General features: G+C 40.1%; 1 protein-coding gene across 1 annotated transcript; it reads left to right on the forward strand.

The window, feature by feature from the left end:
- Positions 1-63282: 63282 nt before the first annotated feature.
- LOC126089203 (nucleolar complex protein 4 homolog A) lies at positions 63283-209376 on the forward strand. The gene is made up of 10 exons (XM_049906893.1): positions 63283-63424; positions 63513-63621; positions 112391-112602; positions 118293-118536; positions 134311-134511; positions 170247-170307; positions 170385-170495; positions 170643-170806; positions 178395-178588; positions 205548-209376. Exons 1-10 carry the CDS (start codon positions 63332-63334, stop codon positions 205662-205664), a joined length of 1506 nt encoding a protein of 501 aa, XP_049762850.1. The 5' UTR covers positions 63283-63331; the 3' UTR covers positions 205665-209376.
- The last annotated feature ends 78982 nt before the right edge of the window (positions 209377-288358 follow it).

Here is a 288358-nt window from a genome sequence, read left to right on the forward strand (position 1 = left end):
GACCAGTGGGAGTGTGCCACAGAGATGCTGAGACACTGAAATGGCGGAATCTTGAATATACAAGTAAACTATCCCACAGCATAGTTACAAAGTTTCAGAAACTGGGTTTAAATGATGACTCTTTGAATATAATGCAGCCATATATCACTGCCATAGGGATAATGAGAACAAGATTGCAGTAATTACAACGTGCACAAAGGTATTTTAACATTAATTCTCCCCACACTCCATATATCAATGGAAAGTAAAAATACCCTAATAACTAGCACAATGTGACATACCCTCTGCCATGCACTTCACAGTAGTTTGCAGTGTACATCTGTAGATGTAGATGTGGCTGTAGATAGAAAAAGACGGAATGTAGTATCGAAATTGAAAAACTAACAATGATAAAGTTTAGTAATGGTCAAAGAAAACTTGATGACACATGTTCTTGATCAGTTTTGTGTGGCAAAGGCCAGAGGAGTGAAACTACATATCAAAACATAGCCATTTCTTTTCTAGCAAAATATATACATACAAACACAACAAATAAATTTTATAAGGGAATACACAGAGCCTGTTTAGTGTACCTATTATGTTTTTTTCCTTACTTAACTGGTATAACTATGGCGACCTCACACAGTTATGTAGAGTTGTATCCCATGTGCCATGTATGTGTGTGTGTGTTTACAAACACTGTGCCGCCAAAAAATTTTGCAGCAGACACCAGAGGCGCTGTGTTATACAGGTGTTTTCATTTTCGTATTTTTTGGTTATGCTTTTTGTATTTTGTGTCTTCCAGGCATAAAGAGAGTTTGTGGACAGTTACAACATAACTCTGATGTTTGTTCCCTGCATGTTAAGTGGTTTAGTATTGAAAGCCGAGAACGATCAAACAAGCTGTGTATTTTTCACCATCTTCTATGGCTGTGATAGATAAAGCTTACATTAATTGTCTGAGGGAGTTTTTGTGTAGTTTGGTTCCATTGTATTAAGTACGCACAGGTTGTAATAGTCGAACAACAGCCCACAAAGCTTGTGGCAACAAAGTGGTGACCCCTATGTGATTTACTCGCATAGTATCATTGGATTGACGAGCGCTTACGAAAGAGATTTGCAAAATGACTCATGCAAATCCCACTATGTCACGATTGGCTGTAAGACTACCATCTTTTTGGCTATATAATGCAGCTTTGTGGTTTGTTCAGGTGTAGGTCAGTTTTTTTTCTATTCAGGAATTTCGGCAAACATTATCAAATTTGCGGTGTTAGTAAGCGGATTAGACCACCGGTATGCCACGGAATGCAAAATATAAGTACCTCGCCACTAGTGGCTAACTCCTGCTACTGGCTTAAAGCAGAATTGATGTGGTGAGTTTCAGCATCACAGGAGGTGGGAATCCGTTGGGTTCTTATTCAGGAAGATACTGGAGACAGAAAGCCTTAACAGTACAGCATCTAAGAAGCAAGGCAGATACGGGAAATGTTCTGGGCAACTTGCTGCATATGATATGGAGAAGTCATTTGCCACTGCCCATCAAAGCAACCATAGTGTGACTGTCTGACACAGCCTTGGGCGTTGTAGCGGAGTTGACAGTTATTATCCAGGATGCAATGAGGCTGGCTCCTGTTAACACAATCACAGTGTAGTCTCTTAGCACGACGCCAACTGTTTCGCGAGCAGATTACGGCACCTTGGCGACGAAGGTAGAGCTACTGATACAGCTGATCGGCGAAATGTTATCTCAACACAATCCAAGCAACGAGAGACGCCGTAATCGACACCGCCGACGTTAGTGCAGCAGACCATCGGTGACCTCTTCGAAACCTGAGCCTGAGTAACAAGCTATCTGCTGGTATCATCAGAAATTCGGGTGGGGGGGGGGGGGGATGCACGCAGATGCACAACTCCCTGCACTTACCCAATGGCACCTGTGTTCGGAAGTAAGCGCCTCCTCCAATTAAATAGCTAACAGATCCTATTTGTCTATTTACCCACATACTATGTTGCATAGGAAGCGAATATAATATTATACTGTCTGACGATTGCAAACAACTCAGTTACAACAATGTATGATACTATTTACTTGGACCTGCTTTTATGAAAAGCCTTCACATGGGATTATACCATTGCAGACATTGCCAGACCTATCATGGGAGCAGACTACCTCACCCATTACAATCTACTGCTAGACATGAAGAATTTGTGTCTAGTTGACAACACCATGGGCTAACAGAGTCCGGATTTCAGTGGACGGCAGCCATTCATAAAACCAAAGTAATTCGTTTGGCAGACGGAGAGTACACTGAGCTGCTGTATGAATTTCTGGCTCTGGCATAATTCTTGGGGTCGGGCTAGGAAGGTAAGGCAAGACACTGTCCATTATAAATGCGAAAGCAGAGATCGACAGTATGTTTCGCGAAGATGTAATGCTGCCTTCCAGCATTCCCTGGGCTCATCGATACATTTGGTCCCAAAAAAGTCTGGTGATTGGGGACATTGTGGAGACTACAGAACTCTGAACGCCAGAACAATATCTGACATGTATCCAGTGTCACTGTTACATGATTATAACTGTGCTGTAATGTGGTAGGGTGCTGGTGTTGAGTGGAAGGACACTGGACCACATATTTATCAACATATTTATTAAAAATGTAAACCAGTTTACTAAAACACAGAAGATGATGCAAAACAATCTGAGTGGCGACCCCGGACTTAATTAAATTAATTTCCAACAACACAACTGTAGGTAGATATTAGATAACTTTCAAAAATGACTGAATGTAATTTAAAAAAAATATTTTTTTAAAACAACATTAAGTTAAAAAAATTGATTGATGCATAGAAAAGAGGTCTAATCAGATCAAAAACCTAGAAAATTAACCTGTATTTACAACATTACATTTTTCAAAACATATTGAAAATAGCTAACAGGTCGTTAATATCAGCCATTCACTATCACATAACCGTTTGCAGATAATTATAAGGAAAACGACTGGTTCCAAGCAAGGGGAATAACCTGACAACATTAAAGTTAAAGTACGATGCAAATGGGAGCTGCAGAGCCAAACAATTTCGCTTTCTTCATTAAGTGTAGATGGCGATAGCCACTGGAAAGATACACTTCCAGTAAAGTCATTTATCGTACCCAGGCCTCCTTAGCTGGACCTACAATATAAACAACAGGTACATCAAGCTATCCTGTAACGCTCGAACCACTAATTAACAACTTTTATTTACAACACAAATAGACACTGTTAATGCACTTGAAAAGGGTGAAAGTTGCACATGAAGCACCGGATTCCAAAATAAACAACAAATTTAAATATAGGTGCTCCCAAACTTAGCCAAACAGCTTGAGCACCACTAGTTTAGTCACACACATTTACACAAACGTAGCTTGAGTGGGATCATTTAAAGTATTTGTTAACAAAAACGTTTGCATGTCATGATGGATAACCAGGATAACGAGTTACAATAGCTACTGCACGACACAACATAGTTATGCACATGGTAATCCGACACCCACCATCATTTCTTTTAGATCTTAGCTTCAGTTGAGGACTGCTCTACCAAGGGCTGCCATCAACTAGGTGCTATGACGAGTTTGCTAAGAATCAGGAACCAACGGATGCTAGTGACAGGTGCCACTGCACCCAGGTCTTGCAAATTCAAATGCCAAGAAAAGGTTAGGTTCTGTACATCATGAAAAGATAGCTTCTTCAATGAGAAGATTTCACAGTCCCAACCAACACTCAATCCCATCCACAGTGACCAATCGCAACTTTAGTAGCGGGCCACGGATACAGTTCGCAAGTACGTGACGGTGTTTACTGCAGCCACTGTCAGACACACCGCTCAAACGCCTATAACTTCGAGAACGACTCCAGGGTGCCATAGTTCTTAAATGCTGGTCCACAGGCCTGCCCTTTGCAGGTGACAAACCGTTCAAGAAGCTATTGTGTCCAGAAAATGGGAACTATCGATATCAAAACGTGACTGCATGGTACATATGTGTTGAGCGGTGCAGTTACTTTTAGCGTCCTGGACTGTGAAAACCGTAAACACAGATCCCTCAACGAGACATTCCCAAGACAACGACATCACTCTTTTTGGACTCTCTCAGAGAAAACTTACAGCTTTTGGATACAGAGACGCTGCTCAAACATGGCAACTCCTCATTGACTGTGCTACAGAGCCTAACTTTTTCTTTAGTTTACCTGGACGATATTTTAGATTTTTCGTCGTTAGGAGAGCAACGTCTGTAGCATTTAACGGAAGTATGCAAGCGCCTGGAAAACCACAGCGCCGTCCTAAACACCGCTAACTGCATCTTTGGTCAGCCTCAAGTGATTTCGTAGGCCATACGATAATAGCATGAGGTTAGCTATCTCTATCAGATAAGATGGAAGACGTGTTACGGATTTCACGCCCAAATATGGCAAAGGAACTGCGTCGATTCCACGGCAGTTAAATGTTTATCGCCGTCACTTGCCACATTCTGCCGAATTACAGGAGCCGTTAATTGCAGTGCTCACCGATCCAAAGAAGAAGGATAACTCGCCTATAGCCATAACTGATGCAAGAACGCTGTAGTGACACATGGCAACCACTCGTGTTATTCTTGCTCAAAATATTGCCCTCACAGAAGCTGTGGAGCACCTACGACACAGAACTTCTAGCCGTTTATGAGTCTGTCAAGAACTCCAGGCCTCACCTAGAAGCTAAGCACCTTATTACCTAAGTCGATTACAAAGCAATAACTTACACCTTTCTCCAGAACAATATGAACTGTTCACCTAGGCAACACAGTCAGCTAATGTTCATCTCACAATTCAGCACAGATATCCATCACATCTCTATCATCGACAATGTGGTGGCCAATTGTTTACCCCAGGCCAGAAGCATTAGTAGCATGATCGAGTACGCCACACTCGCCGCCACTCAACAGTCAGATCAAGAATAGTCAAGTCAAGAACTACAAGAACTTTTATCAGCAGGAACATCGGAGTTGGATCTCCAACTTATCTAAATTCCAGGGAGTGATGTCGAGCTGTATTGTGATATGACCACGTCTAAACTGCGGTCGTTCCTATTTATTGCCCTCAGAAGGGACAGCTTCAATACGTCACACGACTTGGGTCACCTGGTTCTTGACCGACGACTTACCTAGTGACGAATCGTTACGTGTGACCAGGAATACGGAAAGAATGCCCTGAATGGGTAATTGGTGTCTTAAATGCCAATGGACCAAGACACACAGCCAAATGAAAGCAGAGACAGGCAACTTTTCGATCATGATGGCCCGATTCAATCACGTCCACATCAACGTCGTTCGTTTATTGACATTGTCGGACAGCCAACGTTACTCATTTACAATGACAGATCGTTACACCCGCTAGCTAGGAGCTGCATTGGTGGAAGTGTTACATAAGAAACTCCAGATTTTGCTTTTGTGTCATATTCGGAGTCGCAATTTGGCTTTCCATTCACGTCAGGACGGACAGAAGACAATAATTTGAATCCAGCTCGGTCAGCCAACTCGCGACTTTTGGGACACAACTCACCACAAACGACGAGCTATCACCCAGCCAGTAACGGAATAAGATGGCACAGCTCACTTAAGACAACACTAATGTGCCACGACACTGAATGCACCAAGGTCCTTCCCATGATACACTCAGTCTCAGAAAGACTTTCAAACCATATCTAGTCGCTTCTTCAGAGCGACTGGTGTATGGCGAGCCCCGGGGTATGGCGAGATACTGAGGCTCCCATGAGAATTCGTAGAAGCAAACGCTCTGTCGCAACCAAGGGATGATCCACGAAAATTGTTACAATGACTGCAAGAGCACATGACCCGAATTGGCCCACGTCAACCTCACAGACATGTTACATTTAAAATTTTCGTGCATAGTAGCTAGATAAGCGGCTCACACTTCTTGTAATGCATGGAAGGTAATATAACGTCGTTGCAGAGGTATAAATGGACCCTACCATGTGGTCGCAGTGGGAGACAAGACAATTGATATTTCAACTAGCTAGGGTTAAACTGGCTTACATTTTCCATGAAGAAACAATGTCATAGCTTCCAAAACTATGTTATTACTGCCTCATCACTTATTCCATAGCTACCAGCGCAGATTACAACATCAGCGGACCTGCCACCACATACGTCAAGATCCGAGCAGCACGTCCAATTTCCAGCCCACTGTTTGGAAAACGTTCCCCTCTAGCCATGTGGGTTGATATGGTGGCATTGTGAAGTTACGTAGTTTTGTATCGCATATGTTGTGTGCGCGAATGTGTGGGTGGGAGGGTGTGTTTTTACAAATGCTACATCATCAAACATTTGGTGCCAGATGTCAGAGAAACTGTGTTTAATATGTACGTTTTTGGTTTTGTTATTCTTTGATTATACTTTGTATATTCCATGCATGTAGTGGAGTTTGTTCACAGTTACAAGAGAACTCTGGTGTCCATTCCCTGCATGTTAAGTTATTTGCAGTTGCAAGTTCGGAATGAGCAAACAAGCAGTGTATTTTTCGCTGCGTCTTTTGGTTGCAATCAGTGAAGCTAATGTTAATAGTTTGAGGGAGTTTTTGTGCAGTCAGGTTCCGTCATATTGTGTACACGCTGATTAAAATAGTCGAATGATAGCATGTACCGACATAACTAATAATGTCCTAAAACAACTTAATTTTCACCTTTATTAGAGCAAATTTTATACTTAAAAATGTCATTTAACGAAAATTCCCTCATTAACTTATGTTCCTATTTACACACTGCTTAAGTGTCAAATCTGTTCTGTTATTGTAAAGTCTAAATAATTTCTCACTTTCATATATCTGACCTCGCTTATGGACGAACATTCGAAGGAAAAGATATGCAAGTCCTCATGGAACATTTGCAGTGTGCTACGAAAACAAAGCAAAGTAATAAATTAAAAATTAAGAAGATACAAAAGAACAAAATCCACCAGTATAAAAATAATGCGAGTTGGCGAAAATAGGTTAACTTATGATGATAGCAGATGATAATATCGTCAAAACTTTCTTCCTAAGAAACCATGACGGTAACGTTGCCTGATGTGACGTTACGTTGACGATCTTTGTGAATGTCGCCATTTGAGACTCATTGTGGAATATTTTTACATGAATTCGGTAAATGCGACTTGGTCTTCAATGGACAGAATACCCAAGTCGCTCTGGAGCATTTACGATTTACCATAAAAACAAACCAAAATAATAAAATAAATATTAAGAAGGAACCAAAGCACAAAAATCTATTAGCATAACAAGAGTTAGTACGCCGAAAGTAGGTTAACTTCCAATGTCAGCACAAGACGACACTATCAAAACTCACTTCCTGAGAAACATTAACGGTGATGTGACATGATGTGACACAATGGGGTGGGAGTGCTCTGTTGATGGTCTGTGTGGATGCCGCTCTTTGAAATTCATTGTAGAATGTTTTGACATCATATGATGTGACGTGATGTGACTGCAAGAGTATACTGAGCTTAAAGCCTGTCGACACGCAACGATCTGTCTCTGTAGATAATTGCAAAAATATCTGTGCATGCATTAGATCGCTGTAAATGAGGTGTGTTCACATGACACAAGTTACAATCTACTGCTCGCCTGCCGTCTGTCGGTGTGGAAAAGAAATTTCAGTGGCAAGCGACTACATTCTCTTAAAATAACCTCAACGTTTATTGGAGGAAATTCTATTACTCTCTGTGTTCACAACCTGTGTTGCAAAATAAAAAAAATCAAAGAAAATGACAGAAACAGAAACAGAGATTACAATGGTCTATATGATGGCTGCCTAAGCAAAGGCAGTTTGGGCACATACAGTGACTTCACGACTGCTGACGCTCATATCGGGATTTAATACGGAAAAAACTTGTACGAGGAGAGCAATTACTCCACATGAGTGACGGACAGTGATGTTAAGATTCCTGGTATAAGGAGCTACAATGAGCTAGAAGGTGATATTGTAATTTCGAAACAAGCATAGAGTGAAATCAACATACATAAGTTGTTTACGTTGTCCTGAAGGATGATTTCATGAAGGCAAGTAAAGTACTGTACCTCAGTTCTGACAAATTACAGATCATATTTTTACAGTTTGATACATAGTATATTCTTAAAAGTTATATTTGAAGTCAATGACCTATATTTCAGTTTGTTTCTAAGCCGACATTTCCAGTTCCCTACCAGCAACTTTTGCACGTGAACTCTAGGCAGGGATCCATAAAATACCTGGAAATTTTTACTTCTAGTGCTGTGGTAGTGAATTCTACAGATCACGTCTAAATCATTCTTGTAATGAATCACAAATCATTTTTCTTCATGTACAGGTCCACAGCCTCAATTTATCGTCTTGCCTCTGTCAGCGCCATTACTCTAAATGATAATGGCCCAGAGTCGCAATAAATACCTTAGTATTCGCTAATTTTGACAAGCAAAATTAAGTGTAAATGTAGGAGATTTCTCTTTATTAGAGGTTTTTCCTTGGAAACAGTAAAAGTCATATTTGAGTAAACTGAGTTCAGTAAATTTTTTCGATCCCTGCTTAACGAAATCGCGAGAATCTCCTTAGCCTTGCATTTTCACAAAAGAAAAAAATAATTAACAAAAAAATTAATTTTAACAACAAATACAGTTCTATATCTGAAATTTTGTTTGTTGTTTGTGTCATTCAATGTAAAAAGACTGTGTCGGGAAAATTAACTGCGAGGAGCACCACAAGTGAGTCACTGACATAAATAATTTTCCAGTTGTGAAGCAGGAACAATAACATTAACTTCAACTTTTCATAATATATAAAAACCAATACATAAAGAATCACCACAATGGCGCCCAAACGTGGAGCACAAACCACCGATTTACATAAATATTCCAGTTATGGAGATACATTTGAGTCCAAAGCAGGCAGCTCCAACCACTTACATAAATATATCAGAACAGATGTGCAAAAAGATATATAGCTGTATTTAGTTTTTGGTTAAACCTAGAATCTCAAACTAAAACTTAGATGTACATGTATATTTTGTGTATGTAGAAATCCCAGGTGGTACATATTTCAATGTTGTAAAAATAAACTGTCGCATGTACCACTCCCATCAAAATCCTGCAAGCAACCTCTCCATGTGTGAGAAGTGGCTGCAGTAACTGATCCTTGGACTTTGAGAAAAATTCAAATAACCAGAATAATAAACCAAAAACTACAGAAGTGCTGTTGGCTGGTGAACGACAAGACATAAATGATCAGGGGGTCAGGCACTCTGCACAGTGAAAAATTTTAAATTGTCTACATATTTTAGTAAATTTACATTTGCATATTTTTGCAGTAAATTCAGATGATTCATTTACTAAAAACAGTGAATGATAGTGTTCAATTTGAGTGTCCAACATAGATAGCTTAGTGCAGTGGCATATTTCATACGAATCTGCTTGCCAGATTTAGTGTAAAGTAATTTAAGGTAAAGTCTGCACGAAGTTAAGTTCAGGGCGTAGATCACAAGATAATTTTGCAGTGTTTTTGGTAATTAACAATTCAGTATAGGTAAAACTTACACTGCAGTTGCAGAAAGTTCTGTATAGGTGTACTAGCTCAATGCATGTACAGAGTCATGTTTTGAGTAAATCTGAAAGAATTTTAGTTAATTATAGGCTTACATAACTAAAAGAAAGTGAATTGAAGTACAAATTCCTATTTTCTATGTGTTTTTTTAGTATATTGTGACACAATTTCACTTAAGGCATATGTTATATTTATTATGTTTTTATGTGTGTCTTGTGTATATTGTCATTGAATAAGCATGGGTAGGCCACATAGAGAGAAACGTACTGTGGGTGAGGCTCTATCTGAGATGGAAATGGATGATAATGTCCACAAGCTCCAAATAACTGATCCATCAGAGAATATCCATTTGCAAATTCCTCAAAAGGAACCAGAGCTGGGAACAACATTTAACGATTTTACTGAAAATACTGAACATGCTCAAGTGAGCTCATATGTTCAAGAGATTAGGCCAGAAATGAAGACTGATGTCACAGTATCAGCTGATGATGCATCAGTTGCAGCAGGTCCTAGTTCTGATTTTCTTGTGATGTTGCTAGTACAATTCGAGATCTGGGACAGACAACGCGATGAAAAAGACAGACAAGAATGCATACAATGCGAACAAGTACTTTTATGTCAGGTAAGAGATGTGTTACAATCAGAACATAACGAATGTGAGGAAAGCGAAAAGGTACAAGCAAAAGATCTTGAAGGAAAAGAGAACGCTGAAGCCCTGGCTAGGGAGAAAAGAGAGAAAGAGCGTGATGCCCTTCTTGTTCAGAAATTAAACGATGTTTCAGAAGAGAGAGATAAGGCTACCATTTCATATCTATCACAAGAGATGAATGAACAAAACTAAGATGTTCCAGAAAAAATCAATGAACTTGACGATAGAGAAAAACTCATGGATGTTCCAGACATGGACTTAGAACAGAAGATGCACGTCAAAACGAATATGGCAATGAGGGGAGCAATCAAAACAACAATAAATCATGTCAGTTGAATAGTACAAGCCCCAGAAAGAACCGGTTTGCGAAGAATAATGACTGTTCAAAGGGTGAAGTGTACAATAAGAGGCAGGCAGGGCATAACCAGCAACCAAGTAACAGTAATTGGCATCCTAATCATGGAGAAGGTTCAAATGGCTCTAAGCACTATGGGACTTAACATCTGAGGTCATCAGTCCCCTAGATTTAGCAAGCCCAAGGCAGGATTCGCATCTGCGACCGTAGCAGCTGCATGGTTCCAGATTGAAGCGCCTAGAACCGCTCGACCACAAGGCCGGCCATGCAGAAGGAAACCAATATTCACGATCTACTTACTCACCGAGTAAAAACGGCAATGAGCAATACAATGGTAGAAGGAGAGGTGAAGGCAGAACTCAAGAACATCCTGCATGTGAAGTCAAGAACATCCTGCAGAAGCCTGTTTAGGGAACTAGGGATACTAACTACTGCTTCCCAATATATTTATTCCTTAATGAAATTTGTCATTAAAAATATATCACTTTTTCAAACCAACAGCTCAATTCATGGAATCAATACTAGAAATAAGAATAATCTTCACAAGGATTTAAAGTCACTTAGTCTTGTACAAAAAGGTGTGCATTATTCAGGAACACACATTTTCAATAACTTGTCAGCAGCCATAAAAAGCTTAACAACCAATGAAATTCAGTTTAAGAGAAGCCTAAATGATTTATTGGTGGCCAACTCCTTCTACTCCATTGATGCATTTCTTAGTAAAACCAACTGATTTGTATATAAGTACAACATAACTTCTGCACAATTTCAGTGCAGTAATGTGTTCATTGAAAATTTGTGTGTGTGTGTGTGTGTGTGTGTGTGTGTGTGTGTGTGTGTGTGTGTGTGTAAGTATAATCTAACTTCTGCACCATTTCAGTGCAGTAATGTGTTCATTGTAAATAAGTATTACAGTAGTTGTATTACATGTTTATTACCTCATAAATAAATAAAAAACTTTTTTATTTTAAATTCACTGCATTAGTATTTGTAAAATGACTCTCAGTGTTCATTAAAAAATGACGATCATTCCACTTGGGACCTGTGGAATGGTACATTAGCTTATTTGTTTTAGTTGTAAATATTTGTCATGTATTGTTGTTTTTCTGACATGTTTCACATCCTGGAGGACCTCCTCACTACGGATCAATTGGAATGAAAGTAAATCTAATCTAATCTAAAAAGGAGGGGTTACCACAACTTCTCACAAGAAAACATGTGCACGGCCAATGACCACCGGTTTTTTATTTAGTTATTTATTTATTGTTCCATGGGACCAAATTAAGGAGAAGTCATGGAACGAGACAATACATGAAATTATTACTCGATATTAGAAACAGATAAAATGAAATATAAAAAAACATATTCAGGTGACAAGTCGTAAATTTAAATAAAGAAAATCAACAATGTAACACTGGAATCTGCTTAATTTTTTAGCTCTTCCAGGAGCTCCTCGACAGAATAGAAGGAGTGAGCCATGAGGAAACTCTTCAGTTTAGACTTAAAAGAGTTTGGGCTACTGCTAAGATTTTTGAGTTCTTGTGGTAGCTTATTGAAAATGGATGCAGCAGAATACTGAACTCCTTTCTGCACAAGAGTCAAGGAAGTGCATTCCACATACAGATTGGATTTCTGCCTAGTATTAACTGAGTGAAAGCTGCTAACTCTTGGGAATAGGCTAATATTGCTAACAACAAACGACATTAAAGAAAATATATACTGTGAGGGAAATGTCAGAATTCCCAGACTATTGAATAGGGGTCAACAAGACGTTCGCGAACTTACACAACATATAGCTCGAACAGCTCGTTTTTGAGCCAAAAATACCCTTTTTGAATCAGAAGATTTACCCCAAAAAATAATAACATACGACATAAGCGTATGAAAATATGCGAAGTAGACTACTTTTCGTGTTGAAATGTCACTTATTTCAGATACTGTTCTAATGGTAAATAAAGCAGCATTTAGTTTCTGAACAAGATCCTGGACATGGGCTTTCCACAACAGCTTACTATCTATCCGAACGCCTAGGAACTTGAACTGTTCTGTCTCGTTTATAATATGCCCATTCTGTCTGATCAAAATATCGGGTCTTGTTGAATTGTGTGTTAGAAACTGCAAAAACTGAGTCTTACTGTGATTTAGCATTTTCCACAAGCCACGAACTTATTTCATGAACTACATTACTTGTTACTGTTTCAATATTACACACAAGATCCTTCACTATCAAGCTGGTGTCATCAGCAAACAGAAATATTTTTGAATCACCTGTAATACTAGAAGGCATATCATTTATATAAATAAGAAACAGCAGTGGCCCCAGCACCGACCCTTGGGGAATGCCCCACTTAACAGTGTCCCATTGGGACTGAACATCACTACCACTCTCAATATTGCGGAGAATTACCTTCTGCTCTCTGTTCTTAAAGTAAGAGGCGAACCAATTGTAAGCTACTCCCCTTACTCCATAATGGTCCAACTTCTGCAGTAATATTTTGTGGCCAACACAGTCAAAAGCCTTCGTTAAATCAAAGAAAACACCTAGCGTTCGCAACCTTTTATTTAATCCATCCAAAACCTCACAGAGAAAAGAGAATATAGCATTTTCAGTTGGTAAACCATTTCTAAAACCAAACTGAACATTTGACAGCAAATTATGTGAATTTAAATGCTCCAGTAACCTTGTATCTACAACCTTCTAGATAACTTTAGCAAACACCGATAGCATAGAAATAGGTCTATAACATTATCTCTGTCTCCCTTTTTATAAAGTGGCTTCACTACCGAGTACTTTAATCGGTCAGGAAACCGACCACTCCTAAAGGAAAAGTTACAGATATGGCTAAGTACTGGGCTAACATACATAGAACAATACTTCAGTACTCTGCTAGATACCCCGTCATATACATGAGAGTTCTTGGTCTTTAGTGATTTAATTATTAACTCAATCTCCCTCTTGTCAGTATCATGGAGGAGCATTTCAGGTAACAGTCTCGGAACACTTTTTTCTAAGAGCGCTATATGATTCCCTGTTGGGACTAGGTTTCTATTTAGTTCACCTGCTATATTCAGAAAGTGATTATTAAATACTGTACATATATGCGACTTATCAGTAACACGGACATTCCTACTACGCACTGATTCTATATCCTCGACCTGTCTCTGCAGACCAGCAACTTCCTTTACGACTGATGATATGGTTTTAATTTTATCCTGAGACTTAGCTATTCTATCTGCATACCACATACTTTTTGCCTTCCTAATAACATTTTTAAGCACCTTACAATACTGTTTGTAATGGGCTGCTGCATTTAGATTCTGACTGTTTCTAACGTTTTGATATAATTGCCACTTTGTTCTACAAGATATTCTTATCCCTCTAGTCAGCCACACAGGCTGCCTGTTTGTGCTAGTACCCTGTTTTGAACGTTCTAACGGAAAGCAAATTTCAAAGAGCACGAGAAAAGTCTTGAGAAAAGCATTATATTTATCGTCTACTGTATCAGCGCTATAAACATCTTGCCACTCTTATTCCTTGATAAGGTTTACAAAGGTCTCTACAGCAACTGGATCAGCTTTCCTCAACAGCTGATGACTATATTTAACACGTGTTGCAGCACAAAAATCTTTTAGAGTTAAAATTTGTCCATCATGATCTGAAAGGCCATTCACCCAGGTCCAGCAAACCGGCAGCATAAATTCAAATGTAAAATAATAATGTACCGATCCATCACATAAACGCTATACCTATGCCACCGCCACCATCACATCTACCTAGCCCTAATGCCCAAGTGTATGTACCACAGAGTCAGTCTTGAGCTCAAAACAAGAGCGTGAGAATTGTAGATGTCACATATGAGACCCTGCAGCGGGAGACAGGCCGTCAAACATCGGCCAACCAGTGTAGGCCCCTTCCAGTCGGTCGCAGTGGGAGAATGGGGTTCATGTGGAATGTAAACGTGTGTATTCTGAGGTAAAATAATTTCCAGCATTTAAAGGACGAACTAATAGCTGAAGAGCGACAGCGAAGTACAGATGATATGGAATTAATTCAGGCTGTCTTTCAGGGTAAAATTAACGATATTTTATTGATAATGATTCTGGACACCAGTGCCAGCATATCCGTGTTAGATGAATAATTGTTCTGTTGTGTGGACAGGATCAGGAAGCTGCCGATTTTACCAGTGGAAAACTGCAGAGTGGTAGGAGCCCTATGAGGGAAGGGTGCAGTTAACAAAAAAACAGGTTGCAGGTAGAGCTAACACTGAAAAAAGAAGCATTTACAAGCTCATGCCTAGTGGTTAGAAATCTCGCCATACCCTGTATCCCAGGTTTAGATGCTCTCCATTAAATGAAGGCGAAAATTGACCTGGTACGGAGCATCTGCACCTTAATAAAACATGATTAGTTGATCGAATAGGTATTAATCAGGACGCCTGATGCATGCATGAACTATTGTTGGCACGTGAGCATAGTGCTCCCTGACAGTCCCACATTAATGGAGGTGTAAAATCTCTCAGTAGATAGTGAAAATGATACAGAAGATGGCTTGGTGCAGGATTCACATAACATTAAGCAAAATATTCTCGAAAACGTAGACAAATCCACATATTTTAAAGGCCAGCAACAAAGTGAACTGTCACATTTGCTGAACCAATTTGTCAATGTATTTACCGAAAGATCCAGTATAATCACAGTGTATGAGTACAATATGCAAGTCCCAGTACATGATACAGTCTACCTATTCTATCCTCTGATCGAAAAAAACAGGTGGTACGAAGGGAAAAACAACCAAACACATTCCTGAAAACTAAGAACAAATCATTCAGTGAAAATTGTAAATAGATTCATATGTGATATGCAAGTATACTTTGAACAAATTTAGGTTAGTATGAATATGTATTTTTGTGATTTATATGTGATTTGTTCATTTCTGTGGGTAAATTTTCTTGTCTGGTTTAATGTGTAAGTATTTGTATTCTTGCACGAGTTGAATTGAAAGTGTGCATCATGTGTGTACATGAACTAACATATTAGCAAATGAATCGGACGTACACGTCCATAAAAGACCCACTAACCCAGAGCACAGTGTGTGCGCCTGAAAATTTGTCCCATTAAAATTTTGAGTCAAACATTGATAACCTGAATCAAAATGCACCACTAATAAAATAAACGTAAATGCCTGTGACATATGCCTAACTGTAATAAGTAAAGTGCTATATGATTCTTATAGTTTCACTGAACTGTGCATAGCAGAAAACAGTGGTGTTTATTGCAAATCAGAGAACCTACATATTGTAGTTAAAAACTGAGTGGTTCGGAAACACCTAACCGCGAGCTAAAATCACAAGTGAACGTTTTCAGTGGCACAGGTGTTAACAGAACAGTGTGAAAGCGTCATGACAATAAACCTTGTACAGACACCCAGCAGAGTGACGTACAGGGAAATTATAGTGAACACATGTGTTACGAATCACTACTGTAGAGGACAAGGGGTATTTTTAAGAAATATGGTGCGAAATTGTGATTTAGTGTGTTTCAGTGCGCAATGCGCCAGCCTCACGGCAGACAGCGGATGAAGGCTGGCCGGCGCGTTATGCAGGTGACGGTTTTGCAACGAGCGTCGGTATGTGTGTACGTGCGCGGCAGCCATCAACAGCCAGAACGATGCATTAGCAGAATTACGCTGGCGCGGGCCGCGTGTGGCGCGGTTGCATTAGCCAACTCATCGAGAACATTCTAATAAACACGGCGCCGCGTAATCGGCGGATTCAGCAGCGACCTTCACTATTTAAGGGCATCAGAGGTGGGCGTCAGCATCAGTTCGACCGATTGGGTGTTCTGTCGCTGTTACGTCGTCGTCATCAGTGGCGCTGTCCCTGAGGACCGGCCGGCGGAGGGCGTTACCCGCTGCTGCACCGGCGATTCCCGGCTTTGTCACGAGCCGCAACGTCTGCAGGAGGCCTCATGTTGCTAACCTCCTACCGCCTGCGCAGCCGCTGACCGAGCACAGCGTCGCGTTCCCCGGACAGCGCGCATCAGCACGTCTCCACCACGACACGTGTGGTGGGGCTGAGCTACCAGAAAATGTATTGGATGAACCAACAATAAAGAGGAATATTGCTAAAAACAGCCACCTTCTTCTACCCAGCCATACCCTACAACCCCGACCATATCTCCCTCTACGGTCATCCTATTACAAGTGGTGTCAGTCGGGCAATCCTTCGCATCACACACTCCTGTTACAATTGGTGACAGTAGTGGTCTTCTCCTGGATTTGGAAGAAATTGTGGCTGGTAATTGACGAGGATATGTGGCACCTGATAAGGGCAACGATGGATCAGCAACTCCTGCAACATGAGAAGTAAGTGCCAATTTTTCGTTTAGTGGTTTCCCTGAACCTGTAGCATAGTCCGTCTTTCCTTCCTGTTCTTCTTTCTGGGCTTACTGTAGTGTTGATTCGATAGCTGGTAGTGATGGAACAGTCTGTGTCAGCCAAGGTGGTTATTCAGCAGCTACTTGAGTGAGTGTCGGAATTAGAGATAGAGTTTGCTTGCTCTAAAGAAGCGAGCAAGGAACGGTTTCCTGTTAATGCAGTAATTCTTGACACTAACGCTGCGACTTTGGTGGTCACCCCTTTCTCGGGAAAATCTGGGGTGGATGTTATGATTTTTTTTTAGAACCTTAGCACGGCCGCTAAATTGGGATATTGGGGTGCCGAAACACTTTTGCATGTGGTTAAGTTGAAAGTAACTGGGGATGCCAGAGCATATGTTACGTGCCATGAAGTATTAAGAGATGCTCGGACATTTGAAGTATTCAAAAAAGGGGTGCTGGAAAGGTATTGGAGGAAAAATATGTCTAGATATTATCGGAAACAATTGAATAGAATGTATCATAGGAATGGGGAATCAATAGAACTTTTGCAGATCGAATTCGAAAAATTAATACCTATGAGCTAATGGATTCCGATAAGGTTAATGAAGTTATTCTGCAGGAAGCTGAGCAGAGGGCACTAGACGCATTTTTGCAGGGAATACAACCCGAAACCTCTCGCAAGATTAGGATGGAATTCCCTAAGACTCTCAATGAGGCAGTCGGAATCGCTGTGGCGTTAGAGGAAGTTGAAGCAGTAACAAAGATGCGGGACAGGAAAGCAGTGTTTAATGCAGAAATAAAATGTTTCAGATGTGGTCGGATGGGACACATTAGACGCGATTGCAAGGAAGTGTAGTGCAGGAAATGCAGATGTTGGGGTCATCGGGAGCATAGTTGCAAAGGGTCCTGGCACAAACATGATAGGAAACCGCAAGGTGGGTCTCACCCCCCTCAGTTAAACAGGGCAGAGGGTGGTGTGTCCACTGTGCAACATTACCGGTAAGGTTTAATGCTAGTGCAGAATCAGTGGCAGACTTTTTTCTGACCCCCTTGGTGAGGGGCAGACCGTGCAAATTTTTATTGGATCCCAGATCTCAAGTATCCATGGCGAGTAAAAATGTACTTGGTAAAGTAGAATTAAAATCACCACTCTGGGCGTTAAGTGGCGTGGGTGGGGGACAGGTGAAGTCACTCAGATCAGAGGTGTTAAGCTTCCGAATGGAAATGAGGAACTTCCAGGTGAAGGTAGAAGTTCTTCCAGTTGTTGGCAGCAGCTATGATGCCATACTCGGATTGGATTTCCTGGTTGCGCATTACGCAAAAGTTAACCTGGAACGGCATACAGTAGAAGTGGACAGAATACAATTTCGCCTAGGTTCTGCGGCCGAAAAACCATTACTGTTGCAAGGAACCGCCCAGACGTCGGGTGGGGCACCTAAACTGCGTACAAGGTCCCTTAGCGTTAACTCTTGGGATACTATACCGAAGGGTACAGGGAAAATAATCTGGGCAGATGTTGGAGCTAGTGTGCCGGTAAATTCATTGTGTGTCGTTGAACCTTTGTCTGAGAATGAGCCGCTGGATAAAATGAAGTGTTTTACGCGCCGTAGCGTGTCCTACGAGCGGGAGATAGAAGGAAAAAAGGTTGTGCCTGTCAGTATTGATTATTTTGGCCTTGAAGAGGTGCAGTTAGCACGAGGTACCATAATAGCGAATATGGAGATAATTGGGGAAGATGAACTCGATAAGGATTTTGCAGCAGATTACACAATGCCGGGAGAGTCTGTCAGCTGGGGGGTAAAGTAGCACATTTAGAAGGGCAAGACAGAGAAGTCATTGAGAACCTTTTGACGGAATATAAAGAGTTATTTAATTCTCATGGTCCACTGCCCACCACACCGTTACTTCAGCATTACATCCCCACTGGGAATGAAGTACCGGTGTATAAACGTCCATATCGCGTTCCAAAAAGTTTACAGCCTATCATGGAAGAATTTATTAATCAACAGCTTAGGGATGGGATAACAGAAACCAGTAGTAGTCGCTGGTCCACTCATGTCGTAATAGTGGGTAAAAAATCACCTGATGGGGCAAGGCATATCGTTTGTGTTGTGATTATCGTTTCCTAAATCAAAAAACTGTATCGGATGCATACCCAATGCCTAATATCACTGAAACTCTGGATAACTTTGGTCAGTGTCGGTACTTCACGGCCTTGGATCTTCGAAGCGAGTACCACCAGTTGGAGAGGTCGCCCAGGAAGACCGACTGTAGACAGCTTTTTCAACACCTACAGATCATTTTCAGTATCGGCTAATGCCTTTCAGTCCAAAAATGCTCCGGCAACCTTCCAACGATTACTAGATAGCGTGTTACGAGGGCTGAAACCTAATCAGTGTATGGTATAGTTGGACGACATGATTGTTTTCTCAAAGGACGTGCAAGAACATGTGCGCCATTTGCGCAAAGTTTTCGATCGTCTTTAAGCAGCGCGATTAACTCTTCATATGGAAAAATGTCATTTTTTTGTTGTTAGAAGTCCATCATTCAGATCATATTATTTGACAGGACGATGTCCGCACGGATCCAAAACTTGTAGAGGCGGTAATGAATTTTCCGACACCTACAAAAGTAAAAGAGTTCCAGTCTTATTTAGGCCTTGCTAATTTTTACAGGAGGTATATTCCAAAATCTGTGGAAATTGCAAGGCCCCTCACGCAGTTGTTGAAGAAGGGAGCAAAATTTTACAGGTCGGCAGAACGTGAAGAGGCTTTTCAAAAGTTAAAAAATGTGTTAACATCTAGTCTGGTTTTGGCTTTTCCAGATTTTAGTAAACAATTTATATTATCTTGTGACTCTAGCAAATTTGCTTTGGGTATTGTATTATCTCAGGAAATAGATGAGCAGGAACACCCAATAACATATGCTTCCAGACAGCTAAACCATGCAGAAAAAAATTACTCAACAACCAAGAAGGAGTTATTGGCATTAATTTTCGGAATAACCTGTTTCTGGTGTTATTTGTATGGTCGACATTTCAAGGTGATTACTGACTATGCAGCACTTATGTGGTTGTTGGGGCTTAAAGACCCAACGAATAGATTAACTAAGTGGGCTTTGCGTCTTAGTGAGTATGATTTTGAAGTGATTCATCGACTGGGTAAATCGCACGGAAACGCGGATGGTCTGAGTTGTAAAGTATGCGCCATGGAATGCACAGGAATAAATGAGGACGGGTGGGAGGAGGCACAAACCGCCGACACAGATTGTCAACGATTTACCTCGCAGCGACAGTTCGTCGTGGAAGATGGGATATTGTACATAAAATTAGGAATGGTCAATGCATAGTCATGCCAGAAAAACTGCGAAGTGAAATTTTAAGGCAAGCACATGATTCAATGTTTTCTGGTCCTTCGGGTTGAAGAGCAACAGAAAGGAGGGTAGCACAGAGTTATTGCTGGTCAATGCATAGGAAAGATGTCAATCAGTATGTAAAGAAAATGCATTCCGTGTCCTCAACAGGTGGATTGAGTCATCAGAAAATTGTGTTGCAACAACTACTGGAAGCGGATAGACCTTTTGAATTACTTGTCTTAGACCGTTTGTGCAAACACCAGCGGGTAATTGCTATATTTTAACAATAATAGATCATTTTTCGCGCTATGTGGCTATGACAGCTACTCCAGACCAGCAAGCCAAAACAGTGGATCACACCATGGTACATAAATGGAAATTGAAATTCGGAAAACCTGAAACTATAATTACAGATTAAGGGACAAACTTTAGGTTCGATCTGATGAAACAATTATGCAAGTTGTTGCATGTAAGGAAATTGAGAATGAGCGTGTTACACCCACAGGCTAATGGTCGGACCGAGAGAGTTTATTGTACAAAAGCTAAGATGTTAAGTTATTATGTAAATTCGCAACACAACAATTGGGATACCCTAATGGCATTTGAAACTGCAGCGTATAACTCAAAAGTACTGAAAGTACAGGATTGTCTCCTTATGAAGTACTGTTCGGTTGGTAGATGCCATCTCTGTTTGAATGGCTCAAGACCCCACCAGGAACCGATATTTTGGCTGTTAAGGATTTATCCACAAAGTTGAAAACAACCTGGCGGAAGGTGAAAAAAATGAACACTAAAGCGTTAGAGAGACAGGACAAAGTTCACAATAAAAAGGCGGCTTTACCCAAATATCATGTAGGACAATGGGTGATGTTGACTAGACCGTATGAGCCAAAAGGCAAAACGAAAAAAATTTTATCCCGTTATCAAGGTCCTTTCCAGGTGATCGAGATGACATCGCCGGTGAATGTAAAATTACAGCTTCCAACTCGCCCTACTATTGTGCATGTGAGCCGAATTAGGCCTTTCAAGGGGAATTTTGAGGAACTTCCTTCATTGTCTGCAGTAACTTCTAGAGGAGAGAAAGGTGAATCTAAGAAAAAGAATAAGAAAGGAGAAGACAAACAAGACAACCAAGTTAATTGTGGAAGCGATCAGACATGTTATTATGCTCTTAGGCCACACATGAAAAGGAAGAGCTAATGTGAGTTGTTTTTCTCATGTTTCTCATAAGGCGTGACGTTCTGGTAAGACCAGCAGTTCCAGCGTCATGGGTTGCACTGAAGAGGGAAGGTGAGCACTATCTCTCAGCATAGTTATTCTGTTTTGCTGTTGCAACTTAGCTGAAGCCTTGAAGGTACATCCTATATCAAGTGGGTTTTGTTCTCGTGACAAGTGATCTCTGGACATCAATGGACCTTAAGGGTGGACTGTAATATTTGGGCAGTGAAGACGAAGTCTGTAAATTAGAGGATACATTTAATGAACTTCATTCCATGGTGGCTAATCAGTCAAGGTTTAATGACACACTGGGGGAATATCAGCTACTACAATCGGCTTTTGCACGCTTACAAGCTCAGTTGCTGCAAACTGCAGGGTTAATCCCGCACGTCCGTAGGAAAAGAGGATGGTTAGATGCAGGTGGCCATATCCTAAAAATTGTTTTTGGGACCGCTGACGCGGAAGATATTAAAAGTATTAATGAAACGCTACAGCAGGTATAGGATAATGTGAATGGCAACCAGGGGATACCTGATCTTCACGCAACCCAATTAGAGAGATTGGAGAAAGATCTAGTTAATAATAGGCACCAATTGCCAGCTTTGGACGCGACCTTGATGTCCCACATTAAGGCCACAGCCGACACAACCAATCACGACTTGGGTATAATTAAGTACTGGTTGGAAAACATCGATTCACAGCTGATAATCGCTAAGATGCTCCGTTTTCTTGCTGATAGTATTACGGAAGCATGCATAGAAGCCACAGAACTACAGGAGGCTTTGTTGCACGTAATGTGTGGACACCTAACACCGGTACTGTTACCTTCGGAACAACTTCGGGAAGGATTACGGAAAGTTCAATTGCAATTACCTGCATCCCTGGAGCTACGGACGACATTAACAGACGAACGCTTATCTCTATACTACAAAATTGCCACTGTTACCCGTACACGGACGGGTACCCTGCTGAGAATTCATATCACAATACCATTAACAATTCGTACAATTAACCATACGGGAAATACTGTTAGTGGCACATAACGGACAAGCTCATACCTTCCTCACTGCACAAGACTTGCTGCATTGTCGAACAGGTCCAGTTACCATCTGCCCCGCGAAATTGTTACACACTGTTTCCAAATCTTGCGAGAATTCTCTATTCTGCTCTCAAGAACCAGTCGTGGAGAGCCCTAAGGAAATTATAGCAGGCACAGTGCAGTTCTTTAAGCAAGTGGGTCCACATTGGGTATTTTCAGTAAGGGAAAACACAATCGTTATTTGCGGTTGTTACAAGCAGGATAAGCCAGGGAGCACGCAAGGAATAGAATTGCAGGGGCGGGGACTGTTAATTAACTGCACACAGTGTTACATTTCAGGGCCAACTTTCCGTTTACCAGCCATGATTACTGGAGCTACAATCATGAACATAACACGCACATTGATCTATGTACCCGACCAACCAGTGCAATTCTTCACGAAAGAAAATCTCACTCTTTTGAATAGCACATTAGACCTGACTTTGCTCGCCTCTTTGGATCGGGTGCTAGCAGCTCAGGATGGACGTATAACTATGGAACATCTTTTTCAACGAGTGTGTGAGTACCGTAATGAGCATAAGCAATGCTTACTAGTTATTGGATCATCAACCACCGTCACCTGTATTTTTATCTTTGTCGCAGGCTTAGTGTACTATCGGCTCAAGAGGAAGGTAGCCCAAATCCCGCCCCTTCCAACCCTTAACCTAAGGGCCCAGACAAAATCACTGAACAGTTGTGAGGCACTGCAGCAGAACATTGAGTAATGTTTATGAACAAAGATTAGACTGAGGATAGAAGTTAATGAACACAGTGTAAATAGTGAATCAATCGCATTTTGTGGTGTTTGTGAAGTGAACTGTAGTTGTTTTGACTTTTTGGTTGAATTTGGGGACGAATTCTTTTCGTACGAGGGAGGAGTTGTAGAGGACTAGGGGTTATTTTTAGGAAATATGGTGCGAAATTGTGATTTAGTGTGATTCAGTGCGAGATGCGCCAGCCTCACGGCGTACGGCAAATGAAGGCTGGCCGGCGCTTTATGCAGGTGACACAGTTTTACAACGAGCGTCGGTATGTGTGTACGTGCGCAGCAGCCATCAACAGCGAGAACGATGCATTAGCAGAATTATTGTCCGCCGCTCGTGGTCTCGCGGTAGCGTTCTCGCTTCCCGAGCACGGGGTCCCGGGTTCGATTCCCGGCGGGGTCAGGGATTTTCACCTGCCTCGAGATGACTGGGTGTTTGTGTTGTCCTCATCATTTCATCATCGTCCAGGAAAGTGGCGAAATTGGACTGAGCAAAGATTGGGTAATTGTACGGGCGCTGATAACCACGCAGTTGAGCGCCCCACAAACCAAACATCATCATCATTAGCAGAATTACGCAGGCGCGAGCCGCGTATGGCGCGGTTGCATTAGCCAACTCATCGAGAACATTCTAATAAACACGGCGCCGCGTAATCGGCTGATTCAGCAGCGGTCTGCACTATTTAAGAGCATCAGAGGTGGGCATCGGCATCAGTTCGACCGATTGGGCGTTCTGTCGCTGTTACGTCGTCATCATCAGTGACGCTGTCCCTGAGGACCGGCCGGCGGAGGGCGTTGCACGCTGCTGCTTCGTCACGAGCCGCAGCGTGTGCAGGAGGCGAGCTAGGCCGGACCTCATGTGGCTAACCTCATACTGCCTGCACACCCGCTAACAGAGCACAGCTTCGCGTTCCCTGGACTGCGCGCATCAGCACATCTCTACCACGACACGAGTGGTGGGACTGAGCTACCGGAAAATGTATTGGATGAACCAACAATAGAGAAGAAGACTGCTAAAAACAGCCACCTTCTTCTACCAAGCCACGCCCTACAACCCCAACCACGTCTCCCGCTCTGGTCAGCCTATTACACTACTTACGTTAAAGTAAAAGAGTGATCTGAAAAAGTCAAAATCTCAAGTGAAGTTCTGTTACTGTCTGTTATCGACCAACATACCACAGACACTTACAAATACACCTATGACTGTGGAGCGTATGACCTATAAACGTTTCCCTTACAGCCAGTGTATTTTGTAGTACTATTGGTGAGAAGTCTGATGCACAGTGGGTTACGTGAGTGACGAGCGGGCGTGTAGCAGTTCTGGACCACTCAGCTGATCGGCGCCAGGCTACGCTCATTTTTCCGCTGCCCCTACTGACGTGATGCACCGGTTATCGAACCTGCTTTCCGTGCACCTTGTTCCCGCTTTTGCCACTGACCTGCTCTGAATACTCGCCGACCCCGTCGTAAACTGCCATCGCGACGATCGACGAATTTTCTTCAACTGACGTTAGGTGTATAATATTTTTTAAAAAAGAAAAAGCTTTGCATCAGTAATGTGAACGTTATAACAAGTATTTTCTCAATACCAAACTACAAGAACATCTTATGAAAGTAATTGAGAAAGCATGGAACATTTTGTTCATGATTGTAAAGTCAAACGAACTTGATTTGCTAAAATATCATAAATACAAAACTTTTCTCCAATATTTCTAAACTGACAAAGACTTTTGACTTATATGTGAAACTAGTATAATTTGTTACAGACTTGAACCTTAAGTGACAAAAAAAGTCATGGACATTCTTAACAAGCGAATATGAAAGACTTTCTGAAATAATTTGCACAATAAGCATCGGCTATTTTTCTTTTGTGTTGATGTAAATACTGTTTTGTCATAATTGTTGTATATAGGTATGTTTACATGTCTATCATTCGAAAAATCATTAAATATCACATGAAAGTAAACAGTTCAAAGACTACAGGTGGGGCTATTTTTGACCCGTTTTTTCCCAATCGTCTATAGGCCCCAGTGGGGGACTATAAGCCTTTTGCTATCAGGTCATAGGTTATTCCGAACTGTTCACTTTCATGTGCAGACACAGGACAAACAGTAAGTTAAACATAAGCCCTGGCAGTAATAACTGTAAACCTGAAAAAACGTAGTAAACAAACACTATAGGTGTAAGTTAAAGGTCTACTTGCTTAATAATGTGAGTAGTCTGTAACTACACTTGTTTGAGTAGCAGTGACAAAAGTGACTGAAGACTAAAAATCATGTGAAGTGATCAGGTCTAGTAGTGAGTGAGTCAAAACATTAGAAATATTTCGATAAACCCTCACTAGGGTGCCTAAGTGGTGGTACGCTACATAAAGTGACAAAAATGATATTAGATAACTTCGCAAATATACCAAAACTTTTGTCATAATGAAATATAAATATTATCTCAGAAAAATAGCAGAGACTCTGCAATCAGTTAATACTATCTGCGAATGTAATTGCAATCTCTGTTTTTTTGCATAAAGATCTAGCTCTTCCTTTTTCTTTCTTTGTAGTGTAAGAAGCCATTTTGTGATGAGGCACGAAAATGTGTAAGTTTCATGTAATATTAGGTCAAATATAATCAAATGATACTCAAAAGTGTTGTTAATGTTTATCTGTACCAACTCCTATATTCATAAAGTGGTAAAATTAATTTCGTTAGGCAAATTTTATAGGGGAACAATACTGCAAAGGTCAGTGCCATTGTTCTAAATCATAATGGCCCAGAATTGTAATAAATATCTTAGTATTCGAAACTTCCTGGCAGATTAAAACTGTGTGCCGGACCGAGACTCGAACTCGGGACCTTTGCCTTTTGTGGGCAAATGCTCTACCAACTAAGCTACCCAAGCACAACTCACGCCCCGTCCTCACAGCTTTACTTCTGCTAGTACCTCGTCTCCTACCTACTTAGTATTCGCTAATTTTGACAAGTAAATGTAAATGTAGGAGATTCTCTCGATTAGCTGTTCTTTCTTTGAAACAATAAAAGTAATCAGTATTTTCAATATTAAATCATATTTGAATAAACTGATTTCACTAAATTTTTTCGATCCTCACTTATCGAAATCGCGAGAATGTCATTAGTCTTGCATTTTCACAAAAGTAAAAAAAGTAATTAACAAAAAATCTATTTTAACAACTAATACAGTCATATATCTGGAATTTTGTTTGTTGGTGGTGTCTTCTAATATAAGAACACCGTGTCAGGCAAATTAACTGCAAGAAGTACTACAACTGAGTCACTGACATAAATAATTTTCCAGTTGTGGAACAGGCACAATGATATTAACTTAAACTTTTAATAATATATAAAAACCAATACATAAAGAACCAACATACCATGACAAAGATGTAGCAAAAACCACCTTTAGAATTGAACAAAGGTTCATACAGATCTACTGTGACAAGTACATATCATTCTTTTGACAGAATATTCTGTATAAAACCTCCGTAGATTTGATTTGTCATCTTCACTCTTTGGCATCTGTCAGAGTTTGCTAACAGCTTCTTAATATTCTTAGTGATATTGAAAAACAAAGCATTTTCCCAGGTATTTTTGTATGCATTTCTGTATTCCACAATACCCAAAGCAGTCATGTACATATTTAATTAAGATATCAATGTATTGTTTAGGCCAACATAATCTCCAAAAGCCACAGTCAATACTGTTTTACCCAAACGTGTGTACCTTGTATACTTTATAATATTCCTCTATATTTTCATGTCCCTTTTTCCTAAACAACTCTTAACAATCTTCCAGTTTTGATCCCTACAGATATCATTACAAATGTACATAATTTCTTGTTCATCACTTACCCATTTTATATAAATGTAATTTTGAACTTTTTCTCGCTCTCGCCACTACTGTCTTCAAAATCGCTCACCCCACACCCACAATGGAAGTCTTGATAGTGTATCAGCGATTAAGTTGTCTTGTATTTGATATGCTTAATGGTGTAACTAAAATGTTGGAGGAAAAGTGCCTACTAAGTTATACTACTATGATGTAACTTACACCCCTGTATATAGATCAGTACTTCATGGCCTGTGGTCAGAAAAAATGTATAGAATGTATAAAACTAGAAGTTGAAGAAATTGGGAGAAAATATTCTGAAATTGAAGAAATGAAAACACTTGATCTAGATTAATACAAAATGTATCTTAAATCTACAGTCTGTACACTATGTAAATGTCCTTATAAAAAAAAGAATAAAAAGTGTGTCATCATGATCATTTAACTGGAAAATATATTGCTCTTTTATGTAATATGTGTAATTTAAACACACAACAACCTGATTTTGTACTTATCTATTTATATAATTTATCTGGTTATGATTCATATCTTTTTGTAGAAGAATTTGGTTATGATAATAAAGAAATAGAATTAATACCAAACAATGAAAATAAATATATAACTTTTAGTACACATACAAAAATTTTAAAAATGAGATTTGTTGATACATTTAGATTTATTGCTTCTTCACTTGATTAACTTTCATCAAATTTAAAGAAAAATCAATTGAAAATATTAAAAAGTATGTTTCTCCAGAATTATTTAACTTAGTAATTAAAATAAGGTGTTTATCCATATGTTTACATGGATTCTTGGAAAAAATTTGAAGAAATACAATTAGCAACAAGAGTTAAATTTTATAGTGAATTATATGATTGTGACATAAGTGAATCTTGGTAAATATCATGATTTAGGTCTTAAAACTGGTGTATTGTTATTAAGTGATGTTTTTGAAAATTTTAGAAAAACATGTATACAAACATATAATCTAAATCCTTCTTGGTATTTCACAGTACCAGGTTCATCTTGGGATCTAATGTCAAAAATTACTAATCAAAAACTTGAATTATTATATAATTATGATATGTTTCCAATGGTTGAAAAAGGAATAAGAGGGGGATTTCAGAATGTTGTAAAAGATATGTAAAAGCAAATAATAAATATTTAAAAGATTTTAATAATAAAGAAATATCAAATTATATAATGTATCTAGATGCAAATAATTTATATGGTTATGCTATGAACCAATATTTACCATATGGCGGCTTTAAATGGGAAGAACCAAATAATTTTAATTGTACAAAAATAAGTAAAATGTCAAACAATAGTCAAGATGGATATATATTTGAAGTAGATCTAGAATATCCAAAAGAATTACATGATTTACATAAAGATTTACCACTAGCTCCTGAATCAAATGAAAGGAAATTAATAACTTCTTTAGATAAAATAAATAATTATGTAGTACATTATAGAAATCTTAAACAATATTTATATTTAGGAATGAAACTTAGAAAAATAGATAAAGTTTTAAAATTTAAACAATCTGATTGGTTAAAGAAGTATTTAGACCTAAACACACAGTTAAGAACTAAAGCTACAAACGATTTTGAAAAAGATTTCTATAAATTAATGAATAATTTTGTGTTTGGTAAAGCAATGGAAAATATAAGAAATAGACAAGATATAAAATTAGTTTCAAATGGTAAAATATGTGATAAACTTGTAGCTTAATCAAACTTTAAACATAGAACTATATTTAATGAAAATCTAGCTGCTATTAATATGGATAAAACTAAAATAATATTTAATAAACCTATTTATGTTGGATTAAGTATACTTGATTTATCTAAAGAATTAATGTATGGTTGTTCACTATTGAGTTATGAAACCTAAATATGGAGAAAATACTGAATTATGTTATCAAGATACAGATACTTACATTTATAATATTAAAACTGAAAATTTCTGTGAAGATGTGAAATCGATGATTGATTATTTTGATACAAGTGATTATCCAACGTATTATATATATGAGGGCCGTTCAGAAAGTAACCTCCGGTTGATTTAAAAAAATACACCAAGCTAAATAAAAATATTTTAATATATACATCTTACAACTACATCTTTGCACTATTTCTCTACATAGTCTCCATAGCGATTGAGGCACTTATCGTATCTCTTCACAAGCTTTGAAATTCCTTCTGCATAAAAATCACCCGCTTGTGCCTGGAGCCAGCCTGTGACCGCATCTTTGAGCTCTTCGTCGTCATCAAACCGCTGTGACCCGAGCCATTTCTTCAAATGCATGAAGAGGTGATAATCACTTGGCGCCAGGTCTGGGCTGTAAGGTGGATGGTTGATAACGTCCCACTTGAAGGACTCAAGAAGGGCCGTTGTTCTGCGAGCAGAGTGAGGACGGGCGTTATCGTGCAAAAAAACGATACCGGAAGTCAGCATACCACAGCGTTTGTTCTGTACAGCCTGTCGTAACTTTTTTATTGTTTCACAGTACACATCTTGATTAATGGTCGTACCACGTTCCATGAATTCAACCAACAACACCCCTTTGGCAACCCAAAACACCGTTGCCATCAGTTTTCTGGCAGAAAAACTTGCGAGGCTTTTCTTGGTTTGGTAGGCGAATTTGAATGTGCCCACATCTTTGATTGTTCTTTTGTCTCAGGGTTCACGTACTTAATCCAGGTTTCGTCACCGGTCACGTTTCTGTTTAACAATGGTTCTCCTTCGTCCTCATAACGTGACAGAAAGTCTAATGCAGAGGCCATTCTTTGAGTTTTGTGGTGGTCGGTAAGAATTTTGGTCACCCATCGTGCACAGAACTTACGGTAACCCAATCTTGCTGTCACTATCTCATACAAGAGAGTCTTAGAAATCTGTGGAAAACCAGTAGACAACTCCGACATTGAGAAACGTCGATTTTCACGAACTTTTGCATCAACTGTCTGAACGAGTTCGTCAGTCACCAATGATGGTCTACCACTCCTCTCTTCATCATGAACGTTTTCTCGTCCACTTTTAAATAAATGTACCCATTCACGGACAACTCCTTCACTCATAACTCTTGGTCCGTACACGGCACAAAGCTCACGATGAATAGCTGCTGCAGAATATCCTTTGGCTGTAAAAAACCTTATGACAGCATGCACTTCACATTTGGCGGGGTTTTCTATTGCAGCACACATTTCAAACTGCCACAAAAACTAAACTAGCGCAGGTACGACGTTCACTCGACCACGGCTTGATGCCGACTGACCTGTTGAGTGCGTGAACGCACAGATGGCGTCGCTACTCCCCCCACAACCCGCACTGTGACCGATCGGAGGTTACTTTCTGAACCGCCCTCGTATAATATTCCACAAGTAAAAAAAAACATTATTGGTAAAATGAAAGATTATTGTAATGGAAAAATAATGGAAGCATTTTACGGTTTAAGAGCAAAGATGTATGCTTATAAAGTTGGTGACAAAATAGAAAAGAAATCTAAAGGAATTAAAAAATGTTTTGTTAAAAGCAAAATAAGTTTTGAAGATAATAAAGATTGATTGTTTAACAATATAGAAAATTTAATTTAATTAAAAGTGAAAAACATGAAATATATACAATTCAAGGAAACAAAAAAGCACGAAGTGCTCAGGATAATAAAGCATATGTAATGGAAAATAAAATAGATACATCACCATATGGTCATTACTCATTATTGAAAGTCTAATAAATAATTATTACATATAAATCTAATAACATTTTTTCTATAAAAATGGAGACTATAGTCAAGTAGCTTAATGGTGTTAGTGTCATGAAATAGATTAGAAAAATAATCGAACTAGAGATTAATGTTTTATATAATGTTACTGACTGTGAATGTTTATATACTAGATACGGAGAAAAAAGTTGTATGGAACTTAATAATGATTTTAAAGTTATTTTACCAAATAGATATTACAAATTAATTGATCCTTGGTAACTTGAAGTAATTTAAAAAAAGACAAATGAAAATGAAATATAAAGGAATGAAGAAACTTAAAAATAGAAATAATGAATTTCATGATATAGAATTCACGGTGTGAAATTTTTAAAATGTAATTGTTCTAATTAATTTTATTTTATTTAAATGGACAACACTAAGCGACAGCTAAAGTAGTATTTAGGCTGTGCCAGGCCGCAATTAAGACAGTGTAGTGACTGTATGATTAAAAAAAGTATTGACGAATTTTATAAAGATAAATATCGAACAGGTGGACATTCTTATGTATGTAAAGAGTGCTGGAAAGAATGTAGTAAAATTAAAGTTACTTGTGAATGCGGTAGAACTGTAAATAAGTGTTGTCTCAAAAAACATTTACAAACAACTCATAATAATCTTTTGGCTGCTAAAGCAGAAAGTAAATAATTTTATATACTTATTCTTTAATATAATTTTAAAAAACACATTTTTCAAAGAAGTCAAAAAAGGACATTTTTTGGGGCTAAGAAAACACATCTTTCGGAAAAGTTAAAAATATAATAATTTTTGGGGCTAAGAAAATTATGTAAAAATGTCTCTTATAAAAATAATAGTTAATTCTTTAATTTATTTAATTACATTACATTCACCTATGCGAAATGTATATAAAATAAATGATTTTTTATTATAGCTATTATTATATTATATTATTATTAGGTAAAAGGGATAGTAGATTGTTGTTATATGTTCTGGATCATTAGATCAATCTTTTGGAAAATAAAAAGTTGTGAGTGTTAGCAAGAATTTTTTATTTTTTATAAGATTGGTCTAGTGGTCCAGAAGATACAAAAACTATCTACTGTCATGGTTTAAGAAACTTCCTGGCAGATTGAAACTGTGGGCCAGACCAAGACTCAAACCCAGGATCTTTGCCAAAGGTCCCGAGTTCGAGTTTTGGTCCGACACACAGTTTTAATCTGACAGGAAGTTTCATATCAACGCACACACTGCTGTAGAGTGAAAATTTCATACAGGTCAAGGATTGTGTGGAGGTTAACGACTGTCCTCAACTTGATCGGTGCTCAATGCATACACCACTCCAAGAACTGCTTTCTTATTTAGTATTCCTTAACTGGATAAGGTATGATAAAACAATAGCTCCGTATGTCCCCTCTCAACAACATGCCACAGGGGTGCACACGATCACGTGATGCCTCAGTACACACGAACTTCCGAACAGAAGTGTAGCAGAAAGTGTCTGAGAAATACTGTGGTTCCTATGTCCTCGCAGCTGCTCATTCACAGAACGCCTATTTTCTGGCGCTTGAAAGTAGTTCTCTGGCAGTAGCTCAAACGAGCCTTGTACTAGGGAGAACGAAACTGGCGATTCAGAGGGGTGAATCAGTTCTCCCACCCCTTTTCTTGCCTCAGATTCTAAGTGCCAATGAGAAGCCTTTGGATTAGTCTGGTTTGGTGCACGACTGTAAGCTGACACTGTTGCCACAGCGTCATTTTCGCCAAGGCTTCGTAAGAAGCAACGACTATCAGATAGACACCCTATCGTTAACAGCGTTAATGTGGCAATATTACTGTTACGACTTGGGCCAGGCTCGTGTTGTTATTAGGACGTAGAGTGCAGAGAGAGGGTGAGTGGTCTTGTGGAGCGCTCGTGCGCTAATGAAACATCATTTAATGAAGAATAATTTACTGACGAGAGTTCTACAATCACTCCGTCTTCTTCCCAGCGCTGGCTTGCAGCGACTGCACATCCGTGTCCAGCGAGGAATATTCTGTGATTAATGCCGTGGCCTTTAGGAGTGTGCTGTAGCTGTGCGTCTCTGCAGCCCAACGTGGCTGTGGACGTCTGTCTGAGCCTCAGCGTTCCGAATGAGTGAAGCTGCACTTAAACTCGTTCCTGGAATACTGTATACTCTTCTAGTCGTTTGTCGAGATGGCGTGAAGGCGGAAGATCAGACAGCAACACGAAGGACAACCTGAACGGTGGTCTCAGCACACAACCATAAGGCTTTATTTGTACTGCCTCATTAGTGGCTACACAGGCCCCCAGCGCCCAAGTTAAACGGCTTACAGATGGATAGATTGATTCTTCATCTATGGAAGATCATCCCAGCACCCATTTTCAGTCAGTCACCATTCTGACCAGCAAGACTGCTGACTGCAGACCAGAAGTCCCCTCCATGGTTGAACGGCTCTGGCTTGTAGCAGTAGACTCCAAGTTTGCGACTGCTTGTACACAATGTTAAATTCAGCAAGCATCCCAGAACCTAATAGAGCTGGTCTTCCATCAGCAGCCATGATGCAGATGTAATAGCCTGACTATGAGAATGAGCTTGAGGAGGGCAGAGGTTTTGTAGCAGGTGATGACGTGATCCCCTCCCACACTGGTAACCGGAGGTCTGCCACTACTCTCAGCTGCTATAGTGTTTAACTTCAAGGTATCAGTGAGTTCCTTTATGGGGAGTCTACATCCCGAAAGGCGTTCTTATGACATTTCTTTATCTACATCTACATATATACTCCAGGAGCCACCAAACGGCGTGTGGCGGAGGGCACAATTCGCGCCAAAGTCATATTCCCACCGCCGTCCCCCCCCCCCCCCCTTTGTTTCACCTCGCGGATCGCGCGAGGGAAAAGCGACTGTCTGAACGCCTCAGTACAAGCTCTAATTTGCCTTATCTTTGAATGGCGATCATTTGCACGATTTGAAAGTTGATGGTAATAATATATGCTCTGCATCCTCGGCGAAGATCGGATTTCGGAATTTAGTAAGCAGCCCCTTCCGTTTAGCGCGTCGTCTATCTGCAAATGTGTCCCACTTCAAACTTTCTATGAGATTTGTAACGCTCTCGCGATGACTAAAAGTACCAGTCACGAATCTTGCCGCTCTTCTTTGGACCTTCTCAATCTCTTGAATCAGACCCAACTGGCAAGGGTCCCATACAAACGAACAATACTCTAAAACTGGACCAACTAACGTATTGTAAGCAATTTTCTTTGTTGAAGGACTGCGTCTCTTCAGGATTCCACCAATAAACCACAATATAGAGTTCACCTTGCCAATTACTTGTGTAATCTGATCATTCCATTTGAGATCATTTTAAATCGTCACACCCAGATACTTGACGGATGTTACCGCTTCCAAAGACTGGGCATTTATTTCGTACTCGTACATTAATGGGGATTTTCGCCTTGCTATACGCAGTAGATTACACTTATTAATATTGGGAGATAACTGCCGGTCATTACACCACGTGGGCATGTATTTTCTGCAAATACTCATTCACTTGTTCAAAACTTTCGTGCGATACTAGTTTCCTGTGGACTACAACATCATCGGCAAACAGTCTAATGCCACTGTCAATACCATCATCCAGATCGTTTATGTAAATCGTAAAAAGCAGCGGCCCTATTCACTGCCCTGGGGCACAGATGAAGTTACGCTTGTTTCTATTGAAGTCATCCCATTCAGGACGACATGCTGCTCTCTGTCTGTTAGAAAACTTTCTATCCAGCAGCATATGTCATCGGATAGACCGTAAACGCGCACTTTTTGGAGAAAGCGACAGTGCGGAACTGAGTCGAACGCCTTTCGAAAGTAGAGAATTATGGCATCAGCCTGGGAGCCGGTATCTAGACCCTGTTGTAAATCATGCACAAAGAGGGCCAGCTGTGTGTCGCATGGCCGCTGTTTCCTAAAACCGTGCTGGTTTCTGCAGATGAGCTTCTCAGAGTCTAGAAAGGCCATTATGTCTGAACATAAAATATGTTCCCTGGTTCTACAATGAATCGATGTCAGTGAAATTGGCCGGTAATTACCTGCATCCGATTTTCTACCCTTTTTACAGATTGCTATGATCTGGGCCTTCTTCCAGTCCTGTGGAACTTGCCGCTGTTCCAATGATCTCTGACAGATGATGGATAAGAATGGTGCTATATTTGTAGCATAGTCAACATTTAATCTTACGGCGATACTGTCTGGGCCAGATGCCTTCCTGGCGTCTAAGGATCTTAACTGATTTACAATCCTAGATACACTAAACACTATGTCAGCCATCCTTGCGTTTGTTCGATAATAGAAAGGGGGAATGGTGCTGCAGTCCTCTATCGTAAACGAGTTTTTGAAAACTTGGTTCAGAATTTCGGCCTTCTGTTTATCATCAACCATAACATTACCCGTACTGTCAGCAAGAGAAGGTACTGAATTGTTTGTAACGTTTATAGATTTTATGTAGGACCAAAATTTTTTGGGGTTATTTTTAGAATCTGCAGATAAAATATTGCTTTCAAATTCTTTAAAAGAATCTCTCATTGACCTTTTGACAGCTGCTTTCATTTGGTATAATTTCTGTTTGTCAGCGGGGCAGTGACTACGTTTGAAACTACTGTGCAAAATTCTCTGCTTTCTCAGCAACTTCCTAATATGTTCGTTGTACCAAGGTGTATCCTTTCCCTCCCCTATATTTTTGCTAGGTACATACTTCTCTAGCACATGGTGAACAATACCTTTAAATTTCGACCAAAGATTCTTAATATCTATGTGTCCCACGGTGAATGATTGCAGCTGACTATGAAGATATTCATTAATGACACTTTTATTTTCTTTCCCAAACAAGAACACACTACGCTTTTTTATTTATTTATTTATTTTTTTTTTTTTTTTGCTACCTCCACTAACACAGAAGCCACAACGACATTATCGTTGCTAATACCTTCTTCTAGATTAACTTCCTCAAAAATATCCGGTCTGTTTGTCGCCAAGATATCTAATATGTTCCCATCTCGAGTTGGTTTTCTAACCAATTGCTCAAGGTTGTATGTTGAGAGCGCTCCTAGAATAACTTCACATGAGTCTTTGCTTCTGCCCCCTGTGATAAACGTGTAATTTTCCCAGTCAATAGATGCCAGATTAAAGTCCTATATTTAACCTTGTTACAGTAGAGCGTTCTGTCTGCTCCACGCTGCTGTCAAAGCACTAAATCGGTTGTTCTTGACTTCCCTCTCACATAGTCTGATGAAACGAGCGAATGCCACGAAGTGGTTCCTTCATCTTCGGAATCAAATCAAAGTCACCAGGACTTAAGTCCGGGGAGTATGGTGGATGGGACAGTACTTCCCAGTCCCATCGACCGAACAGAGCATCCACAGCTTGCGCTGTATACACCCGCGCATTGTCGTGCAAAGTGATGTGTGGGTTGCGCAGAAAGTGTTGCCACTTCTTTCACAAAGCTGGTCGCAGATGATGCTCCAAAATCGAACAGGAATATTGTGCATTGGCGGTGGCATTCGCTTCAGAACTGTTTCAGAGATTCGACAGGCAAGGGAGCGCTCCATTCGCATCATCAACGGAACAGCGTCTGCTAACGGTATACTACGCCTTCCACGTCGCTGGCAACGGGTTCTACACAACGGTGGTGACTACTTTGAGGGAAAGTAACAGGTGCAAACATGTAACTCTTTTGTATCGGTTGTGAACAAATAGTTACCTCTATTTAAGTTCCAACCCTCGTACTTTTTTGTTTATTTATTACAACATGCTCCATTATATCAATTGTAATACTAAATGTAAGTATTGTGTGTGTGGAGTGTAGCGTAATGTAATGTTTGTGTTGTATGATGTTGATGATGATGTGATGACGATGATGATGAGAGAAGGGAGAAAGTGAAACCCGGTGACAGCACATAGACTACTCCTCGCCTATAGCACCAAGGAGGCCGCCAAGTTTAACGTCCCCATCCGACAGACGAATCACCATCAACAGTCTCATATAACCTCACTTCAACTCACTACCTCGTCAATGACGGATGGAGGGCTAGAGAGCCTTCTAACTATTGGAATAGTGCTGCTGGGACTTGACCGGATTTCGAGAGGATTAGCAGGGGTCTGCGACTTGGCAGGGGACATCTCTTACTCGTCGATATCATTTGGATTCAGATGCTATGTATCGAAGACTGGAAGATTCGTGAGAATATGGCGTATACGTGATATTCTGACGAAAGGGGAGTTGAGAAGTGAGCTCTATACCGCTTCTTATAGGTGTTGTAGACTAACATATTAAAACCTCCCACATACGTCTCGCGAAGTGACTACAGTGACAAAATTATGGGTTAATATGAAGATTTCTACCGAAAGACAATCAGTGGCAGAAGTTCCGTCTTTTGTCTTCTCGATAAATAAGAGACAACAATCTTCTGTGAATTTTGTGTATCTATAAATGGGTAGACTAAATTTACATCTACATCTGTATGCGTGCTTCGTAAAACATCGTATGGTGCTTGGCGGAGGGTACCCTGTACCACTACTAGTCATTTCCTTTCTTGTTTGGCCGGCCGAAGTGGCCGTGCGGTTAAAGGCGCTGCAGTCTGGAACCGCAAGACCGCTACGGTCGCAGGTTCGAATCCTGCCTCGGGCATGGATGTTTGTGATGTCCTTAGGTTAGTTAGGTTTAACTAGTTCTAAGTTCTAGGGGACTAATGACCTCAGCAGTTGAGTCCCATAGTGCTCAGGGCCATTTGAACCATTTTTGAACCTTTCTTGTTTCACTCGTAAGTAGAGCGAGGGAAAAAAAGCTATCTATATGTCTCCGTCTGAGCCTTAATTTCTCGTCTCTCCTCTTCGTGGTCCTTACGTGAAATGTATGTTCGCGGTAGTAGAGTCCTTCTGCAGTCAGCTTCAAATGTGGGTTCTGAGTAGCGTTGCTCGACAAGAGCATCGCTTCCCCTCCAGGGATTCTCATTTGAGTTTTGAAACATCCAACCATTAATTTCGCGGGAGCCAACAGCAACGCTTTTACTGGGCTGTATTCTGAGGGAAGCCCAGGCCTGCAGGCTCATGTACATTTCAGATCGGGCAGGTATTTTACTATTGTTCACTGGGTCAGCCTTTCTGGCATATTTCGGAAACACATTTCAGAACATTTCGGCTTGCAGGTGGGTAGAAAGGAAGCATAATGTTCAACGTCTTGGTATTTACCCCAGCGACATTTAAGCGCCCAGTCCTTCTGAGAAGGATAGGACAATTTTCGCGAGTCTGAAATCATTAACAGCTGTCTGTCACGGGAAGCGGTGTCTTGTTGGCTGGGTGCGGTACAGCCCCGACATGCAGGCAGAGGTTTGTGACCCAGTGGGTGCGGTCGCAGCTGTTCGCATGCGACACGGTGGCGGCTCTAGGGACGGGGTGGAGGCATTGCAGGAGTGGAGAAGAGAGTTAAACATCCAACTGCCTCCATAGACTGACAAGTCTCAGCAGGATTAGTTCGGGAGCAGTATTTCGGAATTCTAAGTGACTTATTTCCGCCAGGACGATAAGGCCAACATACAGAACATAATTAGCGTTGGATATCTTCAGCTATTTGACGACGGTTACCACAAAGTTTGGTATTGGAGGAAGGGACTACTTAGCCTGTGAGAAGCCCCTAAAGAAGCCACAGACGGGTCTGTTACTGTTAATAGAGAGTGTAACCCGACTACAGGAAAATAATTAAATACCATGTAAAGGGACTCTCATGATCAATTTAATTAATTAGTCAATTGTCGCCGGGCGGGTGGGAATGAGGGCGAGAGTACCACGGATATCATTTGCGATTTGGTGAGGTAAACAGGCGTTTTATCGTTGCAGTGAGATCTTTTAACGAAATTTCAATCTCCCACCTACTCAGGGAGAGATGGCTGCCGTAATGAAATCAGCTATATTACCGAATTTATAAACAGATATGAAGTAATAACCTGACATTTACAACTCCTCTGTGCAGCTAATTATCTACCTGAAGAGACTTTGTAGATGACGAGTCACTGGTTATCTTAAGAGAGTTAGAAAGTGAGGAGGCATCCTGTGGCAGAGGTAGAGCATCGTCTCAGCAGTCCGTCGTGAGCCAAAAATGATTTTCGTATTCTAGTCCTGTGAGGCAAGACGTGACAGCTGACAAAAAGAAATGTTTTTCACGTGATGACGGAACACTAAGGGGATATATAGCCTTTGCCATACTGTTGTACAAGACTTTCACAAGTAACGATACTTTAGCGATTTGGAAACGCATGTATGCTTCAATGTCTTCTGTCTTCGAAAATAACTTCGTATAAAAGAAACGAATCCACATTTCGTGAGAAATTCGAGATATGTGGTCAACAACATACCTGACTCGTGTTTCCTAAATTGGATTTTTTACACTGGGGAGAGTCTATGTCAGAGGGGAGGGGGAATTGTATTTAGAATTACATGTCCAAGCCAGGCCTGCTTGTCTCAAAGAGTGCCGCAGGCAGTAGCAGGGACAGTCATATGGGCTTGGCCGACGGAAGCAGAGTCTTAGTCTATGCCGACTGGTTATGTACAAAGAAAGGCTCCAGTTAGAACTTGCCCACAGCTGTGGGGACAAGTCCCGGCAGCAGTGCTCGTGTCGCCATCTGGCTCGCTGCATTGTGAACTAACCGGTGTGCTGGTTGAGCAGCAACAGAAGCAGATGCTTGTGCCGTGTTTATTCTCTAATTTTTATGTGGGAATTTGGGAAGATTCAATATGGTGAGTATTTGCGCTGGACGATTATTTCCCCCATGTAAATTGATTGTCCTACAACTGGGTGGTCACGGTGACAGTATCTCCGGCCTCTGACCATCTTGTATGGCCAGCATGTGGATACCAGGAGATGGGCACACAACTACCGGAGTGGCTGTTATGTGTGCTGGTCTCCGTTCTTTCCCGATCGGGGGTCTGGACACTCCTGCAGTCGATATTTCACGATCATGAGTGTGTGCATTTGGAAGGTTTTTCTCCAGATATGTTCATTGTAAGCTGGAAACGTTGTGGTGGTCGTGGTGAATAGTGCAGTACGTGAAGGAGGTTGCTTCTATTCTCAAATGTCGGTGGATAGAAGAGCTCGGAAAGGTACAGTACTACAATTTATTTTTTGCGGAAATTTAATTACTTCATTTTTCAAAACGCATGTGCGTGATTCGCAGACGTTGAAAACATCTTCTATTGTGAAGAAGAATCATCACAAGGTGGTGGTGAGTATTTTAAGCGATCTATTTGACTTACACTTTCGAGGGCCCTTTTCCTTACCTTGTGTCCTGTAAATTGTTAAGCAGTTGAGTGAAGTAGCCACTTGAGAGAGAGAGAGAGAGAGAGAGAGAGACAGGCAGCAAGCGAGCTGGAATTTTCCAACCAAAGGAATGCTGCCGCCAGTTGTTCAGGGCCACAAGAACAAAGGGAGGTCTCCCAGGCAGGTATGCATGTATTAGCACACAAGACTCCTATCGACAGACTGTGCAGCTCCTGACAGTGGTTTCTCTGCATGCAGTGTGGTCTCACAATTGGTGTGGCAGTGGACTGTGCAGCCCTTGACGCTGGTTTCCTTGTGTGTGGTGTGACCTCATAGACGCCACAGTGCGTCCTCATTCCATCCTACTGCATTACCATTATTTGCTGAAAAGTATTCCCCCCTACTCTCGTCCATTATCATCTCGTTCCACTCCTCGTGTAACAGGCTATAGATGCAGTCATCTGTTGTACTCTTGTGAGTAATACACATATTAAATCCTCTCTGTCCAACAAAAAATAAGACCTTCCTTTTCGACCTTTTTCCTGTCAATTCACAAGTGGGGGAGGACCCCTGTCTCCTACAAATTGTTTAAATAAAGAATATGCTAATTGAATTTTGTGTCATAAGATTCTTCCTCTCCAGCAGCTCGGCACAGACAGAGAAGAGTATTTGCTCTTGCGTCAACATCCCACCAATTCCCAAGTGGATGAGGGGAAGGGAAGTGGGGGATGGGAAGGAGGGTGGGGGTGGGGAGGGGAGGCCTGGGTATTTTTCAGGAGGAGAAAAAGTAGCTCAGAACTGAGAGGAGACAAAAAGGAGTTTGCCAGAGTGTTGGGGGAGGTGGATAGGGAGGGGAAGGGTGGGGGTTTCTCATAAATCTGGATTACTTCCAGGATGTCATAAATCAATCTCCAGAGACTCATTAACCAATGAGCATAACAATAGTTTAAGCGCAGAGGGAGGGGGATAATTGGCCCTTGCATGTATGCGTGCCCCTGAATTTATGCAACCTGCACAAACAAAATGCATCATAATGGCTTTGCGTAGCTACCCTTCTTCACCTGTGCTGCTCAAAGCAATTGCAAATCAGGGCAGAATGCTCCCCTGAAATGGTGGACATGGGGAAGTAGTCCAGTCAAATAGTAGATATACCTTGCAAAAGGTGGGGTAGAAGAGTTTATTTTTTCAACTCGTTCATATGGTTGGTAAGATTAGAAAACCGAGTTTTTATAACAAAATTTCGCTTGGCAAAACTTTCTGCAGTCAAAAAACTTCGAAAAATTCGGACTTTTTTCAGTTTTTTCAAAATATCTCAGTTTCATTTGCTCCTACCGCTTTGACGTCTATTTTCTTTTTTAAAGAGCACAAAATTCTCTACAAATTTGATTTTTGCCATTTTTTTCTACTCCCAATATCTAAGGCGCTACAGCGCCTCAAAAAATACCAATTTTTCAAATTTTGAGCATAGTGGCAAGACACCTAATTTTTTAACACTATTTTTTCAGTTTCTGTTTGTGTAGTATAAATACATTATACATCATGTTATAAGTTCGGATTTACCACCTCACTTTCAGGTATTCAATTTCTCTGTATGCAACATGAGGATTGCTGGGCACCCAACTATTGTGATTCTTACATCACTACCTGAAGATCACTATGGGCCACCTCAGACCTGGTATTTGTAAAACTATAAATACAAAAATACATCATTAAGAGACGTAAACACACACACACACACACACATACACACACACACACACACACACACACACACACACACACACACACGCACACACACACACGCACACAAAATAAATTGTTTCAGGAAACTGAACTATTATTAGCTGCAATAGGCAACCTAATTAGGTAGGTAATTATTCTTGTGTATAAAAGCCACACAGTTGACATTAAACATAAGTAGCTTTATTACAACTAAAATGCATTGTCAGTTACTAAAAAATGTTGACAGTTATGGGTGTGTAATACTTGTAATATTGCACTTAAGCGCAATTGAGACAGATATGAGCATCACTTCCAACGTTTTGATGGGCCAGGTTCCTCAGTGTCACCAGAAATACCTTGAATTACGGATTCAGGGTCTGTACATAGAGTTGATCCCAGATTGACCTCTTCTTTAAACAGCGAGTCAGCCTCAGCAAGTTCGTTGGTTTCGTCAGCGGTTTCCTCAACATCCTCCATAACATCTTCTTCACTGTCTTCATATAAAAATTTTGGCACGTTTTCACATTTGACCCCAATACATTTCTTGCAAATTGAAGAACATTTCAAACCCACTTTTCTGCAGGAGCACGCTCCGCCACAGTTCAGCTTGCATGAGCATGAAACAATGTGAAGAAGTGCTTCAGGTGCTGGATCTTGGCTCATTATAACGGGTATTGGACTGTGGTCACTGTGATTCCAGCCCCATTTCTCAGGAGGTTCCCAGTTTCCCATCCAACTTCGGACTTGTTGGTAAGTCCGCAACGAATGATGTTGTGCAGCATCTTGTGTAGGTGGCAACCGTGCACGATTCAGTTTGCTTTTTGTGGCAGACTTGGCGAATAGCTGGTACCGCAAATGGTCTAGTGTGTGGGAGCGGCTGACAGCTCCACTATACAATGCGATAGTAACCTGTTCTCCTGCAGTTATTATTTCTTCATGGGTAGCATGTGGTTTATTGAACATGCAAAGCGCTGAGGTTAGGTGTTCGCTTTTCGCAACAATATTGCAGCACTTAATTTTTCCTAGACCAAAAAAAGCAGATGTTGTATCACTCCCGCTAAAGGCGTGAGTGAACAGAATATATTCAATGTCAAACTTGTAAGATGCAGTGGAAAACCACTCGTCTTCTGCATTTCCTCTTCTTGGCATAAGAAAAATAAGTTTTCAATGCCTTGCCCCAAACCGTTCATGAGCACAAGCAGGTCAACATCTTGTCCTACAACGACAACACTTCCAAAATCTTTGGTTCTTGAAATGGCAGATGTTACAATTATAACGTCAGCATCTTCTTGTGCCTGGTGCACTTCAATGCTACACTCCAGAAATTGCATTTCAAGAAGTGTGATCAAACACATCTTGTTTCGTTCATTGTACAAGAACTTGTCCTGAGGGACCTGGTTCACCATCTCTGATTCAGCCACAATGTCAACCGAAGAATATTGTTTGGACCTACGAATCCTCTCAGCACTCTTTGTGCTACATTTGTCTCCCTCACATGGATACCCATCAAATACAATAGCAAATTCAGATCCAAAATGACGTTGCAGGTAAGAAACATAGCTTTGGGCTATTGACTTGAAGCAAACATTTCGAGTCCAAGTCACTTTGTGGATAAGGTACCCTCCATCAATGACAAAAAATTTACTCGGTCCACCTGACTTCACATCTTCCACTGGAACGAAGGCATTGTAGAATGTAGATTTTGTTCCTTTTCGCATGCCTTTTTCTGAGAATAGGGACATTGGGTAAGGAGCAAGTTCATATTTCAGAAAGGCTTTTAACTCTTCTTCACTTTGTTTCATTAAACAAATTCTTTGGAAAAGAGTTAAAGGATCAACAGGAGTAATTTTAGTGCTTTTACAGAATTGAACGCAGAAAGTAGAGTCACAACTTTATCTTTTCTACGGAACTTTACATCGTGGAAATTGTGACCAACTATTCTTTATTCGAAATTTGAAAAATTGGTATTTTTTGACGCGCTGTAGCGCCTTAGATACTGGGAGTAGAAAAAATGGTAAGAATCAAATTTGTAGAGAATTTTGTGCTCTTTAAAAAAGGAAATAGACGTCAAAGCGATAGGAGCTAATGAAACTGAAATATTTTGAAAAAACTGAAAAAAGTCCGAATTTTTCGAAGTTTTTTGACTGCATAAAGTTTTCCCAAGAGAAATTTTGTTGGCATAACTTGGTTTTCTAACCTTTCCAACAATATGAACCAGTTAAAAAAATAAAATCTTCTACCCCACCTTTTGCAAGGTACAGGCTTTTTTTCTGACAGTTTCACTGGACTAAAGAGTACATTGTCACAATAATGTTGATTGGTAAGTGTACCGAGCTCAAAGATTTGGAGATCAGGATCCCCATGCAACATTATACCTCCCCAAACCAGAACACCTCGAACACTGAAACGATCACATTCGATGATGTTCCTGGGTGCATTACTTTGTGTCCCGCCTGGAAGGCGGCACGTGGGTCTGCTCCTGGGATCTGCAAAATAGGTCGAATGAAGGAAGCGAGTAGGAGCAGGTGAGGTCAAGCACTTTGGTACTTCAAGTAAAGTTAAAGCACCTTTCCCGATGTATAAACATATGCAAACACATTACTTAACTTTTGGTACAGATGAGCATGTAGGTGCGAAGCTGTTCATGTATCAAAGCTAACAGTTACTAGAAATTACAAAGGCAAAGTCTGTAATGGCAATCCCTCCTACAAGCAGAAGCTAAGTTGCTAGGTCGTCTGCTCTTGGTCAACTGGGCTGAAAGTAGAGCGGCGCTCGTTGAGCTCCACAGTGTTGGCTAGATGGCGTTGTGGTCGGCGTAGTTCGTGGCCTCCCGCATGCCCACTATACGCCCTCGCTCAAAGTCCGTCAACTGCACATACGGTTCACGTCCACGCTGTCGCGGCATGCTACCAGTGTTAAAGACTGCGATGGAGCTCCGTATGCCACGGCAAACTGGCTGACACTGACGGCGGCGGTGCACAAATGCTGCGCAGCTAGCGCCATTCGACGGCCAACACCGCGGTTCCTGGTGTGTCCGCTGTGCCGTGCGTGTGATCATTGCTTGTACAGCCCTCTCGCAGTGTCCGGAGCAAGTATGGTGGGTCTGACACACCGGTGTCAATGTGTTCTTTTTTCCATTTCCAGGAGTGTGTATATATATATATATCACATGAAAGTGTTATTATTTGTCAGAACCTGTATCTGAAGAAGAAACAGGAGGCATAATAAAAGTCATGCCAAATCACAGGAGCCTAGGAGTAGACGGTACCTCCTATGAATTTTATAGAACTTTCTGCCCAATCATAAAGAGCGAGTTCTCAGAAGTAGCGAGGGAGAAACAACGCTGTAAATACTTACATTCTGGAAATGAACTCGGAATTACCGTGCTCGTCCCCGAGAAAAAGAAGCTACAAAGAATAATGGACTTCAGACCGAGCAGACTCTAAATTCATATAATGTGTCATACAGTCAAGATTAAAAAACACCCTTACAGAATTTGAGAGAATGGTTTAGTAAGAGAGAGTTCTCAAACACTTTAAGGTATCACCGAAGAAGTATGGCAGGCCTTGGTGGCGGAGCAGTTCTAGGCGCTACAGTCTGGAACCGCGCGACCGCTGCGGTCGCAGGTTCGAATCTTGCCTCGGGCATGGGTGTGAGTGATGTCCTTACGTTAGTTAGGTTTAAGTAGTTCTAAGTTCTAGGGGACTGATGACCTCAGAAGTTAAGTCCCATAGTTCAAATGGTTCAAATGGCTCTGAGCACTATGGGACTCAACATCTGAGGTCATTAGTCCCCTAGAACTTAGAACAACTTAAACCTAACTAACCTAAGGGCATCACACACATCCATGCCCGAGGCAGGATTCGAACCTGCCACCGTAGCGGTCGTGCGGTTCCAGACTGTAGCGCCTAGAACCGCTCGGCCACTTCGGCCGGCTAAGCCCCATAGTGCTCAGAGCCATTTTGAAAAAAGTATGCCGTATGAATCGGCAGAAGAGGCCAAGCCCGCTGCTTTCCTGCCATACTGAACGTGCAACGAGCGACTGGTTAGGACCCAGCTAGTTAGGACGTGTGCTGCAGAGACTTGGGCTGAGATCAGCGTTCCAGCTCCCTCCAAAGTACGAGATATGCTGCGTCATGTTAAAGACGACATAGCACGTCGTGTGCCCAGTGTGTATGGTGGCCCTTGTGAAAGCGCCAGCATCTATACAGGTAAAACAATTCGCACAGTTGCAAAGCGTAGAACTGAGCACAAGCGACATATTAAACAAAGGGAGCATGCCATGGCCGAGTAGTACCGGGAAAACGGGCACAAAATACAGTTTGAAAAGAGAAGTGTATTTGCTCTTGCGTCAATATTAGGGTCTCTATATAAAGCAGACGGTTGAGATTAGAACAAACACTTATAAATTTAAGAGACACTGGGGGTACACTCGTAATAGGGCGTAGGGGCAGGCTTTAAATATGGAAAAAGAGGAAAGACGGATGCTTGGCGCTTACAGGGAGGCGCGAGCGGCAATTTCAAAGTGGCGCCGACCCCTCGCGCCTCTTGCCGTCACTTGGCGCTGCGGCGGGCCGGGGCTGTTGCGAGCGGCCCAACTCACCTTTTGCGCACGCATCGTTTCGGCGCTCTCTAATTGGTGCCAGATACTGCGTCGTGTCTAAATAAGCGGAAAACCGTGCCAGTAGCAGCAGTCAGTGGTTTTTACTTCAGATGACGATGGCGGAAATAGCCGTGAAAAGCTCGAGTGTTTTCGAATTGACACACCTTGAAAACAAAGAAGATTTTATTTAAACCCTTCCAGGCATCCTCGGGCTAGAAACAGATATGAAGCGTACACAGCCGGTCGGGGTGGCCGAACGGTTCCATGCGCTACAGTCTGGAACCGCGCGACTGCTATGGTCTCAGGTTCGAATCCTGCCTCGGGCATGGATGTGTCTGGTGTCCTTCGGATAGTTAGGTTTAAGTAGTTCTAAGTTTTAGGCGACTGATGACCTCAGAAGTTAAGTCCATAGTGCTCAGAGCCATATGGACCAACTGTACACAATAAAAGCATCGTAAATGAAATTTGTTCCTTAAGAGACATAGCCTTCTACTCATGGCAGAATTTGGCATACAAACATTAGGGCTACTGAACACAGATTTAGAGAAAGACTTCGATAAAGTGAGCCATCAGTACCTAAGGGGTTTGTTATAGCATTTCACATTTCCATGAGCAACAACAGATTTACAGCTACCACATCTATATGAAATGGTTTCCAAAGTGTAAATAAATGGATATCTTGTGGAAGCATTCTCAGTCCAGTGTCCTGTCGGACATATCAGGACTACACAATGGTACACGATGGTGCACCACCAATGTCTTTGCTGATGATATTTTCATAATACTTGCAGAACCCCAAGTCATCCTCCAAAATCTTGGACATCATGGATGTTTACGAGATAGTACTTGGAGGAACTATGAACAATGATATAACACAACTCAATGAAAGTGTGATGAAACATAACTCAATGAAAATCCACGTCCCTTGCCAAATCATTTTAACGAATGTGTTGAAATGGAAGTGGTGGTGGCGAAACTAGTTGCAAGACACAAACGACCTAATTGACGTCAATTACAAGGAAATAGTACAAAAAATAAGAGGAGCTCTAAGAGCGATTAGGGAAATTAAACATCTTTCAAAGGACTCAATGCACTAACACATGGGTCCTGTCCAAATTGTTACATGTTGCACATGTCATACCCCCTGATAGAAAATATATAGCACAAATAACTAAAATACATAGTCTGGTTCATTTGGAAGGGTGTATTTTTCCATGTAGCCAAGGGATCAGCTGACGAAATTACCTACAGAAGGTGGCCTATGTTTAATAGACTGTGAGACAAAGTCTTCAGCCCTTGACGTGAAAAATCTATTAAATACACTGAAACTGCCTGCAAGACGATCAGATTTACTAAGGAGTGCCTGAGAAATCGTGACAGAGAAACATAGGTTACTGATGGATGCCAGCAGTTGTATGTCGGGCATTACAAACTGCAACATATGTATTAGAGAAGATTCCTAATGAAATGTTAACGACTGGGAGAACGGTGTGCTGACCACACGCCCCTCCTATCCACAGGATGACATGGCGGTCGGATGGTCCCGATGGGCCACTTGTGGCCTGAAGACGGAGTGCTTGCTAATGAAATGTATTATAGGTCAAAGACAATAATGGAATTATTTAGAAAAAAACTCCATGTGCAAGATGACATGGGCAAATCTTACCAACAAACCCATCAGCTCACATACATGCTCACTGGCATACATGTTTGTAAATGATCCAATCCCAACAGCATTGTGTCGCCACAAAATGAAACCGAGTAGTCATCCACTCCTTCGGGGCAGTTCGAGATAATTTTTCCACACAAGCAACTTACCGTTTGGCACTCAACTCCTGGCCCTTTTCCCCTCTAACACTTTCACCCGTGTCAGGTTTTCGTTACAAATTGCGATCTACAATGTATACAAATCTTGGATCTTGGTGCCCCTCTCAGCTTTGCACCCTAAGCTGCCACCATTAATTGCGATACGTGCTGTATGGCAGTCTTACAGATGCGCCTCTGACGCCCCTCTCAGCTTGGTGCCCAAAGTGGTGGCTCGTGCCACTTGGACCTAAAACTGGTCCTGCATACCGCCAGAACTGGGGTATATTTGACACACTCATACACTGAATAGCAGGTTCCCACAAAATTACAAGTCTGTGGAAAAGGCTAAATTTTAATCGAGCAAGATTGTTATCAACGAGTGTTGAAGAAATAAACATGAATAAAATAATTTATGCTGTAAGGCAGAAAAGAACGACGCGCCACGAAGGAATTATCCAAGTGGGATGGAAATCGGTAGATGTGGTGTACACTTACATACAAACAAATGATTACAGTTTCAGAAACATTGGATGATTTATTCATAAGAAAGAGCTTCACAAATTGACCAAGTCAGTAAAACAGTGGTCCACCTCTGTCCCTCGTGCAACTAATTATTCGGCTTATCATTGATTGACAGAGTTGTTGGATGTCCTCCTGAAGGATAACATGCCAAATTCTATTCAACTGGCGCGTTAGATCGTCAAAATCCCGTACCAGTTGCAGGGCCCTGCCCATAAAGTTCCAGACTTTCTAAACTGAGGAGAGATCCGGTGACCTTGTTGGTTTAGGTTGGGTTTTTCAAGTACAAAGACAAGCAGTACAAACTCTCGCCATGTACGGGCGGATATTATCTTGCTGAAATGTAAGCCTAGGATGGCTTTCCATGAAGGGAAATATAACAGGGCGTAGAATACCGTTAACGTATCGCTGTGCTGCAAGGATTCCGTAGATAACAAGCAAAGGGGTCCTGCTATGAAAAGAAATCGCACTATATACCGATAGTCCTGGTTGTCGGGCTATATGGTGGGCAACACTGCTGTCCAGAGCGTCTCCAGACATGTCTTCGCTGATCGTCAGGGCTCGTTTCGAAGTGGGACTCATCACTGAAGGCTATTCTACCCCAGTCAGTGAGATTCCAGGCCGTCATTTGCTGTCTGTACTTTGTGCAGTATGTTGTGCCACCTGCACTAGCAATGATCGGTTGGCAGAAGAAGACTATCAGTAAGTATTTTCTCTATCAACCTCTAGTTATTATTGTCATTGTGTGTGCGTGTGTGTGTGTGTGTGTGTGTGTGTGTGTGTGTGTGTGTGTGTGTGTGTGTGTGTGTGTTTGTATGTGTTTGACTATACTTAGGTTTTATTATTGATATGGGCTATGACCCGATGCTGGACGAACCCACTCAGGTGTCCCAGGATGTGCTGTTACTTGAACCACAAAAGCAGCAGCAACAGCAGTCACTGTCTACAGACCGTCTTCCCAATCTTTTGCGCAAGTTATCATCTGACTGTGTCTTAGAACAGCCATTGCAGCTACTAGAAGTTGAGTCTCAGCTAAGTGGTAGCAGAATACTGCTATTCACCAATATATGCGTAAATGTAGGCTTCTTCGGTCGCCTTTGTGTGACTTTTGTATCTCTACTGTATGCATACATTATAGGTCTGAGCCTCACGAACTCCACAATCTGCGAGACATTCACCTCGTCTTTGGCAAGCCAATAACCTTCGTCTTCTGAGGTGTTATACCATAAGCATTATTGGCTACTTATGCAGATGTGTGGAATTTCTTGAGAATGTACAGAATTACTACTTATAGGTACAAATGAGGGTTATTATACAGTAATACCCCAACTTACTCGATAGGTGGGACCAAGCAACAACCTTGTAAGTCGAATTCACGTAAGTTGGGGTCCAGTTTTGCGTGTAAGTACATACAAATTATGTTCAGTTGGGACTAGAGACTAAAAATGTAATTTAGAAGAAAAATGTTTAATAAAATATTCAATAATACAACAATTTGTATTACAGTACCATACTATGCATAGAAACAATATAAACTGACGTTATTGTGAACAGAAGACTTCACAAAACCTAACAATCTCAACTGCCAAATCCTTTTTTTCTTCTCACACAAAATTTTCTCATGGCACATTAATAAATTTTTTATTCCTCATTTTGTAGGAGATATGCACATTTCTTAGAAGTCCATTTTTCTAAAATGTGTAATCCTTTTTCAATTGACCTGAGGCCTTCTGTCAACTTTGCAACTGTCATTTTGTCCTCTGACTGAATTGGATCTAAAGAATCTGGTTTTCTATTGTTTTGCTCTTTCTCATGCATTTCTATGAACTCATCAACTGTCAGCTCCTGACTGTGTGACTCCAGCAGTTCTTGAACATCATCACAATCCACTTCTAAATTTAAATCGACCACTTCTTCAGTCACATAATCAGTTTGATCAGGATGTGGTGCTGATTTCCCCTGGGTTCTAGTGGTGAAAAAAATGGACACAGTTTGTTTCCAGATGCTATTTAAAGTTTTTGGGAAGTTTCATTCCAAGATTGTTGAATAATTCATATAGCTTCTAAAACATTAAATTGCTCAGTGTTTTGTCTCATAGCTTCATACAGATGTGCCAAAAATCATCTCCTACAGTAAACATTAAATGTTTTAATGGCTGTCTGCTCTATCAGTTGGAGCAAGCTGGTTGTGTCTGGTGGTAAAAATAAAACTTTCACATGACCTGGTGCATTTTTGAGTAATATCATCACTTCAAATGGTATTTATTTTACCTGACAGTAACATTCGACTTCAGGTATGAAGTAATGACCAAACCAATCCTCAATAAGCGAAGCTGTTACCCAAGCTTTAGCATTACACTTTCAAATCACGAGCAACCCACCTTTAGATGTGTTTTTAAATCTTTTGGATTTCTGAGTAAAAAACTAAGAAAAGTTTTAATTTACAATGATCAGTAGCATTCGTATCATGCTTCATTATCAATCGATCTTTGATGGCATTATAAGCTGCAAAGGTTTCCTCTTCATGCACAATAAAAGTTCTTTTAGGTCTCTTCTTCCAAAACAGACCTGTTTCATCTATGTTAAATATGGTGTGGTTGGTATATTTTTCCGTCTTCTATCATTGCCTTGAGTTTCTATGGATGGAGTGTCACAGTGTTTTTACCAGTGCTTGCCACCTCTCCACTTTCTGTGAATCTATGTCAATTACAGCGACTTGTGAAATGGGTAAATCAGCCATTGCTAGCCTTAAACTTTTCATCTTTAGCAACCACCGCAACTTCTTCTTCAGTCTCTCAAAAATCAACTTAGCTAGAGAGCACAATGTATTCTGATCAACAGGACAATTTTCACTCTTACTTGAGTATTACACCAATTTTTTAACATTGTTTCCATCTGAGCAATAATACCAATATACTTGAATTCAAAGATTGAGCATTTTTTTACAGCTTTGAGCCTGTTTTCTTTACATTATTTAATTGTTCTCATTGTTGATTCTAGTAGATTAAACTTCTTTGCAAATTAATGAACTTTAAATTTTGCATGAAGTTTCAAAACATTATGTCTACATTCCAAAGACACTGTTTTCCTTTTCTTGTCTGATACAAATCAATCAGTTGTGCTTTGTTTGTATTGCATAATTAGAATCTATCAATCTCCATGGATAAAATAGCTCTGCACAGAACACATCGAAACCTATCATAAGCCAAACATTGTGAGGGCAGAGTGGAGGATAGACGTGCATGGCACTCAATCAGACGAATTGAGCAACTCTGGATTTGAGTAAAAAGGGGTAGTGTAGTCAGGGTATTACTGTACTTTCAACTATAGCTCTCATTCAGGAGGGCAAAGGTTTAAATTCCCATCAGACAATCCAGATTTCGATTTTCCATGATTTCCCTAAATCGTTTAATTCCTTCCCCACCATTCCCTAATCCATCTTTAATGACCTCATTGTCGATGGGACATTAAACTCTAATCTTCCTTCTTCAAACCCTTTTCGTGCACCAGATTTGCTATGTTTTCCTATCCAAAAGCTACGTTTTATCGGCATGAATGATATTTGCACCCACAGATTTGAGCAATTTTTCTCAAACCTTCAAATTCCAGGTTTGTGCATGTCTCAAATTACACAAATCTTCTGTCAACATGGGCAGATGTGATGTGTGCAGACAGAACACTGCATGTGGACTGGTCTTTATGGAAAACTTTGAACTACTTATTTGTGCATGTCAAAGAGGTGGTGGGGACATGCACATGTATAAATTTTACTTAGAAACTGTCTGTTGGTTTCCTGTAACACACAGAATTTTTATCTTCGAGTGTTATTTCTTTTATAAAAGTGTTTGTGGTCCCTAATTTATCCCTGCGCGAAATTTATTTTCAGATCCAACAATTAGCTTTCATCTTCCCAGTATTTAGCTCTTGTCACAGCTTTAATGCCATAATCTGATCTATAAAACATTGATAACCATCAATGTGATTTCAGTTAACACCATACTGAAAGCTGTGCAAGCACATAGAATTCGTGGCATGCCATGAGCTGATAGGGATCACAGAACATCAAAATATGAGAAGTGCAAGGCCCGTGTTCAGGTCTTGGTAAACGAGCAAATTTGTTTGTCGACTTCGTCTTTGTCTAACGACGGATTTGTCAAACAAACCAGTACACATGTTCCGAAGCTGACATTGTTCGTTTTCGTGAGTATTTTGATAGCAGTGAGAATGGCTACAAATGCAGACAAAGCATTTCTGGCCTTGTCTTGGGCACTGTGTTTAAAGAAGAAGAGGAAGAAGAAGAAGAATGAGGAGAGAAGAAAACAAGATGCTAATCCAAGGAATGACTTAAAACGAGAGAGAGAGATTTAACCATTAAAATCTGCTAAAGAAAATATGACTTTCAGAACCCAATGATTACATCAGCTTTCTTCGACTTGGCAATGAAGTTTTTAATATCTTGTTAAGGCCCTTGTAGAAGAAGAAACTCATTTCTCGAATTCGCTCTTATCTAGCCACAGCTGTGTCAAAGAAGCTTGTACACATACCAATAGAGCTTGTCAATGTAACCTTAATTCTGAAGCAGATTATTTTTATGTATGCCGCATTTTGACTATAGTGGGAATAGACTACAAATGCAGGTAAAGCATTTCTAAAACATTGACTCTGACTCTGTGTTTAAAGAAGAAGAACAAAACAAAACTCTGGTCCGGGGAGTGATTTAAAATGAGAGATAAATGTACACATGAAAACCTCTTAAAAGAAATGATGCTCAGACCTTGATGATTACATCAACTTTCCATGGATGGACAGTGAAACTTTTAATAGCTTGTTTGGTATTACTTTGTCCTTAAACTGGAAAAGAAGACACAAGTATTCGAAAATTTATTCTCTTCTACTTGATGTTCTAATTACAGTTCGTTAAAATATCACTACATGGGAACATATAGCTCACATCACCAGAGGAAGAACTGGAGAAGAAAATGTTGAGTTTCTCCTTAACCTCTTTCTGTGTAATATAAGGCTGGGAAAGACGTGACACCACTACTATTTTGTAACTGCAAGTGCTATTATGTTTTTATCTTTTTGAAACTCACAATACAGTCAGATAAATTGTGATAAAACTATTTTTCACTAAACATACTCAGCGAAACGTCGACTCAAACAACAATCGCCATCTCATCAAACTTTCTGACAATCACAATTTCTCACAAACACAGCAAACATGATTTAAGCTTGACCAACACGTCAGACAGCACTGTATGCTGTTAAATATTTGGCAAACATAGTAAATTTTGACAAATTGTTTGATCATGTGTGAGGGCCTTTATGACATGGAAAAAGTGAACGACAGCAACACTCCAATTGACGTGGCAGTGAACTTTGACAGGTAGAAATATGGCATGGAGATTGGTATTATTGCCTTTCAAAAAAGAGTATTACATGATAATATTTTTCATTTATACTTCATGGAAGGTCTGGTAGTTTGGTGGTGAAGTACATTTATATTACAATTTCGACCATGTAGCTGTTATCAAACGGAAATTATGTTCCTGATTATGACCTTCTTGGGCATGCTACACTCTTTGAATTGCAATGTAACTGTGTTGCTCGAATTCTGCTTAATTTTTGCTCTCATCTATAAGATTGGGTGGGGTAAATGATACCATATTTGTTTTTGTTTCATTTGAAATAGAACAGGGTTGGCCACAGCAGGGCAAACTTCATGCGTGTCGCATGTGTGGGCTTCTGGTGTGCCACAGCCCGGCCTGTCTTTGCTACAGTCTGGAACCGCGCGACCGCTACGGTCGCAGGTTCGAATCCTGTCTCAGGCATGGATGTGTGTGATGTCCTTATTTAGTTAGGTTTACGTAGTTCTAGGTTCTAGGGGACTGATGACCTCGGAAGTTAAGTCCCATAGTGCTCAGAGCCATTTGAACCGACCTGTCCCTCAGCTTTGTTTAGTCCTTCTCAGAGGTACTTGGAGCAGTGTGACATTTCGTTTAGCATTATGATGTGGCATTTCTCGGTAGGTACAACTCTGAGTTTAGCAAAATCGTGCTGTCAGCGCTGTTTAACCTTCACTGTTTGTTCATGCTATGAAGGACATGCACAGGTCCAAGGGCTATTTGTGTAAAAAGAGGAAGTCTAGAAATCTCGCGTTGCTGTCCCTTAAAATGAATGGGAATGACAGAAGAGAGGGATGAGAATTTTCAATTCGCATAACGACAGATACTGCATATTTGCTATGAAATGACATTACAATACTATGAAGAAAGAATTTAAAGGTTTAGCTGATAAAGCAAGAGCAAAAAATTTCAGTGATTGACAGACAGGATTCATTGCTCTGTATATAAAATGCACTTTGTGCTAGACATGCAGACCTGGATCACTTGAAGAAATTGGTCGTTCAAACTGTAAAATTCCTGAAGTCGCATTGTCAGTTGTAACTGATTTCAGTGGAAGAGTATGGAGACTTCATATATTACTGCAAAGTGTGTTGATTAAGTTTTGGTCAACTACATCTTATCTCCATCCGCTGAAGAGATGCAGTGTAGTAGTGAAGCAATAACTTTTTATTTTTTCTCAAGCTCGAACACCAATCAACTCAAAACACAAGTAAATACAAATAATACTAATAAAAATCAAAGAGTAAAGCAGATCGTCTGTGCACTCTTCGGCACAGAATAATTCTGCGTTTCTTATGCATTCACAGGTGTTCTTCTGGCGACTCCCACACAGCCTCCCCCTCCCCCTACTGTAGAGCAGAGCTCCAGGAATGTAGGGGTATTTATATTTCACCCGAAGTCCAGCTCTCGTGTGTACTGAAGGCACTGCTTGAACTTCTTCAGCCCCCAGTGCTGACAGTGACAGTCCTGTTTCCTCTTGTGGCGCTGAGACAGTGTCATTCGTGTCCAGTACTGTGGAAGGTGACACGTCATGTTCACGTGTACATCTTCTTTGGTCAGTAACATATGTGCAGGTTTTAAACGTTCCAATGGAACCACTTGGGTCTTCCCATTTTGATCTATACGTACAGTATGGTCATCCTGGGAGAGAATCCTGTAGGGCTCAGACTATGGGGGCTGCAGCGGTGACTTGATGGCGTCTATCCACAGCATCACATGCGTACATGACCGTAGGTCTTAGTGCACAAACATTGTTATCGCCCCATGTCTTGAGACAGCAGATGGGCGAAGTGTGGCCATATGCTCGCGCACCATTTGTAGTACATAAGGCAATTCAGTCTGTCGTGCCCCAGTTTGATTGGTGAAGAATTCTGCAGGCACTCTTAAGGGGGTCACCATAGAACAATTCTGCAGTGGATACTCCTAAATCTGCTTTTGATGCTGTACAAAGGCCCAACAAAACCAGTGGCAATGCTGATGATCAAGACTGTGCATGGCACATTAAAGCGGCTTTTAACATTCTGTGCCAACGTTCCACCATTCCGTTGCTTGCTAGGTGGTAAGCCATGGTACAATGATAGTGAAAACCGCAGAGGTTGGCCAATTCTGAGAACAGCGTCGATTCAAATTGACGCCCCTGGTCTGTGGTGACATGTAAAGGGCAGCCTAAATGTGCAATCCATGACGAAAGAAAAACCGTGCCACCATTTCCATGGAAATGTCCGATAATGGAACCGTCTCCGCCCATCTGGTGAAGCAGTCCACTACAGTAAGGAGGTAACGGTATCCTTCTGATGGCAATAGAGGTCCCACGATATCCAGGTGCACATGTGTGAAACGTTGTAAGTGGGAAGTCTCCCACTGCTTTTGCACGTGTCGCCCAGTCTTGGCCCTCTGACAATCTAAGCATGTATTTGCCCGACTATGGCAGACCTTCTATATGTTGGGCCACACAAATCTTTCCATCATCAGCTTCACGCTGGCGTTTATTCCCGGATGACCCAGCCCATGGATGCTGTCAAATAATTGCCATCGCAATTTCTTAGGTACAAAAGGTCTCGGTTTTCCCTGTGATGCATCGCACCAAACTCGCAAATATTCACCAGCAGGTTGTATCTGCCTCAGACGTAACCTGGATGTACTGTAGAAACGGAATTCGGGGAGTTATTGGTCTGTCTCTTGCACAGCAACCAGCTCCTTGTGGTCAATAGCCTGAGAGATCGATTCCAACCGAGGCAGGAAATCCGCCATGACGTTCTCAGCTCCTTTTATATGCTTCAGGTCTCTCGTGAATTGGGCGATGAATTCAAGTTCTCTAAATTGTCATGTGAACATCCATCCTTGTTCCTGCTGAAGGCGAAAGTAATTGGCTTGTGGTCTGGTAAGATCATGAATGGCCTGGCTTCCACTTGTGGCCAGATATGCCAGACAGCTTCATAAATTGCCAGCAATTCCCTATCGTAAGTGTTCAGTTTCACTTGTGATGATGTAAGCTTATGGGAGAAGAAGCCCAGGGGCTGCCAGTGGCCTTCGACATGCTGGTGTAGAGATGCGTCAATAGCTTGCTGACTGGCATCCACAACAATTGCCAGTATCGCCTTAGGAACTGGCTGTGTCAGCATGATTGCCTGACGTAGACATGCCTTGGTCTTATCAAATGCCATCAACACCTCTGGTATCCATTGCAAAGGTCGTTTGCCCACTGCTTCCTTGCTGACTAGTGCTGATGTCAAAGGTGCCTGGATGGCCACTGCATTAGGCAGATGTTGTCTGTAGAAATTAAATGCTCCAAGGAACCGACATAGTCGATGATAATCAATGGGGTGAGCCATCTCTTCGATAATGGCAAGTTTATCATGCAGTGGGCTGATGCCAGCTGCTGTCACTGAGTATCCCAAGAACGGCACCAGATGTCGCCGAAGTAAACACTTCGATTCATTGACCGAAATGCCATATGCATTAATGCATTGGTAAACAGTCTTTAAATGCAGCTCGTGCAATTTCTCAGATGCCGAAAAGACCAGGACATCATTGAGGTATGCGAAGCACTACATTAAACCTCTTAGTAATTAATTGATAAACCGTTGCCAAGTTTGTGTCATATTTTTCAAACCAAACAGCATACGGAGGTATTCGAATAAGCTGAATAGTGTCGTGACGACTGTCTTCGGTATATCAGCAGGCGCTACTGGTATCTGGTGATATGCTTTCTGGCAATCAATGACACTAAAAATGGTCGCGCCTGCCAGCACATGCATAAAATCCTTAATATGTGGTATCACATAGCGGTCGGGAATAGTACGGGGGCTGAACGCTCGGTAGTCTCCACATGGTCTCCAGGTGGTTAAGCGCCTGCCAGCACATGTGTAAAATCCTTAATATATGGTACTGCATACCAGATTAGAATAGTACGGTTATTGAGTGCTTGGTAGTCTCCACATGATCTCGAGGTCCCGTCTTTCTTCTTTACTAGATGAAATGGTGATGACCACGGGCTGTCGGATCTACGGTCGACTCCCGAGCGCAAGAGTTCTTCGATTTCTGCCTTCGCTGCACCGGTACAATTAGGAGCTAACTGCCGCAGGTGCTGAGATACTGGTTGACTGGGTGTAGTCCTGATGTGATGGACCGTGTTGTGCTTAACTGCCCGCGCACATGGCACGGATTCGCAGTTTGCTACATGTGGCGTCACTTCCTGTCTGTCATCATACGTAGGCAGAGAACCTCGTCCTAGGATGCCTCTAATACTCTGTTTACCATGGCAGATGCTCGACGAGCCAGCATCTTCTTCAATTGCGTAATGAAACAAGAAGTCCGCACCCAATATTGCGTCTGACACATCGGCAATCAAAGAAGGTCCATGGTAAATGATCTTGGAAACTGGCCTACATCTGTCTGGCATTTTCCATAAGTCATTATTGAAGTCTCGTTTGCTGCTGTGAGCTTTGATTGAGATGGAGGAACCTTCACTTCGCAACTTCCAACAGGCAATGCACTGATGTCCGAGCCTGAGTTGATTACATAAGCGCGGACGGATTTAGCGTCTGTGACAAGAAGTCGGTGGGGCAGTGAAAGCAAAGAAGAAAGGTTACTCACCAGTAGTTTCCTGTCAACGCTCTTATCTCGCAGTGGTAAGCGCTGGTGCTCGAACTCGCAATTGGTGGCGCCTATCGCCGGCCTCTGTCGCCATTTGGGTGAGTGCAGGGTGATGTCCATCGCGTCGCCTTATTTCCGAAGCGACGTTTGTACCAGCAGGTACGTTCCTTTGACACATTGCCACCTTCCTTTCTCTTCTTGCATGCAGCTGCTGTGCCTTCCGGCAATGTCGATATCTGTCGCCGCAAGTGGTCAATGTGATTTCGTAGTTCATCCAATTGTTGAGTAACGTCCGTTTGCTGGCGTTGTTGTATCGCTGCAGCTTCCCGAACGTATGTACTGTTGCGTTCGAACGTCACAGACGACGTATGCCCTGCATCTAACGAGACATAGACCTTGTCGGCTAGTGAGAGCAACGATGAAATATCGCGTGCTGTTCTAACTGCCTGTGGCAACTGTCCGCGCCGTACATGTTGCAGTGTTGTATCTGGCAACTCGGTGTCGTCAACTAAGCTTCGCAGGTGCCGCCAAAATTCCGAAGGCGACATGTCTCCTCTCTTTTCACCATGTAGTGCTTGTTGGATACGTTGTTCCACTTGCCGATGTAGTCGCTCAAGGAGTAACTGTTTAAAATGCGTATACTTATGCGTGGAGGACGGGTGGAGTATTATATTCGTGCTGATCGTTGCTGTTTTACCGTCGAGCGCTCTAACAGCGATCACAAATTTAGTATCTTTGTTTACAATGCCGTATCTTGATCTTGCTGGTGTCATCCGCCGACGGCTGTTCCTTACGCAATAGAAAAGTTCAAAGCAGCATTTTCCTGGTTTTCAATGTCGCGTCGTAAATGTTCGATGTCTTTCAACAAAATATGGCGCCGATACGTAGTACTCTGTGAGTCGAGCGGACGTGCCGACTCTGAGGCTGATGACACCGATCGGTACTGCATTTGCTCGTCAAAAACGGAATTCAGTATACGGGGTCACCACTTTGGTCAACTACAGATTATCTAGATCTGCTGAAGAGATGCAGTGTAGTAGTCAAGTAATAACTTTTTATTTTTTCTCAAGCTCGAACACTAATCAACTCAAAACACAAGCAAATACGAGGGTCACTCCAAAAGAAATGCACACTATTTTTGTAAAAATACAGTTTTCATTCTGCATGTGTGAAAGTTTTACAGTATGTAGATACATCCTTCCCGCTTGTTTTCAAACTTAGTTCAACCTGTTCCCGTGAGTGGCGACGTCACAGCATGTCTTCAAGATGGCTGCTACACTTGACGTTCGTCAGAAGCAACGTGCTGTCATAGAACTCCTGTGCTGTGAAAACGAGACAGTGAGAACATCCACAAGAGGTTGAAAAAGGTGTATGGAGATGCTGCTGTCGATCGCAGTACAGTTAATAGGCGGGCAAGCAGGTTGCATGATGAAAGTGGGCATGGCAATATTGAGGATAGTCCTCGCAGCGGCAGGCCTCGTAGTGCACACACACTGCCGCACTGGATTAGCCGAGCGGTCTCAGGCGCTGCAGTCATGGACTGAGCGTTTGGTCCCGGCGGAGGTTCGAGTCCTCCCTCGGGCACGGGTGTGTGTGTTTGTCTTTAGGATAATTTAGGTTAAATAGTGTGTAAGCTTAGGGACTGATGACATTAGCAGTTAAATCTCGTAAGATTTCACACACACACTGCACACACTCGAGACAATGTGCAGAGAGTTAACGAATTGGTGACTGCTGACAGACGCTTCACAGTGAACGAATTGTCACGCTACGTTGGGATAGGGGAAGGAAGTGTTTATAGAAATCTGAAAATTTTGGCGTTAAAAAAGGTTTGTGCCAGGTGGGTTCCCAGGATGTTGACAGTGGCTCACAAAGAAACGAGAAAAACGGTATGCAGCGAACTTTTGGAACAGTACGAGAATGGTGGAGATGAATTTCTTGGAAGAATTGTGACAGATGATGCAACACGGCTCCACCATTTTTCACCAGAGACGAAGAGGCAATCAATGGAGTGGCATCATGCACATTCACCCAAGAAAACAAAATTTCAAAACCACACCTTCTGCTGAAAAAGTTATGGCTACGGCGTTTTTCGATTCCGAAGGACTCTTGCTTGTGGACATCATGCCAAGTGGAACCACCATAAATTATGATGCATATGTGACGACACTGAAGAAACTTCAAGCTCAAATGAGACATGTTTGACCACATCGGCTGGATGTTTTGCTGTTGCACGACAATGCATTGCCACATGTCAGTCAAACAACCATGGAAGCGATCACAAAACTCGGATGGACAACACTGAAACACCCACCGTACAGTCCTGACCTGTCTCCATGTGACTATCATCTCTTAGGGAATCTGAAAGACTCTCTTCGTGGAACAAGGTTTGAAGATGACTCCCTTGTGCACGCTGCCAAACAGTGGCTCCAGCAGGTTGATCCAGAATTTTACCGTGCGGCTATACAGGCGCTGGTTCCAAGATGGCGTAAGGCAGTTGAGAGGGATGGAAATTATGTGGAGAAATGAAAATATTGTTCCTAAAGGATGTATCTAGACACTATAAAACTTTCAAAAATGTAGAATAAAAGATGGATTAAAAAATAGTGTGCATTTCTTTTGGAGTTACCATAGTACAAAGAATATTAATAAAAATCGAAGAGTAAAGCAGATCGTCTGTGCGCTCGTAGCTGCAGAATAATGCTGCGTTCTTGTACATTCACAGGTGTTCTTCTGGCGACTCCCACAAAGTCAAGGGACATGCCTGGAACGATTTTTCAATTTAAAACTCGATATTGTTGAATTTGTGATGGAAAAGGAGTATAGGAACGAAAATTAAAACATCTGGAACGGAATTTTAAGTGGACTAGGCAGCACACTGCCCACAGTAAGATATTGTAAAGTAACTTCTTTCTGATTTGAGGGAATGCATTTAAAAAGGAAATAGCGTTGTAGAAGGGTCATATTCTGACAAAGACACTCCACTACCCTAAGCTCACTACCATTAAATAAAACGCGAGGTCTGAAGAATTCATTGTGGCCTTGCAACAATTACAAGAATAGTTTTATAAAAATTTTGAGTACGGTGTCAATCTTACATCGGTTTCTGTGTTATTTTTGTGATCATTTGCTGTTTCTGTTGCAAGCAGCCCTGTGCATATGCCGATGTAACTGATTGACCTACAAGGTAATTCCAGTTGTAATATACGCGCAAACAAAGTTGACTCTTGGCACGGTGGCTGATGGGAGCGACTGTAAATGGGAAATGCCTTTACAGTCGCTACCATCAGCCACCGCACCGAGTGTCTACTTCGTTTGCACGTATAGTAATGACAAACATTTCCACGTCAAAACTGTCCAGGACGTCTACATTGCTTTCCTCAGGTAGTGTTTCCAAGTCTCCATAACGAGATTGCAAAAGTAGTACAATATTTCGATGGACGTATTTGTTGAAAGACTTTTTCGATTATGAAACTTAAAACTTCACGACTACGTGGCAACTTGGGGACGAAGCTCTTTAAAACAGTCTGTGTCTATAAATACTCATGCCTACAGTTCAGATGATAATTATATTATGTCTTCAGTACACCAAAAATAATGAAATAATACTGAAAATTTGTTTCGTTTGTGACATATGTTGTTGAGAAATGAGAAATATAAGATCAAATAGTATGCAGTGGGACTGCAATGCTATTTAACGCCAGCCGGAGTGGCCATGCGGTTCTAGGCGCTACAGTCTGGAACCGAGCGACCGCTACGGTCGCAGGTTCGAATCCTGCCTCGGGCAGTCACATGGAGCCAGGTCAGGACTGTAAGACGGGTGTTTCAGTGTTGTCCATCCGAGTTTTGTGATGTCCTTAGGTTAGTTAGGTTTAATTAGTTCTAAGTTCTAGGCGACTGATGACCTCAGAGGTTAAGTCGCATAGCGCTCAGAGCCATTTTTTTGCTATTTAACTGCGAGCGTTCGCATTTTTCTGCTATTCCTCCTTCTCGCGCTCTGACAGCGTGACAGAGCGGTGGGGGAAATGAGAAGTGAGGCCGAGCACTTTGGGACTCACGCTATTCAACTGGCACCGATATTTCATTGGTTGGCGGTAAGAGCCAATGGCTCCCCCCTGCCCCTCTGAAATCATAAATAAAGTAGATGTTCAAAGATCTACCTACAACAAATACACACTTCACGATGGCTCCCCCCTTTCCCTCAGAAATCATAAATAAAGTAGATGTTCAAAGATCTACCTACAAGTAGCTACGTCTCATTGGCTCTTACCGCCAACCAATGAGATATCGGTGCCAGTTGCAATAGCTACGTATAATGCCTCGTTTCAAATTAATGCCTATGGAAATCCGGCTTCATATTCTAAAATCTTTGGGCAGGGGATGTGTGATCTCTGTGCAATTGTACTATGATTGAGAGTCTCTGAATTGCCTGTCAGTGTTTGTTTTGAAAACGTAGACCATGTGTTCGAAAGAGCTTCGTAATAAAGTTTTGTTCTTTTTAGAGAACAGAAAATATGCAAATAATCTCGTCGACATCCTTTCCTTAATAGATGTTAGTTCAAGATTATGTCTGATTCGAGCGTTGTTTGTGTGTAGGTGGTGATAATTTTATTTTTTAATTTATGTTTCTCGTATGACAGGGCAGTGAGAAGAAATCACAGGCAGCAATACTTGCATTGGAGCTTGCATTTTCAGAAGTACTAAAACGAGGAGACTTGCATAATGTACCCCAGAGTATTACACTAAATGGTAAGTTCAGCTAGTCTTCAGAATTAGTCTGAACGGACGGGTGGTAGTGCCCTTACTTATCATTGTTTATTTAAACACTAGTTGAGAAAAGGCATAAACTAAAAGCTAGAACCTGCCACGTCATCAGAGAATCTCTCTGTCAAGTATCCTGTGTGTTCATTGGTAAGAAGCATGAGAGTAAATTTGCTCAGGGTTTAATATTTTCACTGGGCGATAAATTGTTCTGTGCTCACTTGTTTATTTAAAGCATTAAACATTTAGATACAATGTAATTAGAAAGCTTTAGATAAGTGAGGAGGCGTGCCATATAAAAACTAAACATCCTGCTGACTGAAAATGTGGAGAATTGAAATTGGATCAACATTGTGCATGTGCAACAGCATAATTAAACCTTCGGTTTAGATTGAAAGTTTAGAAAAGTTACGTGGTGGTGTCGCATTGTTTGTAGTTTATGTGCAATTAATTGTGTACATAATGTGTTCAAAATAGTTGCCAGAGATTGGTCTATTATACAGTGTGTTTATAAATGAATATAGGAGTTTTTAACGCTTTATAATATTTATTATATTAAACTTGCAATTACAAATGATATGTCAAATTAAAGAGCTACTCAAACAGTTTTACCAAGAACCTTATAAATGTTCAATGTGAGCACCATTTGTCACATGGCACACACAAAGACTATAACAGAGTTCTTCCCAAATGCTGGATAGGCTGAAACGGGCACTATGACAGGGCTTGCTTTGCATGGCCTCCACGTTCACCCAACCTATTGCCATGCGATTTTTTCCTTTGGGGCTTCATCAAGGACTGTGTGTACGTGCCTCCGCTACCAGCAGACCTCCTTGAATTAAGAAACCGGATTGAAGCAGCTGTTGCTACAATCACTGAAGACACACTTACTAACGTTTAGGAAAAACTTGGCTATAGACTTGATGTGTGCTGTGTGACAAATTGTGCTCACATTGAACATTTGTAAGATTTTTGGTAAAACTGTTTTAGTTGCTCTTTCATTTGACATATCATTTATAACTGTAAGTTTGACATAATAAATATTATAAAGTGTTAAAACCCCAGTATTCATTATAAAAGCCCCACATAATACAGCATTTCTCAATTTAGTCTCTCTGTACTGCTGCTTATTTATAATGTGAAGACGGTTAAATGTGGAGTGAATATTTACTAATATAGATTCACACTGAAATAACCACACAAAAAAAGGAATTACTTGTCATAGTAATCATGCGTAGCATTAAATAGCCTACTTGGTAAATGTTGTCAGTGATGAGTGTAGACCTCAGACTGTATTACAAACCAGTCTTTTACCACAGCCTTCATATTCACATTCACAGGCTTCACCCAGTGTCAATGAAATTGTCAGCCTCTTGTCTCTCCTGTAACGTTAAGCTGTCACCATAACCAGATTTTCTGTCACTATTACATTGAGGTAAGGTAGCCATGGTAAATACTTTCACCATCTTTGCCCTACAGAAATAGACTATCTGTGGAAGTGACTGTAAATTATGAATGCCTAATATACTGATTCGTGATAACTTGGTACACCTGTTCCATGCACTGAGAACAACACACGACTTATCATGGTCTGAATGTTAACTTTTACATTTTTAGCCATGATTTTATCTTGCTGGACCAGAAGTTTGATAACAAAAGGCTTTTTTCTACTAGGAGACTCACTGTGTATTCTGAGCAGCATGGACTTAGCAGAGGAATATCATTCTTATAGGATTTAATAAAGGACTTAAAATGACTACTGAGCCATTGCCCAGATTGGAGTTAATGGAAATGTACGATTCCACCCATCTACTTTGACCAATGATGTCACCAATATAGCAGAAACGACCATTCACAACTACTCCCATATCGCGACTATGACATCATTACGTAAACAGGACAATAAACATGAAAATAGATCGAAAAACCATCAAACACATATTTCTCTAATAATATAATGAAACAAAAAATAAACACACGCCACTAGACAAAACCGGTAAAATAAAATGACCACAACCTTTCCAAAATCGTGTAGAAACAATATCTACTGGAATCGAACATTTCCCTTGTCCTATATAGCTCAACAGAAACTACCAATACCAATTCATAAAACCCAAACCTACAACCACTTCCACAATCATCACTACCTCAGAAACCACAAGAAAACATCAAATTTGGAATTGAACACTTCCCTTGACCTATAAAGATCAACAGAAACTCCTGATACCAATCCATAAAACCCATATCTACAACCACTTCCACAATCATCACTACCTCAAAAACTTATAAAACACCAAATTTTGAATCAAATACTTCCATTAACCTCACAGGTCAACAACACCACACAAAACCAGCTCACCAATACCAGCAACACCCTGTCCCCCCCCCCCCCCCCCCCACACACACACAATCCACGAATCATCTAACCAGATAAAAACATGAACAAAAAAAGAGACAACTCACCACATGAAAGCTCCGGCGCTATCTCCTGTATCGGACACCACAATCACACACACACACACACACACACACAATAAACCACAACCAAATAAAATTCCCAACCTTCTCACTCCCAAAAAATCAAAACTGAAGAAACAAATACTAACCAAAAACAAAAAAACATACACAGCCTAAGAATCCTCCACAACCACCCCCCACCCACCTACCTCCCCAAACCTCACCAACACCCCCCCCCCCCTCTCCAGAGCCAAGCCAACCCCCCCCCCCCCCCCAAAGCCTAACTAACCCACAACCCTGGGCCTGTACATCTTCATAACAGCCCTTAAGGAAACCCTAAACATAGGATACCCCTCAGGGATGCTCTTTCGCCAACAATACTCATCTAAATGAGACTGAAGCTTGGAAGAGTGCCTCTTCCCCCTCCCTATAACAGATTTAACAGCCCCCCCAAAACCCCTCTATAGTATTTGTACAGGCCCCACTCATAATTCTTAAACTCTACATTGTGATTGACTACTAAGTAATTGTAACCCTCCCAACCCAACCCACTATAAGAAGCAAGCCCATTAGAAACTACAGTGCTCCCCTGTTCTACATACTCCTGAATTAACTCCACTAACTCCCTCTTTGTACGATGCTCAGCAACCCTAAACACACATTGAGAAGACCCAGACCCCGATACCACAGCCCCCCCCCCCCCCCCCCCACGCACATAAACCAACCACAGGCTTGCCCCTCCCATACTTCCTCCTACCAAACTGTGACTCGTGAATCTCAACCACTACTCCAGGCCCACCCAACTTACCCCTGTATTTAATGTACTCTGAACAAACCTCACGACAAAAAGAATACCAATCAAGGACCGTTTGCTCACTCACACCCACCTCATGCACATAAAAACTATGAGAGGACTGAAAACAAAAATGATAACTCATCAACACAATTTCACGCATGCCCAACCAAGACTTCTAGAACCAGGTACCAAGCGAATGAGGCGCCAAATGTTATCATGCCGGCTCCTCTACATATAGCCATCCCTGGCCCGAGACACCAGAACTTTCCTTAACTTTATATATTTACCACATGCAGCACATTTCACCAGCTTGGCCAAAAGTCCAAACAGTTGCAGGAATTTGATGAGCGACGTAGTACTGTCACCCATCGTGCCCCACAACTGAAAACTGTTGATTTTATCGGTCATATCCATTCCTAACAATGATATAAGAAAAGTAATGTAAAAAATTCAAAGGCGACACACCACATACGACACTACATTAACATAGGAATAACCAAAAATTAAACCATCAACTCACTGCAAAATATTCCACTAGAACTTCACTAATCACCAGAAGAACACCCGACAATGTCAACAACTCCAATGAATCCAATATGACACACAAACCCCACCAGAGAGCACCACAACCACACACCACCTACAAACACATCACAAGTGCACACTAAACCATCAACAAAACGATTCCCGCAACCCATGAACACGCCCCCAGAGAGTACCACCGACAGCACAACAAGACATCTGCAAACACGCAACACTCACAAACTAAACTTTGCGCCATTGTGACGTCACACACAACAATAGACTTATGTCACGGGTCAAAGCCAACGGGTGGTATTGGACCCTTCTGGTGACCCTAAAATTGTATGTCCAGCTTGACTGGTTGAATGCTGATTATGCCCTCTGCTCTCGATTGTGATGAGGGCTAATCTGTGGTCTATGTTTACATCATAATTAACATACTCATTGGTATAAAAATTAAAACTTCTAGATAAAATCAGAAAAGGTGTCTTATATAACAATCAAATCTCTGAGAAGCCTTTCGTTGCGTATTGCGTAAGTAGGGCCTACATATATTTTGCATCAATTATGAGAAAGGCAAAGGGACCACTTCATCATACATTTTCATACAGTGTATGTGTACTGTGGCACAACAAGCAATTACAGTATTCTACATTGATACTAGTCCGCCCTGGTAGCTGAGTGGTCAGCGTGACAGACTGTCAATCCGAAGGGCCCGGGTTCGATTCCCGGCTGGGTCGGAGATTTTCTCCGCTCAGGGACTGGGTGTTGTGTTGTCCTAATCATCATCATTTCATCCCCATCGACGCGCAGGTCGCCGAAGTGGCGTCAAATCGAAAGACCTGCACCAGGCGAACGGTCTACCCGACGGGAGGCCCTAGCCACACGACATTTCCATTTTTTTTTTTACATTGATACTCTACAAACCACTGTGAGGTGCATGGCAGTGAGTATATCCTGTTGTACCAGATATAAGGCCTTTTCCCTGTTTCACTCACATATGGTGAGCAGGAAGAATGATTGCTTAAAAGCCTCTGTGCACACTGTAATTAGTCCAATCTTGTCTTCGCAGCCACTATAGGAATGATTCATAGTGGGTTGTAATACATTTCTAAATTCATCTCTTTGAAGTTGGTTCTAGAAACTTGTGACGCTATCCTATGGTCAAACAAAACTGTGACCAGTGTGCTGCTGTTCTTTGTTCCTGTTTAGTATCCGGGATATTCCATGATAAGTAGAACACACTTTCGATATGTAAAAGTTTAAAATTTGGTACTTTTTATAATTTTTTTGGAAAGGCTGAAGTTTTTACTGTTTGGCAACAATGGTTTGTCGCCCATTATTGCTTTCCCTCCACAATTTGTAGCCATTTTTATAATGCCATATATTTTTCATGCGATGAGAGTGTGAATTATTGGAGATTTTGGAACTTCATTTCAAGTAAGAATTAGCATATCATTATTTGTATTACTGTTACATATCCTAATGTATTGCGTAAAGAGTATAAAACTGAAGTAGGTAAATTATAGGTTGGGGTAAATAATATAATACAACAGCGTGAACTTTCATGTAATATGAGTCACTTTCATGTTATTAAGTTTTTATACCAAGAGAGATGTTAGAGGTAACTTTATCTTGTTCAGTAATTTACTACTTAGTGTGAATGTGTAACTAATATCACTACTAAAAATTTCCCAATTTCAACCAGTAATGTAAAAGCAGAAAATTAAATGTGTATCATGATCACATAGTCTGAGTCACAGTTTTATTATTTTAAGGTTAGAAGAGGAGGATGCTCTTAGCAGCAGCAGAAAGGCTGAGTAAGAGGAGGGAAAAGTTAAAGAGTCAAAGAAAATATGAAGAATTTAAGAATCATCTGGAAGAAGCTCAAAAAATTCAGAAGAAGCAGAAAGAAAAGTCTCTACAATTGAGTCAACATAAGCAAGGACTGTTGTTAGAAGAAAGAAAAGCTAAAAAGAGGGAGAAAGTTAGAAAACATAGGCAGCATAAGATGCAAGATCAGCAACCTAGTAAAGCAAGTTGGTCACTGTATAAGCCACATAGTGCTCTGAATAAAGCCATGACTCAAGTGCTGCAATTGCTTACAATATGATGTACTGTCAACTATACCTGAAAATGTGAAGGTACTTCCAACCTGGTCAGATAGACCTGTCTCACAATTTAAAAACAAGTATGTTACTGCTGCTGTACCCCAATTTCAATCATATCTTAATGTGGAAATCCATTGGAACTTATTTGCTACAACCCATGGTAAAGGAGCCATAGATGGAATTGGTGCAGTTGCAGAACGGCTAGGGGTATGCAGTAAAAAAGCAAAAATGTATAGTAGGTGATGCATCAACTTTCGCTCAGGTAGCTGCAGGTACCACAACTATGCAGGTTTTTCATGTGTCTATTTATGAAATTCAAGGAATCAATACGAAACTTAATCTGGCTCAAATATTTTCTTCAGCACCTCAGTACCAAACATAAAAAGTGTTCACTGCTTTCACTACAAGAAATGAGTACTACAAATATATCTGCTGTCTCCAAAGAATTGTGCTGCTGCAGATCATCATACTGAAGAAACTAAAGAAAGTATGAAAATTGGAGACTGGTACAAAGTAGAATATAACAGTAAATATAATGCTGGAGAAGTACGTGCAGTTTTTGGAAATTCTTACTTAATTAGTGCAATGGAGTGTGCTGGTTACTATTGGAAATGGCCTGTAAAATGTGCTGAAATTATAAAGAAAATTAATCGACTTGATTGTGTCAGTGCAAGAGGACATTTTCAGTTTTCTGATTTTCTAATTGAATTTACAGCTCATTTTCCCAGATATGCTGCTTATAATTTTTCATAATGTTTGAAAAGTGAAATGTTGATGTTAGGTTTATCTTATTTGGCACATAATGTCATATTTTCATTTCTCTGCTAGTAAGAAAAAAGTTTTTCGAACAAGAAGTAGCAATTAACATGAGTCATGTAATGTTGAGTCACACACCTTTTTTAATATATTACAATATTTCACATGGTATAAATATTTTTAGAAATCTGTAATTCTGTCATTTGAATGCCAACCTAATATGCATTTTCTGTGATCAAAACCAGATCCATACTCGTAATAGTTTGAGGACACTTTTGACCTGAAATGCACATTAGGAATAGGATGTCCCAAATTTGTAACGTGAGTCACAACATAAATTACATTGTTATTCTTTAATTTTAATGCTCTGCCCTGCTTAAATAACACTTCAAGATCTTTGCCTGAATAATGCAATTTATAATGATGATTTGCATAAGAAAATATGGGTTTATAGATTGATAACAAGTCAACCTAATAAAACAGTGATTTCAAAATGTAACGTGAGTTACCATGGAATCTCCCACCCCATTAGTCCTACATGGCATGGGCATGAGAGATGAGCAGTATTCTAGAATGGATCGCACGAGTGTTTTGTGTGCTATCTCCTTCGTAGGCTGATTGCATTTCCTTAGTTTTCTGCCAATGAGCCACAGTCTGCCACTAGCTTTACATACGATAGAGAATATTATGTGATCGTTCCATTTCATGACACACACACACACACACACACACACACACACACACACACCTCCTGTGCATCTACGTGGTGCTGGCTGGATGGACAATGCCAGGATTGCAGTTTGGCAGGTGGCAGGTTGTAAGGGGTGGGTGAGTAGATGGAGAGAGAGGTGGGAGGCAGGATTAATGGTTTGGGGATACATAGCTAGCGGCTGGGAGAGAGACAACCAGTTTGCTGGCTAGGAGTGTGGGAGGGGTGGCAGATGCACAAGTGTGGCACACGATGTATGGGTGTTGGAGCTGTTGGGAGGTGACGAATGATGGTGATGTGGAGGTATTAATTGGGAGTGGGTGCTGCTACTGAGTCATTCTCAGCCATCGACCTACCTCCCTGCTTTCCAGCCCTTGCAGACTCTTCAGTGGGAAGTCATTGACAAACTTCATTCCAGTGACCACTTTCCTTGTCACATTAACCTACTGGATGGAGGATTGCTTCAACAGAACCCACCACAGTGGATGGTCAGCAGGGCTAGCTGAATCTTTTCAGCCAGCTGGCTGTGTTTGAACACCGTAATGGCACCCAGGAGTGAGTGGACCACATTACGAGAGTGACCCATCATGCTGCTGACTTATCCACCCCGAAGTCTTCACGTCATCTTAGGAGGCGACTTATATGTTGGCAGACTGATGAGTGCCCTTCGGCAATCCAGTATAGGCATCCAGTTCTTTGATGGTTTAAATGCCGCCCAACTGCAGACAACATCATAGCCTTTCAAATCTTGAGAGCCAAGGCTCAACCTATAATTAAGGAGATTAGGAAGAGGTCATGGCAAGCATTCCTGGACTCTATCAATGGTTCCACTTGTTCTGCAAATGTTTGGGAAGCCAGCCGGAGGATTTCCAGTAAATGCAGTCATTTGCCAATAGCAGTAGTCCTGAAACAGAGGTGTCTCCAAACACCTCCCAGAGACATCATTTAGACACTGGCAGAGCATTTTGCAAAAACTACAGCCCATTCCAGCCAGCAACAGATGTTTCACCACTACTGTGTGATGTAGAGAGGGGCAAGTTGGACTTTGGACCCAACAATTCTAAGTCCTACAACTCCCCTTTCCCCATGTCACTTCCCCAACTCATGGTGAAAGGCAGTTTTGATACCTCTCCTCAAACCAGGAAAGGATCTCGTGTGTATCAGTAGTTACCGTAGTATCACCTTAACAAGCTGTGTTGGAAAGGCCCTGGAGTGGATGGTCAACTGTTGTCTGTCATTTTGTTAGAGACCAGACAACTCCTTAGCCACTCTCAGTGTGGATTCCGGAGATTTCGGTCCACTGTCGACAACCTGACCCTGCTAGAGGTGGTCATTCATCAGTCTTCCCTATATAACCATTACTGTATCAGCGTGTCCTTCAGTATCAGTAACGTGTGCGATACTACTTGGAGACACAGTATTCTCACGCAGCTGCTTCAGTGGGGCTTTCATGACCACCTCCCCATCTTCCTATGGTCTTTCCTGTGTTAGCAGTTTTTTAGGACCCGAGTTGGTGACACACTGTCCAATCATATTAAACAAGAGAATGACATCCCTCAGGGCGGTGTTTTAAGTGCTGCCCTCTTTGCCATAGCCATAAACAGCTTCATGTCTATGGTAAGGTTCTTGTACAGTGCTCCTTATTTGTCGACAATTTTGTTGTTTTCTCTTCCTCCTCTAGTATTGCAACAGCGAGCAATCAGTTGCAGCTTATGTTGTGGAGCTTAGATGAGTAGGCTGCAAAGACAGATTTTCAGTTTTCTGCAGATGAGAGTGAGTGAGTGTGTTTGTGTGTGTGTTTTCATTTTAATCATTCTCATCATATTTTTAATTTACCAAACTTGCATATGTGGAACACCACCCTACATCCTTGAGTCTCAGTGAGGTTTCTGGGACTCATTTTTTGCTCCAGATTGTCGTGGCTGCCACACCTGAGAGACCTGAAAGACAGAACCCTCAAGGCACTGAACATTGTAAAATGCCTTAGTCACAGATCTTGGGGAGTGGACAGGGTACGTCTGTACCAGTTTTACAGGACTTATGTGCGTTCGTTTCTGGACTGTGGGTGCACAGTGTCTGGATTGGTGAGGCCTTCTTATTTGATCATTGACGCTGTCCACCTCGAGGGAATTGTGCCAGCCTTTTCTCCATTTATTTGTGTGCAGCGTGTGCTGGAGTCATTTGGTGTGGAGAAAGTACAGCCCAGAGTAATTTTAGATTTGGTGCAGTATAGGAGAGATTGTGCTCCTGCTTCTGTTTTTCGTGCGATATTATCTGTCATTTTATATGAGCATCACAACTATGAAGCTCTCTTTACAGAGTGTCTAATCAGGAGGCCTCAGTTGGTTGCTCCGTGTTTTGCTGGATTGTGTCCTCAAGGTCTGACTGCCTGATGACTTTACTGTCTTCGATGCAGGTTGATTCATGAAGATATGTAAATATTTTAATATGTTATTCTACAAGTAAAACTAAATAAAAAAGTTCATATAAACATAGGCCCGCAAATCTTTAGTCACAGAGTTATGTCTAATAAAAGATTTTTCCTGAAATTAGCAACTTTGCTAATATGAAGCCATCAAAAAGCTGTACGAGGTTAAAGTAAAGCACAATTCCCATTTGTTTTGTTGTTATTGATCTGATGAATCTAATAAAACATGTCCCAGACGTGTATCTGCAGTAATTTACCATAACATCCAGAGAAGCAAAGATGTAATTTTGTAAAATTTTTAATTTATTAACTACTTGGCCCAATTTTTTTTAAACTCCAGGCAATTGCATAAAGTTTCCAACAGAAGTTGTAGAGAATTTAATTTTGGAAAAATGATGGTAATAACATTAACTGTAACTGTATGAATGTGTCAGATAATCTGCTTTTATTAATACCATAGCACACTTGAATTCATGTTAAACCAGAAAAAACAAAGCTTAGTGTTAAGGAACTTGTACAGTGTACATACAATTTCACAATACATTCACAATAAATGTTCAAAAATGTGTCCACCGAGGCATCCCTATTTCATAAATAACCTACTAACTACAACAGTTACTATGTGGCTTCACTTAAATACACTGTCGTTATTATGTTCTTTCACTGAACAATACAGAAAACTAACTGTTTCAAGGTCAGGAAACAACTGAAACAACTTGCTAATGCTTGCCAACAATGACATAAATGTTTCTACTTTCTTAATGGGAAGTAAACAAATTTACCTGTATAATAATCTTTGCTTCTCTGGATATTCTGGAAAACTACTGCAGATACACATCTTGGACATGTTTTATTAGATTCACCAGACCAATAACAACAAAATAAATGGAAATCATGCTTTGCTTTAACCTCGTACAGTTTTGTGATGGCTTCATATTAGCGAAGTTGCTAAATTTTGCGCAAAATCTTTTATTAGCCATAACTCCATAACTAAACATTTGCAGACCTTTGTTTATATGAACTTTTTCTTAAATTTTACTTGTAGAGTAACATACTAAAATACTTGCATTTCTACAACCAATGTACCCAGCAGATAAAGTAGTCCAGAATATCCAGGATGCCCTGCTCAAACTACCATGACTGGGGAAGGTGGTGTCTTTCTGCTGGGTACCAGGGCAAGTGGGTATTGTGAGGAATGAAAGGGCGGATCTAGCAGCCTAGGAACTGTGTCATGATCCTCAGCTGTTTCAGCATGCCATCCCCTGCATGCTGTAGTCTCACTGTTGTGCTCCAGAGTCTGGCATCAGTGATAGGATGAGCAACTGGAAGTGAAAAACAATAAGCTCTGTGTAGTAAAGTCCACAACTCAGCCGTGGCATACCTCTTTCCAGCCATGTCGATGGGACAAGGTCCTCGTTACTTGTCTTTGTGAAGGTCACAGCCCTATGATGCATGGCTTCTTGCTCCAGCCTTCCAATGTGTGCACCACATTTTTTTGGCCTGTGTTTTATTTTCTGACCAGCGGCCCTGGTGGGTTTGCTGATGGATCTGCCCTCTATTTTAAGTAACGTTCAAACAAATGTGGTTCTAGTTTTAAAGTTTTGTGAATTGTCCAACATTTTTCCCAAGATTTTAGGGAGGTGGTTTTAATGTAATAACAGGGTAACTGTCTCACCCATATTTTTTTTCCAAATACACTCCTGGAAATGGAAAAAAGAACACATTGACATCGGTGTGTCAGACCCACCATACTTGCTCCGGACACTGCGAGAGGGCTGTACAAGCAATGATCACACGCACGGCACAGCGGACACACCAGGAACCGCGGCGTTGGCCGTCGAATGGCGCTAGCTGCGCAGCATTTGTGCACCGCCGCCGTCAGTGTCAGCCAGTTTGCCGTGGCATACGGAGCTCCATCGCAGCCTTTAACACTGGTAGCATGCTGCGACAGCGTGGACAAGAACCGTATGTGCAGTTGACGAACTTTGAGCGAGGGCGTATAGTGGGCATGCGGGAGGCCGGGTGGACGTACCGCCGAATTGCTCAACACGTGGGGCGTGAGGTCTCCACAGTACATCGATGTTGTCGCCAGTGGTCGGCGGAAGGTGCACGTGCCCGTCGACCTGGGACCGGACCGCAGCGACGCACGGATGCACGCCAAGACCGTAGGATCCTACGCAGTGCCGTAGGGGACCGCACCGCCACTTCCCAGCAAATTAGGGACACTGTTGCTCCTGGGGTATCCGCGAGGACCATTCGCAACCGTCTCCATGAATCTGGGCTACGGTCCCGCACACCGTTAGGCCGTCTTCCGCTCACGCCCCAACATCGTGCAGCCCGCCTCCAGTGGTGTCGCGACAGGCGTGAATGGAGGGACGAATGGAGACGTGTCGTCTTCAGCGATGAGAGTCGCTTCTGCCTTGGTGCCAATGATGGTCGTATGCGTGTTTGGCGCCGTGCAGGTGAGCGCCACAATCAGGACTGCATACGACCGAGGCACACAGGGCCAACACCCGGCATCATGGTGTGGGGAGCGATCTCCTACACTGGCCGTACACCACTGGTGATCGTCGAGGGGACACTGAATAGTGCACGGTACATCCAAACCGTCATCGAACCCATCGTTCTACCATTCCTAGACTGGCAAGGGAACTTGCTGTTCCAACAGGACAATGCACGTCCGCATGTATCCCGTGCCACCCAACGTGCTCTAGAAGGTGTAAGTCAACTACCCTGGCCAGCAAGATATCCGGATCTGTCCCCCATTGAGCATGTTTGGGACTGGATGAAGCGTCGTCTCACGTGGTCTGCACGTCCAGCACGAACGCTGGTCCAACTGAGGCGCCAGGTGGAAATGGCATGGCAAGCCGTTCCACAGGACTACATCCAGCATCTCTACGATCGTCTCCATGGGAGAATAGCAGCCTGCATTGCTGCGAAAGGTGGATATACACTGTACTAGTGCCGACATTGTGCATGCTCTGTTGCCTGTGTCTATGTGCCTGTGGTTCTGTCAGTGTGATCATGTGATGTATCTGACCCCAGGAATGTGTCAATAAAGTTTCCCCTTCCTGGGACAATGAATTCACAGTGTTCTTATTTCAATTTCCAGGAGTGTAGTCAGCTAGTGACGTTTGCATGTGCCTTTCTGTTACCTCCCATGTAGTTTTACTTGTATTTTAATCTGATGCATAGTTAGTTTTAATTGTGGAACAATTTTAGAGTTTTTAGCCACATCCGTCTGTTTTGATGAGTGTAAGGGCACTGATAACCTCACTGTTGAGCACCCATAAGCTCAAAACACATACACACACACACACACACACACACACACACACACACACACACACACACACACACACACACACACCATAAGAAGCTATGCAGTAATACCAGCAGAGTTGGTAGATGACAAGGTTGCTTTCAAAGGTGGTCCTACCTCTGATGGAGTAGTATAAGCCTCTGACCTGACAGGAGTAGGAAGCGCAGGGTGGGTGGGTTGGGGAGCTTTTGCATCTGGGTTTTCCAAAGGTATATTATCCTAGAGGCAAGGGTTTAGGAGAGGGGTATGGTGTAGGGATGGACTAGGATGTTGTGTGGTTTGGGTGTGGGAAGGATGTTCCTCATTTCAGGGCATGGTGATTGATAATCAAAGCCCAGGCGAATGACGAAGTTAATTTGTTTCAGTCCAGGTTATGTTAGATGATGGGGTAGGTGCTCCTTTGTGGCTGGTTCTTTGGGATGAAGGGAGGATTAGGGGTGTGTGAGGAAATGCCACTGGGAATTTTTTTATGGGCTGGGTTTGGGGGGGGGGGGGGGGGGGGAAGTCTCTACAGGCTCTTGTGAAACTGGGCAAGGGAGTTCTCATCACTACAGATAAGCCATTTGTGGGTGCCCAGGCTGTGAGGGAGGGACTTTTTGCTGTGGAAGGGATGACAGCTGTTGAAATGCAGATACTGGTAGTGATTAGTGGATTTAATGTACAGAGGTGTGGATGGAACCATTGGGGAGGTGGAGTTAAGCATACAGGAACGTGGCATGTTGGATTCAGGAGGACCAGGTGAAGCAGATGGGAGAGAAGGTGTTGAGGTTGTGAAGAAACAGTGACACTTGAGTGGATATCATGAAGATATCATCTGTGAAGCTGAACCAGACAAGGGGTTTGGGATTTTGGGAAGCTAGGAAGGTTTCCTCTAGATGGCCCATAAAAAGGTTGGCACAGGAGGCTGCCATACAAATTCCAATGGGTGTGCTGCGGGTTTGCTTATATAATCTCCCCTGAAATTGGTAGTAGTTGTGCGAGAGGATATAGTTGGTAAAGTGTATGATGAATGAGAGAGTGGGTTTGGAGTCTGAAAGACATTGGGAGAGGTAGTGTTTGATAGTGGTAAGGCCACAGGCATGAGGATGTTGTATAATGAGACAGCATCAACATAGGGATCAGGAGGTGAAGGGGTGGGGACGGTAGAGAGTTGTTGAAGAAAGTGGTTAGTATCCTTGACGTGAGAGGCTAGGTTTTGGGCAATTGATTTGAGGTGTTGATGAACAAGAGTGGAAATTCTTTCAGTAGAAGCACAATAACCATTTACAGTAGTGCATCCAGGATTGTTGGGTTTATGAATTTTGGGGAGCATATAGAAGTTAGGTGTGCAGGCCCTCGTTGGGAGAGGTTATGGGATGGACTTAAGGATCTCAGAAGGAAATTGGAGGTTATATTGGACTTCTGGAATGTGATCACTGTAGCGGAGCTTTTAGGTGGAGGGGACAGATGGCTGGCAGAAGCCATCTGTCAGGTAGTCTCTGCGATTCATCATAAAGTGGCAGAGCCTTTGTCTATGGGGAGGATGATTCAGCCAGGATGTGTGGCTGTTCTTTCTCCTGCTGAGAGATAAGTGTTATTTTGATGGGACCTAGGGAAGGATGGTAAGGCCAAGTTGGAGGTAAGGGATTCCTGGAAGGTGAGCAGGAGGTGGTTGGGGGGGGGGGGGGCGAGGTCATGGTTGGTTGGTAATATGAACTGGAGAAGACAAGGTTCATTGTTTGGATTACGTTGGCTTTGGTTGGAAGGATTGGTGACACAGATGTGTTCCCACTGTGGGGATCGAGAGAAAGGGAATAGGTATCTGTCAAGTCCAGTGTGATTACACTTGGGTGTGGGGCTGAGTGAGGCATTTGGCTATGACTGAAACCTCAGTAGGATTGATGTATCTGGCGGGAAGGTTAACAACAGTGTTTCATGCTTGGGTTCTGGATTTCGTTGAGTGTTGGAAGTGAGGTAAGGGATTCCTGGAAGGTGAGCAGGAGGTGGTTGGGGGGGGGGGGGGGACGAGGTCATGGTTGGTTGGTAATATGAACTGGAGAAGACAAGGTCCATTGTTTGGATTACGTTGGCTTTGGTTGGAAGGATTGGTGACACAGATGTGTTCCCACTGTGGGGATCGAGAGAAAGGGAATAGGTATCTGTCAAGTCCAGTGTGATTACACTTGGGTGTGGGGCTGAGTGAGGCATTTGGCTATGACTGAAACCTCAGTAGGATTGATGTATCTGGCGGGAAGGTTAACAACAGTGTTTCATGCTTGGGTTCTGGATTTCGTTGAGTGTTGGAAGTGAGTTTCAGAGGATATGGCAAATTGAAAAGGTCATGTAGGCAGGGCCTGGATGCTGCGAGGGGTGGATGAAGAGCTTTGCAATGGTAGGCATAGGTGTTGATGGGTAGCAGTGCTCCAAGCAGGGAGTGGGATGTCAACAGGTTGGACAATTTATCAATGTAGTGTGTGGAATGCTCTTCCAGGTGTTAGAGGGCAAGGGTTTCAATTTTGGAGGTGTGTTTGGGATTGCATAGTAACATTATCTTGCAGAGGGAGCAAAGTTGTTTCTGGGATGCCTGTGCCATGGAGATATGTTTTTGCAGTATCAGGTATGTAAGGGGTACTGAACTGCCATTATTGGAAAAGGTGAAATGAAGATTGTTGTGAGAGGAGGGATGGGATCCAAAAAAAGGAAAATAATAATAATAATAATAATAATAATAATAATTCTAGTTAGGCTTTTGGGTGGTGGTCCATTGCTTAGGCAGCAATTAAGAAACAAAATGTTGAACTGGGGTCTAGCTATGGGGAGTGACACTTTACTGAACAGGTGCAGATAGATGGAGCAGGGGTCCATTTGGGTTAGGTTGGCACTAGGAAAATGGGAAATGGGCAAATGAAAGCTTTAGGTGGCTGTAAAGGTTTCTGGATAACAGACTGTGAGTTTGGGGATTGAAAAGGATGGATGAAATTGTTCTGAGGGCAATAGAATTGTTACATACAAATATTTCTATGAGATGACAGTTTCCAGCTGTGACTCATTGATACCGTAGTCATAGGATACCTTGTTTGTTTGTTTGCTTTTTTTTCCATTTTGTGGGGTACACAATATTACATTTCTAAATATTTTAAAATAAGCTACCAATCTTTGCATCACTTTGAAATCTTATCAAGATCTGACTGAATTTGTGCAACTTTTCTCAGACAGTATCTCATTATCTGCATAAAGTGTGAGGTTAGTATTAATATTGTCTGCAAAGTCATTAATATACAACACAAACAGTAATGATCCCAGCACTCTTCCCTGGGGCACACCTGAAGTTACTTCTATCTGTTGATGACTCCCCATCCGACGTAACATCGTATGCCCTCCCCTCCAATAAATCCTCAATCCAGTCACAAATATCATTTGATATCCCACATGAACATACGTTTGATAATAAGCATTTGTGCAGTACTGAGTCAAATTACTTTTGGGGGGGGTCAAGAAACATGGCATCTTTCTGACTGCCGTGAACCATGCACGAGGAAGACCCCCCAATGGAAAGGCAGAGGGGGAAAGGAATAGTGGAAGTTTAGACTTGCAGTGCTGAATGGGAAGTATTGCTTTCCAAGGTGGTTTCTATTCATACCTATGAGGTTGGGCACTTAGGCCTCATTGACTGCTTGAGGGGTTGCGGGGCCACTGCTCGCCTGCTCTGGCCCTGGGGACTCTGGCCTGGCTCATAACCTTCTCACCTTTTTGTCCTCATTATTTTTTTATGGTTGTTGTTTTGTCTATCCTAAAATATTATCATCTTGTGTGAGCTGCTCGTTTTTATGGGGTAATGGAGGGTGAGGTGGTTGGATGAAGAGGGTGCATCTCCCACTGCATGCCGTGTCCCAGGGACCTCCAGCTGCATTCTGGGCAGGTCACCTTACCCACTCTACTCCCTATCACTCTTCTCCTGCATCTCCTTGCTTTTTTCTGTGTCTTATTGTATCTTGGTTACAGTCGGGCTTCAAAGGATTTGCCATTTTTGTCCTTTTTCTGAGAGTTATTCCTGGTTTGATACATATAGGAAGAGGCTGATGACCTCGCAGTTTCTACATCTACATACTTACTCTGCAAGCCACCGCATAGTGCATAGTAGACGATTCTCTGTACCAGTACTAATTGTTTTTTTTTTTTTTTTTTCCTATTACATTTGCAGATAGAGTGAGGGGAAAATGATTGTCTATATGCCTCCGTATGAACCTTAACTTCTCATATCTTACCTTCCTGGTCCCTACATCGAAATGTACATTTACGGCAGTATGATTGCTATGCAGCCAGCATCAAATGCCACTCCTCTAGAACTTTCTCAGTAGTGTTCTTCGAAATGAATGTCTTCTTTCCTCCAGGATTTCCCGAAGCGTATCTGTAACAATTGCATGCTGATTGAATCTAGCAACTTGCCTCTGAACTGCTTGGGAGTCTTCTTTCAATCCAACCTGGTGCAGATCCCACACACTTGAAATGGTCACACTAGTGTCTTATATGCGGTCTCCTCTACAGATGAACCACACTTTCCTGAAATTCTTCCAATAAACTGAAGTTGACGATTTGCCTTCCCTACCACAATCCTCACATGCTCATTCCATTTCGTATCACTTCTCAGCGTTACACCCAGATATTTAAGCAATGTGACTTTTTCGAGTAAGACACTACTATTGCTGTATCTGAAAATAAAGTTCCCCCCCCCCCCCCCCCCCCTACTCATCCACATTAACTTACATATTTCTACATTTAGAGCCACTGGCCATTCGTCACACCAACTAGAAATTTTGTCTAGGTCATCTTATATCATCCTGCTGTCACTGATCTTCAACACCTTCTTGTACACCACAGCATCATCAGTGAAGAACTGTATATTGCTGCCCACCTGCTAGATCATTTATGTATATAGAAAACAGCACTTTCCTGGGGCACCCGTGATGTTACCCCTGCCTTCAATGAACACTCGTCCTTGAGGACAACATACTAGGTTCTATTATATAAGAAGTCTTCAAGCCTGTCATGTATCTTGGAGTCGATTCTGTATGCTCGTACCTTTGTTAACAGTTGGCAATGGGATACGGTGTTAAATGCTTTTTGGAAATCTATGTATATGGAATCTACCTGTTGCCCTTCATCCATAGTTAGCAGTATATCTGAGAGAAAAGAGCAATCTGGGTTTTGCATGAGCAATACTTTCTAAAGTGATGTTGATTCGTGGACATGAGCTTTTTGATCTTTAGGAAATTTATTACATCCAAACTCAGAATATGCTCTAGAATTCTGTGGAAAACCAATGTTAAGGAGTTTGGTCTGTAATTTTGTGGGTTCATTCTTTTACCCTTCATATACAGGAGTCATTCACACTTCTTTCCAGTCACATGGCCTTTTTTGCTGGTCGAGAGATTCACGATAAATTCATATCAGGTAAGGGGCCAGTGACATAGACTACTCTTTGTAAAACCAACTTGGAATTCCGTCCAGGAAACCTGGTGACTGATTTATTTTTATCTCTTTCAGTTGTTTCTCTGTGCCAGGAATGCTTATTATTATGTCATCCATATGGGATTTTGTGTGGTGATCAAATGACGCTACATTTGTAAGATTTGCCTTCATGAACGGTTTCTTAAATGTGGTCTTCAAAACTTCAGCGTTCCTTTTGGTGTCTTCCACTGTGAAACCAGACTGATCAATAAGTGATTGGATGGAAGCCTTAGACCCACTTAGCGATTTTACAGAGAACCAGAATTTTATTGGGTCCTCCTACAGATCTTTAGCCACGGTATGACGGTGGTGGCTGTTGTATGCTTCTCACATAGATCTTTTCACAGACCCACAAATCTCTACTAATTTTTGCCTGTTGTCATTTGCGCATCCTCTTTCGAACCGAGAGTGGAACAGCCTTTGTTTCCTCAGCTTTTTCCGAATTTCACTTTTAAACCATGGTATGTCTTTTCTCCCCTTAATCCACTTACTAGGCATATACTTACCCAGAGTATAATTTCCAATCTGTTTAAACTTTGCCCATAATTCCTCTATGTCCATCATTCTGGAACTAAATGATTGCAGTTCATTGTCAAAGAGAGATGCTAACCGCTGCTTATCTGTTCTTTTGAACAGAAACACTCTCCTAATCCTCTTGACTGATTTATTAACTTTCATAACCATAGTTGCTATGATGACATCATGATCACTAATCCCTGTCTCTATACTGACACCATTGATAAAGTCTGGCCTGCTGGTAGCTACAAGGTCCAAAGTATTTCCATTGCATGTGGGCTGCAAAACTAGTTGCTCGAGACAGCTATCAGAAAATTTGTTCGAAAGTGCTTCACAGGACTGCCTGTTTTTGCCCTTTAACTCCAAGAAACCAACAAACAGACCTTGATTCATGGCTTTCAGGATGACATGAGAAAAGCTGGAGTGAGCTTTCACATGATTGATAATTTCAGAATCCATGCTGGATGACACGGAGAAGATCCCCCTGTTTGAGATACCTCATTACGTTTGAGCTTAAAATGTGTTCTAAGATTCTGTAACAAATGGATTTCAAGGATGTTTGTCATTAGCTTTGTGGCTCACTTCTGTTGGCCTTCTTGTAGATGGGTGTGACCTGTGTTTTCTTCTAACTACTGGGCACAGTTTTTTTTGTTCAAGGCATCTTCAGTATATTATGGTTAAAAGAGGACTAAATATGCCACAAATTTGGTATAGATTCTGATTTTGATTCCCTTAGGCCTTGGAGCCTTGTTCAATTTGCCAACTCTAACACTTACTTCTCTCTTCTTGGCTGTGGTAAGTAAATTAAAGAGGGACTCTACTGCTGGGTGTTCTTTTGTGAAGGAACATTGGAAAACTGAGTTAAGCATTTCCACTTTTCTTCACTGCCCTCAGTTTCAGCTCCTGTCTCATCCTTCAGTGTCTGATGCCACTAACAGCCTTCACATATGACCAAAATTTCTTCAAGTTTTGTGAAATGTTTGTTGATAATATTCTGCTAAGGTAGTTACTGAAGGCTTCATGCATTGCACCCTTGACAGCTAAACACATTTAATTCAGCAACTCTCTATCTGTAGCCCTATGCTTTGTTTTACAAATATTATGCAGTACCATAAACTGTGTATACTTTGACAGATTTTCAGATCCAGATGTGATTATCGTGACTGTTTTTTTAACTTCTGTGATATTTATGTTAGTGAACATAGAAGCTTTTGTGTAAGGATTACATACTAATTAATACAGTACATTTTCTAAAATGCAAAGGAAATAATGGAAAAAAATTCTGGTTGGGCAAAGTTAGCATGGATTTGGAGATCAGCCTCTACTTCCACCATAACTGTCAGCTACGTTCCATTTGTGGTCAATATTTCAGAAATGCAATGAAACTCTGACCTCCCAGAAATAAATACAATTTTTTAAGTGCTCTGTTAAGTCTTATAAAAGAAAAAACCTAATATGTTATATAAATTAAACAGTATGACCCATTATCAAAATTATAATTATACTGAAAGGTACTAGAATAGAGTACCACACATGTAGCTCCAAATTTAGTTTCGCATAATACCTTAAATTCAATCCATCTTAAACCTAAATCCTCAATGGAAAACACCTGGTACAGTGAGAACGAAGGTTATCCATTCTTCATTTAATGAATCAATACCTGGCACTCGTGGCAAAATGTACTTCATTCAAAGTATCCAGAGATATTTGACATTGTATGTTACACCTGGACCACAACAGCTGGCAGTTTGATCTATGTATGACTGACATTTGCTTTTCTTAGTTTTTACAATTACAAATGAGTCTTCGTCTATGTACCGATGGTAGCCTTAGCAGCCAGAGACTGTAGTTGTGTGTGTGTGTGTGTGTGTGTGTGTGTGTGTGTGTGTGTGTGTGTTTTCTATCTCCAAGGATGGCCATGTTGGCTGAAAGCTCATTTTCTCACTCTTTTGTTGTGCCTATCTGCGACTCAGCATCTCCTCACTATGGTGAGTAGCAACTATACTTATGCAAGATGGTTAATTTTTGTTTTCCTCAGTTCCACACTGTCATGGCATCTACACTTTCATAAAGTGTGTGTGTGTGTGTGTGTGTGTGTGTGTGTGTGTGTGTGTTTGTGTGTGTGTGTGTGTAATCTTGGGGTAACAATGACCAGTGGTCAAAGTTAATCCAGATTAGATTAGATTAGATTAATTATTCATTCCATAGACCCATAAAAGAGGGAATCCTCCTGGGTGTGGAACATGTCAGATAAATACATTACAAAAATGTAATTAGAAAAACTTGAGTTTCATTCATTTTAATGATCCTCAGTCAATAAATGGTAAAATTATGTACATGAATTAAATTCAAACTTCTAATATTTACAGGTTTAATACTTACATCTGCTTTCATTGAATCCATCATTCAGACATTTGATAGTTTCTTGGATGTTACAACCAAGCATTGTCAAAAGTTAAAGTAAATTATTCATTTCAGTAATCCTCAGTTAAGAACAGTCAGATTTTGTACAAGATTTAAAATTAAACTTCCACTATTTACAGACTTAAGACTTACATCTGCTTTCCATACACCCATCATTTACACAGTAGGTAGTTACTTGGCTGTTACAACCAAGTATTGTCAAAAATTAAGGTATAATAAATTTTCATTAAAATGGTCTACTGCACTTGTTGAGAAACTCATGGATGGAATAGACGGAGTTGGCCACCAAAAATTATTTTAAATTATGTTTAAATTGTGCCTTGTCTGAAACTAAACTCTTAATGGTTGCTGGTAACTTATTGAAAATATGCTTTGCTGAATACTGGATTCGATTCTGGACAAGAGTAAGTGAAAAGCTGTGGTTAATATGCCCAATTCTTTGAATCGGTTTTGACATGATGTTCTGGGATTGGGCCCAAACTCTTTGCCTTTCCATAGGTCTGCTTGTGACTGTATATGTGTGTGTGTGTGTGTGTGTGTGTGTGTGTGTGTGTGTGTGTGTGTGTGTGTGCGCGCGCGTGCGCGTGTATACCTGTCCCTTTTCCCCCCTAAGGTAAGTCTTTACGCTCCCGGGATTGGAATGACTCCTTACCCTCTCTCTTAAAATCCACATCCATTTGTCTTTCCCTCTCCTTCCCTCTTTCCTGATGAAGCACCCCGTGGGTTGTGAAAGCTTGAAATTTGTTTGTGTGTTTTTTATTGTTTCTATCTACCAGCACTTTCTCATTTGGTAAGTCACAGCATCTTTTATATAAATCCTGCCCTGAAATGAGATCCATTTGTCATGAAATCCTCCCCACTCCACCAAGAGTGTCTTTCCGCCGTCCACCTAACCTTTGTAACCTCTTGGTTCATCCCTCTGAAATCCCCAAACCACCTTCCCTACCCTCTGGCTCCTACCCTTGTAACTGCCCCCGGTATAAAACCTGTCCCATGCACCCTCCCGCCACCACCACCTACTCCAGTCCTGTGACTCGGAAGGTGTAGACGATCAAAGACAGAGCCACGTGTGAAAGTACCCACATGAGTTACCAACTGACCTGTCTACACTGTGAAGCCTTCTATGTGGGAATGACCAGCAACAAACTGTCCATTCGCATGAACGGACACAGGCAGACAGTGTTTGTTGGTAATGAGGATCACCCTGTGGCTAAACATGCCTTGGTGCACGGCCAGCACATCTTGGCACAGTGTTACACCGTCCAGGTTATCTGGATACTTCCCACTTACACTAACCTATCAGAACTCCGGAGACGGGAACTTGCTCTTCAATATATCCTCTCATCCCGTTACGTACCTGGCCTCAACCTCCGCTAATTTCAAGTTGCCGCCCCTCGCATATCACTTGTCACTCAACAACATATTTGCCTCTATACTTCCGCCTCGACTGACATCTCTGCTGAAACTCTTTGCCTTTACATATGTCTGCTTGTGTCTGTATATGTGTGGATGGATATGTGTGTGTGTGTGTGTGTGTGTGTGTGTGTGTGTGTGTGTGTGTGTGTGTGTGTGCGCGCGTGTATACCTGTCCCTTTTCCCCCCTAAGGTAAGTCTTTACGCTCCTGGGATTGGAATGACTCCTTACCCTCTCTCTTAAAAACCACATCCATTTGTCTTTCCCGAGTGTGTGCGCGCGAGTGTGTGCGCGCGAGTGTATACCTGTCCCTTTTCCCCCCTAAGGTAAGTCTTTCCGCTCCTGGGATTGGAATGACTCTTTACCCTGTCCCTTAAAACTCACATCCTTTCGCCTTTCCCTCCCCTTCCCTCTTTCCTGATGAATCAACTGTGGGTTGCGAAAGCTTGATATTTGTGTGTTTTTCATTGTGTCTATCCACCAGCACTTTCCCGTTTGGTAAGTCACAGCATTTTTTAATATATGATGGTCCTTCGCAAAGTAGTCTCCCATGAATGTGATGCACTTGTCCCAGCATTTCTGACAGTCTTCAAATACATACTGGAAACCATTTTTTGAGAGGTCCGTCGAAATTGCCTCCGCAGCCTTCACCTGTGCTTCTGATGATTGATAATGCCTCCCACGAAGGCGTGTCTTCATGTTAGGGAACAGAAAAAGTCACATGGGGCTAAATCCAGACTATAGGGAGGGTGAGGGATGCATTTCATGTTTATTTTTGCAAGATATTCAGCAACAACATTGGCAATATGCGGCTGCGCATTGTCGTGGTGCAACATCCAGCCTGCTTCACGAAAATGTGGTCTTTTACACCTGATATGGACTTGCAATGTTTTCAGGACATCCTTGTAGTATTGTCCAGTTACTGATGTGTGTGCAGGTACAACATGCTGATAAACCATTCCATGAATATCAAAGAATGAGATGACCATAACTTTTCCAGCAGAAGCAACCACTTTTGCTTTTTTGGGGGTTGTTGTTGGAGAGTTCCACAGTGAGCTTTGCTGTTTGCTTTCAGGATCAAAATGATGTAGCCAAGTTTTATCAGTAGTGATTACATTTGAAAGAAACTCCGGATCTTGCTCTAACATCAACTTTAACTGCATGCAGACCTGCACTTGAATGTCCTTTTGTTCGGGAATCAACAGTCTTGGAACCCGTTGTGCACAAATATGTGTCATTTGTAAGTTTTCTGTTGCCAACATGTGGATGGAACCCAATGAAATGTTCAGTGTTTCAGAAAGTGATCTGGTAATTCATCGATCTTCTTTCACAGTGACAGCAACACTGTTGAGTTTTCTTCCACAAGAGCAGTAACTGGAGCACCTGGTCCACTTCCTTTGAAATTGATTGTCTCCCCTCTTTAAACATTTTAATCCAACTTTGAGCTGTGCTGTAGGGAAGAACAAACTCTCCATAGGCCTCCTGAGCGTCGGTGAGCTCTACAGCGGCATAAGTGGCACCCTTCTGTAGAGCACCTAATAGCCTTTAAGCGGCTCTGTGCCCGCTTTCACCTGCTAATACAACGATGGAAAGAGGAGTGTTGGGAGAGGTACGTGTCGACCATTGTGTTCCATGCGTCACCTTCCCAAATCTGGATGAAGATCAGACATCTTTTTGGGTATCAGACCCCAACAGGTGTCTGTGCCATTAACATCAATAGCGTGCTCTCTACCGACGCAAACGTGATTGCCGAGCACTTTGCTGAGCACTATGCTTGAGCCTCTGCGTCGGAGAACCACACCCCTCCCCCAGCCTTTCACATCCTCAAACGGTGGATGGAAAGGAAAGTCCTCTTGTTCACTATATGCCACAGTGAACCCTATAATGCCCCATTTACAGAGTGGGAGCCCTTCAGCACCCTTGCACATTGCCCTGACACAGCTCCTGGGCCGGATCAGATCCACAGTCAGATTATTAAACCTGTCTCGTCTGACTATATCTCCTTGTCGTCTTCAACCGGATCTGGTGCGACGGTGTCTTTCCACCACAATGGCAAGAGAGCACCATCATTCCGGTGCTAAAACCCAGTAAAAATCTGCTTGATGTGGATAGCTATTGGCCCATCAGCCTCACCAATGTTCTGTGTAAGCTGCTGGAACATACGGTGTGTCGGCAGTTGGGTTGGGTCCTGGAGTCATGTGGCCTACTGGCTCCATGTCAGGGTGGCTTCCACCAGGGTTGCTCTACCACTGATAATTTTGTGTCTCTTGAGTCTGCGATCCAAACAGCCTTTTCCAGATGCCAACACCTTGTTACTGTCTTTTTTGACTTCATAAAGTATGCGACACAACCTGGCTACATCATATCCTTGCCACATTGTATGAGTGGGGTCTCCGAGGCCCGCTCCCAGTTTTTATCCAAAACTTCCTGTCGCTCTGTGCTTTCCATGTCCAAGTTGGTGCCTCGCATAGTCCCCCCATATCTAGGAGAATGGGGTCCTGCAGGGCTCTGTATTGAGTGTATCTCCATTTTTAGTGGCCACTAACAGTCTAGCAGCAGCTGTTGGGTCATCAGTCTCACCTTCTCTGTATGCAGACGACTTCTGCATTTCATACTGCTCCTCCAGTACTGGTGTTGCCGAGCGGTTACTACAGGTAGCCATCCACAAGGCGTAGTCATGGGCTCTAGCCCACGGCTTCCAGTTTTCAGCTGCGAAGTCGTGTGTCATGCACTTCTGTCGGTGTCATACCATTCCTCCGGAACCTGAAATTTGCCTTAATAACAATCCACTCACTGTAGTGGAGATGTATCAATTATTCTTAGGACTGGTTTTCAATGCCCAATTGACTTGGGTACCTCACCTTCGTCAGCTTAAGTGGGAGTGCTGACAGCACCTCAGTGCTCTCCACTGCCTGAGCAGCACCAACTGGAGTGCAGATCTCTCTACGCTGCTGCAGCTCTATAGAGCCCTTGTTCAATCCCACCTTGACTATGGGAGCCAGGTTTACGAGCTGTTAGCTTGGAGGTTTTAATGTGTTGCAGAATGGCTGGCTTTTCCTTTTTTATTCTCATGGTCAGCCAGCCATGGTAATCTGCTTTCTCGTTTTTAATATCTTCTCCTTGTTTCTTGGGGGTCTCTGTGGTTTTCTTGTCCTGCTTTGTCCATTGTAGTGTTTTTTGTCATTCTGTCGTTCTTCTGGTTCTCCTGTTATTGTGCCATATGTCTTCTTTGTTTTCTTCTATCCCTTGGGTAATTGTTCTATTGGGAACAAGGGACTGATGACCTTGCAGTTTGGTCTCTTACCCCCCCCCCCCCCATGCCTCCCCCCCCCTCCCCTTTTAAACCAACCGACCAACCATAGGCCTCATGTAATATTTTACAGGCCTCAGCTGAAGATTTGTTAAGACAAAAGCAGAATTTCAAAGCTGCATGTTGTTCCTCGCGTGTTACCTCCATTGTGGCGGTAGGCAATACTGAACATGTCTGACCTCGCCTGCCTCTCACAGGCGGGAACCAGGAGTCCCAACAGTGAAACTACTACGGCATGTTTCTTGCACATTAAACTAACGGAATGTCATAAGATTAAATTTTAGTGCGAGAAATTATCACAAAACAAATTATGATCATTCTTTATTGAACAGCCTTTGTACTAAACACCCAGCTGAGAGTTAGTAGAGAGCTGTAAAACTTTTGTTGTATGAATGAAGGGTCAAGGTAACCACAGCAATCAAAGTATACCCAGGTTACACTACTCTCTGTTTCTTTAGAAGTTCCTTTACAGTGACTGTATATCAAGGAGGGTGCCTCCCATCAAGAACTGTTCTGCTAGGTACATATCTATCCAGTGCATGGTGAACTATTCTTTTAAACTTGAACCATACTTCCTTTACATATTCCTGTTCTGAGCAAAAAGTTTCAAGTTTATTGAGATATGACACTAGCACCTCTTTATCTAGTTTCCTGAACATGTAAATCTTTCTACTTCCTCTAGTTGCCCTTTGTAATTTGTTCAACAATGCTGCTGTGTTTACTTTCTTGGGTTTAGGGTACAAGTTTCTGCTGGGTCATGACAGGAAGCCTAGAAGCACAGTAAAAAGTATGTTGTTATTACAGAAGTAATGAATAGCCATTTTGATTTTTGTAGTATACTGTAATAATTTATTCATTCTGTGGATACTTTTGCAAACATGTAAATTTTGACCTTAGTGCAAAGAAAGTCATATATACAGACATGTAAATCTATAGACATGCCTAATGGAGATGGTGATAGCTTCCCATGTATGTAATTTCTTATGTGTTGCATATTTAAAAGAAAAGAAGTTATCAACCAGGAGGTTGTACTGAGAAAAATTGTAGTTACAGTAACAATATTATGCAAAGGAAAGTTGCTACTCACCATATAGCATAGATGCTGAGTCGCAGATAGGCACAACTTTCCTTTTCATAATATTGTTACATTCCATCCTGGATTTTCCATTGTAGTTACAGTAAGGGAACACGAAAAAGAGCTACAGCTACAATTACATTCGTACTGGTGTTGATCTTTGTGGTACACTTGATGTCATATGCTTATAGTGTCTTTTGCATTGCATTCATTCTTCATTTAATGAATCAGTATCTCTCTCTCCCTCCCCCCCCCCCCCCCCCCTTCCCCCTATAAACCATGGATCTTGCGATTGGTGGGGAGGCTTGCATGCCTCAGTGATACATATAGTCATACCGTAGGTTCAACCACATTGGATGGTTATCTGTTTAGAGGCCAGACAAACACGGCGTCCCTGAAAAGGGGTAGCAGTCTTTCAGTAGTTGCAGTGGCAACAGTCTGGATGATTGCCTGATGTGGCCTTGTAACATCAACCAAAACGGCCTTGCTATGCTGGTACTGAGAATGGGTGAAAGCAAGGTGAAACTACAGCCGTAATTTTTCCTTAGGGCATGCAGCTTTACAGTATGGTTAAATGATGATGGCGTCCTTTTGAGTAAAATATTCCAGAGGTAAAACAGTCCCCCCATTTGGATCTCCGAGCAGGGAGTACGCAGGAGGACATTGTTATCAGGAGAAACAAAACTGGCATTCTACGGATGTCAGGTAGATTAGAAAATTTGTAAAGGTACTAGGTTAAAGTTAGATTTAGTGGAATTGGTGAAGTTCAGTGGCAGGAGGAACAAGACTTCTGGTCAGGTGAATACAGGGTTAAGAATACAAAATCAAATATGGGTAATGCAGGAGTAGGTTTATTGATGAATAAAAAAAATAGGAACCCAAATAAGCTACTATGAACAGCATAGTGAACAAATTACTGTAGCTGAGATAGACAAGTTTATATGCCAACTAGCTCCACAGATGATGAAGAGATTGAAGAAATGTATGATGGGAGAAAAGAAATTATTCAGCTAGTTAAGGGAGGTGAAAATTTAATAGTAATAGGGAACTGGAATTTGTTAGTAGGAAAGGAAGAGAAGAAAAAGCTGTAGGTGAATATGGACTAGGGGTAAGGAATGAAAGAGGAAGCCTCCTGCTAGAATTTTGCACAGAGCATAACTTAATCATAGCTGACACTTGGTTTAAAAATTGTGAAAGGAGGCTATATATGTGGGAGAGGCCTGGAGACACTGGAAGGTTTCAGATAGATTATCTAATGGTAAGAAAGAGATTTAGGAACCAGGTTTTAAGTTGGCAGGGGGAAGATGTGGACTCTGACCACAATCTGTTGGTTATGAACAGTAGATTAAAACTGAAGAAACTGCGAAAAGATTGGAAGTTAAGGGGATGGGACCTGAATAAACTGAAAGAACTGGAGGTTGTTGAGAGTTTCAGAGAGAGCATTAGGGAACAATTGACAAGAACAGGGGAAAGAAATACAGCAGAAGAAGAATGGTAGCTTTTAGAGATGAAATAGTGAAGGCAGCAGAGTATCAAGCAGGTAAAAAAGACAAAGGCTAGTAGAAATCCTTGAGTAACAGAAAAGATATTGAATTTAATTGATAGATGAAAAAATATAAAAATGCAGTAAATAAAGCAGGCGAAGAGGAATATAAACGTCTCAAAAATAAGCTCGACAGGAAGTGCAAAATGCCGTAGCAGGTATGGCTAGATGACAGATGTAAGGATGTAGAAGTATACATCACTAGGGGTAAGACAGATACTGTCTACACGAAAATTAGAGAGACCTTTGGAGAAAAGGGAGCCACCTGTATAAATATCAAGAGCCCAGATGGAAAACCCGTCCTAAGTAAAGAAGGGAAATTAAAAAGGTGGGACGAGTATATAGAGGTTCTTTACAAGATGATGTATTTGAGGGCAATATTATGAAAATGGAAGAGGACATAGATGAAAATGAAATGGGAGATAAGATTCTCCATGAAGAATATGGCAGAGCACTGAAAGACCTAAGTCAAAACAAGGCCATGGGAGTAGACAACACTACATTAGAGCTACTGATAGCCTTGGGAGAGCCAGCCATGACAAAACTCTTCCATCTGATGAGCAAGATGTATGAGACAGGCAAAATACCCTCAGACTTCAAGAAAAATATAATAATTCCGATCCCAAAGAAAGCAGGTGTTGATAGATGTGAAAATTGCCGAACTATCAGTGTAATAAGTCACAGTTGTGAAAAACTAACACACATTCTTTACAGACAAATGGAAAAATTGGTAGAAGTTGACCTCAGGGAAGATCAGTTTGGGTTCTGTAGAAATGTTGGAACATGGGAGGGAACACTGACCCTATGATATATCTTAGAACATAGGTTAAGGAAAGGCAAACCTACGTTTCTAGCATTTGTAGAATTAGAGAAAGCTTTTGACAATTTTGACTGGAATATTCTCGCTCAACTTCTGAAAGTGTCAGGGGTAAAAATACAGTGAGCAAAATGCTATTTACAATTTGTACAGAAACCAGATAACAGTTGTAAGCATAGAGGGTCATGAAAGGGAAGCAGTGGTTGTGAAGGGAGTGAGACAAGTTTGTAACCTATCCCTGATATTATTCAATTTGTATATTGAGCAAGTAGTAAAGGAAACAAAAGAAAAATTTGAAGTGGGAATTAAAATCCATGGAGAAGAAATAAAAACTTTGAGGTTTCACGATGACAGTATGATTCTGACAGTGACAGCAAAGGACCTGGAAGAATAGTCGAATGGAATAGACAGTGCATTGAAAGGAGAATATAAGACAAACATCAACAAAACAAAACGAGGATAATGGAATGTAGTCGAATTAAATCGGGTGATGCTGAGGGAAAGAGATTGGGAATTAGATTAGGAAATGAGACACTTGAAGTAATAGATGAGTTTTGCTATCTGGAAAGCAAAATAACTGATGATGGTCGAAGTAGAGAGGATATAAAAGGTTGACTGGCTATGGCAAGGAAAGTGTTTCTGAAGAAGAGTAATTTGTTAACATCGAGTATAGATTTAAGTGTCAGGAAGTCGTTTCTGAAAGTGTTTGCATGGACGGAAGACCATAACAACAACAACATCTGATACTTGTGGTCAAACAAACTTCATTTTTTGTATCCAGAGATATTTGACATGAAATGTTACACCTGACTCACTACCTGAACTGCAACAGCTTGCAGTTTGCATATCAGAACCAGATATAGATAATTTTTGGGGTATGATAAAGACATAAAAATATGATTTTTGCATATAATGTGTTGAAATCAACTGTTTGTAGAAGTTAAATGAAATCTGGAATGGTAAATATAGTTGCTTGTAATCAATCTGTTTCCAGTTTGATAATACATTTGTAGGAGAGCTGTGATTAAATATAGAATCTGAATTGACAGGACTCAAAATTACCCACAAACATACTAAATACTCATGTTGTATGGTTATGCATATATTATTTTACCTCTCAGCTATTCTTGAGAAGATAAAAATGAGGGAAGACAAACCACTCATCTGAAGGTGAGATAGGTGGGTGCTACATAGACACAGATCACAGAATAGCACTAGCTTTGTCTAGTCTGCCAGATGCTTGCCAACCCACTGCCCCCTCCACCCTTCCTCATGTACAGATAGAGGATAGAGAAAAGCAAAAAGCTTGAAAGCTATTGCAATTTTTGCATTAACTGCAGCCTTCAGTACTACTACCGAAACTCTCAGACTGTCACCTTTCAACCTAACGTAGACCTGGGGCAACATTACAGATCAGCATGTCACTGCAACAGTGGGATGCCACTTCAACACCTAACCTATTCTAGTAATCCCACCGGAGAAAGGAACCTTTGGCTTAATGTGGAGTGCAAACAGCATATTGTTCCTGGTGAATTGAGGGGAAAGACTAGGTTAAAGGCAGACAAATATTCTGTGGTCTTACCAGAATAGGTCCTACGACCTTTTGGTTTCCAGGCAAGCACTTCATCACTAGACCATTGAACCTGCCTGTTACATTCCAAAAAATAATGTAGACCCAAAAAAATGACAGTATTATGTTCTCTTTCTGTTGGCATGCATATAACGTCACATACCACAACTCCATTACATCACGAGACGAAGTTAGCATCTGGACTCAGTAGATTCATTTCACCCAAACTTTTTTGATGTGTTAAGTGTATATACACCACTTGTAAATGAACTGTAAGCTGCAGGTTGGTGCTAACTTTCCCTTTCCTCTGTAATCCGCCCTTAAATATTCATTATCAAACTAACTGTGATGTAACCAGTATCATTGAGTGAGAAGAACAGTTTGTACTAAGAACTCAGCAATGCTGAACTAAATGTGTTACAAATTCAAAGCCAAGATGAGAAAGAGGAGGAGATGTCATTTTTCAAAATACCACTTCTTTTCACAAGGTGTGATGGTTTAAATGAAAACGGAGGCCCAGCATCATTTTAGATTTAGTGCACTACAAGAGAGATTGCATTCCTGCTTCTGTGTTTAATGCGATATTTTTTGACATTTTATGTGATAACCTCAGTTATGTAGCTGTCTTTACGGCTGGGTTGAAGCAGGGGGACTCCATTGGTTGCTCTGTCATTTTCCTGGATCATGTCCTCAAAGTCAGACTGCCTGAAGAATTTACTGTCTTTGATGCAGAATTATATGCAATCTTGCAGGCAGTGAAGCATATGAGACATTCTTCCAGTGCAGAATTTCTTGTCTGTTCCAATTCTGAGTGTTTCATTCTCTACAATGTTTGTACCCAGCAGATAAAGTAGTCTAGAATATCCAGGATGCCCTCCTCCAGCTACAACAACTGGAGAAGGAGGTGTTGTTCTGCTGGGTACCTGGGCACAGGGGTATTGTGGGGAGTGAAAGGGTGGATCTAGCAGCCAAGGAGGCATGTAGTGATCCTGAGTTACCTCATTGTACCATCTCCCTGCATGCTATAACCTTGCTGTTGAGGTACAAGGCACGTGTCAATGGGAAAACGATTGGCTGGAAGTGACCAACAATAAGCTCTGCCTAGTAAAGCCCATAACTTGGCTGTGGTGTACCTCCTTCCAACCATGTGAATGGGACAAGGTCCTTCTTACTCGTCTTCATGTAGGCCACAGCCCTATGGTGCATGGCTTCTTACTCCAGTGTGCGGTGCTTGTTGCTTGCAGATCACTGTGCACCTCATTTTATTGGACTGGATTTCATTTTCTGACGAGTGGGCCCTGGCTGATTGGCCAACGGATCTGCAATCTATTTTAGGTAATGTTCAAATATATGTTGTTAGAGTTTTAAAGTTTTATGAATTCACCAACAGTTTTTTTCAAGATTTTATGGAGATGGTTTTAATGTATAAACAGGGTGACTGGCTCACCCATATTTTACATAAGTGGTCAGCCACTGACATTTTCCTGTGCCTTCCTTTTAGTTCCTTTGTTGTTTTACTCGTGCACATTTTAGTAATTTTATCCACATTCGTTTCTTTTAATGTGTGTGTAAAGCTGTTGACAACCTCACCATTGAGAGCTCGTAAGCGCAAAACGCACACATAAGCACACAGTTCAATTGAACATTATGGATGACAGAAATACTCTACCTTAAACTGTGCAGGAATGTTTCAGTTCACAAATGTAGGACATGTATTATGTAATTAAGTATTAAAGTGACCATATACTGTAGAGATGTGCAAATGGTTTTCGTATTCAGACCCCCCCCCCCCCCCCCCATGAACCATGGACCTTGCCGTTGGTGGGGAGGCTTGCATGCCTCAGCGATACAGATAGCCATACCGTAGGTGCAACCACAACGGAGGGGTATCTGTTGAGAGGCCAGACAAATGTGTGCTTCCTGAAGAGGGGCAGCAGCCTTTTCAGTAGTTGCAGGGGCAACAGTCTGGATGATTGACTGATCTGGCCTTGTAACACTAACCAAAACAGCCTTGCTGTGCTGGTACTGCGAACGGCTGAAAGCAAGGGGAAACTACAGCCATAATTTTTCCCGAGGACATGCGCTTTACTGTATGGTTAAATGATGATGGCGTCCTCTTGGGTAAAATATTCTGGAGGTAAAATAGTTCCTCATTCAGATCTCCGAGAGGGTAATACTCAGGAGGACGTCGTTAACAGGAGAAAGAAAACTGACGTTCTATGGATCAGAGCATGGAATGTCAAATCCCTTAATCAAGCAGGTAGGTTAGAAAATTTAAGAATGGAAATGGATAGGTTAAAGTTAGATATAGTGGGAATTAGTGAAGTTCGGTGGCAGGAGGAACAAGACTTTTGGTCAGGTGAATAGAGGGTTATAAATACAAAATCAAATATGGGTAATGCAGGAGTAGCTTTAATAAGGAATAAAAAAATAGGAGTGCGGGTAAGCTACTACAAACAGCATAGTGAACGCATTATTGTGGCCAAGATAGACACGAAGCCCATGCATACTATAGTAGTACAAGTTTATATGCCAACCAGCTCTGCAGATGATGAAGAAATTGATGAAATGTATGATGAGATAAAATAAATTATTCAGATTGTGAAGGGAGACGAAAATTTAATAGTCATGGGTGACTGAAACTTGACAGTAGGAAAAGGAAGAGAAGGAAACATAGTAGGTGAATATAGGGGTGACTGGAACTTGACAGTAGGAAAAGGAAGAGAAGGAAACGTAGTAGGTGAATATGGAATGGGAGTAAGGAATGAAAGAGGAAGCTGCCTGGTAGAATTTTGCACAGAGCATAACTTAATCATAGCTAACACTTTGTTCAAGAATCATGAAAGAAGGTTGTATACATGGAAGAAGCCTGGAGATACTGGAAGGTATCAGATAGATTATATAATGGTAAGACAGAGATTCAGGAACTAGGTTTTAAATTGTAAGACATTTCCAGGGGCAGATGTGGAATCTGACCACAATCTATTGGTTATGAACTGTAGGTTAAAACTGAAGAAACTGCAAAAAGGTGGGAATTGAAGGAGATTGGGCCTGGATAAACTGACTAAACCAGAGGTTGTGCAGAGTTTCAGGGAGAGCATAAGGGAACAATTGACAGGAATGGGGGAAAGAAATACTGTAGAAGAAGAGTGGGTAGCTTTGAGGGATGAAATAGTGAAGGTCGCAGAGGATCAAGTAGGTAAAAAGATGAGGGCTAGTAGAAATCCTTGGGTAGCAAAAGAAATATTGAATTTAATTGATGAAAGGAGAAAATATAAAAATGCAGTAAATGAAACAGGCATAAAGGAATACAAACGTTTCAAAAATGAGATTGACAGGAAGTGCAAAATGGCTAAGCAGGGATGGCTAGAGGACAAATGTAAGGATGTAGAGGCTTATCTCCCTAGGGGTAAGATAGATACTGTCTACAGGAAACTTAGAGAGACCTTTGGAGAAAAGAGAACCACTTGTATGAATATCAAGAGCACAGATGGAAACTCAGTTCCAAGCAAAGAAGGGAAAGCAGAAAGATGGAAGGAGTATGTAGAGGGTCTATACAAGGGCGATGTACTTGAGGACAATATTATGGAAATGGAAGAGGATGTAGATGAAGATGAAATGGGAGATATGATACTGCATGAAGAATTTGACAGAGCACTGAAAGACCTAAGTCGAAACAGGGTCCCCGGAATAGACAACATTCCATTAAAATTACTGGCGGCCTTGGGAGTGCCAGTCCTGACAAAACTCTACCATCTGGTGAACAAGATGTATGAGACAGGCGAAATACCCTCAGACTTAAAGAAGAATATAATAATTCCAATCCCAAAGAAAGCAGGTGTTGACAGATGTGAAAATTACCAAACTATCAGCTTAATAAGTCACAGCTGCAAAATACTATCGCGAATACTTTACAGGTGAATGGAAAAACTGGTAGAAGCTGACCTCAGGAAAGATCAGTTTGGATTTCATAGAAATATTGGAACACATCAGGCAATACTGACCCTACGACTTAACTTAGAAGATAGATTAAGGAAAGGCAAACCTACATTTCTAGAATTTGTAGACTTAGAGAAAGCTTTTGACAATGTTGACTGGAATACTCTCTTTCAAATTCTGAAGGTGGCAGGGGGTCAAATACAGCGAGTGAAAGGCTATTTACAATTTGTACAGAAACCAAAAGGCAGTTATAAGAGTTGAGGGGCATGAAGGGGAAGCAGTGGTTGGGAAGGGAGTGAGACAGGGTTGATGCCTATCACCAATGTCATTCAATCTGTATACTGAGCAAGCAGTAAAGGAAACAAAAGAAAAATTTGGAGTAGGTATTAAAATCCATGGAGAAGAAATAAAAAGTTTGAGGTTTTCCGATGACATTGTAATTCTGTCAGAGACAGCAAAGGACTTGGAAGAGCAGTTGAACGGAATGGACTGTTCTTGAAAGGAGGATATAAGATGAATATCAACAGAAGCAAAACTAGGATAATGGAATGTAATCGAATAAAGTTATGTGATGCTGAGGGAATTAGATTAGGAAATGAGACACTTATAGTAGTAAATGAGTTTTGCTATTTGGGGAGCAAAATAACTGATGATGGTTGAAGTAGAGAGGATATAAAATGTAGACTGGCAATGGCAAGGAAAGCGTTTCTGAAGAAGAGAAATTTGTGAACATCAAGTATAGATTTAAGTGTTAGGAAGTCATTTCTGAAAGTATTTCTATGGAGTGTACCCATGTATGGAAGTGCAACATGGACGAAAAATAGTTTCGACAAGAAGAGAATAGAAGCTCTTGAAATGTGGTGCTACAGAAGAATGCTGAAGATTAGGTGGGTATATCACATAACTAATGAGGAGGTATTGAATAGAATTAGGGAGAAGAGGAGTTTGTGGCACAACTTGACTAGAAGAAGGGATCGGTTGATAGGACATGTTCTGAGGCATCAGGGGATCACCAATTTAGTATTGGAGGGCAGCGTGGAGGGTCAAAATTGTAGAGGGAGATGTAGGTTGCAGTAGGTACTGGGAGATGATGAAGCTTGCACAGGATAGAGTAGCATGGAGAGCTGCATCAAACCAGTCTCAGGACTGAAGACAACAACAACAACAACATTCAGACATTAGTCAATTTGATAACATGAAGATCACTTTCTGCTTATGGGAGGGGGTGGGGGTGGGGGGGGAGGGCACAAAGGGGTTGATGGGTGGGGGAGGGGTGTTTTTCCAATTGAATTGGGTCCAGCACTGTTGACGTGCATAGTGTTAGTGACAGCAGTGTGAACAACAGTGCTCACTACAAATGGTTTATAATTTTGAAGGGTATTTGTAAATATTACAAGGTGTACAACTTTTCTTCCGCTGTTTGCCGATAGGTGGCGACAACGGTAAGTAGCGGTCAAAAGAAACAGATCGCAGATATCAGGCAGTTAGCTTGGACTTCAGTCAACATAACATCATTCAAACATTACTCGATTTGTGTGTGCATCATAAAGTTGTTCTTGATTGAAAATGTCAGTTTACGAGCGTAATTCTCGTCATTTGTGGGAGGTGTTACTGTTTTGTTTCAGTATGGGGAAAACTACGGCTGAGTCTCATCAAATGCTCTCAAGTACATATGGTAAGGACGCTATTAGTGAAAGAACATATCGTGAGTGGTTTCAATGCTTCAAGAATGGTGATTTTAATGTCTTAGACTAGCATAGTGATGGAAGTGAACACTCACTTCAAACTCAAGAAGAATTGGCACGATTTGTGGTAGTGACACAGCAAGCCATTTCAGAATGTCTCAAGGCTATGGGCATGATTCAGAAAGAAGGAACTTGGATCCCGTTTGAGCTGAAACCAAGAGACGTTGAATGGCATTTGTGTGTTTGTGAACAGATGCTTCAAAGGCAAAAATGAAAGGGATCTCTGCATTGCATTGTGACCGAGGATGAAAAATGGGTTCATTACGATAACCCTGAACGCAAAAAACATGGGGATATCCAGGCCATATTTCCTCATTGACGACCAAACCAAATAATCACAGCTACATGATCATACTCTGCATTTGGTGGAACCAGTTCGGCATCGTATACTATGAGGTGTTAAAACCAAGTGAAACAATCACAGGTGCTCATTATCGAATGTGTTAGATGAGAGCAGTAAAAGACAAACGACTGCAATACATTGAGAGGCACGGTAAAGTGATTTTGCAGCATGGCAACACTCAACCCCATATTGCAAAAAAGGTCAAAACATACTTGGAAACTTTTAAAATGGGAAGTCCTACGCCAGCTGCCGTATTCTCCAGACGTTGCTCCCTCTGACTATCACGTGTTGAGATCAATAGTGCATGGCCTGACTGACCAACACTTCCTATCTCATGAAGTCACAAATTGGATCGATTCGTGGATCGCTTCAAAAGATGAACAATTTCTTTGATGCGGGATTTGGACACTGCCTGAAAGATGGGAGAAAGTAGTGGCCAGCGATGGAAAATACTTCGAATGATACATGTGTAACCAATTTGTTTCATTAAAGCCTCAAATGTTAGGGATAAAATAGCGAAAGCAAAGTTGTACACATTGTATTATTTTAAATTATTCACTCCACACTTTGAATATAGTTGCTGTTTCATGCACATCTTCATCTCAAATTGTAGAAATCTTTCCTGTGTAATAGAAAATTTAATTTGAGTCAATTGATGTTTCAAAGAACTGCACTGAAAAGGTGTTTGAATGTTGTGCAGGTGTGGTTAAATTTAACGGAGCTAAACTTCTAACTGTTGTTATTTATAGATCCCCAGACTCCGATTTCACAACATTTTTGCTAAAGCTAGAGGAGGTTCTTGGTTCACCTTATAGGAAATACAAAAAGTTAGCTATATGTGGTGACTTCAATATTAATTGTATAAGTGATTGTGCAAGGAAGAGGATGCTGGTAAACCTCCTTAATTCATATAATCTTATGCAGACCGTATTCTTTCCAACGAGAGTGCAAGGGAACAGTAGAACAACCATAGACAACATTTTTGTTCATTCCTCATTACTAGAAGGGCATTCTGTTAGAAAAAAGGTGAATGGCCTTTCAGATCATGATGCACAAATTTTAACTCTAAAAGATTTTTGTGCTGCAACACGTGTTAAATATAGTCATCAGCCGTTTAGGAAAGCTGATCCAGTTGCTGTAGAGACCTTTGTAAACCTTATCAAGGAACAAGAGTGGCAAGATGTTTATAGCGCTGATACAGTAGACAATAAATATAATGCTTTTCTCAAGACTTTTCTCGTGCTCTTTGAAAGTTGCCTTCCATTAGAATGTTCAAAACAGGGTACTAGCACAAACAGGCAGCCTGGGTGGCTGACTAGAGGGATAAGAATATCTTGGAGAACAAAGTGGCAATTATATCAAAACGTTAGAAACAGTCAAAATCTAAATGCAGCAGCCCATTACAAACAGTATTGTAAGGTGCTTAAAAATGTTATTAGGAAGGCAAAAAGTACGAGGTGTGGCTAGAAAAAAACCGGACTAGTACTGGTGAAACAATAAAACGAATGCAATAAGGCTGAAAGTCGCGTGGCCTGTCACGTGACTCTCGCTCCGCCTACTGCTCGAGTTTCATCTGCCTCCTGCACTCAGTCTGCCCGTGGCGTCTGTTTTAGTAGTTGACGTTTTGTCTGTGCGTCGGAAAATGTTGAGTGTACAGAAAGAACAGCGTGTTAACATCAAATTTTGTTTCAAACTTGGAAAATCTGCAAGTGAAACGTTTGTTACAACAAGTGTACGGCAATGATTGTTTATCACGAACACAAGTGTTTGAGTGGTTTAAACGATTTAAAGATGGCCGCGAAGACACCAGTGATGACACTCGCACTGGCAGACCATTGTCAGCAAAAACTGATGCAAACATTGAAAAAATCGGTAAACTTGTTCGACAAGATCGCTGCTCTGCTCTGATTGTTAAACGGCGATCTTGTCGAACAAGTTTACCAATTTTTTCAATGTTTGCATCAGTTTTTGCTGACAATGGTCTGCCAGTGCGAGTGTCATCACTGGTGTCTTTGCGGCCATCTTTAAATCGTTTAAACCACTCAAACACTTGTGTTTGCGATAAACAATCATTGCCGTACACTTGTTGTAACAAACGTTTCACTTGCAGATTTTCCAAGTTTGAAACAAAATTTGATGTTAACACGCTGTTCTTTCTGTACACTCAACATTTTCCGACGCACAGACAAAACGTCAACTACTTAAAACAGACGCCACGGGCAGACTGAGTGCAGGAGGCAGATGAAACTCGAGCAGTAGGCGGAGCGAGAGTCACGTGACAGGCCACGCGACTTTCAGCCTTATTGCATTCGTTTTATTGTTTCACCAGTACTAGTCCGGTTTTTTTCTAGCCACACCTCGTATGTGGTATGCAGATAGAATAGCTAAGTCTCAGGATAAAATTAAAACCATATGGTCAGTCGTAAAGGAAGTGGCTGATCTGCAGAGACAGGTCGAGGATATAGAATCAGTGCATAGTGGGAATGTCCGTGTTACTGATAAGTCGCATATATGTACAGTATTTAATAATCACTTTCTGAATATAGCAGGTGAACTAAATAGAAACCTAGTCCCAACAGGGAATCATATAGCGCTCTTAGAAAAAAGTGTTCCGAGACTGTTACCTGAAATGCTCCTCCATGATACTGACAAGAGGGAGATTGAGTTAATAATTAAATCACTAAAGACCAAGAACTCTCATGGATATGACGGGGTATCTAGCAGAATACTGAAGTATTGTTCTATGTATGTTAGCCCAGTACTTAGCCATATATGTAACTTTTCCTTTAGGAGTGGTCGGTTTCCTGACCGATTAAAGTACTCGGTAGTGAAGCCACTTTATAAAAAGGGAGACAGGGATAATGTTGACAATTATAGACCTATTTCTATGCCATCGGTGTTTGCTAAAGTTATCGAGAAGGTTGTATATGCAAGGTTACTGGAGCATTTAAATTCACATAATTTGCACTCAAATGTTCAGTTTGGTTTTAGAAATGGTTTACCAACTGAAAATGCTATATTCTCTTTTCTCTGTGAGGTTTTGGATGGATTAAATAAAAGGTTGTGAATGCTAGGTGTTTTCTTTGATTTAACGAAGGCTTTTTTCTGTGTTGACCACAAAATGTTACTGCAAAAGTTGGACCATTAAGGAGTAAGGGAAGTAGCTTACAATTGGTTCGCCTCTTACCTTAAGAACAGAAAGCAGAAGGTAATTCTCCGCAATATTGAGAGTGGTAGTGATGTTCAGTCCCAATGGGGCACTGTTAAGTGGGGCGTTCCCCAAGGGTCGGTGCTGGGGCCACTGCTGTTTCTTATTTATGTAAATGATATGCCTTCTAGTATTACAGGTGATTCAAAAATATTTCTGTTTGCTGATGACACCAGCTTGATAGTGAAGGATCTTGTGTGTAATATTGAAACAGTATCAAATAACGTTGTTCATGAAATAAGTTCGTGGCTTGTGGAAAATAATTTGATGCTAAATCACAGTAAGACTCAGTTTTTACAGTTTCTAACACACAATTCAACAAGAACCGATATTTTGATCAGACAGAACGGGCATATTATAAGCGAGATGGAACAGTTCAAGTTGCTAGGAGTTCGGATAGATAGTAAGCTGTTGTGGAAAGCCCATGTTCAAGTTCTTGTTCAGAAAGTAAATGCTGCTTTATTTACCATTAGAACAGTATCTGAAATAAGTGACACTTAAACACGAAAAGTAGTCTACTTCGCATATTTCCATACGCTTATGTCGTATGGTATTATTTTTTGGGGTAATTCTTCTGATTCAAAAAGGGTATTTTTGGCTCAAAAACGGGCTGTTCGAGCTATATGTGGTGTAAGTTTGAGAACCTCTTGTCGACCCCTATTCAATAGTCTGGGAATTCTGACATTGCCCTCACAGTATATATTTTCTTTAATGTCGTTTGTTGTTAGCAATATTAGCCTATTCCCAAGAGTTAGCAGCTTTCACTCAGTTAATACTAGGCAGAAATCCAATCTGCATGTGGAATGCACTTTCTTGACTCTTGTGCAGAAAGGAGTGTAGTATTCTGCTGCATCCATTTTCAATAAGCTACCACAAGAACTCAAAAATCTTAGCAGTAGCCCAAACACTTTTAAGTTTAAACTGAAGAGTTTCCTCATGGCTCACTCCTTCTATTCTGTCGAGGAGCTCCTGGAAGAGCTAAAAAATTAAGCAATTTCCAGTGTTACATTGTTGATTTTCTTTATTTAAATTTACAACTTGTCACCTGAATATGATTTTTTTATATTTCATTTTATCTGTTTCTAATATCGTGTTATAATTTCATGTATTGACTCGTTCCATGACCATGGAGACTTCTCCTTAATTTGGTCCCACGGAACAATAAATAAATAAATAAATAAATAAATAAAAATAATACAAATTGTAGTATGATACTACACTTGACAGAATTCCACTGTATATGTCAGCCTGTGTGTCTTGAATAAAATTGGTGCTGGTACTTTGTATTCTGCTACAAATACTGTTTTTCTTATTCTGTAATTTTTTTATGAATTTTACAGAGAATATTTTTTTCTTACATTCTGACATTTTGAAACAGATGCTGCATATAATCAACATAGTTGTGTTCCATAAATGGGTATTACATTGCAGTCATATCAAAGACAGCCGAAAGTGGAAGCGTGTATAATATGTAGTTTTCTCCCATTACCATTAAAGTATGATTTGGCCCTAAGTATAAACTTTTTGAACTTGGTATATAAATCACACACTTGTGACTGCTGTTGAAGTGTGTTTCGTTAGCTCAATGACATTTACATGAAGTGGAAAGCAAAACCTCTTGTCATCAGTAAAGTACCACATGAAAATATTGTGTGGAGTTATGGGTTTCTGAATGGGGCACCTTTTATTGGGCAGTTGAATGACCAGTGCATTGTTGAAGCAGATTTATGGGAGCTTCCTTTGCTACTAACTTGGAACTCAGTAGCACATTAACAGAAACAAAGTCTGCATTATCATGTTGGCATTGAAGTATCAACCACCCACTGAGGATTATGAGGTAAAGTATTCCCTTCACTATGTTCTGTTCAAGAAGCAATGACCTGTACAACTTATTTACCAACACTGCACGGATACATTAACTTTTTGCGAATTATAAAGTTTGTAAATTCATATGACATTGTTGCCCGAGATAGCTTGGTCAACAAATTCAAAAGGCAGACACTATGAGGTAGTGGTTTTACTGTATTCTATAAAACTGTTCTTCTCAGGCAGCATTGCCTAAGGAAAGACATTAACAATTATGAGGAGGATAGATTGGTATTCACCATAAAGATGACACGTTAAGTTGCAGACAGGCACAACGGAAAGACTGTTACAGACTGAGCTTCCAGCCAAAGCCATCTTCAGAAAAGAAGAGAAAACACACACACATTCACACGAGCAGGCACTTCTCATGCACATGGGACCGCTGTCTCTGACCTGAGTTTGCCTTAGTGACCAGAGATAGTTGTCATATGTGCATGAGTGTGCATGCTCATGTGAACACGCGCGCGCGTGTGTGTGTGTGTGTGTGTGTGTGTGTGTGTGTGTGTGTGTGTGTGTGTGTTTTTCCTTTCTTTTCTGAGGATGACTTTGGCTGAATGCTCAGTGTGTAATGGTTTTATTGGTGTGCCTGTCTGCAACTCAATGTGTCATCTTTACGGGAGTAACAATCTATCCTTTTCATAATTGTTGGTATTCCAACCCGGACTTTCCAAAGAAAGACATTCCTGTTTCACTAATAGCTATTGGGTGTAAATAAATTCTTTATTTGGCATTAGTGCCCAATTTTGATCTTAGGTTGTTGTTGAGCTATGCTGTAGGTGTGCTGAAAGTGACCTTCTAAGATAAAAACCAGGCGGAAGTGTAGAATAAACCACAACCAAACTTCCTTTTTCAGAAATTTTGATGTCTTTGAATAAGTGTTGCTATTCAGTGTAGATATCTATGATAGGTGTAGTGTTGTAATTGTGTTGAAATGTTGTCTTGTCACCAATGTCTTAGTGTCCGTTTGCATAAGACACTAAAAAGAAGAGCTACGTGGCACCACCCTTCTCTATCGCATTTTTACTACACTTTATTCAGATGTTATAAAACTCACACTGACTAAGCAACATGACTTTTTCTTTTTTTCTTTTATGTACGTACAGACAAATCTTCCATCACCTTAGACAATTTGTGTTATGCTTTTTTGACTTAGTTTTCAACCTTTCAAAACATACAGCAAACACTGTGTTTTGGCAGCTTTCTGCCATCCCCTTCTGCCCAAATACAAGTCATCAAAATGTTTTCCACATAAAAGATTTGAACCAATTTCTACTTGTTTGAAGCCTGTTGCACCAACAGATGTTAGGAACCAAGACTGATTACAGCATTCCGTACAAAACAGCCACTGGTTTTAAATACTATTTTGTCACAAACATTCTTTTATGTTTCTTGAGATACTTAATTGTATAGAATGGTGAATGATAACCCAAAATAAGCCAAACAAACAAATCATTTTTCACATTTCACTGCTGCAATTCCACATTCAATAGGACAGGTAAGTTTTTCATCCTAAGGTAAAGTTTGTAGAAGCTGTAGTTTTCTATCCTACTCGGTGTAGATAACAAAAGTTCAGTATCAGTCTGCTCACAGTGACTACTGGAATAAATGGTAGTTTTGAATGGTTGCTAACAATTAAGATCATGCATAAATGCACAAGATCAGTTCAGAGTGAATCCAAAAGAAAGAAAACCGTGAAACAAGCGACTGCCAATCTCAGTATCAAATGGTAACAAGCAAATGGCACTATCTGGTAATATGCTGATATTTAAGTGGAGGACTTAGCAAAAGGGCATACCCATTGTGCTTTCGGGTTGAGCCACTGCAGAGCCACGAGTAATTGTTACTATTGCCAACCATAGTATTTCATACTCCGTATCAATTCTGCAGTAGGGCAAGGAACCCGAATAACTGTAGAACACTAGATGTATTCCATAGGCTAACATTTTCTAAAGTGCTTTCATTGTTTGAAAGGTGGTTTGTAGAATTTCAAACACTTTTTGGAGCAATGTAGGTAAACTTCAGGAATATAATTCTCTGTTAACCATACAAAAACATTTGGAGATCTGAAATGTCTTGCTTTGTCCATAGTTGGAATTCCTTGTTGACGGGTATTAGATATATTATGTTGTGAAAGTTCTCAGTAGATCAGAGATTGATTTCATTTTCACCACTTCCAGCACATACATAAAAGGAAAAAGGTAACTGCAGTAACTTCATGCAGTTATGTAATATTACAACAAAAGAGCGAAGTGACCAAATCATTTCTTCTCTACAGCAGAGTAGTTATTACATTCTTGTCAGTCTGATTGACATCTTTTTTGGAATGTCTGAAACTGCCCTTTTTCTGCTAACTGTTTGATTTTTTATGGCAGTTTGTATGTTGTGTTTTTTTATGTACCAACATCGAGTGTCTACAGTTTTTTTCATTTTTTGCATTGACTTTGCTGTAGGAACCATCAGGTTTTGTCTTCTGAATGGAAAGGGTGCTACAGTATTTTATGAAACAAAGTGAAGCTTCACCGGGATTTAGAGGATGTGTAATATTATGTCAATGATTACAAAATTGAGTCAAATTTACAAAGAACTTGGCAGTATGAGCCCACTTATCAGTACGATGTTGCACTCCCTTTGCCTTGAATATGTATGGTTGGGAAGTGCATCGTAAATCCGTTGTATCTTCCCCTGATGAAAACTCTCCCACAACTGTTGTATTTGGTCCTTGATATCCTGTGTACTGGAACTGGGGTGTAGTTGACATACAAGCTGATCTCACATGTTCTGTTGGGCACAGATATAGGTACCTTGGTGGCTACAGGAGTACCACATCACGTTCACAGAGAAAGTACCAGGTGTGGACAGGCATTATCCTGCTGAAAAATGACATAACAATAGTGTTGCATGAGAGGTAACGCATAAGGATACAAGATGTATGTGACATACAATTGTGCCATCTGAATTACCACAATCACTACCAGCCATGTCAATAAATCATACTCAGTGGCTCCCCACACCATGTTGTCGGCAGTAACACTGCTGTCTGTGCCTCTCCAAGACAATGGACGAATGAGACGTCTTCCGAGGTTGCCACAGCCCTCGCTGGCAATGGTCATGTGGCGTAGTGCACAACTTCATCAATGAACACAGTGCACTGCCATTCATCAACAATTCATGCTTTCCTGTCGTAACACCATTGCAAACACAACCATTTGTGTTGCAACATTAATGGCAATCTATGCATTGGACAGTAATTCCATAGTATGGCTGCTGCTAGTCTCTGACTGACGGTGCAGAATGACATAGAATTTTGCCGGGGGTCTATTACTTGCTTTGAGATGGTAGGTGCAGATGAGAAGAGATTACAATGTGCTTGGTGCACAGCGATCCTCCCTTGTCTCAATCAGATGTTGTCAACCAGATCCTTGATGATGAGTATGCTTGCCCTCACATACCCATACGGTCCAACATTGGCCGTCTCTCACATCTGGATGTCCCAGAATTCTGGGTATTGCAGAATTTGACCATTGGACCAAATGGAGATACACAATGGGACTCCTTTCAAACTTTGTCAGGTGCTGGTAACACTGTCTCACATAGTATGTGGCACCTCCATGTCCTTCTCAGAGGTCTCTCAACATCTGATGCTGTTCATGCCCCATATATACTGGACCAGGCCTAGCAGCAACACTAAACACATACAACATTAATGTACTCTGGTAGCCATTCTACCTGTTACAGAAAATTGCAACTCTAATCATTTACATATTCGCTGATGGTGAAGTTTCATTGACATTCAACCATGTCTTCTGGGTGCTTCATAAGCAGGGTAATTTATAAATGTTACCTTAGCAATGTATTTAGCTCTTTGTGTAACCTGTGCTCTCAAACAGGTCTTTCCCAGACATACAAATATTCAGTGATGAAGTGTCTAAATAAGAAAAAGAGAGAAAATTATAATCATCATAAATTGCAATATACAATAGTATTGTTGCTTGTTCCTTATAGTGGAGCTCTGGTTTAGCAATAGATTTTCTAATGTACAGACAATGTATTCCTTCTTCCTCAACATAGTGAAAGATATAAATGAAAATAGCTGTGCCTATTCATTATCTTTTATGACTTAAAGACTTTTCGACTTTGTAGACCACGAAATACTACTACAAAGACAAGGCATAAGGAGTTAAGGGAAAGGCATTCAGTTAATTTCAATATTATGTGATCAGCAACATTAGTTGATCTCATGTGGTGCAATATTTAAGGCCAACTCAATTCAGGAACAAAGAATACTTTTTGAGTGAAAAAAGAGTATGTGATGTCAGTTAATAAGTTTGTGAATGTTTATTTAGTGACCAGAATGAGATTTTCACTCTAGTGAGTTGGGGATTCTTGCATTGGCATCTAATACGAGATCGTTTATCCTGCCGTGATTGTATTTATTAACAATCAAGCGACAGATCAGTTTTGACACCTTGGTCATTGTCAAGTGAACATGATCAGTTAGATCTATCCTGCCGTGATTGTATTTATTAACAATCAAGCGACAGATCAGTTTTGACACCTTGGTCATTGTCAAGTGAACATGATCAGTTAGATCATATGTCAATCCTCATAAAATAAACATGTGTTGGTGACAGTGCATGATAGCGAACAAAAAACATTAAAGCAGTGGCAGATACAGAAAACCTCAAGGAGGTGGTGCTAAATATTTCTGCTTCTGAGTGTAAACTAGCTTCCTAATCTGCAATTAGTTCATATTTATAACGCTACGTATCGAAGGTTCTGTGTACAAGAAAACAGTAGAATATTCATAACTTCTCTCGAACAAATGCCAGACGGAATATCATATCGAGATCACTAGAATGGCCGTGGCTTTTCTCGTAGGTATGTGTTAGCTACCAGACAGAAACGTTTAAAATACAATGTCACATGTGCTACATAGGAAAGTACAACTACCCGATAACTCAATTCAGTCGAGTCGACTGAATTGAGAAACAAACGAATAGCATGTGGGGTGACTGATGAGGGCGGCATGGGTAACAATGGGGGTGCCCCCCCCCCCCCCCCATAAGTATCTGCCACTGCATTAAAGACAGCACTTTCAGTGGTTGACATGTATTGTCATGTCTTAATACCTTCAAATAATTTTTATTTTATTGGCTTGATCTTTTTCTAGTAGGTCATGTATGCTGAGTGACAAACATATTCCCAAAATTGGGCAGTAACTAGCATAATTATTAATAAATATTGGATAAATACTGTTGAGATATTCATTTTGTCCATGTACTGAAGTACACAAAGTACAATACATCCACCTATGAGAGTGATTGTTAAAAACATGAAATTTTTAGACGGCACAGCAAACAGTAAATATAAGACATAAGAGTATTATCAAATTCCTTTCAAAAAACAGTGCAACACTATGTAACCTACATTTTAAACTGTTTCCAGCAGAGCTTTTAGTGACAAACCACAGGGTTTCATAACCAAGTTGAAAGCTTTTCTCCTGATAATCTGTTTTCACAGGAATGCTTTAGGTTCACTGAATAGTATTGCAGCAGTGTAACTCACTGCCATTAATGGAGGAGTATGCATTACACTTATTGCATTAATATTTTCTGTGCTTGATTATGTTATGGTAACTGTTCAAATGAATCTGAAAGTAGAAAAAACTGTTAATGTAAAGTGAATACATATTTGTTTACTTGATCCAGCCATCCAGACCTTTTTTTTACCCATAGTTTTTCCTATTCATTCCAGATGAATGATGAAATAGTCCATACTTATAGACCATCGACAGCACATTCCCCTTCAGTATCCCTTTTAAATTGAAATAAATTCTTAAGCTAGCATGCCTGTTGTTGTTATATCACTGTCACTCTGTAATTTCATAATTGAGCATTTCATTATTCTTATATCTTTCTTTTAATAAGTTGCAAGTGTACTCTGTGACCTTGCGCCATTGATACAGTAGTCCATTTGAACAAAAATAAATATTTTCTGTTTCCTCTATCATTCTACTTCAGTTATTTTTTATGTGTTCTTTGCAAGTTTTAACACAGTTCACAGAAAAGTACTCTAATACTTCCATAATTCACAAATAGTCTTGGGCATTTAGGAGTCCATTCAACAAATAGCAGAAGCATGCTCCATTTCAGGGCATCATGATTAATAATCAAAGCTCTGATGAAGGATATGGTTCAGTTTTTCCAATCCAGGGTGATAATGGGTGACGAGGGGACTACTCTGTTGTAACTGATTCTTGGGGGTGGTGGGAGGATTAGGGGTGTGTGAGGATATGGCGTGGGAAATCTTTGCAGACTAGGTTAGGGGGCAATGGCTATGCTTAAACGCCCATTAAGTGATTCTGAATTACTGTATTAACATTTGTCTGTCTTATTGCAGAGAGTGATGCAGAACAAATATATAAATTGTGGCTGCGAGAAAGATATGAGGAATATTTTGACAAGTTGTTGTGGACCATAGAGAAAGGAAAACTTGCAGCACAGTTACAAGCTCTGTCGAGTGCTGTGAAACTTTACGTTGTACTGGAAGGAAGATACCCATTGGAGAATACAATAAATAGTGAATACTATTTTCCTTTGAACAGGTTAAAGGTAAACCTACTGTTTTGCTTTTTGTGGCTTGCTGTGCAAGTACTATTAATCTCCCAAATTTCTTTCTTAGTGAAGAGATATTGTTGTTTCTGAATATATATTTATCTTTTATGTCATGCTGAGAAATTGGGAAGATTTTCTCTCTATGCTTTTCACACTAGATCTTGTTTAGTCTATTTGTTTGACACAGGTATTTAAATAAGTAAAAGTAAAATGTTGTGTAAGGGGTGACCAGAAAGTTTTCATTAAAGGTGCTGCTGTAGTGTATATGCAATGTAGTGTAACTCTAATGTGGGTATATAAGCATTGACACGTAGTCATAGGATTAGCATGTGATTCATGTCTTTCTGATGTGCATGTGGTAAACCCAGAATCATAAATTAGGATGACATTATTACCAAATGCATCCATACAGGACCAAAGTGCTATTATTATTTTCTGCTAAAGAACAAACATCGGAGACATCCATTGGGGAATGAAGAATGTGTATGGGGGAGCACATCTGTCAAAAATCACTGTTGTGGAATGGTGTGACAGGGGTGATCTCCCCCATGCAATTAAAAAAAGTCCTGAAGGGTCGATGATTTCTGTCAGACAAGGATGTGCAGCAGGCAGTTACAATCTTCTTCACACAGCAGGACACAGTGTTTTACCAAATGGGTATCTTCAACCTTGTGCATCGGTTGGATGATTGCTTCATTGCACATGAAACCTTCTGCCTGATTGGCGTTCTGATTCTGTAGTGGAAATTTTTTGATCACCCCTTATAATTCACACCTAAAACTAGTGGAAATCTGTTGTGCCATACAGTACAAAATCTTTCAGGCATTATAGATGACTGATATATTTGATGTATTATTTCCTTCAAGCAGACTTTTGTTTTCATTACTACAAGTAATAAACAATGCTAATTAAAATTCTAATCTTGTTCTGATTTCCATGGGAAACTCTCATTAAAATTAAATAGTAGAAAGGTGTAATATATATGATTCTCAAAGAATGAGAATTACTTTTCTGAAAAAAGTATGGTGTTTTAACTCTGTGTAGATACTGGGGATAACAGTTGCCATGTTACATAGCTTGAGACCTCTATTATGCATCATACATGACAACCACAGGATATTTCATCTATTAGTGTTGCCCTGTATTACTGTATCAGCTGGCCCATTCCACCCAGATTGAGTATTAGTATTTCAGTGTGTTGCATTGTGGCACACAGACTGCAGTAGTCAAATGTGAATGCATTCAATGAAGCACAGGCAGTAGACATTTCAACAGCTTACAAGCTACAAAGGCAGTCACTTTGGTCCAATAAATGACTTTAAATGGCAATAAATGACATTTTGTCGTGTATGCTTCAGATCTGTCTGTCTGTCATTCATCAGTTGTGGAAGTGCTAAAGTGACACAGGTCAGGCCACAATTTATGTTGGACAACATTCGTGACTCATTACTGCCCGGAGGAAGACCAATATCATGGCACACTTGTTGTGGCATTATACAATTTCTGCAAGAGAACTGTAACTACCCAGTAGGATGACCACTGATGCCATTGTGCTAAGTGCCCTGTGCCATGCATTTCATGTCATTGTATGTAAATGTTGTAAGGTACAACTCATATTATATTCATGGTGAATGGCAAAATATTTTTGAGATTTCACAACAAATGCTTCTTGCTACACTTGTTACAGGTTAACATCTATTACATCTTTTGACTTTCTTCAAACTGATATTTCTGTCTGTGTGCCAGAACAGATTTGAGATCACATTTATATTTTTTTGGGAGGGGGGAGGGGGAGATTGCTGTATTCTTCATTTTTAACAGTCTCAGTTGGATCATATAAATATAGAATTTTTCCAACAATGGAAGATCCGGGATGGAATAAGCCTCTGCATCCAGAGATGTTAATGGCCATGTGGGTTTTTATATATCTGACAAAGGACTTTGTCCAATAGACTCTACTTATAAATGTGCCTGTCTGCTACTCAATGCCTCCTCTATGAATTATAGAATGTTTTTCATTCATTCATTCGTATATTTAATGAAGAATCTAAGCACAGAACCCTGTCCCATTTACATAAACTGTTATTGAGCAGTGAGGTCATTTGTTATTTGTGCAAAGCACAACAGAATAGCATTTTAGCAAGAGAAAGTCATAGTCTGTTCAGCTAGAGTGATTTCTATTGTTGCTCTGGGAGCATTCAGGACCTAACTTGTGTGTGTAAACTACAAAAATACTGCTTTCCACAACAATTAAGTCCTTCATTTGACATTGTAATGGTGTGCCAGTACATACTAATGACTGTCCACAGAAAGATCCAACATGTCTGATAAATTGTTTATTCTGAAGACTCAGCAGATTTTTGAAATATGAACTTACCATTTTCAGTGCAGATTCACTCATTTTTTACAACACTAGAGCAAATGAAACAAGATTATCAGCAGAAAATTTTGGTAGCACATGTCGAGTTAGTTGGCGCACCTAGCATTGCAGACAAGGCAGTTATTGATGATCCAGAGATTCTTTTGTCATCAGGAGAAGCAATTCTTTGAGGCAAAGAGAAGTAACCCACTATAACAAGAGGAAGCTCTCTTTTAATCTATATATGACAATAGATTTTTGCTTTTGCTCAAGAAAAGTATCAAAAGTGTTTACTGTTTATGACTCAGTGATCTCAGTGGCACAAATTTGACATTATTTTACCTTGCTGCAAAGTGAGCATATTACTGGCCTCTTTTGCGTGTTGATGTACTGAGAGACATATACTTCATTTTAAACTTTTTATGAAAAAATGTGGAACATATTTTAAAGTTTTTGGTGCTATCAGGATTTTTCCCACAGTGCTTGCCAAAGACCTATGCTGAAGACATTGCTTGGTTCAGCCTGATTAGATTAGATTAGATTAGATTAATATTAGTTCCATGGATCATGAATACGATATTTCGTAATGATGTGGAATGAGTCAAATTTCCAATACATGACATAATTAAGTTAATTTAACAACATACTTAAGTTAATATAACAACTTTTTCATTTTTTGTGTTTTTTATTTTTTATTTTTTTAATATTTTTTTGTTTTTTGTTTTTTTAATTTATATCTAAAAATTCCTCTATGGAGTAGAAGGAGTTGTCATTCAGAAATTCTTTTAATTTCTTCTTAAATACTTGTTGGTTATCTGTCAGACTTTTGATACTATTTGGTAAGTGACCGAAGACTTTAGTGCCAGTATAAGTCACCCCTTTCTGTGCCAAAGTTAGATTTAATCTTGAATAGTGAAGATCATCCTTTCTCCTAGTATTGTAGTTATGCACACTGCTATTACTTTTGAATTGGGTTTGGTTGTTAATAACAAATTTCATAAGAGAGTATATATACTGAGAAGCTACTGTGAATATCCCTAGATCCTTAAATAAATGGCTGCAGGATGATCTTGGGTGGACTCCAGCTATTATTTTGATTACACGCTTTTGTGCAATAAATACTTTATTCCTCAGTGATGAATTACCCCAAAATATGTTGCCATATGAAAGCAACGAGTGAAAATAGGTGTAGTAAGCTAATTTACTAAGATGTTTATCACCAAAATTTGCAATGACCCTTATTGCATAAGTAGCTGAAGTCAAATGTTTCAGCAGATCATCAATGTGTTTCTTCCAATTTAATCTCTCATCAATGGACACACCTAAAAATTTGGAATATTCTACTTTAGCTATATGCTTCTGATTAAGGTCTATATTTATTAATGGTGTCATACCATTCACTGTACGGAACTGTATGTACTGTGTCTTATCAAAATTCAGTGAGAGTCCATTTACAAGGAACCACTTAGTAATTTTCTGAAAGACAGTATTGACAATTTCATCAGTTAATTCTTGTTTGTCAGGTGTGATTACTATACTTGTATCGTCAGCAAAGAGAACTAACTTTGCCTCTTCATTAATATAGAATGGCAAGTCATAAATATATATTAAGAACAACAAAGGACCCAAGACTGACCCTTGTGGAAGCCCATTCTTGATAGTTCCCCAGTTTGAGGAATGTGCTGATCTTTGCATATTATGAGAACTACTTATTTCAACTTTCTGCACTCTTCCAGTTAGGTACGAATTAAACCATTTGTGCACTGTCCCACTCATGCCACAATACTTCAGCTTGTCTAGCAGAATTTCATGATTTACACAATCAAAAGCCTTTGAGAGATCACAAAAAATCCCAATGGGTGGTGTTCGGTTATTCAGATCATTCAAAATTTGATTGGTGAAAGCATATATGGCATTTTCTGTTGGAAAAACCTTTCTGGAAACCAAACTGACATTTTGTTAGTACTGTATTGTTACAGATATGTGAAGCTACTCTTGAATACATTACTTTCTCAAAAATTTTGGATAAAGCTGGTAGAAGGGAGATTGAACAGTAATTGTTGACATCAGATCTATCCCCCTTTTTATGCAAAGGTATAACAATAGCATATTTCAGTCTATCAGGGAAAATGCCCTGTTCCAGAGAGCTATTACACAGGTGGCTGAGAATCTTACTTATCTGTTGAGAACAAGCTTTTAGTATTTTGCTGGAAATGCCATCAATTCCATGTGAGTTTTTGCTTTTAAGCAAGTTTATTATTTTCCTAATTTCAGAGGGAGAAGTGGGTGAGTTTTCAATTGTATCAAATTGCATAGGTATGGCCTCTTCCATTAACAGCCTAGCATCTTCTAATGAACACCTGGATCCTACTATATCCACAACATTTAGAAAATGATTATTAAAAATATTTTCAACTTCTGACTTTTTGTTCGTAAAGTTTTCATTCAATTTGATGGTAATACTGTCTTCCTGTGCTCTTGGTTGACCTGTTTCTCTTTTAATAATATTCCAAATTGTTTTAATTTTATTATCAGAGTTGCTGATTTCAGACATGATACACATACTTCTGGATTTTTTAATAACTTTTCTTAATATAACACAGTAGTTTTTATAATGTTTGATAGTTTCTGGGTCACTACTCTTTCTTGCTGTCAGATACATTTCCCTTTTCCGGTTACAAGATATTTTTATACCCTTAGTAAGCCATGGTTTGTTACAAGGTTTCGTGCGAGTATATTTAACTATTTTCTTGGGGAAGCAGTTTTCAAATGCATTTACAAAAATGTCATGAAATAAATTATATTTTAAATTGGCATCAGGTTCACGGTACACCTCATCCCAGTCTAACTGCTCTAGGCTTTCCCTGAAATTTGCAATTGTTAAATCGTTGACTGAACGTACTACTTTGGAGGACTGTTTAGTATTGCTGAATGGAGCTATGTCATATATTGTAACTGTTTCTCTTGAAGAGAAAAGGAGACTGCATGATCAGCATACTACAAAGATTTTTGTTGTAACCTTTTTACTGTTCTTTGTTCAATTAATTCAATGATATCTATATAATTTTATTTTTGTGAAATATGTGTGTAACTGATTTTGTCATTCCACATTGTATATTAACTGTTTTATCTACACTCATTTATCCAAATACTTTCTTCTCAGATATAGAAAAGTGAAACTTAATTGTCACTATGAATAGCAGACTTACTTCTTGGTAGATTTTAGTACAGTGATTACTTTTTTTTATTGAGCATTATGAATGTTGGGTAGCAGCCAAACTTTTAAAATTATGTTTAAATTTTAAAAATATGTGCTCTTCTTTTACAGTTTATCATCAGCAAACTTCTGTCAAATGAGAGGGCAAACAGTCAACTAATTACCAGGCTACTTGAATATACATCTTGCAAAGACTTCTTACAGTTTACTTGGAAGGTGCTTCCTTCAATAGTTGTTATGGAAAGTAAACCCAACGAGATTTTTCTTAATAACTTAATTGAATTACTGGATAAAATTCCAATCCCAAGGAAGGAAGAGGAAGGAAAAATGACTTTGTTGCTATACAGCAGTGAAGGTTTGCTTTCCTGTGTCCTTATTTCTAGAATTATAATTCAGTTAACAATTCTAAAACGCTTACCTGCTATTTTTATAAAGATAAGCAGTCTAGAAGTTTTCATTTACCTTGGCATCAGTATTATGTGAAGAGATGTCCTGCAAACTGTTCATAAGTGCCATTAATTATATCATGAACCTCTACATCTGTACTCTTATTCATATTCAGCAAAGCATACCTGCTTGTACTAAAGAGGTCTTCAGACTGTTGATAGTTGTATGCACCTTTCTCAGATAATATGTGGAAGACCGTTGCTGAAAAATGTCTTGCTAGGAAATGTAACGTGCTTCTCTGTATTCATCTCCATTCTTGTTTATCCAGATGAGCTCTAGTAGCTTAATTTTTTTCTGTGGCATATTTTCAGTACTTTGTTTTCGTAACAGAGACTTTGTGAATTTTTAACATATTTATAATTCTGTCACTTACTCTATTGAGGAGCAATTACCTACAAGTTTGCTTATCTAGTACTGCATGTCCTCAAATATCCATTACCTCTCATTTTTGACAGCATTGCAGTTTTCAAACAAGTGAGCATAGCAATCAATTTATGTACCAGGTGATCAAAAAGTCAGTATAAGTTTGAAAACTGAATAAATCATGGAATAATGTAGATAGAGAGGTACAAATTGACACACATGCTTGGAATGACATGGGGTTTTATTAGAACCAAAAAAATACAAACATTCAAAAAAGTCCGACAGATGGCGCTTCATCTGATCAGAATAGCGATAATTAGCGTAACAAAGTAAGACAAAGCAAAGATGATGTTCTTTACAGGAAATGCTCAGTATGTCCACCATCATTCCTCAACAATAGCTGTAGTCGAGGAATAATGTTGTGAACAGCACTGTAAAGCATGTCCGGAGTTATGGTGAGGCATTGGCATCAGATGTTGTCTTTCAGCACCCTTGAGATGTTAGTCGATCATGATACACTTGCGACTTCAGGTAACCCCAAAGCCAATAATCACATGGACTGAGGGCTGGGGACCTGGGAGGCCAAGCATGACGAAAGTGGCGGCTGAGCACGCGATCATCACCAAACAATGCACGCAAGAGATCTTTCACGCATCTAGCGTGTTCTAATAAACCCCCCATGTTATTCCAAGCATGTGTGTCAATTTTTACCTCTCTGTCTACATAATTCCGTGGTTTATTAAGTTTTCAAATTTGTACTGACTTTTTGATCACCTGGTATGTTGGGTTCCACTGCTGCTTTGAATTTGTTGAACATTAAAGCCATGATTCTGCAGGGATTGTAACCTAATTTTATGTACTCTTAACTGTTCAGTATTCTAGTACAGAAGAAATTCACCAGTCTGCAATGCTAAAACCTCCTGCCAAAAAGCTTAAGCAAATGACATTTTGAAAGCTTTAATGTACTCAACTCACAATCAGCTAAAATAAGGGGCAGGTCCCCACTGGAATTTGCTTTTGACCTCTAGTTGAAATATATAATGCACTCTGTGTGAAGGTATATGGTTATCTGTACACAATTGGATCACAAACTGCTCATTGTATCACACCATGAACTCAAAACATTTCTTATTCACCCATTCTTCCAGTCTGCTCATTGTCAGTTGCAATTGATGGCATGTTACTGTGAAAGTAAGAAACAACAGAAAAAAGAGAAATCATGTACAAATTGAAGTACAGAGGATAGCTTTTTCACTGGGGATGTTATGTTGTTAGTTAAAAAGCAAGGAAGGAAAATAGGCACACTTCAAAGAATGCCCTGTGGGGCACCATTGTCATGTTTTAAAGAGACAGGGAGTTACGAATTCTCTATTAAATGAAATGTTTTAAGTTCTCAGAGGGGCCTCATGTTAAAAGCTGCCTGAGGATAATTTACCTACGAGTGCCAATATAGGTCTTCTCATTACTGAGATAGGGGAAAAATCTATTGAGTGAAGTCTGTCAATGAAAGTTTTGTGTAGCTGTATTCGATAGAGTTCAGATATCATTGGTGGAGGGATATTTTCTGGATCCACATGAAAACAGCTGAGAAACTTTTTGGACTCCCAAGATCCAGATGAGCCAGTGTCTTTCATTCCTTACTTCTCTGTGTGAGACGCACAACATGCTGTAATTCTTGCTGTTGTGACTGCGTAATGTATCACTGGCCGAAAACAGTGCAGAATCCAGATCTCATATGGAAATGTATGATTTGTTGTTAAACTAATCAAAGTCCATCTGCCACTTGAGACCCGACCCCTCACAATGTGCAAGCACGTTGAAGTGCCAGAAAGCTGGATACCGACTGAGTCGATAACTCTGACGAAATGTAACACCAGTGGTGGCCCATTGTCTTCGTTCAGTAATGCACCACCTGGCCACAATAGGATCAATTACAGCAAGTTGTGCACCTCACACAGAGACTGATAAAAGCAGAAGAGCAACAAGTTACAGTTACTGGAACTAACTACACAGATTCAACCGAGATATGCACTCCGTACTGCAATGTGATTAAAAGGTGAATGATATTAAGTATGATGTATTTTCCTTTGACAGGGAGGCGCACCGGTTACCATAGGAACTTGGTATACCATATTTTAAAAGAACAGATGTACCAAGGGGACCTTACTGATTGGCTCTCTTCACTTTTCGTTGTTCTTAGAGAATTTGAAGCTAGGTGCCCAGAGAGCAATATCCTAAAGCATTACAACATAGCTCTAAAATATAAATTATTTATATAGTCACCTGTAGCTAGTGCACCACCAAAAGTCTTGTGTTCATTGTAATCTTTAATAAAAATAATGTCCTTTTGTTTTTAATTACTTTTATTTATTTATTTGCATCTAAATGTAACAAAACATGCATTAGCAACAATTTTATGAAAAAGATTGCTACTTACCATAGAGAGGAGACTTCGAGTCCCAAACAGGCACAGCAGAAAGACTGCCATACATTTTAGCTTTTGGCCGAAAGGTCTTCTTCTGAAGTAGAAAGCCTGCACGCAGTCACACAAGCACAATGTGCACGTGACCACTGTCTCTGGCCACTGCAGCCAGACTGATTTGTAACTGTGCATGATGGAAGCATCAGTCTGGTGGTGGTGGTAAGGAGAAGGCATGGTGCAGGAATAGGAAGGGCTAGCAAGGTGGGGTGGGGGAACATATAGTGTAGCTTGAGGTATCATGCACGGTAGATGCTGGTAGATGCTGTCGGAAGGTGTGAGAGGAAGGAAAAGGAGACATATTGAAGGTGAAAAGGAATAGTGAATGCGTTGGTGGAACGAAACAGTATGTTGTGCTGGAGTTGCAGCAGGGAAGGGGATAGATAAGTACAGGACAGGGTCTAGTGAAGATTTGAGGCCAGGGGGCTACAGGAATGTAAAATATGTTGCAGGTAGAGCTCTCCCTGCAGAATTCAGGAAAGCTGGTGTTAGTAGGAAGGATCCAGCAATCATTGAAATGAGGTACATTGTATTGGGCAGCGTGTTCAGCAACTGGGTGGCCCAGCTGTCTCTTGACTACAGTTTGTCAGTGACCATTCACATTAAGAGACAGCTTGTTATTCATCGTGCAGTTTAGTTTGTAGATCAAATGACCCCTTTCACAGGTAGTGCTGCCTTTGATGGGATAGGGGATGCCTGTGACTGGACTGGAGTACATGGTAGTGGGAGGATGTATGGGGCAGGTCTTGCATCTTGATCTACTGCATGGACACAAGCCATGAGGCAATGGGTTGGGGGCAGAGGTAGAGCAAGAATAGACAAGGATATTGTGTAGTTTTGGTGGGTGGTGGAATACCAATGTGGGAGGGGTGGGAAGGATAGTGGGTGGGGTATTCCCCATTTCAGGGCACAACAAGAGATAGTGAAAACCCTGTCAGAGAATGTGTTTAGTTGCTCCAGTCCTGGACGGCACTGAGTCACAATGGTTCTGCTCCTTTGTGGGCAGGTGGTGGGTGTGTGACAAGTGGTTGGTGACTGGAGAGACAAGGCACAGGAGATCTGTTTCTGAACAAGGTTAGATGTGTAATTTCAGTCTATAGAGGCCTCAGTAAGACCCTTCCTGTATTTGGACAGAGACTGTTCGTCACTGCAGATCTAACAACCACGGATGGCTAGGCTGTATGCAAGGTGCTTCTCGGTACAGAATGGATGACAGCTTTCGGAAGTGGAGGTTCTGCTAGTGGATGGGTGGTAGATTGAATAAAAACAGAGGTACTGATGTGACCATCCTTTAGGTTGAGGTCCAAATTTTGGGTTGAAGATGGAGTGGAGGATTGACTAACAAGCTGTCTGTCTCCATGAATAGCCACTGGCAAACTGGCCAAGCAACAGCTGGACCACCCAGTTTCTGAACACGCTGTCCAATACAATGTGCTTCAGTTCAGAGACTGCTTCAAAGACTGTGTCATGTGGATCCTTCCTACCAGTACCATCTTTTCTGAACTGCACAGGTGGGAAATCGTTTTGCAATGTATCCTACATTCCCATAACCCCACTGTCCTCAACCATCACTAGTCCCTCCCACAAGCTACACTACACATTTCCTTACCCCAACATGGTATCCCCTCCCCTCCCTGCCCTGTGCATTTTCCTTATCCCCACCACTGGATCCCCCAGGGGGCTGGCCAGTCTCTGGCGGGTTCGTGCTTGGCTACCACAGGGCCCCAGCTTTGTCTATCCTCTTGCTATTCTTTTTCCCCTTCCTTGGGGAACATGTCTGGGGTGTTATTGGAAATGTTCTGCAATGTCTGTCGCTGACATAAGAACAGTCTCAGCATTGTATTTTCCCTCCATTTTACTTTCTTTGTTTCCCTTCTCCTCTCGTTCCTCCGCTTCGATGTTTGAGGTTCCTCTTTCTCTTCTTCCTCTATGTGCGATTCTGAAGGCTGGTCCACATATCTGTCGTGTAACAAGTGACTGGGTAATACGTAATTCTCAGCCTCAAGTTGACAGGTAGGGTTCACACGTACCCCGTGGTACAGGCCAATCCCAGGGAGGGGTGACTGCCTGAGTTGCAGCCTTCCCAAATTGCCAATTGGTCCCTCTGCCAGGTGTTCGGGAGATGTGAACAATCACCTAAGGCGGATGCACCCCCATGTGAAGGGGGCCCCCAGTTGGAAGGAGCATCCCATTGGAGACACTGGCAATCATGGGGTATTTTCTCGCAATGATTCAGTCATCTTCACAATCAACGTCTCCTAAAGGTAAAGGTAATGAGGCTAATGATTCAGAGACCCTTCTGGCTGCACCACGGTTCCTTGTGGTCTCATTTACTGAAGACGGTCAGTCCTTTGCCACGGTAAATCCGTTTATTGTTCAGAAAGGTGTTGAAGCAATTGCCAGCCCTATGAAATCTTGCTCTCTTTTATGGGAAGGCACTTTGCTTTTGGAGACTACTTCTGATTCTCAGGCACAACAACTTCTTGTCATCTTGCTTCTCCATGGCTACCCTGTTCGTGTGGAGGCCCATAGAACTTTAATTCTTCCTGTGGTGTCATTTACACTAGGCTGCTCGATGGTCTTACTGAGGCTGAAATCCAATCTTACCTATATGATCAGTGTGTCAGTGCCGTCTATCGTGTAATGAAAATGGTATATTCCTTTTTAGTACCCAACCGCACTCTTTTTCTCACTTTTGATAGAGTGGTGCTTCCATCCAAGACTGAAACAGGCTATGAAATTATCACAGTCCGGCCATACATTCCGAACCTTATGTGCCGCTACCAGTGTCATCATTTCAACCACACTAGAATGTCTTGTCGACACCCAGCCAAATGTGTCACCTGTGGTAGGGATGTGCACGAGGGTGACTGTCCGTCTCCTCCTCCCCACTGTATCAACTGCAATGGCGGCCATGTTGCCACCTCTCAGGATTGTCCTATGTATCTTGATGAGCGGGCGGTCCAAGAGATCTGGGTAAAGGAAGAAGTGCCTTACCCAGTCACTTGCAAGTTATTGGCTAGTCACAAACCCTGTGTTCTCCCGTCTGGCACCTATAGTTCTGTTCTTGTTACCCCTCAACCCATGAAGGACATGGCCATGCGGACATGTGATGTCCAATTCAGCTCTGAGGTTGTGAAAATGCCCAGTGTCAAGGTAGCATTGCCATCCCCCCGTTCAGTTGTGCTACAAGCCATCGGACTCTCGCCTCAAGAGGTGAAGCCACCAGCTACACAATCGGTAGACTGGAAAGAACAGAAGAAGTACTCCCACGAAGACATCCTCCATCGTTCCAGCCAAGTACCCCTGAATCTTCCTCTAACCGGAAAGGCTCAAAGAAGTCCACCAAAGGCAAATGGTCTTCTCCTTCGCCAACTTGAAGATCCTCTTCGACGGTGTCGCCATGTGATAACTTAGCACAGGTGGCCTCTGTGTCACCGATGCACACCACCAACCATTTTTCAGCATTGGACTCCACAGACTGACCACATAAGCAAGCCAATACTTCTGTGGACCCCATGGAGCAGGATCCTCCTGCTTCTGTGCCCTGTAGTGGTGATTCATCACAGTCTGGCACTCGGCAGCCACCGAGTTAACACCCCTGCATCTCTTCATCATGGCTCTCCTCCAATGGAATGTTCGCGGCCTTTGGTCCCAAAAAGAGGATTTACAGCTGGTTTTAGCATTGCAGCGTCTCCTTGTATTCTGCCTTCAGGAAACAAAATTGTGCCCTTACGACCGCTTTCAGCTTTCACATTTCTTATTGGTTCGTTTTGACCTTCCCCTGAGGTTGACATTCCATCTGATGGGGGTGTCATGCTGCTCGTACGTGATGATATTCATAGTTAATCCATTTCCCTGACTACTCATCTTCAAGCTATGGCAGTTCGCCTGTTCCTTCCCACTGACCTTTTCCCCCTGTAGCATTTATGTCCCTCCATCATTCAGTGTCACCAGGGCAGACTTCCTTCAGCTTATTGGGCAGCTCCCTCCCATATTTTTGCTACGCGGTGACTTTAATGCGCATTATCCCCTTTGGGGTTCTCCCAGGACCTGTCAGAGAGGTGCCCTCGTGGCTGACCATCTTAACCAACTTAACCTCTTCTGCCTTAACACTGGAGCACCCACTTTCCTTTCTGCCTCCTCACACACCTATTCCCATTTGGACCTATCCTTCTGCAATGCCCAGCTTGCCCTTCCCCTTGATTGGCTTGTTCTTTCTGACACCTACTCGACTGAACATTTCCCCTCGTGCTATCCGTTTGCTGACTCCTACCCCATGTGCGTGCACACCCAAATGGCTGCTTACTAAGGCTGACTGGCAGCTTTACTCCTCCCTGGTGACCTTGGCGACCTTCGAAGAACAAGATTTCCGCAGTTGCAATGACCAGGTGGAATATCTCACAAACGTTATCCTTACTGCTGCAGAACATTCCATTCCTCGCACTTCCTCTTTACCACATTGTGTCCCAGTCCCTTGGTGGACTGAGGCATGCCGCGACGCAATTTGCGCACGGGGACGTGCTCTCCGCATTTTTACCTGTCATGCTACGATAGCAAACTGCATTCATTTAAACAAATGCGTGCAAAGTGTCATTGCATTCTTCGGGATAGCAAAAGAGCTAGCTGGATTTCATTCACTAGTTCTTTTACAAGTTCCACCCCTTCCCCTGTCATGTGGGCTAACCTCCACTGGCTCTCTGGGACCAAGATCCATTCCCCAGTTACTGGTCTGACAGTAGAAGACAATGTCATTGTAGACCCTATTGCCGTCTCCAACACCTTGGGCCACCATTTTGTGGACTTTTCGAGCTCTTCCCACTATCGCCCTGCCTTCCTCGATCGGAAATGAGCGGAGGCAGCTCGGGTGATACCCTTCTCTTATCCGAAACATGAGTGCTAGAATGCTGCCTTTACTATGAGGGAGCTAGATCATGCTCTCAGTTCATCCCGTTCCTCTGCCCCAGGGCCAGACACCACCCACATTCAGATGGTGCAGCACCTTTCTCTTGCGGGCAAGCACTTTCTGCTTAAGACATACAACCGCATCTGGGCAGAGGGCAAATTTTCCAGACATTGGTGTGAATCCACCATCATACCCATACCTAAGCCTGGTAAGGAAAGAAACCTTCCTTCGAGCTATGCCCCATTTCTGTCACCAGCTGTGTTTGCAAGGTGATGGAACATATGATTCATACCCAGCTGATATGGTGGCTTGACTCTCGCAAATGTGAATTTCGAGTGCGGTGTTTTGCAGTTGACCATCTTGTTACTTTGTCCAACCATGCCATGAATGGTTTTCTGTGGAAATCCCCGACTGTGGCCACATTTTTCGATTTGGAAAAGGCCTACAACACCTACTGGAGAATTGGTATCCTCCATACTCTTTACGCCTGGGGCTTCTGTGACCATCTGCCCTCTTTCCTTCAGGAATTTTTAAAAGACTGAGTTTTCAAGGTGCATGTGGGTTCTGCCTTGTCGGACACCTTTATCCAGAAAACGGTATGCCTCAGGGCTCCATCCTGAGCTTTGTCCTCTTTGCTTCCACCATTAACCTTATAATGGCCTGTCTCCCGTCAGGCTTCTCCAGCTCCCTTTTTGTTGACAATTTTTCCAACTGTTGCTGTTCTCTACAGACCTGTCTCACTGAGTGGCATCTTCAGCAATGTCTTGATCATCTTTCCTCCCGGAGCATTGACAATGGCTTTTGGTTCTCCACTGACAAAACCATCTTTATAAATTTCTGGCAGCGCAGTTGGCCTCTCCCACCATATTTACATTTTGGGCCTGTTGCCCTACCATTCATTGAAAATATGAAATTCGTGGGGCTCATGCTCAATAGGAAACACTCTTGGTTCTCCCATGGGCCTTACCTGGCAGCCCGCTGTACGCGGTTCCTCAGTGTCCTATTTATTATATTTTAATTAATTTATTTACTTAAGAAAATTCTCTGCTTCTTATTTATTTTTGGTATTTTTAGTTATGATTTACAGTGGTTTTATTCAGGTTTTAGCTTCAGTCTTTTGAAAGCTGAAGAGTATAAATCTTTGGTTTTAAATTCCACAGGAGATCTAGATATATGTCCTGCAGTGTCAGTCTCACTGATACTCCTCGTCAGGACTGCTCCATCTGAAATCGCTAAAATTTTTATTTTGCTATGAAGATCGTTCAGCACAACTAGATGCTATGTTGTATGATGTGTATGGATTGATGTGTCTAACTTTTTTATCAACAAAAAGTTTATTGCTTCAGAGATAGTCTCTCGAAGAATATTGACCGTGAAAAGATGCAGGCTTGCACTGTCCTTCCACACTGCACCTCCGATCGATCTACGTCATGTGATGTCTGAAGAATGTTTGTCAAATCTTTTATAAATTGATAAATACACACCTTGAATGCATATTATTTTCTTGAATTTGTTTATTGTGCCATTGACTAACTAAACATTCACAATGGAGCTTAATAGCGTCAAACAACATTAACAAAATCTCTCCAACGTAAAACACATTCGATCACTTCACACAGAGTCCCCAAATATACATCTGTGGTTACTTATTCCAGAGAGGTGCATCCATAGCATGGAACGTCCAGTTCTCGCAGGCAGTTTATACTACTCTCAGCATTAATAATTCACTGCATCTGAGTAAGTTTTTCACCATTTATGATTCATTACACCTACATGTCCTCAGTGGTGCTTCCCGGGGTGCCAATCGAACCACCCAACTCTGTTTGTACCGGTCCCTTGTCCATTCAAAACTCGACTATGGGTACTTTGTTTATGTGTCTGTGTCTCCATCCCTCTTACGCTGTCTCAACACTATCCACCATCCGTTTGCGCACTGGCACCTTTTATACTAGCCCGATTGCCAATTGAGAGTCTGTTTGCTGAAGCTGCTGAACTACCACCGTCCTATCCGCATGACTTTCTCCTCAGCAAGTATGCATGCCGTTTGTCTGCCATGCATGGCCACCCATCCTATGCCTCCTTCTTTGATGATTCCTTTGATCGCCAGTATGAGGCGTGTCCCTCTTCTCTGTTACCTCCTGGAGTCGGTTTTCGGCACGTGATCAGGGTGTATACGTCTCGGGACAACCGGGAGATCCGGGAAAAACCAGGGAATTTATTCATCCAGGAGAAAACCGGGAAAAACCCGGGATATTTTTAGAATTCCGGGAATTTTTCATTGTTTTAGTTCTCAGTTAAATTTTTGTAATTTTGACTGGTAAGAACCGATACTTTAACAAAGGATATTACTGTATCCTGCTACTGCAGAATAATACTTCAACAATAAAACATAAATGAGAGAAAAAAACGAAAATAACTTAAATTGCAAAGGAAATGTGCTATATACAACAACAACACATATTGCTCATGCAAGCGTCTGCCAATTGAAAATGTGTCAAAAGCTATAGGAAGACAATGCAGTGCTTCATAACAACAAATTGCCTCCAATGTGCATGAAGTCGCAACTGTTTACATTCGATCTGTTTTAGCAGTTACGTGTGGGCTCATGCGCATACACAGTTGAGTCACGTTTGAGTAGTAGATTCTCCTGCTTCTGGCAACAGTAGTAGATTCTCCCGCTTCTGGCAACAGGAATGTAGCTGTTGGCTGTGCAAGCAGTTGCAGCAAACAGCTAGATGCTACCGGGAAAGGGGGAAAGGGGGGGGGGGGGGGGGTGCCAAATTCATATTCTTGAAGAAAAAAACTTGTTTCACAAAGTGCCTAGCATCCAACACACGTTTGCCTATCGATTATTCATATGATTTTGAAACGCTTCCCTGTTGGTTTTTGAACATTTTTGAACACATTTTAAGTTGATTTCTGAATGAATCATAAGTTGGCTTTTGAATGCAAGCATAGTGTATGTGATGTCTCTGTCAGGAGAATCCTCGTTGCATCTAGAAATAAACTTTCCCCAGACAAAAGGGGACGGTGCTATACGAGCCAAGGGAGTAAAGCCTAACGGATGAATGCCAATCACTGTCTGATTATGTGGTTGATTGGGTTTGCAAAAGATCAGCATTGTTATAATTACTTGTGAAATCCATAGATTTAGACTACCAGAGTGGAAATGAACGACTGACAGGAAAAACAGGTGAGAAAGATTACGTATCCTTCTCGGTGTATCCACGAAAATGAAATATTGACAGAAAAGTTTTGGCCAGATCGCTACACTAGTAAGGACCAGTAGTACAGTCCCCGGCTAGCAGCCGCGTAATTTCTATTCTGTAAGTAACACGGAAAACGTGTTGTTCGAACGCGTAATAAGGCCTAACCGGGAAATAATCACGGGATAACTAAACCTGTGGTTCTGGCAGGGTTAGTGAAGTTAATTGGTGAACAAATTTTGACAGTGGCAGAAATTGCTACAGAATTAGTGATGACAAGATTGTTTGTTAGAACGAGGAAGGGGAAGGAATGGAGATATCACACAAATTATGGAAGAATAAGACGATTCCAAATTTACATAAAAATTTCGTAATACTACTTTTCGATCTCATGCTTGAGAAGCTGGTGCGTATGAATGAAATGTGAAACTATTTCCTAACATAAAGCTTTTTGCTTGTAGTAGGCCTATTAGGCATTTGATATTGGTACTTATTGGATTATATTCTGTCGTTTTATAAAAATGGCCATTTGTGCCAAAACAGTCTTGTTTATTTGGTGTGTTACAAAATTGCTGCCATATTAGAAAGGCCTATTTTGTTTTCTCCAGCAGACAGGGACAAAATAGACGTAATCAGCTCGAGAAACCACATCAGTCTTAGGTATTATTTGTATTAACAGATTTTTCGGTATTAGATAACAGCATTTCAATTTTTCATGTAGCAAAACATTTGACGAACTTAGATGAGGTAATAGATTCTTTCGCAGAAAGGAAAGCATGCCATGTAAAGTTGTAGAAAGATTAGAGAGAAAAAAATGCTAGGAGCTAAGGTTTGAACAAATGTGTAATTTCTTGCTTATCTCTTGTCAGTATTGGTTTTATATATCCTATATTTAATTTTATGTCACACAAAACAGCAAGTTATTAACTAATAGGCAATAAAGAGTTCAGGTTTTCTGAAGAGTTCTTGTTCTCTCGATTACAGATAATCCCATCCGCTATTAATTGCGAAATTTTTTTAAAGAGGGACAGGCTATCAAACCGGCCGACTGGGAGCAGGAGTGGCACCACAGGACATTTCAATTTTCAGTTTCCTGAATATAGTTTGGACATGGGGTAGAAAAATGCTTTATGAAGAGGCGTGGCACTGCACTTTGGCATACTTAAGACCAAATAATATGTCTTACATTTCCTTGAATATATATGTTTTACGTTTCAGTCTTTTCAGAAAGATGTATGCTACAAGATAAACATATTTTGAAAATTCAATTTTTTTTAGTATTGACCTGGTTCACAAATGTCATAGATCCGGGGCTGATATGCAGAGCAGTTTGAGTTAAAGAGGGTAGTCTCCATGCGACCCATGTTTACATTTAGTGATTTTGCTGTTTCTCCTTCATTTACTCTCATGTCAAATGAAAACAAAACGGATATCTGTGGCCGGGAGCTATCAAGTGAATTAAAACATATTCACATAATTACGGAAGGCTGAAATATGTCATTAGTTTCAGATTTTATTTCCACCTTTCTGACAGTCAAGCATTAATTGCCTTGCGGAACAATGAAGTTATTTTTGTCTGTTTGCTAAAGAGATTTGACTTTTGTTAACCTTTTCCGCAGAGGCAGTCAATGTATTTGAAACGAAATGTTTAATTCCATGTACTGGCTAGTTTCAACTGTTCGCTGTATTTCAAGTGCACGTTTTCATTTTCTAGCATGTATGGCATTATGCCATAATAAAGAATCAAACATGATATAAAAAATTTAAATCCCGAAAACCACACTGAAAAGCTTAATATCAGGTTGAGGTCTACTTCATTGGGAATCTGGACATATGAATGTGCCCTTTAAGTGTGCACTTCAAATGTGCACGTTTTAATATGGTTCACAAAATTCTGATGCTCTTGCAGTATCCTCTAATGTCTTGTTTCTTTTATGACATAATGTATGATCTTTCAATGTTTTACATGTACATACATACAGGCTTCCTACTTCATGGTAGCTGCGCAAGCGCACATGTCGCCTGTTATCTGTGCTCCCTGGCAACTGCTGAAACGAACCTATTTCTAACAGGTCGCGGGAAAATATTGCGAATAGTGGTTTGAAAAGCGTTACTTTCAAAAAAGTATCCTTTTACGTAAGTTGAGTTATGTGCAAGAATGTACCATGAATTTATTAAATCACAGAGCATTTGACTCTCAATTAAAAATCAACTCTTTGATGACGAGCCATTTAGAAGAATTTCAAACCCTGAAGAACAGACATTTATGTCATTATTAAAAATTTTACTGGCACGTTTGTGTGATATATCTTAAAGTGTAACACGCGCAAAAAAGATCAGCAAAAGCTTAGTTTCTCTTGCAGCTTGAGACCAATATTATATGTGAAATCTTTTCTTTTCTTGTAGCAACACTATGTATATTAATTTAAACTATTAACTTTCCCTGTTTGTGTGTTTGTGCTACTTAACAGTGATGTTGCTGTTGGCTGTGTCTACATCATGTGTTCGTTTCTCTGAATATTTGCTGTCATCGGCTGGCGAGATCACATGACATGAGCTATGAACGGCTTACAAAAATGCATCGAAATCTCGATTTCAATGATTCAGAAAGTAACATTGCGGTGTTTGGTGGAATTCCAATGCATGCTTTCGTAATAAGAAAATACAAAGTGTACATGTTGCTGCACATCAAAGATATTTCCAAAACGTGTCTTTTTTCCCTGAGTTTTGTTTTCTAAAGTGCCGTGAAATTGTACACCCGTGTATAAAACTATAACCATTCAAAGGATTGATAAGGGAAAATATACTTTCCCCCAGGAGAAAGTGTATTTTTAACTGGGAAATCCGGGATTTTTTGTTTTCTTGTCCACATATACACCCTGGTGATACAGCGGCTTAACTTCACACTACCTGCAACTTTCCTGGTGGGTGTGAACCCTTCACCAACTTGGCTTTGTGATGCAGCCCACGTTAACTTTTGGCCTTCATTCGCTTCCTAAGGACACTACTCCAGCCTCGCTCTATTACATTCAGTTTCATGATCTTCACATGGAACTGCGCGATAGTACCTTTGTATACACTGTTGGCTTTCGGACTGACCATGGGGTTGGGTATGCCATCATCATTGGCACCCGTGTCTTTCAATGTTGGCTTCTGACACACTGGTCAGTATTTACAGCAAAGCTCTTCGCCCTGTATCAGGCCACAGAGTACATATGTCTGCTTGTGTCTGTATATGTGCGGATGGATGTGTGTGTGTGTGTGTGTGTGTGTGTGTGTGTGTGTGTGTGTGTGTGAGAGAGTGTATACCTGTCCCTTTTTCCTTCTAAGGTAAGTCTTTCCGCTCCCGGGATTGGAATGACTCCTTACCCTCTCCCTTAAAACCCACATCCTTTCGTCTTTCCCTCTCCTTTCCTCTTTCCTGATGAAGCAACCTTTGGTTGCGAAATCCTGAATTTTGTGCGTGTGTTTGTGTTTGTTTGTGTGTCTATCACCATACCAACACTTTCGTTTGGTAAGTTACATCATCTTTGTTTTTAGATATATTTTTCCCACGTTGAATGTTTCCCTCTATTATATTCATATGTATGTATGTATGTATGTATGTATCTATCTATCTATCTATCTATCTATCATGAGGGAAGCTCTGGTATGTGCAACTTGAAGGAGTACACATAATGTAATTCAGTAGATAAAAAATCTACTCACCAAGTGGCACAGAACTCGTGCTTAAAAGGAGGTGATAATTATGCAAGCTTTCAGAGACAGTGGCTCCTCCTTCCGGCAGAAGGGATGGAGGGGAAGGAAGAGGGGTGAAGGGAAAGGACTGGAGAGATCTAAGAAAAGGGGCAGATTTTTCAAAAGTCATCCAGAACTGTGGATCAGGGAACAGGGAAGACTTACCAGACAGAATGAGAAGGGATTTTAGCAAAACATTAAAAATTAACCCTGTATATTGTGAGTGGCACAGTGATCAAAACATTTGATTTGTGTTCAGGAAGAAGGGGGATCATATCCACATGAAGCCATCATTGTGTAGATTTCCTGCTGCTCCCCTCTGTCACCTGAAGCAAAGCCAGGATGGTTCTCTCAGTGAGATCATGGCCTTCTTACACCATTGTTCATCAGAAGTAGTACTCAATCTCTATCAATTTCAGTATCAGAATGGTGTTAAACTGGAAGCTTTCTTGTTTTCTTGAACAAGGCACTCCTAATTCATGTTTGTCTCTTGTGATTACTTTCCATCTAGTAGGGTATAATGTGTTCTGCTTGAAAATAAATTTCTACTACAGTTGCAACGTTATTGATTATTTTGTGAGAGTTTCTGTACTAACAATAGTGCAGAATTGTTTTTAAAGCCTTCCAGTGCTGGAAATATTGTGCCCCCTTACTGATATTTCCCATAAAATTGAGTGTGTCATCTGTAAGTAAAGCAGTGTCTGTCTCACAGTACTGCGTGGGAAGTATCTCCATCCTTAATGCCACATTTGATGTTTTATCTTTGGATTATTTCATTGAATAGTGGAATGAAATTACCTAGGTTATGTGGAAAGAAGGTATTTGCAGTTATCTCAAACCTTGACATGTTATCTTGATTAATATTATAGGACTTGAGAACCATTCAAATAGATGCTCACACATTGAGATAGTGAACAATGTCAGAATAAGAAGTTTCTTATATAATGTAAAAGTATTTGTTAAAGGAAGTATTAATTTTTCGTGTTTCAGAACAGAACTGTTTTGTGCCTAAAACTCAACTTATGCAGAAGTGGCTTAACAAAGTTTGGAATTGTATGAGCAAGTGGGAGTACTGGAATTACTCCTCAGTAACTCAACGGCATTTGCTTGTAGTTTTGCTTGAGAAACTCCTTCCACATTTGGAAAAACCACTGCTTCTTACAGACTATTTTATTGACTCTATGGATGTGGGTAAGTATACAAATGTACTTTCCATATGAAATGTGCTTCTGCTTCTGCCATCCTAGTTGGTGTCAGACAGTGGAGTTAAATCTATGTGAATGAGAATGAATATTATCTGTTGACAACTGTGTATATGGGGGGGGGGGGGCGGGGGGGGGGGCAGGGCATGCATGGTAGAACCAACCTCACTTGACACTTCGAGAAATTTATTTTCTAATAATTAAGGCTTTATTGTTTTGTGTTTTGTATACAAAAAAATCTGAAGTGTACTGTTTCCTGATGAATAACTCATTTGATCTGGTTAATTAATTTGAAGTGAAGTAACCAAATCTAGTTTCACAGAACGACATTTTTTCAATGACAATCTGTTTCAAACCTGTCAGTGAACGCAGCTCCATTTCGACCAGTTTCTGAGCAAACTTGCTAAGGGACCTGCATGAAACATGTGTTTGGAATTGGGTATACCTCAAAAGGCCATTGCTCACAGCAACACATTAAGTTGCATGTGTTCAGTAGACCAAACAACGTAAAAATTGGATGTAGCTGACTGAAGGCATGGAGTGTGGACTAGTTTTTCTTTTCCTTCTTTTCAAATGTTTAAAGGCATTGAGTGCACCAGTGGGCATTTAACCCACAATACTTGTGTGTAGTTCAGGCAGAAGTGTGCTTTTTTTTTAGGGTGTTTTCTGGCCCAGTCATTCAGGTTTCGTGAACATGGACCTGGGTGTTTATTTCAACATTCTAGTGTTGCCCATTCTTTTATATCTTTATGATGACTATGTTATGGGCACTCCTGTCTTCCAAGATGATAAAAGCCTTGTTCAGCAGTGTGCATACATACATTTATGGTTTTACAAAAACACATGCACACATGCACAAATTAATCACTCAATCTTAATCCCATAGAAAATGACGGGTATTATTTGGAACAACAGATGAATGTAGCAGTCAAGATACCCACAATTTAGTGGTTCTACAGGGCCTAATCATCAATGTGTGGCTTCACCTAGATATTGTTTACCTGAAAAAACTATTGGACTCTTTTTCCTCGCCAAATTTAAGTTGCTATCAAGGCTTGAGGTGGTGTTATGTGGTATTAGCATGATGCCTTTTGGGGGGACTAATATTTTGTCCAGTTTGCTTATAATGGTAAAATAAATGTGTAAGTCACTTGCAGAAGATGACTATCTCCATGAAGCTGAATGAATCAAGTGGTATTTTTTTTTCCTTTAGGCAGGGAAAATTATTTGCCTTTACACAAACTTTCCCCTTAGATTTATCGTAGTTGCGAAGTTTGTGCACTTCAGTCTGGGCAATGACTCTGTGCGACCAGATAGATATTTCTGTGCAGTTTTCATTACATCTGTTTTATTTTGTCCACGCATTAGGTGTCTCCACATTCCTGTCTTCCTAAAGGCACTGATCTCCCTCTGGAACCCTGTCACTTTTTACTACCTCAATATGACCAGTAAACTGTTTAGTAGATGTAAACAATATTTGCGTAAGCTTTCGCCATTTATATTTGTTGAGATATGTACCTTTCCTTACAACTAAGCACCTGTTGTGAATTTTTAACTAAGTTGGGGGACACCCACACTTGCCAATACATTTTTTACAGTTAAAAATCACAGTAAAACACTTTGAAAGTTTGTAATACCTGTATTTCTACTCTTTAGACACAAAGCAATTAGGTCTGGAACAACACAAAATGTAAATTGTCTCTTATGTTTGCTTTACGTTAGACAATACTAAGAATTCAGTGAAAGCAGCTGTGTTTAAATTATATCTGCAGTTGTAAAAAATGTTTACAGGTAGCTGGTGAATTTTTTATTTACCGTATTTACTCGAATCTAAGCTGCACTTTTTTCCGGTTTTTGTAATCCAAAAAGCCGCCTGCGGCTTAGAATCGAGTGCAAAACAAGCGGAAGTTCTGAAAAATGTTGGTGGGTGCCGCCACAACTAACTTCTGCCGTCGAATATATGTATTATGTAGTGCTACACAGGCATGCTTTGTAGGCACAAAGATAAATACTGGCACCAAAACCTCTGCGTCAGTAAATAAATTTAAAAAAAATGGTGGAAGACGAGCTTTTTTCCTCCGCCCCGAGTTTCGACCACTGCATTTTGGTACATTATCCAACGAAGCAAATACAAATTCCATATTGTTCATCTTCGAATGTAGCAGCATTTCAAGGCACTACGAAAATCCGACTGGCAAGACTGTTTGGGATGTTTGTCAGTATGGCCAAGTATACATTCTGTATTTTTTTCCTAACCGTGAGAAGAGACGGTTGCTAATAGGAACTTTTATGAATTGTGAATCACATGCATTATTCTCTTCACCATAAGAACAATACGAATATAAGCATTTTGCCACGTATTCTTTCATGTTTGCTGCTATCTCATTTAAATTCTGTCTGCCTAATAAACTACGAAACTAGAATGAGACAACAGCAAACGCAGAAGGATATACATGTCATGTCATGTTTTTATTCGTTTTATTCTTATGCCTAATAATGATACAGTCAGAAATGAAGCATGGCAATTGACTAGATTTTTAAATCTAAGATGACTCTAATTTCTGTGCAGAATGTAATGAACTAAACTAAAGAGGCGCCTGCAAAGATTTTCAAACGGAGAAAAATTTTCGCTTAACTTTCGTTCAGAACATCATCTATCATACGCAGTCTATTATTTGGTTCTTGTTGATCCTAATCAAAGAAAGCAGTAGTGTAAGTAACAACAAATAGCAGTCTCTTGCCATTGTATCGCTAATGAGACGATTCCTCTTTTTTTTTTTTTTTTTTTTAAACAAGCAGCGGTAGCGCGCTCAAAAGCAAGCCATGCAGAGAGCGGCGATAGGCCGTAAACACGCACTATCAGAGTGCGACAAACAATGCATGACACAGTACAGTAATGCATTTTCAGCTTAGAGTGACGTAAACACCTATAACAAAGAAAACGGCGCTTATCAGATCAAAGAAAAATAAGCAATCAATTCAAACCAGATGAAGCACATGAAAAAGGAAGGGTACCCATATAAATACGGACGGAGCGCCTGACACATAGCAATGGCTACCTGGTAAACCTTAACTGCTAAGCTTACGACTCGAACCAAACTACTGTAGCTGTATCGTCATTCATTTGACCTAAATTGTGTCTCATATTACAATAGACCAACTTTGTTTCGATTTGGAGATGGCCTAAAACTTTTCTCTCCCCTTGAATTTCGAGTCTCAGATTTCAGGTGCGGCTTAGATTTGGGAAAATTTTTTTCCCTTGATTTCGAGTCTCATTTTTCAGGTGCGGCTTAGATTCGAGTGCGGCTTAGATCCGAGTAAATACGGTACTTAGAAGCCTAGTAGCTGTAAATTTTGAAGCAGCTGTTGAAATCAACTGTGTGATGTGTTATAGGTAGGGACAGGAAAATATTGTTGGATTTCATGGCTAATTTCGGTGTTATTTTCTGCCAATTTCAGTGTTGTTTTTTGCTAAATTTGTTATTATTTCTTATGACTGGTAAGGGTTCTGCAGAACCCTCATTCTCCTTATTCTTTAGAACATAACTACACACGTATTACTCAAGCCTACTTGAGTAAATAGTCATTACTTGAGAGTAACAATCTAATTTATTGCCATATTTAGATGCAATAGACAATTTCAATGTAAAGGATCTCAAACAACTCTGTTATGTAATATCCAGCATTGTTTTTCTGTGGAAAGCTTCTGCTTAAAGGATTCCTTGGAGTGACAATGGTGTTTGAGGTTGCTCTTCTACATTGGTCCTCATGTCATAGCATCACCCCCTGCATTCACAACAGTACATGAAAGCCAACGAATACCTCAAACAGAAATTACAAAATACAGCCAGAAACTTAATCTAGTACATGTTACAAATCAAGTTCCCTGCATTTATTGAAATCATAGATCACATTTATTTACATTATTAAAAAGGAGTACTATATGCTAGATATAATCAATTAAATGAAAGTATTAATTTGCAATTTCAGTAGAAAGCATTGTTATAACTGCAAAGCTCTGTTCTGAGACATTATGTTACTCATCTATCAACACTTCACTGTAGTCTGGAAACAGCCACCCAGAGTGTAAAATTGAACACAGAAGACAAACTACCTTCATCACAGCACCTGACATTTGACAATGCCCATATACCCTTCTGATATGGGAAGTTGCTGTTTCACTAAATTATGAAGGGAGTCGTACATGGCTGAGATTTGCCATTCAAGGTATGCATAACAGTCTCACTGCCATATCAGCTTTAGTAAAGTTCGTCATCATCCTGTGACTAAAAGAAAAGCTTAGAACTGTGAACACAGTTTACATAGATCTGTGGCAGTAAGAGTTGTTAGCCTAATTTGAAGGTGCAACTGTTTCCTTCACCTCTGCCTGAAGTATTCGTCCCTTCATAGTTCTCAAAAGTTTCCTGGTTTATCGCCAAAACTTAACTTTTCCACAATAATGCCACAGTCTTCATTTTTAACTTAACAGATAAAGTTCTGACCTGGCAATGTCATATTTCCTGATATTTTTGTGGAACAGATTGTACCACAAACAAAGCAGTCTGGGAAGATCTGTAAGGTGAACTGCACACTTTTTGTAATACGTGAGTATAAGAATGAAAATAACCAATTACAACACTTCAGCTTCACTATTAAGTTACCCGACATGGCACCCACACCTTTTAGTTCTTTCAGCCACTCAGAGAATTGGACACACAAAATCATGCAAATGTGTTCCTGGCAGTAAAAGAGAACACAAACAAAGTTTATTTCAATATGTATCCAATTTTATTTTTACTGTTTAATGAATGAAGTTTGTGTTGACTGCATGATTTGTTGGGTAGACAGGGGCCTGGGTTAGGTCGAAATGTGATCAGATACCTTGTTGATTTACATGATTCAATAAATAATGTGCTGAATTTGGTGTTTTTCATATTTATACTTGTGTACCATGTAAATATGTAGTTTAATTAATGAGTCACATTAACAATTTCTCAAAGCAATATGACTTTTTTGTGCAATCAGACTATTCAAAAGAGTCAGGAGATTTCATGGCAGTAACTAAAACTCTTACTGGAATGGTGATCGTTGGAAACTGAATATTTTCATTTGAGGTCACATCTAAAGCCATAGTTCTTTACACAGAAAATCAGCTGTCATCATACACAATTGTCAGCATTGATTACACACAATTGTTAGCATTCACAAGAAGAGGCAAAATCCACTTTCAGCATTCAGTAATTGTCAGTTACCAATATTAGTAAACTGCTATCCTCAGATTTACATTTTGCTCCCGGAAATAGGGAAAAGCCAGATTTTGTAACATTTATCAGCAGCCACATGATAAAACAGTGACTTGGTAGAATCCACACTTTAGCATAGCCCATAAGGTTGCTGCTGACATATGGTATATTTGTCACATTTTAATAACACACCCATACTGAATTAATAGTAAGTTTTGTTGTTTGGTGTGAATAGTGTTCTTGGAGGTACTTAATTAAAGTTTATTTATTTTATTTACACGTCAAGTTCCATATGACCAAATTTAGGAGCAAATCTCCAAGGTCATGAAACGTGTTAGTACATGAAATTACAACATAAAATTAATAACAGATAAAAATAAAATGTTAATGGACCCGAAAAAAGTCAATCCATAAGTTTAAGTAAACGTGATCATCAATACAACAAGAATCTGCTTAATTTTTCAAGGAACTCCTCGACAGAATAGAAGTGACCCATGAGGAAACTCTTCAGTTTCGAGTTGATAGTGCATGGATTACTGCTAAGATTTTTGAATTCAAGTGGTAGCTTATTGAAAATGGTTGCAGCAGTATACTGCACACCTTTCTGCACGAGACTTAAGGAAGTCCAGTCCAAATGCAGGTTTGATTTCTGCTGAGTATTAACTCGGTGAAAGCCTCTTATTCTTAGGAATGAGCTAATATTGTTAACAAGAAATGACAGTAAGGTATATATATAGGCCAATGTCAAAACACCCAGACTCGTGAACAGGGGTCGACAAGAGGTTCGTGGACTTACACCACTTATTGCCTGAACCATTCATTTCTGAGCCAAAAATATCCTTTTAGGATGGGAACAATTACCCCAAAATATAATACCATATGACATAAGTGAATGAAAATAAGCAAAATAGACTAATTTTCGTGTCGAATGATCACTCGCTTCAGATACCGTTCGCATAGTAAAAATGGCAGCATTAAATCTTCGAACAAGATCCTAATCGTGGGCTTTCCATGACAGTTTCCTGTCTATCTGAACACCTAGAAATTTGAACTGTTCGGTTTGATTAATCATATGCCCATTATCTGAAATTAATACGTCAGGTCTTGTTGAATTGTGTGTTAGAAACTGTAAAAACTGAGTCCTACTGTGATTTAGTGTTAGTTTATTTTCTGCAAGCCATGAACTTAGGTCATGAACTGCACTATTTGAAACCAAGCCAATGTTGCACAAAACATCGTTTACTACCAAGCTAGTGTCATCAGCAAACAGAAATATTTTAGTTACCCATAATACTAGAGGGCATATTATTTATATAAATAACGAACAGGAGTGGCCCCAATGCTGATCCCTGTGGCTTGTCAAGATTAAGATATATTATCCATGGTGTTGCTGTGGGACTGTCTTCTTTATGGCTTGCTTTTTCATGTGATAACTGTTTTGGTGTTGTGCTGTGAAACTGCCAGTTGCCTGTCAACGACAACCATAGGCAGAGGGCCACATAGGAGGCCCCCCACCCATCACCGTTGTCAGGCGCAGCACATACTTTCTAGCTGTCCCACCACACATTTCTTGTCCCCTATCATCTTGGATATCCGTATGCAACAATCATCGCTATAGTAAGTCATCATAAATGTTAAAATAGACATTACGATTGAATTCAGTCTGTTCATTCAAGATCGTATTTTGATCTTGCTTTTTGCGAGTGGAAATTTCAAGTTCCTCCAAGACATTAAGGAGTCATCCCTTTTTGGACCTGTGTATGATTTCCAAATTTTGCCCAGTGTTTGTGATTGAGTGCTGTAAGGTTTCTGTATATGCACCAAATTCTGTTTTGTTCTGAGAGTATGTGTGGTCCTTCCCATTTGCCCTATCTACTGTTTACAGTAATCATTGCATTTAATCCTCAGCACACTTGAATCCCGAAACTCATTCCTAATATTACCGATTTGATGGCAGAGCTTGTTGGTGTGTGACTAGCATCGTAGGACATTCCTGTGAAAGAAATAACAGAAGTCACAAAAAAAAAAAATCTCCTCACATACAAAAAATAGCAATAGGTGAAGTGACTGAACTAGTGGAAATGTTGCAAATGGTATTTTTGTTCAATTACTTCACATTCAGTGATAAATTTTTTTAACAGAAATGTGGGTTGACTGTGCGTGACAGTTTAGTTGGAACCTTGGCCAATATTTTTATAAACTACTGAGAAAACAATTTCTTTGATGAAAATTACAAAATATCATGTGTTACATGAAATATGTAGATGATTCAATTTTATTACACAAAGGAGATAAAAGTGACATTAACCCTAGAACAGGCATGCTTTTTAGTGTTGCAGAAGCAGGCATGTAGTGTATTATGTACACATTGATGATAAGTAGCTATTTATTGCTATTGCTTCATCATTTATTGCAGTAATTTACATTACATCATTTAATGTGTACAAGTAATATTTAAGTACAACAAAAAAACAGTTCAGAGTTGCAAATTTCACTTTTTTTATCCACTCGATGACTAGTTTCAGGCCAAGACACGTTTTCAAATGATTGTACATAGTGAGAAATGTTATTTCCAAAAACATAGAAACCATGTCAGAAATGTGCAAACAAACAGTTACAGCACATACAAATTGTTCATTTGCACATATTTGACATGGTTTTTACATTTTTGCAAATACCATTTCGGAGTACATTACAGTGATTTTCAAATATGCAACTTTGCCTGATTTTTTGTTGCACTGATTAACAGAAGTTCCACAGCTATTCCAACATGCTGGAAGTTCATAGTAACATTTATGCTTATGCTCAACAATAGATTCATACATGTTATAAATGCTAGTTTCATACATAGGAATAATTTACTTGCAAATTAATTGTCTTCGACTTTGGATGAATGCACACAACATTTTTGGCAGAGAACTGTTGTCTAGAATGAGAGAACTGTTGTGTAGAATGATTTCTGCAGACAAAATCTTTGCGAAAGCTGCATCTTATTGCCATAGAGCTATTCTGTGCCCTTTCACAAATTCCACATCTACTTTTTTTCTACTTTAGTTGCTCTTGTATGTGTGTCTCTTGAACATTGAACCATTGCAGGTGTGAGGTGTGATCAGAAATACACAGGAATTTTTTTAAAGTATCTTTATTTATTTATCAACATTAACATTGTCCTCTTCAGAGCAATCCCCCTCAGATATAATACACTTGTGCCAGCACTTTTTCCAATCTTGAAAGCACTTCTGGAACTCACTTTTCATTATGGTCCTCAGCTCGTTAAGTTCTGTGGATTGCTTCGCACGAACCACATTAAGTTCCAGGTAGTATACCTTCTTGATTGTACAGTCATAAGGCAGGAACTCATGATGCACTATCCCATTATTATCGAAGAAGACACTGAGAAGAACTTTCATATGTGATCGAACTTGTGAAGTTTTTTTTTCAGTCTTGGCTCTTCAGGCAGTTTACAGAGACTTGGTTTTGCCCTCATACACACATACCCATGTTTTGTCACCTGCTGCTATCTTCTTTAGAAGTTGTGGATCATTGTCGACTTCATTCAGCAGTTCCTGAGCGATGTCTATTCAATGACGTTTTTGGTCAAAATTCAAGAATTTCAGAACAGACTTCGATGCTACACGTTTCATGCTAAAAAAAAAAAAAAATGGCTTGCGTGTGCCAAACGGTATGCTGCATCATCAGCAACATCTCTGATGGCAATTTGGCAATTTTCGAGAATCATTTTCTTTACTAATTCTATGCTGTCATCAGTAATTAATGTGCTGTGCTGTCCAGGACTGTCGTCATCTTTAAAGTCTTCTCAATCCTCTTTGAAACTTTTATGCTACACATAAACTGTTGTCTTACTCACAGTAGATTTTCCAAAAGCCACAGTCAACATTTGGAATGTGGTGCTGCACTTTATTCCATTTTTCAAGCAAAATTTAATGCAAATACTTTGATCAATCTTGTTGGAAAATAAAAGTTTGTTGAGCACTCGAGAACAGCTATAACTTTTTTGGCTGTCAACAATAAACTAAACATTTAAAATGGCTGAAAATACAAAAATACATCCGGATCATGTGTACCAACAAGATAAAAAAAAAAAAAAACGAAAATATGATTTATAAAGTCCACAAAACTAAAAGATTCCCATTACTTTTTGATCATATCTCATACATGCTAATATCACCTGGTAAACTTGGTATTGCAAATTTCTTGTTACAATTTGTTTTCATGAGATGTGAGAAGAAACTTTCTTTAGAAAAACTCAGCAAGGCCGTTTCTCATTCTTTTGATTTGCTTGAAACATCTGCACATTGAATAGGAGCCACATTCAACTAGGTGTACCATATAGCTATTGTCCATCTTCTTGTCATTCATGTTACTGGATATTATTGCGCATTTGATCAATGGCATCAACTCTACCCTTTGTCATGTTATAAACTAGTATAACCCAGGCAGGATTTCTTTTTTATCCGTTATTTGGGTTACAACACAAGTGATTTAGTTTCGCAGCAGAGAGAGAGAGAGAGAGAGCGCCATCATTAAGCTAGTGTACCAGTTATTTATTTTCGCTTTTTTATTTGTCCTTTTTATCGGCTAGGTTAGTCTACATATCAATTGTCTTATTATAAACACAGAATGGTTCTTGTGTCTTTTTGCCACAATACACTTCTGACACACTAGTGTAAAATGAATTAGCACCATGCAGAGCAAATATTTTGATGTCATATTTTGCTGGTTTGTTGGGAAATGTATTGTATGAACTGCAAAGACCCTAGAATGCTTCTAGTTTCTCATCAGTAATAACAAATTCTCAAAGATTGTAATTATTCATGTATTTCTCACAAATGCGTCCAGAAAGCTCACAACAGCTGCTCATCTATCTGTCTCACATCCCTAATTTCTTTATCATCAAATCTAGTACACCTGAGAAGCAGTAAAAATATCTTGTCACTCATGCAGTACCTCAGAACAATCATTCTTGTTCTATCATTTGATCAAAATTCCAATTCATTTGTGTGTTTTCCAACTTTTGAGGCCAATCAAATAAAGAATGCCTTATTCTGCACAAATTTCGTTTCAGTCTGTTAATGTGGTATCCGTATCTCTAGAATAATTTTCTTCTTGACTTTTTCTGCAAATGTATAGATTTGTTAAATGCACAGTTTCATCTGTCACATCAATACTTATGATTTTATGGAATTATTACATTTACTGTACATTACGTCACACTACCATTTTAGGACCTGGAATGATCTTGACAATATTTCTTGCTGGTACACAATCTGTCTTTTTATGCATATCAGTTTTCATCCATTTTGTTTGTTTCTACCAGTAAATATATTGTTTTCAGTATCAGAGGAAGATAACCTTCCATCACATTCAATTTCAGAGTCACTAACATCACCACTTTATAATATTACTTCATCCTCTCCATCAGAGCAAAAATCATCAATATCTCCACAGTTGTTCTCTTCCACAAGCACCTCTAAAAAGGTTTCGTTTGAATACTCCTCTATCGAGTATTTTTTGGCCCTAAAATTACAAACACAAACTGTTGTTAGTGACTAATGGAGTATAGTAATGGAGGCATCTAAGAGATACCATTTTTAGCATACCTCTTCATGTAAATGTACAAGAGATAATGTTGACAGTTTGAAGTAGTGCTTATGTGACCAGGCATGTGGTGTATACAGTGCTCAGGTGCTGCGCATCCAGAATAAGTTATTGTTGCCCTTGACCTGTTGATGCTGAGATCACTCTGACACAACTACATATAAGCTAAACTATGATTAGAAAGGTATCAACAATTACACGCCTATAAAGCTTAGCATTTTTCCGGTAGAAGGCAAAAGGGACTCTGGTGTAAAAGGTGATTCTGGTGTATAAAATATACCAGTTGTCTGCTCTAGGGTTAAAAACTTAGCACATAAAATGAGTTCACAGTAACTGAAAGTTAAATTTACCATGGACTTTTAGGAGGATAACCTATTTAACACTGAACAATGCAAGTGGGTGTATTTTAATGCAATGGTGTATAGGTTATAAAAATTGCTGCTAAGCCAGCAGGAAGTATAAAAAGAAGTGAGTGTGTTAAAGCAAATGGGTACAGGAGCAAGGACATGGTGAAAAGTTATAATAATGTAAAGAAGCAGCAGCTAAAAGAAATAAATGAAAGTCACATTGCAGTTGAGAATAACAACAAGAAAAGATTTGTGGCTGTAATTTACAATGAAATGGCTTGTGACAAAATTAAGAGATGTTTTCATAAAGCAAGTATTAAAATTGATTTTTGTACAAACAACATGTCAAAATTGAAGCTCCACCAGGAAACCAGTAAAAAACAACTTTATGTTCTACCTTACGGCAGGTCTTGTCACGGGGGAAGCCTCGTCAGAGAGGTCCACCGCATGAGCATCTAGGGAAGTGATTCCAGTGGTGATTTCCCATTGTCTTCCAATGATGATGATGAAATGATAATGAGGACAACACAGCACCTAGTCCATGAGCAGAGAAAATCTCTGACCCAGCCGGGAATCGTATCCGGGCCCCTTGGCGTGACAGACTGCTGCACTGACCACTTAGCTATCAGGGCGGACCATAAAACCAGTAATAGTATGAATAAGTTTCAGGATTCAGATGTGTACATGATCAAATGCAATGTCTGCTGAAGACAGTACATAGGACAAATGGGAAGGAACTTCGAAACTAGATTCAAGGAGGACACATACTGCCACAACAGAACAGCATTTGGGGCACATATGGGAACCTTAAAGCACTCAATCATGTTGTAATTTCATGTACTGACATGTTCCATGACCTTGGATATTTGCTAAATAATAATAATAATAATAATAATAATAATAATAATACTGAGCAAAATTTTGACATCCTACACAGATCTCAAAAGGAGTGACTCCTTAATGTCTTGGAGGAACTTGAAATTTAAACTCGCAAAAGCAATATCAAAACATAATCCTGAATGAACAGAGTGAATTCAATCATAATGCGTACTTTTACATTTATGAGGAGTTATTGCAGTGAGGATTGTCACATACGGATGTCCAAGACAATAGGGGATGGAAAATGTGTGGTGGTGGTAAGTGGATAATTGGCAGTCTCGAAGCACAAACACCAAAGCAGCATTTACATGAGGATGCAAGCCACAATGAAGACAGGCCTACAGCAACACCATGTGTATGGATACCATTCACCTTTTAAATTACAAATAGTTTGATATTTTTATAGTGTCTTTTAACCTTGACAAACCACAGTTTTTAATTATGTACCTCCAAGAACAATATTCCCACCAAACAAAAAAATTTTGTTATTAATTCAGTGTGGGTGTATACATTTTATTCAAGTGTGACAAATGTACCAGAAGCCACCTGACAGCAATATCCTTATGAGCTATGCTAAAACATGGATTCTACCAAATCACTATTTTATTATGTGATGTAATGTGTAAATTTTCTGATAGTTGAACAACCCATTCTTGTAACCAGTACATTCAGGTACATTCTGGTGCATTTGATGTTGGCATGGTATGGTAACATTCTGTATTTTTGTAGAGTATTTGGTAATTAATTATTTTATTGTTGTATACAGATGTGAGGATCATTCAAGTTGGACCAATACCAGTCATTTAAAAAATTAATGCAATCAAGACAGATAATGAATCTGTTTGAAAACCAGAGATTTCAGATTTTTCTCCAAGGACTTTATGTCAATTTTTGCAAACTCTGTCAGTTAAACAGTTGATGAGAAGAATTTGTATAAGTGATCCATTGAAGTTCACTTTAATGCCATGAAAGTGCTGATGGCTTTCGTTATAAATTTTTTTGAGGAGTTAGCATTGTAAGAAAAAGTAATTATGTTAATGAATGGAATTTGTTCCTGAAAATCACTTTCCATCCGTTTGCAATATGGGGTTGTCTACCATCATTTTTGTCATAATTTCCATATTTGTCTATTTGTCTTGTTTCAGTATGAGGAAGGTGAGTTGCATGTTGCTAAGCATAAGTTGTCTGTGCTGTCTGAGTGGATATATAAGTGAACCACAATAATATACAAATTCTTACCCATACTCTTTCTTTCTTGAATGTGTACCATGTTTGTAACAACTTTTGTAGCTCAGATTTTGATTCATACCTACAATGTACTTTCTCCATAAAGATTTTTTAAATTGAGAGTCTAATCTGTTCCAGAAAAGTAGCACAAAGATATAAGTTAAGAAAAGGGCCAATACCTACATCGCCACTTATCTTTTATGTCTGTTTTCACAGCTTCCTTATGATCAATGTGCTGGAATCAGACTTTATCATTTCATGATTTAAATGTTAACTGATTATATAAACATACTTCATTGAGATTGTATGCTCAAATGAAGTGTTATTGATACAGGGATAGGCAAAATAATGTAAACAGTGGTTGTGTTTGATGGTCAACAACGCAGGTAATGCACGTGTCACACTGGACTGTGCATGTTCAGTACGAACTATGCATCAGTGCAGATTGTTTATGAGTAGTGCACACTTCGTATTTGTATTCAGAGATCTAGGTCGATGTGCAATACAAGACCTAACAGAGTTCTAAAGAGAGCAGATTCTGGAGGCCCGATTAGCTGGAACATCAGTAACCAAGACAGCCAAGTTGCTGAATGTTTCAAGAGTAACTGTTTCAACAGTCATGGAGACCTACACAAATCATGGAAAGACATCATTATGTAAACATAATAGTGGGTGCAAGTCAAAACTAAATGACAGAGATCATTGTACACTAACATGAATTGTGTTAAAACAACACAAAACTACGGCGGCTAAAGTGACTGCAGAGCTCAATAGCCATCTGTGATTTCCTGTATCTATCGAAAACGTCTGCCGAGATCTCCATAAAGCGAATATTCATGGACGAGCTGCTATATCGAAACTATTAGGGACAACAATCAACACAAAGAAGTGTAAAACATGGTGTCAGGAGCATAAATCCTGGATGGCTGCTCAGTGGAAATAAGTAATATCGTTCGACAAATCAACATTTTGGATTTCCAACTTAAGGCCAGGTTTATATCTGGAGAACGCAAAAGAAGCCTACAGTCCTGATTACTTGATTTCAGTGATTAAGCCTGGAGATGGAAGTTGATGGTGTCATTATATGCTACTGTTCCAAGAAGAATCACAGCTGTATTATGGGAAAATGGGGGTCCAATCTGTTATTATTAAACCATTCCCAAGTTAGTACAGGTGTTCATATTATTTTTCCTATCCTTAATGTATAAAAATAGCTAGTATACATGGTACATCATATCCTATTACAATTATACTGTACAACATGTTTTAACTTTTTGTCTGGATAAAATTATAGTTGTCCACTTGTCATGGTTGTCGGGCACAAGGATTTAAGAATAAAAATTTCCTGTTACATACTGTTTTCCAAAAGAAGAGGTTTGATTGTTTATGAAAAATACATAATTTGGAAACCTTGAAAAGTCAAATGTTGCACCCAGTGATAAGTTTAGGAGGACATTTTTGGTCATTTTCTTTTGTATTTATATGCTGCAGTGTCTCTAATTAAGGACGAACAACATTCTGCCAACATGCTGTAGTTCGACCGCCTCATAAACCACTTTTCTATTGCTACACTATTGTTACAAAAATTTTCATGCGTCTGTTTCAGTCTCACTCAGTGAGTTGGTGAATTCTGTTTCTTCCATAAGCTGTAATATTTGGGGGCCAATAGATACACTCCGCCTTTAATCTCTGCACCACTGATATTGGGAAACTTTGTCTTCGGGTGCACAAAAGCTTCCACTTCTCTGTCCAGCACTTTTACAGATATCATTAACCCCATTGTAATATAAATGGGTAGGCACTATTCATCTTCAGGGTTTACCAACACCTCATACGACACACTCATTTTACCTGGAATGTAGGCATTTTACTTTGGCCACTCTTTACGTGCATAATTTTCTTTCTCATTTCAGTTGTCCCACTTGCACAAGAAGCAGCAGTTCGTCATGTAACCTAGTTGCTTACCCACCAGTAGCCCTATTCCTTTCAGATCTGCACACAATTTCCAGTTATACATATCATAGTGTAAGTAACGAGCATATCTTGCATAGCTTCTTAAGTCTGTTTCTTCTTAACCAAGTATCTGACTGGAACTGAGGGGTATTTATCTCCATTTCAAAGGACAACTGCCTTTAAACTTGTTTTTGAAGAATCAGTGAAGTGTCCCCAATCTCAGGGCTGTGAACATGACACAGTACTCCAAACAAACTATTGATGTCACTACAGCATAGTCTCATTGGAGCAAGAGAAAAAGGCTTCAAACTCACTCTGGCACTTTGTATGTGAAGTTGCTCACTCTGAGTGAGCAAATTCCGTCTTTGCAATTGCAAAACCAGTAAGTCAGGTTGTGTGTGTGATAACCTAAAGTCCCTACAGAGTTCATTAAGTTCACCCTGAGTATTGTGATGAGTTGATGTTGATTGTGGTAGCTACACTCGAATCTGGGCCAGTAAGTGCTGTGCTGGTTGCTGCTGCTGCTGTTTCATTCTCACTGCTGTCAGATAGCATCACTTGCTGGCTTAGGAGGTGGAGAAGCATTATGAGGAACTGGCTGCGTATGGCTGAGGGCAGGTATGGATACTGAATAGCTTGTTTGGATTTTGCAGAATACTCTTTCACTTTGGTCAAGCAGAAATAGCAGTAGTGGCATGATCCTTCTGTTGTGCTACACCATTGATACCATAAATGGCACTGATGCTTAAGAACTCTGCAGCATACACACAAGTTACTTGCACAAATGTTACAACAAAGATGAGGAGCAAAAGGCTTATTGTGGTTCCCAACTCTACAGTCAGAATACAACTTAAGTGCCTTCTTAACTAAGGAAGTAAGGTTATCCCTTTGAATCTTCACTGTATATTCCCCACAGATGTAATAAAACATATTTGTCTAGACATTGTGCAGAAGTTTCTGTCAAAATATACTCGTATATCACAAACTTCGCATAATGACAACATGCAGTACAGTAGGAACTGCCGTTGCAGTGTAGCACCAACTCTCTGTCTTCGAAATTGCAGGAAAACTTACCAGGTGGCAGCATGAGGCACAATTGTGACTCCTGTGTGATGGCTAACACCAGGTGGAGAAACACAGAGATCGAAATACTTGTTTAGAAGAAAGCTTCCATGTTGTATGTGAAATGAAACTTCCTTCAGTTAAATTAAAACTTATTTCTGTACCAGAGAAAAAAAAACTGATATCCAGAAGAAACTGTATGTAATAGAGAAAAACTAAAGACAGATCAGAATTTAACAGAAGAATATTAGTCATAAGCATCTATTTTCATGCAGAGGGCAAAAAGTGAGTTGTGCAATGTTGTTGGTACACCATTCATTACTTTGAATAACTACAAATTATTTTATGGCCATTTATAATTTCATACACCCACAAATAAATAATTCATATCTGAAGCGCTCCCCAGGGAAAAAATTGTTTTCTGTGTGACAACAGACCAAAAGAGGAATGGGGCTACAAAGAAGTGACAGCATACAAATCTATGTCATCTCCAGGCAGTATCTCATGTATTTGCTACAGGTATTTACTTGAAAAGTACTACTTTGCTTACAGTTGTGTTGCACCCCCCCTTTCAAAAGGATCTGTTAAAGCATACTCTCTCAAATTTACTCTGTAAACACAAAAATAAAGTAGAAGAAAAAAATGAATGTTTTTGAGGAAAATTTATAGGACAGAAATGAATGCAAATTAGCTTTTTTTTTATATAATTTGTATATTAAAACAGGATATTCTGAAACTTTTTGAAGAAAAAAGTGAGTCAATCTTGCAGAAAATTTTGCTAAAACAGTATTAGTATTTTTTTTGTCCAATGATCATTTTATAATGATACTGGCTATATCGATTTAACATAAGGTTGTTACAATCCGTCTTGGATTTTCCATTGTTTGATTTGTGCCACAGACGAACATTGAAATGTCAGCAGTTGACAGTAAATGGATAACTGCTGGTATTAAAAAGTCCTCTGAAACTCTCAAATGCTTCTGACATAAAAAAACACTGTTATAATCAAGAGTTCCTAAATTATAATGACAGTTACAAAAATTGTACAGTAAGGTACTGCTTGCTGCAAATAAATAAATAAATAAAAAGGAATGATGTATAGTGCACAAAATAAACATAAAGTAGTATGAGCCATAACAAAACAAGAAACCAAAAAAGACAGAACCACATACAATTACATAAAAATAAAAAAAATGGGAGCAGATTGGTAGAAAATATGCAAGAACTAGCAAATCTGAATAATGACCATTTTTCTGCTATACCAAAGAAGCTGCAGGAAAATGTCGCTAAAATAGGTGTAGCATTGAAAATGAATTATGTAGCTTGTACAATGAGAGCAAATAGTTGGGAAGATAATACAAAAATTAAAAAATAAAACGTCAACAGGGGTAGATGACGTACTAGTCTCTGTCCTGAGGACTGAATGGACAGCTTAGTAACTCCATTACCAAACATAATAAATAAGTCTTTTAGTTTAGGCATTTGATTGCATTGATTGACTGTTTTGTCCACTTTTGGTAGAATATTTTATACATTATGAATGAAAACATGCACAACACTGTATAGTATTCTACAATATTTATTATATATTTTACAAACCAGTTTTTGATTGTTACACCATCATCAGATTCAAAGATAAATGTGTGTTTAAAGCTCACACATACTAAAGAAAGGCAGTGGTAGAAAATATTGTAATAACAGACGAGGTTCCCTGATCTCGTCACTCTCAAGTAATAATAGTAGTAGTAGTAGTAGTAGTAGTAGTAGTAGAATGAGTCATGAAAGACACACTAATGTATTATCTGAGTAAATACAGCCATCTTATCGAAGCACAGTTTGAATTCCAAGTTAGCAGAAGCACAGCATTGTTTGTAGCAAAGTTCACAAGAGTGGTATGTGAAGATCTCAACAGAGTGATTGTGTTATATACTTATTTTTGGACCTGTCCAAGGCTTTTGACAATCTTGGCCAGTTAATAAACAAAATAGAAGTGCTCGGTATAACACAAATGGTAAAAGAATGGTTCCAGTCATATTTTGGAAAGAGGGTGCAAAAGGTAGACATATCTCACACTTTAAATTATCCCAAATTTTTAGTGAAACATTTATCAAGCCCCAAACATATTAATATAGGTGTTTATTAGGGAACTATTGTGTTCTTAACATGCACTGTCCAGTTGCATTAATGTGACCACCTGCCGAAAGCCTGAGTAAACACCTTTTGCAGTGTGCACCACTGTGAGATGTGCAGGAAGAGAATCAGTGAGATTCAGGAAGGTAGCAACAGGGATGTGGAACCATGCTGACTCCTATGCTGTGGCCAGCTGCACTAGGTTTCTCGGTTGAGGATCAATGGTGTGAGCAGCCCGATCAGGTTCGTCCCACATATTCTTGATTGAGCATAAATCCGGGTAGTTTGGTGGCAGAGGAGTATGGTAAACTCATCCTGGTGCTCTTTGAACCATGCACATACACTGTAGGGTGTGTGAGAAGGTGCATTGTCCTGCTGGTAGATGCCATCATACCGAGGAAAAACAAACTGCATACAGGAGCGGATGTGGTCCCAAAGAATAGATGCATATTTGTGTTGATCCATTATGCAATGCGAAGGTCACCCAGGGAATGCCATGAAAATGTTCCCCTGATCATAATGTATCATCCTCAGCCCTGGACCCTTCCGGCCAATTATTATAGGGTGATTGCTTTCAGCCATTTCACGCCGTACAAGCAAAGGCCTTCTGTTTGATTGAACCTGAAACATGTTACATCTGAAAAGGCCACTTGTTGCCACTCAGTGGATATCCAATTGTGGTACTGCTGTTCCAATTCCAGCCTTCGTGACTAGTGAACAGCATACTGCATGGGTGCATGAACCAGGTGCCTGCTTTAGATGCCCATACACAGTAGCGTTTGCTGAATGGTCATTGAGGGGACACTGTTCGTTATCCTTTTTGCATCTGGACAGTCAGCTGCTCAACAGTTAACAGTTGCATGTCTGTTTGCCTATGTACATCTCTGCAGCTGTTGTTCACCCCTGTCATCTGTGATCCATGGTGCACCACAGTTGCCTTGGCACCAGTTTTTGATAGCAACATTTTGCCACGCGTGGTGTCCTTCAATCACAGCAGCACACAAACAATTTACAGATTTAGACATTTTGGAAATGCTTCCACCCATGGCCCAAAAGCCAATGATCATGCCCTTTTGGCCTTTTACGACAATGACTGCATTGTTTTCCATGTCCTGTCCTGTCTTTCTCCTCCCCCCTCCTCCAATCCCCTTGCTACCTACCCCCTCGTCTAAAACACTTTACATACTCTCCATTGCTAGTGCTGCCACCTGCCATCTGTAAATGTTTATTGCATGTTGACATTGAACGTAGGCAGTGGTCACATTAATGTGACTGGGCAATGTATAACAGTGACATTCCAGATTATGTAACACATGACAAGAAATCTCTTTTATGATCACAGCAACATTATAGAGACTAATAAAAATCAGAATTCTTAGCTGAGAAGGCAAATGAAAACCTCAAGGATATGTACGATCGGATGGTATGTAATAAATTAATACTGCATATAAAGGAAAGAAACAGCATGAATTTCAGCTGAGAGGGAAAACAACTCTATAACTTTAAGAGTAAATGATAAATCTGCAGATTGTATAGCAAAAGCAGAGATTATAGGGATGAGTGTTGATTGTCAGTTTACATGGAATGTACACACAGAGATACTGCCAAATAGAATGGCATTAACATGTTATGTTATGTTCTGTGTTCCTGTCATCAGTGTGTAACTTTCACTAATGTTAATCCATTAAATTTCGGGCATGCAGCTGCGCAAATAAAATTTCTTCTACTAATATTTCGGCCGCGTATCGTCCGGCCATCTTCAGAGCGAGTCACAAGACTGACGACAAGGTGCCAAGCGCGGCCTTATATGCTCCACCGCGGCGGTACTGCGCATGCGGGTCACAGATGCTGCGCAGCCTGTGGCGAAAGCGTACGGACGTTTGATATGCTTACCGATGTTTGATCGGCGGCGGTGACACGGTGACGACTTCTCTGCAATTTAATTAGTCCAAGAGCTGGATTCCATGCTTTGTCCAAATTAAAACCTTTATCTCTGTTTATTAAATTGTTGGCTAATCGAATTTCTATGGCTTCCTTGAATACAGATTCCCAAAAAGAAGAGGTGGATGTTAAAATCTTCACATCACTGTAATTCATGGAATGACCCGTATCAATACAATGTTCGGCCACAGCTGACTTGTCTGGTTGTAATAGGCGTGTGTATCTTCGGTGCTCCACACACCTCTCATGAACGGTGCGTGTTGTTTGACCTATGTATGACTGCTCACAATTTCCGCAAGGAAATGTTATTTCATCATTTTCATTTGCAGTTTTGGTCCTAATTGTCTTCCTATATATTTGATAGACTATATTAGCATTGTAGCTATTATTTGTGGCAACAGTTTTAACTGTATCCAACTCTGTAGTCATGCTTTCTCTAGTAAGGGGAACTCCAGTGAAGCGATCTATCATGGCATGAAAATACACTGCTTTATGTACTAGTGGGTGACGTGGTGAATTGTGTCTTATATGGGCACTTGTGACTGGCTTACAGTGTGTGTCGGGTTTATGGACACCATTACGATTAGCTATTTTTATATCCAAGAAGTTGATGGTGTTGTATGTTTCATAGATTATGGTAAATTTGGGTAAATTTGATGCTGTTATTCATTTTATTGATTTGTTGTTTAAATTAATTAATTTTGTCATTATTTCCATTAAAGAGATGATGGTGTCACTAGTATCATGTAAGTAATAATGGATTTTATCAGCCATTGTATTTACATACAATATAAATCAATTTTCGTCATAGATGTAAATTTAATAACAAACCATATCTCTGACACACAAATTGATATTGTAATAGTTGTACTAAAATAAAAAAAATGGTTGTGTATGGGCGTGCGCGCGAGTGTGCGTGTGCGTGCGTGTGTGTGTGTGTGTGTGTGTGTGTGTGGTGGCAAAACCTGTTAAATAAAAAAAGTGAACTGTGGTATTTGAGAGAAGAAATTCGTGAAAAATATAAATGTAAAGATTTCTCAAATAAACAGCTTTACGTAGCACATATGAAATTAGGAAAGCGTTAGCCCACACACGTTTTGATTAATAATTAATCAGTGGCCAAATATGTTATCTGCATCATTTAATAATGCTAATGTTAAATTCATAATTGGCCATGGTAAAGTAGCATTGGATGTAGTAAATAAAGTTACTAATAGTTAAACGAAATCTCATAGGTAGCAAAACTGCAGGTTTTGTTGATAAGGAACTACAGCAGAACAAAAGTTTGAGAAATAATAATGATGATGATAATAATAATAATAATAATAATAATAATAATAGTGCTTGCTTTTAAAAACATCAACAAGAAATTGCAACCAGACAATGCTTTGCAGTAAAAGCAGACAAAGTTATGTGTAAAGAAGACCATATTACAAAAACAAACAAATAATTTAGAACAGGTAAGATTGTAAGCTTAAAGAAAGATCCAACAAACAAATTTCAGTCACTTATTAAACAGCAGTTGAGAAATGTAATTTTCTACTTTCTGGTAAGAAAACGAATAGTTGTATAATGATAAAACTAGAAGCACTTAAACTAAGAGCACAGTGTAAAATACACAAACAAGGAATTTGCTTTAGACCTGTTGCAAATTACATAAATATTGCAGCATATCTAATTTCAAAAAAATAATTAATTTCTAAACCAGTACTGTACATCTACCAAGAAATACAAAATTAGAAAAATCATGGACCCAGATTAAGGGGAGTTGGAATGCCCTAGCTCGACAATCTTAAATTTTGTCATTTGGCTGTACTTCAGAAACCATTGAAGCAATTGGCATAAAACTTTTACAGGATGTTAGATGTTACATTCCAAGTCTACTGAACTACAGTCATTGCATCTCAGCCACTGTTTCTGGATGTACAATTTTTCATTACATAGTTAAAATTTTTTGTACTTTCTCCTAAATAATTTTATGCTTAACATTATGTTTTTCTTTTAGCTCAGTAGACTGTGAATATGTACGTTGCTACTCTCTGAAAATATAAATCCTCTATTCAGAGTGGTTTCTGAGTCTTAGGGAAAACTGTAACAGAAAATACAAATTTTCAGGAATGGCTTCTCAAGTTTCAAAACACTAAAACCTATTTTTCTTTCATCAATCTTCTGACTGGTTTGATGTGGCCCACCACGAATTCCTCTCCTGTGCCCACTTCTTCGTCTCAGAGTAGCACTTGAAACCTACGACCTCAATTATTTGCTGTACATATTCCAGTCTCTTGTCTTCCTCTAGGGTTGTAGCCCTCTACAGCTCCCTCTAGTACCATGGAAGTCATTCCCTCATATCTTAACAGATGCCGTATCATCCTGTCCCTTCTCCTTGTCAGTGTTTCCCACATATTCCTTTCCTCTCCAATTCTGCGCAGAACCTCCTCATTCTTTATCTTATCAGTCCACCCAATGTAGCACCACATCACAAATGCTTTGATTCTCTTCTGTTTCAGTTTTCCCACAGTCCATATTTCACTGACATACAATGCTGTGCTCAAAACGTATATTCTCAGAAATTTCTTCCTAAAATTCAGGCCTTTGTTTGATACTAGTAGCCTTCTCTTGGCCAGGAATGCCCTTTAAGCCAGTGCCGGTCTGCTTTTGGTGTCCTCCTTACTCCATCCGTCATTGGTTATTTTGCTGCCTGGGTAGCAGATTTCCTTTAGTTAATCTACTCTGTGACCCTCAATCCTGATGTTAAGTTTCTCACTGTTCTCATTTCTGCTACTTCTCATTACTTTCGTCTTTCTTTGATTTACTCTCAAACCTTATTCCGTACTCATCAGACTGTTCATTCCATTCAGCAGATCCTATAATTCTTCTTCATTTTCACTCAGATTAGCAATGTCATCAGCGAATTGTATAATTGATATCATTTCACCTTGAATTTTAATTCCACTCCTGAACCTTTCTTTTATTTCCATCACTGCTTCTTTGATGTATAGATTGAACAGTAGGGGTGAAAGACAACACCCCTGTCTTACATCATTTTTAATCTGAGCACTTTGTTCTTGGTTGTCCACTCTTGTTTTCTGCCTTGGCTCTAGTAGTTATTGTGTATTATCCACCTCTCCCTATAGCTTACCCCTATTTTTCTCAGAATTTTGAGCAACTTGCACCACTTTACATTGTCAAACTCTTTTGCAGGTTGACAAATCCTATGAATGTGTCTTGATTTTTATTTAGTGTTGTTTTCATTATCAATCACAACTTCAGAATTGCCTTTCCGGTGCCTTTACCTTTCCCAAAGCCAAACTGATTGTCCTCTAACACATCCTCAATTTTCTTTTCAATTCCTCTGTAGGTTATTCTTGTAAGCAACTTGCTTGCATAGGCTGTTTAGCTGATTTTACGATAATTCTCACACTTGTCAGCTCTTGCAGTCTTTTGAACTGATGGATTGATATTTTTCTGAAAGTCAGATGGTGTGTCGTCAGTCTCATACTTTCTACACACTAACCTGAATAATCATTTTGTTGCCACTTCCCTCAATGATTTTAGTAATTCTGGTGGAATGTTATGTAACCCTTCTACCTTATTTGATCTTAAGGCCTCCATGGCTCTCTTAAATTCTGATTCTAGTGCTGTATTCCTTATCTCTTCTAAATCGACTCCTGTTTCTTCTTCTGTCACATCAGACATATCTTCCCCCTTATAAAGGTCTTCAATGTGTCTATCCTTTCTCTCCTCTGCATTTAACAGTGGAATTCCCATTGCACTCTTAATGTTTCAACCTTTGCTTTTAATTTCACTGAAGGTTATTTCGACTTCCCCATATGCTGAATCAGTCCTTCCGACAATCATTTCTTTTTAGATTTCTTCACATTTTTCATGCAGCTATCTCATCTTAGCTTTCCTGCACTTCCTATTTATTTCATTCCTTAGCAAATTGTATTTCTATATTCATGACTTTCCCCTCAACATGTTTGTACTTTCTTCTTTCATCAATCAGCTGAAGTATTTCTTCTGTTACCCATGGTTTGTTTGCAGTTACTTTGCCTTTGTTTTTCTTTCCAACTTCTGTGATTGCCCTTTTTAGAGATGTCCCTTCCTCTTCAACTGTACTGCCTTCCGAACTATTCCTTATTGTTGTATCTATAGCCTTAGAGAACTTCAAGTGTATCTCGTCATTCCTTTGTACTTTGGTATTCCACTTCTTTTTGTATTGATTCTTCCTGATTAATCTCTTTAACTTCAGCCTACTCTTCATCACTACTACATTGTGATCTGAGTCTACATCTGCTCCTTGGTACACCTTACAATCCAGTATCTGATTTCAGGATCTCTGTCTGACCATGATGTAATCTAACTGAAATCTTCCCGTATCACCCGGCCTTTTCCGAGTATACCTCCTCCTCTTGTGGTTCGTGACAGAGTATTCACTATTACTAGCTGAAATTTATTACAGAACTCAAGTAGTCTTTCTTCTCTCTCATTCCTTGTCCCAAGCCTCTATTCTCCCATAACCCTTTCTTCTACTCTTCCCCTTACAACTGCATTCCAATAACCCACGACAATTAGATTTTCTTCTTGCTGTACATACTGTATTACCCCTTGAATATCCTCATATAATTTCTCTCTCTCTTCCATCTTTAACTTGCGACATCGGCATGTCTACCAGAACTATTGTTGTCAGTGTTGGTTTGCTGTCGATTCTGATAAGAGTAACACTATCACTGAACTGTTCACAGTAACACACTCTCTACCCTATCTACCTATCCTACTCCTTTTATACCATTTTCTGCTGCTGTAATTGATATTATCCTATACTCATGTGACCAGAACTCCTTGTCTTCTTTCCATTTCACTTCACTGACCGCTAATGTATCTAAAGTGAGCCTTTGCTTTTCTCTTTTCAGGTTTTCTAGCTTCCCTACCACGTTCAAGCTTCTGATATACCATTCCCCAAATCGTAGAACATTATCCTTTCGTTGGTTATCCAATCTTTTTCTCACAGTCACCTCGTCCTTGGCAGTCTGCTTCCAGAGATTCAAATGTGAAACTATTCAGGAATCTTTTACCAGCGGAGAGATCATCATAACACTTTTTCAGTCACGGGTCACGAGTCCTGTGGTTACTCATTATGTGTCTTTAATGCAGTGGTTTCTGTTGCTTCTGCATCCTCATGCCATTGATCATTGCTTATTCTTCCTCCTTTATGGGCAGCTTCCCATCCCAAGCACAAAAGAGTGCCCTGAACCATTGACCACTCCTCCACCCTCTTTGAAAAGGTCATAGGCAGAATGAGGATGACATGTGCGGGGAGTTTTTGGCCACCAATGTTGATTATTAATCGAAATTTAAGTATTGGTGGGTTTTGAACCTGGGACCAAGGACATTCTGATTACTAATCAAGGACACTACCTCTAGTTCACAAATGCATCCTCTTACTTAAAATATGCTTTTTTAAAAAATTATTTTACTTATTTAGGAGCACCCTGCACCATACTGTGTATCATACTCTTCATTTTTTTCCAAGGTTCTTACTGTTTTCTACTGTCTGGACTCCTTAGTGGCCAATTGTGCTGCATGATCTGCTTTATCGGTGTGAACCTTGTCCGTCCATTCAATTTCTCTGATGCGGTTTGCTCCAGGATTAATTCCCATATGCTGTTGCACTTTCAGCATGCCAATGTTGCCACCATTAAAAGCAATGATAGCATCACTGACCCCACCCCCCATTTTAGTGTATTCATTCTACCAAAAAATTTTTGGTAAGTGAATCCATGTGAGATTACTGAAAGATTAATTTGGATTTTGAGTCTGACCTTGCAGACACTTTGCAATAATTGAGGATTTGCCAGGTCTCTGTAAATATGTTTTATGACTTTCTTGACTGCTGCTGCGATTAAATGTTTCTGGCTGTGTGAACTGTTTGAGTACTGGGCATTGTGGTAATTGCACCTTCAATCTGGTCTGGGTGGGCAAAGTTAATATATTTGTTTTGTTCATCTGTTGCAGTCTGTGGAAGAAGATATCCATACTGTAGTTCATCTGTAATTTTGTCTGCCAGCCAGTCTCTTATGGTTTTGCCATCAGAAAGTTTCTTGTCTTTCAAACTTTATTTCAGCTTTGTCTACCTGGTGTCCATCCTCTTCTGGACATGACCAACACATTCCAGTTTTGTGACAATCGTATCACGATAAGGCTGAGTGGCTATTACACTGTTATATTCTTCTGAGTCCTCATCACCTAAGAACTTAGTGTAACAGATACCCCTTACATTCACAGATAAAAAAAAAAAAAAAAAATCAGTAGCTGCAGGAGCGTCCACACCTCCATTTGTTCCTTCATAATTTCTGTCACAGATACATTCTTCTTCATTTTGTGATTTACATTTATTACGATGTTTTGTTACAGTCTGGAAGTCTATTACCTTTCCAGTATCCGCACTGGTCACCATAGCAACAGAATTCTTAGAGCTGTAGCCATACTTCTGCTAAGTGCCATCAAAAGCTGGTGGTATGTGAGTCATACCATCATTTATTTCACCTTCATTTGCAGCGCCCTTCATTTACCCACAGGCAACAGATTCCACAGCAGCTCCAATAAATCCTGTGTATTTGTTGATTTTACAAGGTGGGCATGGTTTATTCATCACAGCACACATCTTTTCTGTTGTAGGGTGTCCTTTGCAAATAGCTCTCAATCCATAAAACCTAAAATTTACTTTAAAAAAATTATCTGTACACTTATCAGAATTCCAAAATGAATATGTTTACAACTAGCACAATTGCTATCTCAGTGGACATCCCAGGATATGACAATAACTTAACAGGCGAAAGGATGGTGCAGGGTGAGCCATTTGTTGCTTCACAGTAGTTCATAATCCTTAATTAACAAGATATACTGAAAACCCCAATGTCATACAAATCAATAGTAACTGTTTGAGATTGATTTCAGGACAACAAACCAGAAAGACCAAACTTACAACAAAGTAGCCCTGACAGAACAGGAAGTATAAGGAAAGTTAACACAAGTTACGTAAGGTAATGTAAATACCCCTTTAATCAGTTGCAATATGTTTTTACGGGACAAGTAATGCCTCTATAAAATAACAAGTTCAACATTCATAAAAATACAACTCAAGAGCCCTTTAGTACACACAAAATTTCAACCAGGCAAATGCGACTTCTCTACAGTTAGAGAAAGAGCATTACTATAACAATTTGAGAATCATTCTTTAGATAGTAAATTTGAAACAGGGAAGGTGGACCTTATTTAGAAAAAATTGTAAGTTTAAGATTATGATTAATATAACTTGAGGGTGCTTTTGGTGCTAGCAATTTAGAAATGGAAGGATAATTCCCCCTTTTTTTTCAAAATTTACGGGTTCAGCATTTCACAAACTGGAGTAGATCTTTGACATTATCAACTTTCCAAAAGGGAAAGTAACAGTATTTAAAATTTTACGAGTTCAGCATCTGAAGCCCCTTAGGCATTAGCACTTTCTCAAACAGGAATGGTTTCAAAATTTTCAAGATGTACGTGCTCAGTATTTCACCAGTCTCTTTGGCATAAGCAGTTTTTCAAAAAGGAAAGGCAAAAATATTTTAAAATTTATGATGAAATGTTTGGAGTGCCCCTTTGGGAACTAGCAATTTTGGAACAGAAAGGTTACAGCTACTGTAAAATTTACAGTTTCAGCCATCCACAATTAAAGAACTGAAAGATCTTCCAATCAAAGCAAATTTTAAGGCATCAATAACAAGACAAAGCCAGTCTGGTGGAGGGAAGGCTTGGCTAGGATGACTTACAGTAGCAGACAGTTTTATTTAAACTAAAGTCCGAATGCCATAAGGATTAAGAACTTTCTTATAGAGAGATGCCATAACAAGTGAGGACGCCATGCTGTCTCAGTGGCTACCGCAAGACTGAACGGAACACCATGCTGCACACACATATACACAGCCGATGTGGGCTGGTCATGTCCGATGAATTGGTGATTTTTGGATAACACACTGGGGCCAACAGCAACAGTGCTACAAACAACTTGGGAAGTCGAGGGCAAACAAACATGCAAGACTGAGCCTCAAAAATAAGTAAATTCTCAAGGCCCAACACAAGAATACAAAATGCAAACCCCGTCCCAGATACCAACCAAAATCTAAGTGTTACAGTGACTGCATAATTAAAACAAAGGTGATTAACAAATTAATTGTTTAACAGTGGTGCCCAGATATGACAATTAATTTGAAGATCGCAGTAGTAGTAAAATATACAACAATAATTCCTCCGTGTAAGAGAAGTACCAGATCTCAACAAGACCATCCAATGTGAGTACAGAAAATGAGCCAACATTCATTGCGCCATTGGTATTTGCTTATCATAACCATGCCTGATGTTACAATTCATGCAAGTTTGGCAACCTAGAACTTGCCATCTTAAAGGTCAGGCTCGATATTCGACATCAGTGGTCCTTAATATATATGTGATGCCCTAGAACATATTACAATCAATTTAATTTCACACCTAAGCAATAATGACAAAGTAAATTGAAATTCTGAACAAATTGCAGTAAAAATAAAACACAGTTTAAATACATTCAAATACATCATCCATAAAGGGAGTTCACACAGAGTGGGTGAATTTAGTACCTTGAGTATGGAGTGATGAAGAACAGCCTGCAAACCAGCCTAACAGGAGCAAGCCCTTCACTGGAGCATAGGTGCCAAAATCCATAAACAGTAGTACCGTAGGGTATGGCAGGTGGTTGCCAGAGAAACCACGTGGTCACAACACCCACATCAGCAGTTTGCCACTCCCAAATCCAGATAGTCAACTGAATGAAACAGTATAGAACACAGCACTCCACACCAACACGGCCCTGTACAAGTAGTCGTCCACTTGGACGAGCAACCGCTAATCAGGCTCCATAATGGCATGCTTAACGTTCATCACTCATTCCTCTCTCTCATTGTCCCATCATCCATCAACAAGCTGCCTCCAACTCCCTCTAACCAGAGAGCCCAACTACAAGATGACCGAAGCACCACCCAATGGTGTGATAGGAAAACGGATGGATACGTGTGTGTGTGTGTGTGTGTGTGCGAGTGTATACCTGTCCTTTTTTGCCCCCTAAGGTAAGTCTTTCCGCTCCCGGGATTGGAATGACTCCTTACCCTCTCCCTTAAAACCCAAATCCTTTCGTCTTTCCCTCTCCTTCCCTCTTTCCTGACGAGGCAACCGTTGGTTGCGAAAGCTAGAATTTTGTGTGTATGTGTGTGTTTGTTTGTGTGTCTATCGACCTGCCAGCGCTTTTGTTCGGTAAGTCTCATCATCTGTCTTTTTAAATATATTTTTCCCACGTGGAATGTTTCCCTCTATTATATATATAGGGAAAGACGAAAGGATTTGGGTTTTAAGGGAGAGGGTAAGGAGTCATTCCAATCCCGGGAGCGGAAAGACTTACCTTAGGGGGCAAAAAAGGACAGGTATACACTCGCACACACACACACGTATCCATCCGTTTTCCTATCACACCATTGGGTGGTGCTTCGGTCATCTTGTAGTTGGGCTCTCTGGTTAGAGGGAGTTGGAGGCAGCTTGTTGATGGATGATGGGACAATGAGAGAGAGGAATGAGTGATGAACGTTTTGTCTTTCCTTCTCCTTCCCTCTTTCCTGACGAGGCAACCGTTGCTTGCGAAAGCTAGAATGTTGTGTGTATGTTTGTGTTTGTGTGTCTATCGACCTGCCAGCGCTTTTGTTCGGTAAGTCTCATCATCTGTCTTTTTAAATATATATACTTCCCATGCAAGTTTGTAAGTGATACATATACCATTTTATTCAGAAAATTACAGATGTTATAATGAAATAAAAAATCCAAAAAATGTGAAAAAATACCAGTAAGTGAGAAAAATTCATTTCTTTAGATGTCATTAGTCTCTAATCAAATGTTCCATATATTGAAATCACAAGAAATAACATACCAGCACTTGGCAGATTAGCCAACCAGAAATATATGAACTGGCCAATCTCCCAGAAATAGAACTATCACAAAATTACTTCAGTTTCCAAGGAGAAATATACAAACAGAATGATGGGTTACCATTGGGGAGTTGCCTTGCAGAAACCCAAGCAAGTTTTTTCTTAGATACATACATATAAATTTTTCAGAGAACAAATGTAGTGGGCCAATAAAGTCAATTATTACCAATGTTATGGTGCTGATACCCTCATATTCTTTTTAATGGAAATAATGACAAAATTAAAAAATAAAAATAAAGTCATTTATTATTGACATTATGGTGATGATGCCTTTATTTGCTCTAATGGACATAATGACAAAGTTAATGAATTTTCCCAATAAATGAAGCATCAGATTTACTGTAGAATATGAAACAAACAAGAGCATAAACTTCTCATACAAAAAAATAGCTAATGAGAATAGCAACCATAAATCTGACATATTTTGTAAACCAACCACAAGTGATTGTATAATATATAATTCATGTCGCCCACTAGCACATAAAGCAGCTTATTTTCATGCCATGGTAGATCGCATCATTCAAGTTCCACTTACCAAAGAAAACATGAACACCGAATTGGATACAATTAAAATTGTAGTCACAAATAATGCTTAAAATCCTAATATAGGTGATAAAATATACAGAACGAAAATTAAGGCCAAATTTGCAAATGAAAATGATGAAATAGCATTAGCGAAAGAAGAAATAAAACTTCATTACCCTATCACCTTTTGAGAAATATTTCTCAAAAAATGAGAAACACGTTTTGTCATTGTAATTTAAAATGAGCTTTTGCACTGAAAATAAACTATCAAAGCAAAGCTCCACATTCTGGCCCTGATGGGCAAGTAGTGACCAACCAGTTGCCAAGTCATTCTACCAATGGCATCGTTTAATACAGTATGGAGGATGTGATGTCAGCACACAGTCTTTCAGTAATTGTCAGCTTTCATGGCCTTTCAGCCATCACTTCTCATTCATGTTGCTCCTATGTTGGCTTCAAGAGCCTAAGTGCGCTCCATTCCAGTCCTCCTCCAAATGAAAAGTCCTTAACAGTACCCAGAATTGAACCAGAGTCCTCAGCATAGCAGCCAGACAAACTGACTATTGATCTGCAGAGCTAGATGAAAATAAACATGGACTGAATATAAGAAATGGAACAGACAAAGCTAAAAAAATACTACCAATCAGGAATATATAAAATTAAATGTAATGACTAAATCAAACAGTTGAAAATTCGGGTGGAATGTAACAATATTATGAAAAGGATAGTTGCTGCTCACCATATAGCACATATGTCACACTATCACACAATAGACTTTGTTAAAAATAGAACACACTCTCTCTCCTCTCTCTCTCTCTCTCTCTCTCTCTCTCTCTCTCTCTCTCTCATGCAAATGCAACTCACATACACTTGACCACAGTTTCTGGCAGCTGAACCAGACTACAACCAGGAACAGCAGTGCATGATGGAAGAGGCCTCTCCATTCATGCACTGCTGTTCGTAGTATGGCTTCAGCTGCCAGAGACTGTGGTCGTGTGTGTGTGTGTGTGTGTGTGTGGGGGGGGGGGGGGGGTGTACTTTTGACAAAGGCCTTGTTGGCCAAAAGGTTATTGTATGTCAGTCTTTTTTGTTGTGCCTATCTGCAAGTGAGTATCTGTGCTATATGGTGAGTAGCAACTATCCTTTTTATAACATTGTTAAATGTAATGGCTGTAACATTTCTACACCAGACAAGCAGGATAAAAATTCACTACAAAATACAAAGAACATGTGATATATTGAGAACTTTGCCAAGATTCTTAGAGAACAAAATTCAGAACAGAAGACAGTGCTAAATATTACAGATAACATAAATCAATTTTTATCAAACATATTTTAATATAAAACCATATCTATTGCTACAAATCAATGTTGTAACAGTCATACAAAAATATGACAAAACAAAAGCAGATCATAACTGAAAAATAACATGTAGGATCTTATATTGAAAGTAAAAATTACTCATACGGTATGTATATAATGTGTAGTCAAATGAAAATGAAATGGATGGAAAAAAGTAAACTGTGTATTATTTCAAAAGTAACCATCATAATTGTTAATACATTAATCCCAATGTGAGACAAGATCGTCACTGCTTTCATGGAAAAATGCTTGCAGTTTGCGTTCGGAACAATGATTGTACCCAAGCATGCACCTCTTTGTCCAAAGCAAATCGATGTACACAAATGTCTTCTTCAGGGCTCCAAAAATGTGGATATCAATGTGATGTTTAAAGCTTTCCCGGCGTACTGATTGTTCCATAAAAACACAGGAAAACTGCCGGATGTCAGTAACGTCCTGCCACAATATTTCGGCGCAGAGTCTGTAACCTCCCCCTCACTTATCGACCTTAATGACAGTGAAAAATTAAACTGCGTGTACCTAATGGAAATTTGGGAAAAGCTATCGTCACCGAAGTTAATCTGTCGGTAAAGAGGGAGGAAAGGGTTACATCTAAATGAAACAAAAAATGCAAATGAAACTGGTGGAAATTAATTTTGAAAAGGGGTAAAGTTAATAAAGAAAGTAAATGTGCGGCCGTTACGTTAACAATTAACTAGCGGTAATTAGATATTTGAGATTTGGCGAAATTACGGTTGCCAGTCCTAAGGACAATTACTATAGTAACTGAAAAAGAAAGGTTATTACACATATAATTAGCAGTAGAAGCGTGGCAACTGAAGGTTGACACGTGTAGTGTGAAAATTGAAAGTTTGTCAGAAGTAATAAATTTCGCTACACTCTGACTTAATTTAGCAAAAGAATTAATAAAACCGGAAAATTGAAAGTTAATTTAGTGACTGAAGTTAATAGTGAGCTTTCTGTCTGAAGCACATCGAAATTCAGTAAAATACGGTTAGTCTTGGACTACCTCAACAATCATTTCAAAAGCTACTTGAATCTACACAATTTACAAATAAGGGATTTAACTTTGAACTTGAATTAAATGATTCTGAACAATTAACAGTAGTAAAATTTAATATGTACCAAGCTGAGCTGCAGTCACAGGTAAGGTAAAATACGGTAACAAAACTCGCACTCTTAATTTGTGCTTGTGTAATCTGAATATTGTAGCCAGCTATGAATACCTTAACTGAACCTTGAAATTAAAACAGTGAAATCGAATGATGCTGGCGTTTGAATTTCAACGACACTCGGGTTCATTCCGGAAAAGGAAGGGACCCTGCTTGGTAATGCAATTGGGACAATGAGCAACAAACGTTCATGCTAAGTTACTGTAATTTTGTGATGCAACAATTTTAAAAGTTTGAAAAGCTGAGGTCTGCCATACAGTTCTAAAACTTTACGTGCTTCCAGTCTTCCTTGTTGGTTGATTGAAGGTTTGAAGCTGTCGATCAAGGAGGTGACGACAGTCACTCATTGTCGGCCGTCGCTGTTACAGAAGCTGGATGTTGGCACGCCTTCTTCTCGACACGGTCACCAGACGAAACGGGCTCTTGATGTGCGCCACCTAATGCTTCCCGTCCGCGACACCATGTCAGAAACTATCATCACAAGTCGAGCGCAATTACATGCTGCCAAACCCTGAAAGCGCGGCAACTCGCGGGAGCTTCACACAACACACCTCCTCCACTGCACCACCCCAGCCAGACTCTCTCTGCCCGCACTCCACGCGACCGAGTTAACACTCTGGTTCTCCACACGACCTATCGACGTATTCGTTCGATAGCATAGTTTTCCCTAGGCAAGACCCAGCATAAAAATACAAATAATATTTACAAAACAACCAATTATACATTGACATAAATGCATAAATATATATATATACAAACAGTAAAACAATTACAATATATAAAGAGACAGAAATGTCATATCTTGAGGTAACAAAACAAGGAAAAAAATTATAGTACAATAGATGGAAATAGGAGGATATGCATTTCCTGCGTTACAAGTCTTCTGGCCATCTTCAGGTGAGTACCACTGTAGTAGTAGGGGTGAGTAAGTGCTGAACTCTGCTATTTAAAGCCATACTGAGGTGACATTGTGGATGCGCTGCTCAGCGTCGCTTTAAATAGCAGAACTCAGCATGTACTCGGCAGTTCTACTACAGTGGTACTCAACTGAAGATGCCCAGAAGACTTTGCGCCGAAATATTGTGGCAGGACGTTACTGACATCCGGCAGTTCTCCAGTGTTTTTATGGAACAATATGGATATCAATTGACATTATTACATTCAACTGGAAGTATGAGGGTGTTTCGCCTGTCTCATATATCTTGCACATTTCACCTGTATCATATATCTTGCACATCATTTGGATTAGTTTTGTCATGGCTGGATTTCCTAAGAACATCTATAATTCTGAGGGAATGTCGTCTACTCCAAGGCCCTTGTCTTAACTTAGATCTTTCAGTGCTACTGTTTTTCCTTCTCTTCCTTGGCTTTTTGATATGAGCCATGAAGAGACTTAATGATTAGTTTATAATTTTTTTTATGCTATTGAGCTAACTTTTTCCAAGTATATAAGACATAAGACTGCTGAATGTTTGATATAGTCAAGTGAGATAATGCATTTTTTGATACAAAGGCCTTTAATTTGGGAGAATGAGAAGGCTCATGCTCTGTCCAGCCATCCTGGCTTATGTTTTATCAGGAGAGCGGATGAAAGTTTTGTACAAAAATAGCAAGCATGAAGTGAAAAATGTCATATACTATGTAAACACTCTTAGTTTATAAATTGCGTACAGTTTTCAAGTGCTTTCTGATATGGATTGTGGAAAGTGATCAATTTCTCAAAACCTGTAAGCACTAATTTTGTCAAAATAGAGCAGAAATCTGTCTCAGAATTATATCAGCCGTTGCCAGCATGGTAACTCATAATCATCATTCCTATCCATAGTATATCTTGATCAGTTGGTGGGAGACTTACTGTTCATTTCTCTTTAATTTATTCATTTCATACTTTGTTTGTGATCCTTTCTCTCGTAATTTCTCATTACAAGTTCTGAGGTCATCTTTCAGATGAAATGTGCTTAATCCATTAAATTCTGATATACAATGAAAAATCTGCAGTTACTAGATTTCTGTACTAATACTACCTCTGTAGCTTAAATTGTCTTTCTTGGACCAAATAATAATTATCTTTTAATATTTTTCTAATATCATCTAAGAGGGAAGGCTGAAATAATTTTGTTTGATGAAGCTGTTTCTTATATGGTTCCATGTGCCTCATACATGCATTTTTTTCTTTTAAAAGGCTTTAATTTTGTTTTTTTGTTTTTCTCTTCTCTATTAGGTGGTCCTGTTAGTTTACTGGCACTACAAGGAATTTTTACTCTCATACAACATCATAATCTGTAAGTGACTACATTATAACAACTTTATGTTGCTGATATTGTGTGCTGTAATGAGAATAGAATTTTATTTTTTATAGGGAGTATCCTAACATTTACAAGAAGCTATATTCATTATTTGAGCCAGAGATATTCCACACTAAATACAAGGCTCGGTTATTCTACTTATCAGACATTTTTCTGAGTTCGACGTAAGTATGGCCAAATTTGTTTTGTTTCTTTCTTCTTTTAGTGCTGATTTGAGCTTTATTAGGATAATACTTTTCTTTTATCTGTTTACAAAGTGCTTTTATTTTTTTGTTAGTCAAAATTATGTTACTTTTCTGACCTCCATTTAGACATCTTCCAGAGAACTTAGTTGCAGCATTTGTGAAACGTCTCTCAAGGCTTGCTCTTCTGGCACCACCACAGGACATTTTGATCATATTAAGATTTGTGGGAAACTTGTTAATACGCCATCCAGGCCTGCAGATACTTGTGAACTGTACGCAAGGACAGCAAGGTATGCATTATAGTAACTGTTACAATATGCTAAAACATCATTTATTTTGCACCACATTTTTCAGTCCCTGTAATTTCAGAGGTTGTGTAAATTTTGAGTATAGCTCAAAAACCATAGTGTTATTTACACTATACTGGATGTCCAACAAATCAACAAATGAGAAGTTACTGCTCGTGTTCTCCCCCCCACCCCCTCCACCCCACCCCCCTCCCTCCTCCTCCTGGAAAGACTGAAGAAATATGGCCTATAAAGGAGTGTGTCCACTAGCAAATAACTTATGAGGCATTTGCTGAGGTGTTTACATTAGAACAAAAGCTTGTGCAAGTTTCCTTCTGCAAGTCAATTCAGAAAGTTAAGCCCAGGAATTTGCAGCAAGCATTTGCAGAAGTGTTTCCACGAGAGTTGCATTGTAAGATAGGCAAGTGAAAGTTTATATTGTCATGCTTAAAAACAAGAGCAGGTGGCACTGATGTTGCATTATTGTTATTGAGGAAAAATCATTATGAAAAACAAAGTTAAGAAAAAAAGAAATGCTTGGGTGAAGAAATGAATACAGAGTTATGCATATTTTAAGTTGTCAAGAGACACTATTGAATGGAATAAAATCAGAGAACATCACTAAGCTTTAAAAAGCTTTCTGAGAACGTCATGTACTAATTTTGAACATCTCTTTCCTGTTGCACAATCAAATATTCAAAAACAGGATGCAGAACTGCAGCAAGCTCTATCACCAAGAGATGACCTTTTCTGTACTCTTCGATTTTTACAAACAGTATTTATTAATTTTGTGACAAATGTAACGCATTTATGTTTCTGCAAAAAAAAAAAAAAAAATCAGGTAACATTTACAGACATCTATACTACCATTCCACTTTCTCTTCTGGTAAAACAAAGTAATTGACAAATTCATTCTGCAGTGCCTTGCCTGTGGTGGTCAGCTATTTATGTTTAAGGGCTCCAGTGGTACAATTGCTTTGGTCCAACTCTCTTTGCACCATTCTCCTTTTTGACACTGACAATTCCATACTGGTAGGGAATTTGTGCAACTCCTGCAAGCTGAAGAAAAACTTCCAGCAACTGGCAAGTTCGACACCTACTTGCAGCAAGATGTTAAGAAACTGTTTCCATTAACTCACAGAAGCTACTTTTGTAAGATGATAAAATTTGCATAAGTTGACTTGCTGGTGCTATCTCCATGTGAAGGAACTTGCAGAAGCAGCTGTTGCAAGTGACTTACAGGAGTTTACTTGCCAGTGGACACATGCCATGATACGAGACAACCCCTGAAGCTAGTGACTTTGATCCAATAATGGTAAGCCCTGGTAGAAAGTAAATAATTTAGGAATGTAAATTACAGCTCACTGAATAGCACGCATGCATGCATGCATGCGTGCGCACCACACACACACACATACACACACACACTTACTCTCCTGTTCATTGTCATTGAACACTTCTCAAATTCACCTGTACCAATGCCCTTGTCGCATTCCTAGCCAAGAACTATCCTTCCCCAACCCTCCAGCCCTCTCCCTCCCTCCCTCCCTCCCTCCCTCCCTCCCTCCCTCCCTCCTTTTCCACTTGCCCACTCCACCCAATACACTCTGTCAAGCTACTGAACTGAAACTAGCAAAGTTTCAATATTGTTTATTTCCCTCTCGATAACTCAATGCACCTACTGTTTGGTGAATTGTTGCCTTTGTTCCTAAATTACTTGACTAAGACCATTGGATACTATTAGAGAGAAATGAGACTGAGATCCACATCTTCCATTTTGTGATTTAGCTTTAGAATAACTTTCCTAAATTATGTGACATGAGTAGCAAGATAGTTCCTTAAAGTGCACTGTTGATGTCATTTTCTTATTCCAGCTGTAAATTCAGAAACAGTCATTTCCAGTTTGTTATCATCAGCACAGTTCTAGTAGTACTATGTTAAAGCCAGTTCTTTTCCCCACTGTGGCTTTCTATTATTACACTTACAGATGCATTGAAGCAGAAAATGAGTCAATTTTGTATCCAAGCAGAGTTTGTTCTAGATGCTGCATTTATTGATATGCATTGTTTTGTTAGTCTCCAGTGAATGTTGGGTAAATCCACTTAGAAATCGTTCAATCCTGTCTCCGGCCATCCTGATTTAGGTTTTCCGTTCCCTAAATCACTTCAGGCAAATGCCGGGATGGTTCCTTTGAAAGGGCACGGCCGATTTCCTTCCCCATCCTTCCCTCACCCGAGCTTGCGCTCCGTCTCTAATGACCTCGTTGTCGACGGGACGTTAAACACTAATCTCCTCCTCCTCCACTTAGAAATCATATGATTGAACAGAAGCTTATTGGTGATGCACTAATAGTAAATTTATTTGTCGATGTATAAGCTTCATAGCAAACACGACTACCAAAACATTAATGTAGCTGACTGTGAAAACTCTTTGTTTGTCAGTTAAAAGTAAATGTAATGTTTTGTTTTATCAGTTTTTTTACGCAATATAGTTCGTTTTTCAAAGCAGTTCATAGATTTTCACAAACTGATTCCTTGCTGCAGGGGATTATTGTCTTCTAATTTAGGGGATTGAAAATGATCAGTTATTTGGGTGTAAAAGTATGTCAAACTTTGGCTTTGAGTTAAACTAGAAAATGACATGGTGTCATGTGGTTAAACAAAAAAGTGTTGATTTTAAGGTTAAAAAATTGAAAATATAAGTACAGTAAAGAAATTATAATTTGAATGTTAAAAAGAACATTATGTTGTTTTAAATTACAATTGTTATGCTGATAATGTTTGAAGTCATATCAGAATGTCAGTTTCTATTCATTTTCCTTCCACTTAAAATGAGGGATCTTCGAAATGGTGCTCTAGGGTCAACGTGAAAAGTTAATGAGCCACTTGCTACATGACATATATAACCTGCCATGAAACAATGCTATTCTTGGAAATTCTTATGGAAGTTCTCCCCTTATAGCAACAAGAAATAGAATCAGTAGCATTTACCAGAACTTTTCCAGTATTTGCCTGCCAAAGTATCATTTCTGTAGAAAAAATATTGAGTTTACTTCTACAGGAGTCCATATTAGGCTTTTATGGTGGGATTTCTTTGCATATGGGAGATGTGGCTGTTTAATGTTTGCTTGATTCAAGTGTTGTATTGTAAAAACAAAACACTTCACTGAAAAAAAATTTAGGTGGCTGTGCAGAAACATATGATTTTTTAGTAATTGTTCTCTGTATGTCCTCCAGTACAGGTAAAAAGAAGTTGATTCTCTGGACATGATATTGTGCTAAACTTAACTTCTGAGGAAAGATATCTGGTAAATTTTGTAAAGTACATAGTATTAGAACTTCCAGACAAATTATAAATGAATGCTGGACTGTGATTCAAACCTAGGACCTTTCCTTTCACGAGCAGTGTGCTTACCAACTGAGGTACGCAGACACAACTTACAACCAACAGGTCATGTCATGTTTCGAGTAGTGCCTTTGTGTCTCCATTGGTAAGGGCTTTGCCCCCTGAAGGCAAGGTTGAGAGATCAAGTCCCAGTCCAGCACACAATCTGAATCTGCCAGGAAGTTTCAAAAGAATGAAAGGTTCTTTCCAGTAGCCAGTATTAACTTTACAACTGATTTTTCAGTAAGTATTACTAGTTGTGTTTTGTGACTACTATCTTGCACACGCATACGCACATGCACACTTCCAGTCACTAGAATCACTGATATCCAGAGCAGACTGTTGTGTGTCAGTAAAATCTTAAAAAAATAGCACCTGTCTCAATATTCAGTTTCCAGTAATCCATAAATTGGACACTTGTCTTGATGATAATATTAACTTCAAATTCAGTGAAAAGGATAGTTGCTACTACCCATATAGCAGAGATGCTGAGTCACAGAAAGGCACATCAGAAAGACTGCCAGAAAGTTAGTTTTCGCCCAACAAGGCCATTGTCAAAAATAGACACCATATATGCACGCGCGCGCGCGCACACACACACACACACACACACACACACACACACACACACACACACACACACACACACACAGTCTCTGGCAGCTGGAACCAGACTGCGAGCAGCAGAGCGTTACGGGAGAGGCAACAATGTGGGAGTAAGGAGGAGACTAGGGTGGGCAGGAGGAGGAATATGAGGGTAGGGATGGGGGACAGTAAAATGCTGCTGGGAGCATGCAGGGAAGAGGTGGAGAGTGGGGCAGCTAGGTGCAGTCAGTAGGTTAGACGGAGGAGGCGAGGGGGAGAGAGGAGGTTAGCGGAAAACAAGTAAAACAACTGGGTGTGTTGGTGGAATAGAGGATTGTTTTGTGCTGGAATGGGAACAGGAAAGGGGCTGGATGGGTAAGGGCAATGACGAACGAAGGTCAAAGCCAGGATGGTTATGGGAACATAGGATATATTATTGCAGGGAGAGTTCCCACCTGTGCAATACAGAAAAGCTGCTGTTGGTTGGAAGGTTCCAGATGGCACAGACTGTGAAGCAGTCATTGAATGAAAGACGTCATGTTGGGTGGTGTGCTCAGCAACAGGGCAATCTACTTGTTTCTTGGCAACAGTTTGTCAGACATTCATGTGGACAGACAGCTTGTTGGTTGTCATGCGGACAGATAGCTTGTTGGTTGTCATGTCCACGTAGAATGCAGCACAGTAGTTGCAGCTTAGCTTGTAGATCACAAGACTGGTTTCACAGACAGCCCAGCCTTTGATGGGATAGGTGATGACTGTGACAGGCGTGGAGGAGTTGGTGGTGGAAGGATGTATGGGACAGGTCTTGGATCTAGGTCTATTACATGGATATTACCATGAGGCAAGGGGTTAGGAGCAGGGGCTGTGTAGGCATGGACAAGGATTTTTGTAGGTTAGGTTGGCGGCAGAATACCACTGTGGGAGGAGTGGGAAGGATAGTGGGTAGGACATTTCTCATTTCAGGGCACAACAAGAGGTAGTCGAAACCCAGACAGAATGTAATTCAGTTGCTCCAGTGCTGGGTGGTCTGAGTCACGAGGGGAATGCTCCTCTGTAGCCATATGGTGGGGCTTTAGAAGGTATTGGAAAGATGAGGCACAGGAGGCACAGGAGATTGTTTTTGTACAAGGTTAGGAGCATAATTTATGATCCGTAAAGGCCTCTGTGAGAGCCTTGGTATATTTCGAGAGGGACCACTCATCACTACATATGCAACATCCGCAGGTCGCTAGGCTGCATGGAAGGGACTTCTTGGCACGGAATAGGTGGCCGCTGTCCAAGTGAAAGTATTGCTTATGGGTAGTAGGTCTGATATGGACAGAAGTATTCATATAGTCATCCTTGAGGTGGAGGTCAATTCAACCCATCAAGCCACCTTCCTCAATGTTGACCTCCACCTCAGAGATGGATATATCAGTACCTCTGTTCATATCAAACATACCACACACATACCTCCACTTCAACACCTGCCACTCATTCCATACCATGAAGACCATTCCACACAGCCAAGCCACTTGTGGCTGACACATTTGTAGTGACGAGTGGTCTCTCCCGAAATATACTGAGGGTCTCATAGAGGCCATTACGGATTGTAATTATACTCCTAACCTTGTACAAAAACAGATTTCCCAAGCCGTATCATTTCAGTCACCCAACACGTCCCAAAGCCCCACTGTCCAGCCACTGAGGAGCATTCTTCTCATGACTTAGTACCACCAGGACTGGAGCAACTGAATTACGACAAACTATGGCCAAGAAACAAATGGACCAGCCTGTTGCTCAACAAGCCACCAAATATAAAGTCCTTCATTTCAATGACTGCTTCAAAGCCTGTGCCATTTGAATCCTTCCCACCAACACCAGCTTTTCTGAATTGCACAGATGGGAACTCTTCCTGCAATATATTCTGTGTTCCCGTAACCCTCCTGGCCTCATCCTTCATTAGTCATTTCCCTTACCTCTTTTCCCATTCTAGCACTGCACAGCCCTCTATTCCACCAACACACCCAGTCTTTTTACTTCTCTCCTTTTCTGCTAACCCCCTCCTTTCTCCCCCACTCTCCGTCTAACCTCCCGACTACACCTAGCTGCCCCACTCTCCACTTCTTCCCTGCATGTTCCCAGCATCACTTTACTGTCCCCCACACTACTCTGCTCTTCCTCTCCCTCTCCGCCCCAGCCTCCTCATTAACTCCACCCGGTTGCCTCTCCCAGAATGCCCTGCTGCTTGCAGTTTGGCTCCAGCTGCCAGAGACTGTGGTCGTGTGTGTGAGTTGGGTTTGCAAACACACGCGTGCGCGCCGCACGTGTGTGTGTGTGTGTGTGTGTGTGTGTGTGTGTGTGTGTGTGTGTGTGTGTGTGTGTTTTGTCTATTTTTGACAAAGGTCTAGTTGCCTGAAAGCTAACTTTCCAACAATCTTTTTGTTGTGCCTTTCTGCGACTCAGCATCTCCGCTATCTGGTGAGTAGCAGCTATCCTTTTCATTATATTGTTACATTCCGTTGAGGATTTTCCATTATTTAGCTTCTAATTCTGCACTTATTCATGATTTAAAAGTAGTAGTCAGATGAAACATGAATTGCCACTAACCCTTACTATTCTATGCCTACAGTGATTGCATATCAACCTCAACTCCTCTTCTTTCTTTGTCGTTCCATATTTTACTACTACCCCCTGTTGTATTTTCCTTTCTTCTATTCATGTCATTTTCAACTGCTTATTTTTTGTATGTTCTAAATCTAATATATTATTCTTAAAACAGTTGCTGCTCTTTGCTTTCTGTTTTTTCCTGTTATGCGATATTGTTTCTATTTAGTTCTTTTCTTGTTTCTGTAATCCTTGCTGTTGCTACTCCTATTGTGTTCTCATTCATTCAGTGTAGAGTTTCCAGAGAAGATTAATCTGCACTTTGCTATTACTTCTACTACTTTCTATATATTTTGATAGTGCTCCTTGTTATTCTCATGTTCCAGGCATGTGTAGTTTGTAATACACCCATTACTTTTTAATAATCCATGTTTCAAGTATTTCTATTCTCTATACTTTATAGTTCATTGTTATGCATTCACAGCTTATAAACATACTGGTCTTACCACTATGGTGTAATGGTTTAGTTTTGTATTTTTAGAGGTGCAATTCTTGTAGTAGATTATTTTAGTTATACTGTATGCTCATTCCATGTGTTGTTGTTGTTCCAATATATTTAAATTTACTAACTTGCTTGATTTTATCTGTTCGTGTTTCTATTTTGTTGCATGTTTAGATTACTCATGAAAATCCCCCCCCCCCCCCCCCCCACCTGAACTTATGGGACTAGTTTTATTGCCTATTCTCTGATATGTGTACGTGGTAACAATTAAGAACCACAGTAAAATAACAAATAATGGAAAATGTACAAAAGGAGAGTTGTGCTTTCACTCATCAGTTTGGCATAAATTTGTTGCTGTGTTTAATGAAACAAAATTCATTTTCTGTTTCATGTTTTCTGCTGCTTTATGGTTTATCAGCTGACTCATAATCTGTCTTTACTGAGTTCTAGTGCATATTATCTTTTATATTGTAAGTTACTATCCAATAATTACTTGTTGTGTATGCTCCTTTTTCATTTTCCCTTGCATTTAAGTGACAGGTGATCCCTTCATTATGGAAGAAAGTGATCCAGTAAAAAGCCATGCAATTGAAAGCTCATTGTGGGAAATCCAGGCTCTGCAAACACATCATATTCCTAGCATTGCATCTGCAGCTAGGTTTATCAACTTTCCTCTACCATCTCTGGAGTGGGATCTGTCAGATGTGTTGGAGGTATCAGCAGATGATGTAAGTTCTCTCTCTCTTTCTCTCTCTCACCAAATATGAATACTCTTTCTTTTTTTTTTCATGTTAGTATTTTATCCATTGATTGTAGATCACATTTAAGATAATGAATGATTTCTGCAAGTGTTTGACTATGCCTCTTTGGTTCCATATATTTTAATTGCCATTATGCATACACAAAATACTTCTATTACCTTATTACATGAGTAATACATGTGAAGATAAGAAAAATTGTAAGGACATAAAGTACAGATAAGTGTTAACAATTTGCGATATCTTGTCACAACCACAATTAGTTTAAATTGTTGAGTGGCACAAAAGCTAAAGAATAAGACGAGAACAATATTTCATTCATGGTATTATCTTCTGACAAGAAATCTAGAAGTGACATAGAAGCTCTGTGGGAAAACACAAATTATTGATAGGTTTACAATCTCTTATTAATTGCACCCTTATCCTGTAAATTGTTCCTTTTTAGGGTTTTGTGTCTATCATAAAAACGGAACCCTTATAAGACCACTTTGCCGTCTGTCTGTCAGTTAAAAATCCTTTTTCTCAGGAACAGCTACACGTATCAAGTTGAAATGTATGTCACATATTGAGGTCCATGGTTCCTTGGCAGAGTAAAATATTGAAGCTTCTGAGTCAATGCAATTAAGAGATATGGCAATCTATGTCACATATTTTGATACTCGCGAACTTACCATCAAAACCTATAGGGTACTTCCCATTGACATAGAATCATGATAATTGGCAATAAGCAACATTTCACAGTAAAGGTACAGGAAAAATCCAAAAATTGTTAATTTGTAATTATAACACAAGAAACAAATATATTTTTTTGTCTTTTGTTGTGTGTCATCAAACTTGAGATTACAATGATTGGTAGTTCCACATTCAGTGGTACCACTGCAACTCAGTCAGCCTGACTGGAGTACTACTGATTATTATAATAATGACTGCCTGTGCGCTGCATGACTTTTTGTCAGATTTATATCATTAAAATTAAAACATTCTCGAAAATCTTGGATTCCCTGGGACTGATATCTTGCTTGTATCATTGTTGATAACAGGAAAAATGGTCAAGATTCTCGATTCACAGAATGGATGAACTGTCTATATATATAATTAAGTTTGTACAGAACCCTCAGTGTGCGAGTCGTACCTGCATGTGGCCAGTTTTTCTGATGTGATGTTGTAACACAAGTGGATGTCAGCGTTTCAAATTGTGTAGTCTCATGGATAAAGTGACCTGCAGGTTACAATACTGCTCATAGCATTTGAATCACCTTGTGATTTTGAGGTCTCCCACCTGCAGATACGACCAAGTAAGTTGTCAAGATGTTAGTGCATCCTTATGGTGGACATTACGAATTGTCTGCTGCATGTCCAGTTTTTTAAACCATAAACAATTTGTAGCAATAGTTGAGGACTGTTGGTTTCTGTGCTGTCATGTTTCTTCTCACTATTTCCTGTGTTATATGCCCTCATTTAAGTTTATAGATATGGCTGGGTACTTTGAAATGGATCTGTGCCACTTGTATTGTTTGTGGAAAGGTCCATATACTAATTTTGTTGACTGCATTGGTCCACTGGTGTCCAAAGAATGTTCACCGAAGTTCCATATCACTGAAGCTCAATCACCTGCATTACATACATAAGATGAACATCATTGTTTCTCCATATTGTTCAGGTATTGAGCACTGAACACTTAACAAGTTAGATATGACAGGAGCTCGTTCACTCATAAGGGCCTGACAAAATGGGGAGCTGACGTTATGCTACTGCCTCTGCGGTAAAGACTTACCTCATCTAAGGAATGGAGTAAGTTGTTACTGCTTGTACTGTAGGGCAGAAAAAAGTCTTAACCACATAAGGTTGATCAACTTTTTTTTCTATCTGTCAGTGAATTTTTGAATCACACCTGAAATCGTGAATTACCAGGATCAGGAAAATGGAATGGAAAGACTAGACCCCTGTAACTAATGTCATTTATCCTTGGACAACAACATTTACATTTACATTTTTTTTAAACAGGTAGAAAAAATTGAAGTTTTATGGCATTAGAAGCATTCAAAATGGTGAATGAGACAGCCATTAAATTACAATAATCATAACCTCAAAGACATTCAAGGAATAAGATCTTCATAATATTGGCTATTTAAAAATTTTTAAATTATAAAATTTTAAATAAATCTGCCAATTATAATAATTACAACAGTTCTAGATAAATTTCTTCAAGTACTACAAGAAAAGTTATGGTTTAACAACAATTGCACTTTTAGAGTATTTCCAATAAGTTGATATACCGTAGGAAATAAACTTCGCTGACAGAGAACTACAAAAAGAGAGCTGTAATTTTTTCTGGAAAGGGATATAAGAAACAACTTTCTATAGTCTTACCATTAGCTGAAGCTCACAACATGCTTAAAAGGACTGGATAATAGTAATACCAGAACTCACCAGCTTCTAAAACAACATGAAAACAAATATTAAAGCCCAGAACTGGTTCTTTTGCATAAAATTTTTAAAACAAACTTCTTTTTTAACGAGATAAGATGTAGGTCCTCAATATAGCTATGCATGAAAACTGGGCACATTACATAACCATAACAACATTAATCATGGCAAATTTTTTGAGAGAGAATGCTATCGCACAGAGTATCTTAAGTTACTTCAAAATCACACAGGGAAAACAGGGCAATAACTAGTCCTGGAATCACAGAACCAAATAAAGCATCCATGATGACTCAGTGAAGCAAACACAGACATATATTCAAGCAGCTTGTGGAGTGAGAAATCAGTGCATAGAGCTGATCAACTAGTTGCACACAACATAAGCAAACCGTACCTTGGCCTTCTGCCCAGTCTTGGCGAAGAAGAGTGAACGACGACCCGGGAAAGATGTCTTATTGGTTCGTGCCACATATCCGTTGCTCCAAGCACTGTTGCTGCCCCCAGCTCCACTCTGTGCAAAAACTGCCTGCGCCGTGATCTTCAAAGGCTCATCCTTAGGTGTGACTCTAAGAGATGCTTTTGAAGACTAGGTGAGGCATGGTAACTACACAAGGGAGTAACCCACACCCCCTGGTGAGACACTAGCTAGAAGTTATTGATAGTGACAAAGAGAAATGAGCCGCCATGGCTCAGTCTCTCACTCTCAAGCCTAAACCCCTACCCCGTGTGTTTTTTTTTTTTTAAGTGAGAATAGGAGAGAAACGAATTACTTAGCTAGTTTTTATGTCGCTTCCTTCAAGATTTTCCCAGTCCCCAGGTTGTGCACTAGCAGATTAACGGAACTTAAGATCTTAACAATTGCACTTGGTCCCACAAACCTAGGAGCAAGCTTCCTGGTGATAGCATTACCCTGATTACCACCCATGCTAAAATTCCAAACAGAAACCTTATCCCCAACTCAGTCACAAAAGGGTCTACTTCCCTGATTATACCATCTCGCTTGATGGTGATGGGCGAGGTCGATGTCCTTCCCAGTTTTTCTTCATCAGGCAAGGGGTAATCCAGTCAGGCATTAGATCCTTTATACTCCACAAATTAGCCAAGAGTGAATGCTCATGCTGTGCTGAACTGAAGGCACCATTCATCCAAGGGATGGAAATGTCCCATTTGTTCTGATTCTTAGCATGATAAATAATTAAGGCAGCCTTAAGATTACAATTAACTCTCTCCAAAAAGGAAGACTGAGGGTAATAGGGGATGATCGCAAAGTGCTTAAAGGCAAAACAAAACTGCTTAAATTCTTGTGACACAAATGCAGGGGCATTGTCACTGACAAGCACCTTTTGTGTACCAAAACAGGAAAATATTTGAGTTAAATGGCAAATAGTTAGCAAGGCAGTACCCCTCAATTTAGAAAAAGCCACACAAAATGAGAAAAGTCATCCACAACAATGACATAAAATGGTTTCCAGCTCTTGTTCGAGGCAGGGGACCCACATAATCAGTGAAGACTTTATCCATGGGGCCTTGTTCCCATTCAGAGCACAGTAAGACTTTATGTGTGTTGGAACTGGGCTTCACCATTTTGCAAGATTCACACTCCTGAACCAATCATCAAATATCTATGTAATATGAGTATGGACCTTAGCAGGTGTTTTATAGAGGCCCAGATGCCCACTAATAAGGGACTACAAAAATAACAAGATACAGATGGCACGAGTTCAACAGGTAAATAAATTTTTGGCTTCTCCCCAGTTCACAAGGAAGTATACCCTTTCTCAAGAAATAACTGGGAAGTCACTCACCGATTAACAACCACCTCCTTATAGGACCTAAATAAGGATCTTGGTCCTGCTTGTTCCTGAGGTCAGAAAATAATTGAGGTATCTCAAGACTTTAAAATTGGATTCGTGGGCACCCTTCTGAAATATACAGCTGAGTACATCGGCCACCTGCTTATCTGAACTCCTAATATGGTGGGGCAGTCCTGCTTGTCTTCCTTCGGTGAGCCAAAACCAAACTTAAGGCTTGGTTGTTAGTCTCTCGGTTAAATTCTCTGTTCAAGATAAAATTGAAACTTTTGAAGAGTGAACAGAACTGCCAGAACCTCACACTCATATATTGAATACTTAAGTTCAGGTCCCACCAATACTCGCGAGGCAAAGGCAGAAGGTCGTCTCTCACCTGCATCTTCCTGCAAAGGGACTGTGGCCACCCCAGAATTAGACACATCAGTCCAGAGAATGAATCTCTTTTCGAAATTGGGAATCACTAATACCTGCAGGTTACTTAGAGCTGTCTTAATCGCCTCAAATCCAGCCTGCTGGCTCTCTCCCCAGACAAATTCCCATCCCTTCTTATGAAGATTGTTAAGAGGGGCATCTAACTGCCAGAGAGCCCATCAGCTTTTAAAACACCATGAAAACAAATATTAAAGCTTAGAACAGATGTTTCACATACATAAAAATTAAAAAAAAACACACACACACACACACACACACACACATACACACACACACACACACACACACACACACAAGATGTAAGCCCCCGATATAGCTTTGTGAGACAACTGGGTGCATTACATGACCATAACACCATCAACCCTGGCAAACATTGTGAGAGAGATTGCTGGCCAGTGATGAAAAAAAGTTTCTTCAAAATCACACAGAGCAGGTAGGGCAATACACTGGTCCTAGATTTACAGAACCAAATAACAAGGTGCGCATGATGACTCAGTGAACTAAACACTAACATCTGTTCAATCAGCTTGTGGAGTGGGAAATTGGAGCACAAAGCTGATCAACTAGTTGCACACAACATAAGCGAACCAGACCTTTGCCTTCTGCCCAGCCCTGGTGAAGAAGAGTGAAAGACAACCTGTAAAAGATGTCATGCCGATCCGCACCATGTGTCTGTTGCTCCAAGCACTGCTACTGCTCCCGGCTCTGCACTGTATGAAAACTGCCTGCACTGCACTCTTTGGAGGCTCCTCCTTTGATGCAACTCTAGAGGACAAGACTAGGCGAGGCAGCAGTGATCACACAAGCGAGTAACCCGTGGCCCCTGGTGAGATGCCAGCTAAAGGCTATCAATAGTAGCAAGGAAAAATGAGCCGCCTCGGCCCACACTGAGCTCCTGCAGAGCTGCTACTTTCTAAATAATTAGGGGCTCCAGAGTTTTTATCCTTCACTACATAAATTTATCCACAAGGAACTTGGGCCAGATATGAAGAGGTACTTCAACTGCTTTCAAGAGCAAAGCATTGGTTGATGTAGAAGGTATTGCTTCAATGCAAATTCTAACAGTGGTACTATCTAATTTGGTGAGTGTTACATTGATGCATTATCTAATTTGAGGTTATGCCAGCAACTGATCCAGGGTGAGCATTGTTAAGCAAAGGCCCACTCCTTTCCTGCCCATCAATATGAGCCAGTGCACAGAGAACTTTTAACACTTGTTATAGCCTTGGAAAGAGATTTAATTCGTAAGATAGTCCCAGGAATCACATAGTTAAGGTCAGCCTATCGAGAAAACTGCTGTTCATTTTTGCAAATAACCATCGCTACTTAGGGTTTGTAAAGTGATACTGCTAGCCAGTTTTTTAGGGTCGGTGGAGTCAGTATTATGTAAGTAAGATTAAAACTGTGGCAGCTGTAATGTACATCACAGTTGGTAATGACTGTGGCTAGGATTTTGATGATTGGGCTTATATTTTTGGTAAGATTAACATGTTTCTTAAACACATGTAAATGCATGTTGTGAAAAAACTAAATAAGTTACTGTAATTTGTTACATCATATTTGCACGTACATGACCATTTCTCTCTGACAGATAATATTTTAGTTAGTAATAGACCACATTAATTATATTTTTACTATTTCAAGAAGTAAAGAACTTTTCTTGTGCAATATCTTTCTTCCATGTTACATGTCTCAGAATTACGCATCTCATTTTATTTCCTGGAAAATGTTAGATATCTACCACCCTACCCTATTTTGCTTGAAATGACACTATGGGCTTCACCTTTACACAACAGCAACGTATTGTTGTCCCAGGAACAGGTAGTTCCTCTAGTCGTCTGTACCCTGGACTTCAGACAGGTGCCTCATTTTATTAGTCTGTCTTGTTGAAGTTCAAGGTTTGTGCAGTATAATTCAGAAAAAATGCATAAAGTAAAGCAGAGTATTCAAGTAAACTCCCAACAGTTGGTGTCTCACTATGGCGGGAGAGTATTTACAACTGATGGTAAAATATTGTATTGCAAAATGTGCGACAGAAGAGCTATTACGGAGAAGTCCTTTAACATTCAGCAGCATGTGCCCACAGAAAAACACAAACATGGAGTGCAACAGATTGAAAATGAAATAGACACTACAGCAAATGATCCTTGCAGTATCTTGACAGTCGTATTCGCCATTTTGTAAACAACTTTTTACATATTTCCCTTGTACACATTCACTTAAGTAAACTGAACTATCCAAAATTTCATGACTTCTTAGAAAACACACAGACAAATTTCTTTCTGATTCTTCCACACTTTCAAATTCCCATTCAGCCATCCACATTTAAGTTTCTTTTTATTTCCCAAAATCGCACCAGTCAAATGCTGAGATGGTTCCTTGGCAAAGACACGGTCAGTTTCCTTCCCCTACCTTTTTTAATCTGAGCTTGTGCTTCATTTCTAATGATCCTGCTGGCAATAGGAAGTTAAACTCGACTCTTCCTTCTTCCACGCTAAGAAAACTAAATCAGCTGAAGCTATGAGAAAACACTGTAAGAAATCAGACAACAGGTTGCAAATTAAAAAATACAGGTATCACTTGGTGAAAATAAACTTTGTGGGAAGATATATTGCAAATGTCATTGTGGCAACTTTGGAAGAAGATAACCCAGTTGAAAAATTTCTAATAAACTGTGAACATTTAGAAAAAGTAAATTTTTTGCACCATTAGTAAATTGTTCAGTGGATCTATGAATGCCATGTGGCCCAAAGGCGGTAAGCATGCCAGTGTATTGTATTTGTAATTGATGCTGTGCCTTATATGGTGAAAGCTGCTGATTCACTAGAAGCATTATACATCTACATCTACATTTATACTCCGCAAGCCACCCAGCGGTGTGTGGCAGAGGGCACTTTACGAGCCACTGTCATTACCTCCCTTTTCAGTTCCAGTCATTTATGGTTTGCGGGAGGAACGACTGTCTGAAAGCCTCTGTGCGCGCTCAAATCTCTCCAAATTTACATTCGTGATCTCCTCGGGAGGTATAAGTAGGGGGAAGCAATATATTCGATACCTCATCCAGAAACGCACCGTCTCTCGAAACCTGGCGAGCAAGTTACACCGCGATGCAGAGTGCCTCTCTTGCAGAGTCTGCTACTTGAGTTTGCTAAACATCTCCATAACGCTATCACGGTTACCAAATAACCCTGTGACAAAACGCGCCGCTCTTCTTTGGATCTTCTCTATCTCCTCCGTCAACCCGATCTGGTACGGATCCCACACTGATGAGCAATACTCAAGTATAGGTCGAACGAGTGTTTTCTAAGCCACCTCCTTTGTTTATGGACTACATTTTCTGAGGACTCTCCCAATGAATCTCAACCTGGTACCCTCCTTACCAACAATTAATTTTATATGATCATTCCACTTCAAATCGTTCTGCACGCATACTCCCAGATATTTTACAGAAGTAACTGCTACCAGTGTTTGTTCCGCTATCATATAATCATACAATAAAGGATCCTTCTTTCTATGTATTCGCAATACATTACATTTGTCTATGTTAAGGGTCAGTTGCCACTCCCTGCACCAAGTGCCTATCCGCTGCAGATCTTCCTGCATTTCGCTACAATTTTCTAATGCTGCAACTTCTCTGTATACTACAGCATCATCCGCGAAAAGCCGCATGGAACTTCCGACACTATCTACTAGGTCATTTATATATATTGTGAAAAGTGATGGTCCCATAACACTCCCCTGTGGCACGCCAGAGGTTAATTTAACGTCTGTAGACGTCTCTCCATTGATAACAACATGCTGTGTTCTGTTTGCTAAAAACTCTTCAATCCATCCACACAGCTGGTCTGATATTCCATAGGCTCTTACTTTGTTTATAGGCAACAGTGCGGAACTGTATCGAACGCCTTCCGGAAGTCAAGGAAAATAGCATCTACCTGGGAGCTTGTATCTAATATTTTCTGGGTCTCATGAACAAATAAAGCGAGTTGGGTCTCACACGATCGCTATTTCCGGAATCCATGTTGATTCCTACAGAGTAGATTCTGGGTTTCCAAAAACGACATGATACTCAAGCAAAAAACATGTTCTAAAATTCTACAACAGATCGACGTCAGAGATATAGGTCTATAGTTTCGCGCATCTGCTCGACGACCCTTCTTGAAGACTGGGACTACCTGTGCTCTTTTCCAATCATTTGGAACCTTCCTTTCCTCTAGAGACTTGCGGTACACGGCTGTTAGAAGGGGGGCAAGTTCTTTCGCGTACTCTGTGTAGAATCGAATTGGTATCCCGTCAGGTCCAGTGGACTTTCCTCTGTTGAGTGATTCCAGTTGCTTTTCTATTCCTTGGCAATTTTTTCGTTTGTGCGAGGATTTAGAGAGGGAACTGCAGTGCGGTCTTCCTCTGTGAAACAGCTTTGGAAAAAGGTGTTTAGTATTTCAGCTTTACGCGTGTCATCCTTTGCTTCAATGCCTTCATCATCCCGGAGTGTCTGGATATGCTGTTTCGAGCCACTTACTGATTTAACGTAAGACCAGAACTTCCTAGGATTTTCTGTCAAGTAGGTACATAGAATTTTACTTTCGAATTCACTGAACGCTTCACGCATAGCCCTCCTTACACTAACTTTGACATCGTTTAGCTTCTGTTTGTCTGAGAGGTTTTGGCTGCGTTTAAACTTGCAGTGAAGCCCTCTTTGCTTTCGCAGTAGTTTCCTAACTTTGTTGTTGAACCACGGTGGGTTTTTCCCGTCCCTCACAGTTTTACTCGGCACGTAGCTGTCTAAAACAGTTCTCACATGCCCGTCTAAAATGCAGTAAAACTGTGCATGTGACTTGTTTAGTTCACATCTTACAGAGTTGTAGAAGAGATCTGTCATAAATCCAGTGACACAGTGTTCCATTTCAATGATTTGTGTGAGAGTAATTTCTCTTTTAATCATTTACATTTAGAGTCAAATGATATTGTCCATTTTAAATATGCTTGTCTTGGGTCAGCTGAAGTGGGAAGTAGGTTTTCGAAGTACAAGGATTCCATGACCAACAGTAGGAAATCTCTTTTATTTGAAAATTTGCACAAGGTATTCATTGTTTATTGCAACTAGAAATTGAAGAAAAATGAAGATGTCCAAAAAATACACCATAGGTTAACTATGTTCCGATAATGTTAATAGAAAGCATGCAACAACACATCAAATTCCATAGTTTAGCTTGCTTCTTATGTGCATTTTATTCTTAAATAAACATTTCATGATCATAAACTGACTTTATTTTACAAAGAAATTTTACCTTATTTTAATATTGTTAGGTCATATTCTTTCTGTTAATGTGAATATTTTTGCAAATATTTTGACATAACATTTTTTGGTGCGTATTGTGAGGATTTTTTAGGTCATGAAAATCCTAGCCCTAATAATGACCATGGTGTTAAAATTGGCTGATGGTAATAAATAAAACATTACACACACACACACACACACACACACACACACACACACACACACACACACACAAAAAACCGCAGGCCACCATACAGTGCTTGGCGGAGGGCACCCTGTATCACCAATAGTCATTTCCTTTCCTGTTCCACTCCCAAATAGAGTGAGGGAAAAATAACTGTCTATATGCCTCCATATGAGCCCTAATTTCTCATATCTTATCTTCATGGTCCTTAAATGCAATGTATGTTGGCGGCAGTAGAATTGTTTTGCAGTCAGCTTCATACGTCGGTTCTCTAAATTTTCTCAATAGTCTTTTCCGAAAAGCATGTCACTTTCCTTCCAGGAATTCCCATTTGAGTTCCTGAAGCATCTCTGTAACACTTACTTGTTGTTCGAACCTACTGGTAAAAAATCTAGCAGCCTGCCTCTGAACTGCTTCAATGTCTTCCTTTGATCGACCTGGTACGCATCCCAGACACTCAAGCAGTACTCAAGAATAGGTTGCACCAGTGTCCTATTTGCAGTCTCCTTTAAAGGTGAACCACTCTTTCCCAAAATTCTCCCAATAAACTGAAATTAACCGTTCGTCTTCCCTACCACAGTTCTCACATGCCCGTTCCATCTCACATCCCTTAGCAATGTTATGCCCAAATATTTAAACAACTTGACTGTGTCAAGCAGGACACTACTAATACTGTATCCAGGTTTGATATTCCTACTGATCCACAGTTATTTACATTTTTCCACATGTAGGGCTAGCTGCCATTCATCATACCAACTGGAAATTTTCTCTAAGTCCTCCTGTATCTTCCTACAATTACTCAACTTCGACACCATGGCATCATCAGTAAACAGCAGCAGATTGCTGCCCACCCTGTCTGCCAAATCATCTACATATGTAGAGAACAACAGTGGTCCTATCACACTTCCCTGGGGCACTCCTGATAATACCTTGACTCTGATGAACACTTGCTGTCAAGGACAACACACTTCGGGAATCTAGAAATATGAAATCAGCCTGTTGCCCTACATCCATAGGTTGCAGCATATCATATGAGAAAAGGGCAAGCTGAGTTTCGCACGAGCGATGCTTTCTAAAATCATGCTGATTCATTGATATAAGCTTCTCAGTCTCAAGAAAATTTATTATATTTGAACTCAGAATACATTCAAGAATTCTGCAGCAAACAGAAGTTAGGGAAATCGATCGGTAATTGTTACCCTTCTGATATGTTGGAGTCACCTGCACCTTTTTCCAGTCACCTGGGACTTTGTGCTGGGTAAGAGATGAACGATAAATGCAAGCCAAGTAAGGGGCCGGTGCCATAGAATACTCTTTGTAAAATCGAACTGGGATTCCATCCAGACATCATGATTTATGTACTTTTAAATCTTTCAGCTGTTTCTCTACTACTAAGCTTCGTGTGTCATCATTTGTGCTCTTCCTTTTGATCTGAGAGTTCATTAGCCTCAGCTTTCTTAGTGTCCTCTGAATTTCATTATTAAAGAATGGTGTTTCTCTTCCATCCATTATTCACTTACTAGGCACATAACTCTCCAGACCACGATTTACAGTCTGCTTGAACCTTCCCATAACTCCTTTACATCCATCTTACTGGAATTAAGCGATGCCAATTCACTGTCTAAGTGAACTGCTTATCTGCTCTATGTAGCAGAAACATTCTCCTAGCCTTATTGACTGATTCATTAACTTTCGTAATCATAGTTGTTATAATGACATCATGATCGCTAATCCCCGTTTCTGTACTGACATTATCAATAAGGTCTGGCCTGTTTGTAACTACAGAGTCTAAGATATTTCCATTGTGTCTGGGATGCCGAGCTGTCGGCTCAAGATAGTTCTCAGAAAACGCATTCATAACTATTTTGCTTGACTGTCTGCCTGTATCCTCCCTCTCCCCCCTGCACCACAATGAATACATAGACATCTCAGTCTACACTCAGTAGGTTAAAGTTGCCTCCAACTAGTATTGCATGATCTGGGTATTCACATGCTATTGACCATGGAATTCCTTTGAATGACTCTAGAACTTTCAAAGCAGAATCGGGTGGGCGGTAAAAACATCCAACAATTGATTTGGTTTCATCTACACCTGATATATGCGGCCAGGTAACTTCACTGTCACACTCCACTTCGACCTCATCAGAGACATTATTTTTGTCAACAGCAATGAACACTCCCCCTCCAAAGGTCTCTAACCTGTCTTTCCAATATATGTTCCATGACTCGCTAAATATCTCGGAGCTTTTCACTTTGGGTCTCAGCCAGCTCTCAGTCCTAAGAATAGTTTGAGTGCGAGAACTTTCCTGGAGAGCAGTAAATTCTGTAAATTTATTACGAATACTTCAATAGCTTACCAATAAAATTATAACAGTTGAAGTGTCTTATTATGAAAACTTTTTGACTTCCCTTGCTGGATATTGATTGGCGAGTGTTCATTAGAGCACCTCAAACTACTGCCTTGCCTAAAAACACTCATGTACTCTACAAGTACTCTGCTACCCAAGTATTTGCTTCCTTTCTTTGTGTAGTGCACCCTTGACCTATCAGGGGGAGTGCTACAGATCTCCACAGAATAACACTGGTCTAGAAGTCTGCAGCCAAGACCATCACAGAGTTGACAAAGCAGTTGAGTACTTCCACTCGCCACCAAACCAAAGGACCTCGATAAACTCTGGGAACAATGCTGCAAATTGCGAGCTCTGCTTGCATCCCGCACGCAAGGCCAGCAGTCTTAACCACCTCTGCCAGCCACATATACGAACTGAGGATTGTCTAAGAATCCATGCAACATGAGTCATTGGTACTGACATGAGCTACAACTTGCAGACAAGTGCAGCCCGCATGCTCGATAGCCGCAGGCAGGGCCTCCTCGCATCTCTGATGAGGCACCCCAGCAGACGTACAGAGTGCACATTATTTTGTTACAACAGCACATTAGACTCTCCAAAGGAATAGATAGAGAGGCAAACTTTGATCAGAATAGAGCAGTACAGTCATCATAGGTTAAGGAGAAATCTGCTTTTGGAATATTTTAAGCAAAACTAGTCCATAGCACAAGCTGTAATACCAAAGAACAATCTAAGAGAAAATAAGACACTAGTGAAGATCTCATTAATGGCTTAGCGAGAAGTTATAGACAACACTCATGGTAAATACAGCACTGAGTGTATGCTGGAGAGCTAGCCTCTTTAAGCACAGGCAACTGGCAGACCTGCTGCCCTCCAGACTCGACAGGGGCAACACTTGTCTGAAGTTGCATAATTGTGGGCATATAGTTGTGAGCTGCATATTAGTGCAGGGTAAGGATGTTAAAATTGTATCTCCTTAATTAATAGCACAGCATTTGAAGCCAATTGGCCTATGACAGTCTGAAGTATTAGTACTAAAACAAGGTTGTGCATGTCATCAAGCAAGTTTTCAGTTTTATTATGAGCTAGAGTATTGGCCTTCATGTGATCTATATGTGACTGACATGTGACAGTAGGTTTGTACCATCTACCATGTTACTGCGAAATATGGCCTTTGAGCTGCTGGAGGAACTGAAAACTGTACCAGTCAATATAAATGTTGTAAATGGCTCTTATAACTGTTTTGTTGTTGATGGGCTACCAACCCTATATTGCTATCCTCTCCTGCAGTTGATTTATAACAATGGCTCATGGCACCTCATGAGCCATACCCATCTCTGGCTGTGTTGGTCACCATCTCTGGCAATGTTGGCTAACGCAATCTATGGTGACTGCATTGCTAGGAAGTGTTGTTGATGTGTTATATCTGAGTTATGGCTTTGGTCATGACTAGTGGAGCAGGCAAGTAATGTGGAATACTTATAACTGACTAAGAATATTAATAAAGTACTGCCATAGTTAATCCTTCCTGGATAACACTCTATTGCATATTATACATTTATGATATTCTATGCATTATTTGTCTGTGATGGAATTAGCTGGTCAGTAGTACCCATCCAGGAGGCAGTGTTCAGAGCACAGAGTTCAGTTTGTGAGTTATAACGAGTTTCTATTAACAAGAAGAAACTTATCTTTTTATTTACTGTATACATTCCAGTCTAAAATATTAAATTTCTTGTGTATTTGTGTTTCTAGTGGCCACAATTTAATGTTTTAACTACTGTGTAGTGCATATTTCTGCCATTTGTTTTTCATCAGGCGTTCATTTCATCTCAGTTGACAGTAACAACTGTAGGACTTGTTAGTCGGTCAGCAGCTCCTGTCTAGGCAGCAGCACTTCAGAGCATAGTGTTTCGTTTGTGAGTTCCACTTTTTACTTACAGTTTATTCTATAGTTCCTCTGCCTTTAGGATGGATAGAGACTCTGATTGCAGTGTTCAGATACGAACTGAGTTGGTGAACCTTTGCTCGCAGCTGCAGGTGGTGCTGGCTTCAGTTATGCAGCTTGAGGCTGTTGCCTCTGGGCTTCTCTGTGGGGGCTGTACATGGGGATGCAAGGTACGTCCAGCGCATCCCATGTGTCCCCGAATCAGTCCACTACTGTGACTTTCCCGGATACTGCCCACGTTGGGAATGACCCTTCACCCATGGTCAACTGGGAGTTTCAAGGTTTGTCAGGTAGCGAAAGATTTTCGGGGGAAGGGGGTTATGGAAGGGCCTCCCTGGTTCATCTGACGAACAGGTTTCGGGTGCTGTCAATGGCTGACAAAGTTCCTGAGCCAGATGTAGTCACTTGCCGTGTTCCAGAGGAAGCTTCTCGGCACGCAAGATCTGGGCATTCACAGAGGGCAGATTTACATGTAGTTGAGCACTCCAGTGTCAGCCACGTAGTGGGGCCACTTAGGGATATGGCTGCCAAGAAAGGGGAAAAATTCATTGTGCACTCTGTGTGCATACCCAAAGGAGTCATTCCAAATGTGGAACAAGTGCTTCCAGATTCCGTGAGGAGCACAGACTGTAGCCAGCTGCAGGTGGTATCTCACATTGGTATTAACAGTGTGTGTCACTTTGGGTCAGAAGAGATTTTCTCTGGTTTCAGATAGGTAGCTGAAGTGATGAAGACGGTCAGTCTTGCTTTTGAGATGAAAGCAGAGCTCACAATTTGCAGCAACATCGACAGAGCCGAGTGGATGGTGCAGATCAGAGGCTCGTACGATTCTGCAACTGTGTAGGTTGCAGATTTCTCAATTTGCACCATAGGATGGTGGTATTTCTGGTTCTGCCATCTTTTTTTTTTTTTTTTGAGAGGGTCATGGGAAAGTGCAGAAAGGGCTTTAGTTTCAAAGGGTACAGGGAAACACAGGAAGAGCATAGATGTAGCAACAATCAGTATTGTAGTTGCTAACTGTGGTAGCTGTGTTGGGAAAGAACCAGAGCTCCAAGCATTAATAGAAATCACTGAAGCTCAAATCATTACAGGGACCGAAAGCCAGTTAAAGGTGGAAATAAGTTCAGCCAAAATTTTTACAAAGGACCTAACAGTGTTTAGGAATTTAGGCAGCAGCAACCAGCCAAGACAGACACAGTAACAGGGAAGTAACCAATTTTGTGATTTTTAAAAGTTCCTAACCAGGAGCAAATAGTATAGTATCATCTGTGTGCTTTAGTAGTGTAGTTTCTTGAGTTTCTGCATGTTAATTTAATATCTAATAGCCACAATTCTCACATTTTTGTTTTGCGTTGGAAAGTAAACCAATTTTGTGACAAATTACAAGTTCCTAATCAGGGGAAAATTATTTAATTTCACCTTAGTGCTTCGGTAGTTAGGTTTTTGAATCTCTGTGTATTAACCTAGTTTATTAGACACAGTTCCTGCATTTTTGTCTCCATCTACAATAGAGTTCTGCAGCATGTGCCGATAGTCCATTTATCTGGGTAGTTTAGTTTTCCACGGTCTTTAGTATGGGCAGGAACTGTGATTGTTGTGTGTGGATGCAAGCCAAGTTTGTGACACTTCACTCTCAGCTGCAGGCTTTGATGGCTTCGGTTACACTGATGGGTGTTGCAGTGGATGGGCACTACTGTTGTGGTCTGGCCGTGGGGATCCATTAGACATCTCTCTCATCCGAGTCCTCCGATCAGTTCTCACCGGTGGCCAGCCCAGTTACTGCTCAAATTGAGATTGACCACACACTTGTGGTGAAAGACTTCCCAGGGGGCCACTCATAAGGCCTCACTGGTTAGTCTGACGAACAGGTTCTGTGTGCTGTCTGTGGCTGACACTGTCACTCAGCCAGATGCTGTCGCCTGTCATGTTTCAGAGGAAACCTCTCAGGCTGCAAGATCCGGCCAATGACAGAGAGTGGGATTATTGATATTTGGGAGCTCCAACATTAGGTGCATTATAGGGCTCCTTTGGGACATGGCTGCCAAGAAGGGGAAGAAAGCCAGTGTGCATACCGGGTGGAGTCATTCCTGGCGTGGAACGGGTTCTTGTGGATGCCATGAAGAGCACAGCGTGCAACCAGCTGTAGGTGGTGGCTCACATTGATACTAATTATGTGTGTCACTTTGGAGCAGCTAACAGAAGTGGTAAAGGCTGCCAGTCTTGCTTGTGAGATGAAAGCAGAGCTGACCATTTGCAGCATAGTAAACAGGACCGATTGCAGACCTCTGGTTTAGAGCCAAGTAGAGGGTCTGAATCAGAGGCTCAGGTGACCGTGTAGGCTGTAGATACCTCGACTTGCACCATAGGAGAGTTGGATTTCGTGTTCCGCTGAATAGATAAGGAGTCCACTATACGCAGGGGACAGCTACACAGGTAGCAGGGGCTGTGTGGCATGGTCTGGGTGGTTTTTAAGGTTAAAGGGCCTCGGGAAAACTCAAAAAGGGCTTAAGTTGCAAAGGGTGCAGGCCAAACACAGGAAGAACATAGTTACAGGAATCATCGGTATAACAGCTGTAAATTGTCATAGCTGTATTGGTGAAAGTGCCAGAGCTCCATGCCCGGTATTGGGGAAAGTGCCAGAGCTCCATGCCTTAATAGAAAGCACTGATTCTCAAATTGTTGTAGGCACTGAAAGCTGGCTAAAGCCGGAGATAAGGTCAGCCGAAATTTTTGCGAAGAACTTAATGGTGTTCTGAAAGGATAGGCTAAACACGGTTGGTGGTGGCGTGCTTGTTGCTGTTAGAAGTAGTTTATCTTGTCGCGAAATTGAAGTAGATAGTTCCTGTGAGTTGGTATGGGCAGAGGTCATTGTTGGCATCCAGAATAAAATAATAATTGGATCCTTTTACCGACCTCCCAATTCAGATGGTGGAATTTCTGAAAGGTTGAAAGAAAACTTGAGTCTGATTTCAAACATGTACCCAGCTCATACAATTATAGTTAGTGGTGACTTTAATTTACCCTCAATATGTTGGCAAAAATACATATTTAATTCCCGTGGTATGCATAAAACACCATCTGAAATTGTGCTACATGCATTCTCTGAAAATTATTTCGAGCAGTTAGTTCATGAGCCCATGGGAGTAGTGGTGGTGGTGGTGATCAGTGTTTAACGTCCCGTCGACAACGAGGTCATTAGAGACGGATTGCAATCTCGGGTTGGGGAAGGATTGGGAAGGAAATCGGCCGTGCCCTTTCAAAGGAACCATCCCAGCATTTGCCTGAAACGATTTAGGGAAATCACAGAAAACCTAAATCAGGATGGCTGGAGACGGTATCGAAGCGTCGTCCTCCCGAATGCGAGTCCAGTGTGCTAACCACTGCGCCACCTCGCTCGGTCCATGGGAGTAGTAAACAGTTTTGGGGACACACTTGACCTCTTAGCAACAAATAATCCTGAGCCAATAACGAGCATCAAAAAAATACAGTGATTAGTGAACACAGGGCTGTCATAGCTAGATTGAATACTGTAACCCTCAAAGCCTCCAAAAATAAACAAAAAATATGCCTATTCAAAAAAGCAGATAAAAATTCATTTGCATCTTCGTGAAAGACAATTTCCACTCCTTCCAAATTAACAATATAAGTGTAGACCAGATGTGGCTTGAATTCAAAGAAATAGTATCAGCAGCAATTGAGAGATTTGTACCAAATGAATTAACAAACAATGGAGCTGATCCTCTTTGGTGCAAAAAATGGGTTGGAACACTGTTGCAGAAAAAAAAAAAATTGCCAAATTTAAACAGAGGCATAATCTCCAAGATTGGCGATCTTGTATAGAAGCTCAAAATTTAGCACAGACTTCAATGTGAGATGCTTATAATAGTTTCCACAGTGAAACTTTGCCTTGAAACCTGGCAGAAAATCCAAAGAGATTCTGGTCATACATCAAGTATGCTAGTGGCAAGACACAGTCAGTGCCTTCTCTGCGCGATTGTAATGGAGATACTATTGAAGACAGTGCTGCCAAAGCAGAGTTACTAAACACAGTCTTCCGAAATGCCTTCACAAAAGAAGATGAAATAAGCATTCCAGAATTCGAATCAAGAACAGCTGCCAACATGAGATTAGGTTCCTTTCATAGTATGCTGATGCAATAGCTCCTTACTTAACATCATATACAACCATTTGCTCCACAAAAGATCCCTACCCAAAGATTGGAAAGTTGCACAGGTCACACCAACATTCAAGAAAGGTATTAGGAGTAATCCACTAAATTACAAGCCCATATCATTAACGTCGATATGCAGCAGAATTTTGGAACATGTATTGTGTTCGAACATTATGAATTACCTCAAAGAAAAGAATCTATTGACACACAGTCAACACAGATTTAGAAAACACTGTTCTTGTGAAACACAACCAGCTCTTTACTCGCATGAAGTGTTGAGTGCTATTGACAAGGGATTTCAAATTGATTCCTTATTTCAGGACTTCCGGAAGGCTTTTGACACTGTACCACATACACAGCTTGTAGTAAATGGAATATCATCTCAGTTATGTGACTGGATTTGTGATTTCCTGTCAGAGAGGTCACAGTTCGTAGTAATTGACAGAAAGTCATCGAGTTAAACTGAAGTGATTTCTGGCATTCCCGAAGTTAGTGTTATAGGCCCTGTTCCTTATCAGTGTAAATGATTTGGGAGACAATCTGAGCAGTCGTCGTAGGTTGTTTGCAGATAACGCTGTTATTTATCAACTAGTAAAGTCATCAGAAGATCAAAACAAATTGAAAAACAATTTAGAAACTATATCTGCGTGGTGCAAAAATTGGCAGTTGATCCTAAATAACGAAAAATGTGAGGTCATCCACATGAGTGCTAAAAGGAACCCATTTAACTTTGGTTACACAATAAATCAGTCAATTCTAAAGGTCATAAATTCAGCTAATTACCTAGGAATTACAATTATGATAAACGTAAACTGGAAGAAACACATAGAAAATATTATGGGGAAGGCTAACCAAACTGTGTTTCATGGGCAGGACACTTAGAAAATGTAACAGATCTACTAAGGAGGCTGCCTACACTACGCTTGTCCATGATCTTTTAGAATACTGCTGTGCAGTGTGGATCCTTCCCAGATAGGATTGACAGAGTACATCAAAAAAGTTCAAAGAAGGGCAGCATGTTTTTTATTATCACGAAATGATACAGGATTTGGGATGGACATCATTAACACTAGAACAGCAAAAGAGGTCAAAATGACCCCTATCATACATTTTTCGTTCATTGTCATATCCAGTTTATTTTTTTCATTAATGAAATTGTATTACTTTTTCTAATTTTTTCTCTTCTTTCTGAAGATGTATTAGTATTTACAAAATACTTTAATTTTCTTCACCATTTCATTCAGTCTTTGTAGAATGGCGGAAGGGATCAATTTGACCCCACTGTAATTTCTCTTCTGAGTACAAGTAAATTATCCAACAATACAGTGGCAACAGTGAGCAGTAACACAGAGTAGTTGCTCCTCATTGTTGCAACTTGGCAGGTGTACATTCCAGTCCGCTATAGCTTATGTTGTGTCACTCAGGCAGTCTTTGTCCGTGAAACATGTTTTCGAACATGTATCGTGAGCTGGACTTTCTGAAGAAGTGGTGTTACGTCTCTTAGAGAATTTCGGAGCTGAATCAGAAATTGACTTCACTGAAGATGATGATGATTATAAACCTGACACAAGTGAAGATGAAGACATTGTGAACGAGGGGCAATTAGTGGAAGAGGATTCATGCTGATACATGTCAATTATCACCTCTTTCATCACATCAGATACAGTTGGAAGCAAGTGCAAAGATGATTTTAAGGGACAGAACCATGTGGGAGATTGGGAATTATTCATCTTCTGGAAGGTGGTCAGCTGTGAATGTTCTGAAGGAGAGAGGAGGTCCAACTGCTTGGCACCAAGTAGACAGTTCTGTCAGCAGTGCCTTCTCTCTTATTTTTGATGAAGCAATGCTGCATCTTATGAAGAAATACACAGAATCAAATAATCGAAAAGTACTGAAAAACAATGAATGGACTGTGTGACCTGAGGAACTGGAGAAACTGATACCCATCACGTATTCGGGATGTACTTGGGCACGAAAGGTATGTCTGTGGATGATCTCTGGTCGCACTCTTGGGGCCTGATTTTATCAAGGACGTTATGCCAAGGGACAGATTTCAGGAGTTTTTCAGATTTCTCCGTTCTGATGAAAAATCAACCTGGGCTGAACACCTTTCAGCCAACAAATACATTCTTGTACCTGAAATTTGGGGAAAGTTCATTGAAAACATTATTCGCTCTTACTGCCCTGGAGAAAATTTAACCACTGATGAGCAACTGTTACCGAGCAAAGCAAGATTCAGGTTTACTCAATTCATGTCCAACGAACCAGATAAATATGATCTCAAACTCTGGTTGGCTGTTGATGTAATGACAAAGTATATATGTAATGCTGTCCCATACATCACACAGAGAGAAACAACCGCTTACATCTCGTGGAGCCATTTGTAAATCAAGGAAGAAATATAACCACTGACAACTTCTTCACGTCTCTTCAACCTGCTAAAAAACTCAAAGAAAAGAAAACTTCATTAGTTGGTACAATGGAAAATGGAAATGAGCGTTTGGCGTCATTGGCCGGGAGGCCTCTAAGGGGGCAGATCCTGCCACCTTGGTGCCGGTCTTATTACATTTGACGCCACGTTGAGTGACCTGCACGCTGGATGGGAATGAAATGCTGATGAAGACAACACAACACCCAGTCCCTGAGCGGAGAAAATCCCCGACGCAGCTTGGAATCAAACCCGGGCCCCTTAGAACAGCAGTCCGTCACGCTGACCATTCAGCTAATGGGGCGGACAGTTGGTACAATGAAAAATCCGCCGTGAAATCCCCAATGAAGTAAGGAAGCCGAATGCTGAAATACACTCTACCACAATATTGCACAGTAGTGACAAAACAGACTGCAACTTGACTGTATACCAAGGAAAGAAGAATAAAAATGTCATTCTTCTGAGTACGCTGCATGTTGAAGTAGCAATAAGCAAGGAAGGAAAGAAAAAATCTGAAACCGTGATGTTCAACAATGCAACAAAGTACGGGGTGGACGTGGGTGATCGAATGGCCCGTAAATATACTATGAAGGTTGCATGTAGGAGATGGCCAGTGCATGTCTTCTACAACGTACTGGACATGGTGATAATAAATGCGTGGGTCATTTATAACATAGTAACGAACAAGAAAATGGAAAGGAAGAAGTTCATACTTCAACTGGCAAATGAACTCAATGGAACAAAAGAGCAAGAACATCAGGCAAAGGAATAGCATATGGGACTGAAATCACCTAGAAAACGGAGGAAGTGCTAAATCAGCCTCCGCAAAGACGACAAGACCAGCAAAAACTATGTAAAGTGTCATAAAGCCATGTGCAGAAAATGTGCGCATAAAACAGAAATCACCTAAGTGCGTCTAGCAGCTTCAAATGACTTAAGTGAAAAGTAATACAGAGCTGTTTGTAAAACACATGTGAGAGTAAAATGGACAAAGTGTACTAAATGTGTCTAGAAGGTTGTATGAATACTTAATAAATTAAAATCTATAGTTAAGAAACTTGTTAGCAGTAGCAACAATAAATTTGTATAAGACATTGTTGTTCAAATGAGTTAGTAATTATTATTTATAATTATAAATAACTATTGTGATTACTAGGAATAAAGTATGCATTAACAAACACTAAAAAAGTACTTGTTTAAGTCAAATATGAAAATATTGTATGTGCAGTCAAAATGATCCCTTTCCACCGTTTTAGGAATGTCAAAAACTCCGCTGTTCTAGTGTTAAAAAACAAAGGCATTTTTTGTTGTGGTGGTATCTTCTTATGAAATTCCAAACACCAACTTTCTCCTTCAAATGCAAAAATATTTTGTTGATGCTGACCTACACAGGGAGAAACGATCACCATGATAAAATAAGGGAAATGAGAGCTTGTACGGAAAGGTATAGGTGTTAATTCTGTCCACGTGCTATACGAGATTGGAATAATAGAGAATTGCGAATGTGGTTCAATGAACCCTCTGCCAGGCACTTAAATGTGACTTGCAAAAATGGTCAAATGGCTCTGAGCACTATGGGACTTAACAGCTATGGTCATCAGTCCCCTAGAACTTAGAACTACTTAAACCTAACTAACCTAAGGACATCACACAACACCTAGTCATCACGAGGCAGAGAAAATCCCTGACCCACCGGGAATCGAACCCAGACGTGGGAAGCGTGAACGCTACTGCACGACCACGAGCTGCGGACTGTGACTTGCAGATTAGCCATGTAGATGTAGATGTAGAAGTATAAATATAGTTGGTGGTGGCATCTCTGATCTCTGTTCCTGTTAGAAGTAGTTTACTTTGTAGTGAAATTGAAGTAGATAGTACCTGCGAATTATGTGTAGAGTTTACACTCAACAACCAGAATAAAATAATAGTTGGTTCCTTTTACCAACTCCCCCCCCCCCACCAACTCAGATGATAAAGTTGCTGAATAGTTCAAATAAAACTCGAGTTTCATCACAAATAGGTATCTCATGCATACAATTATAGTTGGTGGTGATTTCAATCTACCTTCAGTATGTTGGTCAAAATACGTATTCAAAACTGGTTGTAGGTATAAAACATTATCAGTAATTGTAGGTATGAAACATCATCAGAAACTGACTAAGTTGCTATTTCTGAAAGTTATTTTGAGCAGTTAATTCAGGAGCCCACTCAAAGTGTAAAGGTTGCGAAAATGTACTTGATGCCTTAACAATAAATAATCCTGAGCAAATAGGGAGCATCATGAAGCGTACCATGATTAGTTACAACAAGATCATTGTAGCAAGACTGACCACAACTACTTCCAAATCCACCAAAACTAAATGCAAAATGTATCTATCTAAAAAAGCAGATAGAAATTCACTCAATGCCATTCTAAGAGAGAGCCTCCACTCCTTCCCAACTAACTATGTAAATGTAGATGAAATAAGGCTTAAGTTCAGAGTAAGAGTATCTGAGGCATTGAAAGATTTATACCAAATAAATTAATAAAAGATGATGCTGATCCCCCATAGTACACGAAAAAGATGAGAACACAGTTGCAGAAGCAACAAAAAAAGCATGCCAAATTTAAAAGACCACAAAATGTCCAAGATTGGCAATTTTTACTGAAGCTCGAAACTTAGTGTGGACTTCAATGTGAGGCACTTTTAATAACATCCAAAGTTAAACTCTGTCTCAAAATCTGACAGAAAATACAAAGACACTCTGGTTGTAGGTGAAGTACGCCAGTGTTAAGAAACACTTAATCCCTTCACTGCACTATGCTAGTGGTAATATTACCGATAGCAGCGCCACTAAAGTGGAGTTATTGAACGCAGTTCTCAGAAATTCCTTCAACAAAGATGATGAAGTAAATATCCCAGAATTTGACTCAGAATAACTTTCAGCATGAGTAACTTAAAAGTAGATATCCTTCGTGTAGCAAAGCAGCTTAAGGCACTCAATAAAGTCAAGTCTTCCTGTCCAGACAGGATATCAGTAAGGTTCCCTTCAGAGTATGCTGATGCAATAGACCCTTACTTAGCAACAATATACAGGCGCTCACTCGAAAAATGATCTGTGCCTAAAGACTAGAACACTCCATGGGTCACACCAAAGCTCAAGAAAGGAAATAGGAGTGATATGCTGAATTATAGACCCATATTACTAACATTGATTAGTAGTAGGATTTTCGAACATTATGAATTATCTCAAAGGTAAATTGGTCTATTGACACACAGTCAGCACAGATTAGTAGTGAGTGCTATTGACATGTTTCTAGATTTCCAGAAGACTTTAGACATCGTAGCGTCACAAGAGACTTTAAATAAAATTGTACCCCTGTCAGGTGCAACTGGATTCTCTCAGGAAAGTTACAGTACATAGTAGTTGATGAAAAATCATCAAGTAAAATATAAGTGATATCCAGCATTCCCCAAGGAAGTGATATACGTCCTCTGCTGTTTTTAATGTACATAAATGGTTTAGGAGGTAATCTGAGTAGCCCTCCTAGATACTTTGCAGATGATGCTGACATTTACTGTCCAGTAAAGTCCTCAGAAGATCAAAACAAGTTGCAAAATGACGTAGATGTGAGATCTGAATGGTGTGAAAAATGGCAGTTGTCTTTCGATATGGAAAAGTGTGAGGTCATTCACGAGTACAAAAAGAAATCTATGGAATTTTGATTGTATCATAAATCACATAACTCTAAAGGCTGTCAATATTGTTACCAACCTACAAGGGAAAAATGATCATCATAATAAAGTAAGAGAAATCCTACTCCATACAGAAAGACTTAAGTGTTCATTATTCCTATGTGCTGTTAGAGTGTGGAACAGTAGAGAAATAGTGTGAAGGTGGTTTGAAGAACCCTCTGTCAGGCACTTATGTGTGAATTGCAGAGCAGTTATGTAGATGTAGAAATTTTATCCATTGCAGCTGGCACATTTAATATACGAGACAGAATGATTAAAAGTGGTGACGTATTGTCACTGTTGTTTGGCTTGTCTGTCTAGCAAGCAGTCAACGAAGAGAGAAAATTTCAAGAGAGAAGGGGGAACAGGCACCAGTTATGATTCAGAGATGACATAGTCTATCTGGCTAAAAGTAAGGAAGGCTTTGAAGAACTGTTGATTACAATTGACAATTCATACCAGAATTTGGACAGAAGATAATAAAAACAAAGATTAAAATATAGATCAGCAGGGAGGAAAATAATTTGTTTAATAGCAAAACAAGGGTAGACACAGTAATACTGAAAGATTACACACTATCTGATCAGAAGTATCGAGACACCTATTAGTGGACATTAATACGAGATGTGTCCACTCTTCTCCTTTTTGACGGTCTGAACCCTGTTGGGGTCACTTCCAGTGAGGTGTCTGAATGTAGAGGAATCGCAGGCCATTCTTCCTTGAGCCAAAACCAGACAAGATAGTGATGTTGGATGCTGGGGATTAGAGTGAAGTCGAAGTTCTAACTTACCCCCAAGATGTTCCATTGAGTTCAGGTTGGGACACTAGGCAGGCCAGTCCATTTGAGGAATGTTATTTTTCACAATCCGTTGTCTCAAAGATGCTACTTTGTGTCATTGTCTCACAGACGCTGCTTTATGGTACGTGTGTTTTCGTACCGATCCAACCAGTCATTGCCTCAAACTGTTCATCAACTGCAGGCAGTACACAATAAAATAAAATGTGTTTATGTTTCATTGCTTTTAGTATTTTTGTAAGTGCAATAAGGGAACCACTCCTTAACCAAGAAAAATATATCTCCATATTGTAACACCAACTTCTGCGCACTTCACTTGAGTTCTCCTTACTCATATCCTTCGATTGGGTTACTACAGGGTATAAGGTGATATGTCACTCCAAATCACTTGCTTCTAGTCATACATTGTCCAGTGGCATTGATCTTTCCACTACATCAAACGTCACTTAGCTTTGATGAGTGAAGTGTGTGGCTTAAGAGGAGCTGCTTAATCATGATATCCCCTTGTTTTATTTCCTACACATAGTTGTTGTGCTAGCTGGATTGTTGGGAGCAGTTTGGAACTCATGAGTCATCCTTCCATTGATTTCATACCATTTCTTACAACCACCTTCAGCAATGCTCGGCAGTCCTTGTCCGTCAGTAAAAGATTGCACCAGGCCATTTACCCACAGAGTATTGTTATAGAAGTACGTGAGGTCTGCCTGATCTTGGTTTAGCCATGTTTGTTTCTTTATGTTTCTGCTTCACAGTTGCTTCAACAGTCAAATGGGGCAGCTTTAGAAGTGCTGAAATGTCCCTATGGATTTGCTGCTCAGGTGACATCTAGTGATCAGTCCACATTCAAAGTCAACTGAGCTGTCTTGACTGATCCACCATGCTGTTACTGCTTCTCTACAAACAACACAATACTACCCATCTCCTTTTTTCATGCAGGTCCCCCTCTCAAGTCATCTAGTGATCGATTCCACTTTAAATACTGATTTCCAGAAACATTTGCTCAGATACTGTTTTATATAAGAAGCATGACTGCTGAATATGCCTTAAGTAAGGTAAAGAGAAGCTAACTGCAGCAATGAGTCTGGAATACAACATTGTATGAAAGGGAAATATGAATTGTTGGGAAATCAAGAAACAAAAAGTTGAAGTTTCCAGTAGTGAAGCATCAGAAGGATGTTAAGTGTACCATCCTTTGAACTAATCTTTGTGGCTTTTGGCTGTTAATTCTGTTGTTCCTTATATTCAAAATGGTTAATGTTGTATCTAAATGCAGAATTATTATAGTTTGTAAAAGTTATGTACATCATTCACTACAAGAAAATTATTATAAATATTCTGTTAATATGATAAGACTGCACTAACCCTTATGTTTTTCCTTTTCTTTTTCTAGATGTTCGAAAGAGAATTGAAGAAGAAAGTTAAAGATGTCATATTAACTTTTGAAAAACCAACATCTCTTTCATTACCAAGTGGAGAAAGGCTGTCGGATTATTGGTCTCTTGTATGATTGTCGGGTGTTCTGGACAGGGTGACTTTTGTGACATTGCCCGTGAGGACATGAAGTATATATAATAGAACCTTGACATGCATTCCAGGATTCTTTTTTTTTTTTCTTTTTTTTTTTTTTCTTACACACAACGAATTTGAGATTGCTAATGTGTATTGCTAAAATCTTTGGCTGTACTTTGATCTGCTTTTGTATGCTTGTATATATAACTTAAGTAACAGATGTTCTGTATTATATTAAAGCTTCCCATTCACTTACACTTGTGATTACTATCTTCCTAGAGGATGATCACCAATCTGTTGGTATTATTTTGTTAATGATTGTAAAATGTTAACTGAAATGATTTGATAATTTTCAGAGATATATAGTTTTGCTATTACTCTAAAAATATAAGAACTGTACATGTGTTTATTTTAGAATTTTACTGGAGATATCAATAATATGTGGAACTGTGCCACTGATATGTTTGATGACAACTCATTGGCACTGAACTGACTAGTATTAAATATACTATTGATATGTTAAACAAAAAACCACATATTTTAGACACTTGAAACTATTGCTTTGAGTTTAAAGTGTAAATGGAATAATGTGTAAAATATGTAATAAATTATATAACATTTTATATATTATAAAAGCACAGAATTCCTGTAACACTGTACATATAATTTGCTAAGCATTTAACTATTTTGCAGCTGGGAGTAATTACAGCAAGGCACAAAAACTGAAATAAAATGTTGTACATGTTAGAAGCCTTAGCGTTGCATGACTTTGCAACCAACGTTTTAACATACAAGTAACCTGACAATGTCTCAGATCAGTCGATGAAAAATGGTTACAGCATATAGATTTTGTAAGACTGTGATTTGTACAGTTGGTCATCTTTAATATTTAGTTGAAGAACGGTATAGTGCCAAGAATAGTGGTTTTAGTATAAAGTGTCAGGTACGAAATTATGGATATTCCCTTCAGTTGCGTTGGACAACTACATGACGCATTTGTGGTTCCAAATGATGTTGACATTGGCGGATTTAACCCTGTTAAGTTATGTGGCAATAAGGTCAGATCCCAACTAACATTCCAAATTTTTCATAATAATCCATGTAAACCCTTCTTTGTTATTCATATGCTATGTACCAACTTTTACTTGGAACATGAAAGATGGTTCCTGTCACATAATATGTCACATGTACTTATTTATTTATTTATTTATTTCCCCTCCTCCTTTTCACCATTTTGTGGCATGAGTTCTAGGTGTGTCACCTTACATAGGGCCATAAAATCTCATCTTATATAGGGCCATAAAATCTCAAGAAAAGCCTCCACAGTTCTGTTGCCACTTCGTCAATACATCCAACTCCATTATCAATAAATATATATCCATTAAGCTGCAGAAGCTATACAGTCTCTGTATGGTCCAATTCATTGAGATATAGTAGATGGGACAGGATGAAATATGAATCTGTGCTAACAATGCATGCCAACAAAGAAACAGAAATCAGTACTACAGAAACCAAGCCTGGGGCTGAGTCTTTAATGTCATCCCGTGGACAATGATTGCAGTGATGAGGACTCCCTTGCCACTATAGGGCAATACCCCACAAAGCTAGCCCACAAACAGATTTCTCATGCCATATCCTACACACCCCTAATCCTTCCACCACACCCAAGAATCAGCTGCAAATGAGTGCCCCCATCGCCCAATATCACTGTGGACTGTAACAATTGAATGATATCCTTCACCAGGAGTTTGATGATTTCTCATCCTGCCCTGAAATTAGGGACATCCTACCCTAGATCCTTCCTATCCATCCTAAAGTGGTGTTCCATCATGCACCCAACCTACACATCATCCTAGTCTATCCCTATGCCGCTCGCACTCCCAGCCTGTTGCCACAAGGATCATATTCCTGTGGCGGACCAAGTTGGAAGACCTGCCCGATCCAGTCACCCAGCACCTCCTACTTCAGTTGTGTCCTGCCCCATCAGAGGCTGGCCACCTGTGAAAGTAGCCAAGTCATATACCATCTCTACTGCAAACGGTTTGTGTTGGTATGACTCCCAGGCAGCTGTCCACCAGCATGAATGGCCATCACCATACAATTGTCAAGAACAAAGTCAACCACTCAGTGACACAACTTGCAGCTGAGCACAGTATGCTCAATTTCAGTGGCTGCTTCACAACCTGAGCTATCTGGATCCTCCCTTCACCACTAGCCTCTCTGAACTACACAGATGGGGATTATCCTTGCATCTCATCCTGGCCTCAATCTCAGGTAACCCACTGTCTCTGCACCCTCCACCCAACAGTTTCCTCTTCCTCTGTCCTGTCCCCCCATCCATGTCACATCCACATATCATCTTCAAAATGTGCCACTTCCCACTGGCTGCTACAGTCATGCTAGCCCATATACCTGCAACCCCTCCCTCTTGCATTCCTAGTGGGAAAACCGGCTGCCTCTCTCTGTGGCACTAGCCACCCACCACAGTCCATCTCTCTGCCTCCCTCTCCCTCCACCCACCCCACCCAACACTACACCCACTATGACAGCCCACCAGCCTCAAAATAACATTGGTACTGATAGTCTATCTGACACCATACAGGGGCATAGACATGCGTTTGTTTGTGTATATTACTCTAGCTCATCCAAGGATAACTCCGAAAGCTAGCAAGTTTCTTTCTTCTGGGTGCACTTATCAACAACTCAACGCTTTGCTTCTGTGTTTGGTGAGTGGTCTCCTTCAAGATTGTCCATACCTGGGGCAAGAAAGGGGCATGCTACCTCCCCCCAACCCCAGCTCTCAGGGAAAGGAACAAAATATAGTATGGGCAGGTATTTTGCTTTTGAGAAAATGATTTAAAAGTCGAAATAACACAGATTTTTAACAGGGTCAGAACTGGAACTTTTTATAGTTGCTTGTAAGTCACCACTCGTCTTGCAAAATATTAAATGTACTCCATACCCCTCTCCCCTCCTCTGGTCTTGGTCGTGCCTACAAACTATCATATGGGCACTCTTGATCTCTCTCAATTCTAAATTATCTATAAAGAGGAAACTGAACTATTCATAATATAGTGTAAAATGAACCAGATAAAACAAACCAGAATGCCTGTATTATCTTTCAGTGCAGAAATATTGTAAGTCCATTTATTTATGTTATTAGGATGCAGTGTATTGAAATGGTGATATTGTTGATATATGAGTATTTAGAATTGTTTTTATAATTGTAAATAACTAAAATGCATTGCAAAGTGTGAAAGCTATTTGTATAAAGAGAATACATGCTTTTTAGCTGATCCAGCTCACTTCAGTTGCATTTTCCATGGTTTGTCCCAAATGATCCCAGGCAAATGCTATGCTCTGAAGGATTATGGCCAACTGTGTCCACTTTTATTACCCATTTGTGAAATGCTGTAAATTGTTACACTTCATTTTCCAATATTATTGTCACTACTATTGGTGCTATTTTCATTCTTACAATTTATAGTTCCATGTTTTATAATTTTGTTTTGTTTTCTTTCAGTATTTTCTGTGTATATTATATTGTATCATATTACATGCTCTAACATGGATGCCCAATTGCATAAATAAGGAAATAAAGTCTGATAACTATTTGAGTATAATGTAAATTCTCTCTTCTTTTATGTAAATGAAACTAACTGATGGTATCAACAAATTATAATCTTTTTTAAATTTTAATTTTGGACTCAGCACCTCTTTACAACTGCGTTACAATAAATTAAGGGAGCAAACATGTTCTTATAGAACTATATTCAGAGACTGGACAAAATAATATAAATACTTATGTGAAAACTCGTATCTGAAGTTTGTTTTTTTGATTTTTTAATCCAATAACAATGCAGGGTTTTGTCTTCCCCTTTTATTACAACATCTCAAAAAGTGTTCTGAGGCATACGGTAGTGTTCAGCTGATCTGCTGTGATATTACACACTTCCAAATATTGCATATTGTTGATGCCTGTTAGTTGTGCAAGTTAAGGTGTCCTGAGCTATTGTTTCTCTAGTGACATGACAGAACTTGAAATTCATTAGAAATGTGATCAGAAAAAAGCTCAATAGTCAGCTATAGTTAGGCTTGGATAGGGTCTGGAGGATATTGAAAAGCATAGTTAATTTTCATGAGAAGATCAGTACCCTGAGATTGATTTGAGTTTAATATCTAACTAGAAAGTAAAGTATCCCATAGTTCAAACTAAGAAGGTGCCCAGGTAGCACTGAGCAAAGGAAGTTGATATTTACAAAAAAGCAAACAAAAGAAAATATGGACAACAGAAAACAAAAAGAAACATGAGAGATCATCCTGATCCAATACAATAATTTGTCACTCATTCAGTATAGCTCTAGGAAGGTGCAAGATAAGAATCAGCTGCGGTCACAGTTGGTGGTTCCACTAGCATAGACATGGTCCTGATGCAAGATATTGGAGACTCTTCATATGTCACTCAGATTCACGGTCTGTTTCAGACTCGAGAGAGCTACAGATGGCAGTCCTGTAAGGGCCATGCAATGTATGGATGCAAGGAAGTAGCTGGTATAACATGGCTTGTCATATGTGAGATAGTGCTAGCTATGTCACTTGATCGTGGCACCCTTGTTATTGCAGCAGATGTTTCAGTCTAGTGGAGCTGCGTCAGCTGCAGGTGTCTGGCAGGGTGGCAACCTGCAGGGCAGTGGTGTGTGGGATGTAAGCTGAGTCATCAGGCACCAGCCATACACTATAAACTCCCCTTCGGAGGGAGATAGCTTTGCTATCTCAATGTGTAGACAGACGCCATGGTGAAAGCAACAGCCAAGAACCCAGCAATCTTCTTCTCCACAGAGGAGACAGCACAATCAACTGGGAGAATCCGACTGGACAACAGGATTGCCAATGAAGAGAAGAGGCCAGTGTTCTGCTGAGAAGAGAGGATCCTTGAGGACAGAGGAGATGGCTGGGGCCGCAACCAGTGCTGTACAGCTCAGAGCGGCAGTGAGAAAGGGCACATTGTGCACCATGACAATGCCTGTTGGGAAGAAAACATGGTGCATGAGAGAAAGCAGACGGCTGGGAGTTGATGTAGATGGCCGGGGACATGTGGAACACTAGCAACACAAAGGAAGGAGGATGGCGAGTGACCCATGTGGGCATGCGGACGGTGCCAGTAGCCAGTGCATTGTTCATTATGGCTGTGGAGCGCACAGGCAGGCCAGCAGCGGGAATGGAGTGCATCACTGGAGTCAGCGGCAAGTGTGCCGACGGCACTGGAGTAAGTGACGGGAGAACCTCAGCATGGGACCTCAAGGTTTGCAGGAAAAAACAGGTGAAGGATGTCTGGGAGGAGGCCTGGAAAAACAAAATACTTAGAGAGTCATCATCAAGAGGCACATGCAGGCATCCAAAGGTGTGGCCAAGCCTTGTGGTGTAACTTCCACACGCCATGTATGGGAGAGCAGGGAAGTCTACGAGGCTGCCAGCGAAGGCTGTGAGGAAAGATAACTGATGAGTCAGCACACCGTCCAAGACCTCACTGAAGGCCGAGTGGAGGAAGACCCATCAGGAGGAGAAAAGCCCCTTAGCTGCGAAAACAGAAGGAGGATGAGCCACGGTGGGAGCGAAAAAGCAAGAAAGGCCACATATTGGGTGGGCACAACTGTGTTTCTAATTATCTTGATAATGTTGTTGTGTATAGTCAGTCCTTTGCTGACCATCTTTTGCATCTTCAATAGGTCTTATTGAGGTTTCGGTGTGCTGGTTTGACGGGTGCCCACAAATCCAGGAAGTGTTGTTTAGCCATCAGATCTTCTGGTTTTAACATCCTAACTGAGATATCTCAATTATTTTCTGATCTCAGGAATCGGCAGGCTCAAGATCCTTATTTAGGTCTTGTTAGAAGGTGGTTGTGAGAAACTTCTCAGTTATTCCTCGAGAAAGGTTATACTTCTCTCCGGGGGACACCACCTTGACAGAGCTCTGTCCGTGCGGGTGGAGAGGCTTGCGTATCTGCAGGAAGCTGTGACCTATGCCGAAGGTAGAGGACCTACTGCCGGAAAGGCCGCAGCCAATGGATCAGACTAAGAGTGTCCCACAACGTCCCATCTTCAATATCCACTCCTAATCCTACCCTATTCCCTGATCCAACCCAAGGTGTGATGCGATCTGTGCTGAGGCGTACATGGCACATGGGAAGATGGGGCGCAAATGGAGTCTCAGGGATACCGGGCGACCTCTGGAGTAATCAGCCTTACACTGCGTGGGGTATTCATGGTGTGGATCTTCTAGATCCCCAAATCTTGTGGTACCAATATGTACATGAGTATAGAAAATAAATAAAACCAAACTCTGCTGGACAACACAGAACAGTATGTGACCCCAGAGAGGTACGGTTCTCAGGCACTCGAAGAGAGGACTGGGAATTGGCCAAGGGGTGTGTGATCTTCAACAAAATCCAGTGGGTGGTGGGAACATTCCAACCATTCAAGTCACCTGGCCCAGATGGAATTTTTCCAGCTCTCTTGCAACAGGCCGGAGAAAAGCTCATTTAGAGTCCTGTGCAGGCTATTTAGGGTTAGGCTAGCAGTAGGAATCATTCCCAACACTTGGAAGGCAGTGAAGGTTGTCTTCATTCTAAAGCCAGGGAGAACTGATCATACCAAGGCCAATGATATGAGACCAATCAGTCTGTCCTCCTCCATTCTCAAAACATTGGGAACACTGGTTAATGTCTATGTTGGGGGAGAGGAGGCTAAGTAGGGTACCTCTACACTTGAACCAACACGCGTACCAACCACGTAAATCATGTGAGACAGTTCTCCACCAACTCATTGGGAAGGTGGAAAAAGCACTTCACTTCCAAGAAATAGCCCCTGCATCTTCCTGGATATCAAGGGGTTCTTCAGTAACACGACCTTCGATTCCATGGTAAGGGCAGCAGAGGTGCATAACCTGGGGCCACTAATATGTAGGTGGACCAGGGCCATACTTAGTGGAAGGAAGGTAGAGGCTACCATGATGAACGAAAAGATCGTAATTAAGACCACTAGAGGCTGCCCACAAGGAGGAGTTTTGTCTCATCTATTGTGGAATCTAGAGGTGAACAAACTCATTGAGGAACTAAGTTCTACACAATGCTTCTGCCAAGGATACGCAGGTGATCTTGTCATAGTAATATTTGGTAAATTCATTGACACAGTTAGGAATATGGCACAAGGGGGATTGGAAATTGTGCAAAAATGGTGCATTAAACAGGATATGAGAGTTAATCCTAAGAACACTGTTGTGGTGCCATTTTTGAAGAGACATATTCAACATTCAAGTTGGAATCTAAAGCTCTTCAATGAAACTCTACCTGTGAAGGGGATAGTGAAATATCTAGGAGTAACCTTGGATGAGAAGCTAACTTGGGCCCCTCACATTAAGAGCATCTACTCCAAGGCAAAAAGTACTCTAGTGAGTACTAGGAGGGCTTGTGGCAAAAACTGGGACCTAAGCCCAAGTGGTATGCACTGGATTAGACCTAGGATTTCCTGCGGGGCTGTAGTGTGGTGGAAGAAGGTAGAACAGTGGGTTGCTGCTAAGGAGCTTGATAAGGTGCAGAGATTGGCCTGCTTAGCCATAACAGGCGGAATTAGCAGCATGGAAGCCATGCTGGATATGCCTCCACTTAACCTTTGCGTCAAGATGGAGGCAGCAGCTGGGGGCACACAGACTTAAAACTGGGTCTCATTTGGATATCCAGAATCACATACTAACATAGTGAGTGAGGTAAATATAGGAATGGCTGGGGAAATGCCTGCTGACTATATAATAGCTCCCAACTGCTTCGACAAGCCTTACAACATTATAATTGGAAGTGGGGAACAGTGGGAAAAAACAGTTCAACACCGTACGGGGGACGTTGTTTGGTTCACCGATGGGCCAAAAACAGACCAAGGCATTGGGGCAGGGTTATACAGGGTTCAAGCAAGACTGGAGAGCATCATTTTGCTAGGAAAACTGGCCTCTGTATTCCAAGCTGAAATTACTGCAATCAGGGTATGTGTGGAGGAGAATATGCGTAGGTGCTACAATGATTGTAGCATCTACATCTATTCAGACATCCAGGCAGCTCTGAAATCATTGACAGCTCCTGCAACAAGATCTAAGATTGTTTGGAAAAATTCCATCTTCATGAAAATACATTTAAGATTGGTTAGGGCATTCAGGGTATAAGTGGATGTCCCACGATATTCAAAACGAGATCATTGATCTACAAGGAAAGTCTGTATTGAGAAAGGTATTGGTTTCAATCAAGAAGACCAAACATTTTCTATTATGGTTGATGAAACAAGTGATTCCTCAATTCATGAACAAGTGTTATTTTGTGTTCGTACTGTCAATGATTCCTTAATCATGAATGAAGACTTTAGTGACTTATATGACTCCCAACACTGAATCACAAACTCTGTTTAGTATTTTCAAATACATTTTCACTCATCTTGACTTGTCAATGGATAACTTAAGAGGACAGTACTATGATGGTGCCTTGAATATGAGAGCTAAGTTCAAAGGACTAAAAAAGTTAGTTTTGGATATACAACCAAAGGAATCCTTTTCAAGGAATCAATTGGCTCCACTCTATACCATAATTTACTGTAGATCATACGGTAAGTAGCTGTCACCAACAAAAAAATTTATACAGGGTGATTCAGCTGTCCCTACCAATAAGTTTTATGCAACCCGCAACACCTTCAAACACCACACAAGGTTTTCATATTCTCTCGCTCCCTACGTGCAAACTACTACAGAAAAATGAATGGGGCATTTTTGTAGGAAATTTATTGTAGTTGAATTTTATACTGAGATACATTTTCGCTAGAGGTCGTAGATTCCTAATTAAGTAATTAATTAAAACAGATCTGAGGGTAGTCATTGCTGACTGAAACCTGTAGTCTAAGGACCTAACAAGTTTTTAATCATGGACAGAAATAAAGAAATTTATTCTACACTTCCTGGACCACTGTTCTCTTCGGGACCATGTCGTAGTTTGTGAAATTTAAGAAAAATATACAAAAGTGAGCTCCAAACGTGTTCTTCTCGAGTAACTCGAAAACGGTGGTCACCATCAAACACGTATCCCAGATCAAAAGTTAAATATATTAAATTTCCTACAAAAAGGTCATGTTCATTTTTTTCTGTAGGAGTGATAATTTGCGTGTAGTGAGCAAAATAACACGAAAAATCTTGCGTGTGGGTTTTGGATATATTGTAGATTGCATAAAACCTATAGGTAGTGGCAGCTCAGTCACCCAGTGTACCGTTATTTTACAGTATCAGTTGCACATATTTTTACAGTCCGACTAGATTCGACCTCCATGGATTAATTTCAGAACAATGCACATGCAGAGGCAGTCAAACGGGAACATTTAAAAAATTAGCACAAACTGGATACTTCAAAAAATTTTATTTCTGTTATTGACATGAATCTATTGTACATGAATGAAAATTAATAGTTTAACTTACCAATCTCTAAACATGGTATCCATCAGATGGCGTCTTTGATTTCACACACATTCTCAAAATCTGAGGGTGAATCTGGTCATGACGTTACATAACATCTCCAAAGTAGTTGTGCTGCTCACAGTTTAGACTTTTCAGTTGTAGACAGTCTCCACCATCTGATGTCTATGACGGATGTTATGGCTTTAGCCAAGGACTTTATAAACACTGTAAGGGAATCCAACAGAAGGGTGGGACTTTTCAGAAGCATACGCTGTTAGAGCATCAACAACCAAGCTGGTCTATGACCCCTTTGCCTGACTTGATGGACTATGTGAGCTTCTAGTATCTTGAGAATATTGAAAAACTCTGAAGAACTTCTAGAGTTTTTGAAACATTTTCTGCAGAGGACAAAACAGAATCAGGTTACAAATGTGCAGGCTACCTTGAGTCAATGTTACAATTCAAGACTTATTTACGTCTTTATTGGCATGCAATGAACCTAGTAGAGGATGTCACTGAAAAAATTCAGTGCCCTCATCTAAGTGTTGCTGATTTCCAGAAAATATATGAGTACTGAATGGAAGGCGTGATAGTTTTGAACACTTTTGGGAATTGTGTTAAAAAAAAAAAAAGGAACCTTCATAAGTCTATGATTCTTCACTTCCTGGGAATCGAAGTACACCAAAGAAGTATGAAAACAATGAAGCCAGCTCACCTTACACTTTCAAAACCCCAAAGGAATATTACAAAGCTATTTACATTGAATTTTGTGAAACGGTGCAATCTTGCATTACTGAGCGATTTGCCTCAACTGGACTCATGCAGGTCATTGCAGTTGAACAAGAGTGCTTGCTTTTAGTAAGCAGAGGTGAAACAAATTTGGAACAACCAATTGAGTTTTTCAAAAATGACCTAGACATTGAGAGACTGCACTGACACTTGAAAATGTTAGCCGATATCGCTAATAAAAAACAACTGGTATTAAAAAACAGGTGTGATGTAAGAAAGTACATTACACAAGAGAAATGTTATGTGAAGTAGTGAAGAGCACTAAGCTTCTCGAAGTAGTTCCAATCATGACAGCAGCAGCAGAATGGTCATATAGTGCCCTTAGCTGTCTGAAGTCATATCTCCAATCAACAATGGGACAGAAGCGATTGAGCAACTTGGCTGTTCTTCATGCCCAACAATATGTTTTGGATGAATTGGATATCCAACCAGTCATCAACAATTTCATATTCAGTAATCCAGTCAGACGGTCGACATTTGCACCTTTCTGAAGACACTCTAGCCCTAATAATGGCATTCAGAGCAATATTAAAAATCGTTATAAAATAGAGAATTAAATACATACATGTAAGGGTCTATGGGTTTGCATGTAGCCATACAGTACGTAACACATGCTTGCCAGCTGACCTATCTTGGAATGCTGACAATTTGCTTGGTCAGTAGACATGTGTCCGACCACAGTCCGCCACAGGGGAGTAAGCCACTGGCTGTCGTCCACAGCCCGCAGTATAACAAGCATGGCCTCGAGTGCGAATATGTCTCTCTTCTTAACTCACCATGGAGCCCTTTGATACAACCGTAATTAGCCAGTGTTAGGATGCCAGACACAGTGATGATGGGTGCACGTAGCGAGTGTGTTTTACAATCATCCTTTTGTTAATAAACTGTTTAAATGTACTTCTCAGTGTTTTCGTATTTCTGTACCTCAGGGACCCACTGCTTACAAATCTTGATAAATATTTCATGTAATTATCATCCGGGGGCAACAACACAGACAACCTCCTCATAGAAGTGCTGACAGAAATGGGGATAATTGTGGAAAATCTACAGTCCTGAAGAGGTGCGGCACAACGTGAATTTCGAGCAGCAGCATGAACATATTCCGACTAGGTGGGGACATCCAATGCTGGAATTCAGATTGGTCTACTGCAGTTTGACTAGGATACAAAAGGCAGTTATGAACTTTTATTTTACAATTGTGTGACTCATTGGTGTTGAATTAGATGAAATGCCGCAATCCAGTCAGAGTAATGTTGTCGATCTACAAACTGTCATTAATTAACTGCAAGAAGAGATTCAGCAGTTCAAAGCAGAAAGAAGCAAGCATAACATACCAAAAGACTTGTCAAATGATAGTTCATGCAATACAAGTACATCTACAATAAAGAATTTTTCATTATTGCCATCAGTACCAGTGTTTAGCGGGAAACCCAAAGATGATGTGAAAATGTTTTTTCGTATGCTTGAAGGTGCCGCCTTGTTAGGATCATGGACAGATTCTGATAAGCTAGTAGTTGCCAAATTAAGAATTCGGGGAGCAACACAATATTTCATTAGTGCGGAGCCTACTTGCATGAAAACAGAAGATTACAATGAGTTTAGAACGGTTATTGTTCAGGGATTTAAACGTAAAAATATGATCAGGTTTTACAGAGAGCAGCTTTACAGTTTGCAGATGTGATGAGACAAATCTATCGAGCAGTTTGCTGACAGAATTCAAAACATCAACGATCAAACATATGAGTTAGTAGAAAATGAAAATCGCATTCACTTGTTCGAAGCGAACCAGAGAGCCTTGGACACATTTATTCATGGGTTGTATGTAGAGGAAGTAAGCAAAGCTGTTAGATTGGCATGATGTAAAACATTTCAGGAAGCAGTAGAATCAGCTGTTGGTTTTGTTGAAGCACTAAGACAACCAAATGAGATGTAGAAACAAGAAACAAGTATGCAGAGTTTTCAACACAACAGTACAATGCTATAGATGCAATAAGCTGGGTCACAACCATAAGGATTGTGAAGAGAGTCAAATCTGTTATCATTGCGGAATGCAGGGTCATGTTTCGAGAGCTTGTTGCAACAAGAAGAAAGGTAATATGAACAACAGACAATCTGCCAGATCTTTAAACGAGTATGGGAACGTATGGGCCACCACTCCATCCGCCCCCTGCCAGAGACAGTGATTTCTGTTAGTTCCAGCAAAAATCAGACTGAAAATGACTTCATGATAGGTGCTGTATATCGTGGCAGAAATATCAAACTACTTATTGACACAGGAGCAGAGACCTCATTAGTGTGGTGTTGCATAGATGAATGGGATAAATTTAAACTGCCGCTATTAAAAGTGGGAGGGTTAAACGGAGGAAAACTACATAACTATGGAGAAGTTGATGTAGAATTAATTCTTGGCCAAGGCCAAGATGAAGATGGAAATAAAGATAAAGATAAATACACAGGAGGGGTGCAAGTAGTTTCAAATAACGAAATGCCTTACGACGGTGTACTTGGATTTGATTTCTTGTCCACTAGCGAGGCAGAGATATTTGTCACTGAATTTATTCCGAGAACGTGCAAATTTACCTGTCACTCATTTAGTTCAGTATCATATTCATACAGGGAATGCAGCCCCAATCACACAGAAACCTTACTGAATACCATTCGGTCAAAGAGAGTTGGTAGAAGACATGGTTAAAGAACAATTAGAAGCTGGAATTATAAAACCAAGAGATCCTTCAGACCCAACGTTGTGTTCACCTGTTGTAATTGTAATAAAGAAATCAATTTCTGGAGAACCACAGTTCTATTTTTGTGTTGATTACCGATCTTTCAATGCTATGACCACACCCAACATTTACCCCTTACCAAATTTAGTGGAAACCTTGGATTACTTGGGCTGATGTAAAATTTTTTCCAGTATGTGATTTAACAAGTCGTTATCACCAGTTAACAGTGCATTCACATGATCAACAAAAACTTCATTTGTAACTGCAATAGGAGTATACAAGTATCTTTGTATGCCATTTGGACTTTGTAATGCTCCAGCTACATTTCAATGCCTGATGGATTCAGTTTTACGAGGGCTCACCCCAACACAAACAAGCACTTGTTTACCTTGATGATGTAATAATTTTTGGTGAAAACATGAAGCAGCATACTGAGAGACTACAGATTGTTTTTGAACATATAATAAATCCAAAACTGTCTTTGTCAATAGATAAATGTCATTTTGCACGAAGTAAAGTTAACTACCTTGGTCATGTTATAACCACTGAAGGTGTTCGACCTGATACAAAATTAATTGAAGATGTAAAGAATTTTTCTGAACCACAGGATTTGAAAGAACTGCAATCACTCTTGGGATTGTCAAATTTCTACAGATGATTTATAGCTGGTTGTGCGAATATAGTATGTCCAATGACACAGCTACTGAAGAAAGGAGCCACCTTTATGTGGTCAACAGAATGCAAAAAGGCAAAGGAAGAACTTAAAACTGCTCTAACCACAGCCCCAGTGTTAGCCTATCTGGATTTCAGTAAACCTCTTATTCTTTCAGCAGGGGCATACAATTTTGCAATAGGAGCAATCTTGTCTCAAGAAGTTGATGGTCATGAACATCCAATCTCATTTGTTTCAAGACAATTAAACAAAACGGAATGTAATTATAGTACTACTGAGAAGGAGCTTTGTGCTTTGGTCTTTGGTATAACAAATAACAGATGTTTCTTAACAGGAAGAGAATTTACAGTTATTACAGATCATGCCACACTTAACTGGGTATTGAGCTTAAAGGATCCAAGTTCCAGGTTAATAAGATGGGCATTAAGACTGAGTGAGTACCAATTTAAGGTTATTCACCGACCTGGTAAACAAAATGTGAATGCTGATGCAATGAGTTGAAAAGTCAATGTTTGTGTTACCATAAGTTGAGAAGAAGAGTTAAGGGCAGCTTAAGAAGAAGATCCTCAATGCAAATTATGGAAAAATGATCAGTGCTTTGGCGAAGTAGATGAATTATTGTACAAAGTCAGTAGTAAAGGAAACCACCTAGTTATTCCAGAAAGTATGAAAGAGCAAATCATGAGAGAACAACATGATTCAGTTATTATCAGGACATTGCGGTAAACAAGCAACAAACATTCAAATAGCTCATATGTTTTGGTAGCAGAAGTGCAAAGCTGTCATTTTTGAGGTTGTTTTACAATGTGATTCCTGTAACAGACGGAATAATGTAGGAAAAAGTAGAAACCCATTACAAAAACTGCCAGAGACAAGTGAACTATTTGAAAGAGTGGGACTAGATGTTGTAGGACTGTTGCCTAAGACTAAAGATGGTAACAAATACATATTGACAATGTTAGATCATTTCTCTAGATGCCTTCTCATGATACCAATACCTAATCAGAATGCTGAGGTTATAGCTAAAGTTTTTTGTAAAATAATGGATTCTTAAGTTTGGATCACCATTAAGTATAATTAGTGATCAAGGAATGAATTTTATGAGTGAATTACTTAAACAGATTTGTAAGCTCATGCAAATAACTCAGTTAAGGACTACACCAGCACACCCTGAAGGAAATGGAAGAGTTGAGCGAGTCCACAGAACAATTATTAAAATGGTTAGCCATTATGTGGGCAGCAAACACGACAATTGGGATATCTATTTTACCATACTTGGTAAGTTGTTACAATGCCAAAATGCACAGTTCAGCTGGCCCAAGTCCATAAGAGATCATCTACAGAAGAAAAATGCATTCACCCTTGGACTTTGCAAGATCGTCTGCCGGAATCAGCAATGAACACGTAAGGGATCTAGCATGCAAACTAAAGGAAGCACGGAGGGGAGTGAAACAGCGAAACCATCAATCCTTTCTTCAGCAAGCAAGACAACACGACTGCCAAGGAGCAGTGCCGTAGTATCAAGTCGGAGATCTTGTGTATCTGAGCAACGTGGTGTTAAAGAAGAGTCAAGTCAAAAAGTTTAAGAAGTTTTGGAAAGGACCATATCCAGTCTTGGAGCTGTTGTCACCAGTCACTCATAAGCTCCAACTGCCCTTTCATTCAATTGTCATTCATGTCAATCGTGTAAAGCCATTTCTGGTTGGATTTCCTGTAGCAAGATGATGAGGATTGACTGAGTGGCAGACCTGCTGTTCTCAAACCCAGGAAGCGGGAATCGCGAGGTCGCAGTCCAGACTTTGAGGCCGAGGCATTGCCATGTTCCGAGCGATCCTGTTCCAGACACCCGTACAATCTGCGTAAATGTGTATATTGTGTGAGAATGCAATGTGTGTGTTTATTTCAGCCATGTGCTCATGTGAATGTGTTGTGAAAATTTAGTATTGAAGCTATTACACGAGTGCACAAGTGAAACTAAACCTTTTATTCCACAGATTACCACAAGAAACTCATTTATTTTATGTTCATTGTTAACTTTAGTATTCAGGACTAATTAACCATGTTCATTTTTATTCTAATGTTTACTATGATAGTGTATTCTACCAATGCTGTAGTCATAGTACCACAGAGTACAGGTGTTTTGTTTGAACACGATCAGACATAGTAGTTTCAACAAGTAATGCAAAACTTGTACTCAAGTACAATCTGAGTGAAATCCAGCAACAGTTCAATTCTGTAAAGAAGCAAATTGATCTAGTTCATTCTGTTAAGGGTAATGATACAAATTTGGAAATGGGTACATTTTGGTATAATAATTGGATCACAGCCAAAGTTCAGGTAGTGTCTACATTTGCTAATTATGAACTAGAGATTTACTTTTTTTAAAAAAAGCTTTTGCCACACAAAACTTTGATTAGGCATAAACATGCCTGGTTTGATTCTGGAGGGAGTATCCTTCGTACTCTACTTGGCACTTTAACTAGTCGAGATCTACTGGAAGTTAAAGGCAAAATGTTAACTCTTGAACAACAGCCCAGTACAAATTCAACTAACCTCTCTAATGAAATTATTGTATTAAAGAATATGCAAAGAATCATTACTAACCACACAGTTTTCATTGAACAGATTGTAAAGCAACTTTTATCACATTTCCACATAATTCGTAATAAAACGAATGCAAATATCCAAGAACTATTCCAAGAACTAAATGCTGTGAGTGCAAACTTAGATTTAAACACTCTTTTGTTAAGGATTACTGATAGTTTATCAAGTGCTAGAATTGATGCCATTAACTTAAGAACAGCCTTAGAAACTAGTTCAAACGATTGTTTGAGGAGTGTACTACTACATCCAGGACAATTTTTACAGATCCTACTATCAATCGAACAAAAGCTAGATGCAACATATACTATGATTTACCCTGTTAACTTTTACAATTTATATGCTTACTACCCTCCCCCCATGAACCATGGACCTTGCCATTGGTGGGGAGGCTTGCATGCCTCAGCGATACAGATAGCTGTACCGTAGGTGCAACCACAACGGAGGGGTATCTGTTGAGAGGCCAGACAAACGTGTGGTTCCTGAAGAGGGGAAGCAGTCTTTTCAGTAGTTGCAGGGGCAACAGTCTGGATGATTGACTGATCTGGCCTTGTATCTCTAACCAAAACGGCCTTGCTGTGTTGGTACTGCAAACGGCTGAAAGCAAGGGGCAACTACGGCCGTAATTTTTTCCCGAGGGCATGCAGCTTTACTGTATGGATAAACAATGATGCCATCTTCTTGGGTAAAATATTCCGGTGGTAAAATAGTCCCCCATTTGGATCTCCGGGCGGGGACTACTCAGGAGAACGTCGTCATCAGGAGAAAGAAAAATGGCGCTCTGCAGACCGGAGCGTGGAATGTCAGATCCCTTAATTGAGCAGGTAGGTTATAAAATTTAAAAAGGGAAGTGGTTAGGTTAAAGTTAGATATAGTGGGAATTAGTAAAGTTCGGTGGCAGGAGGAACAAGACTCCTGGTCAGGTGAATAGAGGGTTATAAATACAAAATCAAATAGGGGTAATGCAGGAGTAGGTTTAATAACGAATAGGAATGCGGGTAAGCAACTACAAACAGCACAGTGAACACTTTATTCTGGCCAAGATAGATACTGAGCCCACACCTAGTACAAGTTTATACGCCAACTAGCTCTGCAGATGACAAAGAGATTGATGAAGTGTATGATGAGATAAAGAAATTATTCAGATTATGAAGGGAGACGAAAATTTAATAGTTATGGGTGACTGGAACTTGACAGTAGGAAAAGGAAGAGAAGGAAATGTAGTAGGTGAATATGGAATGGGAGTAAGAAATGAAAGAGGAAGCTGTCTGGTAGAATTTTGCACAGAGCATAATTTAATCATAGCTAACACTTGGTTCAAGAGTCATAAAAGAAGGTTGTATACATGGAAGAAGCCTGGAGACACTGGAAGGTATCAGACAGATTACATAATGGTAAGACAGAGATTCAGGAACCAGGTTTTAAATTGTAAGACATTTCCAGGGGCAGATGTGGACTCTGACCACAATCTATTGGTTATGAACTGTAGATCAAAACTGAAGAAATTGCAAAAATTGCAACTGAGGAGATGGGACCTGAATAAATTGAAAGAACCAGAGGTTGTAGAGAGCTTCAGGGAGAGCATTAGGGAACGAATGACAAGAATGGGGGAAAGAAATACAGTAGAAGAAGAATGGGTAGCTTTGAGAGATGAAATAGTGTAGGTAGCAGAGGATCAAGTAGGTAAAAAGACGAGGGCTAATAGAAATCCTCAGGTAACAGAAGAGATATTGAATTTCATTGATGAAGGGAGAAAATACAAAAATGCAGTGAATGAAGCAGGCAAAAAGGAATACAGATGTCTCAAAAATTATATCGGCAGGATGCAAAATGGCTAAGCAGGGATGGCTAGAGGACAAATGTAAAGATTTAGAGGCACATATCACTAAGGGTAAGATAGATACTGCCTACAGGAAAATTAAAGAGACCTTTGGAGAAAAGAGGATGACTTGCATGAATATCAAGAGCACAGTTGGAAACCCAGTACTAAGTAAAGAAGGGAAAGTAGAAAGGTGGAAGGAGTATATAGAGGGTCTATACAAGGGCGATGTTCTTGAGGACAATATTATAGAAATGGAAGAGAATGTAGATGAAGATAAAATGGGAGATATGATACTGCATGAAGAGTTTGACAGAGCACTGAAAGATCTAAGTCAAAACAAGGCCCTGGGAGCAGACAACATCCCATTAGAACAAATGACAGCCTTGGGAGAGCCCGGCCTAACAAAACTCTACAATTTAGTGAGCTAGATGTATGAGACAGGTGAAATACCCTCAGACTTCAAGAAGAATATAATAATTCCAATGCCAAAGAAAGCAGGTGTTGACAGATGTGACAATTACCAAACTATCCCTTTAATAAGCCACGGCTGCAAAATACTAACACGAATTCTTTACAGATGAATGGAAAAACTGGTAGAAACCGACCTCGGGGGAGATCAGTTTGGATTCCGTAGAAATGTTGGAACACGTGAGGCAGTAGTAACCCTACGACTTACCTTAGAAAATAGATTAATGAAAGGCAAACCTGCATTTCTAGCATTTGTAGGCGTAGTGGAACCTTTTGACAATGTTGACTGGAATATTCTCTTTCAAATTCTAAATGTGGCAGGGTAAAATAAGGAAGCGAAAGGCTATTTAGAATTTGTACAGAAACCAGATGGCAGTTATAAGAGTAAAGGGACATGAAAGGGAAGCAGTGGTTGGGAAGGGAGTGAGACGGGGTGTAGCCTATCCCCGATGTTATTCAATCTGTATATTGAGCAAGCAGTAAAGGAAACAAAAGAAAAATATGGAGTAGGTATTAAAATCCATGGAGAAGAAACAAAAACTTTGAGGTTCGCCGATGACATTGTAATTCTGTCAGAGACAGCAAAGGACCTGGAACAGCAGTTGAACGGATTGGACAATGTCTTGAAAGGAGGATATGAGATGAACATCAACAAAAGCAAAACGAGGATAATGGAATGTAGTCCAATTAAATCGGGTGATGCTGCCGGAAGTAGATTAAGAAATGAGAAACTTAAAGTACTGAAGGAGTTTTGCTATTTGGGGAACAAAATAACTGATGATGGTCGAAGTAGAGAGGATATAAAATGCAGCAGACTGGCAATGGCAAGGAAAGCGTTTCTGAAGAAGAGAAATTTGTTAACATCGAGTTTAGATTTAAATGTCAGGAAGTCGTTTCTGAAAGTATTTGAATGGTGTGTAGCCATGTATGGAAGTGAAACGTGGAAGATAAATAGTTTAGACAAGATGAGAATAGAAGCTTTCGAAATCTGGTGCTACAGAAGAATGCTGAATATTAGATGGGTAGATCACATAACTAATGGGGTGGTATTGAATAGAATTGGAGAGAAGAGAAATTTGTGGTGCAACTTGACTAGAAGAAGGGATCAGTTGGTAGGGCATATTCTGAGGCATCAAGGGATCACCAATTTAGTATTGGAGGGCAGCGAGGAGGGTAAAAATCGTAGAGGGAGACCAAGGGATGAGTACACTAAACAGATTCAGAAGGATGTAGGTCGCAGTAGGTACTGGGAGATGATGAAGCTTCTACAGGATAGAGTAACATGGAGAGCTGCATCAAACCAGTCTCTGGACTGAAGACCACAACAACAACATGCTTACTGCAAGTTAACCACCACACACTCTTTAATGACTGAAGATAAATTAACTGTTATTGTTTCTATACCCATTGCTAGATCAAAGCATAATTTTGAAATGTATAAGATTTACACTTACCCTGTAAAATGGAGATAGGCAGGTATTCATGTGAAGTACATACTACATGACTATCTACTGATCAGCAAGGATCAAACATATTTTGTGTCCTTAAATGAAAATGATTTGCATATGTGTAGATGTAGTCATAAGTTAATTTGCCCTGAATCGGCAGTATTTCTTAAACGATGTTCTGAAGGTATAATTTTCTCTTTTAACTCCACCCTTGAAGTCACATTTACATGTAAAAATTATGATACACCTGAGCTACCCTTTAAACTCAAACTGAATAATAGTGGATTAATCTTGAATGTCACACATTGTGATTTATCATGTGAACTATTTGATATGCCTAGTGTATTGCCAACTACATTTCATGCAACTCGACTTTTACCATTAACAAGAATGTTATCTGTTTATTACAATGATTTGTACATATTAACATATAGAAAGCATTTCTTATCAAGTTTTTCTGAAGACAATGATTTAATTAAGGATATCCATGAAAATATAATTTCTTCCAATAATGAGTCAAACTCCATTGAAGCAGCAAATAGATTCCTTCGATTCATCCATTAATTTTAACGCATACTTGATTGGCAGTATTGTGTTTTTATTGCTTTTGTTAATTTGTCTTTCGTCAACAGCATTTGTCAGGTACGAAACTGTCATCCTCAAAGCTCCCTTTTCTGTGCTGAATGTTACTGCGTCTGCAAACAAAATATATGTTGCAATGCCTTCTGATGACACAAATGGCGAAATAGATTCATAACACCCAGGAGGTCATTTTGAGCCACCTATGGTTGCTCGTTTTCTCTAGGGAGAGTGCTGTAAGGGTCTACGGGTTTGCACGTAGCTGTACAGTACCTAACACGTGCTTGCCAGCCAACCTATGTTGGAATGCTGAAAATTTGCTTGGTCAGTGGACGTGCATCCGGCTGCAGTGTGCCACAGGGGAGTAAGCCACTGGCTGCCATCTGCAGTGCGCCATATAACTAGCGTGGCCTTGGGCGAGAATATGTCTCTCTTCTTAGCTCACCATGGTGCCCTTTGATATGACTATAATTAAACGGTGTTAGGACTTCAGACACAGTGATGATGGTGCGTGTAGCATGCATGTTTATAATCAGTCTTTTGTTAATAAACTGTTTTAACTTACTTCTCAGTGTTCGCATATTTCTGTACCTCAAGGATCCACTGCTAACAAATACCGACAAATATTTCATGTAATTGTCATCCGGGGGCAACAACACAAACTACGTCCTTATATATATAATGTTAAATTTTCTGTTTCAAAATATTAGTACTAGTTTAGTACTGTGTAACTATATTACTGTATTAGTTATTTTCAAATACTTAAATATTTTTATGGTGTAAGACTCAATTAAGTATTAGGCATACTGTATTAACTTTATTAACTGTATTAAAGCATTCACTTTGAGATATTGTTTTTATTTAATGAATCCTGAGCCTTATTCAAAGTAAGCTTAAATTAACTATTTCGCTTAGTAATCAAAGTGCTATTACTGTGCGACAGCAATGTTTTATGTTTTATTCTTGTAATGATAGTTTAGGATTTATTTAAATATGATTTCAGTCTTTTCAGAGCTATATATTCACTGCTCTGTAATAGTCTATAAGAATGATTATTACTGTAAATGAAATTAGCTTTTTACAAAAATATTGTCTGTGTTTATGTTTTGTTTCTTTTTTCAAAGCCAAAAAATTGTGTCAGGCTTGTCGAGTTTCCCGGAGTGTCAAGTTATCAAGAGTCCAGTTTTTGGGGCACTAATGTTGATCATATGACTCTAAAATGCTTAAAAAACTTTAAAACTCACTATTTTCATATAAAATTTCCCAGGGCAAGACCCTCAGTATGGGGCCCCCAATATTTTTTATAAGTCAGCACCCCTGAACACAGATGGTAAATCAGGGTAATGGTATTATTACGATGTTTGCTCCTAGGTTTGTGGGACCCTGTGTAAGTGTTAAGCTCTTAAGTCCTGTTAATATGGTAGTGTGTAACCCGCCCATCCCCATTAAAAAAAAAAAAAAAAAAAAAAAAAAAAAAAAAGGGAAGAAGAAGAAGAAGAAGATGGGTTTTTTGACTTGAGTGGGGGAGTCGTCATGCACAGCCTGTTACTTGACTCTGTGATTTTGTGAATAGTTTATTGCCCTGCCTGCTCTGTGCAATTTTGAAGTAATTCCTCTTAATCTGCTGACCACCATTCTCTATCAAAACAAATTCGCCATGGTTAATGTTATGTAATGCCCCCTGTTTTCATGCATAGCTGTTTCAAGGGCCTACATCTTATCTAGTTAAAAAAGAAGTTTGTTTTAAAATTCTTATGCAAAAAAACCAGTTGTAGGTTTTAATACTTGTTTTCATGATGTTTTAGAAGCTGGTGGGCTGTCTGGTATTACTATTATCCAGTCCTTTTAAGCATGTTCTGAGCTTCAGCTAATGGTTAGACTGTAGTTAGTTGTTTATTATATCCCTTCCTGGAAGAAATTACAGCTCTTGTTCTGTAATTCTCTGTTAGTGAAGCTTATTTCCTATGGTATATCAACTTACTGGAAATGATCTATAAGGGCAATCATTGTTAAACCATAAATTTACTTGTAGTATAATCCAGTCAGAAACTTATCTTTGTTAACAGCACTTACTGAGTTGCTGGGATAGTGTTCCATGTCAGTGGGTTTTGCAGCAAGGGCCGGGCTTACAAGTAGCCATATGCACGGCTCTCAAGCATCTTCTAGTGCCGCTTGCTATTTGTTTGCAGCCACGCATCCTGGCCTTCTGTGCTCAAGTTGAGTTTCTTATGTTATCCGACTTGCACTGTAAATTAAATTTTGCTGTCAGCCAAGAGGCCCTTGACTGACAGGCTTCACACAGGGAATTCTCTCTTTGATGTTTAATACATACTGTATTCTTGTTCTAAGTTTTATTGTAAATTTTTTGTGCAAATCTTTGGGTACTCTCTTTATTATCTTTGTTAATGTCCATTTCTTGGAGGTCCGCCTAATGTCTGAGACTTGAATTTGTTTTTCACAAATTTATTTAAAACTGTTTTAATTATTTTAATTGGGCGGTTTATTTAAAATTGTATAATTTAAAAAGGCCAGGATTGTTCAGGTCTATTTCTTGACTTTGTTTGAGGTTATTATTATTGTAATTTAGCGAACTGACCTTTAAAATCACTGAAAATCATCATCTGAACTTTCTCCTCCTCCTCCTCCTCCTCCTCCTCCTCCTCCTTCCTCTTTGTCATCGTCACTGTCCTGTTCATGCATAATATGGTCTTCACTGCCACTGAGTGTGTTGCTTATGCTGCAGTTCATGAAAGGTTTAACAATAATTCTTCTCTCATTCTAGATCACAATTGTTTTATCCACTGACACATTTGTTTGATTATAGATCATTTTAAAGTGGCATTTAAAGTTGGGTTTCATCCATCATCCATTTGTTCCATTCCTCTCTCACATACACTTAAATGGTTTATTTATCCAGACATCAATAGGTTGCAATTGTGAAGTAAGTCCTCCCAGAATAACAGCAAGGTCTGTATTTCCCTGTCTTAATTTCTCTTTCACAGAATTTTTCAAATGACTGCTAAACTGATCTAGCACAAGAAGAGAACTCTTATTCGATAAAGCACCTTTCCTTCTCTCCCACACACTATTAATCCATAATTTCATACCAGGCTTGTCTATGTAATCCTTGGCATGTATGTGAACACCACCACCTGGTGGTATTGTTTTGTGCTTGAAAATGATCAATCAATTGAGTTTAGTACCACCAGCACAGCTTGAAAGGACAACAGTGAATTGCATCTTTTCATGTCCACTTCTTTTTATAGTTACAGTTTCAGCAGCTTTCATGGTGACCATTCTCTTGCTTGGCACTTCAAATGTTAGAGGAGTTTCATCCATATCCACAATTTTTAAAGTATGTTAAGTCCCACTGTAGCACTAGCTTAAGAACGTGTATCTGAATTATTTTTTTAATTAATTCCAATGCCATTTTGACAGTGTCCTTGAATCCATTTCAATATGTCTTCTAGTTTCAGATATTTTGCATTCAGTCCTCTATTTGCACATTTGGTGTTCTTCATTTTTTTTTTCAATTCTTCTTTACTAGCCTGCCAATTGCAAATGGTTTCTTCCAGTGGGTGGAGAGCCAAAACGCCACTCAGGTGCTCTTCTTTCCATATTGTTTTGCATATACTATTACTTTCAATTTATACCCCACATCATACGAATGAATACCTTTTACTTTTTTCCATTACAAAACTAGCTACTAACAAAAATATTGTACTGTTACCAATAACATAAAGTACTTTAAAGTTCACTGGCACTGTAGACTACAGTGATGCATCATAGGCTAGACAGTGTTCTGGGTTTGTGACAGCGGGGCAGTGTCATTTTTAAGACTGTCGGTTATTTTAAATCAAACACTGGATTTTTTATATATTAATTTTGAGTATAAATTGCACCTGAATTTTGGAGACAATTTTTTGAAGAAGAAATTGCTTTCTATTGTCTGTAAAATAAGGTATGTGAAAGGAAACTAGTGAAAGGAAACATGTCATGTCAATAAAGATATTGATTAACTTTCTACCTATCTACATCATTGATGTTGAACCTTAAAACTGCAGAAGAATTAAAGATTTTATTTACCACTGAGACTTGCTTTTCACATAATATTGCATTAATTTGTGCATATCTATGATTTTGTGCTGAAATTTGTAATGATCAAGCCATATTATTTCATATTACAAGAATGTAAATTCTGAGCAGGCTCTGCTACAAGATCTTCTCTATACTATTAGAAGTCCTTGTGTCTGACATTATGGCGTAAGTGAAAAATATTCATGGCATTACTTACATACTAAGCATAACTATTACATGAGAGAAGAAAATAAGAACACTTAGAACTACATCCTCCTACCACCACCTACTTCGATCCAGTCACTAACATCACCTATCCCATCAAAGGCAGGGCTACCTGTGAAACCAGTCATGTGATCTACAAGCTAAGCTGCAACCACTGTGCTACATTCTATGTAGGCATGACAACAAGCAAGCTGTCTGTCCACATGAATGGCCACTGACAAACTGTGGCCAAGAAACAAGTGGATGACCCTGTTGCTTAACATGCTGCCAAACATGACACCCTTTATTTCAATGACTGCTTCACAGCATGTGCCATATAGAACCTTCCCACCAACATCAGCTTTTCTGAGTTGTGCAGGTGGGAACTTTCCCTGCTGTATATCCTATGTTTGCATAACCCTCCTGCCCTCAACCTTCATTACTCACTCTCCTCATCCATCCAGCCCCTTCCCTGTTCCCATTCCAGCACTACACAGCCGTCATTCTACCATCATGCCCAGTTTTTTTACTTCTCTCCTTTTCCACTACTGTCTCCCTCCCCCCCCCCCCCCCATCATCCACCTGTGTCCCGTGCCCTCCATCTAATCTGCAGCACTTCACTGTCCAACGCCCCCATCATACTGTCCTTCCCCCTCCCCACCACACCCTCCTCCTTACCACCACCCTGTCACCACTCCCATCATGCAATGGTGCTGCTGCTCGCAGTGTAGTTTCAATTGCCTGAGACTGCAGTCATGTGTGAAAGTTGCATATTTGTGTGTGTGTGTGTGTGTGTGTGTCTGTCTGTCGTCTATTGTTGACAAAGGCCTTAATGACCGAAAGCTTTATTTGTGACAGTCCTTTTGTTGCGCCAATCTGTGATTCAGCATCTCTGCTATGTGGTGAGTAGCAACTTTACTTTTCGTAATGTTATAACACTTAGAACTATTACATAAAATACTAGAACTGCTGTATAGCAATGGTGATCATTGAATATATTTCTTTCAAGTCTTTATAAGGGTATAGACCCTTTACTTTGCCATTTTCTGCCGTCTGCTTCATATCTCCTGTGCAGCAAGCTACGTAAATTTAAGTATTAACTCTGTTTTTCGTACTTGTCACTTCTTTTTTCGTGTGTTTTTGCTTTTAGGAAGCTTTAATTTTCGAGTATTAGTAATAGTATTCCATAGATTTCGTGTTTGCTTCGAATACAGTCCAGAGACAGTTAGTTGTTATTTTCATTGTTTCCAACAAGAATTGTCTAGTAACCACAGTTTATCCAGCTATCGGCCGCCTTTAGTGAATTAGCAGTCTAGTTAAAAGTTGATTACTTAACTCTCTACAGTAAATTGTTGATTTCTTAGGATGGATAGGATGTGTGACTGCTGTGTACAGATGCCGGAGGAGATGGTCACTGTTCGCAAACAGCTGAACATGCTGACGGCCGCGGTCAGCCGTCTTCACGCTAGTGCCTTGGAGTGGAGCAGCATTCGGGAGTATGGTGCGTCCCATGGTACACCCCTGGTGTTACATGCTTTACCCACAGTCCCTGCTGTCAAGAGATCTTCGCAGGTACGGACCATGGTTGGGCCACCCTCTCCACAGTGGGACTGGCAGGTTCAATGGCATTGTTGTCACACGAGGCAGAGGGGTCAATGTGGAGGCTGGCCGTGTGGCATCACCCGCTCTTCCTGTGAGTGGACATGTGGCTGCTCCTTCAGCAAGGTCTTAGCAGGGACATGGGAGGGAGGGGCTTATTAGTGATTGGGAGCTCCAATGTAAGGCAGGTGATGGTGCCCCTTATGGAAATAGTGGAAAGGTCAGGGAAGAAGGCCAGTGTTCACCCTGTCTGCTTGCTGGGGGATATCATCCGAGATGTGAAGTAGGCACTGCCAGCGGCGATAGAGAGCACTGGTTGCACCCGACTGCAAATCGTTGCTTATGTTGGCACAAATGACTCCTGCCGTCTGGGTTCAGAGGTCATACTTAGTTCATACAGGCAGTTGGCAGAGTTGGTGAAGGTGAAAAGCCTCTCTCATGGGGTGGAATCTGAGCTAACTACTTGTAGTGGCGTTCCCAGAACCGATTGCGGTCCTCTGGTTTGGAGCTGAGTGGAAGGCTTAAACCAGAAGCTAAGACAATTCTGTGGAGATCTGGGGTGCAAATTTCTCGACCTCCACTATTGGGTGGAGAAATGTAGGGTCCCCCTGAATAGGTCAGGCATGCACTATGTGCAGGAAGTGGCTACAGGGGTAGCGGAGTTTGTGCGGAGTGCACATGTGGGTTTTTTAGGTTGGAGAATTCCCTCCCTAGGCCTGACAAGACGCCTCCTGAGATGCGACAAGATAGCAGTAGGTAAAATGCAACAGGGAATGACAATATTAATGTGGTACTAATAAATTGCAGGAGGGTCTATAGAAAGGTCCCAGAACTGCTCTCATTAATAAGCGGTCACAATGCCCACATAGTACTAGGGACAGAAAGTTGGCTGAAACCAGATGTAAACAGTAGTGAAATTCTAAACTCAGAATGTATACCGCAGAGACAGGCTGGACAGTGAAGGGGAGGCGTGTTTATTGTGATAAAAAGTGCAATAGTATTGAAGGAAATTGATGGAGATCCAAAATGTGAAATAAGGAAAATTTGGAAAATATTTCAAGCAGATTTCCCAACCATGTTATAGCTTTGGGTGGAGATTATAATTTACCAGATGTAGACTGGAAGACTCAAACATTTATACTGAGTGCCAGGGACAAAGAATCCAGCAAAATTTTTTTAAATGCATTATCTGAAAACTACCTTGAGCAGTTAAACAGAGAACCGACTCATGGTGATAACATATTAGACCTTCTGGTGACAAACAGACCCGAACTATTTGAAACAGTTTATACAGAACAGGAAATCAGTGATCATAAAGCGGTTACAGCATTGTTGATTTCAGCCGTAAATAGAAATATTAAAAAAGGTAGGAAGATTTTTCTGTTTAGCAAAAGTGACAAAAAGCAGATTTCAGAGTACTTGACAGCTCAACATAAAAGCTTTATCTCAAGTACAGATAGTGTTGAGGATCAGTGGACAAAGTTCAGAACCATCGTACAATATGCATTGGATGAGTATGTGCCGAGCAAGATCGTAAGAGATGGAAAAGAGCCACCATGGATAACAACCAAGTTAGAAAACTGCTATGGAAGCAAAAGGAACTTCACAGCAAACATAAACATAGCGAAAGCCTTGCAGACAAACAAAAATTACACGAAGCAAAATGTAGTGTGAGGAGGGCTATGCAGGAGGCGTTCAACGAATTCGAAAGTAAAGTAAAGTCTACTGACTTGGCAGAAAATCCTAAGAAATTTTGATTTTATGTCAAAGCGGTAGGTGGATCAAAACAAAATGTCCAGGGAATAAAAACTTCATGTAGAAAAAAGAGAATGCTTTATATTTCACTCAGAAATTCTGATAAACTTCAGGACAGAGAGCACTACAGATTGTACTGTAATATCCTAAAGAATGTTATTAAAAAATCCAAGAGTATGTTTATCAAATCTGAAATTGACAGATCAAATAATAAAATAAAAACAATCTGGAAGGTGGTTGAAAGGGAGACAGGAAAAGTTTCAGAGGGTACATACAGTATCCAAGTGTGTCACAATGGAAGCATGGTAGATGAAGGGGAAATAGTTGCCACTATCTTCAACAATCATTTTCTGACTGCAGCAGATCAAATTGGATGTAGAGGGTCTATGGATGAAGCCATGAACCTTCTACAAAAAGCAGTGCAGAGAAAAATTAGCCTGATGTATGTACCCTACATCAGAGCAGATGGGACTGAGAAGGTGATGCCCCAAATGAAAAACAAAAATTCCACTGGTGTGGACAATATGTCTACTGAAACATTGCCACAAATATATTCTCAAAGTTCTGTGTCACGTATTTAATGAATCTCTAAATCAAGGTACTGAACCTAATACACTAAAATTTGTAGTTGTTAAACCACTCTTCAAAAAGGGTGATAAAGCAGAGGTTTATAACTAGCACCCAATTTCATTGTTAACCAGTCTTTCAAAAATCCTTGAGAAACTTATGTACAATAGAATCATGGCTCACCTTAATAAATATAACATCCTTAATAAAAATCAGTTAGGATTCCAAAAGGGTGTTTCAACTGAACAAGTCATTTTCTCATTTGTCAACCAACTCCTTGAATCAATAAACAAGAAAATGTCACCATTTGGAAACTTTTGTGATCTGTCAAAAGCATTTCACTGTGTAGATCACAAGATTCTACTAAGAAAGACTGAGCATTATGACTTAAAACATAAAGTAGGGAAGTGGCTTGAGTCGAATCTCGATGACTGAAACCAGAAGGTAGTATTAAACAATTGTGCAAAGGTACCTGCCAACTCTGATTGGGGTACATTAAAATGTGGAGTGCTGCAGGGCTTGGTGCTTGGTCCCTTACTTTTCTTAATCGTTGTAAATGACCTCCCATGGTGTGTGACCCAAGAAGCACACTTCACCCTATTTGCAGATGACAACAACCATTATGATTGACAAGATACCCAACTGTAGTCTAGAGAACATTGCGACCACTGTATTCCAAGAAGTTCTAGACTGGTTCAGTGTAAAGACCCTCAATGTTAATAAGATTCATTTCATTCAGTTTCAAACAGTAAACAAAAAATTGGAAAATATTGAAATAAAATGTGGAGACAAAGAAATAGTGAAAGCTGTATCTTTCAAATTTCTGGGATTACATATTGATAGCAAACTAAACTGGTCCATCCACATCACTGACCTATGTAAATGACTGAATTCAGCAACATTTGCCATTCGTTCAATTGCATCTGTTTGTGACATGGAAACAATCAAAACTGCATATGTTGGTTACTTCCATTCACTTATGACATATGGTATCATATTTTGGGAACATCAACTACAAGCAAATAAAGTCTTTGTTGCGCAGAAGAGAGCTATCAGGATTATGAGTGGAGTGTGTCCTAGATCTTCTTGCAGAAATTTATTCAAACAGCTGGGGATCCTCACCATGCCTTGTCAATACATCTTGTCACTAATTGCTTCTTGAACAAAAATTATGCAATTTACAAAATCAATAGTGTGTACCATGATCACAATACAAGAAGAAAACATGATCTTCGCAAAGATTTAAAAAATCTCAGCATGGTACAGAAAGGAGTTCATAATTCCAGTATAAAAGTGTTCAACAAACTTCCTGTCCATATCGGATCACTTATTGGGGATCTTACTACATTCAAAACAGAGCTAAAACTTTATCTTTTGGATAATTCTTTCTATTCATTACAGGAATTTTTTGATAATGTGTAATACTTCTTGATTTTGTGTTTATTAATTTCATGCATTTCTAATAGAGCTGATTATGTAGATTAGCATATCACTTGTTGGCAGAATACTTTTTAGATGAATTACTTTAAATTTGTTTGTGTAATCATCTGTGTCATTACTACACTATTATTTATGCAATCATCTATGTCATTACTGTACTATTATCTGTGTTGTTATCTGAATTTTTGTGTGTAATTATTTGACAAGTGGATGTCCTTTTTCATGTATCTGCTTATATACATTAAATTGGTTGCCTCATGATCATCTACATGTGTCTGTTCTAATAACCTGACACGTTCTATATCTTAGTGTTACATTTGCATCAAGGATCCACGGAACTAGAAAATAAATAAATAAAAAAATAAATCTGTGTCCAAAATTGTACTGAAACAGAGGATGACAGACTAAAGGCCAAAACATTAAATATCTTTTTCCAAAGCTGTTTCACAGAGGAAGGCTGCACTCTAGTTCCTTCTCTAGATTGTTGCACAGATGACAAAATGGTAGATATCGAAATAGATGACAGAGGGATAGAAAAACAATCAAAATCGCTCGAAAGAGGAAAGGCCACTGGACCTGATGAGATACCAGTTCGATTTTACAGAGAGTACGCGAAGGAACTTGCCCCCCTTCTGGCAGCAGTGTACCATAGGTCTCTAGAAGAGTGTAGCATTCCAAAAGATTGGAAAAGGGCACAGGTCGTCCCCATCTTCAAGAACGGACGTCAAACAGATGTACAGAACTATAGACCTATATCTCTAACATCGAACAGTTGTAGAATTTTGAAACACATATTATGTTCCAGTATAGTGACTTTTCTGGAGACTAGAAATCTACTCTGTAGGAATCAGCATGGGTTTAGAAAAAGACAATCATGTGAAACCCAGCTCGCCCTATTTGTCCATGAGACTCAGAGGGCCATAGACACGAGTTCCCAGGTAGATGCCATGTTTCTTGACTTCTGCAAGGCGTTTGATACAGCTCCCCACAGTCGTTTAATGAACAAAGTAAGAGCATATGGACTATCAGACCAATTGTGTGTTTGGACAGAAGAGTTCCTAGATAACAGAACACAGCATGTCATTCTCAATGGAGAGAAGTCTTCTGCAGTAAGAGTGATTTCAGGTGTGCCACAGGGGAGTGTCGTAGGACCGTTGCTATTCGCAATATATATTAAAATATATATAAATGACTTTGTGGATAACATCGGAAGTTCACTGAGGCTTTTTGCGGATGATGCTGTAGTATATCGAGAGATTGTAACAACGGAAAATTGCACTGAAATGCAGGGGGATCCGTAACGAATTGACGCATGTTGCAGGGAATGGCAATTGAATCTCACTGTAGACAAATGTAATACATAGAAAGAAAGATCCTTTATCATTTAGCTACAATATAGCAGGTCAGCAACTGGAAGCAGTTAATTCCATAAATTTTCTGGGAGTAAACATTAGGAGTGATTTAAAATGGAATGACCATATTAAATTAATCATTGGTAAAGCAGATACCAGACTGAGATTCATTGGAAGAATCCTAAGCAAATGCAGTCCGAAAACAAAGGAAGGAGGTTACAGTACACTTGTTCGCCCACTGCTTGAATACTGCTCACCGGTGTGGGATCCATACCAGATAGGGTTGATACAAGAGATCCAATGGAGAGGAGCGCGCTTCGTTGCAGGATCATTTAGTAATTGTGAAAGCATTATGGAGGTAATAGATAAACTTCAGTGGAAGACTCTGCAAAAGAGATGTTGAGTAGCTAGGTATGGGCTTTTGTTGAAGTTTCGAGAACATACCTTCACCGAGAAGTCAAGCAGTATATTGCTCCCTCCTACGAATATCTTGTGAAGAGACCATGAGGATAAAATCAGAGAAATTAGAGCATCCATGTGGCATGCAGATTATTTTGCATGGTCCAGTGTAGATTAATTACCTTTTTTTCTATTAATCACAGGCAACTTTGTCTTTCTTCTAAGTATAACCAAGTTGCCAGTTTGTAACTGTTGTTTTTCTATTACTTCTCTGTCATATTTTCCTTTACTGGCTTGTGTACACCTCGTTAGGTTAGTTATTGTTTCCTGATTTAGTAAAGGTTTCTCGATTTTCACTGGTCTAGGTGGCTTAGGTAGTTGTGTTACCTACTCATTGTTCTCATCAATACCCAACACCATCTCAGCTGTGATGTGCCCAGTAGCTGAAAGTGGCAAACTATTGTGAATCATTTCGAAAACTGGCACATAATCTACCTGCCTTGTATGTTGATTAGGGATATATGTTGAAATGGCTGAAGTCTTTCAATCAACTTTCAACTAAACTAGATTCCAGACGGAAACGGAATACTGAAATATGTTTGATTTACTGTTCATTGAGAAATGTTTTCCATTTATACCCAGTACAGTAAGTGACATTATACAATTCTATTGTCTAGGGTCTATCAATCTTTGCTACATAAACTGTTGAAATTTTCAACAATATTATGAAAAGGAAAGCTGCAAGGGTCCTACGATATCTGCAGAAGTTAAATTTAGTGGATGTGCAGGAATTATAGGTTGTAGTTCCGAATTACATCATCTTTAGAATGTTTAGTATTTTTACAAGACACATATGTTCTCAGTATTTGGTGCCTTGCCTGTCATATTTGGAAAGTGACAGTATCTCTCTATAATTGATACACACTTTCTTATACCACTATGCCCTCTTATGAAGTATGTGTGCCATACAACATCCTCAATGCACGGACTAGTTAATGCACATGCACAATACATATGAGTTTACATCCATTCTATAAAATAAAACATTACCAACTACTCTGCACTGTCTGTTATATTCCCTGATTGGATCCTGTCCAATAGATTGTGTTCTGTTACCCAGATAGGGTCTGCAGCTTTTAAGGGTATAATGTTCTTTCACATTCGAAGAAATTGCCGCCTATATGTCTGATTTTTTACTAATAAAATCTTTATATTCTGATGCTTGCTCTATTAGTTCAGTCAGCTCTGCCAAGCCTCTGGGTAGATACAATAATGCATCTAGTCACATTGTCTTTGCCATTTATAAACGTAGAAAGTCTGTTCCAAAATTCCGGAACATATGTAATTTCGCGCCAATAGTGCGTTGGAACAAAATGTGGTTGGCATCCCTGCACACGCCTGTGTTTAATGTGTAAGTGCCGTAGTTTTCATTGTTGTACGTCAGTCAGTTTTTGTTCAGTGCTGTACTGAGTAGAACGTCGTGTCGCACAGTTTGAAAAATTTCGAGATGGCAGAGTTAGAGGAGCAACACATCTGCATTAAATTTTGTATGAAACTCAAGAACCTTTGCACAGACACACTAAATGATGCAGAAAGCCCACAGTGATGAGTGCTTAAGCTATACTCGATCTTACGAATGGTTCACACTGTTTAAAAATGGACAGACATAAGTTAAAGATGTCCCTTGTTCAGGATGCCCTTCGACGTCTAATGACAATACTCATGTCAGGAACGACAACAAAATTGTGTGTGCCAATCAAAGACTAGCTGTCTGGGAGATTGCACAAGAATGTGACCCAGATAGCACAGTAAGCCGGTTTCAAACTTGTTTCCAGCTGTAAAGTTCAAGTATATAAGCTTGATCGAAGCTGGAATATTCAAGCCTGTTAGCTGGATTCTAGCTTGAAATAAACATCAAAGTTGGCAGAGTTCAAGCTATATTTCAAGCTTGACTTATCAAGTTTGGCTCCAGCTGTATCTACACACGTGGAATACAGCCTGGTATTTACAGCTTGTTTTAAGCTATATAAATATTAATCTGAATTTATTGAACCTAATTAATTACGTTACGTAATATTTAACATTTGTAACATTAACGCACCGAACTGTTTTCTAGTATAAAACAAACTTGTCAACGAACCACAACTATTAACGCGCGTCACAAAGGTAAAATGGCCGTAAACGTAACTTTACGTTACGTAATATTTAACATTTGTAACATTAACGTACCGAACTGTTTCCTAGTATAAAACAAACTTGTCAACAAACCACAACCATTAACGCGCGTCACAAAGGTAAAATGGCCGTAAACATAGCAAGGCTCAGAAAAGTAAATAAAATAAGATAAAACAGAACTGGAGACAGCCACACTCAAACCAAACTCCGCGCCGTCATGACGTCACACACGACAACACCCTTACGTCACGGCTTATAAACGCTTGTGGCGCTTCCCGTGGACGTCTATGGAAGCTATGCTGCGCGCGCACCTGCTGTACAGCCTTCCAGGGAAATTACAGTTTATTTCAAGCTTGGGAAAATTATTTTAATTCAAGCTAAATTTTTACAGCTTGATGTAAACTGTGTAACAGGTTGATTTTTCAATCTTGAATTTTCAACTGAACCTAAACTCAATACCCACCTTGAAACAAGCTGTGTAACAGGTTGATTTTTCAATCTTGAATTTTCAACTGAACGTAAACTCAATATCCACCTTGAAATAAGCTTGAGTGCTAGCTGGGGACTTTTCAGTTGAATCGTGTCGTGAAGTACTGACACGGTATCTTGGAAAGCATCATTTTAATGCCAAGTTTGTTCCACGTCTCATGTGTCAAGACCAGAAAGACCTTCACTTCGCCATCTGTGGAGAACTTTTGAATCACACAAATGAGAACGAGATGTTCCTTAAAAGAATCATAGCTGGCGATGAGACATGGTTATGATGTTGAGACCAAGATTCAATCTTTACAGTGGGTTGGAAAGGTCCTCCAAGACCAAAAAAAAGCTCATCAGATCAGGTCACATCACATGTGAAAGCCATGTTGATTAGTTCCCTTTACATCAAAGGATTAGTTCTTCATCAATTTGTGCCACAGGGACAAACTGTTAATCGATGGTACTGTTGGATCGTGTTGCGGTGCCTGTGAGAAAACGTTAGAGGAAAATGATCTGAAATGTGGTGAGACAATTCAAGATAATGCACCTGCACATTCATCCTGTTGGTTTATGACTATTGCACAAAAAACGAAACAACTGTGCTGCCCCATCCTCCGTACTCCCCAGGCCTCGCCCCTACGGAATTTTTTATTTTGAAAACTGAAATCCTCATTGAAAGGACCAAGATTTGGAACGATAGACGAGATAAAACAAAATTTGCAGACAGCGCCTCACGTGATGCAGCAACAGGCATTCCACTTCCGGAAGTGGAAACAGCATTGGGAGTGGAGTATCAATTGTGGAGGAAAGTATTTCGAAGGAGACCATTCGCAATAAATAAAAGATAAGCATAAAAAAATTTTGTGAACAAAGTTCCGGAATGTTTCTAACAGACCTTGAAGTCTGGAATCTATGCTCTTGCAACATTAGTGCCCACCTAGCTAACCTGCATGCAATAGTTTGCAAGTAATCAAAAAGCTCAATGCTTGGTGGTCACAAAATACTTCAACCTGATGAAAGCACCTTGCTTGTGAAAATTATTCTGATGAAAGCACTTTGCGTGTGAAAACTATTATTCCGATCTTTCTTTTCTGTTTTCCAGTGGCGTAGGGTGAGGGGAGACTTTGAGACTTAGTCTCCCCTGTATTCGTGATTAAAAAAGATGCAATAGTAATTCATAACAAAAATATAAACGACTTTCTACTAAGAGCACTAAATGTGCGAAGACATCAGTTTTGTAGTCCGCGCCGACGCACCCTGAATATTGGTGTATCTGCCTGCTTGAGACTCGACTGCTCTCAATCTCTGCCTCCCTTCCCTTACCTGGCTGTGTGCACCTGAGCGTTCTCGGCTCCCCTCCACTCCCCTCTTCCACGAAGGCTGGCGCGCTGCACTTGTTAAAGTGCGTGTCATTTATGTTGGCGGCCGAGTTTAGGTTCGTTCTGCGCATCTGACGTCACAAAAAACAGTCAGCCAATGAACAGAGAACGACGTTGCCACATCTCGACTGCAGTGCAGAGCATGGACGAGTGTGTTCAGTTTTAGAAACGTTCAGTCATAAATAAAGTAATAGAACAAAAGCAATCTCTTGATAGCAGACATTCTTTTATAGAAAGTTTGGAAAAAGCATTCTTTATACCAATTGCTTCATATTCTACTAATTAATTAAACCAAACAAGCAATAAGACTCATAATTCAGGCGATAGCAAGGAAAGGTGTTTGTATCACTCTCACGAACAGCTTTTTCGCAATAAAGAACAGCGGTAATTGTTTATTTCCTACTGTACTTCGACGAAGCGTGAGTAGTTCATAGTCATATCAACAGTGTTTATCAGTATTTTGCGTTACGTGTTATAGTCCTCTAAGCGTTATGCAGTTGTACGAGGTGCGTTAGCGAAAGGATAAGTGTTCAAACCTTGTGTGGTGGTTAATATTTTTATTATTTAAAAACAATATCGAAGTTCCTTACTTCACGAATTATATTCGTTTGAATGCAATTTTTTGAAATTTCTAGTGCTTTGTCTCTTCATTAACCCTTTCGCTGCTGCAGACACGTGCTCGCTGCATTCCGCACTGTGCGCGATTTTGTCATCACTGCACTGCTCGCCTGTGCAGACACATGGTGTTCCCACTGCTTTGACACACTTATCATTCGATTTCACAAAAACTATTTGGCCCAAAAATTTGACTTTTACACGTCTTCTTGACTGATACCTTCCCCCCATAAATGACTTAATTTTGTTTCGATGTTCAACGCAGTTATTATGCAGCATTAAATGTAGTAAACCATTGCACGGAATTTTGAAGAGTTTGCAGAGGTAGAAGTCCATAGCGTATACTTTCCGTATGGTCGATTTTAGTTGCCACAATGTTGAGAATGAAATGTGGACAAGATACCTAAATTTCATATAAAGTTTACTGTACAACAATAGCTCATTTAAGTACCACATAGGTGTCGTATGTAATATTGAGAAATATTCCATCTTTCGCGACTATAATAAAAGTATTATTTACACCAGATGAAATTTAGGTATCTTGTCCACATTTCATTCTCAACATTGTGGCAACTAAAATCGACCATACGGAAAGTATACTCTATGGACTTTTACCTCTGCAAACTCTTCAAAATTTCGTGCAATGGTTTACTATATTTAATGCTGCATAATAACTGCGTTGAACATCGAAACAAAATTAAGTCATTTCTGGGGGGAAGGTATCAGTCAAGAAGATGTGTAAAAATCTAATTTTTGGGCCAAATAGTTTTTGTGGAATCGATTGATAAGAGTGTCAAAGCAGTCGGAACATGATGTGTCTGCACAAGCGAGCAGTGCAGTGACAAAATCGCGCACAGTGCGGAATGCAGGGAGTACGTCTTTGTAGCAGCGAAAGGGTTAATGCGGCCGTGGTGGCTTTACTTCATGAACTGCGTGCTCCCCCCTAAACGTAAGCTTGCGAACTTTGCTATACTATGGCGCTGCTTCTATTGGCGCGTGCGTTGTGTGCAACTGGCAACGCAGCAATCTCCCGCGTTTGGGCGGGCATGCGCGAGCCGCCAAGATAAAAGAATTGAACTATAGCAGGTATCGAGAGAGACTAGTCTCTGCCGCTTCTATGCTGGCCTTTAACACGGAATGAGCAGTCGCGTGGTGTGTTCATAGTCATTCTTAGGTGATTTTAGTGCATATTTTCATTGTGTCGCCAACATGAGTGAGCCAGCAACTGCACATCTTATAGAATTTTTATTAAAAACGCCTTTTTCTACATTAACGTACGAAAAAAAGTGTGAATTGAAGGACAAACGACCTACTCCTATACTCAGTGTAGTTTTAAGTGAAGCCAAACAAAAACGCACTTTTCAGACAGCCTGGTACGAAAAGTATGCTTGGTTGACTGCGAATGGAGTTAATAACAGATTATATTGTTATATATGTCTTCTGTTTGATGGTGAAAAGGAATGATGCAATGAGGGCATTTGTACCATAAAGAAAGAACTTTGACAGGAAAGCACAAAAACATCAGACATCAAAACGTCACCTGCAGAACAAAGAATCGTTTCAGTTATTGGGCAAAAGTAGAATTGAGTACGCTCGTCTGACAGCAGTAAAATACAACGAACAAGTTGCTTCCAGCAGGAGAGTATTGGCTCGTCTTATTCAGGCAATTGTATTTCTTTGTAAACAAGAACTAGCCTTTCGCGGCCATCGAGAAGACGAATCCTCCAGCAACAAAGCTAACTATCTGGAATAGTTGGATTTACTAGCTCAAGGACAGCAGTCAATCCGAGACCGTCTGTCATCATCCTCAACCTTTAAAGGAACGTCTCCAGATATACAGAATGATGTAATAGAAATGATAACTCTGGTAGTTAATGAGAAAATAAAATCTGATATTCAGAACTGCAATTTCATTTCGATTCGGGCTGATGAAACATTAGACGTATCATGTAAGAGTCAAATGAGTATAATATTCAGGTACTGTATTGCAGACAAAATTGAGGAGAGATTCGTTGGATTTTACGATGTTTCTGGAGATAAAACCGTGGAAGGTTTTTTTTTCTTTGTTTTTTTTTTTTTTTTTAATCTTTATTTCCATATCATATTTATTATACAACGTAGCCCACTGCCTTATGTGATTAGTGGGCCGAAGATCTCATATGTTTATACAATTGGAGCTATTCTAAGTGTAAGTTAGTAACTAGTTAGTAGCAAGTAGCAAAGTACTACAATGGGCAAATTAGTATGTTAATTGAGGACTAAGTGGTAACCTAACTAACTAACTATAAACGAGTCACTAAGCCTGCAGCATTACAAATGTGTCAGCTGATAGTATAAACCTACAATTAAGCCTTGCTCATTGAGCTAACCCCAATGAGCGTGGCCCTGACACTAGGCAGGCCATGGAGTTGGTCGCTGCAGGTTCCTAAGAAAAGTATCTATAAACTAGGTCCTACAACTAAACTTATGCTAAGGTCACAATTGGGTGTGTTGTCTAGATCGGTGAGATTACACCCCACTCCCCCTAATCCTGAGGCACGGCGGATTCTAGACTGAAGAGTCGACCTTTCCGCGCCTGGGCGGTTTGGGAATAGGGTGCTGGCTTTATCAGTATTTCAGTAGGTCTCTAATCATGTGCTAATTTGGTTCTCTCAGGTAGTCCCTTAAGACTTTCTGTGATACCGCGTTAGCCAGTTTGTTAATGGTCTGAAAGGTGTCATGATGTCTTAGCAGTCTATGTGTGTCATTATGAGGTAGTTGTTCACGTAAGTCTGAGGCCACATCATTGAAGAGGGGGCACTCGTAGACCACATGGTCAGGAGTACCTTCTGCAACACCACAGTCACACATAGGTGTCGCCTTTTTCCCAAATCGACATAGGTATGTCGGATAGGGTCCATGTCCAGTGTGAAAGTGGATGAGTCCCCTGGTTGGTTCGAAAAATGTCATTCCCATTCTTTCCCTGACATCTGGTAGTAAGTCAAAAGTTCTGCGCCCTGTTTCTTCGCTTTCTCATGAATGTTACCATAACTGTTCCCCTCTTAACCTGATCTCTACTTTGTTTTCAATCCTACTCCCTAGAATTTCCTCTATTTTATCCAAGTTCCCCTTTTTTGCCCAGTACCAGGCGGCCTGCTCCCGAATTTTGATATCTAATGGGCAGAGTCCCATTATGACTAACAGGGCTCCTCCCGGTGTGGTCCTGTAAGCCCCCATTGATCTCATAATCATGTTCCTCTGCACTCTTCTCACTGTCATGGTGGGCACCACCCTCGTGAGCCTGTGTGCCCAGACTCCTGAACCGTAACCCACTATGGAGGTGATTATGCTATTATGATATAGTTTGATAAGATGTGGTGGGAGGTGGAAGCGTTTGTGTCCAATGGAGATGAGGTTGTTGAGTACTTGTAAAGCTCTTTGTGTTACGGTTTCAATGTGTCTGCCAAATGACCACCTCTCATCAATGATGATGCCCAAGTATCGAGTCTCACGTCGCCTGAGAACAGGTGAGCCCTCTATCCTGACTGTTGGATTTCTGACTAGTTGTCCCTTTAAAAGGAGGTATGTGAACTTAGTTGGTGAAATTGTCATCTTAGTATTCCGGCACCAAAGTTGTAGTGTTTCTATTGCTCGTTCTATTTTAGGCTCTATGTCTTCTCGGCTTCGGCCGCCAACCAGTAGGAGGAGGTCATCCGCGTAGGCTATCACCTCTAGCACTTCATCACTTTGCTGTAATTTATCTAGTAAAGGTTCCATGTGGATGTCCCAAAACAGGGGACCTAGTACGGAGCCCTGGGGACATCCCTTCGTGATTGTTTTTCTTACCCTTGTGCTAGGGGATGATAGCCAGACCTCCCGATCCTCACAATAGCTCCTCAGACACCCATATAGCGGCCCTGGACACTCCTTCTCCCGTAAACAGGAGAAGAGCGAAGGCCACCACAGGTTGTCGAAGGCGCCACTTATGTCCACCATGATGCCGACAACGTACTTGTACGGGGTAGAGCCACAGACCTTGGCCACCAGGGCGATTGCATCAGATGCCGAACGCCCCGGCCTAAAGCCGAATTGCCTGCTGCTCATCCCGCACAGCACTCGGTGCGCAGCCAGTCTGTCAGCCAGCAGTCTCTCCAGAACCTTCCCAAGCAGATCAAGCAGGCAGATTGGCCGGTAGGATTTTGTTTCTGCTGGGTCATTGTCAGATCCTTTCTTGATGATCACTACATTTGCCCTCTTCCATATTTGAGGGAACTTTTGCTGCCTCAGACATTCGTTATATAGGTGAGTTAGAGGGGCGACTATCTGGGGAGCCAGAAATTGCACCACCTCCGCCACAATGCCATCTGGCCCGGGAGCTTTCCCTATCTTCAGGGTTTTTATGTGGGCAACTACCTCCTCTTCAGAGAATGGGTAGACTGCCGTATCATTTCCATATACATTGCTGCTATAGTACTCTCGCAGCTGCCTTTGTTCATTTGTCTCTCCATCCGCTGTATCATCAGGCAGCAGGGACTGGAGAAGAACCTCAGCAGTTTCCTGCCAGGACTCTGTCATCCCATCCCCCTGCCTGACGGTTGAGAGCTCCATCGGAGAGCGGATTTTTTCCTGGACAAGCTTGTAGGGAATTCCCCAAGGGTCGAGAGCAAGTTGGTTTAGAACAAAGTGTTCCCAACTTTTGGATCGTACCTCATGTAAGTGTCTGTGGAAATTTTCTTTCGCTTCCCGGTATAGTTGCAGCCATTTTTGTCTTTCAAGCCAGACGACACTGTGCTGGTAGTGCCTCCTGAGCCTTCTGACAGACCGACGCATCTCCTCTAGTTCAGCTGACCATGGTGACAGAGAGGCCGCTATGGCCTTCCTCCTGGTAGGTACAGCAGCCTTCACCGCTCGAGTTGTTGCCGTAATCAGTTCCTCAGCTCTGTTGTCAATGTCAATGTCCAAAAGTCCGTCACCTTCTGGTAGTGCAGGAATGTCGCACTCCCTAGCAAGTTTCTCCCAGTCGGCTCTTTTGTAATTATATTGCACCTCCCACCCCATGGCCCAGCAGCTCTCCCTGTAATGAGATTGTGGTCACTGGTGGTGGCGTTCTCTACCACTTCCCACTGCTGAATTAGGTGTGCTGCGTTGGGCGTAGCCAAGGTCACGTCAATGTTTGTGCCTTGGCCACCTCCCGCCACATAGGTCGGAGGATTTCCAGGCTTATTTACCACCACCAGCTGCAAGGCCATGATGGCCTCTTCTGCCTTCTCCCCGTTTGGGTCCCTGGTGCCACTGTATCATAGGGGGGATTTAGCATTTATGTCGGCAGTTATAATTACTTTTCGCCCCCGCAACGCTGTGATGACTGTGGTAAGGTGTGCCAGGTGTCTTTCGATGTCATCACCATATTGAAAGTACATATTGATGAGGATGATGGTGCCAGTTGGAGATTGCAGCTCCACAACGTTGCAGTGGCTGGTTGTGAATTGTGTCAGAACTATGGCTCTCAGGATTTTATTGGTTATAATTATTGCCGATCTTGGGTCTTCTCCTCTGCTTATAACTTGCCATGTCGCAGCTGTGAATACTAGTTTCCCATTCAGGGAGTACGGCTCTTGTAGACAGATCAGATCCAGTCTCCTCTCCTTCACTTCCTTACGTAGCTCCTGCATCACAAGTCTGCTGTTGTGGGCGTTAAGTTGTCCAATGGTGATTTTTGTCATTTAGTTTTTATGGAAAATATGTATGAATTCTGTCATTTGGCCAGGTCTTACTCCAGTCAAATGTGATACGTCCATTTGCTAAAACTGCTTGTTCGTATATGTCGTCTAAGTCGAATTTTTCGCCACATCTTTCAAAAAGTTTCTTGAGTAAGTCCCGCAGGGCTCCAAAGTCGGTGGGGAGATTCACTGACTTAAGCTGGATTCTGTCTACGGCCTCCATTACCGAGAAGGTGACTCTCCTACCATGTTCATGTCCCACCCGGACCACGTGTCTTGAGGCAGTGGTCAGGGTAGTCGGCTGCTCTAGTCTCGCTAATTGCATAGTAAATTCGAGGTTTGGGTAGACTCTGACTGGGTCGATGGGTGGCAATCTCACGACAGGATCTTTCGTGGCTAGTTCACTAGAGCTAGTTATTTTGTTCTCCTGGAGTGGTTGGTTTATGTTTCTGTTCTCTTTCGTTGAGATTGCCACCGTCTCTGTTACAGGATGCCATTGCCGTTGATCTTTAGTCGGCGTTGTCCCCCGGCTTTGGGAGGAGGGAGACTTGACTGTAAGAGGCTCAGTTTGAGTTCCTCTGTCAGTTGTGGTGGATTCCGTTTGAGTACTCGCATCCTTTGTAGTGACTGAGGCGTCAGTGAGCGACCTCAAAAACATCTTAAAGGTACTTGCCCTCATGGCATCCCTCCTCCTTTTGCTCGGGGATTTTCTTTTGGTCATCCTGTTTGCTTTGGCTTGTTCAGCCATAGTCTATCCTCGAGATTAACCTTTGCTCTAGGAGTCTGTAGGTGGGGCAATTCCGCCCAGTGCGCTGATAACCACGCAGTTGAGCACCCCACAAACCAAACAAAAATTCCGCCCAGTGGCGCCACAAGGTTTTTTGGCCCTTCTTTTACAAGGGATGCAGACTGTTGCAGCCCTACAATCTTTACGGACATGTCCGTCCTCGCCACATTTTGAGCAGGCCGACCCCCTGGTACAGTGCCTCAGAACCGAGATCTCCACAGTTGTGGCAACGCGGTACCACAAGATAATCACGTGTGTTTACGGCGTGAAAGCCGATATAGAGTTTGCCCATTGCAGTTATTTTTTTCCACATTTGAGCAGAGACCTCTGTGACGTGGTGAACCACGTCACGGTCCCGAGGCCCTGTTGTAAATCTCAATTTAAAGTTTTCTTTAAATTCGTCCTCTGTCATTTCTTCGAAATTTTGTGTCCTTATGGTTTCATGTATCTCCTCGTTTGTCATAATTGTCGGTACATCATACAGGATGACCAACGGGTTTCTTTTTCTCGGTGGCTCGCATTTGACCACCGAGTTTAGTTTAGCATTATTTAGTAATTTAACTTTGTCCTCTTCAGAGGCCACTTCTACAATTACAGAATTCCTACTTGGTTTAACCTTATTTATTTTGATCTTGTCTTTTATTGGGTTTATTGTAGTGGTGAGCAGCTCCTGTATTTTTCTTACACTGGTGTCCTGACCGGGTAAGGTCCTTAAGAAGACCGTTGTGTCTGCTCTTTTTGTTACTTTTGCAATCATTTCCCTAGTTGTTTGTGGTTTTGGTTGCGCTTGTGCGACCACTCCCGCCCAGGTCTTGGCCGGTTGTTTTCTCAATCTTTCATTTTCCTTCTCTAATTCTTCAACACGGCCCTCGAGCTTGGCGTTTGCTATGGCCCACGCCGCCAACTCATTTTTGATTGTTGTTAGTGCCGCCTGGCTGATTTTACCGTTTTTAATATTTTGCTCAAGGAGCAAAGTAATTCTAGTGTGTCTTTGCAAGACGTTTTCCTTGTTTGCCTGTCCCGACTCGTCCTGGGGAGCAGGTACAGGTATCACAGAAGCTTGCGATAGCGCACTCGAATCACTCGTTTCTGATGTCTCCATATTGAACGAGTGATAAAAAGAGGTGGGAGCCCGTCTCTTGCCCCGGACCGGCTCCTCTGGCATGGGGGGGGGGGGGGGGGGGGGGGGGGGACTTCTGCAGCTCGCCCACCGACCTCGCCCCTAGGTCAAGGGCACTCCAGAGCTGCTGGGTTCAGCACGCCGTTGCCAGCACACTGGTCCCCATCGATGGCCTCGTCGCCGACGATTTCACACGACGCTCCTCGGCAACTGCACCCCGCACTCCGGAGAGGCGGATGCACCCCTCGCCCTTCGCCGCCTACTTGCCCGAGTTTCCACCTGAAGGCCAAGGACCCACTCCTACTCAGGTGGTGGGTCAGTCCCCTAGTCGTTCGGCGGTCTGGGCCCACCTAACCCAGCCCAGGCAATGTCACCACCTCCTGGGTTTGGCAGAACACGCCCCGGTTACCCAGGGGCGCGGCGAAGCAGCCTTGCCGACTCGTGCCGTGATCCCACGCCGACAAACGAGGTCGCCGGCATGCAGAGCACCTGCTGGTCTGTGCCCTGCGAACAGAAAGGGACTGGTGTTCGGTCCCTCGACACAGCTCCCCCTGTGCCACGCACCTTTCGCTTTCGCATCGGGTTGGGTCGCAGCTCTCCCTTTTGACGCAAGGCAGAATGCCGAGCTTGACGTCTGGCACCACGGGAAGGCGGAAAGAGCCACTTGGGAAGAAGAGGCTGTAAGAGACGCATCACTTCCCCGAGTGAGGACTGTCGCGGCACGCTCGACGTAAAGCGATATGCCCCAGTGCGAGCTTCCGTGCCTTACGGCGCGCCGGCAACGGGCGGGCCCGCGCCGAAACGCGCCGTCAAGTGACTGACCTCACGCCAGTCACCGCGGAAGGTTTGTCAAACATTGTTCATGCAGTATTGAAAGAATGGAATGTGGAAGGAAAAGTGGTTAGTCAAACATATGATGGCGCTTCAGTAATGGCGGGCAGAGAAAGAGGACTACAACAATTGGTGAAACAGTTCTGTCCCTATGCGCTGTTTCTTCATTGTTACGCACAGCAACTGAATGTGGTACTGTTACATGCCTCCAAAATCATACGATAAGTATGCATGTTTGTAAGCGATCTTACTGTTTCATTGGTTTTTCAGCAAATCATCAAAACGAACTGTATTGCTAACTGAGACAGGATTTAAACTGCCACATGCAAGCAACACTCGCTGGGACTTTCGTTCCAGAGCAGTTTCAACATCTAATCATTTCTGAGGACTATATAGTGTTTTTAATTATATATTTGATGGCACAGACTCTCAGTGGGACCCAGAATCTTTGAGCTGCGCTTTGGGAATGAAATGATGGATGGATGATCCTACATTTGTCTACTTGCTTTGCTTCTACAGAGGGTGCTTTGTTTATGTTGATCATCTCTTTAATGTTATTCAGTCAAAATCTGTCAGTGTAACTGCTTGCCACGATGAAATAAGAACTGTTTTGAGAAACTTACGACAATGAAGAATGGAAACATTCGTTGAAGAATGCATTAAATGCAGCTTGTGTTTGAATGGCAACTTATCATTCTGTGACAGTCAAAAGACATCTCTCAGGTCACTAACTTACGAGATACTAGATTTTCAAATTGCTCAGATGGAAAGAAGATTTCAAGATTTTCCCCAAATTCAGTTTGTTGAACTTTTGAACGAAAATTGTTTCCCGAACTATCAAAAAGAATTCCCAAAGTTGAAACTGCTTCAATTATTATAATAGTACCCCTTTTTCAAACAAGAACATGTTGAAAATGAGCTGTGTAAAATAAACGCTGATGAGAAAAAACACTTATCTCCAATAATCTTCTTAAAGTACATTGTCAACAATGATTTAAATTCCGTTTATGAAGAAACAACGAAGTTCCTGCGTTTGGTTTTGACCCTACCCGCAACTACAGCAAGCAGTAAACGAAGCATGAGTACTCTTAAACGAGTGAAGAATTATTTAAGGAATTCAATGTCCAACATCCGGCTGTCATGTTTGAGCACGTTAGCAATAGAAAAGTCACTACTTGGAGAGCTATCCAGTGATCAAATCTTTGTATACCAAGTTATAGACTTATTCGTGGAAAGAAAAGACAGACGCATTGCACTTGTGAACAAGAAAATGTAAGTGCTTCTTCTCTTGCTGCTGGAGTTCTACAAATTTGTCATCGTTTCTTGAACAAGTTAGTTATTATTATTATTATTATTTGTGGCGGTGGTAGTGGTAGTAGTAGTAGTAGTAGTTGTTGTTGTTCTTGTTTATGCGTTTTGTTTCATTTGTTTAAATTATTGTTTATTGTACTGTTTTGTCTCCCTATAATAACTGCAGAGTCTCCCCAACCTTTCCAACCACACTACGCCACTGCTGTTATCTATCTCTTCTGTCTGGAACAAACACACCCCCAGATAACAAGAAGATGCACATATAGCAAGGCAAAAATCGTTTTCCATTTTGGGATGATATACGATATTTGCATCCAACAATGCTTGCTTAATACTTTCAAATTGTTATTGGCATTCAGCCGATCAAACCTATGGCATGTTTTTATGCAACAGATTTAACAGTACATCGTTATTCAGTGTTTGGTCTGGCACGAATCTGCAAGAAATGAAACTAGCCCATTGAAAGCTTTTAATTGCTTTTTTGTCTGTGGTCTGGGGAATTCTTCTATCGCTATCATCTTCTTGGAGTCAGGTACGATTACCAAAGGTGAAATAATAAACTGAATCTTTTCTCTTCCTTTATGAATACTGCCAGGTGAGCTGAATATTTATCAGCTGTGAAAATTGGTGATTTTTTGTTCTTGATTAGGTTTTATTCCGCCATAATGTTAGATATACTAGGCACTGGCCCCACAACATGAGTTTGTTGTTATGTTATTGGACTAGCCTTTCTACTACTGAACGCTTATGAATGTTCATATGCCCCTGGAGAGCGATGCACATTTCCAGAGATATTAATCTTGGCACATCAGTCGGTGATGCCAACATCTGAAGCTCGAAAGTCCCAACCAGGTAGCCAAACTGTTCCTTTTCTGTGGTAAGTGTCCCACTGTAGAGAAAAAAATGAGAGTAGGTATAACAAAAGGAAAAAAGGACTATGATTCCACATGCAGGATGATAAACTAGTACCGTAGTAGAGTTTAGGGTGCACATCTACAATATTTACCAGCACCCTTGCATTTCTGTAAAATCAGACTCATGTAACTGAAGCGCTTGTTTCTCCTTTCAGTAGAGACACCTTTCCTTTTATAGAAATATTACTCCCCAAACACATACTCCCCCCTCTTATAGTCCCCATCACACACTTGAACTTTCACTTGATACAATTTTTTCTTATTGTGAAGCTTGAGATATTTTTGTTCTGTTTCATAAATTGTGCAATCTGTTCCATTTGCTTGAAATGAACACCTCACAACACACACGAAATTTCCATTCTCACCTCCAATTCTATACCGTTTTCTTGTTTTTACATCCCTTACAACAGAAAATATCCTTTCTGATTCACCATTAGAATGTGGAAGTGAGAGAACCACCTTACCAACTTTACTGATATTTTGAAACGACAGTTGATCATGGAAATCTTTCAACTTTGAGATTTCACTCCACATACAATCCAAGACCATTCTGAAGGTTCCTTCCTCCTATCCTCTGGCACAAATGGAAAACTTCTCCATTCAATTCCTAAAGTATTTCGATCAAATCTTCCCGACTTTGATGCAACACACGATACAGCCTTTATCTGTGACCTTGTGTCAGCTGTTGATGCAATATTTGTTTCTATGAATTTTAAGTTTCCAAAAAAATTGTCATATACAGGTAAACATTTCTTCATTTCTTCTGTACATAAATCAAGGCATGTAAGCCTCAGTCGATGAATTCCCTTTTCACATTCTGTAGGAAGAGATTGTAATAAGTTTTCACATTTGAAGCCAAGATAGAGGGATTCTAATGGGAGATAATGGCTGGTTGAAGTTTATTAATCTTGTTCATTTCAGTGAGGACACCAGGGCTTAGAAAGGTTTGACAAATGCTTTGAAACAGATGCAAAGAATCTTCAGAGAGCTTGTGAAATAATATTATGTCAATTGGAAAAGGGCGTTAAAACTGCTGGAGTAAACCAAAACATACTGCAGAAACTACATGTAAGCTTTGGTAAACGAATTTTCTGTTTCATGATGAATCATTTCTGCAGGCTTTAATCTATCTTCAACAGTTGCTAATTGGAAGTAGTGCAAAAATACATCCCAGTTTTCCAGCAGACGAACACGCATACATGTAAAACAAGCCATAGTGTACCTGATAATTTAAACCTGTTTTTACATATGACTCCAAAAAATTCTTGAAATGCTTGTAAAATAGAACCGCAGTCTGAGTCTTAATGTGTACAAAACAAACCACTTAGAAATATTATTGTTTAATAATATCAAGGTTCGCACACAAGATTCAAAGTCCAACCGAGAGCCAACGGGTAATGCCTTTGAATGACACTGAACTGAGCAAATTAAGCCACTTCAGACAATACCGTATAACAACTGTCTACGTTACAGCTTAACATGGTGCTGGAATTGGCCTCTAGTCTAACCTGCAGTTTGAGATACACTATATATTCGGAAATTCGACCATCTTTCACACGCGCAACTCATTTGTAAATAATGGTGCACTTAAGTTGTGCATACAAACGGAAATTTGAACTAAGAATAGCTACTACAATCGAAGTGCTGACTGCTAGTTCAACAAATGACAGTCAGTGGGTGTTGTATAATTACTTCCATAGGCTGTTTTACCTTATGTTCGTGATATGTGCAATCATACCTATTACAGTGCATGTGTGTTATTGCTGTGAAAGCAAACCTATGGTGCCCACAGTGAGAAAATTGACTGCTGGTTGTACAAATGACAGTTGGTGGGTGTCTTCTTAACTTCTGTGAAATGTTTATCTTTGCTGTTGTATGTAACATAACTATTACTACATTATGTTACAGGCAGCAATTAAATGTTTGTCCGTTCCTGAAAAATATTTGTCAAAATGTCCCAAAATATGGGACAAATCCCACGGGTTGTCAATACTGATATCAGTATCTGCTGTTTGTCTACTGCTTCCTTTACAAGTTCTGAGATGTCTGCCAACAAGAAATCCCGGTCTTTAATTTATCTCTAATCAGATTTATTTCAGCCTTCATAGTCTAAGCATTTTCTTATTTCCAAAGGCCATCACTGTTGACTTTTGGGATGGCATTCTTTATCACAGTGTCAATATGTTCGGCTATTTCAGTGTCTTTGTTTTGGAACCATTGATTCGTTTCTTCCTCTACCTTTTTCACCTGATCAGGAAGGTGTTGATCAATATTCTCTTTAGCCTCAGGCTCTAGATTCTCTAAACGACTAGACAAGTTCTGCACTTCATCTTTCATCACAGTATGTTCAGACTACAATTTCTGCTTTTCATTCAATAGGTTATGAACCAAGTGTGGCAAATCCTTGCACACCTTTTTCATCTCATTTACTTCACTTAGCATTTTTTACGATTCTCCTTTTGCAAGAATGGGGCCAACAACAACTGAGGAGAATCATTCAACGTGACACAAGTGCAACTCTTCCACAAACTGCTCAATGCTGTGCCATCAACAAGTGTCAGCGTGTGAACCATTCAACGAAACATCATCGGTATGGGCTTTCAGAGCCAAAGGCCCACTCGTATGCCCTTGATGACTGCATGACACAAAGGTTTATGCCTTGAGTGAGCCTGTCACCACCAATATTGGACTGATGATAAAAACATGTTGCCTGGTCAGACGAGTCTCATTCCAAATTGTACCGAGCAGATGGACGTGTACAGGTGTGGAGACAACCTCATGAGACCATGAACCCTGCATCTCAGCAGAGGACTGTTCAATCTGGTGGAACTCTGATAGGTAACATGTATATAAGCATCCTGTCGGATCACCTGCGTTCATTCATGTCCATTGAGCATACCGACAGACTTGGGCAATTCCAGCAGGACAATGCGGCACCCGACACGTGCTGAATTGCTACAGAGTGGCTCCAGGAACACTTTTCTGAGTTCAAACACTTCCACCGGTCACCAAACTCCCCAGACATGACATCATTGAGCATATCTGGGAAGCCTTGAAACGTCCTGTTCAGAAGAGATCTCCACCCCCTCGTACTCTACGGACTTATAGATAACCCTGCAGATTTCATGGTGTCAGTTCCCTCCAGCACTACTACAGACATTAGTTGTGTCCATGCCACGTCATGTTGCGGCACTTCTGCATGCTCGCGGGGCCCTCCACGATATTAGGCAGGTTTACCAGTTTCTTTGGATCTACAGTGTAGAAATAAAAAAAAACTTTCCCGCGGACAAAAGGTGATAGGGCTATACGAGCTGAGCTGAATAAACTCGAACGGGTGAATGTCAATCGCTGTTTGTTTATGTGTTTGACTGGCGGACGAATCAAAATCATTGTTATAATTACTAGCGAAATCCACAGATTCAAACTATCAAAGTAGAAAAAAAAAGACTAACAGGGATAACAGGTAAGAAAGATTACATATTATCTTTCTGGTATATCCAAGAAAACGAAATTTTAACAGAAAATTTTTGCCAGATCGCTGCACTTCTAAGGGCCAGTTGTACAGTATCCGGTTAGCAGCCGCTTAATTCGATTCTCAAAATACTACAGAAAATGCGTTGTACGAATCAAAGAATAAACGAGGGATAACTAAACCGGTGATTCTGCCATAGTTATTGAAGTTAACCGGAGAATAAATTTTGACAGTGGCACGAATAGTTACAGAATTAGTGATGACAAGGTTGTTTTCTTGAATTGAGGAAAAAGAAGAAATGGGGACATCACGCAAATTATGTGGAAGAATATGGCAATTCCAAATTTGTATAATAATTTCGTACTACCACCACCTCTCGATCTCATGCTTGAGAAACCGGAGCATGTGAATGAAACGTGAAACTGTTTGATAATGTAAAACTTTTTCCTTGTGGTAGGCCTAATAGGCATTTGATATTGCTGTTTCGTGAAGTATACTCTGTTGTGTTATTTATGCAAATGAGAGAGATAAAAATGGCCATTTGTGCCAAAATTGTCTCGCTTATTTGGCGTGTGTGACAATTGCTGCAGTATTAGAAAAGCCTATTTCATTTTATCTAGCAGACAGTGACAAAATAGACGTAATCAAATCGAGAAGCCACAGCAGTCGTGGGTACTATACAGCTTTTTCGGTATTAGACAACATTTTGATTTTTCATGTAGCAAAACGTTTGACGAATTTTGATGGGATAATAGATTATTTTGCAGAAAGGAAAGCATGTCGTGTCAAGCTGTAGCAAGATTAGAGAGAGAAAAATGCTGGGACTAAGGTTTGAAGAAATGTGTACTATCTTGCTTGTCTCATGTCTTTACTGCTTTCATGTTTCCTAAATTTAATTATATGTCACACAAAAGAGAAAGTTATTAGCTAAGTGACAATAAAGAGAGCAATTTTATTGGAAAGTTCTTACATTCCCGTCACATATAATCCCACCCAGTATTAATTGAGTTTTTTTTTTTATGGGAGGTAGGATGTCAAACATGCCGATTGGGCTTGGCTAGCACTTGGATGGGTGATCGTCCTGTCTACTGAGCGCTGTTGGCAAGCGGAGTGCTCTCAGCCCTTGTGAGGCCCTCAGTCTAGGATGACAGGGCGGTCGGTCAGTACTGTTGGGCCTTCTGAGGCGTGTTTGGACGGAGTTTGGTTTAGTTTAAGACCTAGCTAAACGTCCTGCACTGTTTGTAACGCCCAAGATGTTCGCCCCACCGAATGCTGATATGGACGCGCATGTGGTCAGCACACCTCGCTCCCGGTAGTTGTCAATTTAGGAGACCGGAGCCGCTGCTTCTCAGTCAAGCAGCTCCTCAATTTTCCTCACAAGGGCTGAGCGCACCCCGCTTGCCAACGGCGCCCGAGACGTTCGCCGTCAATCTTATGGTGCGAACGTTTGTTATCCCTGTGACGTGCAAGTTAATGATTTGTTTCAAACATTTCTCGAATGTTGACGATGTGCATTTTGTGAAATGTAATACATACATCCCGTAGAAGGTTGGTCGGTGCATCTCCCAGACACTCATTTTCTGTCTGTCTCCTGACGTACACAGCGAGTCATTAGCAACTAATATTTTCCTTGTCATAATTGTGAACACAACACTTTCAAATGATCGTCACTAAAGACTGAAACTGCGACCTCGCATTCAAGGGATTCCTTGTCAGGGTTTTATAGTTTACTTTCGTCTTTCGTCCTTAAAAATTCTTCCTCGTTTCAACACCTCTGATGGGATACATGTAAAAAAAGGTATGTCACAATTAATACATGAAATATGTATATACATACAAAAACATTCAACTATAGGCCACATAATTTTTGTGAAAGATAATTATTTGTATCTGTGTGCTATTGGGTAACATTTTATACCGTCTCTCCTGTTTCTATTTAATTTAATTTTATTGTTTGAAAAATAATATTTAACCTTGACTGAAATAAAAAGTACTGTTATCTTTTCTGCACGAGATTGATTGTTCAAACGAAAATAATGTATTGAGTTTATAGAGAGATTTCTTACGTGGTGCACAATATGCGGAAGTTAAATAGAAGTATAAAGCTTGCCCTTGTTAAATAAGCTGAAAATACCACACATTCTGTTAGTGTTAATCTGATTTCGTTACATAAATGCTTTTAACTGAGAAAAAAACATTAGAAATGTGCAAACAAAATTCTATGTTCCGATGCAGGTCTTCTCTATTCATTACTAATCAACTGAAAAACTAATTTGAGACATATATTCTCATCTGCCACGGTGCTGGAAGAGAAAATGTTTAAATTAATTCGCTTCAAGTTGCACTTGTCCCACGCAGTTTGCGTAATTTCAAATGTACCACTTAATGGCTGTGGTTGCAGCTCGTCAATGATATTGTGGGAGTTTGGGTCCTTATCATTATAAATAACAACCCGTTGGTCCACTTGTTAAAACAATGAGCTCATTTATTGTCACACTTCAGATATACATCATTACATATCGAAAATATCACTTAGACAGAACATAATGGCCGCCTTGGCCCAAAGAGTTTTTGCGCGCCAGAGATGTTATGGCACATCAGTGTTGCCACAAAGCCCCCCCCCCCCCTTCAGTGCAGAGCACGTTGCTCTGGCTGTTGTGGGGGGAGGTTGCAGGTGTCGTGCCATCTTCGTCCGGAGGGAGAACTGGGCGGGGCAGGGCCGTGGTTCGAGCCCTTTTGGATGGAAAAATGTAATCGCGGTGCCACACCAGTGGGAGTATGCGGCGACCGGTTCGTGAGGTGACAGAGGGGGTGGGGGGAATAGACGGAGACACGGGGTACAGCACGTACAGTGTCCCCGTGGCGTCAATGAAAGATTGAATGAGGGAAGGATCTAAGGAATTGGGGATCAGTGAGGAGTGGAGAACGGAAAGTTGGAAGGTGTCATCGTCGGCGGAGCGTGGATGACTAAGAGAGAATCATTTGTGGTAGTTATACAGATGTCAGTCGGTGAAAAGTGTGAGACGTCGATGGAGAAGGTAGTGGGTTGTTGAATGTCGGGTGAGAAATGTGTGACGGGCGTAGCAGGAGAGGGTGGGATGAAGGGCGTGGACCCTGGACTCTGCCCATTGAGGGTTCCCGGCATTGGGGAAGGGGGCGTGGCTGGCGTGTTGTCCCTTGAGGAGGCGGCAGTGTGGAGGTCGTCGTCCATCGTATTCGGTGGCGTCGGGTCGCTGGAGGTGTTGTCGTCTGCAGTGACCCACACCAGCTTGAGTCGAGACACTGACACTGTCGAGGGTTTGCCTTTGATACAGTTGTCTAATGTATTCGGCGAGCGCCTAAGTACCCTGTAAGGGCCTGTGTATGGGGGTTGCAGGACAGCATGCACTGTATCGTCCCTAAGCATCACAGCTTCAAACGTGGCTAACCGCTGGTGCACAAATGTTTTGATCGGAGTGTGTGCTTTCAGAGCGAGTGCTCTCTGCACTCGTATCATCTGTCGTATGTTCTCATTTAGCATGGGGTTTTGATGGTATCTTGGAGTGGTGAAGGCTCAACAAACTTGGCTGGTAGGGTCAACGGCTCGCCATAGAGCAGTTTGGCCACCGAGCACTGCAGGTCATCTTTATGTACAGAACGGAGGCCTAGCAGTACCCACGGGAGGGCGTGTAACCACGGTTCCTCGTGGCACATTAGCGCTGTCTTCAATGTGCGGTGCGATCGTTCCACTAAGCCGTTTGATTAGGGGTGGTAGGCTGTCGTGTCGTATCCTTGAGCGTGTTGTACATTAGTTGTGTATTGTGAAATGAGGTCGAAATAACGGAACCTCCTAGGAGGTGGATCGACTGGAGGGTTTGTGAGTGCTTGGGCGAGAGGTTTGTGGTCTGTAAAGATCGTGAGGGGGCGTCCCTCGACGTCTTCGCGGAAATATCTAATGGCTTCGTAGACAGCTAAGAGCTCTCTGTCGAAAGCAGACCATATGCACTGAGAGGGAGAAAGTTTTTTTTGAAAAGAACTTAAGAGGTTGCACCACCTCTCGTCTGTGTTGTTGAAGTACTGCGCCGATAGATATTTCGCTAGCGTCCGTGGTGAGCGAAAGTGTTGCATGCGGGTGTGGATGGGCAAGCGTGATGGCTTCCGCGAGTGCGGTTTTTGAGTTTTTTGAAAGACGCACGCATGACCTCTGTCCACGGCACGCGCCTGTCGCCTGACGTTTGTAGCCCACGCAGTGCGTCTGTGAGGGGGACCTGTAGTTTGGCGGCTCTTGGAATGTGGCGGCGGAAAAAATTGATCATTCCTAAGAACCGGCGGAGTTCATGGTATGTTTCTGGTATCGGCAGCTGCTTGTAATGTCTATTTTCTTTTGTGTGGGCCGGATACCATCGGCTGAAACTATGAGTCCCAGAAAAACAACAGAATTCTGTCTCAGTTTGCATTTGTCTTTGTTGACGATCACACCGTGGGATTGTAATGTTTCAAACAGCGCCCAGATGTGAAGCTCGTGAGGGGTCGTAACACTGTATCTAAGAACCTCTGCCAGGTTTGGGCGGTGTTTTTCAATGCGTAAGGCATGTAAACGTATTCGATGAGGCCGAAGGGTGCGGTGATGGCCGTTTTAGGGATATCTTGTTCGTACATTGGTATTTGGTGATATGCTTTCTCACAGTCTACTACACTGAAAATTTTAGTGCCTGCCAACTGAGAAGCGAAGTCCTAAATGTTCGGTACTGGATAACTGTCCATGATTTATGCGGTCATTGAGACGTCTATAGTCGCCACAGAATCTGTAGGAACCATCCTTCTTCTTAGTGAGATGAATCGGTGACGACCACTCACTGGAGGATGGGCGTACAATGCCTGCTTTTAATAGGTCCGAGATGATTGCTTTCGCCGCTTTGAGTTTGTGTGGATTCAGGCGTCATGGTCGGTGTCTGACCGGAGGGCCCTCAGTCGTATTGAGTTTATGACTAGCGCCGCTCATGATTGATTACATGCTACACGCATGGGGTGCGTCGTTAGCATTTGAACACTTGTGCAATGAGTCAATGATTTGAGCACACGTCGGTTTGTGCGAAGACCGAATACCTCGAAGTGAGGCGAGTTCAGATTTCATGCTCTGTAATGTCTGTTCGGTACGCTCGATAAGGGAGGTGAGCTTGGCCTGTGTTTGCTTGAGTTCACTGATTTCTTGTCATTGTAGTAGCACGTCACAAGTTTTACTAGTTAACTTGGCCGCAAGAAGAGCACATTCGGTCTGCAATAGTGAAATGTCAATGTTTGTTGACCAAATGGGTGATACAGATGCAGCGGCTGTAAGGGCGATAGTCGTTTGCGAAGGTTGGTGGTCTAATGTACTTCGTGGAATGTCTAGCTAAAATTTGTGGTGTCGCAGGAAGTCAATGCCTAAGGCCGGGCAAGTCACTTGTGCCACATGAAAAGTCCACGAAAACTTCAAGTCTTTTGACAGTTTGAGCGTTAAAGGCGCCGTACCTAACACTGATATGAGAGTCATTAGCCGCGCGTAACAGTCTGGGCGAGGAAGTTAACACGGTAGGTGCGAGAGCTGGGGGTATTACACTCATATCAGCACCACTGTCAACGAGTAATTTAGTTCCTGAGACAAAGTCAAGAGCAAATAGACAACCGTCCGCGCTTACTGTGTTAGATGCTGTTGCTGCTGTAAGGCGTCTTTTTACCTGTGCACGAGACGCTGCGCCTATGGCGCCTCGTGAGCTGTGTTTCCCACCACACAAGGGCTGCAACATTTCCTGTCCGCATTGCTGAAGTTGGCGTGGAACCAACACAGCAGCCAGGCTGTGTTAGGCGGGGGTCATGTAGAGCTCCTGGTGTCGGCTGTGTCCGTTGTGGAGCGCTGCAGCGCAGCGTAGGTTGTCATGGTGGATATCGTGGAGGCTATATCTGGTTCCCCGCGATGGCGGGCAAATGACACCACTGTCGTAGTGTGAGCGCTGAGGAAGTGAGCTCTCCCGAATCCTGGAGGGGGAAGGGGGGGTGGCATGCTGCTGAGATTCATACCCCCACTCTTCATGCTGTGCGCTCGCCTGTTAATAATCCAGGAAGCTCAATCCACGACCGAAAGCTTCTCGTCCAAGGTGCTGTTGTGTTGGTGAGTGGCAGGAGCTGTAGTTGTAATGCTTCTGGCATTTTGACGAGCCACATCGACCCGGCGGCCTGTAAACTGTTAACTGTTACACCTCTTGGATCGGTCGTAATTGCTGTCTGATGTCTAGCTAAAGTGGGCAAGCTACTAGGAGAGGTCACATTCACTATACACTGTTCAGTTGAATCAGAAAATTGATGCTGTGCGTAGCCAGGTGCAGAACCGATTCGCGGCGCGGATTATGTAGCAGCCATGTAGTGGCACTGCTCTGAAAGTTGGTACAAAGTTCTGAGGGGGGTTGCGCACCCCTGAGCGTGTGGCGTTAGTGGTGTAATGTCCAGATCTCTTTTAACACTTTGTCCTGTATGTTCAAAAGAACAATCTTGAGACAAGATGGTGGGAGGTACGTAGGCATTGTCTGTGAGTGTTGTGGTACTGCAATCCACTTGCAGGTCAGAGGACCTCGAAATGTTAAATGTATAGAGTCCATGCGTAGTGCAGGTGGGTGGTAGGGTCGGATTCTGACTGTAGAAATTGTACGGCAGTACACATCATTGCGTAGGCCACATGACGATACAGGCGGTTCACTTGTACACACACGATTGTTATTGTTATTGAACTCAGGTAGAACACAGGAAGTGTGTCACAAACTGTCATCGTGGTCACCAGTGTGGGAGTTTGGGTCCTTATCATTATAAATAACAACCCGTTGATCCACTTGTTAAAACAATAAGCACATTTATTGTCACACTTCAGATATACGTCATTACACATCGAAAGTATCACATAGACAGAACATAATCTGGCCGCCTTGACCCAAAGAGTTTTTGCGCGCCAGAGATGTTATGGCACATCAATGTTGCCACAGAGCCGCCCCCCCCCCCTGCGTCGGGGTCACCACTGTGGGAGTTTGGGTCTTTATCGTTATAAATAACTACCCACAGATCCACTTGTTAAAACAATGAGCACATTTATCGTCACACTTCAGATATACGTCATTACACATTGAAAGTATCACATAGACAGAACACAATGGCCGCCTTGGCCCAAAGAGTTTTTGCACACCAGAGATGTTACGGCACGTCAGTGTTGCCACAATATTCTTGTGAAGCTGCAAATGGAGCTAAATTCTAAAAAGGGAAGGATTATATGACAAGGAATGCTGCTGATATACATTAAATAATTTCAACGCGTAAAATATTTGTAACTTTTACACACCGGTTTACCAATTATGCTGCGGTCACAGTGGCACGATTACTTGCGTGTTTTAAAAGAAGACATTTGTTCGTGCAGAAAACGTCCAATAAAGGAAATTGAATGTATTCTAAGTTTAAAGTGGAACAATATTTTAGTTGTCTGAATGCTGAACAAAAACGGAAAATATGGGTATCTACAAAATGTGATCCTCACATAGACCGAAAGCTCTTGAAGAAAGACAGAAAGACAGCATAACCGAAATACTCACAGTGTTAACTAATGAAATCATTGACCTGAAAAATACTAGTGTTGGTTTTAAGGGTGGCGACATACACTCACTACAAAGGAATAGAAAAGAAGCCAACAAATACGTCAGTGAACAAGAACAATTATTAAAGTGTACAAATCAAGAGGCAAAGCACCAAGGAGAATTTTCACGTAAACCAGAAAATATGTGGAGCCAGCAAGAAGTACAACGTTCTGGGTACATATGAGGATGAAGAAAGCGCCAAAACAACACAAAGATGACAAAAATAGCTGTAAGTAAAAAACAAAATAGAAAAGATACATGAACAGTATCAGGTCTGAATCAAATGAATAAAACGTTTCTAGTGACGAAGCAAACTCACGAATGAAAAGAACAACATTAAACACAAGCAAAAACGAAGAGGTAATAATTATTCTGGGTGATAGTCATGAATGTGGTATAACCGAAATCATTAGAAGAAACTCTAGTGTAAGGTCATTAGCTTCATTGAACCTGGCGCCAAGTCAGCTTAAATAACGAAGATGAACTTGAAGAACTTTAATTGTGCTAATAGCGTGTTCCAATGACATATACAGAAACCAATCACATATGGCTGTCACATGATCTGTCTCGATAACCTAAAACACACAGATGTGATAATCATAAACACTGCACAGTGATGGGATTTACCATCAAGGTTGTGTGTTAACAATGAAACTTCAGCACAAACCTGTAAATAAAAAATGAGTGTAGGGCTTTTAAGAATGTACTAATTGTAGAGATAAGCAGTTTAGGATGAAGATTCCATACAAAGTATGGACTAAACCTCAATTGACTAGGAAATGGCAAGGAAAATAGTCTCTGCTTTAGGACAACTGAAGATCACGTTCAAAAAGAAAGCGGCAAGTAAGCAATTGCCGATTACTAACTGGATAACAAGAAAACGAAGAAGTGGGACGAAAACACCGTCGAAAGCAAGGACTGTATGTACCGAACCAACTTTTACAAATTGCAACAAGCAATTAATGCTAACACTACCAAGAGGACACTTCCCCACTGACAGACGTCAATCAAACAAGGACATTACAGAAAATATACCTGCTAGTGAATAAGTGAGTCCTCTAAAATCATCAGCAGAAAGCAATCTAAATCTCAAAAGCTCCATAGAAGAATCAACACCAGCACCACCAAGAATCCGAAAAATGGCCCTCAGACCCAGAAGAAATGTAGTAAAATTATCATCTGGAATAACAGCAGCAAGCAAACAGAGAATGCAGCTGAGACCAATAAGAGCCACAATGCAGGATGAGGATTTTTTACGGCATCAGGGAAGAATGAGGAGAGATTCATACTATATGTAAGTTACATGGTTCAGCCTAAAAAGATCAGTGTCATTATCTTTATAAGAAATCCCCCTTCTCTGCAAAGAAAGAAATAACATCATCAAGCTCAATAAGTCCAAGAATTCACAAAGTACTCACAGTGCTTCAAATCAATATGTACAGCAATAGGAATAAAATACTAGGATTAGAACATTACTGTAGAAGTAAGAAAGTGGATGTAGTTTGTGTATCGGAATGCTGGTTAACTGAATCTGAAATAGATATTTTTGTTCCTCAAGGATGTATTGTGATCTGCATTATGTGTAGAAAAGAGAAAATACTGGTGGAGTTGTAATTTTTTTCAAAGATAGTCTGAAATTCACAAAAATTGATGTAAGCCAGTTTTGTTCTGAAGCAGATCATCAGTTAAACTGCATAAAGCTGATAGACGAGAATATGATAGTTTTATGTTTCTCTAGATCTCTGAATGGATTGGTAGAAGTATTCTCGAAAATTTTTGAACTTGTTGTGTAAAAAATTACATGGAAAAAAGAAAAGTTCACTATCTACAGTGACTTCAATATAGAGATGTCAAACTCTAACAAACAAGCATCAGTAATGTTTTTCAATATCTTAACGTCATTAAATTTATTCTGTACAAATAAAAGTGCTATTCATAGAGAAGCCTGTTTAAATAATATTGTTTTTAACTTCTCTAGCGAGATTTTTACTGTAAGTCATGCAGATGGATGTTTCTCTGAGTATGAACCATTACTCCTCACACACTACTGCAAATTGTCAGGTCTCATCAGCAATATCACCCACTACAAAAATGAGGTGACTTGGGTGAGAGGTCGGGAAGATGAATTAGTGAACTTTTTTGCTGTATGAAACACAGATTGGACAAACTATGTTGACACTGTATTTGGTAGATTCTTTAGCAAATATATTGAAGTGTGGTACACTTGTTCACCTCTAAGAAAAACTATGTTAAACAAAGAACACTGGTATACTAAAGAACTTGAAAACATTAGAGAACAAATATTATTATTTCTAAATGCATATAAAAATAACTGTATCACTAAACAAGATGGTATGGATTATAGGAAGTATCCTAATTATTTAAAAAAAATTATAAAACTTAGCTGCTTAATGAGAAAAAATAGCATTTGAAAGGTTTATAGAAACTGCGCAAAACAATTGCAAAGTTGCATGGCAAATTATCACTCAAGACTATTGCCGTAACCACACAGGAAGTATAACTTGAACCAGGCAAACTGAATGAGTTCTTTGTGTCTTCAATGAAAGAAATTGTAAACAGAATTAATTTGACTGTGACATCTGGAAGTGAATTACTTGGTAAGTAGCTGTCAGTGAAACAGCCTTTTCAGTGGAAAATTATCACATCCACTGATATAATAAAAGCAGTAAACAAATCCTCCAACTCTCAAATTATGGATAATTACTGGCAATCCAACTACTATATCAAGAAAATTACTCCTCTCATCTGCGAACCTTTAGACTTCATTTTTAACAAATGTCTTCAATTCATAATTTCCCCTGCATCATTAAAAATTTCTGAAGTTATACTAATTTTTACAAATGGAGGCAAAGATTTCCTCTAAAATTATCGACCAATCTCAATAGTTCCTGTAATTACCAAAGTACGTGAAACTCATATATACAGTCAATTAAGTAATTATTTTGAAGAAAATACCTCTTTTCGTACAAACAGTTTGGTTACAGATGAGGAAAAAATACCACTTTAGCAGTTCTAGACATTGTAAACCAGAAAATCACTGCTTTCAAAATTAGTTATAGAGTCTCATTGGTTGTATGTGACCTAAGTAAGGCCTTTGATTGTACCCCTTATGAAATATTGCTTGAGAAACTAGAATTTTATGGAGTACAGACTACAGCACTAAAAATAATTGCTTCATACTTAAGCTACAGAAAATGGTATGTTTCAGTGAGTAACAGACATTCTCTAATGAAAATGGTAGAGACAGGGGTACCACAGGGACCAATGCTTGGACCATTCTTTTTCATAATTGCCATGATTGATTTGCTACATAATGCTCCTCAATCTGTAGTCTGTTATTCAGATGACACAGCTATAATTACAACTTATCAGGGAACACCAGGATTATAACAAATGTCACTGCCATCACTAAATGCTGCAGTAAAATGGTTCTCCTTGAACAAATTGCTGCATAATGCTGATGAGACTCAACATCTTCTGTTAGAACTATCTTTTTAAGATTCCATATCGACTCCTAATTAATCTAGGGAGAACACATCAGTCACATTTGCAAAAAATAAATAAATAAATAAAATCAAGGGTAACACACCTAATGTGGAAACTGAGAGCTTAGTTACACCTAATTATTTAAGATTGACGTATTTTGGTTTGCTCCAGTCCCACATTTCTTATGTACTACCAGTATAGGGCCATTCTACACATCTAGGTGATATACTGCAGAAAAGAAGCCACAAGAGAAATGTGTAGGATTGGACCAACAGATCTCTATTTAGAAAAAATCAATATACTTACAATTCTAAAGCTGTATACATACATCTCATCACTATAAATATCAAAGAATTTCATATAAAAGGAGATATATACCAGCACAACACCAGAAGAGAAATTAAATGGATATTCCGAGACACTGATGTCAAAACATCCCACTTGTCCACAGTCAGCTCCCTAAATATGTTTAACAAATTACCACTCTCAGCATGGTCCATGGCTTCCAAATATTTTAAAGAAAATTGTACAGCTGGCTGGCTGAAAATCTGTTTTATAAAATTGTAGATTTTTTTATGAAAAAAAGTGAATGTATGTTTAAATTTAAAATATATGGCTAAATGTCTGTGGTTGTGTAGGTAATTTGCTATAAATGCTGGTAATTGTATATATGATTAATTATAAATTTCTGTGATCGAGCATGTAATATTGTTATTATTATTATTACCATTATCATTATTGTTTTCAGAAAGGCTTTTCAACAGAAAATGCTATATATGCGTTCACTAATCAAATATTAAATGCACTGAATAACTGAACATCACCCATTGGGATATTTTGTGATCTCTCAAAGGCTTCTGATTGTGTGAATCACAAAATTCTTCTAGGTAAGCTTAAGTATTGCGGTATGAGTGGGACAGTGCACAAATGGTTTAATTCATACTTAACTGGAAAATTGTAGAAAGTTGAAATTACTGTAACAGTACAGATAGTCTGCAAAAACCAACAGAGTCCTCTAACTGGAGAGGTATCAAGAATGGTGTCCCACAGGGTTTAGTCTTGGGTCCCTTACTGTTCTTAATATGTAGTAATAACTTGCCACTCTGTATTCATGAAGATGCAAAGCTAATTCTTTTTGCTAATGATACAAGTATAGTAATCACATCCAACAAGCAAGAATCAGCTGAGGAAATTGTAAATAATATCTTTCAGAAACTTATTAAGTGGTTCTCTGCAAATGGACTCTCACTAAATTTTGAGAAAACACGATTTATACAATTCTGTACAGTAAATGGCATAACATTGATAAATATAGACTATGAGCAGAAATCTGTTGCTAAGGCAGAATATTCAAAATTTCTGGGTGTGGGCATTGATGAGAATTGAATTGGAAGAAAACACACCGATGATCTGCTGAAACAGTTAGGTTCAGCTAGGCCTATTTATGCTATTTATGTTATTGCCAATTTTGGTGAGAAACATATCAGTAAATTAGCTTTCTATGCCTACTTTCATTCACTGCTTTCATATGGCATCATATTTTGGGGCAATTTCTCATTAAGAGAGAAAGTATTCATTGCATAAAAGCGTGTAATCAGAATAATAGCTGGAGCCCACCCAAGATCACCTTGCAGACATTTATTTAAGGAACTCGAGATATTCACAGTACCTTTGCAATATATATATTCTCTTATGAAATTTGTCATTAATAATCCATCCCTGTTCAAAAATAACAGCAACGTGCAGAGCTACAACACTAAAAGAAAGGATGATCTTCACTATTCTGGATTAAATATCACTTTGGCACAGAAAGGGGTGAATTGTGCTGCCACAAAAATCTTTGGCCATTTTCTGAATAGTGTTAAAAGTCTGACAGATAGCCAATCAACATTTAAAAGCAAATTAAAAGAATTTCTGAATGACAACTCCTTCTACTCAATAGAAGAATTCTTAGATATGAAGTAGTAACTATAAAAAAATAATTAATTAATTATTTTGTGTAAAGAAAACTTATGTTAAAATGACATGTTCCACATCATTACAAAATGTTGTACTCATGATCTATGGAACAAGGATTAATGTATGTATGTATGTATGTATGTAATGTCACATACGTTGCACAACACATGATATACTTTACATCTTATACGCATTGTTCTTATTCTTGTTGATGGCTTTTTAAACAGTTTCACACGGGGATGCTATATCATAATAGAGACAACAGCCACAGACATAGCAGAAGGTACATGGTCAACAAAATCAGTGCAGTGGGTACTACACTAACAAAACATGAAGTACTGAACTACTGTGACTAAAACACAGTTCTAGTTGCTTAAATGTATACTTCACCACAGCCAGCTTCAGCAGTTACACCATTCTCAGATACCCGGCAAGTATTTCACACAAGACATTTGTTGTGTGAAATGCAATATTTTGAACATGGCTGCACTACAGCAACTGTTAGGAACAGCAGTTGCAATAGACAGCCAACCAGTTGCAATAAAAGGTGGTTATTTTAAGAGATTGGTTTTATTGATGTGACAAGCCCTTGATTCTAGGGGCCTTAACTTTTACTTGTGGGCATACGGACCACTGCTGATACATATCATGTAGAGACAGCTTTACTGACTGATTGCTGATGTGAAGTTTGTTGTCCTTCTGAGGAAGACAGGCATAATACTGTTGAAACCATGGTAAAGGTTATCTGAAAACCACCATTCATTGCAACTGGTTGGCTGTGTATTACACCTTCTGTTGTGTGAAATACTTTCTGAATTCTTTTCAATGACTGCTTTCATTTATGATGAAGAATGCTGTTGCACAATTAAAGTACTGTGTTGTGGATATCCTTCAACCTGCATGAGTAAAGAATGTTAAGGACTCATATTGTCAGCTTCGTCTAAGCTAGGTCAGTTTGAAGAAAACACTTTAATAGTGAAACTTCCTGGCAGATTAAAACTGTGTGCCAGACCAAGACTCGAAATCGGGACTTTTGCCTTCTGTAAATTTTGCAAGGTAGGAGACAAGATACTGGCAGAAGTAAAGCTGTTAGTCGTGCTTGGGTAGCTCAGATGGTAGAGCACTTGCCTGCGAAAGACAAAGGTCGCGAGTTCGAGTCTCGGTCCGGCACAGAGCTTTAATCCGCCAGGAAGTTTAATATCAGCTCACACTCTGCTGCAGAGTAAAAATCTCATTCTGCACTTCAATGGTGTAAGGAACACATATCTTGGACATGTTACATGGTCTGGCAACTCTACTTTTACACTGTTGACTATACACATACATTCTACCATGATGAACACTTAGGATGTGAAACAACTGAAGGTAAACTAAATTTAATCTTTCTATTATATCCTTCTTTTGTTTACAATTCTGATAAATAATCATTACAATCGCCAGAAGATCTGATATTTCAGTCGGTCCTTTGGTTGCAGTTACAGGAGAGATGTTGTTAGGTGTGTGAAACCATTGTAGATGGCCATGTTTATTCACTTCTTTAATACCCATAACGACACTGTCTGAAAAATTAAAATGAAATGTATTCCCTAGTCTCCACAATCCTCAGATTTAACATTATTGAGCTATTATGGTCTGTATTAGGAAAACAAGTATTGTTATTTTGTATTTCTGCCAGATTTATCAGTGAATCAGCTGATATCATTTGCATACATCCGGTGAGGTCACCAGGTGCATCATAAATGGCTTCTTCAGTGTACCTATTGACAGTGACATTGGACTACGTGGTTCTTCCTGGACTGTGTTTTGGGCTTCATTGTTAGCTACCACAAACATTTGGTTGCCACACGCACTTGCCTGTTTGTCTAATGCAGTACTGTCTACGTTCACGGTTTGCCCATCAGTTTTGTTTTTAGTAAATGATTCAACAATGTTTGGGTGCAATGAGAACATGGTTCAGGTTCTGTGTTCCCAAGTTGAATGTGCAAACAGTGTTCTTTTTGCACTGATTTGTAAGTTATGCAACAAACTTCCTGAATACAGTAGTAGCCATGATGTATCCTCCTCCAGAAGTTTTCATTTTGTTTATTTCCAGAAGAGTGGGGAACTATTACTTTCTCTGATTTATTCATAAATAAATTGTGCATAATGGAATCTGTGTTGTTGAAGAAGCAGACTTACAACAGTGAAAATGAGGACTTTTTGGAAATGTGACCTATCCTGTAATGGAATAGGACTTGTCAGCCCATTCCCCGGAGTGTTTCAGCCATAGTTCGAGCAGCAGTAAGAACTGGTATAAAAGCTGATAGATTAGATTGTCCTCAATTGCTTCCTGCAGTCTCGGCTTTCTAACTGTTCGATGAAGCTCAAGAGATCTGCCAACTGTATCAAATGTATTTAGCACATCATTTCTGTACAAATGACATTAAATGTACTGCCAGACAGTGAACATTTCTATTATGTACAAACCCAGAGCTCTGTTATCTTGTACAAAAACTGGACCCTTTATCTGGACCATCAGTGCCTCCCCTCACCACTATTAATTCACTTTTAAGTGAACATTTTGCTACAGAAATGCGTGTGGTGGAAACCCATTTATTTATTTGTTTATTTGCTTTGTGCATAAGTTTGTAGAATTTTTCCATAAGTTTAATAAACACAACAAATACACATAATATATACTTTACTCATCAATAATATATTCTCCTTCACTATTTACAAGGGTCTACCAAAGCTGGGGTAACTTTTCAGTTCCTCTACTGTAGAAATCATGTGGATTTGAGGCAACGAACTCATTGAGCCATTTTCAGAATGTGTTGTAATTCAGAGAGGATGTGCCTTGACGGTTGTTTGATAGAGAGCAGGAAAGGTGAAAATCTGAGGTGCAAGACCACTTGCATATGCAATGACTTTGCAACCCAATTCCTGTATAATGTTTTTTGTCAGTTGAGCAGAATGTGGGCAGGTGCTATCATGGAGTAGCGTCACTTCACGTAGTCTTCCTGATCATTGTTCTTATACTGCATCTGCAATATGTCTCAGTTGTTGACAATAAATGTCAGCAATGATGTTTACCTCTTGGGGAAACAATTCGTAGTATACCACATCATTGCTCTTCCACCAGGTGCATAATCTTATCTTTTGTGGATGCACACAGGTCTTTGTACAGAGAGTTGCTGCTTTGTTTGGACTCAACCATTCCTTCCTTTTCCTTATGTTGACATAAAGACACCATTTCTCATCACCAGTGATGATACAGGATAGGAATGGTCAGTGTTATTCAGGAGCCAATTGATGATGAGGAAGCAGAGATGCACATTCGACTACCCACTGATTTTTGTGATTTTGGCTTGTAGTACCCATATACCTGATTATTGAACTTGCCCCATTGTACACAAAGGTTGCACGATGGTAGAGTGATCACAGGTCATCACAGTTGATAGTTCTTGAGTACACTGCCATGGAGCATTGTGGATTAATTAGTTTAAATGATCTTTATCAAATTGTAAATGTCTTGCTGAATGTGGAGAGTCACTAATGTCAAAATGATCCTCCTTAAAATGAGAAATCAATTTACTTGCCATGTGTTGTCAATGGCATTATGCCCATGCATGGCGCAAATGTTTCTGGTTGTCCCTGCTGCTGTCACCCTCTGTTGAACTCAAACAGAAGAGGATGCTGGAAATGTTCTGATTTCTCCACTTGGTACTCCATTAAGCATCCACATCTCTACTTACTATCTCCAAATAACAAAATGACAATATGTAAACTCAAATAGCAACAATGAACTACAAATAAAAATTGCAATAGATAAATTAATCCATAGCAACCAGAATACCAACATGCAAAACAAAAACACTATGAACTTACACACCAATCTATTATTTAAAATCGTAAGGTAACAGCAGACAGTTGTGCCTCATAGATTGAAAATGTACAAGGTATGTGAGAAAGTTTCAGCTTCACATGTTCTTGTGGCCTATCATATGCAGAGTCCATAATACACGATATGGCGATTATAAGGGACAGTCAAAAGAAAACTGAAAACCTGCCACAACAGGACCATGGAATGGTTCCATTCAAAAGTAATCACCACATATCCCATCTTTGAGTCCTTAAAGATTAGCAATGTATAACAAAGCATGTGCTCAAGCATTACAACACTAAGATCCATCTTGTGCTGAAGTTTTGCTTATAGCTAGGGCTTTCAAGATTTCTGAAGCAGCTCACGGCTTCCAGTTCCACAGATTGTTAGATTTCAGAACTACGATGATGGAAACACATTACAGCATGGAGAAGAAGTTGTGAGCTACTCAAAAAAGTTGGTAGGTGTGTTTCTACATCTGAAAGAAGAGGCTGTGGTCATGTGTGTGTGAGTTGCATTTGTGTGTGTGTGTGTGGTGTGTGTGTGTGTGTGTGTGTGTGTGTGTGTGTGTGTGTGTGTGTGTGTGTGTGTGTAGCCGTGGGGGGGGGGGGGGGGGGGGGTTCTGATTGGCTGAAAGCTTTGTTTGATTGTTTGACAGTCTTTTCATTGTGCCTATCTGTGACTCAGCATCTTTGATGTATGGTGACTAGCAACTATCCTTTAAATAATACTGTCATTCCATCCTGGATCTTCCACTGTTAGAATAGGAAAATGTGATTTTTAAGAACTGATTGTTGATATATACCAGGTGCCCTTCCTAAGAGTCAACAGATGAATTTTTTGAGGTTTTGGAAAATATTTGCAATCTCATTTTTGAAATTTGTGGTCAGCCCAGACAAATACTGCTCATCGTGTCTTTCAGGTGATGGGCAGTCTCAACAGAAAGTGTAATTTTTTTCCCTGTTACAAAACAAAAATTAAAGTGGAATTTTATGTGACCATTTGATATAGCAGTGCCAGATTAGTGTAGTGTCAGACTTGTTTTATTGATATGTATTAACAAGGATAGTACAGCATGAACAATGACCAGTACTCCAGTGAGCAGTGGTGCCCTACCGCGGTAGCACTGGCTACGAGCAATGGTGGTGCTATTTCTGCTGGAGCATTGGTTAGTCATTGCATTTTAGTCTCCCTATTAGATTTTCACTACCAGTATTTCGCCGGCAAGGGGAGGAGAGGTGGTGGTGTAAGGTTCCTGACCACCAGACATTGCACCAATATCATGGTTTAAATACCAAACCTCTCCGCAGTGTCTTATGAAGTGAGCGTATGTGACACTGTTGATGGTGATCTGTCTATTAGGTGGGGACATTAGACTTTATGGCCTTCTTGATACTATTCGTGAGGAGTAGGCTATGTGCCGCATTACATACTACACCCCCCCCCCCCCCCCCCCACACACACACACAAAATACAAAATACACACTGTAATGTGTCAAATAGTGTGTAATGGATCATATTGTATATAAACAAGCAATACTTACTTATAAAACAAATACTGCACTGGATCCCTCTTTAATAATAATTTTGTTTGTAACTGAAGAAAACCACCCCTCTCCCCTTCAACCCCGGGCTTCACATGGAAGATGTGATGAGCAGTATGTGCTTTGGGCTGTCTCCATCTACACATTTTGTAAACAAAATATTGCACATGTCTGCCAAAACATTAAAGAAAATGCAGCTGACACCTGTTGTCATCACTAACTGAAAATGCTAGATCCATTTCGCAGTTCACAGAGTGTAACTTTGACTAAAATGAAAAAAATCCAATACCACCTACCTTGTAACTTCTTCACTTATTCAATCCAGCTTACTGCCATTAACAAACTTTCACAATTGGCACTGTGCTGAACTGCTTCCTTTGAGTGCCGTAACATTAACAACTACCAACTGGCGCTGTCACTTCTGTGTTGTTACAGCTGTGATCATTTATATAATATTTCAAGAATATGTGGTACTTACAGTGTTGTTATAATTAATTCTTTATATTCTTTACAATGGAGAAAAACATGTACAAAATCATTTATGTGTAATACTACACTTAGTGGGAAATGTAGACATATGTAACATAAATGTGTTTCATAATATTCCTTTAAATTTGACTATTTTGTTTGAGCTTATTTTAAATTTTGTTGTTGACACAGTGTATTTAATATCAACAGGTGTATAATCTAAAATCCTTCCATATAGTATTAAATAATGAATAACAAATGTGAAATGTTGTCATAAGATAGTCCAATACTCAGTATCGTATATTGATTAACACACTGAAGGCTGCATATCGCATACTCCAATATGGGATTGAAGGCTGTTGCATTATACAAACACTAGAACTTCATGCACAAAATTTATGCATTAGATTCTGCCTGAATATGCATGTAACAGAAAAAAAATAGTGTCAGAATTGTGCCGACACAAGCTGAACCTCCTCACCTTCTTTCTTGTTTCTTGTATCTTGAAATCATTCCTTTGTGTTTGTCTCCTTAACTTGAATTCTTGCTTAAACTCCACATTGGAGGTATCTTTTTTCTTTCCTACAAATTGTACAGGTGTCATTGGTGTCAAATCAAACACTTTATGCATGACAAAACCGTAAGATTGGGGGTATAGATAAAATATTGCTAACTACATACAAATGTAGGTACAGTGTGAATAGAATGTGCTCAATGTCATAAATTTTTTTTTTTTTTTTTTTTTTTTTTTTTTTTTTTTTTTTTTTTTTTTTTTTTTTTGCGCAAATTCCTTTTCATTGGTGTTAGGCTTTCATTTGTGTTAGTCTAATGTAGTTACTTGATTACTTCGTTTAAGTTACAAATACATTTGTGTCAACTGAGAGTGGCATGTGTGACAAACACTGTATTATTCAAGAGAGAGAAGCCTCTATCTTATTAAACTGCTGTAATGTCACTCAATTTCAGTTGTAGGTTGCCTGTCTAATGCTGTCCAGGGCTAACAAAAATTTAATTTTCAGTATTTTATATAACACTAGTCAATAGTGGTTTTGGTACAGACAAAGTACATACAAAACTTAATTCTATATTGTAATGTGACATAAAATGTGAAATCAGAAAGTGTCCATCATGTCAGGATTAAAAGTTATGACCTGCAAGTTATATAACATAGTTAATTTTACTGTATAATTTTTAAGTGCTTTGTGTTTGAGAGGAGTGTGATAAAAGTTAGTGCAGTGACCTTTTTTGTTCTTAATGTTAATGTGAACTACTTTTTAAATGTAATATATAACATTAATGTCTTTTGCATTGTGTGTTTAAGCCCTCCAGTCACATACATTTGCTTACTCTTTCTTCTATATTATCTCAAGTCTTTGAATTTTTCTTTTCTTTTTCAGGAATTGATCTGGCTAAGTTCATTTGACAGAAAAGTGTTTTGTAGGCATTGAAAATACAACACATAGAAATCAAAAGGTGGATGTACAAACCATCCTGATTCATTTTGTGATATATTTGGTGAATTCATGACAAGGAAACAAAGACAACCAATTTCTAACTTACTGAAGACGTCATATCATTTATACTTCAAATGCCAACTGGGAGATCAGGATAAAGGTTCAGCACCTCACATAACTAATGCAATGGCTAAAAGGAAAATAAGAGCACTTACCATTTGGCATACAAATGGTCTGGCAAGTGCTTCAAAATTATATTGATGATTGCTACTTCTGTTTGACTAATGTAACTGACATTTCATCAAAGAATACGAAGAATATTAAGTACCCTAACCTGTCCTCAGCAATTAGACCTGTTCCCTACAGTGAAGATGTGCCAGTTCCAACTCCTCCATTAGTGTGGGAAGAAGTTCCTAATTCCAATCATGAATCTACAAATGCTGAGTGAGCACAATGTCAATCAAGTGAAGAAGAGAACTTTCCAGAACAAAGACCACACTTAATTACACAAGCAGGTTTGAATGACCTAGTTCATGATTTATACTTATCCAAGGACCATGCAGAAATTTTATCTTCATGTCTTAGGGAATGGAACTTACTTCATGAAGAAACAAGTTACTCACATTAGGCAATGTAATAAAGATCTTATGACATATTGCCATATGATGGACAACGTTTGTGCTTATAGTGATGTAGTAGGATTAACGAAACAATTAAACATACCATATGATGCTGCTGAGTGGCACTTGTTTATTGATGCTTCCAAGACAAGTCTGAAGGCTGTACTATTGCACAATGGTAATACGTTTCCATCTCTACCTGTAGGGTACTGTGTGACTATGAAAGGGAACTACATTAATTTATCAGAGATACTTGAAGCTATTACGTATAAGGAAGGAAATTGGAAAATATGTGGTGATTGGTTTACTAACTGGTCTACAAAGTGTTTTCACAAAGTATTGCTATTTCCTTTGTCTTTGGGACAGCCGTGCAACAGATAAACATTATACAGTTAAACAGTGGCCACTACAAGAGAAATTGGCTCCAGGGAGAGCAAATGTGGAATATGTACCTTTGGTGTAGTCTCAAAATGTTTTCCTTCTCCCACTGCATAGTAAACTTGGCCTTATGAAGAATTTTGTCAAGAGAATGGACAAAAATGCTAATGGTTTCATGTATCTTTGTGAAGTGTTCCCTGAATAAAGTAATGGCAAATTGAAAGAGGGATTTTTATTGGGCCTCAAATTAGGAAGTTAATGCATCATAAGAACTTTGAAGAAAAATTAAATCAGTTAGAACTTGCAGCCTGGCATTATTTTAAGGGTGTCGTTGAATGTTTCCTAGGGAATACAAGAGCAGAAAACAGTGACTTGTTAGTGGAAACTCTTTTAGAGAACTATAAAAATCTTGGATGCAGAATGTCACTAAAAATGCATTTCCTTCATTCTCATTTAGATTTCTTCCCCACCAATTTGGGAGCAGTTAGTGATGAACATGGAGAAAGGTTCAATCAGTACATTTTGCAAATGGAAAGCCATAATAAAAGTAGAGGGAACCCTTCAGTGTTAAGTGACTACTGTTGGTTTTTAAAGCATGAAGGATATATATCCCACAGAAGGAAATTGTCATACAAAGGACTCAACCCTCCACCATTAACATCATCATTGATGAAATGAATGTTGCAATTTTTCTTGTAAAAATATACATTAGGCTCAGGACACTAGAGTAAGATAGTTTTATGGCATTAAGTATGTTATATGTTGTCTAAATTTAGTGTAGACCACCCTAGTCTCTGTTTTTAGATATAGGCATTTAAAAACCTCCATAACAAAAAACTGGAGGGTGATGACAAAAATCTAACTGCATTTTCAGATTCAGCAAATCCAAATTAGTTAGGTCCACCATGTTTTATCTCTGTACCTGAAAAAAAGTTTTGTTGTTGTATAGTGTAATTATTAGCTGAATTAAAAAATTTAAACTGCTTTCATAATCCTTCATTATGAGGTACAGCCTTACATTAAATGTTTCACGCAATACAACTAATATTGAAGTTGGAAATTGTGTATCAAACATTTGAAGCTCTTTTATACAGGGTGTTACAAAAAGGTACGGCCAAACTTTCAGGAAACATTCCTCACACACGAAGAAAGAAAATATGTTATGTGGACTTGTGTCCGGAAAAGCTTACTTTCCATGTTAGAGCTCATTTTATTACTTCTCTTCAAATCACGTTAATCATGGAATGGAAACACACAGCAACAGAATGTACCAGCGTCACTTCAAACACTTTATTACAGGAAATGTTCAAAATGTCCTCCGTTAGCGAGTATACATGTATCCACCCTCTGTCGCATGGAATCCCTGATGCGCTGATGCAGCCCTGGAGAATGGCATATTGTATCACAGCCATCCACAATACGAGCACAAAGAGTCTCTACATTTGGTACCAGGGTTGCGTAGACAAGAGCTTTCAAATGCCCCCATAAATGAAAGTCAAGAGGGTTGAGGTCAGGAGAGCATGGAGGCCATGGAATTGGTCCGCCTCTACCAATCCATCGGTCACCGAATCTGTTGTTGAGAAGCGTACAAACACTTCGATTGAAATGTGCAGGAGCTCCATTGTGCATGAACCACATGTTGTGTCGTACTTGTAAAGGCACATGTTCTAGCAGCACAGGTAGAGTATCCCGTATGAAATCATGATAACGTCCTCCATTGAGCATAGTTGGAAGAACATGGGCCCAATCAAGACATCACCAACAATGCCTACCCAAACGTTCACAGAAAATCTGTGTTGATGACGTGATTGCACAATTGCGTGCGGATTCTCGTCAGCCCACACATGTTGATTGTGAAAATTTACAATTTGATCACGTTGGAATGAAGCCTCATCCGTAAAGAGAACATTTGCACTGAAATGAGGATTGACACATTGTTGGATGAATCATTCACAGAAGTGTACCTGTGGAGGCCAATCAGCTGCTGATAGTGCCTGCACACGCTGTACATGGTACAGAAACAGCTGGTTCTCCCATAGCACTCTCCATACAGTGACGTGGTCAACGTTACATTGTACAGCAGCAACGTCTCTGACGCTGACATTAGGATTATCATCAACTGCACGAAGAATTGCCTCGTCCATTGCAGGTGTCCTTGTCATTCTAGGTCTTCCCCAGTCATGAGTCATAGGCTGGAATATTCCGTGCTCCCTAAGATGCCGATCAATTGCTTTGAACGTCTTCCTGTCGGGACACCTTCGTTCTGGAAATCTGTCTCGATACAAATGTGCCGCGCCACGGCTACTGCCCCATGCTAATCCATACATCAAATGGGCATCTGCCAACTCCGCATTTGTAAACATTGCACTGACTGCAAAACCACGTTCGTGATGAACACTAACCTGTTGATGCTACGTACTGATGTGCTTGATGCTAGTACTGTAGTGCAATGAGTCGCATGTCAACACAAGCACCGAAGTCAACATTACCTTCCTTCAATTGGGCCAACTGGCAGTGAATCGAGGAAGTATAGTACATACTGACGAAACTAAAATGAGCTCTAACATGGAAATTAAGCGTTTCCGGATGCATGTCCACATAATATCTTTTCTTTATTTGTGTGTGAGAAATGTTTCCTGATTGTTTGGCCACACCTTTTTGTAACACCCTTTATATGGGAGTTTGATTCTTTAAGGAAACAGGGTAGGTTGATGGGGGGTTTGAGGGAGGGGCAGGGGGTGTTACTGGCGTAATCTACAAGACAAGATAAACTTATACAAAATTATTTGACAGTTGTAATCATTAAGCCAGACAGCATCTCTGCAATACTTAGGCATTCTCTTTACATTTTTGGATTATATTCATGATTGCTATAAAGGAAGTTACAGAGCATATTTGTGTACAGATTATCCTATCAAAATAAAGTAACTGATTAGTATGTTTAGTAGTAACAGAGGAAGAAAAAACTGATCACTATTTTACTCATTTGTCTTTCTTAGTTGATTTCCATCCCTACTACATACATTTGCTCTCAGAAACTCTCCCATATCAATCATTGTACATATAAGTTAGTTCTCCACTATAAAGCATTTTAATGCCAGTTTGAAACAGAGTCTATAAAATTTGTGTGTCTTTCTCATGTACATATTGTAGCAATGTACAGAAACACATTTAAGCAGAATCCTAGAAATAGCATTTAATTGTTAATATTATGAAATGTGAAAACAGGTTGTAATCTAGCTAAGAAACATGACTTCACAATACACACTGTAAAAAATTACTGTGTAGATTATTCCATAATAATCAGAATTCTCCACATGACTCCAGTGATACTGACCCCCGTCCCCCCATGCTTTCTTTCCATTAATTGGCTTTACAATAATATATCAATTTTAGAAGACACAGCATAATAATTATCTAAATGTAACCCAAATAAGTAACAAAATATGCTAACAAGTCATACAAAGCATAATCACAGTGTAAAGATATTTATCACTTCAAATGGAAGCATAATAATTAAGTAAACATATATTTTGAAATACACTCAGAAGTTACAGGTTGGTTTTCATTAATTAAGCATAATGTCTGTAAATTTTCTAACCAGTTTTTTGATCATATTGTGTCAACACACTGAAGCATTCCTACGGCTAGATTTTTACAAAAAATAGTCATTAGTTAAACATAATGTATTTGAATTTTTAATAACTGTGAGATCATACTGTATTATGCCATGTAATCTGCAATGTAATTAACTGACAATTACAGACTAATGGGGAATGGACAGCAGTGACAGCAAGAGAGAGCTTTGACAGGTCAAAGGGATAGAAGAAGAAAAATGTAGCACAAAACAAAATAATGCTACGTACTACAGCTTGGGGCCCTGTGCACACCAAGATGATAACATACAAATTGTATATGTTCCTCTGAAGGTTTAAACAAAATAAATCCTCAACATTATAGCAAAAATTAGATATTGTGCAGCAACAAAGCAACTACAAAATAGTTCAATTCATACCCTACCAAAATATGAATCATATCATAGTTTCCAGAATGAATTTTTCACTCTGCAGTGGAGAGTGTGCTAATATGAATCTTCCTGGCAGATTAAAACTGTGTGCGAGACCAGTACTTGAACCCAGGACCTTTGCCTAATACAGGCAAATGGTCTACCGACTGAGATAGGAGCTGAGATATAGCAGACTGTGAGAACAGGTCGAGACTTGTGCTTGAATAGCTTATTTGGTAGAGCACTTGCCAGCGAAAGGAAAAGGTTCAGGCTTCAAGTCCCAGTCCAGCACTCAGTTTTAATCTGCCAGGAAGTTTCATAACATAATTATTGGACCATCAAGTCATCATAATGCATCCCAGCCCCTAGTATAAAATCTTATATAACAAAATTAATGTCAATCAGCATAAAAATTCATATATCCCAGTAAAAGTTATATCATAGTCAGAAATATTAAGTATTCATAATACAACATCAATCTCAGTACAAAATAAAATGATGATCTAGTAGTCACAGTGCAACATAAAATCAAATGAAGTCAAGATAATTTTTTTCAGTTCTCCATTGGAGACAAATTTGTGTACATTACTGATTGATTTTCTGTCATACATAAATCCATCTGGCGGTTTTTTGACACTCTTGATTAATACTTTTTTTTTCATTACAATCTCATAACTATACAGAAAGTTACTTTCATGTTGTACTACAAGTCTTTCCCATGAATCAGCTGTCAAAACAAAACTGTTTAACTCTTAAACACTTTCAACATTAGCAACAGTACTTTTCTCAACTTCTAAACTACCAAAACATTTGACTGTTTCTAACTGAGCTAGACAGAAACATTTAATTCTCAAATTTGTAATTTAATTTCTGCAAACTGAACACTGTTATTCAGAAATCCATTTTTTTATTTTGCTAGTTATTTGTGAAATACTGTCATTTGTTTCATTTTTTAATTCTCAAATTTGATAACTGAGTTTTTTTGATCGATTTGTCATTTTTGACATTTTTACTGTTATCTGATAACCCAGTTTAGTTCTTGTTTATAATATTCAACCACATAGTTCACTTTTAAATATGTCACTTTTATCATTGTTTTCTGTTATCTTACTACTCAGTACATTTCTTAAACTGTTCATCTCCCTCAGCAAATGATCAGAAACTGAATTTCCTTCCGAAAACAAACTTCCAGAACTTTGGTTAAAACCTGAATTATTCCTGCAGCCCTCAATTGCTTGAACATCTGGTACACTCTTGTACAACTCATACTACAAGAAACTGCTTTTTCTAAATAACATTAATGGCTACCAGCTCCCACTGCCACTGCTGAGGTCGCGGCTGTGGTCCTTGTATAACATCTTAACAGTACATTGTACTTTATTGTTTTGTACAAAATTATTTATGCATTACAATAATCTCACAGAAAATATAAATATATTTTGGATTGTAGTTTCATAACATGCAGAGTCTGTAAACAATAGTTCTAAAAAGCTGTAATTTTCTACTAAACAACATAATATATTTCGATTTCTAACATTTACTAGTTCAACAATTTACTTTGTACTTTACGTTATACATCACTAAATGGTTGTGATATTTCTGTGCTGATATTCTGGATTTTTAAAAACGATAATTTCATTGGAAATTACTGCACTGCAAAACTCAATCAATGTGCCTTTAAACTTGAGACTCTGTTGTGACAAATTATAGACTTACAAATACATTATTACAAATTATTATTATGTAATTTTGTTGATGACATGGATGCTAAGCATCAATATGTACATAATTTACAATTCTTCCATACAACGTTAAAAAATATGAAATATGGTCATAAGATAGTACAAGACTTGATACCGTGTATCTAGTAATATATTAAAAGCTGTGTATCACATATTCCAATATGATATTCAAGGCTCACGTTACATAGAAAAAATCAATTTCCAAATGTGTTGAGATTAACCTGTGCCTTTACAGTAACTCCAAAGAATATAGATGAATCACACACCCACCCAAACTAAACATGTACCACCAGTAAATTTACTTCCTTGTCCATGTAAATTCTGTGTTTCCTTGTCTGATTACAATACCATTTAGTATGAGTTGTGTATCATCAATACTGAAAATTTCTTCTGAAAGATTCTCACTGCCATGAACACTGCCTTTGAACCACTTCTAGAACTGGAACCATCCACCTGGCTATAACCATTCATAGTCTGCAATAGCCTACATTTATATTTACATCTGTACTCTGCAAACCACCATGAGGTGCATGGCAGAGGATATGTCTCATTGTACCAGTTATTAGCATTTCATCCTGTTCCATTGATGTAAGGAATGTGGGAAGAATGATTGTTTGAATGCCTCTGTGCATGCAGTAATTATTCTAATCTTTTCGTAACAATCCCTATGTGAGCGATACATATGGGGTTGTAGTACATTCCTAGATTAATCATTTATAGCTGGTTCTTGAAATTTTGTTCACAGACTTTCTCAGGATAGTTTACATCTATCTTTAAGAGTCTTCCAGTTCAGTTCCTTAAGTTTCTCTGTGACACTCTCCCTCAGATTAAACAAACCTGTGACCATTTGTGCTGCCCTTCTCTGTATACATTCAATATCCCCTGTTAGTCCTATCTATTATGGGTCCCACATATGATGTTGTTGTTGTTGTTGTTGTTGTGGTCTTCAGTCCAGAGACTGGTTTGATGCAGCTCTGCATGCTACTCTATCCTGTGCAAGCTGCTTCATCTTCGAGTAACTACTGCAACCTACATCCTTCTGAATCTGCTTAGTGTATTCATCTCTTGGTCTCCCTCTATGATTTTTACCCTCCACACTTCCCTCCATCACTAAATTGGTGATCCCTTGATGCCACAGAACATGTCCTACCAACCAATCCCTTCTTCTAGTCAAGTTGTGCCACAAACTCCTCTTCTCCCTAATTCTATTCAATACCTCCTCATTAGTTATGTGATCTACCCATCTAATCTTCAGCATTCTTCTGTAGCACCACATTTCAAAAGCTTCTATTCTCTTCTTGTCCAAACGATTAACTGTCCATGTTTCACAGTCATACTTTCACAGACATACTTTTAGAAAAGACTTCCTGACACTTAAATTTCTCTTCTTCAGAAACGCTTTTCTGGCCATTGCCAGTCTACATTTTATATCTTCTCTACTTCGACCATCATCAGTTATTTTGCTCACCAAATAGCAAAACTCATCTACTTCTTTAAGCGTCTCATTTCCTTACCTAATGCCCTTAGCATCACCTGATTTAATTAGACTACATTCCACTATCCTCATTTTGCTTTTGTTGATGTTCATCTTGTATCCGCCTTTGTAAGCAATCTCCTTTGTAGACAGCTTGCAATGATCCAGAATTCTATCAATGAACCAAAGTCTACCATCTGCTTTCTCCACAACTGAACCTATGTGATCATTTCATTTCATTGCAAGCTAGCCTATGGTGGTGGGTGTTCTTGGACTGCCAAACGACTAAAAAGTCATAACCACCACACCCAAGAGGTGCCACAGTTATCAACAGTGCAAGGAAATCTGACATTTGTTAAATAGTAGCCCCTGTGTGGATCACCTAATGAGCTGACTAACTTGACATAAAAATTTAATGCCTTCAAACCCACAACAAAATAAAGTACATCATAGGGAATGAGAAATGGTGCTGTTGAAAAATTAATAACTAGGACCTATGATATCACAAAGAGATAGCTAATATCAAGGTCAAGAGAGAACAAACACATAAACAAAAACTTCAGCTGTATAACATTTCATTAACAGGAACTCAGGTGGGTTGGCAGTAGACTTGGGGAACCTAAGTGGAATTTATCGGATAGGAATGATGATGGAAATAGGATCACATTTGAGGAAGTGGAAAAAATGGTCAATAGATTGCAGTGCAATAAAGCGGCTGGGGTGGATGAAATTAAGTCGGAACTCATCAAATACAGTGGAATGTCAGGTCTTAAATGGCTACACAGGATAATTGAAATGGCCTGGGAGTCGGGACAGGTTCCATCAGACTGGACAAAAGCAGTAATCACACCAATCTTTAAACATGGAAACAGAAAAGATTGTAACAACTACAGAGGTATCTCTTTAATCAGCGTTGTGGGTAAAATTGTTGAAAGGAAAGTGCGAGTATTAGTTGAGGACTAATTGGATGAAAATCAGTGTGGGTTTAGGCCTCTTAGAGGTTGTCAGGACCAGATCTTTAGCTTACGGCAAATAATGGAGAAGTGCTATGAGTGGAACAGGGAATTGTATCTATGCTTTATAGATCTAGAAAAGGCATATGACCGGGTTCCTAGGAGGAAGTTATTGTCTGTTCTACAAGATTATGGAATAGGAGGCAAACTTTTGCAAGCAATTAAAAGTCTTTACATGGATAGGCAGGCAGCAGTTAGAGTTGACGGTAAATTGAGTTCATGGTTCAGAGTAGTTTCAGGGGTAAGACAAGGCTGCAACCTGTCTCCACTGTTGTTCATATTATTTATGGATCATATGTTGAAAACAATAGACTGGCTGGGTGAGATTAAGATATGTGAACACAAAATAAGCAGTCTTGCATATGCGGATGACTTAGTTGTGATGGCAGATTCGATTGAAAGTTTGCAAAGTAATATTTCAGAGCTAGATCAGAAATGTAAGGACTATGGTATGAAGATTAGCATCTCCAAAACGAAAGTAATGTCAGTGGGAAAGAAATATAAACGGATTGAGTGCCAAATAGGAGGAACAAAGTTAGAACAGGTGGACGGTTTCAAGTACGTAGGATGCATATTCTCACAGGACGGCAACATAGTGAAAGAACTGGAAGCGAGGTGTAGCAAAGCTAATGCAGTGAGCGCTCAGCTACAATCTACTCTCTTCTGCAAGAAGGAAGTCAGTACCAAGACTAAGTTATCTGTGCACCGTTCAATCTTTCGACCAACTTTGTTGTATGGGAGCGAAAGCTGGGTGGATTCAGGTTACCTTATCAACAAGGTTGAGGTTACAGATATGAAAGTAGCTAGGATGATTGCAGGTACTAGTAGATGGGAACAATGGCAGGAGGGTGTCCACAATGAGGAAATCAAAGAAAAACTGGGAATGAACTCTATAGATGTAGCAGTCAGGGCGAACAGGCTTAGATGGTGGGGTCATGTTACACGCATGGGAGAAGCAAGGTTACCCAAGAGACTTATGGATTCAGCAGTAGAGGGTAGGAGGAGTCGGGGCAGACCGAGGAGAAGGTACCTGGATTCGGTTAAGAATGATTTTGAAGTAATAGGTATAACATCAGAAGAGGCACCAATGTTAGCACTGAATAGGGGATCATGGAGGAACTGTATAAGGGGGGTTATGCTCCAGACTGAACGCTGAAAGGCATAATCAGTCTTAAATGATGATGATGATGGTGAAAATGATTGATAAGCTTCTGAATTTGCCAAAGCTGCACAACATTACCGGTATAGCCGGTCAAAGATGCTGTCATCTGCTTGCTGGCACTGCTGAAGCCGCTAGGTTTGGTAGCACATCGTACTGTGGGAGATGACCCCACATCCACCAGTAATGTCTCATGTCTGCGAAAATATAAAGTTTTGCCAGGGTGCCCGGACATGTTTACAACTAACTGCTCTCTCCACAGAAACGGAAGAGCTCTAGCATCTGTACTGTGTCACAGTCGAAAAGGAAGTCCTAGCTTCTCCCATTGCTCAAAACCTTCCAAAAAAAACAGCAGTTCCCCCCAATGTTTTTGAATAACCCTATCATGGCCAAGCAATGGTTACCGTGCCAGTCATGTTTTCTTGCAAGGAGACCCAATCTTCCTCAACCAATCACTCCAGTGCAGTACACATTCTGTTCTCCAAAAAACAGCACACAATGCCTGGAGGTACTGCGGCCAAAACCCCAACCTATTTCACAAGATGAGAGAAGCTTCCTAGTGAGAAAAAGCTCCATCTCGTCTATAAAATGATTTAGTGGGTGCTGTCTTGATGAGGTGCTACATCTGGAGAAATTCATTGTCCCGTTTCACAAGGTACACTGTTCTTGTAATAAAAACATTAGCCAGGGCCAGCCCAATGCCGCTTTACTTGGACCCACACACGGGATAAGGAGACCAGACTATGACACCACGTCTACTCTCTAATAAAGTGGTTAGGCCAGCACCAGGGTGCCTAGTGCCACCAGTTTCTAAAGAAGTGTCATTTTGCAGTCAGCCAAAGAGTTCCCACCTTCTTGCTTGTCTGCCAGCGGAACAAGGCCAACTGCCAGAATAGCTGCACATAAACCACTTCTGCAGGGCCCACGGCCAGTTTTGGTGACTATAAAGGCAGGCAAGCAATGAGAAAGTTCCATGAACTCACTTGCTGCTTAGGAAAAGTTCTAAAGTTGCACTTAATGCAATGGTCACCTCCAGTGTTTAAAAATCTGCCTCTTTAGCTGAGTTTAATTCTACTACTGCTACTCAAGTCATGCAAGTACTGTGAGATCAATGAGTGGTTTACC

Source organism: Schistocerca cancellata, chromosome 1, assembly GCF_023864275.1.
Source record: "Schistocerca cancellata isolate TAMUIC-IGC-003103 chromosome 1, iqSchCanc2.1, whole genome shotgun sequence".
NCBI lineage: Eukaryota > Metazoa > Arthropoda > Insecta > Orthoptera > Acrididae > Schistocerca > Schistocerca cancellata.

Excerpts from the sequence above, each read along its gene's own strand:
- LOC126089203 (XM_049906893.1), top strand. The coding sequence starts at position 63,332 with ATGTGTTCGAAAGAGCTTCGTAATAAAGTTTTGTTCTTTTTAGAGAAC. Across the intron at positions 170,308-170,384 it reads CTCATACAACATCATAATCT|GGAGTATCCTAACATTTACA; the intron begins GTAAGTGACTAC and ends TATTTTTTATAG. Across the intron at positions 170,807-178,394 it reads CTGTACGCAAGGACAGCAAG|TGACAGGTGATCCCTTCATT; the intron begins GTATGCATTATA and ends CTTGCATTTAAG.